The sequence below is a fragment of the Peromyscus leucopus genome, chromosome 2 (assembly GCF_004664715.2).
Source record: "Peromyscus leucopus breed LL Stock chromosome 2, UCI_PerLeu_2.1, whole genome shotgun sequence".
NCBI classification, from domain to species: Eukaryota; Metazoa; Chordata; class Mammalia; order Rodentia; family Cricetidae; genus Peromyscus; species Peromyscus leucopus.
In genome coordinates, this window is record NC_051064.1 from 44,795,736 (window position 1) to 45,084,093 (window position 288,358).

A 288,358-nucleotide genomic window follows, 5' to 3' on the forward strand; every position below is an offset into this window, starting at 1 on the left:
GGCACGCAGACAGAACACTGTATACATAATAAATAAATCTAAAAAAAGAAAGAAAGAAAGAAAAGAAAGAAAGAAAGGTTTCAAACAGGGTTAAGTAGCCAAGAGTACTTGGAGTGATCCCTGTGTGCTGAAAGGAACTTGGATCCTCTGAAAGAGCAGCAAGTGCTCTTCACCATTGATTAATTTCTCAGCCCCCAAAATAAATTTTAAAAAAGTAAAAATAGATGTTTAAAGAATGAGTATGTTAGCTGGACGGTGGTGGTGCATGCCTTTAATCCCAGCACTTGGGAGGCAGAGGCAGGTGAGTTTGAGTTTGAGGCCAGCTTGGGCTACAGAGTGAGTTCCAGGACAGGCTCCAAAGCTACACAGAGAAACCCTGTTTCGAAAAACAAAACAAAAAATGAGTATGTTGGAAAAAACAAAGCAAAACAGAGAAACTTCCACAAGAAAGCCAAATGAAAAAGAAAAGCATATTTAACTATTATAGAGGACAAGTAGACAGGCTGATACTGAAATAACAGACAAAAAAACACTTAAATAGAAATAGACTTATGCCGGGCAGTGGTGTTGCATGTCTTTGATCTCAGTACTTGGGAGGCAGAGGCAGGCAGATCTCTGAGTTTAAGGCCAGCCTGAGCTACAGAGTGAGTTCCAGGAAAGGCTCCAAAGCCACACAGAGAAACTGTCTTAAGAAAAAAAAAAAAGAAAGAAAGAAAAGAAAGAAAGAAAGAAAGAAAGAAAGAAAGAAAGAAAGAGAGAGAGAGAGAAATAGACTTACATGGTACCAAATGAGAGATAGAATACATCTAGACAGATGCTGAAACTTGTGAATATTAAGACTGTAAGAAATATCCGTTTTTCAAGACAAGGTTTCTCTGTAACAGCCCTGGCTGCCCTGGAACTAGCTCTGGACCAGACAGCCCTTGAATTCACAAAAATCCACCTGCCTCTGCCTGGAGAGTGCTGGAATTAAAGGCATGTGCCACCACTACCCTGCTAAAAAATTTTAAAGTACTAGAATAAATTTGTATCTATTGAAGTTCTTTGTGTGGGTTTCAGAAATTGAAATTAGGTTGTCAGAATTGGGGAAAAGCACCCTTTTATCTGCTGAGCCATCCTAACGGTTCTACCTGCCTTAAAAAAAAAAAAAAAAAAAAAGAGCTGGGCATTGGTGGTCCACGCCTTTAATCCCACCATTCAGACAGAGACGGGAGACTCAATGCCAGCCTGGTCTAAAGAGTGAGTTCCAGGACAGCCAGGGATACACAGAGAAACTGTCTCGAAAACACTCTCTCTCTCTCTCTCTCTCTCTCTCTCTCTCTCTCTCTCTCTCTCTCTCTCTCTCTCTCTGTGTGTGTGTGTGTGTGTGTGCGCGCGCGCGCGCGTGTGCCATATGTGTATATGTGCCAGAGAGGCCAGAAGAGGTCATTGGATTCCCTGGAGAAGGAGTTACAGATGCTTGTAAGCTTCCCTATGTTACTGGGCTTCTTTACTGTAAATGACTTTTTGAGATGACATTTTGTTTGACATCATTTGTTTAGCTTGTTCATGACATTCATATTAATAGTTATATTCTATGTACTCTCTACATGATTTGTTCCTGAATCATCATCATTATGGAGTGTGAAGGCCCACATACGCCATGGCGTACAAGTGGAAGTCACAATTCAACTCTGTGGAGTTGGTTCTTCCACTGTGACTTGGGTTCGGTAGATCAAACTTAGGTCATCAGCCACAAGAGCTTTTGCTCACTAAGTCATCCATCTGGCCCTTATTCGATCTCTTCTCCCCCTCCCCCAGTCCCCGCCCGCCCTTGATTTTTTTGAGACAGGGTTTCTCTATGTAACAGCCCTGGCTGTCCTAGAATTCACTCTGTAGACCAGGCTGGCCTTGAACTCAGAGATCCGCCTGCCTCTGCTTCCCGAGAGCTGCGATTAAAGGCGTGCACCGCAGTGGCCGGCTATTTCCAGTATTTGTAAGAATGCAGCTGAGCGGTGGTGGTGCACTCCTTTAATTCCAGCATTTAGGAAGAAGGAGACTGGCAGATTTCTGTAGGTTCGAGGCCAGCCTGACCTACAGAGCGAGTTCCAGGACACAGACCCTGTCTCGAAAAATTAAAAACAACAAAAAAGGACTGCGTCACGGGCTGTTCTCTCACAATAAGGCACTTTTCTGTGGGCGACGATCTTGGACAACGAATCTGCTTATCGTTCACATCTGATCTGTGCTGATACAGAGTTAGTCACCGTGCGCTTAGGTCTCACGCCCCTGAAGCTCCTCCCTTGGGAAAAATCTGTTTCTGTTGGGTCACGCACTGAAAAAAATCACGTCTATCAGTTATCCCGCCAGCCTAAAAGCCACTTCCGCCTCCCTTCCTACTAGCCGTGGCGCAGCAGTGACGCACTTCCGCCGAGGTGGGCGTAGCCGTAGTGGCGCCGCCGCAGTGGCCGCCGCTGGTTGATGACGTTTGTGGAGTCCTTCACCACGTGTGCGTCCGCGAGCCGGCTTTAAGTGGCTTTCCTTGCCTTGGTACCTATTCGGCGGCGACCCCGCGGCCCCGTGGGCACGGCCGGAGACCATGGAGCACCTCTCCGTGGAGCTGGTGGCCGGGCCGCTGAGGCTAATCGCCAACAAGAACGAGAAGAGCCGCGGCGAGCTGAACAGGTTCCTCACCAAGCCGGTGAGCATGGGTGAAGGGAGGCGGGCCCGGGCTGGTGAGCCCCTGGTCCCGAGAAAGGGCCTTTGTTTTTCGGGGTCAGCTTCCATTCCCTCGCCCCCTGCCCGGCGCTCAGACTGTGGTGAAGAGCTTGCCCTTCCGAAAGGAAGATAGTTGGTTTTTCTGCGAGGCTGCTTCTGTGTTCCTCAGTCAGACATGTGCATTGCTAAGCCGCCCCTTACCTTTCCCCACCCCTGGTTTGCTTGCAAGCGTGTTTTTCTTTTTGACTTTGTCCCTTCTGTTTGGTACATTGACGGCCATCGGTAGCATTTCTTCAAGGCACAGGTCTCAGTGTAGCACCGAGACAGATAAATCTGGTCTCAGCATCAAGGGAGTTTGCATCTACTTCGGAGGTAGTTCATAAGCACACAAACAAATGAAGGTCAAAACAGGACAGCTAACTTTGGGAATTGGAAGGTGATAAGATTTTTTTTTCCCCAAATGGGTCTTGGGTTTTCATGAGCCTTGCCTTCTTGACTACTGCCTGAGTTGAGCATCCTTACCAGACAACTCTTCACTTGACCTTTTAATTTTCTTTTTGTGTTTCCCTACCTGCTCTGTGTGTAAACTTGAGACTAGAAAAATGTGCTTTTGATTTTGTAAAACTCATTCGGTCGCGAATGCATTAGGTACATATACACTCCGTTGTTTAGTAATCAGAAGCAGTAGATCGGATCCAATGCTTCTCTTCTGTGAGTCTCAACCCCTTTCACAGGGTCTATTGGATAACACAGATATTTACATTACGCTTCATAACAATAGCAAAATTACACTTATGAAATAGCAACGAAAATAATTTTATGGTTGAGGGTCACCACAACACGAGGAATTATATTAAAGGGTTGCAGCATTAGGAAGGTTGAGAACCACTGGCTTAGACTAAAGAACCTGAATCATTCGGAGCAGAATAGAATTCGCCTGAGAAAATTCTGAGCATTTTTCTGGGGAGGTTGAATCTATGTTCCACTACTTAATTATACCCTTAACTAAAAGGCATTTTGTTTGTTTGTTTTTTTCTTTAGAGACAGGGTCACTTAGGTAGCCCTGGCTGCCCTGGAACTCTGTGTGTAAACCAGACTGGCCTTGAACTCACAGAGATCCATAGAGTGCTGGGATTCCAAACATGCATCACCAGCCAGGATCTTCTGATAATGGATGTGAAAGACCAAACTTAGTGGCATTTGTCTCCTGGCTTTCTGGCCTGTGGTTTTCCTAGCAAAATTGCTGCAGGTAGACTCAGCATAAGTAGGCAGTCTAGAGGAAGAAAATCGGTTTTGGTGGGTTGAGTAAAAGAAGAAAATTGGTTTAGATGAGCTGACCTTGTGAAAGGCTCTAGTATTATGTCTTGTATTTGGAGTGTACATTCTGGATCTAGAGAGGTCTTACAATGGAAGAGCATTTGCTTAGCATACTGAAGACCCTGGAGTCAACTCTTAGCACCTAAGGGGATTCATGCTTACGTTTTGGGAGTGGGGTTGAAAATGATTTGTATTCTTTTTCTGGTTAAGATTTTAGGAAGACTAACACACAAATATAGGAATCACTCAAGGTAAATTCTGAAAATAATACAGTAATACCACAAAAGTTCCCTGGACTTAGGGAGTTTGGGATAAAATTGCTGATCTCTTCTCCCTGATTTATCTTTTGGATTCTAGCCAGTCTCAGGAATCTTTAAGATTTGTTCCTTTCTGTTTTGGATAATAGCTTAAATATTTTCACTGAGTGTTGGTTACATTTTTTTTTTTAAAGATTTATTTATTTATTATGTATACAACATGTATGACTGCAGGCCAGAAGAGGGCACCAGATCTCATTACAGATGGTTGTGAGCCACCATGTGGTTGCTGGGAATTGAACTCAGGACCATCTCGAAGAGCAGTCAGTGCTCTTAACCTCTGAGCCATCTCTCCAGCCCCCAAGTGTTGGTTACATTTTTACTTCAGTTCCTCTTGTTTTAAATTTGAGGCTGGATCTCCCATGTGGGTTTGGTAGCCTCAGTGCCGAGAGCACAGGTGCATACTAAGGTGTTCACATACACTCCTGGTTTGGAGACAGAAGCTCGTCATTCGACAGTAATAAAGATGTGAAGATTCTGACTCACAATGGAATTTGAGAATTGAACAACTTTTTAAAGATTGTTTTCTTTTTTCTTTTTTTAAAATCCCTCTTAACTGGTGACTATCCTAATTCCAAGAACTAGGTGCCAACTGTTGGTGGGTGGGGTCATTCTGGGGATTGAATACAAGGCCTCACACTGTACCACAGAGTCTACCTCCCATCCTCGTTCTTTATATATGCTTAGTATCTGTTTTGTTTGTTTTTTGAGACATCTCATGCTGGGCCTATAACTTTCTATATAGACTAGCCTAGTCTGGAACTCACAGATATACCTCTGGCTACTTAGTCCTGGGATTAAAAGTATGTGCCACCCTGCCTGGCCTTGTTATTATTTACTTTTGAGACAAGTTTCAAAGACCTTGAAGTCCAGGCTGGCCTCCATCTCACCATATATCCGATGATAGCCTTGAATTCCTTATTCTTCTCCCTCTAGTCTCCAAACACTGATTACAGGTGTGTGTTGCTATGGTGGACTTATTTTCAAGGTCTGTATTTTTTTTCACTGCAACTATGATTCCTCCTCCATTTTGATCACTGTCTATATTTACATTTATGGAGAGCAGAGTGTTGAACACCATTCATAGGCACTGCAACATAGCATAGCTGAAGATTTATTTATTTATTCATTTATTTACTTATCAATCTAGTTATTTGTTTGTTTTGGGGGGCAGAGTTACTCTGTGTAACATCCCAGGCTGACTTTGAACTCACAGAGATCTTCTGCTTCTGCCTCCTTTAATCTCTGAGTGCTGGAATAAAAAATGTGGGCCACCACCACCTGGCTTTGCCTGGCTATTTTTATTAATTTTTAAAAGTGTGAGGTGTGTGAGGCGATGCATGTGTGTATCTGCCTGCCTCATAATTGTAGGTAAACATGGAGGTAAGAAGAGGGCATCTAATTGCCTAGAGCAGTGGTTCTCAAACATGTGGGTTGTAACCTCTTGGGGGTCAAACTACCCCTTCACAGGGGTCACCTGAAACCATCAGAAAGCACAGGTTTTGCGATTCATAACAGTAGCAAAAAAAAAAAACAAAAACAGTTACGAAGTAGCAACAAAAATAATTTTATGGTTGGGGGTCACCACAACATGAAGAACTGTATTAAAGGGTGGAAGCATTAGGAAGGTTGAGAACCACTGCTCTAGAGCCCTGATTACAGGTAGGTGATTGTGAGCTCCCTGATGTGGGAACTGGGACCCAAACCTTGGTCCTCTGGAAGGGCAGTGTATGCACTTAACTGGTGAACCCTCTCTCCACATTCTCTTTCTCTCTCTCTCTCTCTCTCTCTCTCTCTCTCTCTCTCTCTCTCTCTCTCTGTGTGTGTGTGTGTGTGTGTGTGTGTGTGCGCGCACAATGTATCTTATTTTATGCTCCTTAGTGTATGTATGTATGTATGTGCATCATGTGCTTTCCTGGTGCCTGCAAATCTCAAAGAGGGCATTGGGTCCCCTGGAAGTGGAGTTAGAAGTGGTTGAGAGCTGCCCTGTGGTTGCTCGGAATGGAACCTGGGTCCTCTGCAAGAACAAGTGTTCTTAACTGCTGAGCTAGCTCTCTAGCCCTCTCCATTTTCTTTTATTTATTTAATTGCATTTGTACTCCTCTGCAAGTTACTTAACGTCAATCTCTGTTTCTTGACTAAATGTGTATGGTGGCTTTAAAATAGAGTAGTTGGCCGGGCGGTGGTGCACGCCTTTAATCCCAGCACTCGGGAAGCAGAGCCAGGCGGATCTCTGTGAGTTCGAGGCCAGCCTGGGCTACCAAGTGAGTCCCAGGAAAGGCGCAAAGCTACACAGAGAAACCCTGTCTCGAAAAAAAATAAATAAATAAAATAGAGTAGTTGTAGGTAGTAATTGTAGAGCAAGAACTCTGGGCTGGCGATGTAGGTGAGTGAGTCTGTCCCTGCCTGGTATGTATCAGGCTTGATCCCCAGGACTGCCACAGCGAAACAACACAACTTGCAGCAGTATCAATAACTCCTCAGGCTGTGCTCTGTGATGGGAGTTTCCTGAGCTTCTGCTAGCTTTGTCAACCTTAGCTTTTGTTTATTTTTGGAGATTTGGTCTCAACTTTTTGGCCTCAAACCTTTTCTTTAGTTTCTAATCTGTAAAATGTCTCCAATTTATGGGCTGCTATGAAGGAAAAAAAATACCTGGAGGATTTTAAATGCCACGGATAAAGTTTGTGGTAACTGCTATACATAAGGCTACTCTGATGACTCGAAAATACAGGTGAGGAATTTTGCCCGAAGTGCCTGGTACTGAGTGCTCAACAAACAACTGTAGTAATTATCATTTTAATATTTAATTTAGTATTTATATTAAATTATTAATATAAATTATTTAATATTTTGGGCCCTATCCCAGGGCTTCACTATGCTAGGCAACCTCTCTGCCATTGAACTACTCTAGCCCTAATTTATTACTATCCTTATTTGCAGTAATAGTAGTTTTTCGACATCCTGCTGTGTTCTCCAGACTAGACTTGAAACACCACCCCGACCCCACCCCTGGTCCTCAGACTCCATAGTACCTGTGCCTACAAACTTGTTTCACCAAGCTTGGGTCTGTAGTTTCCTTTTTATTGTTAATTTTATTTTGATGCCGCAGGAGAATCCAGAACGTTGCCCATGTTGGGCAGTTTGCTGTATCATCACAGGTTGACAGGCTCCAGTCCCCTGCTGCTGTCACTGTATCGTCCCTTCTTGCATTTATCTTAGAATGCTTGTCTTTCCTCTCTTTTGCTGTGGTTAGTATGGCAAAAGCTAAAACTTGGCATTTATGGAAGAGAAGAGAAATGCACTCAGAGATACACAGACTGGGTTCTTTTCATGTAGAAAAGAGAATAACTTTATTTTGCAGTTTGGTGCATTTACGGAACAGAGCAGGTTACTGGGAGCATCAGGCTTTTTCTAGAGCTTTAGAGGTCATAAGGTCCCAGAGCTACCTAATGAACATACTTCCCCAGAAGGCACACCTGAAGGTGGTTTTCCTTCTGGCTATCAGGTTGCCCTGCTTGTGAGCATGTGGAATGTGAATGCCAAGGGAAGAAGTAACCAAGTCACTGGCTGTCCTTGAAAGCTTACAGGCCTGAATAGCCATATTCTTTCAGTTGACTTCTATTTGTTCTGGAAGACCACTCTTTTGCAGTTGCCTTCACTAGGAACTCTAGGAAGAGTTGTTTCCTTTTGTTCACCACCCCTTTGTTTCAGTAGACTAGCAGTTGCAAACACCTTTAGAAGAACCAGCTTGAGCCGGGCGGTGGTGGCACACGCCTTTAATCCCAGCAGAGCCAGGCAGATCTCTGTGAGTTCGAGGCCAGCCTGGGCTACCAAGTGAGTTCCAGGAAAGGCGCAAAGCTGCACAGAGAAACCCTGTCTCGAAAAACCAAAAAAAAAAGGACCAGCTTGTAGACGGAGTGGGCAGGGAGCACCAGCTCACAAAAAACAATATGGAGACTTACTGTTAATTATGAAAGCTCAGCCTATAGCTTAGGCTTGTCTCACTCGCTCTTAGAACTTAAATTGACCCATTTATATTAATCTAAGTTTTGCTTCATTGCTTTTTACCTCTTTTCCACTTTGCACCTTCTATTTCCTCTTTGTCCTCTGGTATTAGGATAATGATCAAGTCCTGGCTAGAATAGTCTGTGAGGCTGGACCATCTTAGCTAGCAGCCTTGAAACTGTTCTGGATGTAGAACTCTGAGGAAACTGCAGCAGACGCTCAGAGTTTTTATTGGTGTCTGGTCCCCTTGCTCTGAAAACATCAACTTTCAAAGGTAACATACATTCCTGCATTAACACATGTATGGACTGTATGTTGTACACAAGCCAACCAAAGATGATTTTCGTTTTATGTTTGAGCAGGTAAAATATATGTCACCTGTCTTGTAGTTTTTCAAGGTTTATTTTTTTTTATGTCTGTAGCCAGGATTTTCAGGTCTACCCTGATCAAACCTGATCTCTATCAACCTTGAATGAATCCACACAGCCTTTCCTTTTGTGTGGAAACAAAAGCGTAACCTCTTCTCTAGAGCAATACATTTTTTGACTTCCATTTTAAAGTTAAGGCATTCCTAAAGTATGTAGGCTGATTTAATTCAGCAGTTCCTCTTACAATCCCATGTCTCTCAGCAGCTGTTATTTGCTCATCAGCATTCAAAAAATTCAAAGTCAACAAGACACCGTACCAGATCCAGACTCCCTGTGTATTTTCCATATTTACTTGGTTTCTGCTTTTTATTTTGTTCTCCCTTTAAAGACTTTATTTTATTATTTATAAACTATTTTTTTCTATGACTGTCTATACCCATTTTCTTACCTTTTTTAACCCTACAAACATTTTATTACACACATTGTAACCTGTTTAGAGGTTTTGTTTTGTTTTGTTTTTTCCCTGTCTGGATCTGCCTTTCCTGAGCACCTGCAGCGTTCTCTGACCAAGTGAGACACATCTTAACCTCACGTCAGCCGCTGCTGCCCAGCTCACCACTCGGCGCTGGTGGCTGGCTCTAATCCGCAGGCAGCGGCCGGTACCTTTGTATGCCACGTCTGTTCACCAAGCACCGGTCCACCTGAGAGACTGCAGGCCTAGAAAGCCACATCCAGCTCCTTGTCCGGAACTTTTCTTAGCTTTCTCAGGCCCTGTGTTTGGATATTCAAGCTTCCACATTGGACGCCATATGTAAACGGATTTTGGGGTGGGGGGGGGGGGGGGGGGGGCTGCCAGCTCACAAAAACCGACAGAGACTTATTAATTATGAAAACTCAGCTTATAGCTTAGGATTGTCCAACTAGCTCTTATAACTTAAATTAACCCATTTATATTAATCTATGTTTTGCCTCATTCCTTTTTACCTCTGCTGTCTTGTACCTCCTGTTTCCTCTCTGTCCTCTGGCATCTCTCCCACACTTAGATTAATCTCCTCCCCTTCTCTCTTTGCCCAGAAGTCCTACCTAACTTCGTCCTGCTTAGCTTTTGGCCATTCAGCTAAGCCAATCAGAAGGCATCTTGGCAAAGATACATTTTCACACTGTACAAAAAGATTATTCCACAACAGTAGCTCTGGTGTCTAGTACCATGTCTTGCATTGAGGCATGTGATAACTACAGAGTGAGCAGATTAATCTACTTATAAATTGTGATAATCAAACAGTTTTATTGTAGAACACAGTTTTGAAAAACTTTCAGTGCTTCAAGCATAGGATGACACTTTCAGGCTGTTTCTAATTCAGCTTCTTTGTAATAGTAACAGTTCCCTAGTGTACATGTGGAAAGAGAAGTAATTCTTTTTTTTTAAAGCAAGGTAGGCCTGACTGGCCTGGAACCAACCATGTAGACCAGGCTGACCTTGAACTCACAGAGATCTGCCTGCCTCTACTGCTCAAGTGCCTCTTGAATACTTCATCATGTGCAGCTTTTTTTTTCCTTAATACTTCAGGTTTATAGGGTATGTTAGAGTTCTTTTGCTCAAAATACTTATTTGATAAATGAAATTATAAGTAACTTAGTTGGGATAAAAAAAAATCACAGAGGAGAGCCGGGCGGTGGTGGTGCACGCCTTTAATCCCAGCACTTGGGAGACAGAGGCAGGCGGATCTCTGTGAGTTCGAGGCCAGCCTGGGCTACCAAGTGAGCTCCAGGAAAGGCGCAAAGCTACATAGAGAAGCCCTGTCTCGAAAAAACCAAAAAAAAAAAAAAAAAAAAAAAAAAATCACAAAGGAAACTTACACACTTAACTCAGCTTTGAGAAGAGGTGAATTCAAACAGTGTACTAGTTTCATTTTATCTCAGTTCAATAAATAGGCAAACACACAAATATGAAAAATGTTTTCCTTTCTTCCTGGACTGCTTTTGGGAACTTGGATAAATCTGAATAATTGTGCTAATTAAATGAAAAAAGAAATAAAAGGAGGCCATGCCCACCCCTAAAGTATGGAGAGAATTTTTATTGTAGAGATAAGGGAGAAAGCAGGCAGAGGGAAGAGTCCAGGCTCAACATGACCAGCAGATGAAAGCAGACCATGAGAGGAGAGGGGAGGGAGAGGAAGAGAGGTGGCCCGGGTTAGCTGGCTGAGTAGCCAGAAGACTAGCATGGCCAAATGGCTGAGTTATAGGGTCAGGCTGGGGAAGAGAAGTCCAGCTCCTGGGAGGGAGAGGTTTGGGGGGCGGGCAGGTGAGAAGTGCTGGGAGGAGCCCCAGGATCTGAGTGAGACTTGTCCTAGGTTTGAGACTTAACACTAGTCATTATAGCAAAGGAACTGAATTGGTTGCTAGATTTTGCTTTTTTCTTGGTTTTTCAAGGCAGGGTTTCTCTGTGTGGCCCTGACAGTCCTTACCCTGTAGACCCAGCCTGCCTTGAATTCAGAGATTTACCTACCTCTGCCTCCAGTGCTGGGATTACATTGTGCCACCACGCCCAACTAGTTACTAAGGTTTGATAAGAGAGCGTATGAAGCACCTTAAAAATGTCTTTTCTTCTATTTGATTATTTAATCTTACATTTAATGTGTGTGGACAATCTTGGGGTAGCCTCTTCTTTCACCATGTGTGTTCTAGTGGAGCTCAAGTTGGCCACCTTGGTGCAATCACTTTTACCGCTGAGCCATATCACTGGCCCAGTATTTGGTAGTCAGTCAGTGTCTTGAGCGTCCCTCAGACTAGTATGTCTTTTAACCACTTAAGTAAAGCCCACTTAAGCTTTGTGAAAGAAAAGTAAGTGAGAAAGCAGGAAGAGGTAGCCATGAGGCCGCCCCAGGGGCTCTCACTTACAAAGAGACAGTTTCCCACGAATGCAGTTACCTGGGTGTTGTGGTAGACTTGGGTTTGGAGGGTAAAGCCTTGAACATTCAGTGCTTCATTGTCCCAGCAACCAGGAAACAGACTGGTGCACAAAAAGAGAAAGTTCGTTATATGATTGTCCCGTGTTACTGCTACCATACATACTCGCACTTACTCTGGCCGCCCCCTTTTCAGTTCTTGCATTTACACATCCATAGGTTTTAATAAAAAACATTTTATTTTAGAAATATATTTATTGATTGAATGTTGTGTAGCCAGGAGTGATCTTGAACTTTTGATCTTCCTGACTTGCCTCCCAAATGCTAGGGTTACAGACATGAACCATCTTCCCCTATTAGATGTGTTGGTGAGCAAATTCCCCAGGGCTTCATGAATGCTAGATAAGTATTCTGATCGGCCAAGCTAGTCCCCAGTCCTCAATTTTGTTGTTTTGAGACTTACTATGTTGTCCATTCTGGCCTAGAGCTTCTGAGCTCAATCCATCCTCCTACCTTAGCCTTGTGAACAGCAGTAACTGTAAGCACGTGCTGTTGCTTGGCTTTCCATTTCCTTCTAGTTTTCTACTCTAATCCCCAACCCCACACACCTTACTAGGTAGCCCAGGAAGTTTTGAACCTGCAGCCCTCATGCCTCAGCTCCCCAACTGTTGGGGATTGCATGCATGTACCATTATGCTTGCCTTCATTACTTGAAATCTCATTAGGTAGTTTTATTCATGGTAGGGAATTGAGAAAACTTAGGACAGCACCGGTTTAATAGTTCGATGTGTCTACCAAAGTTGGGGATGTGGCTCTGTAGTAGGGCTTTGTTTGATTCACAGCACTGTAAAACAAAACTTGAATCCACCAAAAATAATAGTGAAGTCCTGGCCTCTCCTATTTCTCAGTGTGATGTCATTTGGAAATGGAGCCTTGCTGCCATAATGAAGTCATCCTAGTTCCTTTTCTGTTGCTGTGATACCCTGATAAAAACCACAAAGGGGGAAACTTACTCTGGTTCACAAGTGAAAAGGACAGTGCGTTGTGACTGGTAACTCAAGGCAGCAGGAGCAGGAAGCTGCTGCTCAGTGTCCACAGTTGGGGTTCCAGAGGGGGGATACTGCTGCTTGCTTCTCTCCATTTCCACATCTGCCCAGGAGTGATCCTGCCCCACATCAGTTAACATAACCGAGGGAGTCCCTCACTGACACTGAGAGGCTAACCTTGTAGAGAATCCCTCACAGATGTGTCCAAAGGATGGTTCTAGGTGTTCTTAGGTGAGTCTAGATTTGGTCAGTTTGACCATACTAACCATCCAACCATGCATCACAAAAGTAAAAATGAGATCAAAGGGCAGAGAGATGACCTTAGTGATTCTGACAGAGGCTGAGAGTGGAGTGATGTAGCTGAAAGTGAAGGAACATGAAGGACTGATAGCCACTGCCAGAAGCCATGAAGTGTCAAGAAGGCTGATGCTCCTGTAAATGTTTAAGAGGGAATGTGTCTCTGCCAATACCTTGACTTCAGACTCCAGAAATAAATGCGGCAGTACTGTTTGTTACTTTAAGCCAACCATTTATAATAGTGTTTTGGTAGTGCTAGAGGACTAGTTTAAATTTTTTATTTTTAAAAGTCTTTCTAAGGGTCTAGAGAGATGGTTCAGTGATTAAGAACATTTATTTCTGCAAAGACCCACATGACAGCCAAGAACTGTCTGTAACTCCAGTTCTAGAGAATCTGACCCTCTACTGGCCTTGGTGGGTACTGGGCACATACAAGGTGTGTATATATATATGTTCAGGCAGAGTACTCATATACTTTAAATATAAATAAATATTAAATTATTAATGTTTTCTTTTTAAGTCCCTCCAAGATCACCAGCACATGCTCCTTGGCTTACAATGGGATATATCTGAAAATAGTCAAAATAAAATTATATACCTAACCTGCCAGATATCCTAGTTTACCCTAAACATAGAGCATTTATGTGTGTTGGTGTTTTGTCTGTATATATATCTGTGTGAGGGTGTTGGATCCCCTGGAACTGGGTTTACAGATAGTTGTGAGCTGCCGTATGGGTGCTGGGAATTGAACTCAGGTCCTCTGGAAGAGCAGCAGGTGCTCTTAACCACTGAGCCATCTCTCCAGAGCATTTATTAGCTTATAGTTGGGGGAAATTATCCGACATAAATCCTGTTTTATAATAGACTGGAAAATTGTTAGTCACCCATTGCAACTTTTATATCCTTTTTTATACTCTGTGACCTAGGATGAAAAGAAATACATGATTTGTTTGTTTCTGGTACTGGGTATTAAGCCCACCCTTGTACATGATAGGCCAATTGTCTACTACTATTGGTGAAATTATTAAGGCCACTCCACGTAGTTAAAAGGGAGGTTTATTTAGTGGCGTAACTTACAAATGAAGGGATAGGTAGGTTGCAGGGTCTGGGAAAGATGCAGTGTAGTCCGGCGGTGTTCTCTGGAGAACTCTGCTAGATCTACTGTCCAGGGTCCAGGGACCAAGAGAGGCGGCCCATCGCGATCTTGGGTCTTCAGGGTCCTCCCTTGGCCCCGCCTTGTAGGCGTGACAGTTACCGAAGCCTCAATGGGGGTTGGAACTTCCAGATCAAAGCTGGAATGGCTACCCACTACATACTACCACTGAATATATACTTGTAGGTCTCCAAATATATAGCCTTTTAATGCTGTAAGATAGGAAAATTACATGTCTATCTTCTTTTGATTAGCCCCATTGCCATACATAACTAGAAAAAGATTGGATAAAATTAGTAATATTATTCTGAACATGGTATGAAATGGAGCTTAGAACCACACTTTTTGACAGCAGAATCTGGGCTTATTCTGCACACCCATAGTTAACATTACTTGATGGTGCAGGGCTGGATGGGGTAGTAGAGAATTTAGGATTGCTGTGAGCTTGTGGCCAGCTTGGGAAACATAGCATGACCCTGTGTCAAATCAAACCAAACCTAAGTAAGTTAACAAAAACCCTTGAACCCTGGAATGGAATTCCGTTTTTGAGACAGGGTCTCAACTGGGTAGCCCAGGCTGACCTCAAACTGTAGAGTACTCTTTAAAGTGGTCTTTTAGGAACACTTGCTTATAGGGACATTTCTGCAGTTAAAAAGTGCAATTACCTCTCATGTCATGGCCGAATTTGTTAAATTTCTTTCCCTTTGAGTGGTAATTTTGGAAACTTTGTTATGTTTGCTATCTTACTTTAAGTTTCTGTTGCTGTGATAAAACACCATGACCAAAAGCAGCTTGGGGAGGATGAAGTCATAACATTGGATCAGAGGTTATATACCCACTTTGGAAATTTAAATCTGATATTACACATTGCTAAAAAGTGGGTAAGTTCTGCTAATGGGTCTGCATACGAGCAGCGTGAGGACTCCACCCACCCACTCACACACACACATACTTCTCAATTTTCTTTTTTATGCTTAGGGACATTCTGAGACCACACAGTAAGATTTTGTGGTTTAACTCCTCAGGCATCTCAAAGTGTGGTTGTTCATACTAATTTTGTTTTGCTAATTTTAGGTTGGTTTATTTTCAGGAATTAATTTTATCTTTGTTGTTTTTGGAATTGAACCCAGAGCCCGCTGCATGCTAGGTACTATCTCTGTAACTGAGCTGTATCCAAGCTACACCCAGAGCTTACTTACACTTGTAGAATATTTGTTTACACTGTAAAGATGTGTCTCTGCCTAAGGCGCCTTCTGATTGGTTTAATAAAAAGCTGAATGGCCAATAGCTAGACAGGAAAGAATAGGCAGGACTTCTGGAGAGAGAGAGGATTCTGCGGAGAGACAGGGACTCACCAGCGAGATGCAGACCACATACAGAGTGGAGGAGTTAAAAAAAAAAAGCCACATGGTAAAACATAGATTAATTGAAGCAGGCTAATTTATTTCATAAGAGATCGTTGGGGACAAGCCTAAGTTAAAGGCCAAGCTTTCATAATTAATAACAAGTCTTCGTGTTGTTATTTGGGGCCTGGTGATCCAAAGATCGTCCAATAAGATAGCTTGCTATACCTTACTTTCATATGTATGTTTTTCTTAGAGGTGTGTTGCATCATGCCTGGAAGTAATCATAGAATTATGTTTTCATTTCTGAAGAGCAAAGGAGATAGGAACACTGGGTTTTACATTCCCTGGACAGTGTTGAGACCCTGCAACATTTACTGTTGAGTAAAGTTGCATATCATTTAAAATGGAATCCCAAAGACTAGTTTTCTAAAATGTCTTTAACCTCAGTGGACTGGAACTCTCAGTAACAAACTCTAATCTTTTATTGTAACAAAACCATACTTTTATTATGAACTCACTTAAGAAATTTAGAAATTAGTGTTTTTGATTCTAAGCTAGATCTCTGATCCTTCCAGAACTAAAGAATATTGTTTATATAGACATTTGTCTTGCTTTTCACTCAGGTGTGGACACCTCAAGATCGCCAGTGTATCCTGAATTCCTTGGCACAGTTGCTCCTTGATAAGGACTATACTCTTTTGCTTGGTCGCCAGTTGCGCCCTATCCTTTTGGATTTGCTGGAAAGAAATGCTGAAGCCATTAAAACTGGAGGCCAAGTTAACCATGATCTACATGAACGTCTTAGTGTGTCAATGAGCAAACTCATTGGTAACCATCCTGACGTTCTTCCGTGAGTAGCAGTTTGATTCATATTTCTCTGTGAGGTGATAACCTCTTCTCTCAAGTCTGGTGGGATGGCCCTTGCTGTAACCAGAGCACTTGGGAGGTTGAGATAAGAGGCTTGTGAGTTTGGGGCCAGCCTCCACTATATAGCATACCCCTGTGGGTTTTGTTTTTGTTCTTTAACATTCAGTTTTTAATTCTGTAGAGGGTGGCACATAGGACAGATTAGGGTCAGTTCTCTCCTTCTGCCATGTGTTTCCTAGGAGTTGAATTCATGTGTTCAGGCTTGGTGGCATCAGCCGTCTCCTCAGGAGCTCTTCCTGAGCACCCCAGTCTAGCCTCAGTCTCTCAGTCTACCAAGTGCTGAGAGTCAGGTGTGCATCCCCACCCCTGGCTTAGCTGTCATTACAGGTTTGAGGAAACCACCACGGCGTCCTCAGTCATCTCAGAATTTGGCAGGATGTACTTAGGAGGTAGATGTGAAGTTGGGTGAGAATTCTTTCTGGAATCACTAAAAGGAGAACTAGCTTCTAGGGGACTGGAGCAATGATTCAGGGATTAAGAGTTCTTACTGCTCTTTCAGAGGACTAGAGTGTGGTTCCCAGCACCAGCATCAGCTTTTGACACTTCAGGGGTCTGACAAACTCTCTGGCCTCCACGGGCACCCAAATTCACATGCATATAGACACACACAGACACATAAATAATAAAATCTCATCGGGAAAAGCAGCTTCAGACTAGGAGTGTCTCTCAACTTGACACTTTCACGTAAGGCCTGGTGTTCAGTCCCCAGCACCACTCCCACCACCCCAAATCAGATTAACAGCTGTGTTAGAGCTGGATTCGAATGTGTTTATGGTTACGTTTGGAGTAGGTTGTGTCTCCTGTGGGTTTTTAAGTTGAGAAGACTAAGGGCTTTCCTTCCAAACAGTGTATTGCTTGATATGGTTTTCATCTGGTCCTCACATAAGAAAAAAATGAAGGGCCAGGCAGTGGTGGCACACAACTCTAATCCCAGCACTCGGGAGGCAGAGGCAGGCGGATCTCTGTGAGTTTGAGGCCAGCCTGCTCTACAGAGTGAGTTCCAGGACAGCCAGGGCTACACAGAGAAACTGTCATGAAAAACCAAGAAGAAGAAACTGTCATGAAAAACCAAGGAAGGAGGAGGAGGAAGAGGAAGAGGAAGAAGAAGAAGAAGAAGAAGAAGAAGAAGAAGAAGAAGAAGAAGAAGAAGAAGAAGAAGAAGAAGAAGAAGAAGAAGAAGAATGAAGGGGCTGTGTTTTTATACGCTGTTGGAGAAGCAGACAGAAGTAGCCTTAGCACTGAACTGTGGTAGAAATGCCATCTCTAGTGAGCTTTCCTGGCAGAGTATGTTAGGACGACATTAGAGATTCGTTAAGCTTAGGAATTTGCTGTCCAGTTTTCCACCAACATCCAATTTTATGTTCTTTTGTTGTTTGGTTTTGGCCTAAAACTCACAGAGATCCACCTGCCCCTGCCTTCTGAGTGCTGGAATTAAAGGTGTGTGACACCTCGCCCAGCTAAATTTTATGTTCTTAAATGAATGTTAGACAAATGCTTACCTTTTCATTTTTCCAAGGCAGTATATTTCATTTTTTTTTGCCATGTTCCAAAAATAATACAGCTTATAAAAGGCACTGTGTTACAGTAAATTTAAAATGTCCAGAGAGTATTAAGAATGTGACTCAGTGATAGGTCACTAATCTGGCATGTGCAAGGCTCTAGGCTTGATTCCCAGCACTGAAATAAAGGAAAACATAAAAACGTTGTGTGTAAATGACAATTCGATGAATGGTTAAACTGAACTGTGGGTGATTATGAATAATGAGATTTTGATTTTTAGGGTGTATGTGTTTATTTTGATAGGGTCTCACTACGTACCCCTGGCTGACCTGGGACTCAGAGACATCCACCAGTCTCTACCTCCCTAGTGCTAGTATTAAACGCTAAAGGCATGTGCCACCCGACTCCGTTCAGACACCCCCTGCTCCTGCCAGCATGTCCCCTCTCTGCTTTATGTCCTTTTTTTAATTTTTGTAATCCATTGAGTTCATTTAGTGCAGCCTGTTGGAATGCTGACTGATTTTTGGCTTGGTGCTGCGTAGGTGAATTCATGACTGCTGTGACCATGTCCTGTCCAGAAGACAGCATTTCACAGCTCCCCTCCCTGTCCTCTGGGTCAAAGAAAAGGGTCTTTTGGGGGGTGGTTTGAAGCAAGGTTTCTCTGTGTAACAGCCCTAGCTGTCTTAGAATTCAGTCTGTAAACCAGGCTGGCCTCAAACTCAGAGATCCACCTGCCTCTGCCTCCCAAGTACTGGGAATAAAGGTGTGCGCCACCACCACCTAGCAAGACAAAGTTCCTAAGCATGATTATCTGACACGTGAAAATTTCTGCCGTGGGTGCTTACTTCTATTATGTTTATTGCTTTTCTTTCAGTCACAGGCATAGTTCAGCAATTTCTGTATCAGTCCAGCATTAGAGAGCACATAGCACCCCAAATCCTTCAAGATTCCAGAATGGGCAAAAAAATACTGTTGTAACAGTATCACAGGGATTTGGGGTTCATGGGGGGAATAGCCTGAGTCCCTTTGCCAAAGGAGGAAGTGTCTCCAGAACTAAGATTTCTGTAAATTGTGCTGCTTCAGGCAAAAAGAGAAGATGAGCAAACCCTCTCTTCCCCCCACCTCTGGCTCAAACTGTAAATTAACTCATTTGATCTTACCAATCTCTGTCTCAGGTTTTTGATGAACAACAAACCTCAAACTTCTGTTAACATTTTCTCACATGTATTTATCTTGTACACATATTGGAGATTATACAATTAAAAATGACTGCTTAGCTTATACACAGTTAAGAGCGATTCATTGGCTCTTTTTGTATATTCATGTTATGTGCAACCATCAACCCAGTCATTTTTAGAATGTTTATGTATTTTTTTCCCTTGCTTTTTGTTGCCCTGTGCATGCTAGGTACGTATGTGTTCTACCATGCAGCTACACCTCTAGTCCTTTATAAGTATTTATAAAATAAAACTCTTAATGTCATTAAGAACATATTAATTAGTAATACATTTGTTATTTATAATTTTAAGACTTAAGTATTTTAAGGCTGTTTTATGTTCATACATAATTGAGAGGAAGTTAAAGAAATTTTCTGTATGTACATAGTCCTTGCTGACTTTAAACTAATGATCTTCCTGCCTTAACCCCTGAAGTTCTGGGAGTATAGATACCTGATACTAATTCTTTCGGTCTTCTCTCTCCTTTTTCCCCACCCAAATCTGAAGATTTGCAATTTTGGTTCTCTGTTTGGAAAAGCCCTTTTTAGTAACATTGTTTTTATTACTGCACTCTGTTTTTGTCTATTAACTTGGTTTCTTTTTGGGGGGTGGGGGGTATTGAGACAGGGTTTCTCTGTGTTGGCTGTCCTGGAACTCACTGTGTAGATCAGGCTTGCCTCAAACTCACAAAGATCCCTGCTCTGCCTCCGGAGTGCTAGAATTAAAGGCGTGTACCACCACCGCCGGTGGTATTTGGTTTCTTCTAATTTGTAGTTGCTTGTTAGGTATAGTCTTCCCAGTTAGCACTGCTTTGGCTGTGTCCTGTACTTTTCGGTAGGTTGCAGCTTTAGTTTCCTTTGTGTCTAGGTGTTTTTAAAATTTCTCTTATGTATTCGTGTGTGCCTCTGCCCATGTGTGCCCATATGTTGTACCAGTGTTTCTCATGGACTCTCAGCTTTTCCAGAGAAGAACGTATCTGCAGAAACCATTCAGTACGTTTACTATAGCGTCTCAGCACAGGGATTACTTGGTCCTGCCGCCTCCTTACTTTATTTCCTGTCAGAATTCTCTGTTTCTCCACCTGTTACATACTCTTTCTCTTGGTGATGTGTTCTTGAACTTTGTGTTTCATTTGCAATTAATGATGATTATTATTATTTGTGTGTGTGTGCTCATAAAGATCTCTGAATGCTTTTTGTTTGTTTGGTTGTTATTTGTTTTTTATTATTTATTTATTTATTTTGTTTTTTGTTTTTCAAGACAGGGTTTCTCTGTAAAACAGTCCTGGCTATCCTGGAACTAACTCTGTAGACCAGACTGATTCAGACTTACAGAGAGCCACCTGCTCTGCCTCCTGAGTACTGGGACTAAAAGGCGTGCGCTACCACTGCCCAGCTTTTCCTCTGTATGCTTTAAGATGTATCCTAAGTACCTCATTTTACCTCCCTGATTCAGTTGAGCATTTCTGTTTTTATTCCTCCTCTCTTTCTGTAAGTGGCTCTCCCTTACTCAGCAACATGTCAAGAAGAGTTAGAGCATGGATTTTCCTATCTCTAGATAGTAACATAGTAGTGAGAATTCAGTAAGTGTTCTATGAGTACAGTCAGTAATTATCACTCAGGATAGCTCTGCTTTTGTGGGTAAAAGCCTTGGTGATTGGTGATTGCAGCTTCTGATCTGGTGTCTCATGCTAGGGCCTGTTCCTGAACCAGAATAGTTTCAGTCTTTAGGACTGTGTGGCTTCAGCATTATTCTCCCCACTGTTCTGAGGTACCAAGAGTTCTGTTAAGATCCGCAGTACTGTCCATCAGAATGAATGGGCACTTGGCTGCTTCTCTAGGGAATGAAGATAGTCATTTCCCCAGTTCTGTCCCTGAGGATAGATAGGCACTTGGCTGCTTGTACTAATGAATGACGATACCTACCATCTTCCCTCCTGAAGGTTTGCCCTGCGCTATTTCAAGGACACCTACCCAGTGTTTCAGAGACTCTTCCTTGAGAGTTCCGATGCTAACCCTGTACGCTATGGACGCAGGCGAATGAAGCTCCGGGATCTAATGGAAGCTGCCCACACATTTCTGCAGCAGAGGCAGCTTGTTTTCAGGGAGCTCTGGGACTGGAGTGTGTGTGTGCCTCTCCTCAGGAGCCATGATGCTTTGGTGCGCTGGTATGTGGTTTAGCCTATGCTTCTGACTTGGGTGGCAGTGGGGAAGGACAAAGAAAAACCCTTTAGATGTGGTTTTCCTTTTTATTTTCTTTCTCTGTATAGCCTTGGCTGTCCTGGAATTCACTCTGTAGACCAGGCTGGACTTGACCTCACAGAGATTTCATGTCTCTGTTTCCCGAGTGCTGGGATTAAAGGGTGTGCGCCATTATCAACTGGCTAGATGTGGTTTTCTTAAATTATTTATCTTATGTGTATGGGTGTTGTCTATAGGTTTGTACTCTTCACTGCTGATTCATCTGTCCAGCCCTAGATCATTTTGTTGCTGTGAATTTTTAGTTCTTACCCCCTTTATCCAGTGTTGCTTCAGGAAAAGATGATATACATGGAGTTTCACCCTTTTTCCTGTGCTGCTAAATGAATTCATCATGTTTACTTTGTGTTTTACTCATAAGTGTATGTTGTGATAGGTAAGAATTCCTTTTCTTAGCGGACAGGCACTTTTCTTAATCAACTGTAGGTCAGCAGAATTGATATGCTTCCCTTTTCCTCAGGCATACAGCTAACTGTCTTGCTTTGGTGACCTGCATGAATGAAGAGCACAAGTTAGCCTTCCTAAGGAAGATTTTTAGTAGTGACGAATTGGTGCATTTCAGATTGAGGTAAGCACGGGCTTCCTGGAGGTCTTCTGTGTGTTTTCTGTGTGGATTTCATGGAACTCTTTTTTCTTTTTCTCTTAGGTTGTTAGAAGAGGCCCAGCTGCAGGACTTGGAGAAGGCCTTGGTTTTGGCTAACCCAAAAGCCTCCCTTTGGCACAAGGGAAAGGAGCCCCAGTACATTCAGGGACACCTTGTTTCAGCTGACCTCTCTTCCAGTGTAACGGCTGTCTGTGGTGTAGTGTTGCCCAAACAACCATCTGGTTCTGGAGAACAGGTATTACAGCTTCAGTGGGTGCTTTGCTCTGTAAACCCTGAGTATGCCGTTTCCTTGGTCAGGGTACCTGAATCATGTGTAATCCACATTGAGTTTGCTAAAGTGCTGTTCCATTTTAGAAGTTAGGGAGAATTAAAGATAAGTTCACCTTGAGTTTCTCCTGAGTATTCCCTTCATCGCCTTTAAATCTGAAATTAGAAATATAATGCCACCTGTGTTATGCCTTGAACTTTAGCAGCATTCAAAGCTGGGCATAGTTACACAAGCCTGTGGTTCCAGCTACTCAGTAGGTTGAGGCAGGAGGACTCTTGAGACCAGCTTAAATAACACAGCCAGACTCTGTCTCAACAATAGAAAAGAACAAAACAATAAACCAAGACTGGTGCTGAGACATACTTAAGGACTGAGGATATAACTTGGAAAAGCCCTTGGTTGGTTAGGTCAGGATGACTAGACAAAACAGGAGACTGAAGTTCTTTTTTTTTTTTTAAGATTTATTTATTTATTATCTATACACAGTGTTCTGCTTGCTTGCATGTACCTGAACACCAGAAGAAGGCACCAGACCTCATTACAGATGGTTGTGAGCCACCATGTGGTTGCTGGGAATTGAACTCATGACCTCTGGAAGAACAGCCAGTGCTTTTAACCTCTGAGCCACCTCTCCAGCCCGAGACTGAAGTTCTTACTGTACCTGAAAAAATTAGATGCACTGAAACATACATAATGCATTCTCTCAGTGCCCAGATTTTCCGTTATTCCACAGACTGTGCACTCTTTTAGTATGTGTGTGCTTCTGCATCTGTGCAAGAGATGCAGCTTAACATGCACTTAACATGTAGCTAGATTGCTAGTTCATGAATTGTTGATCTTACAAAGTTTTTACAAATTTTTATGTGTGGGTGTGTGTACCTGAGTGTATGTTTTGTACACCACATGAGTGCAGAAGCCCTTGAAGGTCAGAGTTTGTGTTGAATATCTTGGAATTGTAGTTAAAGCATTGTTAATCTTAAGTATAAAATTATAGAATGTTGAAAGAGTAATAAAACAAAAGCTACTGGTGATTGATGAGGCTCTTAAATTGATTTAGAAATTATCCTGGTCTTCCATGAATCTCAAATGGTCTTATTAATAAAAACCTGGAGCCAGATATTGGGGTAAATGCTGAAAGATCAGAGAGACAAAGGAACAAGCCACAGTCAATTTTCATCTTATCTACTCCATGAATCCCCTGACAGAATGTCTCTGAGTCCTCAGCTGAAAGGGCTTTTGGTTCCTGTCTCCTCATGGCTTATATACCTTTCTCTGCCCAGCCATTTCATTTCCTATCTCAACAGTCTTAGTGCTGAGATTAATGGCGTGTGTCCCAATGGCTGGAATTAAAGTTGTGTGCCACCACTGCCTGGCTCTTTCTCTCGTAGACTGGATCAATCTCATGTAGTCCAGTGTGGCCTTGAACTCACAGAGATCCAAGCAGATCTCTGCCCCCTGAGTGCTAGGATTAAAGGTGTGTGCCTAATCCATACCTTGGGGTTGGGGATTTAGCTCAGCAGGGTCCTGGCTTGTCCTTGGGGGGCGGGGGCGGGGGGCGGGGGGAAGGTGTGTGCTACCACTGGCTGAACTCCATGTTTTAACTCTGTGGCTGACTCTGTCCTCTGATCTTCAGGCAAGTTTTATTAGAGTACAACAAAATATCATCACATCTGGGGCTGGAGAGATAGCTCCAGTGTTAATAGCAGTTACTGGGCCAAGTGTGGTGGTGCATGCCTTTAATCCTAGCACTCAGGAAGCAGAGACAGCCTTTGATTTTAAGGTCAGCCAGAGCTACAGAGTAAGACCCTGTCTCAAACAAACAAAAGAGTGATTACTCCTGTTGCAGAGACCACAGTTCAGCCTCTTCAGCAGTCACAGCTCACAGCTGCATGTGACTCCAGCTCCAGAGACCTGAAGCCCTCTTCTAGTCTCCATAGGCAGCAAGTACGCATGTGGTACACAGACATACATACAAAATGCCCATACATATAATATAAAATTATTTTAAAATTTAAAAAATAAAGACAGTACCTCCCACCTTTGCTCTACATAAAAAATAATTTTAAAAATATGAAGAAATTATCCTGAATTTAGTTAACACTTGTTATTATAATGTAAAGTCAGTAGAAGCATTGTTGCAGAACTTAACTTGTGTCATTTGGGGGAAGGTCTCTTATTAAATAGTCTTTTTCTTTCTTATTTTTCTCCTTAGGCAAGTGACAGGAGTTCTTCACGGGACCAGGAGCTGGCTCTGAAATCCTTTGTGTTGGTTGAGTCTGTGTGTAAAAATCTTCAGACCCTTGCTGTTGCAGTGGCTTCTCAGAATGCTGTGTTGCTGGAAGGGCCAATAGGAAGTGGCAAAACTTCCTTAGTTGAATATTTAGCTGCAGTGACAGGTAGAAGGAAACCTCCTCAACTTCTCAAAGTCCAGCTGGGAGATCAGACCGACAGCAAGGTAATTAAGTGACAAGTATTGCTCGGTTGGTGTCTTTGCAGATATCAGCATTCTAATATTTATGCTAAGGAATGGTTATTGCCCGCCCTTTTGGCTTTTGGGGTAAGCTTTGTAAACCTCACGTGCCTCCTTGTTGAAATTTCACAGGACTTGTTCAAGGAAGTAGCCTTGTTATCTCAGGTGCATGATTTCTCTAATTAACCTCTTTCCACAGATGCTATTGGGCATGTATCGTTGTACAGATGTCCCTGGAGAGTTTGTATGGCAACCTGGCACCCTGACACAGGCAGCCACAAAAGGCTATTGGATCCTTCTGGAGGATATTGACTATGCTCCCTTAGACGTGGTATGTCATCTTGCTAAACCCTTTGCTCTATACATCTTGTCTTTGAAGAACACTTTGTCCCCAGTGCCTGAGGATCGTTTGGCGTTCACTGTTTCACATGGAATACTGTAAGAAGCTCTTTCATAGTTACCTGCCTAGTCTGACTAGAGAGATTGGGTTTCTTTGACTGTCTCCTATTTGATAGAGTATTTATTAAATTTTGTGCTATTTCTTGTAATGATTTGAGTACAGTCTTACTACCTCTGGGCAATTGTTCGGAACTTGTGAGATCCTGCTTCCCAGATGTGGCAGCTGTAAACTAGGAGGATGAGGAAAAATGAAGGGGGAAATAATGTGCTTGCATCTGTCTGATTAAGAAATAAATACGATTGTGGTTTTTAGTTTGGTTCCTTCCTTCCTTCTTTTCTTCCTTCTTTTCTTCCTTCCTTCCTTTCTTCCTTCCTTCCTTCCTTCCTTCCTTCCTTCCTTCCTTTTTTTTTTTTTTTTTTTTTCGAGACAGGGTTTCTCTGTGTATTCCTGACTGTCCTGGCTCTGTAGACCAGGCTGGCCTCGAACTCACAGAGACCCACCTGCCTCTGCCTCCTGAGTGCTGGGATTAATGGTATGTGCCACTGCCATCTGGCATGTATTGTTTTTTGAGACCCTGTCATGACACAGCTGTAAAATTTGCCGTGTAGCTCATGCTGACCTTGGGTTGGCATTATTTTTCCTCTGAAATCCTTAAACTCTGACCAAAAAGATGTACTAAGGATTAAGGTATTTTTCTTTAGATAGGGTTTTTTTTTTTTTTTTTTTTTTTTGGTTTGTTTGTTTAAGATTGTGTAGCTAGAGTTTTCCTGCCTTGCGCACAGTCAGGACAAATCTTTGTCACCCTCCAGTCCCATAGCTGCTCAGACCCAACCAAGTAAACACAGAGACTTATATTGTTTACAAACTGTATGGCCGTGGCAGGCTTCTTGCTAACTGTCCTTATAGCTTAAATTAATCCATTTCCATAAATCTATACCTTGCCACGTGGCTCATGGCTTACCGGCATCTTCACATTCTGCTTGTCCTGGTGGCGGCTGGCAGTGACTCCTTCTGCCTTCCTGTTCTTTCTTTTCTCCTCTCTGTTAGTCTTGCCTATACTTCCTGCCTAGCCACTGGCCAGTCAGTATTTTATTTATTGACCAATCAGAGCAACACATTTGCCATACAGAACATCCCACAGCAAGATTGATTTTAAATTTTTTATAAGATGAATCTTCAAGTTGAGTAAATATTGAATTTTGCATCCTAGAGAAGACAAAAAATGGTTATGTGTTGTGCATTACTGTCCCACCAAATTCAGCTTGTTCTGGCTCATTCTTTAAGACTTAGTGAATGTTTTTAGCTTTGGAGCCAATACAGTGAATTCTTCTGAATTAAGCTTATTATGCTGTGTAGTCATGTGTGTTTCTTTCACCTCTTGTAAGACCTTTGACTTCAAGTCCTGTTTGCATCTTACTGTCTTGCTTGGTTCTGGGCCATCGTGAGCACTCTGTGAATAGTGAGTAAATAAGGTGTTGTGCTGGAGTGCAGATAACTCAGAAAATCCACATGCATGTGATTCCAATTTGAACTGTGAAAAGTGGATGGAGTTTTCATTTAAGGATATGTCCATCATTTGGAGACAGATAGTTGTTTTGTTGCTAACTTCTGTCTCACTGGTTTTATCAATGGGGTTTTGTGATTTAGGTTTCTGTGTTGATTCCTCTGCTGGAGAATGGAGAGCTTTTGATTCCTGGCCAAGGTGACTGTCTGAAAGTAGCTCCTACATTTCAATTATTTGCAACCAGGAGGTATGTGTAACTGATTGTTCCCATTCTGAAATCTCTTCTTGGTGCTGCATATTGGAGCCTCTATGAATATCCCCAAAAGTCCTGGGACATCAGGGAATGCCACACAACTTAGAAACACTTGAACTCAGTTTTCAGCTCTGTCATTTGTAGTCATAGTTGATTGAGCAAGGGACATTGCCAGGCTTTTCCTTATACATGAGACGAAAATAATGACATGTTTTTGGGGCAGTGTGGTTAATGTGTAAGCATGTAGTTTGTCTAGAATAAACATTTAATATATACCCCCCTCATTCTGGAAATCTAATAATTTCCAAGTGTAGCTTTTGGTAACAAGCAGTCAACTTACTCTTAAACATGCGAATACCTTCAAGTATGTTTTGTTGAAGTCATTTATGCTTTATAGAAGAGTCTTATCATTGAGATCTCAACACCCCGTGGCATTATTTGCAGTGATTTAAAAGTAATTTGGTAAACATTCTATCATTCCTTTTTTTTTTTAAAGACTCATGGGGTCAAATGGCAGACTGTAATTTTTCATCTGCCATACTTAACCTGTTAGTGTCTAGCATTAAAATGGCAGCTTTTATTTATGAGTCAGGAATTGTATAATAGTCATCCCATTTATCTATGATTTCACTTACCATAGTGAAATCATATGTTGGTACGATTTAAAAATACTAAATGGAAAATTATGGAAATAAAAATCCTTTTTAATATTGATGTAATTGATTATTTTAGAGTGTTGTTGTAGAGACTTGCTGCATAATGCAGGCTGGCCGCAAACTCAGTTAACAGGCTTCAGTCTCTCTCAGGTATGCGGATAATATGTATCGACCCCATACCTGGCTTTATTTTTGTTATCCATCTCTTGCTTTGCCTAGTTAATAAGACTTGACCATTGGTGTCTATGTTTAGGTTTTGTACTGTCTGGTTTTAGTCATCCTTCATAGGTCATGGAGGCGTGCGCCACACACAGATGAAGTAGGTTGGCTATAACTAGGAATGTTTTATGTGTTGCTATTTGTATTTTCTCCTTTAAAATGCAGACTCTTGAGCTGTGGAGGAAGTTGGTATCGACCACTGAATAGTCATGCTACTATGCTAGACAAATACTGGACTAAAATTCACCTGGATAATCTGGACAAGAAAGACCTGAATGAGGTGTGCAGTTTTGGAGAATAAGAGTACTTTTCATTTTTATTTTTCGTTATGAAAAAATTCCAGAAGCTCCTCTTAGGTGGAAATAGAGGAAGTGGTACACAGGAGCATCCCTAATTGAAATATATCAAATCTAGAATTCAAGTTTTTGTTTTTTTTGAGTTCAGGAAAAGATATCCAATACCCTGGAACTAAAGATACTGCATTTTTAAAACAGCTATTACAGAATGTTAATCTCAGCACACACAGAACATATTCTCAGACTCTTTTTGGGGGTAGGGGTGGGAGTTTCCTCTGTGTAGTCCTGGCTATTTTTTTTAAGATTTATTTTTATTTGTGTTTTATGCATATGAGTGCTCTACTTGCATGTGCACCTCCTTAACAGAAGAGGGCATCGGATCTCATATTAGATGGCTGTGAGCCACCATGTGGTTGCTGATAATTGAACTCATGACCTCTGGATGAGCAGCCAGTGCTTTTAACCACTGAGTCATCTCTCTAGCCCATCCTGGCTATTAAACACACAGAGATCCACTTGCCTCTGCCTCCCACGTGCTAGGATTAAAGGCATGCACCACCATGACTCTGCTATTTTCTCAAACTTTATGTCCCAGTTTTATCTTGAATCTGGCCTGTATTCTCTGTGGCAATGCCTGCTCAGGCACTTGTTACTGACAGGTTCATTTTCTACTCCCAAGCATCCCTGACCACATTGTTTTCAGACAAGACAGGTGAACTCAGGGTTCCTTTTTTGTTTTAATTCTCCTGCCAAACAGATGTAAGTAAACAAACATATCAACGTTTTGTAAAGCCTTGGAACCCAATGTACAAATGTGAAGCTCGCTCTACTGCAGTGTTAAGTAGCTATTGAAATGACGAGGACTAGACAGTGTACTTTCAACTTCTACTTTCTACCTTTTAAAACTGAACTGCTTTTTATCACTTCATTTGTGATCTGCTTTAATTTTCTTTCTTATATAAGATTATATAATGAAGCTTATAGACTTATATTCAGGATTACACAAAGTGGTAACCGAGGATTTTTTTTTTTTTTTTTGCGGGGGGGTTTTAGAGACAGGGTTTCTCTGTGTAGCTTTGCGCCTTTCCTGGGACTTACTTGGTAGTCCAGGCTGGCCTCGAACTCATAGAGATCCGCCTGCCTCTGCCTCCCGAGTGCTGGGATTAAAGGCCTGCGCCACCACCGCCCGGCGGAATTCTTTAATTTAGGTACATGGGTACCTATGGTTTGGTTATTTGGGTATCTGGCTTTTGTTCTCTAAACTAGTTTAGATGGCTAGATTGTCATAATTTAGTAAAAGTTGTGGGGGGAAGTCATGGAATTAAAGTATGGTGATGGGTGGAGGCAAGGACAGGTGAGGGTGCAGATTATTGTGCTTGGTGAAGATTACAGATTTTATGGAGAAACCTATTTTCTGGTTGACTAATGTCAGCAATTGTTGTGTGCTCCCATCCCCATCCCTGTGCTCAGGCTGGGGCCCAGGTCTTACCCAGACCAGGGCAACATTCTGCTGCTGAATTGCATGTCCAGTGTGATAGGTCCTTTTAATAGTCTCTCCTGGCTGTTAAAGTTTCTTTCTTTTTCCCCTCTGGAATCAGGTTCTTCAGAGCAGATATCCAAGCCTTTTGGCCGAAACTGATTACTTACTAGACATTTACATTGAGCTTACTGGAGAAAAACATTGCTGTCCAAGTGATAGTTCTGTTGGCTATGAACAGGCACCACAGGAAGTTTCAAGAGAAAAGAGAAGAATGGTCCATGAGGGAAGAGAATTATCTTTAAGGTACCGGACTACATATTGCTTTCAGTTGATATGTTAAAAACGGCTTTGCTGCAAACTTCTTCCAGTTAGAAGTAGGGTGATCCTGACAAGTCATGTTTACAGATTGAAACTATGGGTTGTATCATGAGATCAGATCCCCTTTGAGCTAGGTAGGGCACATGCATGTAATTCTAGCATCCTAAGTGCCTGAGGCAGGAAGATCTTCCAGGCCAGGCTGTGTAGCCAAACTGGGACACAGAGCTCACGTAGCTCAGAAACACAGGTTTAAAAATTAACTTAAATGGTTGCCTTAATCATTCTCTCAGTAGAAGTTTTTTCTTAATAGGTCTTGGGTGGGGGGCACTTGAGACAGAGTCTGTAGCACTGGCTGTCCTGGAACTCACTTTGTAGACCATGCTGGCTTGAACTCACAGAGATCCACCTGCCTCTGCCTCTTGAGTGAGAGAAAGGTGTGTGTCACCACATCTGGCCTTTCTTAAGGTCTGAAGTAAGCCTTCTGGATTTGCTCCATATAATGAGTTTTGTGTCTCAGTTCTCCATTCTCAATGGGGATTAGAAGTAAGTAGGTCACCTGAATTTGATAGTATTTAGTCTATTTCCTTTCTTGTTATGAGTATGGGAGAAATGTGTATGGTTAAGTACTTAACCTCTATTACTTTCTCCTTCACATTGGTTAGAATAATAGAGACATTTTAGTCATCGGGTAACCTGAGACATAAGAGAGCTAAATAACCTGTTATTTCTTTAGCCTGTATTTTTTTGTTTGCTTGCTTTTAAGGGATCTCCTGAATTGGTGTAATAGAGTTGCTTATGGTTTTGACAGTACATCTTCATCAGCGTCGTTACATGTTTTTCAGGAGGTAAGATGTTGGTTGTCTTCTCTGTGGCTGCCAGCTTCTCTAGTTACAGTTTACTTCCCTTAGCCACTTCAAGCTGCTCCCAGCTAATCAGATGTAATGAATGACTTACCTTTAAACACTGTGTTACTCTAGAAGAGGTAAGGTTTTACAGTCAAACAGTGAGGGAGGGAAAGCTTGACTAAATGGGTTGGTGTGGTACAGCACAGTGCCTCTAGAGCTGTGGTCTTTGTATCTGTACCATCTCTTCAAATCTGTATCTTGGGGTTAGAGAAGTATGTGGGAGCTATAAAAAGTGATGTAAAAAGTGAAAATTGGGGTGTGTGTGTGTCTGTGAGGCCCTTTAGGAGTAGGGCTTTGTTAATTCCCTAGGAATAAAGTAGGCTTCCTGAAGATAATGGACTCCTAAAACACTGACTAACTTTGACTATAAGGTGTTGTGGTTTCTTTTTTGAGGTTGAAAAGAGGACTACAACTCAGTTTGGTTTGCATTCTATTATATATGTGCTAAAGTTACTTTGAGTAGAAAGCAGCCTCCTTTGGAGTATGTACTTTATACTTTCTGAACCTTGAAATGCTGTGTGGCTTCCTTTTTCTTTTGGTTTGTTTTTTTTGCGAGGGTGGGGGGTGTGGGGGTGTGGGGGGGTAGTTGGAGACAGAATTTCTCTGTGTATCCCTGGCTGTCCTGGAACTTGCTCTGTAGACCAGGCTGGCCTTGAACTCAGATCCTTCTGCCTCTGCCTCCTGAGTGCTGAGATTAAAGACATGCATCACCACCACCTGGCAATGACATTTTTACTTTTATCCATCATTTTCCAATAAAAACTCTTCTTATTCTCCAGAACTTCTCATTTCTTATATGTAAATTCATTTTTGTCCCTTTCTGGTTAGAATTGAGATGAACAGCAGGACAGCAAAACCCTATCTTTTTCCCCTTATTTTTTATTTTATTTTAGTTCTTGTGAGGGATGGGTGGGTGTGACATAGCATTTATGTGGAAGTCAGCGAACAACTTTCATTCCAGAGATCAAATTTAGGTTTATACCGGATGAGCCCATCTCACTGGTTCTAAATGGGTAAATGAACTGAACATACAGTTGTTTTCTTGTTTGTTTTTAATCATTGTATCCCATACTGTCCTGAAATTCATTGTGTAGCACAGGATGACTTGGCTTTTTATTGCCTCCACCTCCTGAGTGCTAGGTTTATAGGCATGTGCCACTACACTCGGTTTTATGTTGCTGGAAATGGAAAGTGGTGCTTCTTGTATGCCTAGAAATCACTCTCCTAGCTGAACCATGTCTCAAGCTTACTTTGTGTTTTTTCTGTTAAAGATTTATTTATTTATTATGTATACAGTGTTTGCCTGCATGTATGCCTGAATGCCAGAAGAGGGCACCAGATCTTGTACATGGTTGTAAGCCACCATGTGGTTGTGGGGAATTGAACCTGGTTCCTCTGGAAAAGTAGCCAGTGCTCTTAACCTCTGAGCCATCTCTCCAGCCCAAATTACTTTCTATTTTTTATATGTTTTTTTTTTTTTTGTGTGTGTGTGTGTGTGTGTGTAGCCTGGGCTGGTCTTCAACTTGCCACTCTCCTGCCTCAGTCTCCCCAAGGATGAGATTATAGGTGTGTGTGTGTGTGTGTGTGTGTGTGTGTGTGTGTGTGTTTAAATCCCCCCTCCCTTTTTAAAGCTAGGCATAGTAGCATATGCATATAGTCTCGGTTTGTGAGGTTCAGGCAAGAATATCACTTGTTCCCAGGATTTTGGCATAATTTTTTTGCCACATTGTAAGAGCCTGTCTGGTTTGTTTGTTTGAAGTTAAATAATTTTGAAGATTTATTTTTATTTCATGAGTATGGATATTTTCCTCTGTGTGTGTGTGTGTGTGTGTGTTACATGCATGCCTGGTGACTATGGAAGTCAAAATAGGGCTTTGGATCCCTTGGAATTAGAATTAGAGTTGATTGTGAGCTACTGTGCGGATGCTGGGTTCTCTGCAAGAGCAGTAAGTGTGCCACCCCTCCCTCTAATAAAACAGAATGCAAAACCAAATCACCAATATACAACCTCCTGTAAAATTCCATCCCTCTCTTTAGTTTCTGCTTCTATTTCCTATTCTGTAACACTCTGGAGAGGGCTAATCTAGCTTCTGTGGCTTTCTACTTCCCATCCTCGACTTGACATAAGTAGAGTCATGCAATATGTTGCCTTTTGAATCCAGCTAATTCACTCTGCATATTTTTGTGATTAATCCTTGTAGCATTTATTCTTTTTTAGACAGAATAATATTCCAGTTGTTTATATAAATGGTATTTAATGTTTTCATTAATCTGCTAATGGGGCTTTATGTTTTTATGTTTTGGCAATTATGAGTATGGTTCTATGGATATTTCTTTTTTTTTCTTTTTCTTTTTCTTTTGGTTTTTGAGACAGGGTTTCTCTGTGTAGTTTTGTTGCCTGTCCTGGATCTCGCTCTAGACCAGGCTGGCCTCAAACTCAGAGATCCACCTGGCTCTGCCTCCCCAGTGCTGGGATTAAAGGCGGGTTTCACTGCCACCCAGCTCTATGGATATTTCTATACAAGTATTTCATTAGTAAACAAGCAGTGTTTGTTAAAAATAGAGTATTTGTACTGGTTTCTTCCATCATGATAGAAGTCGTGGTGGCAAGGGTTTGAGCTGCTGACTGCACCCACAGTCAGGAAGCAGCGAGAACTTATACTCTCTATCATTTACTCTAATTAATGGGTTGCTTTGTAAAAAGATTTTTTTAAGTGTGTGTGTGTGTCTGTCTGTCTGTGCAGGTTCATGGATATGATTGCAGGTGCCCACAATGGCCAGAAACATGGCATTGGATCCTCTGGTACTGGAGTTACAGGCAGATGTGAGGTGTCCAACATTAGTGCTGGGACCTGAATTCTGGTCCTCTGCTAGAGCAGGATCACTGAGCCATCTCCCTAGCCCAATGTATAACTCTTAAATCAGTTGACATCTCCCTTGGTTCTTCTAATAGGCTCTGGACTGTTTCACTGCCATGCTTTCTGAGCCGACAAAAAAACTGAAAATGGCAGAAATCATTGGAAGCAAACTGAACATTTCAAGAAAAAGGTATGTGCTGCCTTGTACCCTGCCTGCTGGAAGAAGGCTGGGCTGCCTGGCTAGGTGAGCTCTGTTTCCTGCCAAGGTGGCCTGTGCAGTGTTGATTCCTCTTTAGACATTAATGGTCCATTACTACCTGTCAGGATAGAAACCTCCAGGGTAACTCGCTGGTGTCGTACATTCTTAGACTGAGTTTACTCTGTCACCGACATCACGGATGCCTTGTTCTCTGGTGTCTTAGTGATCAGTTTGTTTTCAGGCCAAGAATGGTCTCAGTAGCACCTTAGTCTATGCCTCATTGTACACATTTTTCTTTCTCACTGTTTTAGTATTATGTATTTATTTATGTTTTTAGACAGTGCCTCACCGTGTAGCTCTTTCTGGCCTGGAGTGTACAGATCGCCTTCCTCTGCCTCCACAGTGCTGGGAATAAAGATGTGTGCCACCATCCCCAGCCTTTTGTTTTTCCTTAAAAATGAAAAGAGTTCCAATGAATGGTACTAACTAGGTTCATTAGGTTCAACACGAGATTGATTTTATATTTTAGATCAAGATATGTGTTTTTGAGTGGCTGAGATTGTAACCCAGTGGTAGTATGTGTGTTGAACATTCATGAGGTCCTGAATTCGGTGTACAGAGGGGAGATCTATGCAGTTTTTAAAAGGGATAAGCCTTTGAGCAGTGGTATTGGTATTGTTGAAGCCTGCAGAAATGTCTGCGTTAATGAAGGCGTTCTTGAAACCTCATGTCAGTGGTTATAATAGTAAAGAAGTTTGTTGAGCTTTTGCAGTAGTAGGGGTGGTTTAGCCTCAGAATGTGGAGTACCCTCTTGAAAAGAACTTAACTGGTAAGTGTGTTCATCATAGCAAGGGGCATGAAACCACCATGATTGGGTTAGAAAGATCAATGTTTCCTCTACTGATTGGTGCAGGCAGGGGCTCACTTAAGCATTTTGCCTAATTTATTCTTGGCCCAAACCTGAGCTTTATTCTGGGTTCTTGAAGTGATAAGGTAAGAGATGAATGGCTATTCCGTAGACTTTCAGGAGCCTCTGCTATAGCTTTTCTTTCTCTCAGACAGACCTTGGATTCTTACTGTACGTTAGAAATGTAAAGCTGACAAGAGCATAGTGAAAAGCAATGTACGTTTTGTTAGGAATGGGTTTTTTCTATAGCTCTTGGTAAATGTCAGTGTGTTCACTTTATCTAGGCAGAGGCCTAAGGCTTATTTGGGTGAGTGAAAGGTTCCGTTATAGTTCTTCCCCTGTTGCTAAGATTCAATCCCCTGACAAAGCAACTTCAGAGAGAAAGTGTTTATTTTGGTCACAGTGCCTGGTGAGAGCCCCTTCAGGGCAGGAAAATGACAGAGACAGGAGCTTGGGAGAGCTGGTCAGAGTGCATTACAGTCAAGAACCAGCAAAGAGTGCTGTAATGTTGATGTTCAGCTTGCCTTCATTTATGCAGTCCCGGCACCTACCCAGAGAATAGTCCTGCCCAGAGTCAAGATGGATCTTCTCACTTCAGTTAACATAAGCAGGACAATCCTTCTCTTCACAGGCATGGCCAGAGACTTTGTCTTCTGGGTAATGCTAAATTCCGTCAGGTTGGCAATTAACACTAACTGTCTTTGGTACCACTTCTTGGATGTGTGGTCAGGCTTTAAATAAGCATTTAAAAAACTTGGAATGTAAAAGAAACCCTTGACATAACGCTAACTTGGGTTTCTTGGAAGTAGACACTGCTTTCATGGTGGAGGGCTGATGAGAAGGGTACATTTAAGGTACTTTGGCTAAGGAAATGTTTTAAAAGCAGGCAGGTTTTTAACTTAGTTGAAATCTTTCTCTCCCACAGGCTGAATTTTTCTGTAAACTTTATAAACCGGAAATTGTTATTAATGAGTTAGATGTTCAAGTAGGTCGAGTGCGGCTTTTGCGGAAACAGAGTGAAGCTGTTCACATACAGAAGTAAGTGAGTTCACAAGCCTGTATATTGTGTCTGAACAAAGCATGTCTGAGCCACATTCCTCCAGTTAGATGCATGTTGAGAAATAATCATTTCCAAAATAGGTATCTTAATAGCCGCTAGCAGCTTGGAACTAATAGGGGTCCTTGATCTGATTTACTACGGTTTATTTAGTGAAATAAAGCTCAAGTGGACATCAGGCTGTACTGGTGTGTAAATTCCTTGATGGCTAGTATCATATAAAATTCTAAATAATGTGTATTAGAAATGTGTTTTTGACATTGTGCTATTTGAGTTGTAGTCAATCACACTAGCCATTGAAGTAAAGGCCCACCACAATGTAATGACCTTAGTTTAACTAAATCTCCCTTGTTCTATCTCAAGTCATAGTCACAGATTCTGTTTAGACTCAGCTTCGGGGGAAGAGAGTTTTAACACGTTATAATTACGTAGTATTATTTGAATACTTCCAAGATACATTTATTTTGTTGTATGTCTGTATGATGTGTCTGTGGTTTTGTGTGCTATGGCATGCAATGTAAAGATCACAGGACCACTTGGGGAGTCTTCTCTTTTCCTTCCACCACTTTGTGGTTTCAAGGGATCAAACTCTGGTTGTCAGGCTTTCATCATGGACAGTAAATAGCTTTACCCCTGAGCCATTCTCCAGCCCCTGTGTAGGTAAGGAATTGAGGCTAATGTAGACAGTGACTTGTTCAAGAATGTGCAATGCAGGTTATGTCTTAGGGTTGGGTGTCCAGAACCTAGCATCTTAACCACAGCTGTTACCTCGTTATATGTGACCCGTACCAGCTGAACGAATGTTTAGTGTTTGCAGAGCAGAGTAAATCTGTAGTTTGTATGTTCTAAGAATGTGGTACAATATGAAGACAATTACTCTGGGATATTTCCTCACTTTCCATTGGGTTGGTTTTTATATCCAACACTAAGAAAAGCTTGAAGCCCGCATGTTTGTTTTCCCCTTTTGTTTCCTTTATTTCTCTGCTGGCACTTGCACAAGCTCGGCAAGCACTGTACTCTGAGCTACATTCCTGGTTATTATGTGTGAAGTAGGATATTTTTAGATTGCCTGGTTGCCCTGAAACTCGTTATCATTCTGCTGCGTCGTCATGCCTGGCCCGGCTAGCTTGTCAATCAACCTTTCCTTTTCCTAGGAAGAAGTACACTTTTGCTGCTACTCGCCCATCCTCTGTTCTCCTTGAGCAGCTTGCAGTGTGTGTCAGTCAAGGGGAGCCTGTATTGTTAGTGGGAGAGACCGGAACTGGTAAAACGTCTGCTGTCCAGCACTTGGCTCGTGCCACAGGTACCTGAGAGGCTTGGGGGCCATGAGGGGGGAATAGACCCTAATTTGTAGGACTGGCCTCAGACTTGTATCTTCTTGCCTTAGCTGCCTGTGTGCTTGGATTGTAGGCATGCGTCGCCATGCCTGGTTTTATGTTTTTTCTTTTAAATAGTAAATCTAAGGATATTAAAGTTTAAAGTGGACTTACTCTACTTACAAGTGGTTTTCTTGGAAATAACCACTATTAACAGATTGGCTTTATCTTAATTATTTTATTGTCTATATACGCACAAGCACAGGCATGCATATATGTATATATTGTTTCAAAATAAGTCAAATTATACTCAGATGTATGTGTGCCACACATACTGCTTTTCTTTTCTTGTGGTATAGCCCAGGTTGACCTGCGTATGAGCCTGGTGGTCCTTCTGCCTCTGCCTTCTTGGATGACATTGCAGGTAGGTCACAAGACATGCTTATGTTTGTGCTTAACTTAGTTTATTAGAACGGCTTTTAAAATGTCTTGCTCCTTTTAATGGCCAAGTAGCATTTTACACTCTGGATATTGATTTAGTCCTAATTTATAGGCATCAATTTATTGAAGGATATTTTTGTTTGTTTGTTTGCTTTTTGTTTTTTGTGTTTTCAAGAGAGGGTCTCACTATGTAGCTCTGGCTGTCCTGGAACTCACTATGTTGACCAGGCTGGCCTCAAATTCAACAGAGAGTCATCTGCCTCTGCCTCCAGAGTTCTGGGATTAAAGATGTGTGCCACCATCATCCAGTTGGAGGATCTTTTTGTTGGTTACAATTTTTAGATATTGAATTCTAAGACTTCTGTAATTAATTGAGAAGGTCAAAGAAAATGCGTTTGTGAAAACTTGCTCTGCCTTCTTAAGGAACGCATTATGATTTTTCATTAAGCTTTTTTTTTCCCCTGTTTTTGAAAGAACTTGTCCCTATGTAGCCACGACTGGTGTGGAGCTCACTTTGTAGACCAGGCTGGCCTGGAACTCACAGCGGTCTGCCTAGGATTGAAGGCATGCACTATCACGATCTGGCGCCTTTAAATGTCTGAAGTAATTCTTTTCCTTTGTTTCTTAAAGGTCACCATTTGAGAGTTGTCAATATGAATCAACAAAGCGACACCGCAGACTTGCTTGGAGGGTCAGTGTGGTTCAAAAACTATGAAATACTACATTGTGTTTACTGCTAGAGTTGGAGAATACTGTTTTCCTACAAAAGTCAAATCTGTCTTGCTTGGAGGTTATGCAAAGACCTGGGCCCTCCCCCCATCATAATATAGTTGGTTTTTAAGACAGGGTGTCAATGTATAGTCCTGGCTGGCCTGGAACTAACCATATAGGCTAAGATGGCCTCTAACTCATCGGCCTGCCTCTGCTTCTCTAGACTAAATGTACAAAAGACATGTGCCACCATGCCTGGTGTGCAACACAGCATTGGACTAGTTTGTTGGTGTATGAGCTTGAGGGCGCATGTGTGTCATCGTACACATGTGGAAGGCAGAAAAACAAGTTGCATTGCATAGTATTAGGTTAATTTTATTTGTGTGTGCTTGGAGGTGCATATCTGCCACAGCAGGAAGGCAATTTACCTGAGTTCATTTTCTCTCGCACCCTCGGAATGCTGAAAGTACCTTTACCCACTGAGCCATCTCATTACCCCCCCTTAAATTAAATGACACTTGAAGTCCTTGTGCTTAATGGAATGTTTCAATTATTAAATAAACACTTAAGTTATTTATTGTTCTTTTGTTTTGGGGGACAGGGTCTCTCTGTAGTCTTGGCTAGCCTAGAACTCACTATGTAGACCAGACTGGCTTTGAACTCAGAGTCACCAGCCCCTGCTAAGATTAAAGGCCTGTGCTACCAGGCTTGGCTCAAAGTTAATGCTGTTAATGGAGAAAGTTTAAAAAAAGCAAAAGGTATATGTCACCCAATACTTGTGTTGATCCAAGGAGGCAGTTTTAGAGTCTTTTTTTTTTTTTTTTTTTTTCTGAGACAGGGTTTCTCTGTGTAGCTTTGCGCCTTTCCTGGAACTTACTTGGTAGCCCAGGCTGGCCTCGAACTCACAGAGATCCGCCTGGCTCTGCCTCCCGAGTGCTGGGATTAAAGGCGTGCGCCACCACCTCCCGGCCAGTTTTAGAGTCTTAATCCCTGGTCCTCATAAATGTTTTTGCAGGTCTGCTTTTTAACCAGGCATGTCTATAATACTATCTACTTTTATCTAAATATGTCTAAATATGTTTTTATTTAAATGTGTCTTCAGCAGTTTGCAGTTTATGAGTATTCTTAACACAAATGACATTAGTCTTGCATCATTGAATGTGGCCTGAGTCCTTCTCGTCTAAGAATTGGTAGTATTATGCCAGCCATTGTAAGGAGGATGGTTTTGTTCTGTCTTTTTTCCTATTGTTCTGAGGGTTTAACCCTCTAGTGCCTTGCATATAAAAGCTAAGTACACCAATATATCGAGCATATAGAAGTCTGACTGTACCCTGATGGCAGTGAAGAATTTGAACCAGTGCATCTTAAACTACAGTTTTTGTCTGGTTCCGACGTGGTAAATAGAAGATACCTTTTTTTCCCCTCTGTTTAACGCACTACCCTGTTACCAAAGGAAAACGTTACATTTTTGTGTAAGTGGAAACATGCCTTATTTTCTGTAATCGGGTCTTTTAATTTATGTGACTACCTTATTTAAGAATCATTGTGTATAAAATGAGAAGGCCAAAAGTAATTTTGAAAACAAATACAGAAATGAGAAACAAAATTCAGTAGTAGTCAACGAGATATGGTAATATCCTAGGCCGGAGAGATGGCTTAGTGGTTAAGGGTACTGGCTGTTCTTCCAGAGGTCCTGAGTTCAATTTCCAACAACCTACATGGTGGCTCACAACCATCTACAATGAGATCTGGTGCCCTCTTCTAGCATGCAGGCATATATGCAGGCAGAACACTGTTCACATAATAAATAAATAAATCTTTAACAGAAAAGAGATGATATTATCCTATTCCTAGAATGTATAATTAGTTTCATTTTTTATAGCCATGTTGAATACATTTAAATATAACAAATACTGTATTAAATATGTAAGGTTTCTATAGGCCTGAGTGGTTTACAAATCTGTCTTTGTAAAGGAAATTTATTATATGTAAAGGTACTTTAAAATGAAGAGCTTTAAAGCATTTCAGGATATTTATACTGAGATTACCTTCTGATGGTCAGTCTTTGTATTTATTACCCCAGTGCTCTTTGGGGTCTTTTCCCCCCTTTTAAACAATCTTTTTAATTCTGTAAGAATTTTATACAGTGTGTTTGAACATAATAGCCTTCTAACTCCTCTCATAACCACACTGCCTAACTTCCCATACCTTCCTTCCCAAATCTGAGATTTTTTTCTTTGTTTCTTTTTTTCCTTTATCTTAAATATTCTTTTCTTTACTCTTGGAGTGCAGTTTGTGTTTCCCAGCTCTTAGTTGCTCTGATTCTTTTGTTTGGTTGGTTCTTGGTTGTTGTTTGGAGAAGGTTTCACTATGTAGCCTGGGTTGGCCCTGGGCTGGCCTTAAACTCGGTATTCTCCTTCTTCTACTTTCCAAATACTGGGATTACAGGCCTGTGCCACCATACCCTATCTAGACCTTTGTTTTTTGATTAATTGTAAATGAAAATGTCATTGACCCCCATTGTTACAAATGAAACTCTGGGTTTTCTTGGTGTCAGACAAGCACTCCACTATGCAGAGCTGTATAGAACCTCACCCTAAATTTTTGTCGTATTTTTGTTTTATTTAAATTGGTCTTCTGGTAGGCAACACACACACACACACACACACACACACACACACACACACACACACACACAATCTTTATATTACTTGTGAGAAAAGAAAATCAAATTCTATGAGGGTGGGGATGAAAGAGCTTAAAAACTGTGTGGAAGGATAGGAGGTGTAGCTGGAACAGAAGAAGTCTCCCAGGAGGAAAGTGTGTGGCATAAAGTAGTAAAATATAGAGCACATGATCATGTCACTAAGACTTGGGAAGAGGCTTGAGAGACATCAGAGGAAGAACCCAGTGGGTAAAGCAGGGAAGTTCCTCTTTGGGAGAAATTGAGACTGAAGAGAAGAAAAAAGATGGAAGAAAATTAAAGATAAAAAAAAATGACCAACCCTTAACTTCCTTGCCATGCACAGGTCATTCTTAAATAACATTGAAAAGGGACGAATGAATGTGGGAACTCACTCAGGCCAACCCTGCATCATTTATTTTCATATCTTAGCACAGACTGTTTTCTGTTTTATATTTTCTGTTCTTTCATGTATCAGTGTGGAGAGTCCTATTCCTTTGTTGTAGCCATTTTAAGATGGATTCCCAAATATATGTATATCCTACATAGCTATTTATTCTTTTTTGATTTTTTTAAGACAAGGTTTCTCTGTGTAGCCCTAGATGTCCTGGAACTCGCTTTGTAGACCAGGCTGGCCTTGAACTCACAGAGATCCATCTGCCTTTGTGTTCTTAACAGTTCTGGTGCACAGACTCTTCCCTGTGCACTTGAGAGAACTGTGAGGGCTAGGGTGGTGTCACTTGTTCAAGGTAGTAGCTAATCCAGAATATAAAGCCAGCCTTGTCTTGATGGTCTGTGCTCTTGGTTAGTATAGTGCTGCCTTAGTTGGGTCTAGTCCTGTCCTCAGTGTCTGTAAGATCGGAGTTTTCTTTAGATGACATATGTGTGGTTTATGTCTTTACCTGGTCCCGTGCTGTGGTCTTGTTGCTTTGCTTCTCTTCACTGTAGTCTTTCCATTTCAGTTACAGTCATCCCTTTCAGGCAGTGGTCCTCAACCTTCCTGATGCTGCGACCCTTTAATACAGTTCCTTATGTCATGCTGACCTCAACCACAAGATTATTTCATTGCTACTTCATAACTGTCATTTTGTTACTGTTCTGAATCGTAATGTAAATATCTGATTTGTGACCCCCACTGTCTCAACCCACAGGTTGAGAACTGCTGCCTTAAGTCATAGCAGTTTCTATCACTGGCTTCCTCAAATTCTCTGTTGTCGTCTCAGAACATTTAGAACACATCACAAGGTGTATTTTGGCCAGCAAGGCCATTCATAACAAACTCTGGCACCTCTCCAAAACATATTCACTCTCGTTGTTGGTGGAGCTGAGTGAAATCCAGCCACAGTTTCCTTTTCCTTTTCCAATCAGTTGAAACCTGTGTTGACTTAACTGGTTTTTAGGTACTAGGTTCAGCCATGTATTAATTATACACTATTCTGGAGTGGCATCTTCTGTCTCTCAGATTCCTGCTTAGTTTTCTTCCTTGTTTGATTTAAGCCTCTTTCAAATGTCCCCTCTTCGGGAGAGCATCTATCACTGCTGTATACATTGCCGGTACCCTTCTTGCTTACTCCTTTGCCGTAGCTCGTGTTAGCATAAACCATAGTACCTAAGCCACTGTCTGGCGGTTTATAGGAATGTTTTCTGTGTTAGCACTCTGATTAAGTTATAAGCTACATAAGACAAGACCTTGTGGGTGGTGCTGATTCAGAGCCTAGCAAATGAAAGATACTCAATGCATCTTACTGAATAAATAAAGTAAGAGAATGCCTAGCAATGTGTTAGTGAAAAACATTTGATATTCCCTTTTTTATCCACCATTCTCTGCAACATGTTTTTCTGCTCAAAGCTGAGAGTAGCCCTTGTCTCTGGGCCACCAGGGCTTGCATCTGCCACTCATAAAAACTTCTTGAACCATGGTTTGTCACCAAGTTCCATACATGTTCATTTAAATGTGATTTTTTTTATTTTACTAAATAAATAATATATCTTTTGTTGTCCAGTTAGGAATTTCAAACTTTTCATAGTACTTTTAATCTAAAATATTTAATCATTATAAAACTGTCAAATACTTGAAAATAGATCACAGCTGAAAACTTAAGAGAGTCTCAGTGTTGTTAGTCATATTTCTGATTTTGATTAGTTTGTATTGTGTTTCCTAGTTTCTGCTTCATTAATTTGTGAATCACTTTTACATTTTTTAAAGGTTCAAGCCAGTAGACCATAAGCTTATTTGGCTGCCTTTACGAGAGGCATTTGAGGAACTCTTTGTCCAGACGTTTTCCAAAAAACAAAATTTTACCTTTTTGGGACACATTCAGACGTGCTACAGGCAGAAACGATGGCATGATCTCCTCAGACTGATGCAACACGTACAAAAGTCAGCTATTGCCAAGGAAGGAAGGGAGAGCCGGCCAGGTAAGAATGTGAAAGGCCTGACAGTGGGGCTCCTTTGGCAGGTGTGAAAGAAGAATTCGGTGAAAACGAGAGAAGTGGGACTTGGTGGGTCTTCAGGCGAGAGTTTTGAAGTGTTCCTGCACCGTGCTTGGAGACATGGTTCTGTTAGGCTAGCCGGATGGTGCTGGTGTACAGCACTACCTAGTAATCAGCGTGACATTTGATCTGAGAAAGAGCTGGCTTCCGCGGTAAGCAAGCTTTAGGGAGCTTAGTGGTCTTCACTTTGCTTCCTCGCCTATGAATGGAAATAACGTTGACTGCTTCTAAGGGGAAATGCATTACACAGTACATGTACCAGTGAGCTAATGGTGACTGGCACGTGGTTAGCATTTTTAAGTATTTGGATTTTGTCCCTTACACTTTGTCTAAGATGCTTAACACTCTTGTGTTTCACAAATTCTATGGTTTTGTGTTTGAAAGTCATGCTTTATCCGTATACAGCATGTTTATTTACTTTTGTATTACTTAGTCAAATTATGTGACAACTTTAAGGGAGGGAAGATTATTTTAGCTTGTGATTTAAGATTAATTCCAGTCCATCGGGATGAGGAGGTGTGGCAGGCAGCAAGGACAGTCCCATCTGTGACAACAGGAGAATAAGGTGATAGTTGGTCACATCAGAGTGAGCCTCACAGCAGAGAACAGCTGGAAGTAGGTTCTCTCTTCCCACCACATGGGTTCCTAGGTTGGAACTCAGATTGTCAGGCATGGTGACAAGAGCCTTTCTTCACTGAGCCATCTTGCCAACTCTAGAGAGCAGCTGTAACTCAGGGCCAGGGTTTTGTTTTTAAAGGGTTGTTGTTAAAAGGCCTATTTCTTTTCAGCTAGCCCTCACTGTTTAAAGGTTCCATGGCTTTCTAAAAAAGATGGCTCAGTGGTGAAGAGTCTTATGGCTCTGGAAAAGGACGTGACCTCGATTCTCAGTACCCCTGTCTGCTGGCTCACAGCCATCTGAAACTCCAGCTGCAGGAGATTCTGACACTTCTGGTCTCTGGGCACCCACACCGACGCGCGTGTGCACACACACACACACACACACACACACACACACACACTTAAAAATAACAAATATAAATCTCAGTTTTAAAGAGTGCTTTTAGATAAGGAGCATGCTTTGAAAAAAAACTTGCCTTTGGGGGACATTTCAGACTCAAACCATAACACTTCAAAATTTAAGGAGATCCTGTCTGTATTCTTTCCTAGGGCTACTTCTGAAGGAGAAATGGGAAGCATTTGGCCTCAGACTCAACCATGCCCAGCAGCAAATGAAAATGACAGAAAATGCCCTTTTGTTTGCATTTGTGGAGGTATTGTTATTTATTAGCTGGGTTGATAGATGTTGGTCTGAAGGAGAGTGAAGTCTGTGAAGCGTTATTATTTGTACTGTCTTTGTTGTACCTGCTGTTACTAGACGGTGCAAGGTGAAACAGTGCTCTTCCCACTATTCAGGGTTTTAATGAGCTCAGGGAATATTTAGTTGAGGATAGTGTACTCTGTTATTTCACCTTTGTATGATGGGACAGAGTACAAGCTCCAGCTTAGTTTTCTGTGTGAATGACTGCATTTGAGAAAATGGTGGGTGGGGTTTGATTAGTGCCTAGTTTTGGTTTCAGACCATGGTCATCTCCTATTTGCTATGGGTAAGTACCATCTTGATTAAAATAAGCATCAGTGATATAGAACTGAATAAACATTCATTTTGATAGTCTTTGATATACTCTGATAGGCTGTGAATTATAAACTGTATACATTCTTGATTTGGAAATTTAGGGGTCTTGGTATGATTTTTTGGGGTGCTTTTTTGTTTGTATGTTTTTGACAGGGTCTCATTGTGTAGCCTTGGCTAGCCCGGAATTCAGAGAGATCTTGGATCAAAGGCATGTGATGCCACCCCTGGCTTGGGTGCTTTTAATATCTAATTGGATGTTTTCCATCATCTGAATTTGTTGTATGTTTACTTGTTCACCCATATAACTCTTGTTTATGTCATCCTACTTTGTAGGCTTAAAGATAGTTGACCATTTTGGACATTTACAGAGTTTACTTGGCCTGACACTGCCAACTGCCTGCATTTGTCATTTAAAGTATAGGTCCATTCATGGGAAAAATATGCCCTTGCCCCTGTTCTTAGCCTTAGTTGTGTAACTGCTTTTGCTCACTGTGCCTTTATTTGAAATGCGTTATCTTCCAGGGTACCTTGGCTCAGGCTATAAAGAAAGGAGAGTGGATCTTGCTGGATGAGATTAATCTGGCTGCTCCTGAAACACTGGAGTGTCTGAGTGGTTTACTTGAAGGATCTTCTGGCTCTCTGGTTTTGCTTGATCGAGGAGACACAGGTAATATTTAATCCCCTTGGGGTTTGACTTGGCACCAAGTATTGGTCAGTTAAAAGTGAGATTCCTTTGGCTAGACATATTACATTGGTCCTCCAGTGGGATTTATTATTCAGGTAAAAAGTTCCTGTGGAAGTATATTGAGCTGTTATTAAGTGCTCTGGGGAATGCAAAGAAGAATAATATAATTTGTGAAGGTATTTTAGTTGTAGATATGCAGACACTGTCCAAATAAATACACACATAGGTCTTAGGTAATAAAAAAAATAATTAGAAGTAAACAAACAAACACACCAGAGAGAGAGGGAGGGTGTGTGTGTGTTTGCGCACGTACCTACCCCGCTATCTGTCTGCCTGAGAAGTGATCTTACTTCAGAAATCACGTGGGTGGTGGAACAGCCAGCACCAGCTGGTCTCTGCATTGACCTGGGTCCTGTGGCAGAACTTTTGAATGCTGAAAGTTGTTGAAATTTTCTCATTTTCTCTTTAACAGAGCCATTGGTTCGGCACCCTGATTTTCGTTTATTTGCATGTATGAATCCAGCTACTGATGTGGGCAAAAGAAATCTCCCACCAGGAATTAGAAATAGGTATGGATTTTGTTTTCTTTACTGGTAGTATTGACATAACCAGACTTCAAACGGTGGTTGAAATTCATTGGTCTCCTGATAGAGGAATCTTGGTTTCCTTATTCGTTACTTCTCTTTTCTATGGCTTGCATCGCATTGGAGAATCCTTCTCTATTATTGTTTATTACTTATGTGGCTTCTGTGGGTTGATTCTAGGCTGTGTACCTAGTTTATTGGTTGTTAGTATGATACTGAGTGTTCTCAGTGGTATTTTGTTTTTAGTATTTACAGTAGCTTCATGTTTCTTTTCAGTCTCTGTCTGCTATGCTCATTCCTCTCATCAGCCCGAAATACTGCTTTGTGTATTTCCTTTGGGTTTAGTTTTTTGAATGTTGTAAGGGTTTTGTTTTGTTTTGGTGGTTTTTGTTTTTAGAGATGGGGTTTCTCTCTTAACAGCCCTGACTATTAGAACTCACTCTGCAGACCAGGCTGGCCTTGACCTCAGAGAGGTCATGTCTCAGCCTCCTGGGTGTTGGGATTAAAGGCATGCGCCACCACTGCTTGACAGATGTTAGGTCTTTTAGGCTATTTTATCGTATAATGTTTTTCTTTCTCCTTCAATCACAGTAGGTAGTTGTGCTTGATATATTACTCTAGACTGGCTGTCATAGTCTTTTAGGACTTGGAATGCATTGCTCCTGGCTCTTCTGTCTTTCAAGTTTACATTGAGAAATCATTTCAAAATCAATTGATTGGTTTTTCTCTATAAATAACTTGACTTTCTTTCTTTTTTTTTTTTTTTTTGCTCTTGTAGCTTTCAGTGCTGTTTCTTTGTTACATTTGTTCAGTGTTTTAAATATGATATGCCATGGGGATTTTCTTTTCTAGTCTTGGCTATTTGGTGTTCTATGTGCTGCTTCTATTTGTATAGGTGTATCTTAAGTTGAGGTACATTTTCTTCTATTGTCTTCTTGAAAATCTGGGCTATGTCATTGATTGTGATTGTCTCCCTAATCTTTGCTTATAATTCCCAGGTTGTTTTTCATGGTGTTCCTCATTTCCTGTGTGTTCCTTTTCCTGCGGTCTTAAAAATGTTTTATATTTTTTGCTTATTTGGTTCCAGGTTGTCTGCTTCATCTTCCAGTCCTGGTGATAGATCATCTGCTTGATTCAGTGTACTTGTCAGACTTTTCTTTGAGTTTTCTAGGTGACTATTAGTTCTTCAGTTCTTTGGTGTTTCTGTCTCCTGATTGAATTTCATTCTCAAGTCCCTTATTGTGCTCACCATTTCTGTCAGCCTTATGTTTCTGTGTTAGTGGGAATCACTTGGGACTTTCTTTCCTTACATTCTTTCTCCTTTACTTCATGGAGAGCTTTCTTTCTTCTTCAAACTTTTTGAATTCTTTGATCAAGTTTATGATTATTCTTTTAAATTCTGTCTCTTGGGTCTCATCTCTACAAGACTGGTAGGTTTTGAAGATAAGATACTTACTGTCCTAATCTCTCATATTGTTAGTATTTTTGTGATGAGATCTAGGCATGTGAACTTTTTCATTAGTTCTGTATCTGATATGGACAGAAGAGATAATAGGCCTAGAGCATTCAAATGGCTTCAGAAGAGTGAAGTCAGGTGGACATGGGACTAGGCTGGTGTACAAGGTGTGCTTCCTGGTCCAATCCTGTGCTGTGGGGGTGGGTCTGGCTGGGTGGATATGACATGGGAGGGGCCTGGTAGAAGCCTAGAGGTTGACTGCAAAGGACCAGGCTACACCCTAGAGCAGTGGTTCTCAACCTTCCTAACATTGTGATCCTTTAATACAGTTCCTCATGTTGTGGTGCCCTCCCAACCATAAAATTATTTTTGTTGCTACTTCATAACTGTAATTTTGCTACTGTTATGAATTGTAATGTAAATATCTGTGTTTTCTGATGGCCTTAGGCTACCCCTGTGAAAAGGTCATTCAACCCCAAAAGGGGTCATGACACACAGGTTGAGAAACACTGTCTTAGAGAATGTGGGACATTCTAATTTCTTACTAATGACTAATAATTTTCTTACAGGTTCACAGAACTTTATGTAGAAGAATTAGAGAGTAAAGAAGACTTACAAATTCTTATTGTGGATTATCTGAAAGGACTGAGTGTGAGCAAGAGCACTGTGCAAGGAATTGTAAAGTAGGTTCTCTTTTGCTTGTCTTTTCATGATTTCTTCCAAGCATTAAAAAGTCCATTCCAGCCGGGTGGTGGTGGCACACGCCTTTAATCCCAGCACTCGGGAGGCAGAGCCAGGCGCATCACTGTGAGTTCGAGGCCAGCCTGGGTTACCAAATGAGCTCCAGGAAAGGCGCAAAACTACGCAGAGAAACCCTGTCTTGAAAAACCAAAAAGAAAAAAAAAAAAAAGTTCATTCCATGCAGACACACACATTTTCATAATTTGCTTCTGTGTAGAGAAAACTGGTAGAAGGATTTGCTTTGAAATTGAAACTTTAATATGAATTCCTTTAGGTTTTTCTTTTTTTTTTTGTTTCAACATTTTGTAGTTGCTTTTCTGAATCACTTGTAACCAGCTCCACTCACAGAATCCCCCCCCCCTCACTCCCACCCCCCCTCCTTAGGTTTTTCTAAAGAAATTACTTATACCACCTATGAAAATAAACAGGTGCTGTTCTCTTGATTGCTTCTATATTTTTAACAGCTTAGTATTTGAATTCCTAAATAGTAAATTGCTTGTCTTTCATCTTTCTCTGTGTCTCTTTCCTATTTCAAATTTGCATAGTAGCTAGATGAACGCCAGAAGTAAGTTTGCTACTGTAAATTGAATTGTGGTGTGGGTTGGTGCTTTGAGTCTCTTTCTCATGTATTGAGGCCATGTGGAAAGAAGCATAGTGTTTTGTGCAGACAGCCTGAGGTATAGTGTTGACTCAGGAAGCTAGAGACTGTCCTGTCATTCTGAGAAATTCGCTTTCCTCCTGAAGGGAATATAGTATGGAAAGGGGTTGAAATAGAATACGATCTGTTCACTTAATATTTTATAGCTTGTTCCTCTACTCCATTCCCGAACCTTTGGTGGTACTGAGTAGTAAACCCAGGCCCTTGTACATGCTAAGCAGATGCTCTGTAGTCCTGGCTGTCCTCAGCCTCCTGAGTGCTAGGATTAAAGGTATGTGCCACCATGCCTAGCTGTTATACTTGTTTCTTATTTTTTATTTTCCAACATAATATTTTTATTGTTTCTTTGGGGTTTTCATATCATAGACCCCTATCACATTTGCTTCACAATCCTTCCCTGTCCACCCCTCTACCCTTTTGACTTCCCCCCAGCAAAGAAAAAGAAAGTTTTTTTTTGTATGTTCAATATACTCACTGGAGTGTGGTCATACTCTCAGTGCCCTGCCCCTTAAATAGAACTGAGTCCTTCCCCTTCCAAATCCCTGCTGGAAGCCATTTGTTGTAGAGAAGGACACTTCAGCATCCTATCAGAGTTCTTTGGCTTCCTGTTTCAGCTGTTACTATTTTGGGTGGAGAGGGGGGCAGAGGGTGGAGGTAGGGTTGTCACAGAAGTCTTCCATGTCCCTCTTTCTCAACTGTGTCTGCAGTCATCAGTATCACTACCAACACAGCTTAATTGCTCTTTGCCGTCCGAGGGAGCGTAGATATAGGCTTCCACATTGTTTATGGTGTCAGCACAAACTATGAACAGAGCTCCAGGTTGCAGTGGGGCCAGAGACCCAGTCCAGGCCCTCTGACTCAGATGGGATCATGGCAATCAGCAAGGCTTCAGCCCCATCATCCCCGTACATCTACCCAGCCACAGTAAGACCACAAATCCAGACATAGCCCTTTGAGGCAGCACCGAATGGGACATCACCATGGCCTTAGATGGCAGCGCAGGCCACTCAGATCTGTATGGTCCCCAGCGGCAACATAGCCCATTATCATCAACATGGCTTCAGGCTGCAGCACAGACCAGGATCATCCAAGTGGCCTTCAGTGGTAGTACGGGCCACGGATATCAACACAGACCTGGCCACAGTAAGACCACAGATGCAGATATGGCCCTCAGTGGCAGCATGGGCCTGGACATTACCATTGCCCTAGGTGACAGGGCAGGCTATTTATGTCTGTGTGGCTCTCCGCAGAGGTGGCATTGCCCACAGGCATCAGTGTGGCATCAGGCTGTAGCATGGGCCACAGACATCAACACAGACCTGGCTGCAATTAGACCATGGACTCCTGGTCATGGCCCTTGGTGGCTACAGGGACTGGGACATCACCATGGTCTCAAGTGGCAGCATGGCTTCAGGCAGCAGCCCAGGCGAGGGACCTCCACTTTGCCTTCCTTGGTAACACAGGCCACAGATATCAACTCAGATTCCTACTGTAGCAGAACTTGGGTCCCAGACATGGCCCTTGATGCCAGCCCAGACCCAGGCACCACCATGGTCTCAGGTGGCATTGCAGACCACTCACATTAGTATGGTCCCCTGCGCAGCATGACCTATGGACATCAACATGAATTCAGGCCATGGTACAGGCCGTGAACATTGCACATCATTAGATGATAACACAGTACTCAGATGTCAACCCAGATCCTGGCCACATTAGAGCCACTGAACCACTCATGGCCCTCAGTGGCATCATGGGACACAGTGGTTCAATATAGAAAGTGAACTGTTCCTCATCTCAGGCCTCTGTTGTTGCCTTGAGCTAGGGTGATGCTGTGGCCAGGCAGTTTGTTCAGGGGCTGAGCCGGAATCTGCTCCAGGCTGCTGCACCATCCCATTGACCCCACTGGGCAATGACCTCAGCCCTCACTCATGCCCATCACTGCTGTCACCTCACCAGTTCCACCTCTCTCCACAGCACATGCACAGCTCTGCTCCTCCCCTCCATCACTCCCATGTCTCCATCATCTGTTCCTCCTCACAGTGGTGCCTGCAAGAGCCTACCGAGAGGGGAGGGTATGGGGGTGTCTACACTTGTTTCTTTTATACATACAGCTATTTATTCTTTTATATATATATCAGTGCTAGGGATATGCAAAAACATAAGAGCCAGCTTTAGTGGCACATGCTTGTAATTCTAACTCTTGGGAAAGCTGACTCTTGGACTGCTATGAGTTCAAGGTCAGCCTGGGCTACTGACACTCCCCCCCCTTTTTTTTTTTTAAAGAAAACAAACAAAACAAAAAGCAAAAGAATCCTGAGTCTTTTTATGGAATTTCTACAGTTGCAAATAGTAATTAGGGAGCTACAATGAATAAAGCAAAAAAGACATAAAAGTGAGACAGACTTATCAAATGAAGCACTAGAGTTATGTAAAATGTGTCAGTCACAGGGATTTATTTAAAGAACAACTGCCCTGCATATCCATGGGCAGGGGCTTGAATTTCATCTGATTTGTGTTTGGTTTCTTTTGTGCATGCAGTTGATCACCAGTCACAAAACTGCAGTGAGGGGTTCATATTTCGGTCTTCTCTCTTGGGAAGGATAACAGTGTTAACAATATATACCAGGGTTTCTCGTGTCTCCCTGCTTTGTAACAGTTTCTCATTACTAAGATAGACAGAGCTGTGGTATTTGAAATCTCAGGAATTCTGTTTACGGTGTGTAGGTCTTCCTTTGCCTCTTGGGAAGAGCCTGCTCTGGAACACTGCATATGCATCAGTCTTTCCTTACTTTGTCTCTCACTTGTTATTCTCCTTACAAGACACAAGTTTATCACTTACCATTGGTTCCTTTTGGCTAATAAAGTAGCACCTTGCATTTCCTGATTTTGCAAAGATACTCATTACAGTATTTGAAAGAGAAACTTCAAATTATGTGAAAAATAGATTTGTATAGATGTTTTGATGAATGCTGCAGGGTGTTGAATGTAAGCTCGACCATTTCTATTCTATGAAAATAGCCTTTGGATGCTGGGCAACGGTGGTGTATTCCTTTAATCCCAGCAGAGACAGAAACAGGCAGAGCTTTTAGTTCAAGGGCAGCCTGGTCTACAGAGTGAGTTCCAGGGCTATACAGTGAAACCTTGTATAACTAAAAAAAAAAAAAAAAAAACTAAAAAGAAAGAAAAGAAAAGAAAATAGCCTTTGCAGTTTCAATAGAGAGGTAGACAGCAGAAAAATAATTACTGTTTAATAAAACTGCCTGAACCTTATCCTCTTTGTAGCTTCTACACTGCATTGCGGAAAGAGTCTGGGACCAAATTGGTGGATGGCACTGGCCACAGACCTCACTACAGCCTTCGGACCCTCTGCAGGGCTTTACGGTTTGCAGCTTCCAACCCATGTGGCAACATCCAGCGCTCACTCTATGAGGTGTTTCTACTGTCTGACTGAGGAGCTGGGTGGATGGGTTCCCCATGATTGGGAGGGAGGCGGGTTGCAAAAGCTGTCTCTGCCAGTGCTTGTCAGTCAGTTTGTCTGTGACATTCTGGACAAGAGCGACCCTGCTCTTCTACCACCTTATCACGTTAAAAAGTTGTTCTAGGCAAGGTGGTGTTGGCACACGCCTTTAATCCCACAGAGGCAGGCGGGTCTCTTGAGTTCAAGGCCAACCTGAGTCTACAGAGCTGGTTCCAGAGTAGTTGAGGAGGTTAAATTTTACTCCCCACATAAGGCCAGCTTGTATTGATCTGTATTTGTTTTCTCTCTAGGGCTTTTGTTTGGGTTTTCTAACACAGCTCGACAGGGCATCACACCCAGTAGTTCAGAAGCTCATCTGTCAATACATTATTTCTGGCAATGTCAAAAGTCTGCTGAAACAGGTGTGTTCTTTGTCGTTCAACTTGTTTAATATAGAAGCAAGGCAGAATGATCACATATTTAGCTATTTGAGGAACATTTCTTTTCTTTCTTTTTTTTTTCATTCCGTGTGTTAGAGTATTTGCCTGCATGTATGTCTGTGGACCACTTGTTTTTCTGGTATATGGAGGGCAGAAGAGGGCATTGAATCCCCTAGAACTGGAGTTAGTGATGATTCTGAGCCACCACATAGGTGTTAAGAATTGAGCCTGGGTCCTGGAAGAGAAACCAATGCTCTTAATCCCTGAACAATCTCTCCAGCTCCTTGTAGCAAAATATTTAAAAAGACTATAGATGTGTATTTGTGTATCATCACTACTCCACACACAGAGGCAGTGTGACCTGGGAGAATGGAGCCTAAAAATGAGGTGGACTAAATCTCATGCAATAGCCAGCTTCATTCAGAGCATCAAGCAATTTATACTCTGAGAGTTAAGAGGAGTCATCTGAGTAAAGTGTACAATCACAAGGACAAATCACATGTTCAAAACATGTTTTTCCACAGAGGCATGTAAACAAATAACAATAGCCAGTTGTAATGAATAATCCTAAATAAACTCTCTCCTATTCACTACACCTGGGAAGAGCATGAAGATACATTCTAAGAACAATTCTATGTTTTGAAGAAACTGAGGTCACAAGACTTGTTTTCTCACAAGCACTTAGAATTCTCCTCACACATCTCCATTATTGGATCATGTTCCAACAATGTATGTCTTAGATAGTGAAAATTTTACTTTTACTTCAGATTTAAATTCTATAGATAGCCCTTTCCAAGCAAAGTGTAAATGTATGTATTTGTTTTATTATATGTTTAAATTCTAGTGTGAGCTTATTGATTCATTGAGGTAAATTCTGATAAATATTTTGTATAAGTGAGGCCATTGTACAAGGATATTACTATGTTGCTTTCCTGGTTGTGGGTAGGAAACTGCTGGGATCAAACCTCGTATCTCATTCATGGTAGTCAAATACTTTACCCCTGAGCTGTATTCCTATCCCCAGCTTTCCTTAAAACAAAAACTAATGAATTTTATGTATGAGTGTGGGCACACAAGAGCCACAGTGTGCATGTAGCGTTCAGAGGATAACTTTCAGCACTTGGCCTTCTCCTTCTGAACTGAGTCAGGGTGGCTCCAATTCTCTAATGCTGCTTCTGTGTTGAATACTCCAGGCTAGTTGGTTTGTGAACTGCTGGCTGATTCTCCTGTCTGCACTCCTCATCTCGAGGGGCTCTAGCATTGCTGACGATCATCACCACATCTAGCTTTTTACATAGGTTTTGGAGATTGAGCTCCAGTTGTCAGGCTTATGTGTCATGTCTCTAACCTGCCTTTCTATTTAGGCTACCCATATCTTGGATATTTTTTTAATTACCAGTCAATCATTGGGGTCTGTCTTAGTTATTGCTCTATTGCTGTGAAAAGACACTATGACCAAGGCAACTCTTTTTTTTTTTTTTTTTTTTAAGATTTATTTATTATGTATACAGTGTTCTGCCTGCATGTATCCCTGCAGGCCAGAAGAGGGCGCCAGATCTCATTATAGGTCGTCGTGAGCCACCATGTGGGTGCTGGTAATTGAACTCAGGACCTCTGGAAGGGCAAGCAGTGCTCTTAACCCCTGAGCCATCTCTCCAGCCCAAGGCAACTCTTAAGAAAGAAAACATTTTCTTTGAGTCTTGCTTACAGTTTTAGAGAGTTAGTCCATAATAATCATTGTGGGAAGCAGACACGTACAGTGCTGGAGGAATAACCGAGAGCCCTACATCCTAAGCCACAGGCAGTAGTCAGAGACCTGCACCTGGCATGGGCTTCCTAGTGGCACACCTCCTCCAACAAGACCACACCTCCAAATCCTTCTCAAACAGTTTGGTTAACTGGGGTCCGGACATTCAGACATGAGCCTATGGGGCCATTCTCATTTAAAGCCACCACAGGTGTTAGCGGGGTGGGGATACTGTTAAAAGCAACAACCATTTGAGTTTGATAGGAAATTACAAAATAATGTCAGGCTTAAAGAAGCTGAGAAACTTTCCCTAACTTGTTTTTATTGCTTGCTCATTAGGACGAGAAAGACAGGAATTTGAAGTTAATTTGCATTCAACATTTTAAAAATAATACATGCTTCACTATTAGAGGCTATAAAAGCATAAGAAGATAAAACCTCTCAATTTACTTTGTGTAATTTAACCTACAGACATCTTGGAATGGCTGTGCTATTGCCCATATTACCTGTTGTCTTAGGATTTTATTGCTGTGAGGAACACTGACCAAAAGCAAATTGGGAAAGAAAAGTTTACGCTTTATAGCTGAAGCAGACAGAGACCATGGAGGAGTGCTGTTTACTGGCTTGTGCCTCATGGCTTGGTCAACCTGCTTTCTTATACCATCCAGGACCATCAGCCCATGAATGTTGTCACTCACAGTGGGCTGGGCCCTCCCACATCAGTCATTAAATAAAATGTACCATAGTCTGAATTAAAATACCGTCCTCTCAGATGTCTCTAGCCTGTGTCACATTAACAAAAAAAGAGCCAGCATACACATAAAGGGTCAGTTTCTATGGAGGGTAGTTTTGTGTCCTCTGGGTGATCCAGAATGTAGTAGGGTAAAACCTCTTCTCTCATTACAGTACTGGCCCAATTTGAAGAAAATGTTAGATATTTTTGATTTTAAAAAATTGAGCCTTTTACTGGGTGAGGGAGTGGAACCACATATGTGAAAAATATTTTGATTCTGTATTTTATTTTTAACTAAACCTTTCTACTCTTACCTAATGTTAAAACCAATTCAAAAAAAAAATTGTTCTCATTCTTGAAAGTAATTTTGTATTTATATTTAGCTCACAGGTTTTCTGTGGAAGCACCCAGAGCAAAGTAGTGTTCTCAATAAGGACTTTACTCCTCTCTGAAAGAATGCCAAAGTTGACATAGGACTGTGTCATTTCTCAGAGTCTTTTGTCTTTTTAGCCTATTCCAGAACCCAAAGGTGGCCGCCTTATCCAGGTTGAAGGCTACTGGATTTCAGTTGGAGACAAGGAGCCTACAATAGATGAAACATATGTTCTGACGTCTTCTGTTAAGCTGAACTTGAGAGATATAGTCCGCGTGGTCTCTGCAGGGTATGTGTGGGTTTTCACTCCTGCTACTGTGATGTTCCTACAAGAGGCACAGTGTTTACTTAGCCTGCTTCCCTAAGCTTTGACAGAGCTTTGCTGGGACTCACTTGGTTAGCTGAATTACTGCTTTCTAAAAATCATTGCCCTAGGTTGTGTTGTGGTTGTGTGATTGGTGGGAAAGACTTAAAGACGTGATTTTGACCATCATTGTAGTTGTTTTGTGTTTCTGGAGAGGTGGTTAAGTAGTTGTGAGTGCCTGCTGCCTGCTGTTCTTTGAGAGGACCTGCGTCTGGTTCCCAGCACCCATGTCCGGTAGACTTGCATACATATGCACATGCACGCACACACACACAGGCACACGCACACACACTTGCAGACAAAAACATCCAAAAATAGAAATTGAAAGTAAAGTTGCTTTGTTATTTTGTTGATTAACACTTCTTACTTATTGTTAGGTTAGCGACTAACAATTAATTCCACTTTTACTTACAAATTCTGCCAGAGAGGTTGGAATTGCCTTAGTGTTTTTGAGAAACAGTTGTCCTATAGACCCAGCATCTCAAGACTGGGCATGGTCTGTAAGCCTTTAACCCTACTCCAACCCCAGCCTCCCCCTTGCTTTGACAGGAGATTCTCAACCAGTTTAATCAGAATTCAAGCTGCCGCAAGTAACTTTGGAGATTTGCATTGTAGTTGACAAAAATTTTATATGTATGCGCGCGCGTGCGCACACACGTATATATGTTCAGCCAGGCATGGTGGTACACTCCTTTAATCCTAGCACACTGAGGCAGAAACAGACAGATCTCTGTGAGTCCCAGGCCAGCCTGGTGTACTCAGGCCAGCCAGAGCTACGTAGTGAGACCCTATCTCCAAACAACAACAAAAAACCATAGAACCTTCTTAATGCATGAGTATCTAAAGGTACTCTTTTTAGCTTCCCTCCTCTTCTTGTCTCTTTTTCTGATTGCTTTGTTGACTAATGTTTTACAGAACTTATCCAGTGCTCATACAGGGTGAAACATCAGTTGGTAAAACAAGTCTGATACGGTGGCTGGCTGCAGCTACTGGCAACCACTGTGTGCGAATCAACAATCATGAGCACACAGATATTCAAGAATACATTGGTTGTTATACGTCTGACACCTCCGGGAAGCTTGTCTTCAGTGAAGGTAGTGTTGTTACTACACTGCTTGGATGTAGGTTTTCATGATTTTAGACCCAGTTCTTATTTTTATAGTCCTTTCTAGTTGAGGCACAAGAACTATATCATAATAGAACATAGTTAAGGCTAATTCATAGGGCAGTGGAATTCCTGCATTGGGCCAAATTTTGAACAAAACAAGGTGTAGAGATTCAATGAGTAGGGTAATGAGGGAGGTTTGGAATAGATAATGAGAATTTGGTGATTTGATAAAACTAGATGTGAGAGAGAAAATTTAACAGGTTGAACAAGACATATTTGTCAGCCCTGGCTCCTCTTGTGGGTAGGAAAAAACCATGTCAATTGCAAGTCTTATTTCTTGGATCAATAGTATCACAGATTGTTTGAGGCTCACAATTAGCTGCAGAGAGTAATTTGCTTGGAGTTGTAATGATTGTGTAGGACTTTTGGTTGTACATATACATTTTAATCCTTGTCATTTCCTCCTAGGGGTTCTTATTGATGCTATGAGAAAAGGCTATTGGATTGTCTTGGATGAATTAAATTTGGCACCTACTGATGTGTTAGAGGCACTCAACAGACTGTTGGATGATAACCGGGAATTGCTCATAACAGAAACACAGGAAGTTGTTAGGGCACACCCTCGCTTCATGCTTTTTGCCACTCAGAATCCCCCAGGGCTTTATGGAGGCAGAAAGGTATGTAACATTTGCCTCTAATATCTGTTTATTATTATGTGGAGTGGTAAATTCCTTGTTAGGAATGGGACATTTTGGTCTCTCTTTGCATTTTTGTGGTGAATAGCAGGGCTGCTATTTTTGTAAATCAAATTAATAGGTGCTTTTTAAAAATAAGATATTAATTAAAGCATGATTACATCACTCCCTTTCTTTTTTCCAACAACTTCCATTATCTCTTCTTCCATCCTTTTCCATATTCCTGTCAATTTGATGGCCTCTTTTTCTTTGTTTATTGTTACATGTATAGATCTATTATATTATGGATAGATTGGTACATAGACAGAAGTACAAATACATACATAAAAGCTGCTGAGTCTCTTTTGTTTATGTCTATATGACCTTAGGGCCGATCACTTTGTGTTGGCTATCTAGTCATGTGCTCATTGTTAATAGGCCTTTCATGCACACACATTTTATTTTTGTACATTGCCTAGGTGCTGTCTAGAGCCTTCAGGAACCGGTTTGTGGAGTTACACTTTGATGAGTTGCCCAGTTCTGAGTTGGAAACGATCTTGCACAAGCGATGTAGTTTGCCGCCGTCTTACTGCAGTAAATTGGTTAAAGTCATGTTGGACCTTCAGGTATTTCATATCCTCATCTGAACTTAAATTTAGATGGACTACATTGATTAGTATTGGCATCACAATTTGATAGTTCTCTCAAGCAGGAGCACGTCTGTCCATTTAATTTTAGAGAGTAAGGCTTTTGTTTGTTTGGTGGGTTTGTTTTGTTTTGGGGAGATCTTGTTCTAAAATATACCTGTTACTATCCATTATTCGTATGTATTCCAGGGGTTGGGGGAATTGAGCCCAGAGCTCGTGTGTGCTGTGCAGACTCTTATTACTGAGGTATAGCTCCAGCTCCTCTTTGTAAATCAGCACTTTATCATTATAAATTTTTATGATATTTATAGGATAATAGTTCTCTAGTTGTGTATATTACTTGCAGTTTTTGGCAAACTACTTATTTTTTCAAGACTGTTTTCTTATGTTGCCTGGAGTAGCCTAGAACTTGTGACTTTTGTTTTGTTTTCCTTTATAATAAAGATGTGAACCAACGAGCTGGTTCAGTGGGTCACAACACTTGTGCAAACCTGTCGACCTGAGTTAGATCCCCAGAACACACTGCAGCAAGGAGAGAACCAACATTTGAACACTGATCTCCGACCCGTGCTTACAGATAAAATAAAATCTAGAGATGATGTTGGTTAAATCTGTGCTTATAACACTTGAGTGGCAGACATGATTACCTTTCATACTTCTCTTTTGTTAACTATAAAACTTCAGTTGGTTCCCTCCACCCCAAGGCTGGTGATAGATTCAGGGCTTTGCACAGACTAGTGAAATGTTCTGCCAGCCCCTAAGGTTTGTCAACTTGGGAGGCAGAGGCAGGTGCCTCTAATGTTCAAGGCCAGCCTGGTCTACAGAGTGAGTTCCAGGATAGCCAGGGCTACACAGAGAAACCCTGAGGGGGATGTTGTTTATCAGAAATTAATTAAATTGGGTTCTAGAAAGGTATTAATATTCTTGGTTACAACTTTATGTGTCTTGTGAGTTTTTGTTTGTGTTTTGCAACCCATTGGGTCCAGTTAATGCTGTCTGCATGAGCACAGGCAGCTTAACAGTATCCACTCTCCTCAAAAGAAATGATTCCTCCTCCCTCAGGAGTCATCAGTTGCCAGTAGTGCATCAATTTCATTTAGAAGGGGCCTATGAGCCCCTCCTTCATCCATGTTTGAATTTTGACTTGTTTGGTCTTGTTATACAGGTAACCCATAGCTGCTCTAAATTCATGAGTGCAACCATGTCAGATATTAGCATTCCCCAGTGCTCATCCCCATCTTCCAGCTCTTGCATTCTTTCTCCCTCCTTTTCCATGATATTTCCTAAGCCTTTCTGAAGTTGATATAAATGTCCCACTTAGGGCTGAACATTTATAGTCATTCGAACTGTTATTAACTCTTTACATTGACTGTTGCTCACTATTAAAAGACTTCTCTGACCAAGGTTAAAAAGGGCACTAATTTATAAAGAAAAGTAGAAGGCAGATAACAAAATGTCTCTTTAGTAAAGTATTCATAGTAGATCGCTCCCTAGGACCTATGTCTTCACTAGCCATGGCTTTTGATCAGGTATGAATTCCCTCCTGCGGAGCAGGCCTCAAATACTATCAGAATATAGTTAGTTACCTGCATAATCATGGCACTGTTGCATTAGTGGGTACAGTTTGCCTGGCAGATCAGTGCTCTGGCATTCTGTCCACTGCTGGGTAAGTTTATTACTCACTTTTTCTTCCCCAGCAAACTGTATAGTTCCCTTTTATACTCTGAAAACTAGTTGGCAGGGAGGAAGTTTCCAGATCAGTCCCAACATAATTTCTTTGTCCTACAACCAAAGTATGCTGGGTCTTCAGTAGTAGGATTTTACCATCTAGTTATTTATAGCGGGCAACCAAAAGCAGTGGCATGTGTTGTGTTGACCAACAACTCATAGGCAGTTATCTCATATCTGGCACAGATCTTTTTTTATAACTCATGTCTTCTGAGAGGAGTGTTGTTCACCCATGCAGGTGCCTCTGTTCAAATTCCTTCTAATTTTTAGAGTTTTATTTTGTAATTAATTTACAAAGTAGTTGGTTTCCATAAGGGACTTTCCTGCATCTTTAGTTTCAGTTAATCCACCCTCTGCCCTTTCTTTTCCCCTTGCCTCTTGCTCTTTCCCACTTTATCCCCAATGTCCTCCTTCTCTTTCATATCACACATGTTCTGTCCCCTAGCCCTGATTGTCTTTTATCTTTCATACTATGTATTCTCTTTTCTGTATGGGAGGTAGAGTTTCTTTATTTATTGTTTTTGCATATTAGTTTGAACATTTTTTTTTTTTTTTTTTTTTTTTGGTTTTTCGAGACAGGGTTTCTCTGTGTAGATTTGCGCCTTTTCCTGGAACTCACTTGGTAGCCCAGACTGGCCTCGAACTCACAGAGATCCGCCTGGCTCTGCCTCCCGAGTGCTGGGATTAAAGGCGTGCGCCACCACCGCCTGGCTAGTTTGAACATTTTTTCCAGATAATTGTAGGTCATTTGCATTTCTGAGAAGTTAAATCTAATAAAATGAATTTGTTAAAAAATTTATGTAAGATATAATTTATGCTTTCTATTTAGTATAGTAAGAATCAGTTATTTGTTTTTATACTTTAATAGTCCTACCGTAGACGGTCCTCGGTGTTTGCTGGAAAGCAGGGGTTTATTGCCCTTCGAGATCTGTTCCGATGGGCTGAAAGATACAGATTGGCTGAGCAGACTGAGAAGGACTATGATTGGCTACAACATTTAGCCAATGATGGTATGTTTTAAATCATAAAATGATGCCAGATGTGTTATTAAAACAAATGCTTTCTAATTTGTGTATGGTACATTCATTTTCTGATTTGTTCCAGAAGCGGCCTTTCTTCCTCAGCCTTCCTTGCTCTTGTCAACTGTCATAGTTCTGGCAGGCCTCTGCTTCCTTGTGGTTTCCTTAGTTTAGGCTGGGTCTTGCTTTTCAGCTTTGAATTGTCTGAAGTTCATGATTCTCTTGCCACCTCCTGTGAGTGCTGGGATTATAGACAAGAACCACTATGCCCAGCTTCTGTGGGTTTTCTAACCTACTTTCGTGGCTGTGTGTGGAAGGTGGGCTCTAACATGCCCCCTTTAGAAATTACACAGGAGATTGGTAGCTTGTTGCCTTTGGTGTGGTGACCAAAGATAGTCCAAACACTGATCTGGTTATTTTAGTTTAATGCATGGAAAGAGTTTATGTTATTTGCCATGAATCAAAGAACGCATTTTGTACTCTTTTGGTTTGGAAAGTCATTAATTAATATGGACCTTTTAAAATAAGGAACATAAATAAAATCGTCCTGTGAGAGTTTTTTATTTCCCCCTCTGGTACGAAAGTGGTGGCTCGCTGGGGATTAGTCCTGTTATGACAGGGTCATGGGACAGGATCCCAGCTCTGGGAGGATGGTCCTTTAGAAGGTGACTTCTGGCCCCTTACCTTCAAACACCCTAATGGAAAAAGTGGTGAAGTGGGAAAGGAGTTTATTCAGTATGGCTATGCCAGGAAGACCTGGCTGAGGCTGCCTGGGGCATGGGGCAGACACACACAGTCTAATGTCTTCAGGAGCTAATGAGCTTTTGGAGGACAAGAAGTGGGTGGAGTTAAGCAGTATCTATGGCCTGGCGGATCATTTCTTAGGGTTGATTACACAGTGCCCTGTCAGCAGTAAGAAAGTTGCTGCTGCCTCAGAGTGGATTTAAATCTGGTCAAATAATGTTTATCCATTAGAGCCAGTTTGTTTTGTTTTGTTTGTTTTTGGAATAAAAGGTAGGACTGTAGGAGAGGACAACTCAGAGAAAGGACAAGGCTAGGTGGGCAAGATGCTATTAGGCCTTCAAGGTTAGCACAATGGCTGCACACTTCTAGGAGCTGTCATGGTTAAAGGTGGCAATTGACAGTCTGTTGATTATGATGCCCCTGTGGACCTTGGTGATACCAGTGCTCTATAATCCTAGCACTTAGACTGAGGCTAGCCTGGGTGGCATAATGAGACTCTGTTGGAGGGGATAGATAACACATTTTTAGGCTTTTAAAGTAGTAACACATGATGAAGCATTTTTATCTATGTATGTACCCATGTAAGTCACTACTTACACTGAGATTTAGAGTATCCCCAAATCTCAGAAGCTTCCTTCATTTGTGTGTTTGAGGAAGGGACTCATTTTGTAGTCCATAGTCTAAGACTTGCTATAGCCCAGGCTGGCCTTAACTCATCTGACTCGCCTTTCAAAAGATCACAGGCTTGTGCTACCATGCCTGACTTCTTTCTCTTGTAAGTGGAGATAATCATTTCTGATTTTCCCATGAGCTTCGCCTACATGGGATCCTACAGTGTATACACTTTAGGTTCTGACTTTGTGTACAGAGGGACCATGTCATCCTTTTTCCTTAAAATTGTATGGCAACCCATCATAAGGCGTTAAACTCTCTTACTCATAGACATTTGGATCATTTAATTGGGCTGTTGTGAAGATAGCTGCTCTGAACATCTTGTATGTCCTTTGGTATACACACTTGCTCATTTGTGTTTGAAGTACTTGATAATCACATTATTGGGGTTTGGCTCTAGTGCGTGGCTGGGTTGGTATAATGGGCTCTTCTCGTTTCTCAAGGTAGTTTTTAGATCCCTGCTCCAGCAGCAGCGGGTGAAAGTTACTCTTACTTCATGTTCTCAGCATTCTTCACTATTATTACAAGATACTTAATTGTCCCTTTATTTCAACCTTCAGGTTTCATGCTTCTGGCAGGCAGAGTCAGGAAGCAGGAGGAAGCTGATGTAATTCAAGAAGTCCTTGAAAAACATTTCAAGAAAAAATTGTGTCCTCAGTCTCTTTTCTCCAAAGAAAATGTTCTGAAGTTACTGGGTGAGTAGACCCAAACCCCATAGGAACATGAATAAAATTGAGCTCATTAGAGCCTACAGTTCTATTCTGCTTTGACAGGTAAATCGTCTACCCAGTCAAGTCGGTTGGAATCTCAGTTCAGCCATGTAGTGTGGACCGAAGGCATGCGGAGACTGGCAGTGTTGGTGGGCAGGGCACTGGAATTTGGTGAACCTGTGTTGCTGGTTGGAGACACTGGGTAAAGCTCTGAAGCCATAGCTCGTTGAGAAGTCTCAGTTTACTGCCGTGCGATCGGGTTACATCTGCAGGGCTGGGTGAAGCACTTGGGAGTTTCTTTCCCTTTCCTTCTCACTGTCATCTTCTTCTCTTTCCCTCCCTCCCTTTTTCCTTCAAAGCAAGATCTGTTTTTTCTTTACCTTCATACTAAATCCTTGCTTATGGAAACAAGTGTTTTCTCCTGTTGTGTTGTTGGAACTATTTTTATCCATTTATTCTTTTAAATGTGTTCAGTAGGTGTGGAGAGCAGTTACTAGTGTTTCTTGGAGAGTCTCTGAGGATTGTGTTTCTTCCTCTCCCGTGATTTTGTTGGTAGAACTGAAGGAATGAAGTGATGACTTTGTGTACAAAGGATTCGGGGGGGGGGGGCACTGGTGTTCTGCAGAGGGACAGCATGAGCCTGGGTTGCAGGGATCCTCAGTTGAATTAGGCTTGTAATGAGATCTCATCGGCTCACCTCTTGCTGATACAATGTCTGGGGCTATGTAGTTGGAACAGATGCTGCTTATTAATCTGGTGTATATTTCTAATAGGTGTGGGAAAACTACCATCTGCCAAATGTTTGCATCCTTGGCAAATCGGAAACTATACTCAGTCAACTGCCACTTAAACATGGAGACATCAGACTTCCTGGGGGGCTTAAGGCCAGTGAGACAGAAGCCAAATGACAAGGTTTGTCTAGTAGCAAGTGTTGATATATTTATTTAAAGAACTGTGGTTTGTGAAGTTCGTGTAATTGGATTTGTAGTGGAAGCTCTAGTTCAGATTTATGTATGCGTGTATCACTTCACTGGTCTGTAGGGTATCTTCACAAATTTTTGTCCGTTTCTTAGACCCTTTCTTCTTGAAGAATGTGTGTTTTACCTCAGACATGTAGCTATGTGTGTATTTAACTCCTCCTGCTTCTTTTCGAAACCATAGGAAGAATCGGACACAAGACTCTTTGAGTGGCATGATGGACCACTGGTTCTGGCCATGAAGGAGGACAGCTTTTTCCTCTTAGACGAGATCTCATTGGCTGATGACTCTGTCTTGGAAAGACTGAACAGGTGACATAAGTGAGGGGCTTGTCTTTACTGATGAATTTGTTGACCTGGTTTTGGTCTCCTGCATTTATTAATTCTCCACTCTTGGTGCATAGGAAATGATGGATGTGCAGGAGTTGCTGTTCTTTTGGCTTCAGGGATCAGATGGTTGTTTAGTTTGTTTTATTTTTTCCCTCAATAATCAGAAACAATCAGTGTGGGTTGATAGAGCTAAAGCCAAATGAGCTTGAGTTAAAATGATTTTTTTAAGCAGATTATATGCTTACACTTCATTACTTAATATTTTAAATGAATTTAGTATTAGAATCCTAACTTTGATAACTGTAAGGCATTTCCACAACCTTAGACAATATTAGTCCTAATATAGTGGTACCCATTTTTCTCTCTTATTGAGGTATTATATATCATAAAATGTACTTTGTTTATATTATAACTGCAGTTCAGTGTTTAGTGACCTTAACTGAGATTTTCAGTCACCACAGTCCAGTTAACATTAATACCATGTAGTTGGATCTCTCCTGAACAGTTAATTCTGGATTTTACCCCCATTTCAGGCAACCACCAATTAACTTTGTCTCTGCAGCTTTGCCTTTATTCTCATATATTCTGTGTTAATACTTGTTTCATATGTTATGTTCATGCATGTAAACGTGATGGATGAAGTAATCAGCATTTGGGTGTCTTCCTCTGTTGATGTCCACTTTATTTTTTAGACAGTCTTTCACTGGTCCTGGAGCTCATCAATTTGACTATACTCTTGCCAGCAAGTCCCATGAATCCAGACTCAGGTCTTCCCTCATGTTTGTGTGGCAAGCCCAGTGTCAGCTGAGCTCTCTCCCCAGCCTCTGGAAGTCTGGAAGTCACCTTATAGCCCAGACTGGCATCCCTCTGGCACCAATCTGTTGTCAGTTGTTTTTTCTCTTTGGGGGGCCCACCACCCAGCTTCCAAATAAATCACACATGGAGGCTTATTCTTAATTATATTCCTAATTATAAACGTCCAGTCTTTGCTTGGCTTGTTTCTAGGCAGCTTTTCTTAACTTTAAATTATCCTATCTTTTGCCTCTGGGCTTTTCCTTTTTTGTTACTGGTTGTGTGCCTGGGTGGCTGGCCCCTGATATTCTCCTCTCTTTTTCTGGCTCCACCTTTTCTCTTTCTTCTCCCAGATTTCTTCTTCTGTATACTCTCTCTGCCTGCCAGCTCCACCTGTCCTTTTTCCTGCCTCACCATTGGCCGTTCAGCTCTTTATTAGACCATCAGGTGTTTTAGACAGGCAAAGTAACACAGCTTCATGGAGTTAAACAAATGCCACATGAACAAAAGTAGCACAGCTTAAAATAATATTCTACAACACCAATCCTCTTGCCTCAGTTCCCCAAGTGCTGGGATTCCCAGTATGAGCCACCATACCCATGCAACTCTGTATTAGTGTTCCGAAGTTCATCCATAGCACAGTGTATGTTACCTGTGGGTTTCTTTTTGTTACTAATAGCATTGGATGTACAGCATCTTGTTCACCACTTCCTTGTTTGTTGGTATTTTGTTATTTCCACTTTGGAAATTTCCCAAAGTGGAAATAACAAAATAAATTGTGTAACAGTAAATCATTGTATTTAAGACACATTTAAAACCCATTGTCATGATAGTGCATTAGTAGGGCAGTCTAGAAAAAGGAATTGGTTTGTTTTTATCAAAAGTATGTTCCTAGATTAGTGAAATGGCTCTGGGTAAAGGTCCCTGTGAACCCATTTGGTGAAAGGAGAGACCAGTGCCCAGAAGTTGTCTTCTGACCTCCACCTCTGTTCTATGGAACTCAAAGGCCTCCATACATACACACCCAAAATAAATAAGAACTTAAAACAGAGAAATAGGTTACTCATCGTTATGATGGTGCATACCTGTAATCCCAACATTCGGGCAGAGGCTGGAGAGTTCTTGACCAGAATAGGCTACATAATGGACTCTATTACACAGACACCACTGAACCTGTTACCTCCACAAAGGACTTAGTTTGTTTTTTAAAAGAATGTTGGCATCCACAGAATATAGTACAAAAGCCTTTTCTAATATTTTGTCCCAATTTTTGTTTTAGTGTCCTTGAAGTGGAAAAGTCTCTGGTATTGGCTGAGAAGGGCAGCCCAGAAGATAAGGACAATGAAGTAGAGCTCTTGACTGCGGGGAAACATTTCCGGATCTTAGCGACGATGAACCCTGGGGGCGACTTTGGGAAAAAAGAGGTAAAATGCTTCCTGGAGCAGAATTTTGGTTTAGTTTTTTACTTCAGCTTATGGACACCCATAAATGTAGTATGTTGTACTACATCTGTATAGTGGTTGACAATTCAGTGATGGATTAAAAACTCATAAAAAAGTATGTATGATTATAATCACTATTATTGAAAAACCGTATAGACATTTCTGTATTTGCCATTTCACTCAATGTGCTCAAGATGTCATGAATTTCTCTCTTCACTGACTTGTCCCTGTGAGTTGCTCTCATTCTGCCCAACACTTTAACTGTTCTGGGTTATACCTTGCTTTGAGAGACTCTCTTTCAGTGTCCATGTGTATTTGTGTTTGAGACAGAGTCTCTGCATAAACAGGCTCTTGAACTCGCTGCCTCAGCCTTCTAGGAATGTGTGCACAGATAGAACTTGGCTTTCTTAAATACCAGAGTGGTCTTAGGAGTGATTGCTAAGTGTCAAAGAGACGTCACAGCAGTGTTAGCCGTGGTGGTGCATACCTAGAATCTCAGCATTTTGGAGATAGAGGGTCTACAACCATCTTGAAGCCAACATGGACACGTGGTTTTATAGATAAAACATGTTTATACTCTTATAAGTTATGTAAATCACCAACATTGTAAGTACAGTTCCTTCTTTTCAGAAGGTTGTACTTAGAATCAGGCAAGAACTAACAATCCTGTGGTTTTAAAAGCTCAGGGAGCTATTTGGTGAGAAGTGCAGAATTATGTAACTGGTCAAGTATAAGAAGAAAAATGAAGTGATCTTCAGTGAAGCATTACGACTCTTTAATAACTTGTTGGGTGCCTAAAATGTGAACATGTTATTTTTTTTAGTAGTATCAGAAGAAAAGAATGTTACTGTGCTTTAGAGATCTGGTTTCAGGATTGTTTACATTCACTCCCACACATAATGAACACACAAACACTTGAAATGAAAACAAACAATGTTGCATAGTTGAATACACTTAGAACAGTCTTAATAAGTGCAGGGTGCCCTATTAAGAACCCTAAGACCCATTTGGTTGACACCGCCAGGGCTAGACCCGCATCATTCCTTTCCTGCAGGAAGTATATCGTATCATATATGTTGAGCTCAGGTTCTTAAACTGTGGCTTGTCACCACATAAAGAATTGTGTCAGTGAATGGGGGCGATCATGAAAAAATTTTGCAACAGTAAAGGGTTTCTGAATATATAAAGACCAAAAACTAATTCAAAATCAATACATAATGATCCCAAGTATTCCTAGCAACTCTCACTGTCTTGCACCACGCCACTTCGCTGAAGTCTGCTCAGACACATGACATACATGCTTTGTCCTGTGAGTGTCACTCACTACACATAATATGGATGGCAGTGAACACTGCCTGATACACCTCTGCTCAGATTTAAGACCATTGTGTGCTGTGAACTCTCCTGTCATGCGTTTACTGTGTGTGTAAATATGGCAGTCTTACAGAAACAACTGGCTTAATTATAAAATAAGGAACTGTAATATTTTATAACAAAACACCCTCCCACCCACTCCCCAAAAACATCAACAGCAAAAAGATTGTTAATTTTCCTGCCGCCTGCCAGGTTAGCTTACACTTTGCATAACACAAAGTGGCTGGCTACCTTTTACCTAAGGTAGAATGAGGTACGCTCTTAATAGAGCATGTACTAAAGACATTGGTGATAGAAGGCCAGTGTGAATGTGCGACCATGAACCTAGCTGAGCTGTTCCGTGATACAGACATTGTTCTTGACCTCTGAGTAATAGACCAGAGTGATGATGGTTACTAAGAAGTTGATGATGAATAACTATGCACCTGTAACACTGCAGACTTCTGTCACTAGCCATTCTGAGTTTGGAAAAGGAAAGTAGAATGTAACTAGTAACAGAAGCTCTCCGACTGCAAGAGCAAAACAAATTGTTGTATGAGAGGTGAGATGCATGCCTCTTTGTATTTTGTCTCACTTTGAGCCTCAGGACAGCACTTCTCTATGGGAAGATAGTTGTTTGTGTAACTGAATAGAAAGTAAAGGGGCTGACTGGTACTGGAATCCTGCCATTGCTACCACTTGCTCCTTGAGGCCCTGAAGTTCTCCACAGCATCAGTAAACAGGGGTGAGAATGCCAGTGTGAGGGTATCCTAGAGATGAATGTGGTAACATCTGTGAGGATCCGCTAAACTTGATTCACTAGCAGAGGGAGTGAGAGAGGAGCCACTATTTGCTGGAGTCAATTCTTTTCAAAGGACTAGTTCTTTAGCTTCAAAAACTTTTAATTCTCATTTGCCATTGTGTTTCTTATAGCTGTCTCCTGCCTTAAGAAACCGATTTACAGAAATATGGTGCCCTCAAAGCACAAGGCGTGAAGACTTAATTCAAATAATAAATCATAATCTTCGTCCAGGATTGTCTCTGGGCAGAATAGGTCACAAAGGTGAGTTTGCAGGTAGTATTGGTGATGGGTTGGAGGGGAGTGACAAGGTGTGTATGAAAATTATTTGTAACTTTAATCAGTGTTATAAAAATGAAAAAGGCAGGAATAGGAGCACGACAGATCTTGGGAAATACAGCATTTGACTCTTACTATCTCTGAAAGTCTTTTCCCGATGTTTTTCTCTTTATATTTTCACAGGTTATTTGTATATGTATGTATGCGTAGTTTACCTGTGTGTGGACACGTGGAGACAGACTGAAGTTAGGACTGTCTGCCATTGTCCTACCTTACTTGCTGAGGCGGGTCTTTTAGTCACCTCCATAATACACCAGTGGCTCTGGGGATCTCCTTTATCTCCTGAGACTGGAATTAGAGCAGGACACCATGCCTACCCAGCATTCACGTGGGCACCGGGGATCTGAGCATAGACCCTTAGGTTTGGGTGGCAATCACTTTAAGCTCTGAGCCATATCCTTAACCCTTTTAATCATTACTACGTTGAAGAGTTTTTATTTGAATATTCATTTTTATGTGTCATAAGTGAATCTTTCACTCTATTCTGCTTTCAAGTGTTCATCTTACTATAAACACCTAAAAACAAAGGAAATCAGAATGATATTTAAAAACTCATATACAAGTGTACTGGAGTTGGCAAGTCCTAAAACATCAAGTCTAAATGGGTTTTTAAAGCTTACATTGGTTTAATGTGTTTTTTTCTTTATTAAGAAATTTTCTGGCCGGGCGGTGGTGGCGCACGCCTTTAATCCCAGCACTCGGGAGGCAGAGCCAGGCGGATCTCTGTGAGTTCGAGGCCAGCCTGGGCTACCAAGTGAGCTCCAGGAAAGGCGCAAAGCTACACAGAGAAACCCTGTCTCGAAAAACCAAAAAAAAAAAAAAAGAAATTTTCTGCTCACTCCACATACTATCCACAGATCCTCCCTCCTCCCACCCCCAAGCCCTCTTTTCTAAGCCACCCCGCATCTCCACATCCCCCAAATCGAGGTCTCCCATGGGGAGTCAGCAGCCTAGGCAGGCCCAAGCCCCTTCCCACTGCACCAAGGCTGTACAAGGTGTCACACCACAGGCACCGGGTTCCAGAAGCCTGCCCATAGACCAGGAACAGATCCCGATCCCCCTGCCTGGGTGCTCCCCCCCCCCCAAACAGTTCGAGCCAACCATCTTCCGTATCCAGAGGGCCCAGTCCAGTCCCATGGGGGATCCACAGCCACCAGTCCACAGTTCATAGACTTCCACTAGTATGGTTAGTCATCTTTAAGAATTCTTCTATTGACCTTTGAGAATCATCAAATGCTCTTAGAGGTTACCCCTGTGGTACTATGGAGGGATGGTACAAGGTTTTTGTGTTTTTTTGTTTGTTTGTTTGTTTGTTTGTTTTGTTTTTAATCTTCCATGACACCTCTTTTTTTAATTTTTTTATTTTATATTTTAATTTAATTTTACATATCAGCCAAGGATTCCCTTGCTTTCCCGCCCCTCCCCCCATTCCCATCTCCTCCAGGGCAAAGACTCCCCTGAGGATTGAGTTCAACCTGGTAGATTCAGTCTAGGCAGGTCCAGTCCCCTCCTCCCAGGCTGAGCCAAGTGTCCCTGTATAAGCCCCAGGTTCCAAACAGCTCATGCACCGAGGACAGGTCCTGGTCCCACTGCCTGGATGCCTCCCAAACAAATCAAGCTAATCAACTGTCCCACTTATCCAGAGGGCCTGATCCAGTTGGGGGCTCCTCAGCTACTGGTTCATAGTTCAAGTGTTTCCATTCATTTGGCTGTTTGTCCCTGTGTTTTTTCCAACCTTGGTCTCAACAAGACCTTTTCCCATTCTGTAGGCTGTTGCTTTGCCTTGTTGACCATATCCTTTGCTTCTCAGTTTCAAGAGGTCCCATTGATTGATTGTTTCTCTCATTGTCTGTGCTTAATGTATGTTTTTCTTGTAGACACCAATTGGACTAAATTAGGAACCTAGATTTGGTTCTGAGACTCAACATACAGTACTTTGTAGATCCCTTTTTCTACTTAATAATACAGAAAAGACACTTGATTCTTTGGGATTTTTGTTGTTGTTGTTGACATGCTTTTGAAACATGTCCTAAAAGATGGTTCTGAAAACTGGACAGTTGTGAGAATCGCCTCCATATTACCTGCTGTCGCCCCGCTGTTTGAGGAGAAATTGGCACTGCAGTCACCCAGCATAGGCATCCTTTTTTTTTTTTTTTTTTTTTTTTTTTGGTTTTTCGAGACAGGGTTTCTGTGTAGCTTTGCGCCTTTCCTGGAACTCACTTGGTAGCCCAGGCTGGCCTCGAACTCACAGAGATCCGCCTGGCTCTGCCTCCCGAGTGCTGGGATTAAAGGCGTGCGCCACCACTGCCCGGCTAGGCATCCTTTTTTAAAGGCAGACATGGCATAATAATTTTCAGTTTTTCATCTGGTGGTTGATCAGCGATAAAATCTTTTTGTTTTATTTTGATAGAGCGTCTTGGCTAGGTTGCCTAGGCTAGCTTCACACTTTGGATCCTTCTGCCTCAGCCTTCCAAACACTAGAATAACAAGCATGCTCACCACACCTGGCTTGTTCCCTACCTCCAAATGTTTACTGTTCATTTCAGAAGTTTTATATAGAGTTCTTTAAATTTCATTGACGATGCTTTGAATCTTTATGTACTACTTAAGGATGTTCTTTATTTTCAATTGTTTTATGATAAAAATCTTTATAAGAACAGCCATTCAATTTGAATCATGAGACAAATTTCTGTGAAGCCTCACTCTATTCACCAAATGGATGAATGCCTAAATTAGAAAACCACACATAAATGAAAGAACTAAACTAATGCCACTGAAAAGTTGGCAGTACCCATTACGGTAGAAGAAATACCAACAGGTGCACATTCACAAAATGTCTCATAGAAGCTAAGAAGCATAGACCTTGCCTCCCCTCTGTTCTGGGATGTCTCAGAAAACAGTTACTTTTGCTTTGTTCCAAGGGGCTGACATAGCTGAGGTGATGCTGGATTTCATTGACTGGCTGACTCACCAGGAGTTTGGACGAAAGTGTGTGGTCAGTATCAGAGATATTCTGTCTTGGGTTAACTTCATGAACTCAATGGCGGAGGAAGCTGCTGTGAAAAGGCTAGAGACCATCTCTCCTGTGACGTCTTTTGTCCATGCCGCATGCCTGGTGTATATAGATGGAATAGGTTCAGGTATGTTTTCTCTTGGGGACAGTGGGCTGTCAAGAAAGAGGAGAGTGGGAAAAGGAACAAAGCCAGATCATATATTTTTAGAATCACTTCAGTTGGATATTTCCAATACTCAGTCCCTTTTCCTCTTTATATTCTTTGAAAAAATTAGCACTTTTCAGAGTGGTTAGCCAGGGAGAAAGCTCAGTGCATAAAGGAATTTGTCACCAAGAGTAATGACCTGAGTTTGATCCCTCAAACCCACATTGTAGAAGGAAAGAACTGACTCCCACAAGCTGTCCTCTGACCTCTTTATTCATGTGCTGTGGTACTTGTATATATCTCCCACCCCACTCCCCACAATAAGTAAATTGAGGAACCAAATGACGAACAGCGCTATATATTGTCTCCAGATCAGTTTGTGATTGGGTGACATCAGTTCATCCCTGAAAACGCTGCATTATAAATTGAGGAGAATGTTGGATGTGCGTTCTTCCTTTTTCCTTAGGGCTGCTTTACATTGGAAGCTGTATGTAGCCTGTAGTTCTGCTGAGGTCCTTTTCCTTACGAAAAGGTCTGAGCTGTCACTGATCACAGTGGGTTTGATGGTGCTACGCCCTCATGTCCTGATACTCTCTTATAGGGGTAACTTCCTCTGGGTTTGGTACGGCCCTCTTGGCTCGAGAAGAATGTCTGAAATTCCTCATAAAGAAACTTTCCAAGGTAGTCCGGCTGACAGAATGTCAGAAAGATGAGTTGAAGATTTATGATAGACTGAAACCCAAAGAATTCACTGGTGTGGATGACCTTTGGGGAGTTCACCCATTCTTTATACCAAGAGGTAAGAGTGGTTTTAAATAAGTGGTTACTCTCATCCTGTAGCTTATAAAACTACTTCTGTTAGGGCTTCGTTTCGTGTGTGTGTGATGCAGGATTGTTTTTCACATGGTGAAGTTCTAAACCCCACTAAAGCTAGCAAGCCCGGAAGTGAACTACATAGCCCTGCTGTCTTATAATGCATCTTTTTTTTTTTTTTGGTTTTTCGAGACAGGGTTTCTCTGTGTAGCTTTGCGCCTTTCCTGAAACTCACTTGGTAGCCCAGGCTGGCCTCGAACTCACAGAGATCCGCCTGGCTCTGCCTCCCGAGTGCTGGGATTAAAGGCGTGCGCCACCACCACCCGGCTTATAATGCATCTTTACTGTAAATTGTATTATCTTACAAAACAGGTTTGTAAATCCTTAAGAGCTGGTAGTTTTCCTCAGTCTTCCCCTCTGGGCATCTGCCATAACCTGGCTGTTGTACAGAGACGTAGAAAATGTCTGTTCATGGAGTTGGGTAGATGAAGTAATGGTTAAATGAGAAATGAAGTATAAGAGACAATAGATTTCACTTCTGGTCCTGGCTCTTCTGCTTGTTAAATTTCCTTTGCCAAATATTGTTCATTAATTTTGTGGTGCTAAGATTGAAGAGCCAGGGTCTCTGGCATGATTACACATCTCCTACAGCAGCACTCTTAATATTTATGACTGTTACTTCCATGTCAGCGTCATCTGTTGTCTAGTCCCTGCCTCTGTGAGTAATAATTATTGAGCAGATGAAATGTACAGAGGCACAGTGATAGTGCCTCCTCAGAATTACCATGATTGCAGGATTACCATGACAACAACACATCATCAGTAGGTTAAAACCTGTCTCACGACGGTCTAAAGGATGTGTAGTACTTGAAGTGTAGTTTGTGAAAGAGATGTCGGCTGCTAGACCTATCTTTGTGGTGTGTGTGTGTAGTAAGTAAGTGGAAAGATGGTTTGTACTAGGCACAGTTGAGAAAAGTATGTTATGGGCTTCAGAATTCCTGTAAGGCATTTTATAGATCCAGAACTGGGAGAATCCTGAAAGAGGGGATAAACATGTTCACTCTAGTAGTACTCACTGATGGTAACCTATCTGATGCATAGATATCCTTGGGTTGAGAGGTGTATAGGATTTGGTTATACTCAGCTTGTGTCTCACTGTGCTTTTCTTTACTTAAGGACCTGTCCTGAATGGGCACAATATTGCTGACTATGCACTCAGTGCAGGCACCACAGCTATGAATGCCCAAAGGCTCTTAAGAGCTGCTAAACTGAGCAAACCTATTCTCCTGGAGGGCTCACCTGGTGTTGGCAAGACAAGTTTGGTGGCTGCATTAGCAAAGGCTTCAGGAAATACCCTGGTTCGAATCAACTTGTCAGAGCAGACGGTAAGCTTCGGCAACCTAAAATGCATATGGGATAAAGAGAAGTAGGAGCCGGGCGATGGTGGCGCACGCCTTTAATCCCAGCACTCGGGAGGCAGAGCCAGGCGGATCTTTGTGAGTTCGAGGCCAGCCTGGTCTACAGAGCGAGATCCAGGAAAGGCGCAAAGCTACACAGAGAAACCCTGTCTCGAAAAACCAAAAAAAAAAAAAAGAGAGAGAGAGAGAAGTAGGATTGTCTGTCTACTTATAAGGATTTCTGATGAAAAATCATGACTCTTAGCACCAAAACTATGGCATGCGGGGATAAGTATCACAGAACTATCCAAACTAAGTCTTCAGCATTCTTCATAGCCGGCACCTGCAGTATTCTTCTCTTATTTAGATGTTTTAATTCCAGTTTTCTTTTGACAAAGGACTACTCATTTCTGTATGTAACGTACCATTTAATCTTTTTCCCCTTTCTCACAAATCTTAGAAGTAAAGTAACTTTTTAAAAGTCTTATGAAAATGTGGGACAGAGATGAAAAATTGATCAGGATCTGGGAGCAAGGCCCTGGCATTGTTAGTGCTTTTGCTAATGTTTGTGCTAAAGCTCCCTAATTAATCTTCAAGAAGAACTAATGATCTGAGCATCTGTTCAAGGAGATTGATACTTGGTGCATTTTGATCAGAAAATTCTTAGGGCATGCTTGGGACACTACATGAAAAAGAGAAAAGGTCAGGGTCAGGGAATATTGTATGAGGTCCACCCAAGCATTTATCATTTGAGAGTTAATGGTTTTACGTTCCAGTGGATTTATTTTTCTTTCTTATGTGTTTGTTTTCTCTTTGGTAATGATGTGACCTCTTGTTACAGGACATAACTGATCTGTTTGGAGCAGATCTACCTGTGGAAGGTGGCAAAGGTGGAGAGTTTGCCTGGTGTGATGGCCCCTTGCTGGCAGCTTTGAAAGCAGGCCATTGGGTTGTGTTGGATGAGGTGAGCATCAGGACCAAGATGGGATCACAGATGGGTGAAAAGCAGTCAGAAGACGCAAAACCAGGTGTTTTCAATGGAGGAGTTCATGGAAAGGACAGACCACACTAGTAAAAAGATCCTTTAATTTCATTACTAGTCAGAAATGTCCCTTGGCAGAGTGCACATGCAGAAGGGTAATTCATTTTGTCTTCCTCAGTTCACTGGTATTCCTTTACCAAGATGTACTTCATACTAAATTTTCACCAGAGAAAAACTACATCTTTCTTTATTCTCATGTCTCTGGCAAGCTTGCCGTATTCACATTTATTTCAAAAGTGCTTTATAAATTGTGTCAACCACTTGAGGTTTTGATAATGCTCCAGGGTAGCTGGGAATATGTATATACACACACAATGATATACAAAAGTATAAAAATCAGTAAATGATCCAAGTTAGATATATATTTAGTGAATTACTCATCTGAATTGAAAGCCTATCATGAGACATGCTAAGTACTGAATCTTTTGGGGGTATTCAGTCTTAATTCAGAAAGTGGCTGGATAGGGATGGCAGTTTCACTGGATGCACACCTCTCCTCCAGTCCTAGATGACAAGGGGAGAGTTATATGAGAATCAGTCAGATGATTTGCTGTCTGCTGTTCAGGGCAGATACCAAGGAGAGACAGATACCCGTGGTTCTAGAGGGGAGCAGGTGGGAATATTTATTAGTCAGCAAAAGAGAAAGCTTAGATTTAAGCTAAAGGCCACACTGGCTGTATTCAAACTTGCATTCAGGGATTGCAGGACATTCTAGAGTTGGATACGCACTTAGAGGAATCTTCTATTTAGGAATATTCAGAAGACTTCACTGTGCTTATAAGACATGATGAGGTTCTGGTAGAAATAACTCAAGATGATTGCATTGTAGTGATTTGCATTCTTCCATTTAGTTTTTCAGTGTTACCTAAAGACCACTCATGTCTCCTATCTGTGAGCTCTGACTCAGAATCTGAAGGCCTATATTTAGTTAGTTCTTTTCATTCTTTATGTCCCCAATCTCAAAACTATTGTTGAACATTAACTGTAGTGTAGTTGGGTTTTTCTTATCCCAACTCTTTGTTCCCAAATACCTAGCATCCGCTTCCCAAATAACCACACAGAAGCCTATATTAATTATAAATGCTCAGCTGATAGCTCAGGCTTGTTACTAGCTAACTCTTACACTTAAATTGACCCATAATTCATATCTGTTTAGCCACATGGCTTGGTACCTTTTCTCAGTATGACATTCTCATCTTGCTTATCTGCCCTTGCTGGTGACTTCTGACTCTCCTTCTTCTCAGAATTTTCCTAGTCTGGCTCTCACTCAATCTCTTCCTGTCCAGCTATCGGGCAATCCGCTTTTTATTAGCCAATGAGAGTAATACATAGTCATAGTGTACAAAAATATTGTTCTGTAGCACTGTAGACCCACTTTGTGTTGTCATATCACAAAACTGAAACCCACTTGAAGATTTTGTTCAGTATTTGAGGGTGTTATTACAGAGACCAGTGTAAGTTCATTATAATTGACATAATTAAATGTGTTTGGAAGATTTTAAAAGTTTTGTTATGTTTGGTTTTTTTAAGTTTAGTCTGTATATTTCCGTATCTTAACTTATATGTGGGTAGGATCAATGGTTTGCTGGTTAAGAGCACTTGTTTCTCTTTCAGAGAATGGCTGTTCAGTTTCCAGTACTCACATTAGTGGTTCATAACCATCTATAACTCCAGTTCCAAGGGATCCAAGAGCTTCTTCTGACTTCAGCAAACACCAGGAACACATGTGGTGCACATACATACGTGCTAGTACACCACTAACACACATAAAATAGATAAATCTCAAAAAAATTTGAAGTCACATACAGGCTTTATATTCATACATACTTGTAAAATTATTTATATATAATAAAGTTTACACCTATCCCAAATCTCTTACAATATATGAGAAATACAATTTGAGTTTCTCTGACTTCAATCAAGAAAACTTTACTACCCATAATTACTGCCTTGTCTTTTGTTCTAGTTATACACTGAAATAATGAAACAAATATTTGCATTTTCTCTTCCAAACAGCTTAATCTGGCCTCTCAGTCCATACTAGAAGGACTCAATGCTTGCTTTGATCATCGAGGAGAAATCTATGTACCAGAGCTAGGCATGAGCTTTCAAGTTCAGCATGAAAAGACCAGGATTTTTGGTTGTCAAAATCCGTTTAGACAAGGAGGTGGGAGAAAGGGCTTGCCCAAGTCTTTCCTTAACAGATTCACTCAGGTAAGATTCCCTGCTGCCCTGGAAACCAGTTGATGCTTGCATGTCCACTAACTATATGACAGAGGACTTGCTAAATGGTCCTCCTCCCCTGTCTTTATCCTGTGTGTACTGTGACCTGGAGACTTTGGTGTGTTGTCATTTAGAAGACAGTGAGGTTACTGCCCTTATAAGGACTTCATAAATATGCTCTGGCATAGAGGCTGGTCATTAATGATTTCAATGATGATCTTTTACAGGTTTTGTAATGAAAGTAATGTATTTCAGGATTAAAAATGAGAATAGAAAAGTGACATGAGCTGGGCATGGTGTCACATGCATTTAATCCAGCACTTAGAAAGCAGAGGCACGTGGGTCTCTGTGAGTTCAAGGCCACCCAGCCAGTGAGACCCTGTCTCAAAAAAAAAAAAAAAAAAAAAAAATCCACGAATAAAATCTAGTATCCCTCCTATCATTAGCAAAATCTAAAATGTTATATCTTTATTCATTTTTTGCAAAGGGATGTGTTTATACACATGCTTATATTAGTTGGTATTTTTCACAGTTTGATTAATTTAGAATTTTGAAAGTGCCTCTAGATGTTAGCTCTAATATCCTGTTCATTGATAATTAAACATTTTTTGAGTATCATTTAATGATGTTTATTGTATTGGAGATGTGGCTCAGCAGTTAAGAGCACTGGTTGCTTTTAGAGAGGACCCTGGTTGATTCCCAACATGGCTGCTCACAACCATCTGTAACTCCAGTCCCAGGGGATCTGACACTCTCTTCTGACCTCAACTGGCACCAGGCACAAATATAACTTTTAAAAAAGAATGTTCATTATGAAAATTGTCAAATACAAAAAGGTTGGGTGAATTTTAAAGCAATCATGTTCATACTAACAGTCTGAATCTGAAAGTATTTAAGAATACTTGTAGGAAATTGTTGAAAACAAATGTAATCTAAAAGTGAATTGCACAGGTCTCTTTTCTCTAATTTGCTAGATAAAGCTTAAAAGCCAAGTTTGTTATCTGTATTTCGAAACTAGTTCTTCATTCTAAGAAATTTCTAAAACTCAATTATTGCTCTTTTATATTAAGTAGAACTAGCACATTGTAGGGTTGTCGTTTTCTAGAGAAAAGCATTGATATTGTGTGATGTTTGGGTTTTATAGGTCTTTGTGGATCCCCTTACAGTAGTTGACATGGAGTTCATTGCCAGTACTTTGTTCCCAGCCATTGACAAAAATATTGTTAAGAAAATGGTAGCTTTCAATAACCATGTAAGTACCAACTTGTATTTCCCTTGCTCTTTTAACCCAGCATTTCCTCAGAACAAGACTACCAAATTCCCAGTCTACCGAAAGAAAACTACGGTATTCTGTACATTTGTGGTGGGATGCGTGCTACCCCTTGATGGCTGTGTCCTTTCTACATTGTGGGCATAGCATTGATGCGTGCACGTCTTCTTGGCCTTTGGAAGTTTAGGTTAGGAGGAAGCATTTGAATCTTTAGATCCCTTATGTATAAGTAACATAATGTTAGTACATAGTGCAGTGCTGATAGGATACCATTTTCATTAAGCATGTCTTATTTCTAGATTGATCATGAAGTGACTGTTGAGAAGAAATGGGGGCAAAAAGGCGGACCCTGGGAATTCAACCTCCGAGACCTCTTTCGCTGGTGTCAGCTGATGCTGGTTGACCAATCTCCCGGCTGCTATGATCCCAGTCAGCATGTGTTTCTAGTTTATGGAGAAAGGATGAGAACCAGGGAGGACAAGGAAAAAGTGAGTCTCCTGCATCTTTATTTACCTTTCCTGCTAAAAACTGATTTCTTCTGAAGATAGAAGAGGCTCAGAAAAACACCAGAGCACTTGGAAATTCAGACCTTGCTAGAACATATCCTAGCACAGTTCTGAATCTAGACAATTTGCTTCTGTGTCTATAATTCCCCATAGTCACGAACCTTAGACCAGAACTGTCAGGACTTACCTGGTTTCTGTTTTCATCATGATTCAAATAGAAACAGGATGGTCTTCCATAAAGAGCTTGATCTCACCTGCTTTCTAGGTACAAACAAGAGAACAGAAGGATTTTCTGGGAGTTTTATTGTTAGGTTCATAATTAACTGTCAAATTATAATGTATTTTATCTAGAAAGTGTAAGTAGATATAAAGAGAAGATAATTTTTTTCCTTTTTTCTTCTGTTTTGTTTTGTTTTTTGCCCAACAAGAGAAGTTAATTTGTATCTGAATGAGCTGTAAATGCACCTTTGTAAAGAGAATGTGACAGTCATCTGTACCTCTGTCCTCTGACTGAGAGTTTACTATGTTGCCCAGGCTGATCACAGTGTCTGGACTCATGTGATCTTCCTGCTTCAGTCTCCCCTGCGAAGACCACAGGCATGCTTCACCATACCCTGTTCTTGTGCATTTGGGTTTGTGCTAGAGTCTTACAATGACGTCTCCAAACAGGGGTGGCAGGAAGTGCTGTCAGTCGTGGAGTCTTAGAGGAAGCAGAGGCAGTTGATAGGGTGGACCCAGTTTAGGTGCTCTATGCTTTGCCCGCTGTTATTTTCTACTAAATCTCACCATTTTAAACGGAATTCATTGGAGAAGAGAGAGATGGCTCAGGGCTAAGAGTGCTGGCTGTACAAGCATGAAGACCAGAGTTCAGATTCCAGCACTCACCATAAGAAAGCCAGGCACAAATCCCCACCCTCCCCGCCCCCACACCTATAACCCCAGCACTGAATGGGGTGGAGATGGGGACTGCTCTCTGCAAGCTTAGCTACAAAACAGGAGCTCTGGGTTCATTTGGAATGTGATAGGGAAGACAGTGACACCCTCCCGGCCTTTGCAGGTCTACACACCTCCTTCCTCACCATTTCCAAGTTTCCCCAGTCTGTCTGTGTCTGTCTGCCTGTCTGTCTGTCTCTGTCTCTGTCTCTGTCTCTCTCTCTCTCTCTCTCTCTCTCTCTCTCTCTCTCTCTCTCTCAGGAAGTGAATTGATGTACATACCAGTCCATGTGTTAGAAGCAGTAATTCTTTTGGACAAATGTGAATGTGTGACAAATCATGTGGATTTCATGCTCCTCTTACTGAATTGCCCACGTTCACTTATTCATAGTGTTCAGAACTACTCAACTTACTTCCTACAAAATAGCTTTCAGTCACTGGATCAGGAAAAAATGTTCAGCTAATATATTTTGACTTTTTTTATTATTACATAATTCACATAGCATTAGCTAGTCATTTAATTTGTTGGTTTCACAATATAAGCATCTCTGAAAATATGAAGTGAGTGAAATGCAATTAAAAACTGCAATACTGTAAGTGGAAGATTCCTCACCTGACCTTACATGGAAGGTCAGTCAAAACTTAGACATACTAGCTGCGTGGTGGTGGCAGCACACGCCTTTAGTCTCAACGCTCAGGAGGCAGAAGCAGGCCGAGCTTAAGGTTAAAGCCTGGTCTGCATAGTGAGTTCTAGGACTACACAGAGAAACCCTGGAAGAGACAAGCATAGCTATTGATTCAAGCTAGCCTGGTCTACATTGAGAGCTCCAGGCCATTCAGGGCTACATGGTGAGACACTATCTCAAAAAGAAACCATGGAACCAGGTTGGGGGGGTGGGGGGGGTGGCACACGCCTTTAATCCCAGCACTTGGGAGGCAGAGGCTGGTGAATCTCTCTGAGTTCAAAGGCCATTCTCGTCTACAGAGTGAGTTCCAGGAGAGCCAGGACTGTTTCACAGAGAAACCCTGTCTCAAACCCCTCTCCCCCAAAAGAAAGAAACCACGGGCTATATTAAAAACATCAAATTACCTTCATGCTAAATATTTAGGGTGTTGTTGAAAACTGAATGTTTAGACTTGTCTCATATTAGCCAGATGTCTTCTGTATATGCAAATAAAGAACTGGACATTTGGACTATTTCTGGTCACGAGCACTTTAGCCGAACACTCAGCCTACAGTACATTGATTGGCACGAAATACTCACCAGTTTTCAAGTGGCTTGCTGAGGTCTGAGGAGAGTTTCCACACTCCTCCATTTCAGAATTGCTCTAATTGACCAAATTAGGGGGTTTGAATAAAAGATGATGAAAAGTAAAAATAGTGAACATTGAGGTATGAAAGACCCAGATAAACTGAATCTGGTTTTTAAAAAATCAAATAAAGCAGCTAGCGAGTTTATTCTGTTGACTCTATCAGAACATTAGGAAGGAGGTAAGCTTTAGTGTGAACCAGAGACGTGTGACAGCAAGATTTTGTTCCTGCCACTTAGGACTTCACCTACACTGCTCCACAGTGATCATGAGCTCTCCTTATTTTCATTTTCTGACTTTCGTATATGACTATAAGAATATTGATGCTTGTCAACTTGGAACAGTTTTGGGGGTGATTCTAATTCTTCTTCCTTTATGCTTGTTAGTATTTTCATTTCCTCTCTCACTGACTCCTTAGGCTTTCAAAAGAAATCCGTTGATGAGTAGTTGATAGAAAGTGTCTAAAAGCAGGGTTGCGGGGAGTCTGTGTTCTTGTTTAGATGAATAGTTTATGAAGTGGAAATAATAAATTCTGCATTGCAGTGTTCGGGCTAGTACATTTCTCCTCATAGTCTTCAGGTTAGTGCTGGTGGTTTTTTGTTTATGCTCCCCACCACCACCACACACACCACCCAGGGTTTTCCTGTGAAACAGCCCTGGCTGTCCTGGAACTCACTTTATAGCCCAGGCTAGCCTCAAACTCACAGAGATCCACCTGCTTCTGCCTCCTGCGTACTGAGATTAAAGGTATGTGCCGCCGCACCACCCAGCTGTGCTGATGTTTTTATGAAGTGAAAGCAAGTGTTTTATCTCAAGATTTGCTATACTGCCTGTGGCTTCATTTTATTTTATACTATAAATTTCACTGAAATCTCAAGTAGTTTGAGATCATGTAACTATTTAATTTTAATTTTATGTGTGTGAATGCTTTACCTGCATATATGTTTACATCACATGTATGACTGGTACCCACAGAGGCTAGAAGAGGATGTTGGATTCCCTGGAACTGAAGGTACAGGCAATTGTGAGCTGCCATATGGATGCTGGGGATCAAACTGGGGTCTTCTTGAAGAGCAGCCAGTGTTCTTAACCACTGAGCCATCTCTCTGGCCCCATTACTCTGTTCTTGAGCTCAAGTTACTTTTGGTGTTAGTGCACTTTATGCTTTTTGTTTTGGTTTTTAACTCTGGGTCTTGATGTGTCCGAGGCTGAACTAGCACTGACTATGTAGCCCAGGATTGCCACAAACTTGTGTTTTTCCTGCCTCAGTCTCCCCATGCTGGGATTATGGGATGTGCTACAATCCCAGCCTTATTTTGTGGTGTTTGTAAGAGAGCACTCAAAGGGAAAGGAAAGCCTTTGCTGCTGTTGTCCAAGTGCAGTGACTTGTCACCGTGCTTGTTCTCTGAGGATCCAGTTCAGCATCAGGTAAGACTTTATAATGGTTTATATTCTCACTGCATTATCTTCCCTTAGGTCATCACGGTGTTCAAGGATGTGTTTGCTTCCAATTCCAAGCCATACATGGGGACTAGACTATTTCATATCACTCCCTATGACGTTCAGGTAAAGAAACTGGAATAACCCTTTGCCCTGTGACAGTTTTCCATGGCTTCTATCTCACCACATATCACTGCCGTGTTTTCTTCAGATCGGCTACTCAGTCCTTTCTCGCAGCAGCTATGTTCCTCATCCATCCCGCCGGCCCCTGTCACTCCTGCACCAGTCATTCCAGTCTCTGGAACCCATCATGAAGTGTGTGCAGATGAGCTGGATGGTCATCCTTGTGGGGCCAGCCTCTGTGGGCAAGACCAGCCTGGTTCAGCTTCTGGCACACCTTACTGGCCACACCTTAAAGATCATGGCTATGAATAGTGCAATGGATACTACTGAGCTTCTAGGCGGATTTGAGCAGGTATACCTGGTATACTTTTACATTGCCAGGCCTAACACAATAAACTTGTGGCCTGTTGTGGGGATTTTTGTATTAGTGGTGACTATATATATATATATATATATATATATATATATATATATATATATATATATATTCTCTTTGACCAATGGCTTTTCATGTGACCTGGAAATTGCAGGTTGATATTATCCGACCTTGGAGGCTACTGCTTGAGAAGGTAGAGCACACTGTCAGGACACTGCTAAGGGACAGTCTTCTTAGCAGTGCTGATGACACAGAAGTAGTGTTGCGAGCCTGGAGCCATTTCCTTCTGACATACAAACCCAAATGTCTTGGTGAAGATGGTAAAGGGGTCACCATAGAGATTGTCAACAAACTGGAAGCAGTATTGCTGCTTATGCAGCGACTCAATAATAAAATCAACTCATATTCTAAAGCAGGTATGTGCTTGTGATTATCATACGCTTAGCATTTCCCATCTTGTGTCTATTTATAGGAATATATTTGTGAATGTTGAATGTCATGTCATATATTTAATACATGTAATGATTACTGCTGAAGACTTGAATGTTAACTTTGGAAGAAAAATGCTGAAAGGAAGGATTTCAGATTGATGATACTGAAAAGGGAAATACAAAAACCGATTACCAAGCTCTGTTCTTCATTTTATGCTTACTCAGCTATAGGTCAATCCATAATATCCATCACTAACAAGTATTTTTTGTTTAGTTTTGTTTTTACTTACTAGTACTTCCTCACGAAATGAGCATTTTCATTTTTCCCTCTGTCTAAGTCTGACTAGATGTTAGACACTGGTTTTAAACTGTGAGGAACTGCATTATATTTTTTATTAAAGTCTGTTGGACTTTTTTTCCACAGGTGATAAATTGCCTATGAATCACTTTAATCTTTTTAAGATAGCCTTTACACTTTTCAGGGATGGGGAGGAATAGCATTTCCTCTTGTGACATGACCCTGAAGCATCTGATTTTACTTGCTGTAAAGTAAAAAGTGCTCTGTGTATTTGCTGAGGTCGCTCCTTGGGCTGGTGGGCACTGAAAAGAGACTCAGTTTTCTTCCAGCCCAGTCTTTATACAGGTGACTTTTATTTAGATGTACAGGTTATTTAACCGAAGGCACAAGGTCCTCCTCTTCCAGGGACTTTGGATCCTTCTCTGAGAAGCCCCTCCTTTAAAGTCTGCTGCTGCTCTTTCCAGTTGCTCCACCTGGCCTCAGATCAGTGAGACCACTGGCAGCTTTGGTTCCCCAGACCCCCTTTGTAGCTTTCTATAAAAGCGGTTATAGGACTTCATCTTGGTGGTACACCATGTTGTGCTGCCTCTTATTCTGTCACGTTTTCTCCCCAATTCTCAAGTTAAAAATGGGAACTTAAGTCTATTCTCATGGCTCAAAGCAAGAGTCCAATATAACATAATTTCTAACAAAAATGACCATTTGAAAAATTCTAGACAAGAGCTGTTAGAGTTCGACTATAAAGTATTTGTGAGCTATATCTATAGATAGCTGGGTGGGTAAATATATAATCTCGCCATTCTAAAGGAAATCTAGTGGCATTAATTATACTTTTGTCAGCTTACAGCTCTTTAATAGAGAATTATAATGTAGTGAATGAGAGACCTTTCTTGAGACATTTTTAAAATTGAAACACACTACAGTTATTCACCAGAGTCAACCTTGAGTATGTAGTTATTAATTTGTAAAGTTATTGAAAGTTTTTGTCTGTCCTAAACATAATTTTATTATCTCTGTTTAAACAAGTGTTGGGATTTGTTTGGGGGTTGTCCTGGGTAGGAGGCTGAAGTGCCATGCTTTAACATTGATTACTGTGGTGCTTACTCTTGTCTGCAATATTACAGACTTTGCCAAACTTGTCGAGGAGTTCCGGGCATTCGGGGTGAAGCTTCTGCAGTCAGCCAGTGGCCGGAGTCATGGCAGCTTTGAATGGGTTGACAGCATGTTAGTTCAGGCCCTGAAGTCTGGAGATTGGCTTTTGATGGACAATGTTAACTTCTGCAAGTAAGAACCCAATCAAGCCCAGTTATGACCAAACGTGAATGGGTCTGCCTGAACTTGGTGTGTTTGTTAACTGTAAACACACACACTGAGGCTCTCTGAATTGTTGACCTATTGGCTTTCTCACCTCGCAGTACATCTTCAGCTGTTCTTAGACTACCATGTGGTGAACAGTCTGGGCTGGTCGTTAGATGACTAAAGTAAAGGCTGAGAAACTTGGATTGCTTTTCCATACAGCACTAGGCCTTTTTACCTTAGAGATTACTTGTTAGGGTCATTTTAAGTACTGATTCTCTGAAATACAGGATATGATGTACACAAACGTTAGTAAGTATTACTAATAATCACAGTTCATATTACTTTTTATCCTAGACTGAGAAAAAGGGCAAGTAGGAAGTTGCTATAATAGAAGCTATTTTTAAGTGGTTTCAGTTGAAATCTAGTTATCTTCAAGTGTATTTGATCATTTTAACGGGGGAGGGAGAGAGCTATGTGGTGATTTTTCCATGTTTTATTTATTCAGTAAATGTATGAACTTTTATAAAGCTGTGTGACTTCTGGAATAGGAATGAGAAAAGGAGTTGGCCCTTGGAAGAGATTACAGTGCTGTATGGAGTGGTCTCTGGAAGGGAGATGCGGGTCCAAAAGAAAGTATAAGCTTGTGTAAGAGTAGTGGAGTCATGGCAACATGCGAGCCTGAATATCATTTGAATTCTGTTTGTGCAGTCCATCAGTGCTGGATCGTCTGAACGCTTTGCTCGAGCCTGGTGGTGTCCTCACCATTAACGAAAGAGGAATGGTAGATGGAGCCACTTCCACAGTAACACCACACCCCAATTTCAGGTACTTCTATTTCTTATGTGTCTAATAAAGAATTGGGTGTCTTCAGTCACAAAGGCAGACATTGAATAGAACCTCTTTGTAAACTGCACCATGTCCTAAGAAGGCAACCTGATCATTCTGTTAGAACGTATATATTAAGGCCCTCCTGTTTACCAAGTACTTGCTAGGCTTTGAGGACAGCAGAATACAGAAAGAGGTCAGGTCCTTCTCTAGGGTTAGCAGTAAGGTGTAGAAGGTAAGAAGTTAGTCACAGTCCTTTGCTGACAGCCTAGGAAGAAGAAAGTGTGTCCCGTGTTACAGGGTCACATGGGTGGGTCTTGGGAGTTGAAAAGAAACAAGGATGGCATCTGTGGTTTGTCTGGAGTAACTGGGCAAATGAGAAGCTGCTTATTGAGAAGGGGAATACTAGCAGAAGAACAAGTTTGGTATAGGACAGCCAGCCAGGAATCCATTCTTCTGTTCTCATGTAAGTTGAGATGTCAGAGAGCTACATGAGGGTATGGAGGGACATTGATGAAGAGAAATTGACTGTTACAGAAGAGTTGTGCTAGCTAGATTTATGTCACTTGATACAAACTAGAGGTGGCAACCTTAACTGAAAAAAAATACTGCTACCAGATTGTCCTGTGGGTAAATTTGTAGTCCATTTTCTTGACTGACCCTTGTGGGAGGGCCCAGCGCACTGAGTGTTGCTACTCCTGGTCAGGTGGTCCTGGGTACTATAAGAAAACTGAGCAAGCCAATAAGCTGCAGTCCTCCATAGCCTCTGCATCAACTTCTGCCTGTAGCTTCCTGCCCCGCTTCAGTTCTGCCCTTCTTTAGATGATGGATTGTGATGTGAAACTGTAAGCTGACATAAACTCTTAGGGTGCTTTATCACAGAAGTAGAAAACCTCACTAAGGCCAGAGTTCATTGCTCCCTTTTCTGCTCTATGTGGATGAATCAGCATGGTCTGAGTTGGGGTGAGTGTCTGAAAGCAAGACTTGCTAAGTTCTCAGCATAGTTCCTTAAGAAAGCAGGTATATGAGGATGGAGAACGGGCTCAGTGGTTGCAGTTCTTATAGAGGTCTGCTGAGTTTAGTTACCAACACCCACACTGGGTATATCATAACTATCAAAAAACTTCAGCTTCAGGGGATCTGACACCTCTTTAGGACTGCAAGCACCCCCACATAGGTGCACAAACAGACTCAAATGCATACATATAGATAAAAGTAAGTATTTAGAAACAAAAGTAGGTATAGAGAAATGGATGCAAGGGTGTTGACGTGTTAAAAAAGAGGTGTGGGTAATAGTAGCACACAATAAGGTGGTAGTGTCTTCTTCAGTGGATTTCCTGTAGGTGAGCCACATATAGTTTGCCCTTAACAATTGGTGCTAGAGGCCAAAACCGTTAGTTTTTGGGATTTGATTTTTCTCTCTCCTTCTCAATTTCCTTTTTATTATTTCCTCTTTATTAGGCTTTTTCTCTCCATGGATCCTGTTCATGGAGAAATTTCCAGAGCTATGAGGAATCGTGGACTTGAAATCTATATTTCAGGAGAAGGGGATGAAAGCATCCCAGATAACCTGGATTTGAAAGTTCTACTTCACAGCCTTGGGTTGGTGGGGGACAGTGTGTGTAACATCCTCTTGGCTCTGCACACAGAGGTCCAGAGCATTGTTAGAGGTGAGCTACTTGACTTCTAGGCCTTTGCAGTTGCTGTCCTGTAGTAATTCATGTTGCTCCATTAGGTCTGTAGTCTGGGAGTTCTTACAGTTGATATACGTTGAAATAAAAGTGATCAAGAAAGCATGTTTAAAATGTCATATCCAAATACCTCAGGAAATGGAGTTCTGCTCATCTGGAGGAAGTGTGGCCATCAGTGTGGTAAGCTCCATAAGGAGTTACAGAGATGGCTCAATGGTTACAAGCACTTGCTTTTCCAAAAGACTGGCATTTTCTTCCCAGTACCCCTGTCAGTGGACTCAGTTTCAGCTGCAGGGAATCTGACGCCCTTCTTGGCTCCTTGGACACCCACACTTGATATACAGATTGATGCATATGCATGTAATGAAAATAATAATTGGGTACGTGCTCCTGTAACAGGGACCATTTGCTGAGTAATTCTGCTCTATGCTTTGAGATTCAAGAGCTTTGCCTTCATATCTCCTGGGTCACCATTGCCCTTAGGAAGGGGAAATAGGTAGAAATAAGAGCTGGAACGGCTCTAATTTTTGTCGTTGTTTCCTTGTGATAAAAGGATGAGTAGTAATAAATGAAATACTATTTACTGAGTAATTGCTGTGTGCTGGGTACAGTTCAGTTTGTCTGTTCTTCCTGCACGTTCCCTGTCACAGATGAGGCTCGATGGTTGATAATTTGTCAGAATTAGTTATACTGACAGTAGGATTTATACTGCCTATTGTCCTTTGTATGGTCATACTCACTTGGCCATCCTTGGTGTGTGTGTGTCCTCTTGAGATTAAAGATACATGTGACACCTGTAAAAGAGTTCTCATACATTGCTGGAGGCCAGGGAATAAGAGGGACGGCAGATGAGGGAGGGAGGGAGGGAGGGAGGGAGAGAGAGAGAGAGAGAGAGAGAGAGAGAGAGAGAGAGAGAGAGAGAGAGAGAGAGAAGTGTTATTACACATCTGTTGTGCCCTCGGGAGACCCTAGATATAAAGCAAATACATGGTTAGGAGTCAGTGTACAGAAGATTAAGAGCATATTTATCAGTTTCTATCAAAGGTTTTAGAAGACTGTTGGTCACATATGGCAATGTTTTATTTTTATAGGTTCTCCAACATCATCTGTTTCTACTCTCAGTCAGGCAGCCATACTCATTGTTCAGTACTTACAGCGAGGTCTGAATTTAGACAAAGCGTTTTTTGAAGCATGCTGGGATGTGTATGTCTGCTCTCAGCACTCAGCAGCAAACCGGAAGGTACTGTGAATGTATTATACCAGTGTCTAAGTTATAACGCCAAGGTAGAGGAGATCACCTTTGTGGATAGCAACTTTTAAGAGACTTGACTACTATTTTGTTTGAGTTAAAGATCTGGTGTCCAGGTTCTTTTCTGGAAATTCATTTAAATGTAAATATTCCTTTTCTAAAACATTGGCAAAACAATTTAACTACTGTTGTCCATTAAGGAATGTGTCTAAGAATTGTTCATTGATGGCTAGATGAGCCTTGGAGTCTTTCACACATTGTCTGTTGGTGATTTTGATAGCATCACTTGTGTCAGTACTCTTGACTGTGTGTTTCACATTCTGTAGCTTGTGCAGGCTTTGCTGGAGAGTCATACCTCATCTCTGCAAGTTCGGGAAACCTGGGGACATTCCATTCTTGCCACAGGGCTGTGGCCCGATTCTGTGCCTTCAGCTCTCTTTGCAACAGAAGATTCTTGCCTCTCTGTTGTCCGAAGTGACGGGCAGATCCTGGCATACTGCCTCAACAGGCTGAGCCTGAAAACTAGCAGCTGGACAAGGTCAGCAGAGCCTTCACTATGTTCTTTTGGGTAGATTTGGCTTTTGTGGACATTGGAGGGCCCAGCATTTGTGTCCACTTATTATCACATTTTTAATGTTGTTTATTATTATCATTATTATTATTATTATTATTATTATTATTAGTCCCATTTATTTAGAAGTCTTCCACAGAAGAAGTAGATACTAGGTTGATGAGCCCGATGTTCTGATTATGGTTGTAATATGCTCATAGAGAGCAACCAATCAGAATGTATATGCACATACTAGGGATGGAATCCAGGCAGGGCCTTTGTCATGCTGAGCATATTTCTGCCACTCAGCTATACCCCATCCCTAACTACATGTTTCAGTTGTCTTTGCCTCTTCATCTCTTTGATATGGTATTTGCAAAATCATTATCTTTGGTGTTTTGAAATGCCATGTGAAAGACTGTTCTAATTCTAACTTCTCTCATTCTGTGAGTTCCAGGAGTCAGCCTCTTACTTTGCAAGACTTAGAGAACATTATGCAGACTTGTAGCCCTGAGAACCTGACATTCAGCACGGTGAAAGTGGATACTTACTGGGTTGATGAACCAGAAGTTTTAGCCGTGGCTGTTCAATTGCTCATAGAAAGAGCAACCAATCAGGATTGGATGCTCAGAGTGAAATGGCTTTGTCATTTAGCCAAGAACATACCACAGGGGCTTGGTGAGTAGCAAAGCTTGAATTGTCCGTGTTTACATATGCTTCCCTTGTCCCAGTGCCTCGGCATGCATGTTAGTCTGTTACTACACTGTTTCCCACTGTATAGCTGGGAAACAGCAGAAAATTGTATTGTTTATAAAGCTGTTAAATCAGGGAGATGTCTGCCCCTTATGTGTCAAGAAAAATGCTTAGTAACTGTCCTTCTTTTCCGTTCAAAAGGAAAATATACTTACTGTATGTAGCGTGTTACTTTTTGTTTGTTTTTAGAGACAGGGTTTCTTTGTGAAGCCTTTGCTGTTCTGGAACTCACTCTGTAGACCAGTCTGGCCTCATTAACTGAGATCCACCTGCCTCTGCCTCCCGAGTGCTAGGATTAAAGGCATGTAATAACCCCACGCCCAGCTGCATCATGTTACTTTTTAGCTTAAATGTTTTGTTTTGTTTTTCTGTACAAACATTTTCTCTGGGAATAGTGTTGTTTTTAATTATTGATTTCCCCTTAAATGGCCCACGATACTAATCCTATTTTTTGATTGTTTGAGACAGGGTTTCACTATGTAGCTCTGGCTAGCCTAGAACTCCAAAAGTTCTACCAGCCTCTGCCTCCCAAGTGCTGGAACTAAAAGCATTCGAGGCCCCAATCCTGTTTTCATTTTGGTGCTGCTAGACTTGCTTAATTTGTCATCCATTCAAAGCAGGAAAAAGACAGTAACAGTTAGGACATAGAATTTCTTGGTGATGGGTCATTTACATGGCTTGTAAGCAGAGTGGAGCTCCAGAGTTGCTTTCACTGCCGGCACCAAGGAGACAGGAGGGTGTCTAGGGCTTGTTGGCCGGCAGTGTAACCTAGTTGGTAGACAAACTACAGATAAACAAGAGACCCATCTCAGAGGAGGTCCACGGTTCTGAGCACCCAAGACTGTCCTATAGCTTTCCTATGCACATGGACCTGCACACACATCCATTAAAAAATGTCAGCCTTAGTAACTGAATGTATATGAACCCTCTGCTTCCTGAGAACTTGTTGATAAGCCAGTGAAGACATGTCTCTTGTTTAGTGACATTGGTAATCTGAGTATTTGTAAAGGGATTTGTGAATTTTTTATTTACATTGTTTTATATGATTGCCACAGAGAAGAACACAAATGAACAGAACACCAAGTCTTTGAAGTTACGTGACTTCTAAACTCCAGTGCTTTGTGTGTCGTAGGCACAATTCAGTCACTTGTGTATAGCCACTGTGGGACTGTGTCCCCACTGCAGAAGTTCATTTGGGCGATGTGGCTTCGGGCCTTAACAATGCTCTCCTTCCACAGAGTCAGTGCAGATTCATCTGGAAGGCAGTGCCACTGCTCTTAGAAATTTCTATTCCAACTCCCTCTCAGCTGGAGTCAGGAATGTCTTGAAAATGTTACAGACAAACATGACGGGTATGTACCTGCTTTTAGTTTCTGTCTCTAAAAACTTGAGGGAAAGACCTTCAGAGCTTCCACAGTCACCATGGTTTTCAGAAGACTTCATCTGTGCAGATTCAAACTGTCTTCCAAACTGTTGATTGTCCATCGTGAGAATAGTGGTACACTAGAAGGAACCTGGGAGTGTGAAGGTGAAGTCAGCTGCGCGAGAGAGTGACTGGTAGAAAATGAGAAAAGTGAGATTTTTATTTCTCTGTGGTCTCTTCCACTTTAAAGGTTTAGTGTACTGTTACATTAACTAGAAGAGTTTTCAGCATAAAATATTTGAGTTGAAGGGAAAGCTACACAGGATCATTTGCTCCAGATAATACAAAGCCTTGATGATAAGAGTTAGCCTTCAGCATTTCCTCTTTGGATAATTAATTATGTGTTCATTTGAAAGCTGGGATCACATGTCCACACTGACATGCCTGGCCAGTTGTGGTTCTGAGATGGATTCCTGTTCTTCAGGTGGGTGCTTTAAGCCTGGGCACACACAGTTCTTCTGCCTTAGCCTCTTCAGTAACTGTGCTAGGTAATTATTACCAGGCCTGGTCAGGGAAATGCTTTCATAAGCGTAGCAATCTTGAATTGTTTTTCTTTTTGAAAGCAGAGTGTTATAGTCTGAGGTAGGAGGAGGTTTGGGGACTCGTGGGTGTTTGATTTTGGAAAGGAAGTGGTAGAGAAGCTGCTGGATTGATACTGCAGTGCCGTAGACTAAAGTGGTGTTCTGTTCTCCCCATGAGCATTCATGTGGTCAACAGGAAACAGTGAAAATAGTCAACTAAGGCTTGCTAAGCCAGGCATGTTAATTGCACAATTCTTTCCTTTTTCTTTAAACTAGATGACTTTGTGATTCCTCTGGATCCCCGGTGGAATATGCAGGCTTTGGACATCATTAGAAATTCTCTGGACTTTGATCCACAAGCAGACCAGTCTGAACAACTCTTTGCCCTTTTAGAATCAGTTGCAAACAAGTAGGTGACGCCTGCAGCTCGAGACACTTTCTCTCATGGCCTTACCCATTATATATCAAATACGGGTTATGTGGGCTTTAATTTTATGAAACACACACAGTAGGTGTTCGATGCCATTGCATTCACTCAGCGTTAGTGGTGGGCAGTATTTTACAGCTAATCTCTAGTCTCAGGACAGTTGTTTCTTCTGCATAATTATAGGTCCCAGTAACTTCCTATTATCTCCTCATTCTTGCAGATGTTTGTCTGCTTCAGTTTTCCTCCTCCAGTACAACAGACAGGAGTGACTCCTGCAACCTAAGTAGACACATATATAAATTTACAAGGTTGAATACATTTTTCCTAATTTTTACTGCAATTTGTTTTATCCCCAAATTAGCCATTAGTGTAATATTTTTAAAAATAAACGTATAATTGAAATATGTATTTCATGAAGGTATGCTAATAATAAACGTGATTTTGATGAATTTTCATCAAGTGAGCCCATGAGTATGATTATGTCACTGATGCAGTCAATGATAGTGACTATGCAGAGTTCGGTTAATGGCAGATCAGGGTAGGACAGTAGAGTGGGATCCAGTAATCTTCTTACTCCCTTTTTAGTCCAGAGGTTGCAGAAACAGATGAGGAATGGGCTAGATGAAGGGACTGATGCTCCAAGGTCTGGAGTATTTCTGGACTGTGGTTATGGGTCAGTGGTAAAATATTTACCTAATATGCTCCCTGCCGGGAGTTTAGTCCCAGTACTACATGCCCCACCCCATCCCAAAAAAACTTTGTTAATTCAAAGAAGTTCTGTTAACCAGTAAGCAACTATTTCATTCCAGGACAATTATCTATCTTCACCGGGAAAAGAGGATTTTCACTGAAGCAAATTTGGTGTCTGTTGGTAATAAAAAGTTAAGAAGTAGTGTTTTGAGGATGTCTTTTGAATTCCATAAAGGTAAAAACATTTTCCCTTTTGTGTTCTGGTTTTGCTGTTGCTGGAGTTAGGAGACATTCTCAGTAACTAACTGCTGCTTTCAGATTTATTGTGATATGTTGACTTGATATGAACTATATCCTCTTAAGCAATGCTGATGATTGACATTTAATGAACACTGGTTATCCCAGGTGCTCAGCTAAATGCTGTTAACATGTCCTCACAGTCACTCTCCAAAGCTCAGTAGGTTCTCATAAACTAAGAACATGAGACACAGAAGTTGAAGATCACATACTTAGCAAGTTGAAGAACTAGCACTTCAAAAGCAGGTTTCTTGGCTCAGAATATCTGTTCAGAAGCATTGATTGTGTGGAAGTCAGCAATTCTCTCTTCATTAGTTCTTGTAAACCAAAAAGACAGCTATGGGATTTAGAAAAAAATCAAAACGATGTGAAAGTATAAATATTTTAAAAGCTCATTTTTGTGAAAGTATAAATATTTTAAAAGCTCATTTTTGTCAACACAAACTAGAGTCATTTGAGGGGAAACCTAAATTAAGAAAATGCCCCCACAAGAAACTATCTAAATCTATGTGCACTGGTTTCAGTGTTTTGTGTTGGTTAATTTTTAAAAATTATATATACATGGAAGTATTTTGGTTGCATATAAGTATGTGTCCCATGTGCATCCCTGGTGCCCTTGGAGGTCAGAAGACAGCATCAGATCCTATGGAAATGGAGTTACAGCCAGGTAACAGCTGTCATGTGGCTGCTGGAACCATATGTAGGTCCCCTGAAAAAGCAGCAGGTGCTCTTAACTGCTGAGCCATCTCTCTGGCCCAGTATTTTTGTGTTTAACTACAGATATAAAATATGTAATCTTACTGTGTAGCTTGCATTTTCCACTAGGACATTATTTATTTACATCTGTAGGTATTATGTGCCTTATCTGAAAATTTCATAATACATACAAAATATGCTTTTGATTTTGAGCTTTCTAATAGACTTTTGCACTAGAGATAACATTAAAATCTAGACTATAATTTGTTTTTAAAATGTCTGAAGATTAATAGAATGTTTTTATTTTATTTGTGTCAACTCTAAGATCCAGAGAGCTATCACAATCTGCCCCATGAAATTGTGGCCAATCTTGCTGCTTTTTTTGAACTTTGTGATACACTGATCCTGCTCTGGGTACAGTCTCCCCAAGCGATAGTTCCTGATACCCATGTCAATAAGGTGAGGCGATGCTTTTACCTTCAGTGTTTTTAAAGAGTACATTTTGACATGTATATTCTTGTAAAACCATTACAACAGTCAGGATAGTAAGATACTTCTTTTCATCCCTAAAAGCTTCCTTGTGTTCTTTTGCATTTCTTTCCTCTCTTTACCCATACCTGTAATCATGTAGCCATTGAATGGAACTGTACAGTGTAAATCTGTGGTCTGGTTAGTTACTGTCCTGTTACTATGACAGACACCATGACCAAAGCAACTTTTAAAAGAAAGCATTTAGTTGGGGGTTTGCTTGCAGTTTCAGAAGATTGGTCCATGACCATCATGATGGGGAACATGGCATCAGGCAGCCAGCCATGGCACTGTAGCAGTAACTGAGAGCTTATACCTTATCCATAAGTAGGAAGCAGAAAGAGAATGAGGCTGAGCTTGGCTTGGGCTTTTGAAACCTCAAAGCTCACCTCAGTGACACACCTCCTAATCCTTCCCAAATAGTCCACCAACTAATACCAAACATTCGAGTATATGAGCCTGTGGGACTATTCTCATTTGAACCACCATAAGATGCATCCATGTAGATTCATTTATCAGTAGATTGTTCATTTTTATTTTTGTGTATTTTTTAAAGCATTTCTTTTGATTTATTTATTATGTATACAGTATTCTACCTGCATGTATGCCTGTAGACCAGAAGAGGGCACCAGATCTCATTACAGATGGTTGTGAGCCACCATGTGGATGCTGGGAATTGAACTCAGGACCTCTGGAAGAGCAGCCAGTGCTCTTAACCACTGAGCTATCTCTCCAGCCCGGTTGTTCATTTTTATTGCTGAGTAATAATCTTTTCTAGAAATGTTCTATATTTTATCCCTTTGCCTATTGGTGTGCATTTGGGTTTTACAATTAGATTCTAATTTAACTAAGCTTTCTTATTTATCATTGGATGTTAAATCACATGTGGATTAAATAACATTTTAATTCCAATTTATTCTTGTAAATCTAGTAAATTTTTTAGTTACAGACCCCCTTTCCCCTAAAGGTTATCAAAAACCCCCAGAGGTCTTGTTTGTATGGTCTGTCTGTCAATATTAAGGACCATTTAGGAACTGACATGTAGAATATCAAATAGTCTCTTAACATGAATGATGTATTTTAATAAAAGTAGCTATTTTTCTGAGTGGGAATTGGGAAGAAGAGTAAAACCTCCATAAGTGCTTCTTTGGAAGAAGAAAGCTGGGTTTCCTGTCTGTTTCTGCAGATAGTCTCATAGTGTTGTATCATTCCATTTAAAGCTGTGAAGGACAGCTGGCTTCCTATAGTTCGGGGGTTGAAAAGGAAATACTTCCACTTATGACAGGGATGTTCTTTGGTGGCACGTCATAACCCTGACAGGTTGCATAGACTGAATTTACCAGTGTGGAACTTTTCTGCAATGCGTTACTGGTCTAGTTTTACCTGTATGTTTGTATTGATAATTTGAAAATGTTGGTCATTGAATTGATGTACTTCTCCTTATAATATAAAGTCACAAATTTCATCAAAAAAATTTAACCATTGAAATTGTTGACCTCTTGGTTTTGCTTACTCCTCAAAAAAAAAAAAAAAAGAAGTGTTTCTGTACTGAACATATACAAACCTTTTTTGTTTTGTCATTCTTTTTTTCTTTTTAAGATTTATTTATTTTTATTTTATATGTGTGAATGTTTTGCTTGCATTTATATGTATACACTGTATGTCTGCCTGATGCCTGTGGAGGCCAGAAGAAGGCACCAGATCCCCTACAATTGTAGCTACTGTGTGGGTGCTGGAAAGTGGACCCAGGTCCTCTGCAAGAGCAAATGCTCTCTAACTGAGCCATCACCTCTCCGGCCCTTTGTCATTATTTGTGAATACAGTGTAACTAGTTTTACATAGCATTTGCATTGTACTGTCTTATAGGTAATCTAGAGATGTTTTAGCATATACTTAAGTAAGTGAAGGTTATAGGCAAACATACTAATTTATATGAGAGGCTTAACCACACTTTGGAGTCCAGAAGGAATCCTTGGAACCAGTTCCCTGCATTCAGTGAGGAGCAACTGTATTTCAAATGTTTGTTGCTGTGCTTTTCTTTTCTTTGATGGGTCCCCCTCCCGCCCCCAGTTTGAATCTTTGGGACTGAATCCAGAACCTGATGCATGGTAGGCAAGTGCTCTACCACTCAGCTAAATCCCTAGCCTCCAAGTACTTTTCTCAAAGGGAGAGGTTTACTTTGTGTGTGTTCAATATGGTTTTTGCCACCTAATCAGTTTGTCAGTCTTTTTCTTTTAATTTGATTATTAATTTAAATTTCAAGTCAATAAACATAGTAAATAACATGTTATGAAAATAGCTTTAACCTTATGAAACTTCTAAATGTAACCACTAAAGGGAAAAAAATCTTAGTGAAACTATTTGTAAGATGCATAAATTATTGCTAGCTAGTTATAACAGTTGGATTTTGAAAATTAACAAGATAATAGACTAGATGAGGCTCTATGGACATGTAGAGACCAGAAGAGCTGGGAACGTTGTATCACCAGCAGCTGTTGGGGGTGAAAATGGAGATATCGGTGAAGTGAGCACTCAGATAGCTAGAGTTGCTTTTGTGACCAGCAAGTACAGAAGGGAAGAAGCTACAGCACTGCGACCCTGGCAGAGCAGCTCCATCTCCATCTGGTAGTGTCTAAGGAAACGGCATCTGTGCTTTAGAGAAGATTGCTTCTGTGGTACATAAAGTACAAAGAAAAGACCTTGGCTTGGTCTGCCAGTTTAGCTTTATACTACTCATGTTAGGCTCTCTTGGATTTTATTTCAGGTCAAACTGGTAATGAGTTGCCTTTGGTTTTTGAGATAAGGTCTCACTTTGTAGCCCAGGCTGGCCTTGAACTCAATCCTGCTTTCCCAAGTGCCAGGATGACTGTTTGTACCACCATTCCCAACATGTATGTCTTTTACTGACTGACTGCCGTGGTTTATTTTGTTTTTAGATCTTAGGTTCTGTGCAGTGGCGGGACCGGTTTTGGACTGTGGCTGATATGGTGACAGTAGATGCCCCAGGTCTGGCTTTGCTTGCCCTCCACTGGCACTGGGTTTTGAAACATTTAATCCATCAGATCCCCCAACTCCTGGTGAATCATGAAGACAAGTAAGATTTCTATTTTGAGTAGTAATGTTAATATCTGTAATGTTAAAAGATAAACGAGGATTTGAATTGAGAATCATTTCCTCTTGCTTTGGTATATTTCCTTGGCATGTTAGTAAATACATTAAAATATAAAAATGTAGAAGACTTCTCGTAGTGTCCAGCATTTTCCCTTTTTTTCTTTGAAGATATTATAAAGAGGTACAGACTGTCTCCGAGCACATCACCAGTTGTCTGGGCACCCCATCTGCCAGCTTTACTGGCGTAAAGAAGCTGCAGGCGTTCCTGGGACGGCCATTTCCTTTTAAGGTATACCTGGAAACGTGGTCAGTGAAACCCTGGGGTTCTCCTGGACCTGGAAGCTCAAGCAGACTTGCTTTTGCTCCAAAGCTAACCCTTCATTTCCTAAGGCAATGCTACCTTCTATTCACTCCTAAGGCTGGGTAGAGCTTTATTACCTTACAGTCTGCCAGAGCAACTGGAGTATACAAACTGTGTAGACTACTGAAAAGAACTGCCTTTCAGCTTTTGAGTCAGCTCTCTTGGGTTTTCTTTCAGGACAAGCTGGTAGTGGACTGTTTTTCACAGCTGCAAGTCCTTAGCAAAGCCCTTGCCATCAGAGAACAGCTGCCTGTTTTTGGGGAGTGTGGGTGGCAAGAAGACATTAATCGTCTCCAAGTGGTTGCTTCAGAATGGAATTTGAAGAAAAGTCTCCTACAGGCCTGGGGATTGATCCTCAGAGCTAACATTCTGGATGGTGTCAATCTAGGTAATATTTTCTGGTGTTTGGTTTGTCGACAGTATCTTCTTCCCTGTTGCTCTTAAAGTTTTTCCCTCAGACTTTAGTCATTGGACTAAACCTCACAGATATCATTCAGTTACAGCGTTAGATGTATAGAAGTTAATATGATTTGAATAGGAGAAACTTAAAACCCATGTTGACCAGCTGGCTGATGAACTTGGGTTAATAATGGGTACAGCTGTAATCCCAGGTGTTGGCAGCTAGCCTTGAACTCAGGTTGACCAGCTGGCTGATGAACTTGAGTACAGATTTGGACTCCGATTACTTTGTTCTAATACATGTCTTTCTGATTGGAATTGAAGATGAATTGAAGACTCTTGTGAACAATCAGTGTTTAGAACTAAAATCCAGAGGACTTTCACGTGGCTTTCTGGAAAAAGCACATGAGACTTCTTCCACATCCCAGCCAGACTTCAACTCTTTAGTCCACCTCACCAGGAGTGTTCAGCTGTGGCCTGCGACGGAATACCTGGCTATGCTGTGGCAGTACAGAGTGACAGCTGATTTTGTAACCCAGGCTTGTCTGAGATGGTAAACACTTTTCGATTATTCTCTAGAGGAGGACAGATTCTCTTGCTACATTATCTTATAGATGTGTCTTGAGTGATTGTTGAGGCACAGAGAAGGCATTGCCGTTTTACAAGACAGATCTTCCAGAAAGGGCTTTGCTTGCTTTGGCTTCATTCCTAAACCCATGAAGTGTCCCCCAGTACCATAGGCTCTGTGGGCTCCACCTTCCCTTATAAGGTAGCTCTCCAGTAGTTCCTTGATGGCTAGCACCCCATCCTCTCCCTGTTCATTTTTGAAATAGGTCAAGCAAACACCAGCAGATGGATGAGGAGATCAGTCATCATATCACATTTTGTCTCAAGCACACACCAATTGCACCTCAAAAGCTTTGGAATCTTTGGTCTTTGCTGCATTATCCCAAGGTAAAAACTAAAATCAAGAGGGAAATAAAGCCTCCTCCTGTCTTGGTTGATTAGATTCCTATGGCTGGTGCTTGCTGGGCATGGTATTGACTTTCAGGGTGCCATGTTGTAAACTTGGATTTTCAACTTCTGCATTTAATAAAGGTATTATACAACTCTTTTGGGGGTGAGGGTGTTGCCTTGGCTGTCCTAGAACTCCCTCTGTAGACCAAACCAGCCTCTAACTCACAGACATCGGCCTACCTCTGCCTCCTGAAAGCTGGAATTAAAAGCGTGTGCCACCACAACCACTGGCCTACAACTCTTAACACAGAAATATCCATTTGGTTTCCAGTGAATGATATAATAGTATTAACTGCTTAAAAATTCCTATTTGGCCAAAAAAAAAGTCTTAGTGTTTTCTTGCCTCCCATGTTGAATGTGAAATGTGTTAAAATGTGGTTAATATAATTAAGTTAGAACATGCTTAAATTTTTAAGTCATGTTTTATGTATTTCCTTTGCTGATGTTATAATTGTGTGAATTACTTTACATTCTGTACAAGCTTATAAAGCATCCCATCTTAGTTTATAAAACTACAAACAACCTACATAATTTCACCAAGATACCTGAGGGACATTGAAGTCTAGAAGTTTAGGATTAGTACCTTTTATTGGGTGTTGATGGATGTTAGATGGCAGACTTGATAACTTGACTGATGGAAACTTTTTCAAATATTCTTTTACCTCTAGCTATCTGCTGAAGAAGTTTCTTGTTTGTGGTCAGAGTTATTTAACTCTACATTTGGGTCTTTCTGGAGCAGTACAGTTACCACAAATCTAGAGTATTGGCTGACATGGAGCCCTCTGTCTAATACACAGCAGCAGGAGGGGCCCAAGTCCCGATTGGACTCCACATTGAAGGTTTGTTGGCATAAAAATCCTAAAGTGCTTGCTCTTTCTGTAAAGCGATTGACGACAGAGGGGATTGTGATAGTCTGTTTTCTGGGGATGTTGAGCATCCTGTCCAAATCATGAATAATTTATGTAATTCTGAGTTAAAGTCACAACAGTTTTCTTCAAAAGTCATTTAGTCTTGCTGTGTGTGACAGTACATACCTGTAGTCTCAACATTCAGGAGAACAAAGCAAGAGAATTACACCTTCAAAGTTAGCCTGTGCAACATGTGTCCTAAGACACCAAAGTCTAATTTATCCCTAATCATAAAATAAAGTATCCTTGCATTTACTTAAATTTCTAAGAATGCTTTCTTTGTTCGTAAGTATGTCATGAAAATGTGTCCAGCTTACTTTTATTTTTATTTAAGCCTACTAGAATTTATTTACTTTTTTAATTTTTTTGGTTTTTGGAGACAGGGTCTCACTAATAGCTTTGGCTGGCCTGGAGCTCACTATGCAGACCAGCTAGCCTTGAACTCAAAGAGATCCAAATGCCTCTGCTTCCTGTGTGCTGGGCCAAAGGCATGTGCCACCACACCTGGGCACCCCCCCCAAAAAAATTTTTTTTTTTTAAATCTTTGTGTTTGGGAGGGAGTGGGGCGTGGGATGTGCATGTGAGTACAAGTACCCAGAGAGGTTATCCGATCCCCTGGAGTGGAGTTACAGTGAGCTACCATGTGGGTGCTGGGAACTGAACTTGGATATTCTGGAAAAGCAGTGCACACTCTGAACTGCTGAGCTTTCTCTCCAGCCCTATTTACTTACTTTCTAGTTAAAATGTTGGCTTTTATTACTCCTCCTGACTCCTTTCTTTTAAAAAGAAAAGTTGCATTGATTCTGTGTAAATTAGTCTTTTTCTGGGTATTACTATAAGTTACTAGGATTAGTATTTTAACCCTTAATCAGTACAGCTGCATGTTATAAAAATAAATACATATACACATAAAATTAAGATTATATATATGGTGTGTTTATTTTTAATAGTTCTTACCAGATTGCCTAAAGAATTTTGCGGTTTACTTTTTTAAGTATGCAAAGAATCAATGAAGACAGAAATCCTGAAGTCCTGGGTCACCTGTTTAGTTTCTTTTTTGCTTCTGTGAGGACAAAAGCAACTTAGCTTACAGCTCCAGGGGACAGTCCATCCTGGCAGAGAAGTCCCAGGGATAAGGACTGAGGAAGCTACTCACATTAAGAGGCAGAGATGGAAGAATGCATGTGTGCATGGTCATGCTCAGCCTGCTTTCCCCATTTTACACAGTGGGATCCCCCACCCACAGTCAAGATAGTCCATTAACACAGTCAGCATAATTTCCCACAGGCGTGCCCAGAGGCCATTCTCCACAGTTGACATTTAACAGAACTGACATCACTCCAGCACAGATAGGTTCAAGACTGAATCTGTCCCTGTCCCCTTACTATGTAGGTGTTACCATGTCACACCATTGCCAGTGCTTGATTATCACTTGCATTGTCTCCCATAAGTTTTAAGATTGTACATCTTTTCATGTGTTATCAATTATACCCTACTGACCATGGTCCTGGGAATCAAAACTCCTAGCCTTGTGTGTGTTGGGTACTACTGAGTAGTACCTCCAGCCCTTAGCTGATCATTTCACTCTCTGGACTTTTCTTTTCTTTCTTTTTTTTTTTTTTTTTTTTTTTTTTTTTGGTTTTTCGAGACAGGGTTTCTCTGTGTAGCTTTGCGCCTTTTCCTGGAACTCACTTGGTAGCCCAGGCTGGCCTTGAACTCACAGAGATCCGCCTGCCTCTGCCTCCCAAGTGCTGGGATTAAAGGCGTGCGCCACCACCGCCCAGCCACTCTCTGGACTTTTCAGTCTTACTCATTTTCTGTTTTTTCTTTTTTTTTTTTTCTTTTTTATCAAAAATAATTTTTTTCATACAATATATTCTGATCAGTTTCTTCATCTCCCAGGTCCTCTCTACCTCCCAACTCTTACAACTCCATGCCTCCTTTCTTCTTTAGAAAACAAACAAGTAAATAAAAGAACAAACCAGAATAGAACAAACAGGAGAAAAAAAGAAAAGAAAAAGCACTAGAAAACACACACATAATACAGACATGCAACGAAACTTAATTTTCCAATTAGAAAACATACTAGCTTATTAAATATCATTTTGTTATTGAAGATCTTTTCATAGTTATCAATATTAATACTTTCCCAGTATGGCCAGAAGTATGTTTCTGATTTTTTATTATTTTTAAGGTTTAATTATTTCTTGACACTCAATGTTAGGATTTCAGGTACACTAGTCTCTTCCGTTTTTCTGACTTTTGTATTAAACACTTAGAAATGACTTCTTTCATCAGTTGTAGGGTAAAATGATTACCATTTTCTCCTGTATCTTTGTTTTACATTTAAGTTAATTATATCTGTATATCTTTTTATTTATTTGTTTACTATGTGCATGTGTGTTTGCCAGAGTGAGTTTACATGCACCATGTGAGGAGGTCAGAGGATGTCCTGTCCCCCTGGGACTGGAGTTCCAAGCATTTGGGAGCTGCCTGTTACGGGTACTAAGAAAGGAATGTGCTCTTAACTACTTGGCCATCTCTTCAGCCACCTTATCTGTGTATCTTGTTTGTTTTTTGAGGTAGGGAAGCAGTTTTTTCTCTTAGTCTATAAATGATGGATCCTGCCCATTCTTGAGTAAAGTGCCACCTTTACTCAAAACCTTTCTCAAAGCCTCTGATGATAAACCTTGTGGATTTTCAAGAGTTGTGTAGCATGTACTGTTTTCTCTATCATGTATTGACTACCTGACCCTTGCTGTGCATGGCTGTTTCTGTGTCTTAGGTCGACAGTCCAAGGACAGTTCGACAGACTCTGTGTCTCCTCTATATGTCTCCCGTCTCCTTTGTCTGCTTCCAGCTCTGAGTTACTTGGTTCTCCTCTCGTTGCTCAGGGCCCCGGCAGCCTCTGCAGAGCTGTGTTCTCCAAGTGCTGCTTCAGTGTATTAACAAGCAGCAGCAGAGCAAGTCACTGGGATGTAAGCGGCCTACCCCTCCTGTCTTCCTCACACGTCACCCTGGGAGAGTGGGTTGAGAGATCCCAGCAGCTCCAGGATATCAGCTCGTTGCTGTGGACCAATATGGCTGTGCCTTCAGTAGCAGAATTCAGGTATTTCTCCCCCTGGAAGTAGTCTGTAATGCTGTTGTCTGCTTCCCACCATGTAGCAAGGGCTCATTCAGAACTTCCCTCTGAGGCATAGATACCTGATTCTGGTAAGTGAAGGTCAGGGTGGTTTCTGTATAGATTAGCTTGCTTGCAATTCATAGCAGGCTACTGTGAGTTTGAGTCCTGTATTTTAAGAATATTTGAGCCAACAGGTTATAAATAGAAATTCATACAAGATTATATGAGAAATTCACCTCTACATATCAACAGTCCGTGGTTAATATTTTCTGAAATGGAAGTGTATATTCAAGGAGGTTGTTTGATTCACTGGGCCTCTGTAAGTGCTGTGTTGTGTCCCCACAGACGCACAGACTCTCGGCTCCAGGGCCTGGTCCTGTGCTGGCACCTGCTCAGCCTCACAGAACTGCTTCCGGTGCACCAGCGGCAGAAGTATGTGCAGAACTGTGAACATCTGCTGCTTGGAGATAGCCAGGCCTTCCAACATGTGGACCAGACTCTCGGGAACATGGGTGCTCAGGAGGCACTTCCCAAAGAACTACTCTGTCTCTTGCTCACCTCCCTGCACTACTTTTTTGGTGAAGGGGAGAGTAAGCAGAACCTCCCTGAAGCAGCCCAGCGTGGGAGACTCTGGGTGAGCCTTGGCTTACTCCAGATTCAGACTTGGCTTCCCCAGGCACGTTTCGACCCTGCAGTGAAGAAGGCATACAAGCTCAAGTATGCCCAAGAGGAGGTAAGGGGCAGGTGTAGAGCCTGAGCTCCTGCCTGGCTCGCGGAATTTGCTTGTAACTTACTGCATTTTCTTCTAAGATTTCTGACTTGGCTTAGCAAGGGGAATGTAGGCATTGCCAGAAAAATAATGGAATAGTGTCCCTAGATTCTAGATACTGTGAGTGTAATTCAGATAATATGACGTCCTTTCCTGTTTGAACATCCAAACAAACTGAAGAAATTAATATCTTAAGATAGTGGTACATGTGCTGTATTTTGAAGAGGAGCTGATACAGGATGAAAGTTATGCTGTTGTAGGTAGATAATAGTTAGTGGTATGAGCTTCCACCTAACAGCTCTGAGGTGAGTGGTCCAGGTCTTTGGGTCGTTCAGATCCCCGTCCACCTCATTGTAACCATACTGAGAACATTGTCCTCAAGTGCATGGTCACAGCTGTGGCCACAGAAGACTGTTTGTTGTTCGCTTTTCCATTAGTTAAGCCAGCTGCAGTGTGAGTGGAAGACCCGGAACCTGTGGTCCCACCTACAAACTGGAAGAGACCTGGAGGACGAAACAATTGTCAGCCACTCTCATCCACACATCAGGTAAGGCAGCAGAGTTTGTGTTGGGGGTGAGAGGATACTGACCTCTTGTTTTTAGAAAAGATAGTATGAGATTGACGATTGTATTATAATTATGTTAATATGGTAGTGATGTATATCTCAGCTATATGACCAGTTAGATCAGGAAAAAGGTGTATTTGAAAGGAGGGAGAAGATACTAAAGGCTGGACTGAAGAGATGACTCAGTGATAAAGAGTATGTACTGCCCTGGCAGAGGACCCAAGTTGAATTCCCATCACTCACATTGAGAGGCTCACAGCCATCTGTAACTAGTTCCAGGGTATCCTGATGCCTCATGCCTCTGGCCTCAGCAGGTACCCTCACTTAAGTGAGCATACCCACATACAGACACACACATGCACAATATACACACAATTAAAAGTAAATATTTTTTTTTAATGCTATTGAAGGCCCCATGGTGATGCCTTTAATCCCAGGACTAGGGAGGCAGAGGCAGGCGGATCTCTTGTGTTCGAGGCCAGCCTGGTCTATGGAGTGAGTTCCAGAACAACCAGGGCTACACAGAAAAATCCTGCTTAATGCCATCCAGCCTCAGTGTCCATAATAGCAAAGGCAGACTATGACAAGGCTTTGGTGAGATGTATTTAGAGTATTTGTCAAGCAAGTGTGCTACTCTGTGAATGCTTAAAGATGTTACCCAGTTTCATTGTCATTGCAAATATCACCCTCACCGTTCTTAGCAGCTAATGTCTTCATTCTCTTCCTATTTGAGGGCCCAATCCAGATTTGCTGCTTTTCTAACAGCATTTATGTGTTGTTTTAATTTGCCTTCAGGTTCCTTCCCCAAAGGATCAGTGAGCTGGAGAATGTAGTCCACAACCTGTCAAAAAAACAGGCCTTCAGACCTCACCTGCCCAGTTATGAGTCCTTGGTGCAAGAGATCCACCACTATGTCACTAGCATCGCCAAGGTCACTGCTGTTCAGGACCTGCTCATGCGACTCCTTCAGGCACTCCATACAGACGGATCAAGGTCTGCTCAAGTGCTCCAGAACCTTCTAAAGGAGGAGGCCTCTTGGCAGCAGTCACATCACCAGTTTAGGAAGCGATTGGTAGAAGAGTATGCCTTGTATCCAGACACTGTTACCCCACTACAGGCATCCATCTTGCAGTTACAGCATGGCATGAGGCTAGTAGCATCTGAAGTCCATGCCTCCCTGCACAGCAGTGTGATCTGTGCAGAAAATCTGGGGTCCCTGGTCATGGCTGTGCTAGCTTTCCCATCTGTGGGCCCCACTTTCCCTACCTACCATGCTCATGCAGATGCTCTGTGCTCCGTGAACTCAGTGGAAGCTCTGCAAGGTCTTGGGAAACTGATGGTCAAGCGTTCGGGAGGAAAGGAAAGAGAAGGCAAGAGCCAGCAACCTTACCCTACCCGGGAGCAGTTACTGATGAATGCTCTCCTTTACCTGCGCTCCCATGTGCTGTACAAAGGCGAGCTGGACCAGAGGGCCCTGCTGCTCTTCAGACATCTATGCCAAGTAAGCCTGTCACTAAGAGGCCTACCTGCTACGGTAGAGAATGGCTGGGAAATAGGCTTTCATCTGTCTGATGCTTTCCTTTTCTCCTTTGACTACAAAGTGGATGGGAGGTGGGGTGGAAGGTATGCTTTTTTTCTAGCTGTTTTGTTGGGGGTTTTTTGATGGTTTTATTATATATCTCTAGCTGCCCTGGCACTCATTATGTAGCCCAGGCTGGCCTCAGACTTTTGATACTTAATTCTGCCTTATCATCTTGAATAGTTAGATTACAGACATGTACCAGCATAGCATGCTTGCCCAGCTTCCTTCGATCTTTAAAAGATTAACTAGGCCCTCCTTTGTGGTGTATATTTACAAGCATTTTTCTTTTAAAGTAATATTCCTCAGGTTTACAGATTTTTATTTGTAGCAACAGCTTGCTAAAGAAATTAATATTCTAGCATAGTGACCCAGTACTCAGCAACTAAAAGAATATGCTGGTCAGGGTCAATTCTGGACTGTTCATGGAGCCTGATACTTACCCTTGGATTGCTAGAGCTATAAGACTCATAGCAAAGCACTAGTGAGTCCATCTGCTTATATTCAAACCTAACAGCACTTGGTGGTCATTCCTGCTCACTGTATTATTTATCCGTCATATATTTCATTGCTAACGTTCTCAATGTGTGCATGCCATTAAGTTACTTAGCATATTTAATATTTTATTTAGTATTTTGGAGGGGAAAACAGTAAATCTCATAGTAAATAGTCTTACATCTTGGTTAACCTAGAGACCAGGATTATAGGACAAAGATTAGACCTGTGCTGGAGGGCTAGCTCAGTGAGTAGACCATAGGACCTAAGTCTGATTCCTTAGCACCTTCTAAACCAGAGTGCTTATATACAGGCCTGACATTCCAGCAGGAAGATCAAAAGTTACCCCGATCTCAGCCAGCGCCTGACTACTCACCTGTCTCAAATCCCATTAGCTCTTTATCTTTAAAAAATAAATAAATAAATATGGGCCTGGAGGCATGGCTTAGCTGTTCTTCCAGAAGACCTTGGTTTGGTTTCCAGCACCCACCTGGCCTCTTACAACTGCTTGTAACGCTGTTTCAGGGGATCCAGTGCTCTCTCCTGCCCTCCTAAGGACACAAGGCATGCACATGGTGCACATACATGCATACAGGAAAAACATTCAAACACATAAAAATTGAATCTTTAGAAATATGTTTAAACCTATAAAAATATATTTATTTAGGTTTTTAATTTAATCATCTTTCTTTAATGATAAACCCTCAAAAATATTTGGTGGCAACACTTGGGCACACACCCATTAGTTCAAGCATTTACAGAGTAGAGGCAGGAGGATCAGGAGTTCAAGTCCAGCTTCACTACATAAGGAGTTTGAGGATAGCCTGAGATACTTGAGAGTATTTAAAAAAAAAAAAAGAAAGAAAGAAAAAGAAAAGAGGTTGGAGAGATGGCTCAGGAGTTAAGAGCACTGGCTGTTCTTTCCAAGGACCTGGGTTTGATTGCCAGCACCCATGTGACATCTCATAACCATCCTTGACTCCAATTCCAGGAAATCCTTCTCCCTCTTTTGGACCTCATTGGGCACCAGGTACACCCAGTGCACAGGCATGCAGGCAAGAAAAACATCCACACATGTTTAATTAAATTGTAATTTTAAAAGACTTACATAAAAAAGAAAACCAAGCCAAAAAAAAAAAAAAACCCATTTGATTGTCTGTGGTTTCCTTCATTTAATACATTTTTGTTGTTGTTGGAGACGAGATTTCACTGTAGCTCTAGCTGGCCTGGAACTCACTATTTAGTCTGCGCCTCTGCCTTTCATCGTGTATAGTTTTTGCCAATTTAAGGACCTAAATCTGAGAGAGCAGGGCATTCAAGAAGTGTCTAGCATAGTTTGCTGTTGAACCCTAGGCCAGCTGGCCAAAGTGCCACTAAGTGCACTCCTTGTCAGCTCCCCCAACCCGTTGACAAAAAGGGCACGAGGATCAGCTGCACTGTAGCAGACTTGTAAACCTTTGAAATTGTAACAGTGCAGAAGCCAGGAAAATGATGAAGACCTTCACACAGCTTGAAAGGAAGCTTATTTGCTCTCTGCTAATGGGATTTTATTTCTTAGCTGTTGGCTTGTGTTTGGGGGCCCATGGTACTTTCATACTTGTGAGAAGCTAAGATAGATGAGTCTTGCCTATGTAAGTCTTGTGAATGCTTCCTTTTTCTGCCCACGTAACTTTTCAGGAGATCATCAATGAGTGGGATGAGCAGGAACGCATAGCCCAAGAGAAGGCAGAGCAAGAGAATAGCCTGTACAGATACCGGAGCAGGAGCTGCAGGACAGCCCTGAGTGAGGAGGAGGAAGACGAACTCGAGCTCAGGAAACTGTTCCCACTGCATGAAAAGGTAGCAGGATATGTTCTGTAGTTGTTTTTGCATTCAGTCTTTCATGATAATGGCACTGTTCTCTTATGGTTCACACTCCTTCATTTTCTACAGAGAGTAATCAAATGAATTGTTCTATTGCTGTTTAGGACTTTGCAGATATTTTGATAGAACACACACTAGAGGAGAAAGAAGGAGCTTCAGATGGGCAAGAAGAGGAGGAAGCTGCAGACCCAGCTCTCCTGTCCCAGAGTTCGATGCAGGCAGTGATGCTGATCCATCAGCAGCTGTGCCTCAGCTTTGCACGGTCCCTTTGGTACCAACAGACTGTGCCACCACATGAAGCAAAGCACTACCTCAGCCTGTTTCTCTCCTGCTATCAGACTGGCGCATCTCTGGTGACACACTTCTACCCTCTGATGGGTATGGAAGTTCTCCTTAATACTCCTGGGAAATCAAATGAGTAGATAATCTTGCTACTCTCGGAACAATTAAGATAATGAAATGCCCATTTTCATTTAGTCCCCTGCTCCTAGTTCCCAGAGCTTAAAAATTTGAGAAATTGATTTAAAAGTCTGCACTAATACAGATTTTTTATTAGTGCCCTATGAGAAAAGATATGGACTTGATTTGTGTGGTGTTTTTCCTTGAATTGTTTCCTCTTTTCCTCTCATAGCATTCATACTTTTCTAACAGATCCATGGGGATTGTTGTTGAGGTTTTGTTTATTTTCTATGATGCTAGGAGTACAACCTCAGCACCCCACATTGAGATGCATTCCCTGTCTCTAACCTCATATATTTTTAAAACAATCTGAGACTCACAGAATCTGGTTTGATGTCAGTTGGTTGCATGAAGTTTCTAACATGGTCTCTTCAGTGGACTCCATTGGAAAAAGGCTTGGGTCACAATTAGTTCATTGTTTCTGGCATGTTCATGACTTACTGTTAAACTGGCTTATTGAGTTCACTGACTTTCCCACAATCTTGTCACTTCACAGGAGTTGAGCTGAATGACCAGCTCTTGGGCAGTCAGCTCTTGGCCTGCACTCTCTCCTATAACACCCTCTGTGGGGAGGCAACCTCAGACCTGATCATGAAGCCTGACGGGCCCTATGACTTCTACCAGCACCCCAATGTGGCAGAAGCACGGCAGTGCCAACCTGTGCTTCAAGGTTTTTCAGAAGCTGTCAATCAGTTGCTGGAGGAGTGGCCAGAGCACCCCGTACTTCAGCAGGTAGTGCAGCCAGCTAGGAAGGATGGATTGCCCAAGGACCCAGATTTACCCGGAAGATGTGGCCTCACACTGTCTCCAGGGATGTTGACTTGCGTGTTTGTACATAGAAACAAAGGCTTACCTCTAACCCAGTAAGATGCTCCTCAAATACCTGCAGGAAGAACATGCCAGTTTTAGCAAGTTTTATAGTAACTCTTAATATGGGGAATAATAAAGTCAGAATCAGTCTTATTTCCAGAATAATGCAACTTATAAAAGATTTCCTTCTGTGGGGTTCCACAGACCTGAACGTTTGCTTCCACAAACGTTTTAAATAGGTATTTGTGAAACATAGACTAAAACTTCCTGTCTGGACTCTTCACTGTTGGTCACTGAGTTACCCAAATTGTGTGTCTTTTTTTAAGCTTCTGGTCGTAATGGACAGAATCCGTGGTTTCCCACTTTCCAGTCCCATCTCAAAGCTCCTGAATGGCTTAGAGATCCTTCTGGCAAAGGCACAAGTAAGATCATTTCTTCTTCCTTGTTTTAGTTTTTGGTATTTTGACAAGATTTCTCTTTTGACACTCATGTTAGAACAGAGAGGTAAAATTTGGTTTAGAGAAAGATGAAGATTCTTGGTCTTTCTGAGTTGGGGTGAGGTTGGTGCCAGTGAGCAGCTGTTTGGAGGGTGGAGCCTGGTAGCCAGGGCTCTAGGAGCTCACTGTGCTGGGACAGCCTGTGGTTGTTCTCACAGCCCCACACAGCCTCCACACCGTGACAGAAAGGAGTCAGATGAGTTTGTTCAAGGAGAAACGTCAGCAGCAGGAATTCTGACACAGGCCCAAACTGCTTTTTTGTCTGCCTCTAACTTCGGCTCTGTGGTGTTGTATCACATGACTGTTGGTGATACAGTGGAGAGTTGTAGCACAATGTGAACTTGTACCTGTGGTTAGTAAAAGTTGTTAGGGGCCCAGTAGTCTTCTCTTAAGGAAAGTCCAAGATGTTACTGAAGGGGAGGAAGTAACTAAGAGGTTGAATAATGGCAACAAAAGGTGTTTGTTTGCTTAGGATTGGGAGGAGAACGCAAGCCGAGCATTGTCTCTCCGGAAACATCTTGATTTAGTCAGTCAGATGATCATTCGGTGGCGTAAACTGGAGCTGAAGTAAGTGACCTCTCCTTGCCTGCCCCAGAGGGGTTATGTGTATAACATGGCAGTTACAGAAGTGCTTTAATCACAGAGTTTAAAGCCAAGCATTAATCAGGCCATACATTCTGAAGCAGCAAACTAAACAGCTTCTCTATGACCATTTGTAAAAATGGTGAATATTTAGCTGGGCAGTGGTGGAGCACGCCTTTAATCCCAGCGTTCGGGAAGCAGAGGCAGGTGGATCTCTGTGAATTTGAGGCCAGCCTGGTCTACAAAGCGAGTTCCAAGACGGCTAGAGCTGTTACACAGAGAAACCCTGTCTCAAAAAACCAAAATCTAACAAAAAAAGTGAATATTTGCTGGTTGTGGAGTCTTATATTTTTGGTTGTGAGCCTAGCCTTTAACGGCTGAGCCACCTTAAATTCCAGCACTATGGAAGCAGAGCAGGAGGATCACTGTGAGATTGAAGCTAGCCAGGGCTACCTAGTGAGGATGGCCCCCCACCTCCTCAAAAAAAAGTGAGCATTTAAATTGTGAGTTTGTGGGCTGGAGAGATGGCTCAGAGGTTAAGAGCACTGGCTGTTCTTCCAGAGGTCCTGAGTTCAATTCCCAGCAACCACATGGTGGCTCACAACTATCTGTAATGAGATCTGGCGCCCTCTTCTGGCATGCAGGCAGAACACTGTATGCCAAATAAATAAATAAATAAATATTTAAAAAAATTGTGAGTTAGTGATCGCAAATGCATTTACCTAAATGTCTATTGCCTTTTTCTCCACTCCTTGCTGGTCAGCTGCTGGTCAATGAGTTTGGATAATACCATGAGACGCCATACTGAGAAATCCACCAAGCACTGGTTCTCCATCTATCAGATGCTGGAGAAGCACATGCAGGAACGCACAGAGGAGCAGGAAGGTAAGGCTGGTGACTGCACGCTCTAGAGAAGCAGCCATCATAAAGTCATGCCATTCTGTATGTCCAGGAACTAACCCAGTGTAAGTAGAAATTAACATGCTTGAATTAAAGCTGCTTCATACTAATGTTGTAAGTTTGCTGTGAGTGCATTTAATACATAACTTACATACAGGTTTTATGTGGAAGTCTGTCACTATAACCATAATCTTTGCTTCAGTTTGATGTGGTACCTACCTGATGGCCTTTGATGGATGATGCATTGCATGCATTTTAGGGATGGGAGGGATGGTTGAAGGCACATGTGTGTTTTGCTCTTTGGCTCTCTAAAGATGACAAGCAGATGACCCTGATGTTGCTGGTCAGCACATTACAAGCATTTATTGAAGGATCTTCGCTGGGAGAATTCCATGTACGACTCCAAATGTTACTGGTTTTCCATTGTCATGTCTTACTGATGCCACAAATCGAAGGGAAAGGTAAGGGTTTTTTCCTCGCTTACCATGCACTGTTGTTTATTTTGAGACATGGTCTCACTATGAAGCTGTGGCTTGCCTGGAGCTTGCTGTAGAATAAGCCCCATATAAAAACTGCTGATGTCAGTCACTACCCCAGCAGGTTTGGAATTAAGTTGTCACTATAAATTGAGTATAGCTTGACATGAATGAGAGTTGGGGCAGACATTTTAATGTGCCATTTTCAATATAAGCATAGTACCTATTGATTTTATGAGTTTTAGACTCATAAAAGAATTTGAAGGATTGGTTTAAAGAGATTCTCAGTATATCATCTTTTTAAAAAAATGGCAGTAAATTTGTTAGAGGTTGAAATGAAAATACGGCAGCTTGTGACAACCTGCATTTTTGAGGAGTGCTAAGCTCAGACAAGTTTTTAACAAACCTGACTGTGGAATGTGCTATAATTTTATGGCATGGGGAATGAGGAAGATGCAGGCTGGCACCAGAAGTCCTACAGTGAGTAGTATGTTTTTTCCTGTTTCATTTCTTCCAGATTCACTTTGCAGTGTTCTGTGGAATTTGTACCATTTTTACAAGCAATTTCTTGACCCGGTCCAAGCTAAAATTGTGGAACTTCGCTCCCCCATAGAAAAAGAACTTAAAGTAAGATGAGTAGCTGTCATAATCACCCTTGAAAGAACAGAATCAGCCCATCCCTTTTCTTGAGTTCTGTTCTCTGATCCTTGTAAGCAGGAGACAAGGAGAGGAGGCTGTAGAAGTTTATTGGGGAACCACCACAGGAAAGTCTGCTCTGCTGGTCTTTCCCATGCTTTTTGTCTACCCCAGGAGTGTGCCATATTACATGGGATGTGGGCCACCAAGTGCCTTGGGGCAAGGAGAAGTAAACTGTTTACTTCAGTGAGAGAGAGCAGGGCTGAGGAGCCCGCACTGATGGGAGTAACTTGACTACCGTGGTGACTTTAAGCTGGAGTGCCTGTCAGATAAGTCACCGGTGGGAGCGTCACCACTGACCAGTCTTCTACATATTCCCTGATACACAGTCCTGTGTTTCGGATGGGATGGCCTCTGACCTTTGACAAGTAGACAATGTAGGGAGAAAGGGGGATACAAGCTTTATAAAGCCATTTCCTGAACTTCCTCTGTCTTTCAGGAATTTGTGAAGATATCAAAGTGGAATGATGTCAGCTTCTGGTCTATTAAACAATCTGTGGAAAAGACACATAGGTAACCTATCTTTTAAAACCGGGAGTAACCTTTCAAAACCACAATTCTGTATGTGAAGGCTGCAAGACTACAGTGTTTTCTTAGCCTGACCTGTACTGCCCTCAGGCCACCACAAACAAAATCTACTTGCAAGAAGAATGTATTCCGTGGGTAGAGCAGGCTATGTGCCCAGTGGCTGGCCTTCTGCCGCCCACCAGCTCTTTCTCTTGAGCAAAGCAACCCCAGTGTGACTGGCTTCAGTGTCCTCTTGTAGAAAAGGTGGGGTGACAGTGTTTGGCATATTTTTTCCCTAAAAGTCCAAGATGATTATGAATACCTAAGGAGATTAGCATAGCTATAAAAGATAAGAGCTATTGTGTGTGCATGCGCAAATACATTATAATTCTTTGCTTTCAAATTCTCTTAAAATGATGTGTTTTTGTTTTTAAACTTGTATCTGTTACTACATGAGACCAGGACCCTCTTTAAATTCATGAAGAAATTTGAAGCTGTCCTGAATGAACCCTGTCAGTCATGTCTGGTAGAGAGCAACAAGGAAGAACACCCTGACTGTTTGCCAAAGCCAACAGAGGAAGCTGCAGTGGTGGCATCACCCATTCAGTGTCTGAACAGGGCGCTGAGGGAGACCCTGTTAGCACAGCCAACAGCATGGCAGGTACTAGCTTGTGGCATGCTGCATGTTTAATCCCAAGGCAGTTAAGCAGGATCTTTCAGGTTAAGGGATGAACTGGGAACTAGATAAGGAATGCCTTTGGGATTTTCTTCTTTGGATCTGTACAGCATTTGACTGTTTGCCTGGCTGTGCTACAGAATTAGGCAGAAACTATGATCTTGGCCAGTCAGTTGGCTCAGCAGGTAAACTGATTGCTCTATAATCCTGATGAGCTGAGTTTGATCTCTGGAACCCACATAGAGGTTAGAAGGAGCCGGGCGGTGGTGGTGGTGGCGTACACCTTTAATCCCAGCACTCGGGAGGCAGAGGCAGGTGGATCTCTGTGAGTTTGAGGCCAGCCCGGTCTCCAAAGTGAGATCCATGAAAGGCACAAAGCTACACAGAGAAACCCTGTCTCGGAAAAAAAAAAAAAAAAAAAAAGGTTAGAAGGAGAGAATCAACTCCAAAAGTTTCCTGTGACCTGATCGCATCTATACACGTGTCCACAGACAATAGAGTGTGTTAGTGCAGCTGAACAGCTGGATGAGGAAGCTGCTGTGTGTGCCCAGGGCAATGCTACTCAGTGCCTGCTCAGGTCAGAGTGTAGATGCTTGCTTGTGGTTCCTCTCCAGCACCATGTTTGAGATGCTGTACATAATTCCTGAAAATGGAAGGGACAGAGCTCTGGAGTGGATGCTGACAGGTGGCTGCTCCTGCCTTTTATTTTGGGGTATCAAGAGCATTCCTCCAGAGAATACTCGTTTTGAATCTTACTGGACTTCCCATCCTGAGGTTCATAGAGTGAGTAATTAGGTCTCTGAGCTTTTTTAGAATCTCAAAAAGCCTAGTACCAACCGCTTGTAGCTCCATATGATGGCAAATTTCAGTGGACTGTTTGTCAAGTCACTGCTGTCACGCTGATCAAAATGTCTGATGTGCTGATGATGACAGCACAGGAATTTCAGGCTTGGGGGTGCTGGTGAAGAAAATGTGCCCCAGTGGATGAAGTTCTTCCTTTAATTGATACTGGACCTCAAGACCTGTGAACTGTCCTTGGGACAGGGAGGACAGGGATAAACAGTAGTACGAGTGGGATTTGCCGAGCCCATTTGCCTTGGTTTAGTACCATGGTGACTGTAGTCTTACTGTTCATCCTATGTTGATAGGTTCAAAGCTCCTGACTTGCTAGTTCAGTCACATACAAAAGAGTCATTCAGGTTTCTAAACATTCATCTATATGTGCTTATATCTATTCCTGAGATGATGATTTTGTATTTGCTGAGTGAGGAAGCAGGAAGATGGGGGGAGAAGTTGATTCAATAAATTTAGTGCCCATCAAGTTAAAATTTACTCTGGCTGGGCGGTGGTGGAGGTGGTGGTGGTGGTGCAGGTGGTACAGGTGCACGCCTTTAAACCCAGCACTTGGGAGGCAGAGCCAGGCAGATCTCTATGAGTTTAAAGCCAGCCTGAACTACAGAGTGAGCTCCAGGACAGCCAGGGCTACACAGAAATACCATGTCTTGGGAATAAAAAAAAAAAAGTGGGGAGAAGGGAACACATGTTACTCTGGTTCTTGGTAGTGACACTACCCTGTACTGTCTCCAAGGCTTCAGTTCCAGAGCAATGTCAGGATGCTGGTCCTCTGTCTGTGGAAGGAGAGCTTCTGGGTCGCTTGCCAAGACTCTCAAAGCGAATGAGGAAAATGTGCCTGATGTATATGAAGGAGAGCCCCCTACCTAACCTGGTGGAAAGCCTTGACCAGTTCACTGGTGAGTGTCAATAGCCAGGGCAAAGGGAGACTTGTTCTGATGGCTGGAATGTGGGACCTGTGTCATTTTTTTTGACATCTTGCACATTTTTTAAACAAATGTGCTAAAAATCCAAGTCCAAAGGCTGAGGCCTGCTAATCATCTAGAGGATCTTTAATCCCTCTGTCCTCACATGTAGACCAGGAATTGTAGGCTGCCTTGATCTTGGTTGGTTGGTGTGTCTTTCTGTATTGTCCAGGTGGGTCTCAAACTCGAGGATGCTAGTGACATGGCAGTCTTAGAGGATCCAACACCTGCCTCTGGCCTCCAGGCACCAGACACAAGTGGTTCATAGACATATGTGCAGGCAAACATTTAACACAGAGAAAATTAAAAAGATAAATCTTTTTGTTTTTTCCTCCGAGACAGGGTTTCTCTGTGTAGCCCTGGCTGTTCTGGAACTCACTCTGTAGACCAGGCTGGCCTCAAACTCAGAGAGCCTCCTGCCTCAACCTCCAGAGTACTGGGATTAAAGTTGTTCCCCATCACCACCCGTCAATAAATCTTTTAAAAACAAAAATTAGTCAAGTGGAAGCCAGGTGTGATGAGGCACATTCAAGAATCAGACCCAGGTGGATATTTGAGTTCAAGGGCAGCTACATAGTGAGACTCTGTCTCACCAAAAGGAAAAAAAGGGGGGCTTTTAAAGACAGAACTGGAGAGATGGCTCAGCAGTTCAGAACATTGATGGCTCTTCCAGAGGACTCATGTTCAATTCCCAGCACCCATGTGGCAGCTCACAACTATCTGTAATTCCATTTCCAGGGAATCTGACACCCTCACAGACATACATGCAGGCAATACACCAATGCACAGAAAGTAAAAATAAAGCATTAAAAAAATAGTTTAGCCTGGAGGGGTGGCGCACACCTTTAGTCCCATCGCTCAGGAGGCAGAGGCAGATGGATCTCTATGAGTTAGAGGCCAGCCTGGTCTACAAAGTGAGTTCTAGGACAGCCAGGGCTGTTACACGGAGAAAGAAATCCTGTCTCAAAAAAAAAACAAAAACAAAAACCTAAATAACAGTTAGATTTCAAGATGGCGGAGACAAGCAGACGCAGGTAGGCCTGTGGCAGCCACCCGCGGAGGTAGATGGGTCCGGCGGCAGTGGCTGACAGGGACATTTAGGCCCAGCGGCAGCTGGCGGAGACATTCAGGCCCAGCGGCGGCCCACAGAGGTGTACAGGCCCTGCGGCAGAGATAAGCAGACGGAGGTGGACAGGCCCGGCAGCGATCCACAGAGGTGGACAGGCCACGTAGCGGAGACAGGCGGACGCAGGTCGGCGACTTGCGGAGGTGGAAGGGCCCGGTGGAAGCGGCCGACAGGGACATACAGGCCCAACAGCAACCGGCAGAGACATACAGGCCCCGTGGCAGTTCACAGAGGTGGATGGGCCTGGCAGCAGTGACAAGCAGAGGTAGATAGGCCCGCGGCGGCAGCCGGCAGAGACGTACAGGCCCATTGGCTGCCCGCGGAGGTAGACAGACCCAGTGGCAGCTGACAGGGACATACAGGCCCAGCGGTGGAGACAAGTGGACGCAGGTGGGCCTGTGGCAGTGGGCCACAGGGGTGGACAGGCCCGGGGACAGAGAGGGGCGGACGCAGCTTGGAACGGGGACACCCCTAGCCCCAACACCTGGGGAAGAGGCTATCTCCGTGGGTGGGCTAGTCTGGACACTCCGTCTGGGGACAACCCAGGGCCCAACTGCTGATCCTGTGAAACCCAACAACTTGGAGGTGTTGGTGAGACTACCCTGCTCAGCTGAAACCCATCTGGGAGAGGATTCAGATGCCTACAGTTTGAAGTCTGAAGAAACAAGATCAGCTGAGGAGTTGACAAATGAACAAAACGTGACCTGGGAACACAGAAGAAGGCACTACCCAGTCACCAAACCAGATCACGAGAATCATAAGTATATAATTCACCGACTGAAATCAGCTGTCCCTGAAGAAACAGCCCAATAGCACCAATTTAACCAAGAACCCCTACTAAACCAAGACTAAAAATTAGAACAAGAGAGGCACTCTCAGACACAGACACCACCTGCACCGCACAGAGGAAAAGATGAGTAGACGCCAGTGCAAAAATACAGGCAACAACATAAAGACCTATATGGCAACATCAGAACCTAGTGATTCTACACCTGCAAGACCTAAACATACCATGACAGAAGAAACAGAAGAGATCAACCCTAAAAATGACTTTAAGAAGATGATAGAGGCCCTTAAAGAAGAAATAAAACATTCCCTCAATGAGGAAATAAAAACTTTCCTTAAAGAGGAAATGAAAAACTACCTTAAAGAGGAAATAAAAACTTTCCTTAAAGAGGAAATGAAAAACTCTCTTAAAGAGGAAATAAAAACTTCCCTTAAAGAGGAAATGAAAAACTCCATTAGAGAGGAAATTAAAAACTCCCTTAAAGAAATGGAAGAGAAAACGAACAAAAAATGGGAAGAAATCAAATCAAGCCAAGAAAAAGCAATTAAACAGATGAAAGAAACATTCCAAGATCTGAAAAATGAATTTGAGACAATAAAGAAAACACATGCTGAGGGAATGCTGGAAATAGAAATCCTGACAAAACGAACAGGAACTACAGAAACAAGCATAACCAACCGATTGCAAGAGATGGAACAGAGAATCTCTGACACTGAAGACACGATAGAGAAAATAGATTCGTCAGTCAAAGAAAACACTAAAGACAAAAAAGTCGTAACACAAAACTTCCAGGAAATTTGGGACACCATGAAAAGACCAAACCTAAGAATAATAGGGATAGAAGAAGGAGAAGAATACCAACTCAAAGGCACAGAAAATATATTCAACAAAATTATAGAAGAAAACTTTCCTAACCTAAAGAAAGAAATGCCTATGGAGATACAAGAAGCTTACAGAACACCAAATAGGCTGGATCCAAAAAAAAAGTCCCCTCGCCACATAATAATCAAAACACTAAACACACAGAACAAAGAAAAAATATTAAGAGCCGCAAAGGAAAAAGACCAAGTAACATATAAAGGTAAACCCATCAGAATAACACCAGACTACTCAATAGAGACTATGAAAACTAGAAGATCTTGGACAAATCTCATGCAGACACTAAGAGACCACGGATGCCAACCCAGACTATTATACCCAGCAAAACTCTTAATCACCATAGGCGGAGTAAACAAAATATTCCAGGATAAAACCAGATTTAATCAATACCTGTCTACAAACCCAGCCCTACAGAAAGCACTAGAAGGAAAAATTCAACCCAAAGAAGCTAAACACATCCATGAAGAATCAAGCAATAGATAATCCCACACCAACATACACCACAGAAGAAACAAGCTGGTGTAGCTATCCTAATATCTAGAGAAAAAAGATGTTTCAAAAGAGAAGAAGTCTTGTGGCAATGCCTCAGTGGTCCAGGTAACTACCAGAACTCGGAAAAGTTGGTTGAATTTGGGATTGACTGGGAGGCCAAAGATTTAAAAAGCAGAAGATTCTCTCAAGACACAAGTTGTGTGATAATAGTGTGTTTTGTGTGTGTGAATGAGAATTTGTAAATGTTGAATTCTAGGTTTCGACAATCATTGTCAGTGCAGATTAAGCTGCAAGTATTTATGCTTTAAAACTTAAATTATAAAGCTAGTTACGTCTTTCTAACAACTAGTTTTAATGTTTATGAGCATATTTTACCTACATTACCTTTTCAGGATATTGAGAAAGATGCATCACAAGCAAAGGCTGGAGGCTGGGGCTAGATGGTTTTGAGGAAGAGGTCTTGGTGGACTCTTTCATAGAGCAAAGGGAAGCAATGCCTTCTGGGAAATGAGCTAAGTTTTAATCTAGTCTTTAGGATTAGAAGTTAAAAACAAAAATATTAAGGAAAGGAAAACCCAATTGATCTTTGAAGTATTGTTATATGGAATTGAGTGGGACTTTTGAGGCCTTTCTTCCAGAAAACAAGGACTTGGTTGTCAGGCCTATATTAGGCCTAAACCTTGGTGCCATGTAGTTGTACTTAAATCATTTCAATGGAAAGTGTCTTAGTGATTGGAACTTCTAGTGCAGTTTGGAGTTCTTCCATTTGAAAAATGTGATATTTGCATGGGATTGTTTGAATTTTGTTTTCTAGTCCTTCCCCATCACCACCCTCATAGTCTGAAGGTAGATTTTTCTCTTGATAAAGGAACAAAAAAGGTGAACATCTTATTTGTAAATAGGTATCTAGTAACTAGTGGTAAACTTGAAATGGTAGAATTCTTTAAAGCCTAATTCTAGATAGCCTTAAGAAAATATATCTTAATTACTTTTGAACCTGTATTCACCTTGTTTTTTTCAAATATCTTAAGTTATATTTTCTTTTTCAGGTCTGCTTCTTATTAGGGGCTACTTCTTTTTTTTTTAAATTGAGGCGTAATTCATAAAAGGGTATATTGTTTTGATGAGACTTTTTACAACTGTGGCTGGATATCTTTCTTTAGTCTTCCAAGAAGGGCCATTTTACTTTTTTAGAGTTACTTTTTAAAGTCATAAGGTTAACAACTTGGACTACTATGCATGTAAGTGCTAATGCAAATTAAAGCCCAAGTTGACCTCCAGCAACAGTTCCTTCTATGTTGACAGTGAGAGAACACTTTGCCTGTTAGGATACTGTTACTCGTGGACTGAAATGCTGAAGAAACCCCTCCCCCATTTTGTTTTTTTTGCAAAAATCAAGGTATATTCTAGGGTTTCCTGGTTGACCTCAACAGATAAATTGAGATGATAGTCTTAGTTCAGAAATGATCTGAATGTAGATTTACAGTCTACGTGTACAGCTGGCTAAGTGAGATCGCTTTCACAGTTCTGCATGTATCCCATCGGCTCCCCATTAGTCACTGAACTCTTAAAACTGGTATTGTAACATTATTACAATGTTTTGCGCCAATTTTATAAACTTTACAGTACAATATGTGTTCCTTTTCTGAGGCAAACCAAAGGTATATTTCTCAAGGTTCTGCTGCTATCAGCAGTGTTGATGGAAGATTTTTTTATACATTTGTAATAGATAGAAATAAACCAGAAAAAAAGAAGAAAAAAAAAGTGGTGGAGGAAAAGGTGAACACTGCAAGAATACTCAAAAGGGCTGAGAGTTGCAAATGCCAAGATTGGCTTTGCATAGTAAATGGAATAAACAGCTCTGAACTATAGCTTACTTTTCCTGGTTTGGTCTGACAGAATGATTGAATGCTTTTGTACAAAAATCAGAGCCTTAAAAACAAGGATTTGGTGAGATTGTAAAATGGTGTGCCACTTTGGCAAAACAGTCTGGTGGTTGGTTAAAATGCAAAACATTGTTACTCTGTTACTCAATAATTCTACCCTTAGGAATATAACCTCAAACTACTGAAAATGTGCACCTATGAAACATGTACATGAAGGTTTACAGCAGTGTGTTGCTAATAGTAAAAAGTTAAAACAACTCAAATAGCTATCAAATACTGGAGAGAAATAAAATGTGGCTTATTCATACAATAGAATATTATTAAGACATAAAAATGAATGAGAAACTGACAGATTAAATGACTTTGGTGAACCTTCATAATTTCATTTGTAGATCTTTCCATTTCTAATTTATAAATACATTTGGGGTTATAAATTATAAATGTACTGCCTCCTGTCAACATTGTATACTTCTATTTGTGATTTCTGTGTCAAATATTATATGGAAATGTTTCCAAGTATTTTCTGTATTAACTGTGAAGGAATAGAACAAAATAAATTGCCTAAAAAAAAAAAAAAAAAAAAACCTAAATAAATAAATGAATTAGCGCTATAGATAAGTGCTTATGAAGTTGTATAGATTAAAAAGGCATTTAATTTATATTAGCTATAGGGAAGGAATGAAATACAATTATCAGATATTCCCCTTGGGTGATTAAAATTCATGGTATAATAAACTACTCTGTTGCTACTAAATACATAGGTTTTCCTTGGTTTGGTTTGGTTTATTTTAAAGAGATAACAAAGCTAAGAGTTACTTTATTTTCCATTTCCGTGCATCTTTACAGGTGTAGTTCAAACAGTTCATTGACCATTGCCAGCTGCTATGGACTGTTAAAAGTGCAGGAGAAAGATGAGCGGTGCTTACGGCCCCCATGCCACAGGAGGCCCTAGACATAGAGCAAACTGCACATTAACAAGGCCTTGGGATCTTATGTTTTCCCTACAGGTGAAGTGATTTCCTCTGTAAGTGAGTTGCAGAACTTAAATGTGAATCCCTCTGCTGAGAAAGAGAAGCAGCAATCAGAAGCCAAGCACATTCTCATGCAGAAGCACCGAGCTTTGTCGGATCTCTTTAAACACCTTGCAAAAATTGGTAAGGGTAGCTTCTGAAATACTAGAAAATAATTACCACCTTTTACCTTTATTTTAAAGTTTTAGTATGTACACATGTGATGTGTGAGGCTGCTCATGGAGACCAGAAGAGAGAATGAATCTCTTCCCCTAGAGTTGGAATTACAGACAGTTGTGAGCTACTTAGTACAGGTGTTAGGAACTGAACTGAGGATCATCAAGAAGAGCAGCAAGCACTCTTAACCAGCCGCCCCTGTAATCAGCCTTGGGGTAGTGGTGACATGGGGGAAATTCCTGAAACCATATACAACAAAATGCTAGACAAAGTTGTGGAATGTCGTTCTAAGAGTTCCGGGCATACAAAGGAAGATGCTACAGTGAACTGCTGGTTCCCACACATTTTCAAGTTTTGTGGTGAGGTATCTCCACACTGATACTCCACTTTCAGCAGTATTCTATACTCTCCTATCATAGGTAGAGAACAGTCACTTAGGGAATCGTGTTAAAATGCAAGGATTGGTCCTGTTTTAGTTGGTGCATTTCTTTACTGCTGCATAGTCCAAGCTGGCCTCACACTCATTCATGATCTTTCTGCCTTAACCCTCCTATGGGCTGAGATTATAGGCTTGGGCTATCACCCCTGGCTACCTGAAGCCATGTTTCTGACAGGTTGCTGGTGATACATGTCACAGACTTCACTTTGATGAGATGAGAGGGGGCGTTAGAGGACACAGCCTTTTCTCACTGAGTTACTGTGCATTAATGAGTGCTGTTGATTTCTTAGGTCTGTCGTATCGAAAAGGTCTTGCCTGGGCCCGTTCAAAAAGTCCTCAAGAGTTGCTTCACCTTCACCCGTTAGATCTCCAGAGCGCGTTGTCTATCGTCAGCAGCACTCGGGAGGCCGATGCCAGGTTGGTTGGTTTTTAAATTGTACATTGAGGAAGTCACTCAGCTTCTAAGAGAGTTCAAGATGACAAAAGGACCTGCACCTCGACACGAAGTGTTCCTTTTCTTCTGCCTTTCCTTGTGTGTGCCACCCTGTGCTGTTGGTGTGTGTGCTGTGTCCTTCACTGCTGACCTGCAGCCTCACTCACCCTGTGTCTTCTCGCTCTGCTCCTTTGCTTCCCTGAGGCCTGCTTACTTGACCTGATTGACAGCTGGGAATGTGGCCATAGTTTTGCTGTCTCTCTGTGTGTGTGTGTGTGTGTGTGTGAGTTTTAAAATACTCAGTTTGAGAACCGATTACCTTGAGAAAAAGCTGCCCATGTTTTCATCTACCCAGAGATCCCTAAGTGATCTGCATGTGTTTTAGTGCTGAGTGTCTTTGTGGGACTTTAATTTTGAGTCAGAACAGCATTGTAAAGGGGGAAGTTGTAGACCAGCTTTCTAGAGTTACAGTTTTTCAAGATAGCTTGCCAAATGGGCTTGCATTCTTAATTGGTCCCCATGTAGCTGTGACTGAGTTGTCCCTCTCCATTTGACAGGACACGTGTTTTCCAGTTTGTTTTATTCTCCAGCACCTGTGTGGGCCATGTTAGCTGTTAACCCTGCCTTGTTAGCATCTTGTGTATATCTGTCCCTGGTTCTTTGTTACCTGGTTAGCCCCTGTTGATGTCGGGGTTTGTAAGGCATACTTTCCATCATCAAGTTAGTTGGTGAAGGTTTCAGCGGAGAAAACAGACCATTGCTGTTTCTTGTTTGCTGGTAACGCTTCCAGTCCAAGTGTCCTCCTCACAGACACATCGATTTCAACTGGTGTCTCTGGGTTACGCCTAAATGTACTCAGAAGTCTTGAGTCCTTGGGATCTTCAGTGCGCAGTTGCTGTGGCTAGCTATTTATTTATTTATTTATTTATTTATTTATTTATTTATTTATTTATTTATTTATCTGTCTTCTCTCTGTCAAACCCTGAGCCAAGCACTTTCCCAAGACTTCCTGGGGAGGTACAGGAAAAGGAACACACAGGGACATGGAAGAACTATGGGAGGTGGAAGTGGAGACAGCTGCTTCATGTGGCGAAGAGGACGAGAAAGGCCACCACCATTAGGCAGAAGAGCCCCATGGCCTCTGAGAGGGCAAAGCCCAGAATAGTGTAGGAGAAGAGCTGTTGCTTCAGAGAAGGGTTCCTGGCATATCCAATGATGAGTCTCCCAAAAGAGTCCCAACCCCAGCCCCAGAGCCAGCCAGCCCAACTGTGGCGGCCCCAGCCCCAGTGAACTTGGCGGCTGTGTCCATGTCCCTAGAAGTAACGCTGGTTTGGAAGCTGCGGCTAGGGATGACTGAGGCCAGAGGACGAGGGACTGCCAAACCGCTGGGGCCCTGGTCTGTCCACATCTGCAGACAGCGGAAGACTCGGCAGCTGAGAGGCTCCTGATCAGGGAGTGGGTGGAGACGACCATGGAGCAGGCATACATTTTCAGGGGGAGGGGCCAAGGCCGGAGAGCTGCTCCAGGGTAGAGAAGACAGGGAGGGCGGTTGTTGTGGTTTTAATACAATAAGTTGCTTGATTTCTTTTCTAGGCTCCTCACAGAAATTTCGTCTTTGTGGGATGGGTGCCAGAAGTATTTTTATCGCTCCCTTGCACGGCACACCAGGCTTACTGCAGCCCTAGCGACTCCTGTCAAGGTAGACTGACGTGGGCTGGGGAAAGCATCTGCTGGGTTCATCACGTCACCATCCTTATTAGGCAATAACAAGCTTGTTAACTTTAAATCAGTGCAATAGTGTAGACCCTAGAACAGCTTAGAGTAAGCACCACTGCATTTGCTAAGAGGACCAGCTTTACTCTTGTGAGTTGAGAACAGACCACGTCTGTCCATAGTTGGTGTTACACCTCATTCCTCCCCTGATGTCAGTGATCTCTAGAAGCTAGTCTGAAAGACTGCTGGAAGACAGGATGTACTGCTGCTCACACCCCCGGAATGTGCATAAGTTCACCTAAGTTTCGAGGAATAGCTTCGGGGGGCTTGAAAGATGGCTCAGGAGTTAGGAGCAAAAGACCCAGATTCAGTACCCAGCCCTCACTTAGTGAGTGCCTCATTACTGTCTATAACTCCAGTTCCAGGGTATCAGAAGTCCTCTTTTGACCTCCAGACATATACATGGTGCACATACATATATGCAGGCAAAACAATTAAACTCATAATTGTTTTTGTTGTTGTTGATTTGTTTTTTGAGGAAGAAATAGTTTGGTGCATGTGTGGGGAGGGCAGGGATTATCAGCAATGCCTTCAGCATGCTTTTTCTCTTCCCTCTGCCAGGAGATTGGCATGGGTAATGTTGACAGGTGTAAAGGGTTCTCAGCACACTTGATGAAGCTGCTCATCCGACAGCGCCGCTCCCTGACCACACTGACTGAGCAGTGGATCATCCTCAGGTATGTTCTGGCGGGAAGGGTTGCCACAAATTAGGAGGATCTGTGCAGATCAGCCGAGAGGAACACCCTCCACTCTCTGAAGTGGGTTTGAGCCTGCTCAAAGAGGTAGGTAGTTTCTTTTGGTCCTACTGCTTCATTTGATGCCAGGCCATGGCACTATCCGTGGTCTGGAGAAAAGTGGAGTGTGGAGTGAGGGCAGGGCCTAGGCAAACAGTAAGAAGAGTTTTGTGAGCTGGCTCTGGAATGAGGCCCTTCACTGTGATAAGCTGAAAGTCAGGGTTGTGTTCTTGGTCGTGGGACTTCCTGATCTTTGGGACTGGGGATAAGTCTGCCTCTGTCAGGCTTTTAGATTTCCCCAGGTGGCAGTTTGTTCCCCAAATAGAAACAGAAATTAAAAGATGAGGACACTAGGAAAGCTGTCAGCCTGTTGAGTGGATTCTTGGCTGAGAGACAGTATTTCTAAACTGTATTCAGTTGAGCTTCTGTTTTTTCCTCAGTTCATTGGGGCTTATTTAGCAAAACAGTACATTTGCAAGGTAGTAAGAGTTGAAATCACAGCAGTGCTGTGCCAGTTAGCTGGCTGGCAGATAAGGTTCAGCTAGTAATGGTATGAGTTTTGATGGCATTCCTGAAAGACTGAAGAATGTGTTTAATTTGGGGAAGCATTTTAATAGACTTTTTACCTGTTTTCCCATACCCAGATGACCCTCACCCCTACCCCGTGTGTGTGTGTCTGTGTGTCTGTGTGTCTGTGTGTCTGTGTCTGTCTGTCTGTCTGTGTAAATGTAGTCCTGGCCCCCTGCTGGTGAACTGGTCTTCTCCCACTGAGCTCTATCCCTAGCCCTTCGAAATTACATGAAAAAGCCATATTTGTTCAGAAGTGTGCATACATATTTACTCTTCATAAACAACCTGAAGATGCCATTGTCCTTTCCCCACATTCTTCTGCACAGGAACCTCCTCGGCTGTGTCCAGGAGATTCACAGCAGGCTGACTGGGCCTCCCGTCTATCCTGTGGCCTTCCCACCTCAGGACAGTGTGCAGCAGTGGACAGAACGACTGCAGCACCTGGCCATGCAGAGCCAGATCCTGCTGGAGCAGCTCTCCTGGCTCCTCCAGTGCTGCCCCAGTGCAGGGCCAACTGGAGGCCGCAGTGATGCTCCAGTGCAGGGGCAGCCTTCCGTGCCCCACCTGGGAAGAACAGATACCAGGGGGCCAGTATCGGGGCCAATGCCAGACTTACTTCCCTCTGATCTGAGCTACCCATCCCCAGTACCTAGAGGTCAGCTGCCATCTGGTTGCCAAATGCGGAGACAAGATCAACTTTGGCAGCAGTCAACTGCAGGGTTGACAGAGCTGCTGAAAACCATTAAAACTGTGAAAGCTGGTGTTGACAAAATTAGACAGCAGTCTTGTGAGACCCTCTTTCATACATGGTAAGTGTGTCTGTCTTGCTTATGAGACTTCAGCCTTGGGCTAAAATATGAAAAGAATTGTGCTAGAGTCCTGTTACTCAGCAAACATACACGGCACTTGGTGCCATCAGACTGTAAACTTGGAGGTACAGCCTGTTTGCTGTGGTTAGAGGGAGAGGGGAAGAGGTGTTGGCTGTAGCCCCTTCCTTTCAACATGGGATATTTCTGTTGCAGGGAAGATTTTGAAGTTTGTTCTTCTGGGCTGAATTGCCTGTCCCAAGTGTCAGCTCATTTGCAAGGCCTAGAGTCCTTGTTCATTCTTCCAGAGATAGAGGCTGAGCAAACAGACGCACGAATGGCATTAGTTGAAAGCCTGGAATATCTAAGAGGAGAAGTTAGTAAAGCCATTCATGACTTCACTGCCTGGAAAGCACGTCTCTTCATTTCACACAGGCAAGGAGGTGAGAACTTAGAAGTGAGGTGATGACCTGTTCTGTCCTGTTAGGTTTGTGCCCGAGAGGAGCACAGGCTGTTACAGCTTCCCTTAGGCCGAAATGCCTGAGGCCAATATGTAAGATAAACTCAGAGTTTGTACACGCCACATAACTATTGTTCCTCCTCCTCTTCCTCCTCCTTTTTTTGTAGTCTTTTTGTAACATTGATATGAAATGATGGGCTTCATAGTTTAACAGGCAAGGAATCTGCCCTTTTATCCTTGGATCCATCACAACTTCTTATAGGGACTAGCAAATAATAGAGTACTTTACTTAGCCATTTAACAATGAGTATTACTCGAGATTCAGCTTTGCTGTATACCATGTTGCTTACTAGGAAACCAGATGTTGGAGGAAAGCTTTGTTGAAGACTTTTCAGAGCAAATAGAAACGGCCATCCGGGCCATCCTCTGCACCATCCAGAACTTAGCAGAAAGAAACAGTAAGAAAGCTGAAGACAGCCCTGCTGAAAAGAGACCACAAGGAGAGGATGGTATGGCTGAAGTTGTGCGAAAATTAACTTCAGATTAATCCGATTCATTTCATTAATGCTTTGTTACTTGGGCTAACTAAAGACAGATATTAGACATAGCCTTCATAGAGATATGAAATGGTTTGTTTTGCTTCTTGTATTGTTAGAAATGAAAGAAGAGGCAGGCTTTGAGAGGCTGCAGCCAGGACATCTAACCAAACTCTTAGAGGACGACTTCTGGGCCAGTGTGAGCACTTTACATGTCCAGAAAATCATTTCTTCTGTCTCAGAGCTGCTGGAGAGGCTAAAGTCCTGCAGTGAGGATGGCAGCACGGCCAAGCACAAGGTACCCACTGTTCAGAGCAGACCAGTGCTCCTCAGAGTAGATGAGGAGGATGGCCTTCATCACCCATGGGGAGGGTCCTCAGCAGACCTTGGTGCCCAGCTCACTGAGGACTTGTCATTGATAAGCTCTGATAAGTGCAAAACTGCTGCCATCCAGAATACCCCTGTGTCCCTTCCCCATCACATGCTGGATCAGGCATAAGCTGTGTCATTGGTAAGAAGCAACTTATTCTGTAGGATGTTGTACTGTGTTTCATTACATGAGTGCCAACTCTGGTCTACTGGTAAAATTCATCGATAAATCCTTCTTTTAAAAAAAATAAAGTGCTGCGCTGAAGAGACGGCTAGGTGGTTAAGAATGTGTACAGCTCTGTCAGAGGACCTGGGTTTGATTCCCAGCGCCCATGTTAGGAGGCAGTAATAACAGTGCTGTGTGCTGTGTTTCATGGCTCACACTTGTAATCCCAGCACTTGGGAGGCTGAAGCAAGAGAATCACCATGAATCTAAGGCCAGCCAGGGCTACTTGGTGTGTTCTAGGACAGCTTAGGCTACAGGGTAAGATCCTGTCTCAAAAACAATAATAGTAGTAGCAGTAGTAGTAGTAATGATGATACTGATGCTGTTAACTACCTAAATGATTGGCTGGGAATATACAGTGAATGTTTATGAATATATGTAAGGAAAAGGTCTCTGAGCTAGGAGATGAGGTTAAAACACATGCAGCTTACATGAACGACTTGGAGCACCTTCCTGAGTCATGTGGCATGCTGTCTAGTTGTAGAACATCTCCAGAGGGGATGTCTCTTCAGCAGTGTAACTGGGCATTTGTTTGTCTCAGGTCTTCAGCCAGTCCTGCTGCTTGCTAGTGCGCCTGGTCCCCATGCTCTGCAGCTTCTCAGACCTTATCCTTTTCTTCCTGACCCTGTCTCTGGCAACTCACCGGAGCACTGCCAAGCTGCTGTCTGTGCTTGCCCAGACCTTCACAGAGCTCGCCCAGAAGGTAAGGACTGTCAGTGTGGAATGCCATGGAACATACAGGCATTTCAAGTCTTTGCAGGGCTTGCTGGGCATTTATGGTAGGCTGTCAGAAATACCAGGAGGTGGTCTATCTCTTTGAGGTTCAGGGCTTTGTCTGAAAACTGATTGCTAAGCAGGTTTCCACTAAGGTCTTAAAACTTGACCAAAGGGGCTATCTAAAGGCTGCTGCCTTCTCTTAGGTCAGCCTTCCCTCCCTGTTGATTGGAAGTCTTCAGATATCTCTTGAGCAAGATAGATCCTTAAGGCTGTTTGATTATGATTAAATGATAAAGGGGGCTCTTGGTGTAAAGAAAAGAAAGTTGTTCTTTCATTAAGGTGAAAAGAAGCAAAATTGTAGAGAGTGGAGACCTGCCCTTGATTCAGAGGCAGTGAAATCCAGAAGATGTGGCAATATGTAGAAATACAGTTCTTGGACTTAGGTTGGATACTTTCCCAAGTAGATCTGACTACTGTTATTTGTATTTTTGTGAGCACCATCTTCAAATGACTTTTGAGTTTTAAGTTTTCTTTGATTTCTTCCTAAGTATCCTGAGTTTTCTTCAGCTAAATACAATATAAATGAGGTAGGAGATTACAAATAGAATAGGTGTCTAGGCATCTAAACACTTAAAAATTCGTATTCTATAAAATCCTGGAGTTAAAAAGTGGGAAGTCATCCTGAGGCCTCATATCCAGAGGAATATGTGTATATTGAGTTATAGGTCTTCATGTTTGCCCATCTGTCTTCTTTCTCATTACTTCTTGAAGAAAACTATACAAAAGAGAATGGAAGGATAATGTGCACTGTAGAAGATGCCTTGATGTCTGTCTCTGTCTGTGTGCTCCAGGCCTCGGCCTGAGCTCCATAGCAGCACAGCCTGGTGGCTGTCCAGACCAGAGCTACTATAGTGGTATGCTCTGCCAAGAGTATGAATCTCCTTCAGATACTGTGTGGACTCATCCTCAGCCTATGTCTGAACACACCTCTCTTAAAATAATTTAGCTCAGAAGCACGTGAGATGGATGGTTCAGCCAGTGAGGGGACTTGCCACCAAGCCTAACAACCTAACTTCAATTCCTGAAACCCATGTGGTAGAAAGGGAGACCATTTCCTGCAAGTTTGACCTCCACACGTGCATCGTGGATGTACACAACTTCTTTCCACACACAGGGAAGTAAATGAGGGTTAGAAAATATAAAGCAAGCAGTGGTAGTGCACACCTTCAATCTTAGCACTCAGGAGCATTGGAAGGCAGGCCTCTGGGTTTGCGGCCAGCCAGGGCTACACAGAGAAATCCTATATGTCATATATATGTGACATGTGTCATGTATATAATATTATATGTATATATCTTGTAAGTCTAGCTCAAGAGATATCTGCAGACTTCAAATTGACAGGGAGGGAAGGCTGATGTATGAGAAGGCAGCAGTCTTTAGATAGCCCCTTTGGACAAGGGGGATTTGCAAGTTTTAAGACCTTATGTCATATATATATATATATATATATATATATATATATATATATATATATATAAAATGGTAATGTAGTTCAGTGGGAAGATACTTGACCATTTTCAGACAGCTTTCTGAAAATGTACACACCTTGAAATTGAGTGTGCTTAAGTGTCCAAATCATACAGCCTTTCTGAGTGATGCTGAACTTTAATGTAGATAAGGCACGGGGCTTCAGTGATAGATTTAGGTTGTGATTAAAACATTTGAGTCCACAGAAAGCTGCTTCATTATAGCAAAGTTGGTGTTGTTCATCTTGGATCTCTGATGACTGGCAGCTTATTCTTTTTTGGTGCATTTGCATCCTTGGATTGACCAATATCATGTTTTCTGTTACATAAAATTCCTGATTACAGCCATTACTTTTAGTACTTTCTTTCCAGGCTTCTTTCCAAATCAGTCAGTTTTGTTACTTACTCTTAACGGAGCCTGTCTCCTCTCCTATCTGCTCTGGTTCAGTGGCTTTTAAGGAACTACCCTAACTATCCTGATACATTTCATTCATGTTTTTGTCTTGGTAACTTAACATTACTGTGTGCTAGAGACCTCTACAAAGTTCCAAGAGGGAAAAGAATGTCAAAAATCTACTACATTTCCAGCATGATTACAACAGCATTTGCTGAACCTTTTCCCCTCCAGGGGTTTTGCTTACCTAAAGAATTGATGGAAGATTCAGCAGGAGAGGGAGCAACACAGTTCCATGACTACGAGGGAGGTGGAATCGGAGATGGCGAGGGCATGAAGGATGTGAGTGACCGGATAGAAAATGAGGAACAGGTAGGTTCACACTGCTTGCATGAGCTGACTCTCCTCTTCAGTGTCTAGTAAACTTGTTACTAGGCCAGTAGCCTCAGACTGATCTGTGTAGTCCTAGAGGTACTCAAACTTGAGTGAGTCTTTAAATAAAAACCTAAAAGCCAAAGGACCTTTGCAACTCAGCCCCTGGTTATGATTATAGTTTTGGAAAGAATGACCTTTACAGTTTGTTTTTAAATGTGGATTTGCTGATAATTCTGCAGAGTATTTTGGGGTTTGGGGGTAATTGGTTTGGTTTTGTTTAATTTTTAAATTACATTTTATTTATTTTGTGAAGGGGTGGGGTGAGGCATACACATGTAAGAGGTCAAGGGACAAGTTGTAGAGTTGGTTCTCTCTACCATGTGGGTCCTAGGGGTCAAATCCCACCAGTCCTGGTAGTAGTAATTTTAAGATTAAAAAGATTTGGTTATTACAAGTGATGATTAAATTAAACAATATTGGCAGTGTTGGCCAATAATATATTTTGTCTTTTTCATTGAAAAGCAGGTGTGGTGGCATATGCCTTTAATGCTAGCATTTGTGAGGTGGAGGCAGGAGGGTCAAGAGTTCAAGGTTCACCCTTATCCTATAGTATGTTTCAGGCCACACTAGACTATGAGATCCTGTCTTTAAAAAAGTTATATATATATATATATAAATAAAATATATATATATATATATATTACAAAACCTTGTTGAAATTGTAAACTTTGTGGGGGTTTTTTGAATGTTCATATTCTTAGACTGTGTTGCAATGCTCTGTAATATATCTCTTTTGGGAGAACATAAATGTGGATATATTTATCCTGCTAGTGGTCATTTAAAGTAGTCATCTGTGACTTGAAAGCATATAAAGTTTTGTTTTGTTTTTGCCACTATTCTAATCTCAATCAAACCATAAGTTTGTATCTAAGATAAAATTACAACTATTTTGAGGCAGGGTCTTGCTGTGTAGCCTTAATTGGTCTGGAACTCAGAAATCTGCCAGCCTTGGCCTCCCAAGTAATGGGATTAAGGGCATGTGCTACCACTGCCTGGCAACTTTTTTTTTTTTTTTAAGTTAATACAAATTATTTTTCTTGGCAGAGAAAACTGAAAAGAAATTTTAAAAATAAACTTAGACTGGTGTTTATGTGATGGCATTCTACTTTTTATTGTTTTTTTCAATTTTCTGTATTTCTCTAATATAATTCAATCACATGGTACTTCTCTAAATGAAAATAAATTTAAGATTTAAAATGACGGGAAACAAAGTACAATCCATTGCAAACATTAAGTAGGATAAAATGTTACTAAAAACTGTTAAATTTCAATTTACATAAATATTTTTAAGACATTTTTTTCTTCATGTATAAGGAGGTTTTGCCTCATGTATGTCTGTGCACACAGTGCCCTTGGGGGCCAAAACAGGGCACTGAATACCCGGGAATTCAAGTTATGGGGCGGTTGTGAGCTGCCACATGGGAGCTGGGAATCAAACCCAAGTCCTGGAGAAGCAGCCAGTTCTCTTACCTGATGAGCCTTCTCTCTATCCCCAAGTGCACCCTTGTGCGCTCTTGTTTTAAAGATCAAAATGGCAAAAACAGAGAGAAAAGATTCGGATAATAAGACTAGTATGTGGGGGTGTGCTGAGTCTCCATGTTATTAGGTAGTCCAGGCTAACCTCCGACTTGATCCTCCCAAGTTCTATGATAGCAGGTGCATACTACTACACCGCTGGATTTTTTTCTTTTCTCATTGAGACAAAGTCTCTGAATGTAGACTTGACTGGGCTGGAACTCTTGCTATATAGACTAGGCCAGCCTCAAACTCAATAGAGATCCCCCTGTAACTCTGCTTTGGAGAGTGCTGTGATTCAAGACTTAACAACCACTCCTGGGAAGAATTCATATTCCTTAAAAATGTCTCTGGAATACTGATTTGGGGGTTTTATATGTTTGTTATTGTTACTGGGGTTTTGGGGGTTTTCTTGTTTGTTTTGTTTTGTGTGTGTGTGTGTGTGTGTGTGTGTGTGTGTGTGTGTGTGTTGATACTGTTTTTACAATTCTCACAAAGAAAGCCCAAATAAAATTCTGTATTCTCTGATCAAAAAAGCTATAAAATAAAGATTTACTCTGGAAATGTAAAGCAAGCCTTCATACATTACTACATGTGACTGTCTTGATCAGGTATGTTTTTTCACACTGCTAACCTGGGCACTTACAGTCTTGAATTGAAGTGTCCAGGAAGCACAGCATTCACCAGTGCTCTTACTCTTTTTCCTAAAGGTAGAAGATACATTTCAGAAGGGTCAAGAGGACAAGGAGGACCTTAACTCAAAACCTGATACTAAAGGCGAGGATAATGCCATTGAGATGTCAGAAGACTTCGATGGGAAAATGCATGATGGCGAGCTTGAAGAAGGTCTGAGATGTGTCATTTTCTGCTTTTTGGATATGAAATATTTTCTACAGAAACTTGTAGGATCTCACAATAAGGAGGCTATTGGTTTTTGTTTTGTTTTGTTTTGTTTTTTTTGCAACAAGCTGGTTGCTCAGGTTAACTGCAGATCACATTAGCACCTGTGGATGCCATGACTCTCTCCCCTAAGGCAGAAATTTACAAGTTTGGAGGTTCTCCTTTGAGTGAGCTACAACCTTGATTTTGTTGGATGAAGTGGCTCAGTGGTCTGCAGAGAAATCCAGAATAGCAAGATGAACTGTGACAGCTTGGCTCTGAATTTATTTGAAGAAGTTTTTTGCTGTTGGTTAATTTTTTTAGTGACTTTGTCCTTAATTATTATGAAAATATTAGGGAGCTAAGGGAAATGGCTTGGTGAGTAAAAGCACTTGCCTTAGAAGCATGAGGACCAGGGTTGAGACCCGAACCCAGCAAGGGCGTCTGTAATCCCAGCACTCCTAGGGGCAGATGGGAGACAGTGACAGGAAAATTCTAGAAGCTGGCAGGCAAACTAGCCTTATTCAGCAGAAAAATCGACCCTGTCTCATAAAGTAGAAAACAAGGACTGACAGCTGTGGTTTTCCTGACCTCCACACCTCACTCATGAGCGTGCACACATACACATACAGTAATAACGGAAAAATACAGTAGATGTCTGTTACTCAACTGTAAGGAATAAAATAAACACTGGTAAGCCCACCACATGAGCCACTTAATTCTGGTGTGTTTTTTCCATTTGTGACATATAGGCACACACATAGATCATACTGCGTTCTGTAATCAGCATTTGTTTTGTTAACATCTTATTAGTATTCCTCTTAGCATAAGATGACAATATAATTCTTATAACACATCATCAATTGCTTTTCTTTGACCGTAATCCAGTACTTACTCTAATTACTGGCAAAAGCAGAAACTTGTAACATGAACTACAGTGTCTTATTCTAAGCAAAGGTTTTACAGAAATGAATGGTAATTTAGAGTAGAGGAAATGCAGAATGATTGCCAGTGATGCATAAGAATATACCCATCAGCAAAGGAAGCAGGATGAGCAAAGATGAAGGCAAGAGGTTCTCAGTAGTTGATCTACATCGCATGCACAGTGAAGTAGTTGAATAGAAAGGGTTCAAAGAGAAGATCAGGGACTACAACTTGTCTATCACTTCATAGATACAAATTGTAACTAAACCTAAGTGTGGCCACTAGATCCTGTAAAATGTCTTCCCCAGCATCAAAACCAGGCATCCCAACAGTTCTTCCCACTGTTTACTCACACATGAAAGTCCTTTTCCAAATGATTTGCAAAACGTGGTAGAAATACTTGGCATCTTCCCATAGTGTTCTGTAGACCCTAATGACACTTTGGCCAGGAGGTGTCTTTGCCTTTTCCACATGCAGACCTGGATTGGTTGAGGGGTCTACCTAACTCAGCTTAGCATGTTCCCTTTCAGAAGAGGATGATGAGAAGTCTGACAGTGAAGATGGAGACCTGGATAAACAGATGGGCAATCTCAATGGAGAGGAAGCGGACAAACTAGATGAGAGGCTTTGGGGAGATGATGAGGAAGAAGATGAGGAAGATGAGGAAGATGGAGGGAAAGCTGAAGAAACAGGACCGGGAATGGATGAGGTAAGTAAGAGTCCGCATCCCAGAGTGCAGGCCCCAGCTGAGGAGCTGGTCCTCCCCCACGCCCTGCTGCTGTCTGCTGCTTTTCCTTTTCTATGTTTTTCTTCTCTTTCTTCCATCTCTTCTGCCTCTCTTGCTCACACTGAGACCTGCAGCAGCCTGATCTGCCTGAGTCCTCCCGTGTGGTGTGGTGTTGTGGAGGAGGGAACTTTAAAAACACCCATGCTAAGCCAGTGCTCCCCATGCAGCTGCACCCCAACTCCTCGCTGAGAACGGCAGGGTGGGCGCCTGTGCAGAAGCAGAGTATGGTGTGTCGACCAGACCGACTCTCCACCCTATTCTTGCTGCTACTGAGGCAGACCTAGTGCCCTGTCTGCCAGTTATCTGTATGGGGTGGGTCCAACAGCAGAAGTCATCTGTACCTGAGGACTGGCCCATACAGAAGCCGTTTCTTAGATGTATGACAGTTTTCTTTCTTCATTTAGGAAGATTCTGAACTGGTTGCTAAAGATGACAGTTTGGATGCTGGAAATTCAAACAAACATAAAAAGCATCAAGATGAGAATGAAGAATCAGAACCTGAAGATGTTGAACAAGGCCAAGAGAAAATTAATGAGCAGATTGATGAGGTAATGAACATTTGGAAGTGTTTTGCTCTCCTAACTCAAGACCGCAGTTCTTTGAGTGTCTTGTGACATTTTTTTCTTCCTATTCATTGGTTCCTTTACTATGCTTCAGAAGAGTGTGCATCAGAGCCAAACATGGTAGCATGCACTCTTGTAATCTTAGCATTCATGAGGCTTAAGCAGGAGGATTGTGAGTTCCCATCCAGCCTGGGCTACATAGTTGGGGAGGGAGTTGGGAACATATCTTTTTTTTTTTTTTTCCTTTTATTTTATTTTACAATACCATTCAGTTCTACATATCAGCCATGGGTTCCCCTGTTCTCCCTACTCCCACTCCCTCCCCTTACTCCCAGTCTACCCCCCATTCCCACCTCCTCCAGGGCAAAGCCTCCCCCGAGGACTGCGATCAACCTGGTAGACTCAGTCCAGGCAGGTCCAGTCCCCTCCTCCCAGACTGAGCCAAGTGTCCCTGCATAAGCTCCAGGTTTCAAACAGCCAACTCATGCAATGAGCACAGGACTCGGTTTGGGAACATATCTTAACTATTGGTTTGTGCTGATGTAAGTTTTGGAGTTTTAACATGAAGTAACAGAGGACATATTACCCTTAGAGAGTCTATACAGAAAATGAAATTTGAAATTCTAACATGAAAGACCGAAAAATACTCTTAAATGACTAAAATGTGCTGGTAATATTAAGAAAGAAATCATGACCTTTGGTTTCGTGAAATAATGTTTGCTCTCCTGTGCTCTTTTCTGTTGTCACAAAGAGAGAATATGATGAGAATGAGGTAGACCCTTACCATGGCAATCAGGAAAAGCTGCCAGAACCTGATGCCTTGGATCTTCCAGATGACTTGAAACTTGACAGTGAGGACAAAAATGATGGTGAGGATACAGACAATGAGGAAGCAGAAGGTACGTCTTCAAGATGCCCACAGCTAGAAGTCTTTGGCAGTGGGCAGCACTGATGTCTTTTTGGCCAGGGGCATGACAAGGTCAGAAATACTTTTTGCTAGCTCCATTCCAGTTTGAATATGCCTACGACACATAGACCAACACACCTCTCTCTTCTGGTGTCACATCCCATCTGCGTTTTGAATTGCCGTTGACTGATGATGCTTTATCACGTACACCTCTTTCTCCAAAGCCATCACTGTGTTCCCACCTTGTGGGTCAGTGTGCACACCATGCAGTCTTGGTCTGTCAGGGATCTTACACAGCTCTTCTAGAGAAATGATGGTTTCAGCTGTTGACTTCTGTATTGCTCTCTGAAAATATGAAGTCATGATCATAGAGAGTGAGAGCGAATAATCCCAAGAAAGTCACACACACTGTGACAGTAATTAGAGCCTCTGCTACCCAATTCATTGCTAGAGATTCCTCTAAGGGTAATAGGTGGAAACTCACTCATGCTAATCCACCTCACAGAAAGATGCTAGGTAGCTGATTTAACTGAGTTACATGTTTAGGAAAGCTAAGTTTAATTTTGTATAATTTTTAGATGTATGATGAGACAAAAAATAAGTTACAAGGAATAATTAAGACTATTTATATAAAAACTTAATTTTAGAATCTGACTTTAATCCTAATACCAGCAACCAAGCACACATAAAATTAAGATTAAAACTACTGAGAATAAAGTATGCTACCCTCCTTTAAATACCCATTTCATTTAGGCTCTTTTAGACTTGTATATGTGAACCAAAGAACAGTCACATTAGCTGGTTACTGGCTGATAGCTTTCTGAAGGATCTAAAGTAGAGGGAACACTTTCTAGTCAGGAAAACTTAGGGCCTCGGGGCGGGATGGCTCAGCTGGTGAAGTGCTTGCTTTGCACGCGTGAGAGCCCAGGTTAAACCTCAGCACCCGTTGATTTGCCCACACATGTCCCTGCACCACATGCAGGCCTGCTGCCAGAAGAGGGCAGTAGGTCATCTGCAACTGCAGTTACAGCAGGTTGCAAGGCTGTGGTGGCAGGCACAGGAGGCAGAGGCAGGCAGACCTCTGTGAGTTCAAGGCCAGCCTGCTCTACCTAGTAAGTTCCAGGACAGCTAGGACTGTTACATTCATTACACAGAGAAACCCTGCCTCAAAAAATTCAAAAAGAAAGAAGAAAAAATAGAAGGTTGTGAACTGCCATGTGTGTGCTGGAAATTTACCTGGGTCCTCTGGAAGAGTAGCCAGTGGTCTTTACAGCTGAGCCATGTCTGTTCCTCCTCAAATAATATTTTAAGCTTCCTTGTCCATATCTCGATGGTAGATACTTAGCTCTGTTGTTACAGAGTAACAGCTGTTGTAGGCAGTGAACAATAGATGGAGTAAACATAAACAGAATGTATTTGGCTGTGTTCCCAGAAAACTTCACTGACAGAAATGTAGAAAACTATTATTTGGCCTGTGGGCTGTAGCTTGCCAATGCTTAGCTTAAAAAATAAGACTAAAATATGTTTATATGTGTACTGTATGTGTATTAGTATTTTGTCCGTGTATGTGTGTATGTGTGTGTGTGTGCGCGCGCGCCAGAAGATGGCATTTCATCCTGTGGGACTACAGTTATAGACAGTTGTGAGTCAGCATGTGGGTGCTGGGCATTGAACCCAGGACATAGAAATGTGGGCACTGCTCTCTCTTAATCACCACTGAGCCAGCTCTCTTGCCCTGAATAAAACATTTGAGGAACCACCTCCCAAGTTAAGAAATCATGAATTTTAAAAACTGTTGTTTCTATCAGAAGAGAATCCTTTGGAGATCAAAGGAAAAACAGAAGATATGGAAGAAACCATGAAAGAAGATATGGAAGACCGTGAAACTGAAGAGCCCGAGGTTGATCCCAGTGAAGGTGACAGTCCATGTGAGCCTGAGGAAGGCCCTGGTGAAGGTGAGGAGAATATGGACACAGGAGCTGATGACCAAGACAAAGATACAGCCAACCATGCAGAGGAGCACTCGGAGGAGGAGGAGGCGGCGAGAGGAGGAGGAGGACGATGACAGGGCTGCCACTGATGGAGGTGGAGAGAGTGGGGCCAGCCCTGCTGACCAAGGCCTCCAGCCCCAGGTATTGTGGGATGTGGAGCTTTCCCTGTATTAGACGTAATAGGAAAAACACTTCATTTCCAGCAGAATCTTTCCTAAGATATTTCTTCATTACTACAGTCTCTTAACCAGTCTCGTCCATACAGCACCTCCCCTGCTTTAATAAGGAGTAGGGCACCTACTTCCTGGTGGGCACCATTGTGTTCATCCCCCAGAGCTTGTTTGTTTTCCCTGTGCAGAAAGAGGAAGAGGAAGGAGAGAAGTCTGATGCTGAAGAGGAAGTGCCAGAGGCCACAGAGAGAAAGGAACATGCCTCCTGCGGGCAGACTGGTGTGGACAGTGTGCAGAGTGCACAGGCTGTGGAGCTAGCCGGAGCTGCGCCCGAGAAGGAGCAGGGCAAAGAGGTGATGCCCCACCCCAGTGCCTCTGTCTATCCAAAAGCATGTTCTTTCTCTTCAGCAAGTTGTTTTATGTGTGATTTCCGTTGTATCCTTTTGTTATTGAAGGATCATCTTCCATTCTTGCCACTTACATATGCTTCTCAGGACACACTTAAGAATGTGTGCTGCAGACTGTATTTGAGTGATGTGCTTACTTAAAAAAAGTCACTAGACTTACAGTTTTTTGAGAACTTGGAAAAAGATCAAATTGGGTTTCGTGCCCCTGTGCCTCTAACAGTATTTTGAGTTTCCCCTGTTGTTCAGTAGGCTTCAGTGTTCTGATTTTACAAGAAAACTATTCAGTCTTGGCCTAGTGGTAATGGCAGCACTTGGCTCACTCAGTGGTGTGCTGTGGGAAGAAGGAATATCACCAACTTGTTCTGTCCATGCTCCAAGGCCAGTTCCTCACCAGCAGTAGCTGTATTTCTTACATCATTCTACCATTATTCATATAGTACCCATTGGGTGCTAAACATTTTCATTGCTCAACAAGTCTTCATAATAGCTCAAAGAAATAGATGAAACTGTTCTGTTTTCTACATTTTATATTTGAGGAAAATAAGCCTCAGGAAAAATTCAGTGACAACCCTTGGGTGCATAAACTGGTTGACAGTTGAGCCTGGTCTGTCTGCCTTCAGAAAAAGACCTTATGTTCCCATAGACAAGGAACAATCAGCAAGGCCAGGGCCCTGGGATTGGTTCGGTTTTGTGCTGCTGTGCACAAGCAGGGTTTTGTTAGGGTGGAATTAGCCTCCTGAGACTAGTGAGCACTGAGAGAAGTGGGACCCGGTGCAGCACAGCAACCATTACTTTAATAGCATCTTCTTCTTCCTTCCCTTCCGGTTTGGATCTCTTAGGAACATGGCAGTGGAGCTGCGGATGCAAACCAAGCAGAAGGACACGAATCCAACTTGATTGCACGCTTGGCCTCCCAACAGCACACCAACAAAAATACCCAGGTTTCTATCATTCTTCGTTAGATTTAAATGAAGGCAGGTAGGAAAAGATACTCTAAATGAAGTGGTTTAAACATCCACTGATGGGGCTAGAGAGATGTCTCAGCAGTTGAGCACTTACTACCCTGGCAGAGGACCCAGGTTCTGTCCCAGCACCTACATAACTGTCTGTAACTCCAGTTCCAGGGGACCTTAATGCCTCGTCTGATCTCCATGAGCTCTGCATACACATGAACACACACACATAACCATTGAAAAAACAACAACAAATGGCCACATTTCTAGCTTGACTGCCTTACCAGACTAGTCTTGGAGAGAAGACCTGAATCAGGTTTTCCCAGGGTTTTCCTGTTCCTGCTCTAGAGTTTACGATCTGTGTGCTGCTATCCAGCACCAACTAACCAGTCTTACTCTTTATATTGCCCATTGCTTTTCAAACTTAATAGTTTGTAAAACAGAGTATATTCATGCCCGTGAAATTCCTATACTCAAAAACCAAACCAAATGGTCTCCTAAAAGCCTACATGCTGTTCTGTCCCCAAACCACCAAAGGGACCTTGCACAGAGCAAGTCAGTGCTACCACTTTCACATATCCATGTGTGTGTTTCTTTGCTTTCTTGACGTCATGAATTATATCATAGATCCAGTCATGGTGGCATATACCTTGTATCCCAGCATTTGGAAGGCAGAAGCAAGAGGATCAGGAGTTTAAAGGTTATCTTAGGTACATAGCAAATCCAAGGCCAGTCTGAGTTCCAAGAGAGGGAAAAACAAAAAACCTTTAATAAGCTGTATTGAATTCCAATGTTGTGTGGCTGTCCCTAACTAACCTACTCCCTGTGGATGAGCATTGGTTGTTTGAAGGTTTTGCCATTGCAGACAAGGCTCTGATGGTCTCATTAATTCCTGCAGAGTTTTAAGAGGAAACCTGGGCAGGCTGACAACGAACGCTCCATGGGTGACCACAATGAGCATGTGCATAAGAGGCTGAGGACTGTGGATACAGACCGAAACCCTGAGCAAGGGCCAGCCCAGCCTCAGGCTCGGGTGGAAGACTCAGACACGTTTGAACATATTAAGCAAGGCAGTGATGCATACGACGCACAAACCTATGGTATGGTGCCGGGAATACTTCTCCTTCTGCTCACAAAGCATTCTCTGACTATGCGTGCCAGGCAAAGTAGAGGGGAAAGAAATAGCTTTTTAAACTAGTCTCTCAGTACAAGAGAGACTTTGTGTAAGGCAGAAATACAACTTGTTCTAGTACTAAGATAACCATCTCCTCGTGTATAAATGGTCAGGGTTCTCCGGTAAGCCTTCTGTCCTCACAGATAGCTGGCCATATGCTATAAACCTGGTGCTAACCTTTCGTTTCTTGGTATTGAACATTCTTGAATGTCCTTGAACAGTGAGCAGCGGTAATAGAACTGGAAGGGGAAAGTCAGTGGCCAGTCATCCCAGTTCCTTTGTCTTTTCATTCCTTTCTTCCGGGAGTGAACTGGTATGGGTGATGTGTACCTCTGAGCACAGGACAGAAATGATGATAATGCTTTATTTCTCTTACTGTGTTAGGAACAGCAAAGAGAAAGTTGATCACTGTATATATAATTGGTCCAGATCATTCCTCAGGCTAGAGCATGGTCTTGTTCCTTGCCCACATTAGAGTGGTGTGTCATAGCATCTAATAAGACAAGACCCCACCATGGACCCCTGTGTAACACTGGACCCCCAGTGTTAGAAACACTTAATGACTTGAAGGTGATGGCCAGTGGATAGTGAATGGATCCTGAATCCTAGTTGTTAGTTCAGTTGATAGGAGTGCTTACCTAGCATGCACAAAGCCCTGGATTTGATTCCCAGGACTACACAAAGCTACATGGGATGCCTGTGGAATAAGGAGCACTCCAGAGCATTAGAAGTTCAAGGTCATCCTTGGCTACAGAATAGGCTTGTGGCCAGCCTGTGAGAGAGAGACTGAATCATGCCTAGTCTAGTCATAGCTTTGGCAAGAATATATTCAGCTTTTACTTTATGTCAGAGACATTGAAATGCATGGTTATAGAATTTCTCAAATCTCTGAGGGCTATGAGGTCTTCAAGTTGAACTTGTTCAAGATTGGAATGCTTAGACTCTTTCTGTCCCCCATTTTATATCTAGTTTGTCTACGCAAAAGTTACTCCACACTGTCCTTTCCGTTTACATCAGTAAAAACCCAGATAAATGCTTGTTTCTCTGGTTATGTGTGTGTGTGTATACTTACTATCTTTATAACTTCTCTAGGAGGTAGACAGTGGGAGCTATTGAGGCCCCAGCAAGTGTCTGGGCCCCTGGTTGGTCAGTGGCAGAACAGAGTTGTTAGAATCTTGAAAAAGTGAAAGTGATAGAGACAGTAATTCATTCAGCATCATTTTGCTCTGCAGAAAAATTACGTTTTCTCCCTCTGTGCACTGTTGGCAGATGTGGCCAGTAATGAACAACAGCAGACTGCAAAGAACTCTGGACAGGATCCAGAGGAGGAAACAGAAGATATCCTCATGAATACAGAGGAGGAGCTGCTCAGAGCAGAAGACACAGAACAGCTGAAGCCAGAGGCAGTCAAGTCAGACACTGCTGTGGCCTCTGGTGAGTCCTTGGGAAGGAAGAGCCTAGAAAGTCCAGAGGCAACTGTAGTCAAGGCTCTTCTTTGCTCTTTCCTGTTCTAATCTTTAGTGACTAATTCACCTACCATAATCTATTTGAGACACGAAAGATGGTCTTGCAGAATATCAGTCATCAAGGTGAAAGAATTTCTGACAAATTCATGTTTTTTTTTTTTTAAAACATACATGGAAAGACAGAATAATGTGTTTACTGTATTGTATAAGATATTCTTGATCATTATAGAGATTGTGTTTTAATTACATTAAAGTATAAACAGAGGAAAGAATATTAAAAATAGTAAAATAAATAAAATGAGAAAATGTATGTGAAAAGATAATGAGTTCCCATTTCATGGCTAACCAAATTCTGTTCCAAGGCAGGTTGGTTAGTTCAGTCTTTGAGATGGGATTCCATGATATAACCAGGCCAGCCTAGTACTCAGTCTTCCTGGGCATTCCAAGTGCTGGCAGTATAGGCATGCACCACCCACATCCACAGTTGAGGTGCTGGGTGTGTGCACTCTTGAAAAATAAATAACTTCCACCAGTCTAACAAAACCTCTGAAAACCCTAAGGATTGTGGCAAATGTGAGGGTTCTTCTTCTGCCTTGTTCCTGTCACTAACTATTCCTCGGCAACAGGGAAAGGATTAGACCTGGGTTTGAAGCTTGGAGACTCCTTTCTCCCCAACGCCCCAGAAACTGGATGTAGAGAACCAACTCCACGAAGTTGTCCTCTGATCTCCACCACTGTGACACACATGAAAATCATTTTTAAAAACAGCTGCAAAAGAAGTGTGTGACTAGATTTGCCTGAATTCAAACCCAACTGCATTGTTACACAACAGTGTTTTTAGTATGGGTTATCTTGTTTGGTGGTGCTGGGAACTAAGCCCAAGGCCTCATACATGCTGGACTCACAATAGAATTGGTCGTATGAGTACTTTAGGGAGTCACACCTTTGAAATGCTCGAGGTAAGGTGCTCCTTCCTGTTCCCCAGTGACAACAGAGACCAAAGGATGGTAGGCAGCAACATGGAGCAGAGAGACACATGGAAATTGTTGAGTGAGCTGAGGTTTGATTCAGTGTTAGGACAGGCCATAGTGAAGGGTCTTAATCTAAATAATGTGATGAATGAAACTGTCTTCCTATTAAAACAGGCTCTAATGAGATGGATATGGATACTCAAACAGTTCAAACGAAAGAAGACCAAGACCCAAGAACAACCGCGTCTCACCAGGAGACAGAGAAGCCAGAAAGAAGCCGAGACTCGACCATTCATACACTTCGTCAGTTGCTTGTGGATACAGTTTTCCAAGTACTGAACTCACAACTGTATTCATTTTTAGTTTTAAGTTATTTTAGGACTTTATGGAATACCAGCTCTTATCAAAAATTTTAGGACTTTCGGTGTGACAGATACTCTTTTAGCAAGTGGTACATCCTTTGTTGACTATGAAGTCTTGCCCAGACTTAGCCATTGTGATGGCACTGGTTCTTGGTATTGGCTGTTAGGAGCCATGAGGACAATTGACAACTTATGACGTTATGTAACAAGAATTTTTTACTTAATGTTTATGTGTAGGAAGAAACTTTTTTGGGGAAGGTGCAGGGGTGGTCAGTGGGGTCTGTGTGTTTGAGTACATGTGGAAGCCAGAGGACAGCCTCAGGTGTCATTCTTCATGTGTTACCCACTTTTTCCTCCTTCCCAAGGAGGCTGAGGAGGCTCAGTAGCCAGGTCCAGGGATCCATCTATCTCTACCTCCTAGTGTTGATACTAAAAGTGTATCAGCACATGCCTGGCTTTCTGTACATGGGTTCTGAGGCTAGAATTCAGGTCATGCTTGCAAGACATGCACATACTAATTTAGCCATCCCTCCAGCCACATGAAGAACCTTTTAACTGATCTTTGCCCCATAGTAATTGGACTTCATGGAGATAGAGGTTTATCAGAAAGTAGGTGGCTCTGGAAGAGAAAGCCCTGAGGTTGTCTGATATCCTCTGGTCTCCACATGTACACATGCATCTCTACACACACACACACACACACACACACACACACACACACACACACACACACACACACACGTGCGCGCGCGCGCGAGGGCTTGGTTTATTTTTATTTGACTAAACTGTATTTATAAATGATGAAATTTTCACTCATCCATGTGGTCTTGCAAACAGGAAGTGGAATCATTTGATTACACCCTTAAATTTGCTTAAGTTGTGAGTTCAGACATATAAGTGCAACAAGGTCACACCACAGGAAGACAGCCAATGATAAGTTGTTGATAACAACCTGACCACCACTTACCTGTAGCTTTTCCTTCTTAGCCCCTTTTAAAAGATGTCAGTGAGCTGAGGCAGGAGATGGAGCAGCAGCTGGAGACGTGGCAGGCCCACGACTATGGGAATGCAGAAGAAGTAAGTCAGAGCTGCTAGATGTTTTTTTTCTTCCCACAAAAGAGTTTGCAACTCAGTAGGTTCTTGGCTCCAGTTACATTTGTAAAAGGGAGAGGCCAATAGAGAGTACAGTCAGCCTCTTCTGTAAGCCTGGGTCTCCACTGATTCTGCCTCTTTTGTCACTAGATCTATATATAGTCTCATTAAAGCACACGACTGTATTTTGTTCCTTTAACTTGTGTTGCTGGCTTTGGAATGGAAGCGAGGCAGAAAGAAGTGCATGCTGTGGGGTCTTGCTGTCTTCCAGATCTTTGCTGGTGTGGAGTGTATTTCATTTTAATGGTTTGACCTCTAAATATAGTGGTGTGTGTGCAAACCTATACTCTGTATTTATCGTCCTCCTTCCCACCTCATGTGATCAAGTGTTCTGCCGTTAGTCTGGATCCATGCTGTCAAGAGGAGTTTGTACTTACTGTCACTTTGCCTTTGAAAACTGATGGGAGCTCAGAGTGGCAGCGACATCAGCCCCACCCAGAGTTCCTCATTCACATATGCCGCTGTGAAAAGCATGCAGATCCTATTCTTTAGGTGACAGGAGCACATGGTTGATTTGTTTGTGAGTTCCCGTTGTTAACTGGCCTATATCACTCTTTTTCTTGCAACTGTAGGTTGTGGGTTTGGGGGCAAAAGGAGGCATTTTTACTGATTGATTGAGTTGAATTGCCACTTGCTGAGAAGAGCTTTAAAGTGCTTTTGCTGAAAAGGTTCATGCAAGTTCTTTTCTCCCTCAACATTCTAGTAATGATTTCTGTTTTGCTGTCCTAGGAGAAGGCTGCAGCTGAGATGTGGCAGAATTACCTAGTCTTAACTGCATCTCTTTCACAACAGCTGTGTGAGCAGCTTCGTCTGCTATTAGAACCTACACAGGCAGCCAAGCTGAGGTGAGTCTACCCTCTTGAGGCCCTTAGAGGTCACCATTAACCAGCTCAGTTGCACTCAGCACTGAACATGTATAGTGTTGGCTTCTGCTGTCTGGGCACCAATATGGTGTTCGATCCTGCTACTGTCCCCTATTAGCTGTACATAGTAACTGTGTGTACATGCATTTCTGTGGTGAAGAAATATATGCATGGCCGGGCGGCGGCAGTGGTGCACACCTTTAACCCCAGCACTCAGGAGGCAGAGCCAGGCAGATCTCTGAGTTCAAGGCCAGCCTGGTCTACAGAGTGAGATTCAGGACAGGCACCAAAACTACATGGAGAAACCCTGTCTCGAAAAACCAAAAGAAAAAAAGAAAAAAGAAATATATTCACGAAGGCAGTTTATATTACTGCTGTGTGGGCAACAGCCTTAGATGTGGTGATGTTCACTATGTTGTGTTACTCAGCTAGGATCAGGGCCACAAAGATGTGGTCGAGTCGTGGTTTAGAACAGAAAAGGGAAGCTTACAGGGCTTTGTATTTAATATAGAAAAATTTATTTTCTAATTTTGTAAAAGGTGTCTTAGCTTTTCTGAAAAAAGTTATTAGAGTCAGATCTAAGGCCAGGGCTCTAGCTGGCAGTTAGAAGACTAACCTTCACTCTTCAGTGAATGTTAACCTCCTTTTGCCTGGGGACTGGTTACTGGACACTAGTTTGTTATTACTGATGTGATTTTTGTCTTGAAATTCTGAGGCGTGAGCCTGTGTTACACCGTCTTTTCTCCTATTGGTTCCTGTAACAGGGGAGACTATCGCACGGGCAAGCGACTGAACATGCGGAAGATCATTCCATACATTGCCAGTCAGTTTCGAAAAGACAGGATTTGGCTTCGAAGGACCAAGCCCAGTAAACGGCAGTATCAGATTTGTCTGGCCATTGATGACTCTTCCAGCATGGTAGATAACCACACCAAACAGGTAAGGAGGAGTGTGGAAACCAAGCCATGGTCCCTCGGGCTGACCAGTTGTAACAGTATGGCGGGGCAGAAAGGATGTGGTTGACCATGCCTAGGAAGGTGTGTGTTTCTAGGGCGTAAAGGGCAATTCCATGATGGCGCAAATATTTTGATCCCTTATTGTTTTAATACTGAACAAATATGGCAGTGTTTACTTTCTATAAAATACAAAAATATATTAAGCTGTTTTAAAATTGCTTATCACATGGATTTTGAAACCATTGTCTATTTGGTTTCTAGGGGATATTTTTTTTTGCAGTGGTGTTATTATCTGGCATAAGCCAACAACTGACCTACAATACGAATGTTCCAGCAAATCTTAGAAAGTACCCTCTGAGTCTGGCTCACATCCCACCTCCCCATAACCTGGGGCAACTTAGCAACTTTACTTTCTGAAAAAAAGTGAGGATTGGGCTGGAGAGATGGCTCAGCAGTTAAGAGCACTGGCTGCTCTTCCAAAGGTCCTGAGTTCAATTCCCGGCAACCACATGGTGGCTCACAACCATCTATAATGAGATCTGATGCCCTCTTCTAGTGTGCAGGCATACATGCAGATAGAACACTGTATACATAATAAATAAATATATCTTTTTTTAAAAAAAAAGTTGGTGGTGGCACATGCCTTAATCCCAGCACTCGGGAGGCAGAGCCAGGCAGATCTCTGTGAGTTTGAGGCCAGCCTGGCCCTCAGAGTGAGCTCCCAAGACAGGCACCAAAACTACACAGAGAAACCCTGTCTCCAAAAAAAAAGTAAGTTTAAAAAAAAAAAAATTTTAGGGCTGGAGAGATGGCTCAGAGGTTAAGAGCACTGGCTATTCTATCAGAGGTCTTGAGTTCAATTCCCAGCAACCACATGGTAGCTCACAACCATCTATAATGAGATCTGGTGCCCTCTTCTGGCCTGCAGACATACATGCAGACAGAGAACTGTCTATGTAATAACTAAATAAATCATTAAATAAATAAATAAATAAATAAATAAATAAATAAATAAATAAAATAAAACTGTTATTTAAAAAAAATTTAAAAAATGACGATTATAACAGTACCTCAGCGGTGAAGATTAAATTAAATACTATGTATTTAAAATGCTTAGTTTAATGTGTTTTTAACTAATTTGTTCTGAACTGTGCTGTCACTTATTTGGGTGTTACAATATGAGTCTTTGGTTTTGTTTTTTAATTTTCTCACAGTTCTGCATGTTCCTTATGTCTAACTTCTATGTTGGGTTGATTTGGGGATATAGAAGATAAAAGAATCCTGTAAATCAGTTCTGGCCCAGAAATTGAAAAAATCAAGAAATGAAGGAGGGTTTGTTTTTAAAACTGAGTTTGTGCTCGTCTCATTCGTTCCCTTCTCCTTTACACAGACTACCTGGTATCCTTACAGCCTTGTTTAGAGACAATAGTTGATCAGAAGAATGAAGAAACATAAGACAGTCATTTCATTTACAAAGGCTCAGTGGCTATCTTGTCCAGTTCTTCATTTGCCGTGTCTTTTTCAAGTTCTAGCTGTTGGTGTATGAAACTCTGTAGTAGAGATTTGTATTTGCTGCAGCAAAGACAAGGGGCTGTTAACTGGGAAAACTGGGCAGTGTCCAAAGAAGGCAGTGGGTGAGCCATCCTTAGCTAATCCACACCTCAGAATCTAAGATGGGAGGCGTCAGGGCTGCACTGACGGGAAATGTGACCGTGGTGTGCTCTCCACACCAGGCACGCGGACTGTGCTCAGGGTTCAACTCTCGTTACCTTAGCTGTGTGGGAGTGCAGAATGGAATGAGGTGGAAATCACAGAAATGCCCCCTGCTTTATAATTTTCAGTGGCTGCGTAAGAAGACTATTCTTTTTAGCTTACGCACTAACCTGAAATTTAGAACCCACAAATTGGCAACCTTAAAACATTTCCTCCAAACAATTATGCATACCTAGTAATTGCTTCCCCTTCCCCCAGGGTTTCTCTGCATAACAGCTCTGGCTGGCCTGGAACTCGCTCTGTAGACTAGGCTGGACTCACCATCACCCAGCTCTAGTAACCATTTTTAAATGAATAAAATTTTTCTTCTTCCGATTTATTTCATGGTGAGCTAGAGCTAGATTTTTATATAGATGGGAATATTATTTCCAAATATGAGTCATTTCATTTCAGGAGATTACCTGGCTGACTTGATACTTACAGTTTCTTTGGGCCTATCTTTAAACTGCAAAGGGTCTTGGAGCAGTGAAGCACAAAAGAAAAACAATAAGCACATTTTTCCCTTCCACTTGGGGGAAAGAAAAGAAATAGGAAATTTGGGGGGGGTCTTCAGATCACTTAGAAAAATACAAGATGCCCCCTTCCTTTCAGTTTTCCATTTTCAAAACTCATCCTTCTCCAGCACTCTAAGACCTAGTGTTACACTGTAGGGGTCTTGATTGGGTTCATTTCCTCTGCCTGTTGAAGAATTAAAAGGCAGGAAAAATCTGAAGGGCAACAGATGGCAGCAGAGAAATCTCAGGCATCACAGACAAAATCAGCAGATGAGGGAAAGTGTTCATGGGCGAGGAAACATGCACACAGCAGACACAGAATAAAGACCCTCTGCAGAGCAGAGGCAGGGCTCAGAAATCCTGCCGAAGAATCCTGGTCATAAAATCTTCCAACTCAGTAGTGCAGTCTGACCAAGACTTTAATCCCAGCACTCCACTCGGAAAGCAAAGGCAGGTGGATCTCTGTGAGTTCAAGGCCAGCCTGGTCTACAGAGCAAGTTCTAGGACAGGCTCCAAAGCTGCACAGAGAAACCCTGTCTTGTGAAGGGGTTGGGAGCAACAAGCAGAAAAAGATTTTATGTGGGCTCTGCTATGGAAAGAGAGAAAATCTGCATTTATGAAACATACTTCTCAGTAGTGTCCAGAACAGACCATTCCTATCAGTGTAATGCATTTGAGTTGAAGCAGCTACAGTACAGAGGAGGGTGTGAGGGTCACTCCAGCCTGAGTTGGTTGTATGACATTTCAGGACTGTTGTTCACCTGTTTGCCATACAAAAAGTAATGTTTTATGAAATCTTGAAGCAAACTGGTTTAGAGGAGTTTCAATGCCTTAAACTCTCCTTTCTTCTTCATAGCTTGCATTTGAGTCTTTGGCTGTGATTGGAAATGCTCTAACCCTCCTGGAAGTGGGTCAGATTGCAGTGTGCAGGTAATGTTGTCTTTTAAAGCCTTTTTAAATTTTTATTTTATGTATAGATGGGTATTTTACCTTTGTGTATGTCTGTGCACTGCATGCATGCAATGCCCTTAGAAGCCAAAAGAGGCATTGGGTCCCCTGAACTGGAATTACAGCCACCACGTGGTGTGGGTGGTAGGACCCAAACCTGGCTCCTCTGGAAGAAGTGCTCTTTAACCTCTTGGCTTAACCACTGAGCCATCTCTTCATCCCCCAATGTTACCTTTGGGGTTTGGGGGTTGTTCTTGCTGTTGTTGTTGTTGTTGTTGTTGTTGTTGTTGTTGTTTTGAGACAAGGTTTCTCTGTGTAGCCCTGGCTATCCTTGAACTCACTTTGTAGACCAGGCTGGTCTTGAACTTGAAATCTGCCAAGTGCTGGGATTACAGATGTGTACCAGCACCGCCCAGCTCTAATGTTTCCTTTTAATCCCAGTGGTGAAATCCTGTCCCCCAACCTTTATTGTTTTGATCACATGACTGGAAAAAAATCATGTTGTATGTGGTTTTTATTCCCAGTTTTGGAGAATCGGTGAAGCTCTTGCATCCGTTCCACGAGCAGTTTGGTGACTCTTCTGGGTCTCAGATTCTACGACTCTGCAAGTTCCAACAGAGGAAGACTAAGATTGCTCAGGTACTCTCATGAAGTCGGGATGGTTTGCACAGATCCTGAACCTGGAGGCTGGAGAGAGGGCTCAGCAGTCAGGAGGACTGGCTGCTCTTCCAGAGGACCTGGGTTCAGTTCCTGCGGGAGGCCAGCTCCCACCTTTCAAAGGGTTCCTATGAGGAGGAGAGAGGAATAAGAAACTTTTAGATAGAAAGATAGTGGGGAGGAGACAGACAGAAACACAGGAAAGCTTCGGGAGGACCTGGATCAAAATCCACCGGCTCGTTCTGTCTCTGCAAAAGGGCTTTTTATAACAATGCCAAGGGGTGGGGCAAAAGATCTCCCCTTTGCTAGATCAAAGCATACCGCACAGCCAAGTGCAGAGCCTTCCAAACACCTGGTAACCATGTCCGTGGTCCAATCATCCCCTTATACAGCCCTGCTGGATAAAGCAAGCACAGAATCTTGAACCTTGAGTAAGGTCTCACTAGGAAACCTCTTTGGGTTTCTTCAAATTCCCAGCAACTCCATGGTGGTGGCTCACAGCCATCTTTAATGGGATCTAATGCCCTCTCCTGGCATAAAGATGTGTATGCAGATAGAGCACTCTTACACATTTAAAAAAATTCTAAAGCTGATGTTAAGAGACATTAATTTTTAGAAACCCCTGTCTCCATTCTGGAATTAAGAGAGGTAGCATGAGAATACACAGTAGTGACCTCAGCCTACATGCTACTAGAACAGTTTCGTTGGCTTCTTTAACCAAAGTGTGACTCCTTTTTCTCACTCCTCAAAGATCACTGATGTTAGCACAGTTGAGCACTTTAAACATTTGAAAAACAAAGTTACTGCCCAGTATCCTATCACTCTGGTGAGTTTGGGCCTAGGCTCTCTCCCATCAAGCCTAGAGACAAAATGCTAGGAAGTAAAGCTAGGGATTTCCTGAGGAAGATGAACAACAGCCTTCCTCTGTTCTCAGTTCTTGTTCTCAGTTCTTGCTCTCAATCTGCCTTCTACTTCGCTCACCAGGTGTATTTTCTTGAAAGAAGGAAACTTGTTCATGATGTTCATGTTACCATCGTCTTTCTTCCTTTGGTGCCCTGTAGGGCACTAAGAGCCACTGGCCAGTGACGGTCTTGTCTGTACTTGAGCATGCCAGTGCTTGGTGGTAAATGCAGGCTCGTGTGAAGACAGGCCCTGTGTCAGAAGCCGCGGGGTCTCTCAGCAGGAAAGGGGGTATTGATCTGTGCTGCTTCTGTTAGTTTCTAGAGTCTGCAGCCAGAATGTTTGCAGCTGCCCAGAAACTGGCACAGAACGTCAGCCCAGGTGAGCCACGTTCCTCCTCTTTGCTGACAAATTGCTTCTCTGTCTTTGCTGTTTCTTTCCTCACTCTCTGCCCATCACCATCTTTTTTGTTTTTAAGTAGTGAGTGAGTATGTATGTGTTCGTGCATGTGTATAGATGCATGTGTGTGTACAAGCCCGAGGTTGACACTGGGAATCTTCCTTGATCACTTATTTGTCTGTTCATTTACTAATTATTATTACTTTTTTGTTTGTTTGTTTTTGTTTTTCGAGACGGGGTTTCTCTGTGTAGTTTTGGTGCCTATCCTGGATCTCGTTCTGTAGACCAGGCTGGCCTTGAACTCACAGAGATCCACCTGGCTCTGCCTCCCGAGTGCTGACATTAAAGGCGAGCGCCACTGCCACCCAGCTGATTATTAATTTATTTTTAGGGAAATGGTCTTTCACTGAACCTGGAACTCACAGCTAGACTGGCCACCAAACCCCAGGTTTCCCCTCTCCCACTCTCCAACATTGGGATTACAGGCATGCATTGTCACACCTGACTTTTGTGTAGGTGCTGGGAATCCTAAGTCAGGTCCATGCTTGGATAGCAAGCATTCTATCAACTGAACCATCTCCTGAGCCCCTCCAGCCCCCATTACCTTTTTACAAAATGTGTTCTCTATAGGAAAACCGTAAAAAGATGGAATCAGTGATAGAATTATTTATTCTGAAATTTATGCTGAACTAATTTTCAATGCTTATAAGTGATAAAGGCACTGGATACAAATTAGTAGACATTTATGTGGTAAGTTATTAAGTGCAGAGTTATAAAGGAAGGGAGTAAGGTGTATGGAACTGAGTTCATGTAACTGTGGTTGCTTTCAGGCTTGAAATACCCCAGTTGTGTAGCCCTGGTTCTGACAGGTGAGGAAAGGGAAGGAAATCAGAAACATGAAATTAGCAAAAATCCAGGAAGCAATATGTATGAAATTTGGAGGGCATAACTCTAGGTTGCTGATTGGATCACTTCTGGCGGCCTGCTCATCTCCATCGTCGTTGGAGTCCATAAGGCTTGTAGATGACAAGGCCTGTGGGAGTTGACTCTGTCTGTTTGTTGGTTTTTCGAGACAGGGTTTCTCTGTGTAGCTTTGATGCCTGTCCTGGAACTTGCTCTGTAGACCAGGCTGGCCTCAAACTCACAGAGATCCGCCTGTCTCTGCCTCCCGAGTGCTGGGATTAAAGGCGTGCACCACCCCGGCCTCATCTCTCTTCAGTCATCTGAGTCCCAAGGAGTAGCTTGGGTTGTCAGTCAGATAGCAAGTGCCTTTGTCTGCTGAGCCTGCTGTGGTCCACACTTGCTGTACTTTAAAGTCAGTTGCAGGGTTGGAGAGATGGCTCAGTGACTCAGAGTACTTGCTACTCTTGCAGGGAACAGGAGTTCGGTTCCCAGCACCCACGTGGCACTTCACAACTGCTTATGACTCCAGTTCTAGGAGAATGGATACCCTCTTATGGGCTCTGTGGATAGTGCATGGATGTGGTACACTTACATGTGACAAAACACTCATATACATAAAACGAAAACAAAATCTTTGGCCAAGCAGTGGTGGCATGAGCCTTTAATCCCAGTACTCAAGATTCAGAGGCAGGTGGATCTCTGAGTTCGAGGCCAAAGTCAGTTGCTTCACAATTGGAGTTGATCTAGATTTGACCTTCCCTGGAGCACTAAGGGAAGAGTCTGCCGTACTGATCATTGAGTGTCTTGTGTCTCCTGAGTCTCATGGGCTCAGGTCTGATGATGGGCCTCTCCCGTGTGTGCACATTGTGGCGGTTCTAGGCCCTGTTTGCCTTTAGAGACCCACGAATGGTTTCGGTTGTTAATGGGTATTTCTTTCTCCCTTCTTCGTCTAATGTACGGCCTCTACAGAGACTGCGCAGCTACTCCTCATAGTTTCTGATGGACGAGGCCTTTTCCTCGAAGGCAAAGACAGAGTCCTGGCGGCAGTCCAGGCTGCCCAGAATGCCAACATCTTCGTCATTTTTGTTGTATTGGATAATCCCAACTCACGGGTGAGTGATGGCCAAAAGCCACGATTCTGCAGATAAAGGGGCCCCTTGAACTTGCTCTGGAGTCTGGCTCAGCTCTGTCATCTAAGGTGCTGGTGCTTTGTACATTTTCTTCATTAAGCTTCCCACGCGTGAAGAACATCCTTCCCAACACAGAAAGAACATAGGTCATGAGTAGGAAAGCAGGGAGTCGCAGACCTCACAAGCCCTCCTCTGGACTCTAGGCTCCCTTTAGATGAGAAGTATGGCAGTTGTCCCGGTGGCCCCGCGCACCTTTCGGTAGAGACCAGCCTCCCCTCGCCCCCGGGCGCTGGCGAACTGCAGGGGCAGTAGCTGCGGCCTGCACTGGTGCTGGCTGCGGTGAGTGGGGATTTCTCCGCAGAGCACGCAGACACTGTTGACAGGAGAGTTTCTTCTTTGTTCCTCGTCCTTGAACTGCCCCTTGTCCTGAAGGGGGACTCAAAGAGAGCTGCCTTCTTTGCGAATGCTTTGGAAATGCCTCTTATGTAGAAATAAGACGTTTGTCAGCTAACAAGATTACCAATGAGCTCGTCAGGAATCTGATCTATGTCTTCTCTTTCTTTCCAAATGTCTTTTGTTAACAGGATTCTATCTTGGACATTAAAGTACCAATATTTAAAGGGCCAGGAGAGATGCCTGAAATCCGATCTTACATGGAAGAGTTCCCATTTCCATTTTACATCATTCTCCGAGATGTGAATGCACTTCCTGAGACCCTCAGTGATGCCCTGAGGCAATGGTTTGAGCTGGTGACAGCAAATGACCACTCATAGAGCAGAACCCGCCTGTGGTGAAGCCGTGACCACAGCGTCTTCCCCTGGGATCCCTTAGACAACCGTTTGTGACCTCAGGCTCTGAGACTGCTTCACCTGGGTTCTGGTGTGTGTGTTTGTTTTTAACATGTCCAGCAGTTACAGAACAAAACATGGTTGCACTATACGTTTGTATTACACCCGAGCAGAGCTTAGCGAGCTCTGGGACTCCCTGCTGTGCCGAGCTCTGAAGCTCACGAGCGATCCCGGCGGGCTCGGGACTGGGGACCAGGTAGAGGTCACCCTGCCCCTCTCTGGAGTCCAGCCACTTACTTTCCTCTGGCAGTGGCCTAGACACCTTTCTTGAGGAAATGCTCCCGGGAGCACAGGCTGCCTCTGCCGGTCCTTTGGAGATCCTGTTGGTCCTTGCCTTAAGCTCTACCTGTAGAGTTCCTTGGTTGGGTGCTACTTATCCTGCTTAAAAGGCAGGAAACGTAGCGGGAATGTTCTCATAACGCACCCAGCAGCGTTCTCAGCAGAGATGGTCGTAGAGCTGTGCGAAAACGAAGCAGCTTTTTGTGCCCTTCACAGTGGCTGCTCGGGAGACTATGCAATATTGGAAAGGGACCCCTTCTTCATCCTGACTGCCATAGCCCCTTGCTGTGATTTATCCCTTAGCCGCCCTTCCCAGTGTCAGGAGGAGGAACTGTTCCTCATACTGCTTTCAGGCCCCCGAGCCAGTCTCCCTGTGGACAGGAGTAATGCTGTATCCACGAGAGCTAAGCCGCCCCATCTTCCTCGCTCACACCGAGCATGGTAGTGGTGGGTTTGGTTTGCTAGGAGGTGGGGGCAGGTTTCCTTGGCCAGAAAGCAGTGTTTGAATACTTGAAATCACGTGCTGTGTTCTATTTAAATGTTGTTTGTAGACATTGTCTGTGCATCTGTCTCCGTGTCTGTTTGCAGCTTACACTGTGACGTGCGCCACCCTTCTGTGATGGTCATCAAAGACAGGTTGCTTATTGTTTAACAGAGTGTCCGAAGCATGTGCTTAAAGTTATATTATTTTTATTCGAAAATGCTATGCAGCTTATATTCTGAAAGCTATTAAATGATTGTTGAGTTAATCTTTGATCATTCTTTTAGCTTTTATTGATTCTTTGAATTTTTCACATTATACATCCTGATCTCACCCACCTCCCCATCCCCATCCTTTCTCTGCCCTTGCAACCCCTCCCCCCAAAAAATTTTAAAAGAAAATCAAGCGGGGGGGTAGGGAGAATCCCACCGTGGGAGCTGTCGTGTGGCCCAGTGAGTCACACAGTTCACCCTTCAGTCCTTCCGTCTTCACTTGCGAATGTTCGAGGCCTCTGACATGGGCTTCCCCTGGGATAATGGGCTCTCGCTGGAGCTCCTTTGGGTATCCTGTTGTCCTGTGTGGTGGGGGTCCTGTTGTTTGGATCTGTGCGTTTGTCCCCTTCACATGCTCCAGCAGCTCACAGACGAGGTGGATGTTGGGGTGGCCCTGCTCATAGCCCTGGGCCTGGGTGGTAGCCGGGTTGGTCAGCCCGCCAGCTCCCCCCCGCCATCACCCCCTGGATGAACTCTCTGGCACTGCCTCAGCCAGCCCACCCAGTGTGGCCTGCAGTAAGAAGTGGGGCCAGTTCTGCTCTCAGGCTCTGGGTCCAGCTCACCCACACGTACACCAGATCCACTGTCTTGCCCAGGTACGGTACAGGGTCAGCTCTCCTGCTCTCATAACCCTCAGGGCTGGCTCACCTGCGCCATCCCCAACAGGGGCAGCTCTAATGTACTGCCCAGGCTGGGTGTGGGGGCCAGTTTACCATGTGCTGCAGCCGGTGAGGGACAGGACTCCAATTCTCATGATCACAGAGATCTCTTTTGCCTGCCACGGGTAGCCAGGGGGTGGGAGGAGCTTTCCCTCACAGATGCTGCCACATGGCAGATGAAGAGGGGGTCCAGCTATCCTGACAATGGGCTCAGCTCTAGTGTGCTGCCCAGGGAAGGTGCATGCCCATGGTGAGGGGTGGGGGAAGCTTTCCTGCTGCAGTATCCAGCAAGGGGCAGGGCCAGCTACTTCAGTCATTCTTAATGGGATATGAGGACTATGTAAGGAGTGTGGGAATTGATCCTATCTGCTAATCAGACCATACTAGCCCAGAGACTTCTAGTTTAATGGTAAGGGTGCCTGCCTTACTTTCTGTGGTCCATAAGCTGCTGCATGCAGGCTTGGCAGCAGAGGGAAAAGGATAAGCTGGCAGAACCACATAGAGTGGTTTAAAGATCTGCTTTATGACATAATGCTTCACTCACATTGCATTGACCACAGTTCTTCCCAACATGTCTAGCTGAGGAGGGGCCTCCCAAATCGTGCCTATGGAGAATGATTTCTTTGCCCATAGGGTAGCCCCTGGGGTTTGGACAGAATTCTGATAAACAGGTGCCATTTCAACTACGGCTGTCATTGGAAAGGGAATGACGAGTTTTGAGCCTCCCTCCCATCCCCAGCTGCCCAGTCTGGCCAGGTATTTTGCCCGGATAGCTAAGTTCTGATATTTAAGGGAATGAGCAGCACAGTCTGCATGTTGTCATCTTATTAGGATAACTTCCATCCTCATAGTCTCAAAGTCACCTCATTAAAAAGGCCTTGGGAGGTGAGTGTGGTGGTGCAGTGCACACTTGAGAGGCAGAGGCGGGTGGGTCTGAGTGCCAGGACTATGTAATATCAGAAGACCAGTAAAGCCGTGAAGGTGCAGCGAGGCTGATCGTTGGTGTACTTGAGTAGTCATGGGTTGCATAGTGTGGCAAGACGTCATTGTGTGAGTACAATCGTGATACTTAAACAGCTATGAGGTTAATCAGAGTAATTTGAAAAGACCAAGTATTGTCATCTCTTGTTAACTGACAGTGTTTGACTATTCAGATGTCTACTAGAGCTGCACTTGGGTAACAGACTTTAAATATAATACTATATTCAAATATACTGTATTTGAAATATACCGTGTTTAATATACTATATTCAAATATACTACATTTGAATGGTATATTCATACATACCTTTTTCTTTCTTTATTTCTTTTTTTTGTTTGTTTGTTTGGTTTTGGTTTTGGTTTTTTTTTTTTTTTTTTTTTTTTTTTTTGGTTTTTCGAGACAGGGTTTCTCTGTGTAGCTTTGTGCCTTTGCTGGGACTCACTTGGTAGCCCAGGCTGGCCTCGAACTCACAGAGATCCACCTGCCTCTGCCTTCCGAGTGCTGGGATTAAAGGTGTGCGCCACCACCGCCTGGCTGGTTTTGGTTTTTTGATACAGGGTTTCTCCATTTAATAGTCCTGACTGTCCTGGAACTCACTTTGTAGATCAGGTTGGTCTTAAATTCACTGAGATCCGCTTGCCTCTGCCTCCCAAGTGCTGGGATTAAAGGCATGTGCCATCACCACCTGGCACATATACCATTCTTTCTCAGCATTGTCTGTATGTCTGCTTACCATTGCATAGCCCAACTTGGTGAAGTTCTACCTGTGCATCTCTGTAAAAGAGGCAGAGCATTCTGTCCTGTCCACCCAATCCCAAATACCTGGCAACCACTTCCCAAATTACCACACAGAGGCTTATATTAATTATAAATGCATGGCCGATGGCTCAGGCTTATTACTAACTAGCTCTTACATTTAAATCAACCCATTTCTATTAATCTATTTATTGCCACATGGTCCGTGGTTTATCCTCTGGCATCTTGTTCCTTAGGCGGCTGGCTTGAGTCTCGACTCTGCCCTTCTTCATCCCAGTCCTCAGTTTGATTGTACTGTCTAACTTTATCCTGCCTTGCCATAGACCAAAACAGCTTTATTATCAACCAATGGTACCAACACACACACATTCACAGTGTAGAGAAGGATCATTCCATAGCACATTTTTATACTCCATCCAATCCCAACTAGTCATCCGTTGAGTGTAACTTCTGGACATACATCTTCCCTTTGCCTCTGACTATACTGCAGCTGGAGCTCTTTCAACTTCCAGCCTGACATTCCAACCAATTGTTTGTCTTTGCTTATTCCACTTCTTGCTACTTGTGACATCCAAGTAGCTCTTCTCCAGGTGAAAAGCCTGTCAGAAGCAAGGTGGAGTAACGCATGCCTTTTAATCCCAGCACTTGAGTTCCTGGACAGCCAGATCTACATAGTGAGCTGCTGTCTCAAAAGAAGAAAACCCCTTTAGAGCTCTATGAGAAGGCTAGGCAAGCTTCCTCCCTTGCCTGGCTCTCCTGTCCCCTCCCTCCCCACCGCTGGTGACAGCAGACCAGAGTTGCTGCAGTGTGCCCGTGTCCCTGTGTTGCCTGGACTCCTTCCTGAAGCGACTCAAGTAATGCCATCTTGCCCACTAAACGGTCCCATCCACCTTGGCAGCGCACTGAGGAATTTCCTCTGACCAGATGAATGAACAAAATACCTGCTGAATGTATAGCCAAAACCTGGTTCCCTTGACTGACAATAATGTCATGGGTTTTGTCTTTAGAAATGCTGTACCCTGAGCTTCCGTGCTCAGAGCCTCTGTGGGGCAAGGGCCTGTCCTTGGTCCTTGGCTAATGAAGGACTCTAAATTTGGCCTTATTATGTGTGTGAGTCTGTAACTTTCTCATCTGAACTTGAGAAGCCCCAGGGAAATTGCCCCCTCCCCACAGGACTTAGCCTCACTCCAGACCTTCCCAGCTAGGGAGGAAGGATGTAGGGGTGGGAGTTGGGCTGAAGACATTCCGTGCCTCGCACTGAGTCCAGAGACAGCTGTAATGTCCGCTGTACTCCCGGACAAAATAGATTGAGTCCTTCTGGTTCTGAATTAAGTGTGTTTGAATTCAGTTCTGGTGGAGAAGGCCAGGCTTCCTAAGGAGCCTTAAGGTCTAAGAAGGCCAGGCCTCCTGAGGAGCCCTCTTAAGGTCTGGGTAGGAAACCCCTGACAAGAAGCCGACCCTTGTCCTCTCACACGATATTGGGACACCAGTAGAGGACCTAGGATTCTGATTCTGCCTTCCACGAGTGTTTGGGAGACCTGGGTTTTAAATGGCTGGCTGGCCAGACTGTAAGTGACTGGATGCATTCTGGACAGATTTCTGCCCAGAGGGTAGCGTTTTTTGTTATTAGTGTTTCTGTCTAGTCTCCTTTGGTTCTGTCTCAGGGAAAGAGAGCTGGTCTGTTCTCCAAGCTCACTTTGACTTAGTGGTGACCAGAAGCCAACCTGGGGTATGTGCTTCACCTTTTAGGGAGCGATCTGCTGCCCTTGTCTCCTTTGGTCCAGGAGTTGTGCTAATTCCTTTTCAGGATTATATTGATGGTTCCAGGAAACTGGCTTCAGATCCTGTTTGTCTTTTGTCTGAGATCTCCCTGGCCGCCTCTTCCTTTCCCTCCCAGGCTCCATGCCTCTCCTCACTTGGTCCCTCCTTCCCAGCCTTTTCTTCCTCTGCTCTCCCAGCTCTCCACCCCTCAGCCTGAACGCAACCCTCTCATCCCCATCCTTCAGCTCCTGCACACAGTTTTGCTGAGAGCCCAAACCCAGTCAGCTCAGTTCCTGCTGTATGACTGGGGTCTGCCCATAAAGTCTCACCGGCTGTGTGCTTGGGATTCTCTTGCCCTGGGTCTGTGTTCTGTCTTTGTTTCTACACCACCAAGCCTGGGGCTGCTTGCTTTTGTTTCTACTTTTCAGTATATAGAGAAACAAACATCTTTTGGGTATGTTGCGGCGCATGCGCGTCTTTCAAAACAGAGCTGCTCCCTGACTTGGAGGGGTAGGAGGAGCCTTGTGCACATAAAAACAGCTAAGAGGTTAAAAGATGTTTATGTAATTGCAGGTGGTTTAGCTCTGTGAGTACTTCCCTCTCTTTTAAAGCTTTTGCTGAAATGCAAACTTTCAGGATCTTTTAAGACCATGGCAGCCTGAGGAAGGTGTTGGGGGGTTGGGGGGCTGTAAAATTCCAAGAAAAAAAAATCTGCTTAAAACTGCAACAAATCCCAGCACGGGCAGGTGGATCTCTGAATTCGAGGCCAGCCTGATCTACAGAGAGAGTTCCAGGACAGCTAGGGCTACACAGAGAAACCCTGTCTCCCAAACCAAAAAACCAAAACAAACCAACAAACTTGGAACAGAAAAGATTGATAGTTAAAAGTCTGTGTACAGGTAATCTTAATTTGTGACAGTATGCCATGTTCTTGTCACTGTTCTAAGGCTGTGAAGAGACACCATGACCAAGACAATTTTTATCAAAGAAAGTATTTAATTGGGGGCTTGCTTACAGTCTCAGAAGCTTGGTCCATGATCATCTTGGCAGGGAGCATAGTGGTTCGCAGGTAGACCTGGTGCTGGAAAGTAACTCAGAGTTCTGCATCCTAATGATCTGCAGGCAACAGAGAGAACTGGATCTAGCATGGGTTTTTGTTTTGTTTTGTTTTTTCCGAGACAGGGTTTCTCTGTGTAGCTTTGCGCCTTTCCTGGAGCTCACTTGGTAGCCCAGGCTGGCCTCAAACTCACAGAGATCTGCCTGGCTCTGCCTTCCGAGTGCTGGGATTAAAGGCGTGCGCCACCAATGCCCGGCTTGGGTTCAACTCTTAAAGGAAATGAAATTTAACAAAAACAAAAACAGAAAGAAAAAAAAAATCCAGGCATGGTGGCACATGCCTTTAATCCCACACTCGTGTGACAGGGGGATGGGCTCTTTTGCCCGTATCCTAAATGTCTGGAACAACAGAGGTAAATTACTCTGCACTCGATGTCTCCCAAACTGACACAATGGGAACCATGTGCCTCAGCCTGCCACCTGACTATTATGGGACTTGCATGCTAGTTCAGGTGGCCATACCCTTTACCCTGGCTTCCAATTCTCCTTGTAGGAGAAAAAACTCATCCCAAGGCTGAGAGGTAATGACTTGATTCTGTATAAAGTTCCCAACAGAGTTTTAAATAATATTAAGACAGAGACTGTGCCAGAGCCAGTCAGCACACCAGGCTAAACACTTAAGTGACAAGTATCATTCTGTGGCTCCCAGGTAAAGAAAACCACACTGAGAAGGAAGAAGCCCAGACTCTGAAAATCCACCCAAACCAGCCTCACCTTCCAGACACCACGGGAACCAGCTCCAGCCCTGCTCTGGCTATAAAGCTGGAAGCCAATGGGTACACACAGCCGAAACTAAGGAATCCGGCAAGGGACATGGAGATGGGGTCACGATCCCCCTTCCTCTCTTTGGACTCCTGGTAATATTGGCCATAATGTTTCCTGTGGGCCTAGTCCCAATGGCTGTATCTAAAAGTAATAGCTTTGTAAAAAAAACAAAAACAACAAAAATTACCTGATTTATGTATTGAGTTACTCCTAACTGTGTCCAAATAGCAGTTGGCCCTTAAAAATGATAGATTTGAGAGGACCAATCATCTCTGGTTCCATAGCTTGTTTGATTGGAATCCACACCTTACTCACAGGCCCATGGGCCCTTATATCCTCCTCCTCCTCTGTCTAATGATCCTGAGGAGCTAGCACCTGCCCTCTCACAGAAATCAAAGGTTTCTATTTGATCTCTATTCTTCACTAAGAAGAGGAATGAAGTGACCGAGGTAACGCCTTCACGCTGACTCCATCTTGTGTCTGCTCAGGAACCTTTCCAATTCCTTAACCCCGTGAACAGTCACATCCACCTTGGCAGCATGTTCAGGGCTTTCCATGGCTCAGATATAATAACCAAAACATCTGCTGATTGTATAGTCAAAACAAATGTGACCAGGTCCCCTGACCTACACCTGACAATGATGTCACTGTGGTTTTATGGTTTTTTAAAAATCCTGTACCCTGAGCTTCGGCACTGAGAATTTATAAGAGGAAGGGCCTACTTTCAGTCAATTTAGTGACACTGCATTGACCTTACAAGCTTTCCTATCCAAAACATAAATCTCTGAGCCAAGAAATTTATGTCCCTATGACAACGGCCTGTGGCTAGCATCCGTGTTTGTAGAGGAAAAGAATGTACAGAATACCTGTTCTCGGCGCCCAATTTATAGACCCAGCACTAATTCAGAATTCCAATAAATATTGCCAGGTGATGCGGAAACAGCTCAGTACCTTTCCGAGGGTTATAGATAACAATAATAAAATAGTCTAACAAGAAACTACTGGATCTGCCAGACACCCTGTAGGGTAAAAGGGCCAGGAAAAACACCCTGACCCTGACTTGACCCCAAGACCAGGGCCAAAGGACTTGAAATCCCACCCATCGCTGAGCTTGCCCCAGAATCAGGCCACAAAACTCCACCGATCCCAAGCAACCCCAGAAAAGGTTCCCCTCCCTGCAAGAAACACTATATAAGCTCTGCATTCTGTGGAGTTTGTTGTGTCTCATCTTAGAGGCAGCCCCCCTGCTGGATTTTCCCCCTCCAATAAATCTCAAGTGAGGTCTGTAGTGCAGTGTGACGCTGTCCCCAGAGCAGAGGCCAGCTATAACAGCTTTTGAGGGAGCTGGAGTGAGGATGAACTCTAAGACTTTCACTGGGGAAACTCTCCCCCAGCAGAGCAGAGCAGAGCTCTAACACTTGGCTGGACCTGGGCAGTGCGGTAAAACTCCGCTGGCCAGAGCAGATGTGTTACACTTGCACTTGGGAAACCTTTCCTCTGAGCAGAGCTGCAGAGCTTATGATGATTTTGTAGCATTCCTTGGCTCCTCCTCCCATCCACAAAAAAAAAAAAAAAAAAAAAGATAATTTATAGAACATAATACTAGTTTAAGATTAAAACAAACCTGAGCAGATTCAGCCCTAAAAGACCCTCTGGTCAAAAAGATTACCACAATGACCAGGGAAAGTTATGGATTGCATAATGATTTTGAATTTTCAGTCTAGTGGTGGGAAAAGAACTTAGATCCATATTACGCCATAAATAAAAATAACTTTTAGACGGAGTAAAAATATTTAAAGAGAACTGATCAGTACAATACAATTTTACAACAGCTGAGAGTCGAAGATGAAACTGTAAAGTCTCAAAAGAACAAACACGTTAATGTAGAGTATAATGTATAAAGAAATTACCAAGGGCCACTGAAAGGGCGCAGACAGTCAAGGTACTTCCCACCAACCCTGATTACTCGAGTTTATCCTCAAGCTCCCACAATAGAGAAAAATTGAAAAAGCACACGGCGTTAAGCATTACTCATGATGCCTGTGAAAGTAAACACTGAGAATTAGAGTTACAGGCATCTGGAGCTGTTCTGAGTAGTTACATATGACACACAGCGAGGTGTGTGTTGTCGGGGACAAAAAAAAAAAAAAAAAGCCAGAGGCCCCATGAGTAGGGAAAGAGCACGGAACCGCAGCGATCGCGGTGACTACCGGCTGCAGGGTAAAGCTCAGAGGAAATAAAAGCGTGCAGGATGCAAGGTCAAATGGCTACTTTAAAGGTCAGTCTTCGCAGTTACACATCAAGGGTGCTCAGAAAGCGCACAGCTTCTCCCCTCCGGTGGAAAGCTTAAGCTCCTAGGTGACAAGCTCCTCGCGGCGTTCCAGCTGGGGAAGCCCCCAGCAGAAACTCAAGACTCAAGCGTCGGCCTCCTAGGAACCGGGCTCGCCCGCCTCCTACTTCCGCTTCCGTGGTCCTGTGGTCCCAGGCTCCCTCCACTTCCGCTCTTGCGCACCAGGCGGCTGCCTCGGTAGGCGGCATGGCGTCCTCTCGCTTGCCTCCCACGGCGCTGACCCTGAAGCAGGTACCCGGGGTTCTCCCGGCCCCGCAGGCCCCCGGCCCGCCTTGAGCGGGGCCCGCGGTCGTAGCTCGGCTCGCGTGGGGTTGTCCCGGGGTCTTTGGAGGCACTCTCCACGAGACCTGGCTCGCCACAGCCCCGGGGAGCCTCGCTCGGCTCGCAGCCTCAGCATCCCGAGGGCGGGGGGTGTGCACTCCCCAAGCAGACCGCCGGCATGGACGTTGATTTTTGTCTTGTTCTGTTTGAGGACCAAAGGGACGCCTGTGGCTACAGTTTGTGTGCTGAGGTGGAGCCGGCGGGGATTCAGTTGTAATTTGCATTTCTCCTTCCCCCGAGCAGTTCATGAGAAGGCAACAAGTCCTCCTCCTCTACAGAAAGATTTTGCGAGCCATTAGGCAAGTTCCAAGCGAGGCTGACCGAAAGTACCTTCAGGACTGGGCCAGGGAAGAATTCAAAAGAAACAAAAGTGCCACGGAAGAGGTGAGAGCGAGACCCTCCTGAGGCCGCCTCCTTTGTCCTGTTGTGTTGTTGAACTTGTGAAGTTTAGCGAACATCTTGGAGTAAGCCACTGAGGTGGCTCGTTTTGATCACTGCTGAATCCCCCCTGGTATTTTAAATGTGTTGTGCAGCAGCAGCAGCTGGCTTTGCATGTGTTGCCAAGCGTCTGGCATGCACTTCCCACTATTGGTTTCTTGTTGGGGGTGCCTTTGTGTAGGGACTGAATGTAGAGCCTTGGGCATGGAGAGCTGCCACCTGTCACCAGCCGTTGTTGGTTCTTGAATGTAGCAGATAAAATGCTAGAACCGTGCCATGGTTAACCTGGTAAAAGCAGTGACTAGTCTCCCCTTTCTTCTACAGGATACAATCCGTATGATGATTACTCAAGGCAACATGCAACTAAAGGAATTAGAAAGGACATTGGCTTTAGCAAAATCTTAACTGAAAGGTTTTCAGATCCCATGCCTTTTGCACAGGCTCAAAGCTACCGTCACAAAGCACCTGTAACACATGGAAAGATGATCACACTAATCACGAATGCTCATCAAGGCGTTAACATGTCCACTGCGGTGGCTGCGATTACAAAGTGAACTGATGTGAAGATGGAAGCTTGGAACCATGCATTGCTCAGGTGAAGGTAGCCTATCAGCAGCCACTTTGGAAAACAGACTATTAGGTCTTGAAAAGGTAACAAGATGGGGTTGTAACAAATAGGTCCAAGGCCAAGAACCTGAGTTTGACTCCTGGGACCCACATGGTGGAAGGAGAAACCACCACAGAAAGTTGCCCTCTGACCTCCACACAGGCACTGTGGCACATAAACAAAAACCAAAAAAAAAAAAAAAAAAGTGACACAGAATTACTTCAAATTTCAGCAAGTCTTGGCTTTAACCAAGAGAACTGAAACTGAAGCCATGCCTATAGAAAGTGTATACAGAGTTTGTTTTTGTTTTTGAGATAGGTTTTCACTTTGTAGGCCAGGCTGGCTTCAAACCCGGAGATCCACCTGCCTCTGCCTCTTGAGTGCTTGGATTAAAGGTGTGTGCAACCATGACTACATGAGTTCAGCATTCTTCATGATAACCAGATACTGGATTCAGAATATCCATTAACTGGTACTTGGGTATATCAAATGTAGTGTGTTGTACAATAAAATATTATTTGCAATAAAAATGAGTGAAGAACTGCCTCATGCTCCCCATGGGTAACCTTGATAACACTGTTAAGTTAGAGGAACTAACTATAATGCCTCTGCCTCTGCTTCTGCTTGCAGTGGGTACTGCCTTAGGCTGTGGATAGGACAGAGCTGCTTGGAGGGACTCAGAGGATAACAGAGTTAGAGTGTGTCGGCTTTACAATTCTGAACATTCTAAGAATATACTGACATCTATTTGAGTGAGAGAATGTGATCAAGTTCACAGACACCCTTAGTATAAAACTGGGGGATGCCTTGTAATTCACAGTGTACATTTCTCCATTTGCTACAGGAAACACTCTAATGAAAATGTTTATAGCAGACACAATTGTGTCCAAATTTTAAATCAGCTAGAGTCAGATCTGTAGTTCTCCTGCTTTGAAGGTAAGGTTTACAGTCCAGGGAGATAAATGTTTTTGGTTAGAAACAGGAGAGCTTTGTGCCTTTTTCAATAAACAGTTTTTAATGACAAGATACAGGGTATGTGTGGATTTTACTGTACCACCTTTAGACTGTAAAAGTATGGTATGTCGTGACCACTCTGTCTCAAGCTGTTAAAGAGATGAGATCATTGAAACACCAAAAAGAGGAGGGAAGACTGGGCAGTTCCTCAGCTCCGGCACCCAACATCCTTGTGGAACACTGAATCATCAAGAAAGATGCTTGATACACTGCACTTTCTTCAAAAATTGGGAAAAAGAAATACATCACAAAGTTGGCATCAGGACACTAGAGATAAAGTTTTTACACCATTTAGTGAAATACGTGGAAGTGGAAGCTTGTTGAAGAGTCTGAAGTTATCCTGGAAGCAGAAGTCCATGCCCCATCAACTGAATACAGATGCCAGATTGGGAACCTGACTAGTGTCCTGTACTGGATGCCTGGAAAGGTGTTGCAAACTGTGCTTGACCTGTATTCCCCTGCACAGCACCACCTCCTGGAGCCTTAGGGTCCCATGCACAGTTCTGCATGAGAGTGATCGAATTCAGCATGTTTTTATAAGCCAATCTTGTTTGTTTTTCAAATACACCGCCTCTGCAAAAACACCTAAGGAGCATTTGTGAACAAGTTTTGAGTTTTTTGTTTTTGAAACCAGGCCTCCTGTCCTAATCCTCCATCCTCCACCTTCTAAGTGCCAGCGTTGTAGATGTGAGCCACCATGCTTTCTGTGAACAGTCTTGAAGGGAGAGGAATTTAAGTATTCCCTTGTATTGCTGTGGGATGTCTTTCTGTAGGCTGTGAATATGTGTGGCTCTCATTGGATAATAAATAAAGCTGTTTTGGCCTATGGCAAGAAAGCTTACAGCCAGGCGGCAAATCCAAGCAAGGTACAGAGAGAAGAAGGGCAAGAGTCGAGAGATGTGAGCCAATGCTCAAGGAGGAACAAGATGGCAGCAGACTGGTAACGCCACGGCAACATGGCAACATATAGATTAATAGGAATGGGTTCATTTAAGAGGAAAGAGCTAGCTAGCAAAGGCTGAAGGCATAGGCCATACAGTTTGCAATTAATTTAAGCTTCCGAGCTGTGGGACCACAGAGCCAGGTGAGACCTAGAAACTTCCAGCTACATTGTGTAGTCTGGCTGACATTCAGATTCAATTATAGACTCTGAGTAGGTCTAGGATCTTGAAACTAAACAACAATCATGAGATGTGGATGGTGATGGTTAACTAGTGTATAGAGAATTCTTTAAAAGCACATACAGCTGTTAAGAGCCCTAAGGCAAGCTGGGGTTCAATTTTGTTTGTTTTGTTTTGAGCTTACTATGTAGCTCTGGCTGGCCATGAACTCAGAGATCTTCCTGCCTCTGCCAAGTGCTAGGTGTGTGCTACCACACTCTGCCCAATTATTTTTATAACAGGTAAAACACTTAGGATGGGATTGCTTTCAATGGGAAAAGTTAATGCAACACCCAGCTTTCCCTTCATCTCTGAGAGACAGTTCTACTTTGCTCACTTAGGTGCTTTGATTAGACCCTCTGGTTTAGAGGCCAAGTCTTGTTTGGCATTTTTTGTTTTGTTTTTTAAATGATGTATTTTATGTGCATTGATGTTTTGCCTGCCTGCATGTCTGTGTGAGGGTGTGGATCCCTTGGAGCTGTAGTTATAGACAGTTGTGAGCTGCCATGTGGGTGCTGGGAATTGAACATGGGTCATGAGGTTCGTTCAGCAATGTTTTCCTTGGGTACAGGACCACAGTGAAGATGTTGGCCAGCTGGAACTGCTGGTGAAGTTCTCCTCATGAATCCAGTTTATCTGGACTCAGGATTGTACAACCTATTACTGTTCTGAGCATATCCTGCAAAGTGATCTGTTTGAATGTCAAACTCAAACTTGTCCTAGAATTTAAGATGTTTTGATAACTGGCTTTATGCATGTGAACCAACAACAATCCTGTTGTAAAGGCACACCTTTAATCCCAGCACTCAGGATGCAGAGGCAGACAGGCCTCTGAGTTCAAGGCCAGCCAGATCTGCATAGTTGAAACCCTGTCTCAAAAGAGAGAAATTAACAAATGGAAGATTTTACACAAAAGTTTTGTAACAGATCGGTGGCTAAGGCCAGTTTTTAACAGTTTGCTCTGTATCATTTCTCCCCTTTAAAAGGTGCCATCAGGCTGCACATTAACTCATGACACCGCATTGCTGTGGATATGCCAGAACAGTCTGCTGCGGGTGACTGAGGAAAGCAGAAGCTTGAACAGCAGTTACACCAAGTACTCTTGGGAGACACAAACCAGAATAAGGAGAAGGCCATTCCAAACGGAAGCAGCCCATATCTGCCTGGGAAAAGAAAAGGATTATATAATCAGGCCCAAAGAGATTAAAAAAAAAAATAAAAAAGTCACCCTAACAAATCAGAAATCACAAGATTTTAAGAAATTATATTCACATTAAATTTAGAATTTTATGGAGTTGGAGAAATGTCTCAACAGTTAAGAACATACTACTCTTGAAGAGGACCAGAGGTGAGGTCCCAGCACCCACTTGGGGCAGCTCACAACTGCCTGTTACTCCAGCTCGGGGGATCCAGAGCCAAGGAGGCACTGGGCTCATGTTCTCTCTCTCTCTCTCTCTCTCTCTCTCTCTCTCTCTCTTGTCTGTTTTCTCTCTCTCTTGTCTGTTTTCTCTCTCTCTCTCTCTCTCTCTCTCTCTCTCTCTCTCTCTCACACACACACACACACACACACACACACACACACTTAAAATAAGCTTTTTTCATCATTTTCCATTTGTGTTTACTGAAAAATCACTTCATTCCTGTATTTTTTCAGGGTGTTATCCTATCCTGTACCTTATGGAGTTAATATGCTTGCGTTAACAACATGAAAGGGTTCCCCACGGAAACAGATTTCACCCACTTAGTGTTGATGTGAGACACCTGATGTTGACTTTCAACTAGCTGCATTTGCTCTAAGTGGCTGGATGCAGGCAGGCTCTTTCTGGAGGTCTTGAGAGCAGACAGCAGAACAAAGGGGTGTCAATAAGGAGGAGAGTACCAGCAGAACTGGAAACAATGTTTAATGCTTACAGAGAACACAAGTTCAAGGTGACAAAAACATTAGACAACATGCCTTTCACACACAACAAAAAAAGGTCCACATATGAAAACCTTGTGTTTCGGACTCTCCAAATCAAAGTGATGCTAACACATTCATCCATCACAGATATTTACTACAGTGCAATGGATGTGCTAACAGTTACTCCTTTTTTAAAAGGACATTAATGCACAACTTGACTGTTTTATAACGTTCCCCCACAGCTGTTGACACGTTTTAGGCCTCACTTTGAAACATGACCTGCACGAGTATGTGGTATAACCAGTTATTTGTGAAGTGCAGCTGGGCTATTGGCTTGTTTCAGCACGTGGCACAGGCGGAAATACACGCCAGCTCTGCGGTGTTTCCTAATGCGAAGGGACAGTTGCGACAAACCTAACGTCAGTGTTACAAACAAAATGGGGTTGGCCAGGGTGCTCACTCCTTTAACCCCAGAATTCAGGAGGCTTCGACAGGAAGATCGTGAGTTCAAGGCCAGTCTGGGGTACACAGTAAACCCCAAACAACAAACCAACCACCACTTAGGAAGTCAACCCTGTGTGTAAGGGGCTGGCCGGCCTTATTCAATAGCCTGGTCTTTATGCTTAATGCCTTGACAAAAATGTCCAATTCACAGTGATAAGCTGCCTGCTTCTGATGGGTAGGAGGTATATCATGGTCTAGACTTGATGTTCAATTACAGTTGATCTCTGCACTTCTCAACAAGGGTATCTTGAGGTAATAAGGATTCTAATAGTGACAACAACTGCTTGGAGCACAACTCACTGCGCTCAGGAGTTCATCTCTCACTTAGTATTAGGCTGTTCCTAATAATCCGGGGGATAACAAGGGTGATCCCACAGGAGTGAGTGACATCTTGTTGCCAGTCGGGTCACAGCAGGGCTCAGGGGCAAGTGAGCTGAAGACAGGACCCCAGTGAAGGAGACTGGGAAAGGGTTGCACCTCCCAAGACGCTGAGGACAGAGACAGGTCAGTCACAAGAAATAACGACTCACTGGATTCTGTACTCAAAATATCTGCCCTGTTACTTTTACAGAGTCGTCTATATCCTTGGACTGTCATTACAAGGAAAAACGAAACCTTGGCTTGACAAAGGGCTAAGTGCATACTATTACTGAAAGACCGTCACTTCTCTTTGGCTCAATGAACAGCATTTTAGTCACAAGTCATGGACAGTAGTTACTAGGTTCTTAGGCTTAGGGAAATTGACTGAATTTCTGTGCATATGTGGAGTATGTGGAGACTGATAAAAATCCATGATCCGAAGGATTGCAAGAGAAATCCAAGGTCTTGACTAATGTCTTCACCGCCTCAGTCTGGTCCATTATATTCAGTATTCTGATGTCAAGTCAGTTATTTACCTTGATGTTCTTCAGTGAGAGAAGTCAATTCAAAATTAAACTTCCATGAAATTGCCTTAATTCTTTACAAAATACAGAACAAAAGTCTTGAATTCAGAAAGGCAGTCTAAGGTAACTGGCTGGAGTTGGTTCATGAATGTTTTTCCAGTAATCAGCTCAGTTATTTTGGCTAAAAACACAGTAACTGACCAGTGGTTTAAACTTTTCTCATTTGACAAACATTTCCAGTCAGCAATATTACTCCTTATTTACATGACCTTTAAAATTATTTTAAGACATACTGGACAGTGAGATCCTTAAAATGTATTTCCTCTCAAAACCTGATTTTCACCCAGTTAAAGATGAGCATTTGAGAGTTAAAGGGAGAAAAAGGGCTTCCTGCAGCTGAGTCCGGCTCTGCTAGGACCGTCTAGGCACAGCAGGTGTGTTGATGTGGATATGAATGACCACTTGGAGAGTTCCCAGAGAGTAATCTTTGCTTCCGACATACTTCAGATCACTGAATCTTAGACTTCGGCACGTACCCTCTCTTCTTGGTGTGGCTTGCCTTTTATAAAGCTGGCCTGAAGTTTAGACTTAGGAGTGAGGCCTGCGCCTCCTCAAGCTTCCTTCCCAGGATTCAGTGGGACTAGTGAAGTCCTTGTAACTTCAGAGCACAGAAGTCTGTGTCCACAATAGATTAGTGACTTTTTCAAAGGCAGTTCCACCTTGTGCCTGATCACCAGCTCCTGGGACACGGACTTCGCTGTCCCCAAGAAGAACCCCATTGCTTCACCTCGGGGTCCAGGTGTTACTTCTGCACCTTGGTCCGCAGCTTGGCAAGCTCCTCCTCCAGACTTCTGATGTGCTCCTTCAGTGTGGCCTCGTCCTGCTGGGCTTTCTGACTGGCCTGGCTTCGTGCTTCTTCAATTTTCCGTTCATACCATTTTTCCATCTGGGTAGAAACAGCCTCAAAAAAATACTGGGTTAGCTCCAGGGCTTGCGAGGCATCTCGAAGGTCACTGCCCGCTGCCGACGGCTGCTGCCCACAGGGGCTGCTGGCTGCTGGCTGCTGGTCCCGATGCTTGGTCTGCCCGCTCCTCCCAGACTTCTTGGTTTGAGTGCCTTTGTTGACACAGGAGCCAGTCTGCGGATCACACTTGGGAGCCCCAGTCAAGGGGCAGGAGGCTGCTTGGGCCTTGCCCTTCCTCAGCCGGGAGCCCGTGCAGTCCGAGGGAAGCTGTTCCTGCTGTTGTCCCTGGGCAGCAGTGGCACTGACCGCCTTGTCCTTGGGCCTCACAGCCTGGGAGGAGCTGTTGGCAGCGCCCGCTGGCCCTGCAGCTGGTTGGTCTACAGCTGTTTTCAAAGGAGAAACAAATGTCAGAGCATGCCCAGATTTAGCCATAGAACTGGGGTCTCACTCACTTGAGGGTCCTGGAACCCTCAGAAGCTCAGCATTCCTAGGCACCACCTACCCACCCACTGTTCTACCTTTCCGGGCACCACTCACCCACTTCTCTGAGTTTTCCTTCACCTTTTTTCCCTCCTTCCCTCCCTCCCCCCCCCATCTCCAGGATTCTTATCTTAGTTCATCAGGGCTCTCTTGGATTCTATGTTAGCCACAGAAATAGCATACAGGCTGGATTTCTGGCCTTTCCTTAAGCCTGTGCTGTCTGCCCTAGACGTCTCTGGATCCTAAGGATGCCAAAACTTACAACAAAGTGTCTCAGCACAGAAAGAGTGCTGATCTATGAGGAGGAATGTGCCCATGCTCTTCATTTCTGGGACACAAGCCTGTATACCAATTTGTTTTTTTGACCTTTGCTTGTTTGAGACAGGGTCTCACTTTGTAGTCTTGAACTCATGGAGATCCACCTGCCTCTGCCTCCTAAATGCTGAGATTAAAGGCATAGGCCACCACACCCCACCAGCAACTCTTTTTGAGAGGGGTGATTTTAGGGTTGAGAGCAAGGTATGCAGCACTCCTGACCTGCTCAACCCATGTTCTATTCACTACAGCAGTTTCATAGCTAGTCCTCGCAGGAAACGTTGGCTCGAGATGTTTCTCAACATTGCTGGTACAAAGATAAAGCCATGGAGACAGATAGGGCTATATCAAGCACTCTGACCTATCAAAGTCCCCCAGTAGGACCCAATTACCAAGCTCTGCGTGTGTGTGTGTGTGTGTGTGTGTGTGTGTGTGTGTGTGTGTGTGTGTGTGTGTAAATATAATGAAACCATCATTTTGCACCAAATGGACATATGCTAGTTTTAAACATTATCAAGTGTACTTATTGAAGCTCAAGAGTCTTCATTTAAAGCATGTCTTACCACCCAGGGCAAGCTCTGGACACAGGCCACTGCTTCAGAAAGGTTGTAGGGTTAGGTAAAGGCTCCTTGAGAAGGACCAAAGATGGGGAAGGCCTGCCCAGAAGAAAGCTGGTCCTTCATCACCCTCATCCTCAGGATCCACTGACCCCCATTGTGCTCATTGGTTTTTGTGAATCTGAGATAAGCTAGGGTCATCTGGGAAGAGGAACCTCAACTGAGGAAACGCCTCCATCAGATCGTCTATAGACTGTCTGTGAGAGTTTTCTTCAGCAATGGTTGATGTGAGAGCCCGGCCACCGTGGGTCCTCTGACCCCTGGGCAGGTGGTCCCGGGCTGTGAAAAGAAAGCAAGCTGAGCATCATTTCCTTCATGGTCTCTGTCTCAAGGTTCCTGCTTTGAGTTCCTGTCCTGACTTCCCTCTGATGGAGTGTGACCTGGGATAATTAAGCCGAATAGTCTTTCCTCCCAGGCTGCTTTTGGTCATACACCAGGACACACGTCAGTATCCCTTATCTTATTCCTCACTCTCACATGTCTGGAAACTTCCTAACATTTGAACCTCACTGTGTCTGCTGCAGCTCTGGTGCATGCACAATGTTCAGATCAGGAAGGACAGGGAGTGGGTCTCCCTGTGCATGGGTCACCTGGAGAAGAGTCACAAGGAGATGGTGTGGATTTAGCTCTACAGGTCCGAGACTCTCCAGAAAGCCTCAGCTCCAGATTCTGGATCTTCAACATACACCAGGCTTTTAATTCGTCCACCAAGGACACCTAAATTAACAAACAATACACAAAAGATTGGATTTGGTAAGGCTTCTGAATTAAAGCTTCAAGAATGAACTTTTGGGGGACTGGAGAGATGGCTCAGTGGTTAGAGCAGACTGCTCTTCTAGAGAACCTGAGTTCGGCTCCCAGCACCCAGATATCAGTCTTTAACTCCAGTCCCAGGGGATCCCAGGGCACCAGGCACCCACATGAACAGACACAGATGCAGACAAAACACCCCCACACATAAATAAATAAAATAATCTTTAAACATTTATCTTAAAAGATTTACTTTACAAGCTGGTAAGATGGCTCAGTGGTGAAGACACTTGCTGCCAGGTCTGAAGATCTCAGTTCAGCCCCCAGAACCCACATGGTAGGAGCAGAGAACTGACTTCCTCAAGTCGTCCTGAGCTCCACACATGTGCCTTGTCATGCCCATCTTCTCTTTCCCTGCCCCCACCCCTTGATAAAAGTGTGTGTGTGTGTGTGTGTGTGTGTGTGTGTGTGTGTGTGTGTGTGAATGTATGCCACACGTGTGCATGTCGCACTGGAGAGGAGAAGAGTGAGGTACCCTGGAGCTGGAATTACAGACGGTTGTGAGTAAACCAGCGTGGGTGCTGGGTCCTCTGGAGAGCAGGACACACTTAACCACTAAGCCAACTCTCGAGTCCCCAGGAGTGAACTTTTAAATGATGACACTTGAGGTTACACGTGGCACATCGGAAGGTTAGCGATCATTCATCCTCCCACTGTTGTACCTCACCAAACCAAGGCTGTGAGTCACCGACCACTCACATGCCTACAGGCCCTGCACATCTTCCACACCAGGCAGGTTTGGCTGCTCCCACCAACCCACAGGCCCTCATCCCATTCCTGCTGACCTGGAAAGGCAGTAGACTCCTGAAGAGGAAACTGATGACCAGCCAGATCCCAGAACTGACTCTGGCAAAGATGGCCTTTCCAGCAGACTCAGCAAGAGCCTCCGACAGGACTACCTGCTCTTCGCTACAACTTTACTGGGGCTACAAAACCCACAGGCTGCAGAATGCAAACGGTCTTCACACCCTCAGCCTCTCGGACCTGCTAGACCTGGACCAGCGCGGTAGACATGCACGACTCGGCAGCGGAGGCCTGGCTGACTCACCTGCCGTTTCTCCCCCTCCTGCTTCTCGGCGGCTGCATGCCGCTGCAGGCGATTCAGGCACTCGGTTCTCTCTGCCGACAGGCGCTCCACCATCAGTTTGTCCAGAACACACATCTAGGGTTCAAGGAGACAGAGCATGCTGAAATGATCTAAGAATGGACTCTGGCTTCTACTCACGAGGAGCGTCCACACAACGGGCAGCCGACGTCAACGGCTCCTTCCATCCTAGTTTCACAGTATGAAACTCTAGCTTTTCAGAACTCCTGCACACACTTCCTGTAAGATCACTGTTGTCCCTTTTCCTCATCATAAGTCCCGAGTGCTTAATAGATCACGAGTTCACAGAAATACACAGCATAAGCAAATGTAGGGGGATTCTGATAGGTCCTGGAACGTAAGAGCCAAAGCTATCATAAGAACAACTATCTAAAAACCCCAGTGGATGCGTTTCCCGTCGCTTCACTAAGGGCAGTCAAAGCATGCATGGAAAAGGACCAGAAGCTATTTCAAAGATTGCTTAAGAGAACAAGTGATGGCCATCATTTAGTCAAAGACCTTTCTGGGGCCTTGTAGCATTTCCTGTAGGGCCCCAATTCCCATGCTAGACCAAGCTCACTGATCCGACAAGGCCCCAAACAGAGAACGAAGCGAGAAGGAGCCACCCACAAGGACTCACTGGTGATGCTCACGGACTGTCACAGAGAGGCTGTACCAGTTCCAGAAGGGGTGGGTGAGCCTCCTCTCTTGTGTCTCTTGGTTTTGTTTTTTTTTTTTTGGGGGGGGTGGGGAACTGCTTACTCTCCCTATTTCCAGGATGCCTTCTCCTCCTCGTCTACTGGAGAAACATCCACACCCAAGAAGCAGGTGTGCAGGGCTTCTTGAAAAGTGACAGCATTGGCCCAGGCACCTGACTTAACACTGTCAGCTCATGTCCTGTCCTTGACACTTGGAAAGAGGACTGACCTGCCAATCTGCCATCCTCCCCACATTACCAGGAGGCCCTAAGGATCTAGCTTTCTATCTGGCACAGTCCTTTGAGGGTACAGACTGGCTAATACATCATGACCTGAAGAGTTTTCAAATATTCTTTCCACAAAATGCAAGAGGTAAGTAAGTCAGAAAAAATGTTCAGCCTCAGTGGGCAGGGTGGTACACCCTTTATCCCAGCATACTGGAGGCAGAGACAGGAGGGCCTCTCTGAGTTCCAGGTCAGCCTTGTCTACATAGCAAGTTCTAGGCCAACCAGAGTTACACAGTGAGATACTGTCTGAAAGAGGGAGAGAGAATGTGTGTTAGTACAGCTTCACCAGAGAGAGAGAGAGAGAGTTAGTTCAGCAATGTCCATTGAACACAAACTTGAAAAAGTAAAATATTAAATGATGGCAAGAATTTGAGACAGAACCTCAGATCCTGGTGGAATATAAATAGGTGCCACCTGTCTGGGAGGTAACCTGCCAGCATCACCAAGAGCCTCGAGCATTAATGTTGGACCAAATTATCCTAATGCTAAGCCCAAGTCTGAGAATGGGCCAGCAAGATGACTCAGTAGGTAAAGACATCTGCCACCAAGACTGAGAACCTGAATTCAGTCCCTGGGACTCACAGGGGAGGAGAGACTAGTTATCCTCTGACCTCCACCAACTCGCGCACGCGCACGCGCACACGCACACGCGCACACACACACACACACACACACACACACACACACACACACACACAATTAAATGTAAAAACATTTTAAAGTCTGAGAAGTATCCAAAAAACACATATGCAAACTTTCATCTTAATATTATTCATAAGCGTAGGAAAAAATCTAATAATAAGTGCTTAAGTAAATTATGTTGCATTACTAGACGAATGTTATGCAGCTAAAGACACGGGAACGTGCTTGTGAGGTATAGAACTGAGGGAAAGGATATGCAAATATCCTCCTCCCACACAGCGCTGCACCTTGAAGCACACTGCAGGATGGGAAAGAAGGCTGCCTGAAGGGTCCATGTGGATCCAGAGATCGTCATGGCGGGTCTGAGCGCTAAAGAAAGCCTCCAAGGAGGAGGAAGCAAGCCCGAGGTGGTGGTGCTAGGAATCACATTCCTTCAATGGGGAGCACTTCCCCCAGACATATTATTCTATCTGTCTCCTTAAAGTGTAGCTTAGTGAAAAATCCTACTCACTGCACATTTCCTGTTAGTGACAGGAAAGTGTACTTTCACAGCGGAAGAGAACAAGGGCCCACCTTAGCATCAGCTCCGTGAAGCACCCTGACGCTGCCCGGATGTAGAGGGCAGTCTGGAGTTCACACTGCAAACCACGACTATGCTTGCAGTATTTATTGGATCCTACGTAACTGTGTTGAACCCTGGTCACAGACTTTAGCAGCAGCTCTTGGAGGTTTTGCTCCTCACAAGCTTGAGGGATCCACTCAGAATTCCAGTCATGGTCATTAAACTCAACTCAGTGAGTCAGGAATAGGCCCAAGAATTCACCTCGCCAGCCTCCGCTGCTGCTGCCGCCTAGGGACCACACTCTCGGAACCGTGAACCACGGCCTCAGGCCTTTCTGTTGGTGGATGTGCAGGGATGAAGATACAACTCAAACACCCACGAGGAAACTAGGGAAGAGATCCAGAGGGCAGCCGGTCCTGTACGACAACTGGCATGGATGCTCCGAAGAGACAGACAGCTGGGAGGGACTGGGAGCCTCTCAGAGAGAGCACAGAACCCAGCAGTCAGGTGCACAAAGGACCCTGCGCTAAGATTAAACTGAACAGCTGGGTGGGCAGCATGCACCACCCATCCCCGCCACGTGATAAGTCTGAGGACAGCCTGGGCTACTTGAGACTTTGTCTCAAAGGGTTAAATAAATAAATAACCTATGGAAAACAACTAAATAAAATACTTAGGGACAACTGAGAGAGTCTGAACATGAACTGGATATGGTGTAATTATCGTTGATTCTCTTAGATGTGATGAATTTTGTGCTTATCCCTAGGGGGCACACTGAGCTACTGAGAGGTAATATGGCAGGTAATATAGCGACTCAGTCTCCCCCAGTGTGAGAAGAGGGACCAGTGAGGCAGTAAGAGCGACTCAGAGCAGCAGACTAAGAACTGAAGCTGGATGTGGGGCCCATGTTTCCAACCCCAGCACTTGGAAGGGGATCAGAGTTCAAGACCAACCTGGGCCACAGAGTGTCACTTTGTCTTAAGACCAAAACGGAAAATCGGTTGACTCTCAGTATGAGTATAAATGCATCTGCTATTTCCTTATCCTCTTCTCTCAGCTTTTCCTGATAAAAAGCTGAACAAAGGAGCTGGTGGTGTACCTCACTCGGTAAGTGCCTGCTTAACGCGCAGGAAGCCCTGGGTTCAGAACCCAGCGCGTGAGACCAGATGTGCAGACCTGCAACCCAGCCTTCGGGCAGGGGAGGTGGAAGGTCAGAAGTCTGAGGCCTCCTTAGCTACAAAGGGAGTCTGAGGCAAGCCTGGCGCCAGAAACCCAGTCTCAGAAGAACATAGATGAAGAAAATAAATTTGAATATCAATAGTTTTTCTTTTTTAATCACTAGAGGCTTGTGGGTAATTTGCTTTTCTCGCTGTCTGTTTTTCTTTTCTCTTTCTTTAAAAAAAATGCTCTATAATGGGAATATATTGTCTGCCTTCCTTCCTTCCTTTTTTCTTTTTCGTCTTGTTTGTTTGTTTTTGTTTTTTGTTTTTAGAGACAGGCTTTCTCTTTGTAGCCTTTGGCTGTCCTGGAACTCCCTCTGTAGACCAGCCTGGCCTGGAACTCAGAGATCCACCTGCCTCTGCCTCCCAAGTGCTGGGATTAAAGGTGTGTACCACCATTGCCCAGATTCTCTCCCTCCCTCCCTCCCTCCCTCCCTCTCTCTTGTCTCTTTCTGTCTCTCTCTGTGTCTCTGTCTGTCTGTGTCTCTTTCTTTCTTCCTTTCCTTCCTTCCTTTCTCTCTTTCTCTCTTTCTCTCTTTCTTTTTCTTCCTGGAGACAAAGCCTCACCATTGCCCAGATGTCCTGGAATTTGTGATCCCCCTGACTCAGCTTCCTATGTGCTGGCATTACAGGCATGGGCCACTATGCCTGGCAGGAACACCTAGCTTTTATAACCCTAACTTTCCTCCTGTGCCCCAGGCTGAGCCACACGGAAGCCCTAACATCTCTGAATGTCTTCTGCCTTCACCCCTGTTGTGGGGAGGCTGAGCACTGGCTTACTTGGTGCTGGGTCTTGCTCTCCATCTGTCCCAGCTTTGTGTTCACTTTATCCTGCACCGATCCCAGCTCGGCTTTTATCTCCTCCACAGTCGCCTCCAACTGGTTCTCCAGCTTGTGGATTAGAGGTTCACAGCGACAACCCTTTATTGGTGCCCCCATGGAAAAATCCAGGCATGTACATCTGTAATCCCAGAGCTGTGGGGGCAGAGACAGGAGGATCACTGGGACTTGCTGGCCTCCAGCTTCAGTGAAAGACCCTGTCTCAAAGGAATAAGATGTAAAGTGATAGAGCAGGGAACCCAGCACCCTCCGCTGGCTTCTGCAAGTACACACACAGGAGTGTGCACTCAAATACATACACACAATCTATCACACACAAATATTCTCTCTCTCTCTCTCTTACACACACACACACACACACACACACACACGGGGGGGGGGGGAGGGACAGACAGACAGAGAGGTAGACATTAGCAAATTAGGCCTTCTTTATTCAAAAATCATCTTGGGTAACCGCCACGCCACGCAGGATGCCAGGGGGAGACGGGAAGACTAAGAGGACAAAACTCATCCCCAAGCTAGTTTTGGAATATACCATTGATTGAGCTTTGGGTCCAAAGGCACGAAGATTCAGAGGGTAAGGCATAGTACCTATCTTAAAGAGGCTTGAACCCGCCCCCTCTGGGGCCTCAAGACGGAAGTCCCCTAAGGATGGTACAGAATGCTACGGGCATTGATGCTTTCTGGGGCCTACATGGCATGGTACATCTACACCATCTGGATGGGGGGAGGGGCTTGTGGCTCACATCTGGCTAAGTCAAGCCCTGAGTGGCCATCGACCTCCAGGCACAGGCTTCAGCAGCCTTGGCATCTGCAGGCCACTGCAGCTGTGTGGTACCTGCATCACTTTGCCGTCCTCGCCCCGGTACAGTGTGTAGAGCTGGTACGCCCTGAACCCATGGGGCGGAGGTGGGGACCAGCATCGATGTCTGCTCTTCTTTTTGGGGTGGTGATGACTGTGTGGGTTCCTTTGGTGTCCTGGCTGTTGGTCTGCTGCTGGGGTGGGGTCAGATAGTGCTGACACCTGCGGGGAGGGAGAGCCACCGCTAAGTCCCGGCAACACCCGCTGGAGTGATCCTGCCGCCATTTCCCACCCCATGCAATGCTGCCTGGCATAACCCTGTCTCGAAAAGAAAAACTAAAGAACCCCACCTTGCTTCTGAGCTCAGAGCAGCACACCCAGAAACACGTGCACAGCCCTCTCCAGTGTCTGAAGCCGGTGGATTTCATACTTATGTTCATATTCCCAAACAGCCAACCGGAGGCATGGCGTCCCGCCTGGGTGAGTCACCACAGACCCTCCCCCAAGGCCACCCCAAATGTGCCCCCCTACCCGGCCCCTGCTTGCTCCTCACCTCTGGCCTTGACTTTCTCCTCCGGTCATCCTTTCTGGGCTCCTGGGAAGCTGATGGGCAATCTCTTCTAGCTTCCTCTTTTTGGGGGACAGCTTGCTCACTGCTGGGGGTGTCTCCTGCTGAGACACTTCCCTACAAACAAAAAGCCCCCAAATTGTTCCACTTGACCCTTTGGCCTCTGACCCCCGCGGGGTAAACTCGTGCTTACAAGACTCCATCCAATAGTGAAGTCATAGGGACATTAGCCAATGACAAGAGCTTTCTGCACGGTGGCCAGGCTCAGCAAGAGCCTCTGGCTGGCTGGGCTTTTATCTGGATGAAATGAAGTGGGCTCTTGGGTGCATACTTCGGGGCTTAGATCAAAGGTGTGCAGCACCACACCCAGATTAGTAACAACATCTTGTGTGTCCAAAAAGGTCTCTATATCATAGTCCCCGCCAAGGACTCTCAAAGAGCGGGGCACCTCACACACGTCTTTAATCTCAGCAGAGGCAGGTGGATCGGATCTCTGGGAGTTCAAGGCCAGCTTAGTCTAGCTAGCAAGTTCCAGACCAGCCAGGGCTACACAGTGAGACCTTGTCCCCTCAAAAAAAATTGACAAAGAATACCGTATTGCCCAATGCACAGTGGTACCTGCTGAGGGGTGAATCTCCATGTCAAGCTTGTATTCTATGTACTGTGCAATCCTGCTGTGCCCCGTGCCATGCTTTTCTGACTTACACGCAGAAGCCAGAGGAGTAGCCTTGCTCCATTCTCTAGTTAGAAACCGAGGAAGCAGGCTGCCCTAGTGGAGCCCAGAATCACCTAGAGAGCTTGTTCAAACAGGCAAGGTTGCCCCCACCCAGAGCTCCATTCCAGCAGGTCCAAGCTGAGTCCTGGGAATCTGCATTACTAACAAGGCCCCCAGGTCACAACATGGACACCCCAGCTGCGGAACCAAAGTTCTGCGTGATTCAGGGCATAGTAGAGTGTGTCCACTACGGGACGAAAGGCACAGACACCCGGGGCACACAGGGAGGCTGGAGGGCACTCTCACCCCACATACACACAAGGACACAGGATCTGGAATGATGGACAGACAGGGACATAAGGAAGGGGCAGTGGGAAGGACCCGTCAAGGAGGGCAGCAGCGGGGCTAGGCAAGCGGGCAGCTGAGGTCTGTGGCAGGGCCCCTATACCTTGCTCTGCGCCACCTCATCTCTGGGCACAGACTGCGCCCTCCTCTCTTCCTTGAGTCTCTCTCTCCTTTTCCTCAGGCTTCGCCCACGACTAAAGCGCAAGATCTGAAAGAGACAGACACCATCGCTGCAGGGATGAAGGAATGAGGCATCAACACGTGGCAGAGTGCCCTGGGCGTGGCTCTCTGGCCTCACAGGACCCACAGCCTGGTGGGAAACACTAGGAGCCACAGAAAACTCTGGACTTCCTCTACCCCCTTAGTCTTGTGCTGAGCACAAAAGGGACCCAGAAATGGGTGGTACATTGTCTCTGATCACAAGAGACTTCTGTGATGATAATAACAGGCATTTATGTGCTAGGCTGGCACGGCCAGATAGGTGTGCATAGCCTAACTCCTGAGAAAGCCACTTACGTAAAAACCAGGGTAGGAATGGCATGTCAGGAGGTGGCCCTGCTCCAGACAGCCTGGTTTTCCACCTTGCAGTTCCCTTGACCAAAGTGTGTGCAAAAAACCCGTCAGTTTAATTCTGACATCACTGAGGTGTATCTGTCGGCCTTCAGACTAACTGGCTCCCGAAGGAGGACTGTACCTGCCCCTATCAATGCGTAAAGCAGGAGGAACCAACAAGGGCATGGGACAGTGATATTGAGGGACCCAGCAGCAACTGGACAAGGAGTTTTAGCACATGGTTTTGGATGCTCGGGACTCCTTCTCATCAAATGCAAGAACAGGGAGCTGCTGGGGTCAGCCGGGAACAGGAGGTGGCTGTACCTGCCATCACTGCCTGTCCTTAGCCACTGCACACAGACCTGAGGCACCAAGAACCTTCGACCTCTGGCCCACGGTATGTATGTAAGAATATAAAAGTCTCAGAGCCTGCTGGTGACAGTTCAGACTCGGCGGTAAGTCTGACAAAGTGACCGGTGCTCACTGCTCACCGTGTGTGGAATCTTACATCGGCACAGCTGACCTCAGGCCTGAAATTCTTCACATCTGTGAACCACAGCTGTCATCTATGACAAGTGACACAAAGCAGCGGCAGCAAGTGTCCTCCACTGACTGAAGAGAACTGCAAGGCCCACAGCCTTTCTCAGGGTAACGCGGGCCAAACAGAACATCGGCAGCGCTTTCCAGACTACAGGAGTCTGTGAACGCTGGCCCAGAGGCCTTGGGAAAAGGCCTCTTCTCAGTACTGCTGTGGCCACCATACTTAACTAAAGACTTCAACGAAAGGATTTTTCTTTACAGACAAAGCAGGTTGTGTGTGAACTACAGACAACAAAAACATGATGCAAAGAACGTATTATGTCACGTATGAGCTCCACAGGCATGCCGTGCCCACAGGGGCCAGAAGAAGGCACTGGATGCTGGGAACTGGAGTTACAGATGGCTGTAAGCGCCTGTGTGGGTGCTGAGAACTGGACCCGGGTCTTCTGCAAGAGCAACCACTGCTCTCAGCTCCCAGACCATCTCTCCAGCCCCTAGGCCATGCTTCAACAGGAATGCAAAGGAGACCAGTTCAGGAAGAGAGCGAAGGTGAAGATCCTGGAGTTCTGCAAGCCAGCGGCCAGGTGGACTGAAAACACAGCGCTCTCTGTGTGCCTGGTGAATTCTGCCCCCCACAAGACCTGCTGCCCTACAGGCATGTGACTGGGGAGAGGGCTGAGTGGGTATCAAACTGCCGAAACTCCTGACCTTCTCTACTTTCTGACTGTGACAGACCAGCGTTTTCCTATATTTCACAAAGCTGGAATGGGGTCCTAGGACCCTGACTAGGGGCAACAAATGCATGAAGAACACACAGGCACACAGACACATGGCCACACAGACATGCGAAGCTGAGATCGGCTTGGCTGTGCTCACTCTGATGGAGCGGCTGCAACACCCTAGAAGCTCAGCCTGTTTATTATACAGTTGAACAGGGAGGTGGGCAGGGTTTATGATATCCAACTGGACAAGGTGGCAGGTTTAGCTAATCTGAGTATGCGCAGTCTCTGTAGGGGGACAGTGCTCAGATCGTAAATATCTGTGGGGGAGAAGCTTTGGTGGACAGTTTTTGCGTACACTCTCAGCACCCACTCATGGACCAGGAGGGTTTTGAGTCCCTCTATTCTCAGCTTGGGGGCTCATTGGCTTTGCCCTCCCTCCATCATCACCCGGGGCAGGCTCTGCTGCTTCCACGGGTCTGAGGCATCGGGGTCCTTGACACGGCCATTCTTATGTCAACAACCCACATCCCCTCGGGATTCACATGCTCCCTACAGCGGGGCATTATACTTCGAGCAGCTTCTCACACCTGCTGCTCACATCAGCGGGCATGGATGTCCAGACACCACTGAGTAGCACCAGCTCCATGTGCAAGAGGGTGGTCCCTCTTACAAAAGAGAAGAACCGTCGACAGCCTGGAAGCTGCTGCCAGGCACTTGAGCGTGTCTTTAAAATTAAGTGAAAGGAGGGTCTTGTGATATGCTGGGCCCGGGAACTAGCAGCATGGTTAGTTAGGCTCATGAACCCCGAGCCTCAATAAGCTGGACAGATCAGCGTTCCCAGCCTTGCTCTGGACTAGCCTGCCGTCCCAACAGTGATTGCTTCCACTGGAACGAGTAATGGTGAACACTACAGAGCATCGTCCTGTCTTAGCTCTGGCATGGAAAGGGGAGGCCCAATTACAGAGAAACTGTCTGGGGAGGATGTAAGTACGAAGGGAGAAAAGTTGTGATTTCAGGGTGCCAGAATTACAAATTCCTTATGGTTACCTAATGTCAACTTCAGTCAATGACATCAGCCATCATTTCAGAGCAAAGACCAAAGTACCCAGATTCATTTAACAAGAGGGGAGACTCAATCTGCACCTCACTGCCCCCCGCGGCTATTTACTGTTCTAGCTGGACAGGATGGTCCCCTGACCTACATTTCCGGGAAACGCCCCCTCACTCCTCCAAGGCCTTTGTCCCATGTGTTACAGGAGGGACCAGCCGTACCTCAGCCACAGCCTTCTCCTACAGTGTTTTAAACTGGAACTTCTCCCTTCGATGGGCAGCTGAGAAGGGAGAGTCCAGGAAGCTCGGGGTAGCAAGATCACATCCCAGCGAGAGAATGGCACCCTGGGTAACGAGCAGGGCTTGGCGCCACATAGACGCGCTGCCCTGCCTCGCTTCTTAGCCCATCAATTCTTACTCATTTTCACCTGGCTTCAACAGATCACAGCCAGCGGCACCCCAGCAACTGTGCAGACCCACATGATCAGCGAGATGCTGTGACTCCTACCTGGGGAGCCTTGGTGAGTAGCAGGGCAACTTCGGGATTGTTGTGGTAGCGGGCAGTCTCCAGGGGGGTCTGGCCTGCCTGAGGAAAGACGCAGGGAAGACAGGTGAGAAAGGGACCCCAGGAGTGGGCAGGTCCACTCTCCATCACACTCGGCCTCAGCTCGGCAGTGGCGTATATCAGCAATGCTCATTAAAGCCTCTTAGCCTCAGAGGGCAGGACATGCATGTCTGTTGAGCGACACAGAGGATCCGAAAATCCACCTATGGGCACAAACTCACCCACAGGCGCAGTCTCAGCACAGAGCTACAGCCGCGATACAGACTGCAAGATCAAACGCCAGCAGTGGTTGTCAGCGGGATTCCAAAGGAGAGTGTGTCCTGGTCACCATGCACAAGGTAAGTAACTACAGCACCAGGCCAGATCAGAGCTATAATGGAGGGGGAGGGTGGTGTGGGGGCAGGGTGAGCTAGCCACAGAGATAATCCTAGCTTCAGTGCCCCAGAGCCTTGGAGGAAGAAGGGTGCTGGCTCGGGGTCCTACAGAAATGACCAGGCCTACGGAGAAAGGGAAGGATGGGAGGGCAGAGTCCTGGAGAGCAGACAGGGAGTTCTGAGCTGGGTTCACACTGGCCAGGAGGCCATCTTGAGGCCCGCACACGAGCTGCTGAGAACCCCTCAGAACTCTCTGTGCTCACCCCAGCCCAGTGTCTCAAAGTGTTAAGTCCCAGGGCTGCTCAGAGCCGGCCCAATCCCGATGAGCATCCCAGCACCTGTGGAGGGTGACGCTCACTGAATCTCGAGGGGCTGGGAGTCTGTGAAACTCACCACTGTGGTTCAACTTACGTTGTTCACAATGGTCGTGTCAGCGCCAGCTTCCAGCAGGATTTTAACTACCTTCTTGTGATTTAGGGCAGCAGCCACATGGAGGGCTGTGTCTCCAGCCTGAAAGCGACCAGAAGACAGCTTGCTAAACTCACATATTTGTTCCTGGCTAACTATGCATCTCTACCTGGGCCCCTAAACAGGATTTACCCCACAAACATGAAGCTTACTGTGAAAGCCTTGACGAGACCCCCAAAGCTAAGTGGTCAATGCATTCATTCATAACATCGAGTCCAGAAGCTACAGGCCAGGGCCACATATGTAGAGGTGAAGAGGACCAATTGGGTTGCTGAGAACGGAGGGCCTCTGAGCCTCTGGGAGGCAGGCTGGGGGGCTAAGAGCATGTCACCCAGAGCTCTGGACTCTGTGTATCAGCCCAGGGAGGTCAGAGTTAGCACTTGGCTTCTGAGCTGTGACTGAGGAAAAGCTGAGAGAGGACTTATGCCTGGCCTTCATGGACCAGGGAGCCTGGGACTGGTCATCCGCAGGCTCGGTCAGGTGGGTCACCAAGGCCTGGGCTTTGGTTAAGGCTGACTGTTTTCTACACTTCCCCTTCCAGCCTCTACGTTTTCATATTCTCTTTATATGAAGTATTCCCGGATGATGAGCCCTGAAATGAAGCCAGTTCCCAAAGACAGGCTGTCATTTCCACAGGGAAGGACAGATATGGGCCAGACAAACCCAGGAGAATTGAGATTCATCCTCCCCTGCCAGAGCAGACAGAGCCTCAGTCTGCATTCACGGGCGGTGTGAAAATCCAGCCATCTCTGAGGAGAGGCAGAGGCCTATTTCACCCACACCACTAGCTGCGTGTGTTGAGGAAATGACTCCGCATCTTGAGAAGTGCTGAGGCCAGGGTCCCACTCCTGGACTGGGCTCCCCTCGGGTATAGTGTGGGTGGGATGTGGGGATTTCTGAGGGTGAGGTTGAGATGGGAGGCTTTTTATTTTTTCTGTTTTTTAAGTTCCAGGGTGACTGTCACTTGCTGCTAAAGGCTGGTGGGTGGGGACTGAAAGGTGGGTAGCCTCTGACCTGGAAGCTATTGGGAAATGGCTTTTGACCAGTTAATGGTTCTTAACCTGGCACACCTTCAGGAGGGAGATGTGCAAAAGTATTCTGCTGAACCCAAAGCACAGAGATTTGGGCTCCTTAACATGGGGTGGGGGACCCAGGGTGGCTCATAATGTCCCTGACGGCTCTCATAAGCCGCCAGGGAGGCTCAAAGCCACTGTTATAGGTATGTTTAATCTGTCCCACAATCCAGTTTTAATTCCAGGTTTATGCACACAGTCCCCCTCAAAGGCAAATAGAAACGGGGGCCTCAGCAGCTCACACAGAAGGGCAGAGCAGGGAACGGAAGAGCAGAACCCATGAGACGCCCCGTTCCCTCGCTCCCCTCCCACACCCCACTCCTCTTTGTAGGTTTTTTTCTTGATACCATCACAAGATTGTATAAGCACAAGTCACAGGCAGAGCTCCCAGAAATGTTCAGCATGTAACTGTGGTGATCCATCCGCACAGCAATGGATGGGTACATGTCCAAGGATGGAGGCAGCCAGGTAAGCCAGGGCCATTGCAACCGTGAGATCCCCATACGGAAAAGTACTGGTGGAGTCCCAGACAAGCCAGAGGGCAACACCTCCCAGCAGCCTCTACCCCGTCTGTACCCCGTGGCCATGAAGAGGGCCCGTGAACTGACCTGGTTCTTTTCATGAACGGAGCAGAAAGCGCCGAGGAGCAGTTTGATGATGGACAGGTGATTATACCTCGAAGCCACATGCAGACAGGTGTCCCCTGCCTGTGGACCGAAACCAAAGTCTCAGCACAGTCAGCAGTGACTAACACACATCTAACATCACTTCAGCGCTGGCAGACAACTGCCTACGCTGCAGGGAGTCTCAGCTGAACTATAAGCCACCCTGCAACACAGCTGCTACAATCCCAAGAGCCTTTGCTTTGCTTTGCTTTGTGTATATAAACTAGATACCTGCTCCCATGAGCACTTTGGAAAAGCTAACGTGAGTGATAGGCTCCACGGACCCCGGCCTCCCTACAGTGTCTGGAATAAAGGAAGCTAGAGCAACAGTGTTGCTTTGGAATGTTTCCCAGCAGAGACCTAGCACAGCTGGATGGATGCTAACATCCTCTGTGTGCAAGACAGCCTAGGGAGCTGATAAATCAGAAAAATCTCAGACTCCTTCTCTGTGGGCAAGGCCAGCCCCCACTGTCTGTGACAACTCAGAGACAGATTGCCACGATGCTCTGTAGGCTCCTGCTGCCGGTTTCCGTCTGTCTAGACGATCATGGCCACTCGGCACAGTGAATTCTAGAACTATTTTACACAAGTCGGCTCTAAACAGGCAGATATTGGCAGTTTCTGAGAAGAGCCTAAGCCGCGGCCTCTCCTCAGAAAACCCAGGAGGTAGGATGCTCTCAAGCCCCTTTAGTGACATTCGTCTACAACCACTGCCCTGCCTGCTCATGGGAAGGACACTGCAGTTAGCAGCAGCTGCCCTGGGGAAAGGCTGGGTCCTGAGTGTCACAGGACAGTCCTGCCTGGTACTGTCCCGGACAGCCACAGTGCAAAGCTCTACGTGGGGAGATCTTCTTGAAGCGGTTCCAGCACTGGTTCTCAACCTTCCTAATGCCGTGACCCTTTAATACAGCTCCTCATGCTGTGGGGACCCCCCAACACACACACACACCATAAAATTATTTCATTGCTACTTCAGAACTGCGATTTTGCTGTTATGAATCATAATGTAAATATGTTTGGAGGTAGAGGTTTGTCAAAGGGGTCGCAGCCCACAGGTTGAGGACTGCTGATATACAAGCCTTCTAGTCCTGACAGACACATGGTGAAGAAATGATAACGTAAACTGGAGACACAAATGGAGGAAGCAGCATTTTCCCCCAAATGGTCCCTTAGAAAATTAGCAAAAAATTCATTTAAAGATTAGGCCCCTGCCGGGCGGTGGTGGCGCACGCCTTTAATCCCAGCACTCGGAAGGCAAAGGCAGGCGGATCTCTGTGAGTTCGAGGCCAGCCTGGGCTACAGAGCAAGTTCCAGGAAAGACGCAAAGCTACACAGAGAAACCCTGTATTGAAAAACGAAAGAAAGAAAGAGAGAGAGAGAGAGAGAGAGAGAGAGAGAGAGAGAGAGAGAGAGAGAAAGAAAGAAAGAAAGAGATTAGGCCCCAGGCACACGGGCACGTTAGTGTCCAGATATTAACACTGACTCTTCTTAGGGTTTTTTCCCAAGGTAATACAACAGAGAGCACCCGTGAGCATCTGGTACTTTCACCCACGTTGTTTTTGAGGTCAGCCCGGGAGCCACCCAGCAGGAGGACGCGCGTGCTCTGGGAGCGGCTGTTCTGGCAGGCCAGGTGCAGAGCTGTGTTCCCTGCCTGGGAGAGAGGAGGAGAGGAGGGGGTGAGTTAGCAGCAGACCCAGCACAGCCCTGCCTGCACACAGAGATTCCCACTCGGAGAATCCAGCCACTGCCACATTCTGCATCATGACAGAGATCCCAGCTGGTGTTTCAGATACTAGAACTGTGTCTGTAGAGTCCAAACAGGCTGTAGAGTCCCCTGTCCCTAAACGTTGGCTCTGAGCCCTGCCTCTGCCCGCCATGAGTTAAAGACATTCATAAAAGCACTTCGCACGCTTGGGTTGACTGCTTGACCAGAAATGCAGCTTAAGCCCTCCTTCCTGAGGCCCTGAGCATGAGTATTCACTGGTCCTTGTATTCCCTGGACCACGAGCATGTGTGCAGCTCTGAACCCTGGCTCAGAGATGACTCTGTCCAGCGCCAGTAGCTGGGCTCTGATACTTCCGGGAAGGGGCGGGGCTAACACGTGACTTGTAGGCCTGTATGGAGATGCCTGTTCCTCAACTTTTTAAAACATAAACACTTGAACTATGGAAAAATGTTGACCTAAGGGGCAATACCACTGCTTACCATATTTAAACACCACCTCAGAAAAATGTCCACAGTAATTTTGCAAATGCCACAGTGTGAACAGAACTCTTTGGTTCTAGGGGAACAGGGGTCCTAACAGCTGCTGGTTACCCCCAGGAAAGCATTTTCTCATTACTGCATGGGAAAAGCAGGCAAGGTATTCTGAGCACACGCTGGTCACACGCAGGCTAGGGGCTTTATCCTGCTGACCTTGCGAGCTGTGGCCTCACCTGCCCACAGCTTGGGGCATCCCCTCCCCTGCCCTCCCCTCCTCCAGACCTCACGTGTCTACAGAAACTCCAGGTATTCTATTCTTTTTGAAAAGAAGACTACAGCATTGAAGCAAATAAAAAGCAAATAAATCAAAATTAACGTGAGTGAAAGTACCACAATAAGTGTCTCATCAGCACTTAACTACCCACAACCATGGCTCTCATTAGGCTTGTTGGGCATTACCTCGAGGGATGGCGAAGGCAAGCCAGTGGCCTGATGTCTCTCCCCTGCCTGACACCCTACTCCACACCACAAGCACCGGGATAGGGAAGTTTTCAAGGTCCTGGGTGCAGGCTGTGGCCCTGTTCTGGACTCTCATTTCCTCAGCCTGAGGGGTGAAGCCTGACCTAGCAGTTGAGGTCTCGCATTCTGAGAAATCTCTCTGATAATCAAGCCGGGCTTAGAGCTGGCTTTGTTTTTTGTTTTTGTTTTTGTTTTGTTTTGTTTTTTGTTTGTTTTTTGGATTTTTTTTTTTTTTGAGATTTTAATTTCCAGGCTAAGACCATGGCAAATTTAGCTCTCCACAGCAAAGCATCTACTTATGTCTTAAATACTCTTGATCTCTGACTTCAAGGCAGTGGTTAAATATATGCTGAAAAAAAATGAGTGAAATAAGAGAAATCCAATGGTTCTAGAAATATAGCACACAAAGTTTACTTTGCCACTAAGAAATGTCAATTATGTAGGAAATTACTTTGATCAAGAAAAGTAAACATTGGGCTAGAGAGATGGCCCACAAATTAAGAGCACTCGCTGCCCTTACAGAGGACCCAGGTTCAATTCCCAGCACCCACAGGCAGCTCACAAGCATCAATAAATCTAGTCAGTTCCAGGGGACCCGATGCTCTGCAGGTACCAGGCACACATGTGGTGCACATATATACATGCAGGCAGAACACTCATACACATAAAATAAAATGAGTAGGGAGGGAGGGAGGGGGCACATAAAATAAAATGAGTAGGGAGGGAGGGGGGAGAGAGAGAGCGCACCGTAGTCTGGGTTAACAACACGCAGTACATCCACACAGTACAGTACTATTCAGCCATAGAAGGACTGAACTAGCAACAAGTGTAACAACACGGGGAGTCTCAAACACTCAGGGAAACAAGGTTTATTTCTGAAAAGGCGACACAGAGGTGTGGTTGCTAGCGGCTTGGTGGGGTTGACTAGGGGACTGCCACCAAAGGGCACAAAAGAACTTTTCTGAAGTGACGGAGCGTTCTACGTTGGCGTTGGCAGTTACACAACCACATACACTTGTCTGAACTCAGGAGACATGATTCATTCCTAAAAAACAGATTTTATGAAAACCTCACCTTCAAACCTGCCATTAAACTGTGGCCTACGGTAGATGCATGATCAGCACCCCAAATGATGGGTACTGTCTCTCCAGTGTGATGCTGTTTTTGCTAAATAAGAAGCACTTTCTAGAAGATCCCTCAGAAGCTGTCTGCAGAATGTAAACATCCCTTGTTGGGAGGACACGAACCCCCTTATTGATATTTCTGAATCTTTCTCCACTTGGTCCTAAGAAGGAACTAGTGACTTTCCACAATCCTCTTGGAGCCCTACATGGAAAGGAGGCAGTGTGGTGCAACAGACAGGCACACCTGCGCTGGTTTATGGCCCTCAAGGTGTCACAAGCAACACATGTGTCTAAATCAAGGAAGGATTCTAGTAGTTCTACTAACTCCTGGCTCAAACTTACTTGTTCACAAACCAAGACAACCAACTTCTCAGTGGGCATAAAAAGAGAATCCAGACTATGTACCATCTTGAAGGAATGGAACAGCCCCACCCGAGAGGACATGAGGCAAGCATTGTTGATTACGTACGTGCTGCCTACAGGGGGTCCCACAGGCTTCTGCCCATGAAGAAACCACAAGAAATGTGACCACGGCCAAGCACTTGGCCAAGAGAAGGAGGAAGGATTATAAGAGCAAGGGGGTCAGAATCATGATGGGAAAAACCACAGAAATAGCTGACCCAAGCTAATGGAGCTCACGGACCCTGGACTGACAGCTGGGGAGACTGCATGGGACCGAACCAGGCCCTCTGATTGTGGGTGAAAGTTGTGTGGCTTGATGTGTTTGTGGGTCCCCTGGCAATGGGACCGGGACTTACCCCAGGTACACAAACTGGCTCTTTATTTTATTTTTTATTTTTATTTTTTGTTTTTTTGAGACAGGGTTTCTCTGTGTAGCTTTGGCGCCTTTCCGGAAACTCCCTTTGTAGCCCAGGCTGGCCTCGAACTCACAGAGATTCACCTGCCTCTGCCTCTGCCTCCCAAGTGCTTTACCTATTGCTATCATAGATACATGTCAGGATGAAGTTTCCCTAGCATACTCCGCTGCTTTAAGAACTGAAACCTGAGATGGTAGCTACTGTACAAATAGGTAAGAATGTCTTTTCCTTTTAGGTGATGCCAGGGATTGACCTGGGGACCTTGTGCATGAGAGGCAAGTGTTCTACCCCTGAGCTGTATCTTCAGCCCTTACAGACCATTTTTGTTTTACAGCTTGCCTCCCAAAGGCAGCTGCTCCGATTCCATTTCCCCAGCCCACTTTCCTGGGACTACCATGCTGACTGTCGGCATTTTGATTCTTGGCCAACACTTTCCACGCCAACTCTCTATTGCTGTCCTTTTGCCGTAGTGTCAAATGATGAGGACAGGTTCCTGGCAGCAGCGGGGGAGGGGGGCTCCCACACTAGCGGAGTCTCAGCACTGTGGTATGCTCACCCTGCCTGGGGCACCAACCCTTCTACCTCTGCAGGGAGCCTGCTAGGGGAGCCCGCCTTACAGGGTTCTCCACGCCCCAGTGAGCTCTGCCTGATGGTTCTCGTGGACAGGAGACAAACCAGGACAAAGATTCCCATGACCCTCCTGACCCAGCCCTGAAGGAGAGGTCAGCTGTTGGGCCTCACCTTGTTCCTGGCAAGCACGTTGGCTCCTGCTTTAATGAGCAGCTTGGCTGACTGGCTGAACCCATGCCAGGCGGCTTCGTGGAGGGCTGTATTCCCATCCTGAGGAAACACATTGGAAGACAGCACATGACCCAGTGTCTGGCTCTTCTCACTAAAACAACGTATTCCGGTGGCTACAGGGCCTTCCTCAACGGGGCCCACCAGAACCACGGAGCAAGCACAGAAAAACATTTGCGTGGCCAGTCTCTCCTTCTCCTAGTGAGAGCAGAGGACAAGAGCTATTGGGAAGACACAGAGGAGAAACAACCTCCTGAGGTGCCGCAGGTGGGTGCCTGGGCCAGGGCTAAGGCTCCTTGGAAGCAGGCCACCCGGAAAGGCTACAGGGCCTCCCACAGTTTGTCTACAGCAAACAGCACACTGGAGATGGCACATGGTCACTCCTTCCCACCGCCACTGTCCCCTAGGCACCACCATGTTCCCGATCCCCGAAGAAGCCCTGCCAAAGGGCCTTATAAGGCCCAGGAGCCCAGTGGGTAGATGATCCCAACAACCCCATTCTTCACCAAAAATTTTATTATCTATTTAAGAGGGGGCCTTACTATTTAACCCTGGCTGGCCTACAACTCCACACATAGACTAGGCTGGCCTCAAGTCTAGAGATCCCATGAGAGCCAGGATTAAGTGCACAGAGCCGGGCGGTGGTGGCGGCGCATGCCTTTAATCCCAGCACTTGGAAGGCAGAAGCAAGCAGATCTCTGTGAGTTCAAGGCCAGCCTGGTCTACAGAGAGAGTTCCAGGACAGTCAAGGTTACACAGAGAAACCCTGTCTCCAAAAACAAAAAACAAAAAACAAGCAAGCAAACAAACAAAAAAAAAAAAGAATGAAGGCATGTAATACCATTCCCATCTCTTTATCAAAATTTAATTGTCTCTAATTTAGTATAAAACCCCCAGGATTCTAAATGGCCAGTCATGGAAGAAACAGTGATTGTAAATAAGCTAAACAAGATTTCTAGATACATGATTTTTAAATACAAACTAAAAAAATGGCTCCCATTTGCTTATGAAAGAGGGAATGAAAGACGGGCAGGTAGAACACACATGTCCCTACCCGGGGCAGGAGTGCATTTTCCAGTTATGTCCATCCAGAGATGTGCCCAAAAGAGCTAAGGCCCAATGCACCTGGCACCCAAGAAGAGAGCCGGGGTTCCCGAGATAAGGCTGGGAAGGGTGAGGGGCCACGAGGCCGGGATGGGACCACCAAAGGAGCAGCAGCCACAGCAAGAGACAGGGAGACAGAAGGACTCTGGGCTGCAGAGGCACCATTCCTGACCCGGAGCCCCGGAGCATGGAGGAACCCTGGGCACATTTACCGCCTGTGAGATTTTCTGCACATATACCATACTTTAATGAAAAGCTGTGGGGGCAGAGGACACAGAGGCCACACTGCACTTAAATACAAAAATCCCACATTTTACGACTGACAACTTAAAAACACCGGGTTAGTATACATGTGTCACTAGGATTCTTTGAAGAAAGAAATTATCCGGTTCACTCTCTTTTCTTCAAAGTAAAACATTCAACTTGCTTGTGCATCTAAGAAACAGAGCCTCTGAGGATGCTTTTTCCCCACCTTTACTAGACTTTCATAGGTCCTGACTTCCACACTGACCTGGACGAGAGCTGTTGGCACCAGCCACAGACCAGCGGGAAGGGTCTGTAAACAACCGTAACTGCTGGGACCCCGATCTTCCCGAGAAATCTAGGTTGACCTCTCTCTGTCGTGTGGTAGGGGAAGGCTAACACCTTGAGCATACCACAGTGAGGCAGGCTGGCTCCTGGGCTCCCCAGGGCCCTCCAGCCCTTAGCATCTCTCTCACCTTGTCCTGTCTGTCCAGGGCACATCCCTCCCGGATAAGCGCTGTGATGATCTCAGTGTTTCCCACCACGGTGGCCCGGTGCAAGGCTGTCTGGTCCCCCTAGGAAGTGACAGAGAGAAGAAGAACAGATTTCCCTAGCGGCCCCCACATCACTCCTTCCTTAAGCCAGACACCAGGGCATCCCCTATCCCCTCAAGGAGACTGGTTACTTGCAGAAGGGCTTGGTCACCACAGGCAAGGCAAGCTTTGGGGGGTCCCATTAGTAGAGAGTGCACACGGGCAAAGCAATTTGGTCCATAAACTAGAAGGGATCTTACGTCAATAGCAAGAACAGCTGATGACCTCAGATCTACCTGGGAAGGAGAGTCAGGCTCCTTCCAGCTACCTACTGGAGCCGGGTCTGGGAGCCAGGCTGGGCATGTCGTACAGTTCAACCAGCAACTCCTGCAATCCATATTCCCCACTGGGTCCTCAGGCCCGGATTACGGAGGATTCACTCTCCAGTTGTGGCAGTTTAGGGGCCTCATGCTTTGATGACAGGGGTGTAATTTGTTCACTGATTTGCACTAGCCGAGAGCAATGGAGGGCTGTGAGGCCTCCAGGACTGCGGCTTCTTACTGCATACTTCTGAGACACCGCTCGCTGATTTACACTGCAGTCTAACCCTTTCTCAGCAAGCAGATTCCTGGGACTGACAGGTTTTCTCCTTCAGGCACCAAAAGAGAACTTGACTCTTCCCCTTAACTGTGGCAGGGAGGATGTGTAAACACCCCAGAGGTGAGGGGGAGACCACAGTAACGGGAGGGCTCTGAGCTCTGCGCTTCTAGGAACACAGTCCATCTCCAGCATGCACTCAGGATCCAATCAAGTCAAGCCTGAGGCCCAGGCTTGAAAGGGGAGATGGGAGAACAGTGTGGATGTTCTCAGTGGAAATAGTGAGTGAAGGGCCAGGGGATCTGGAGAACGGGTTTGGGTGCCGTTCTGGTAAAGCTCTATCAGCTTGCTGAGCCTCAGGGCCCTCACAGGAAAAAGTAGGGCCAGGGTTCTCTTTCACCTGGGATTCTACGATTCAGCTGGTAAGATTTGCATTAGTGCATTTTCCAAACAGAGCACAGAGGGGCAAGGAACACACTCTGGAACTCCCCTGGTCCCTAGTCCAAGAGAGGCAGGAGCGACTGTGGAGAACAGACAGCAGAGAGCGACCTCAGGAAGGCTACACCACTGCCTACGGTAGCTTGAATGAAACAGACTGACCTCACTGAGATTCATCACAGAGACACATCAAAGGCATGTGCTCCAAGAGGAAAGTCCTCGGAATAGACTATGGTGACGGATGTGCAGGGATTCACTCAGCAACTATATTGAAATACAGCCAAGAGGATATGTTTCGTGTTACCATGTGCATGTGTGTGTTTTATCATAATAGAAAACACAGTCCTAGCCAAAACACACATTTGGCTGGGTACGCTGGCACACACCTGTAATCCCAACACTTGGGGGCAAAGGCAGGTGGACCATGAGGTTAAGGTCAGACTGGGCTAAACAGTGAGATTCTATTTCCAAAACAAGACTAAACAAACAAACAAACTCCCCCCAAAACCAAAAAATAAACAAAAAACCACCTGCTTTTCTTAAAATTAAAAAAAAAAAAGCTTCTCTTTAAAAATCCAAGAGAAGGGGCTGGAGAGATGGCTCAAGAACACTTGTTGCTCTTCCAGAGGACCTGGGTTCAGTTCCCAGCACCCACATGACACTCACAGCTGTCTGCAACTCCAGTTCCAGAGGATCTAACGCCCTCTTCTGGCCTCCATGGGCACCAGGCATGCATGTAGTGCACATACTAACATGTAGGCAAAATACTCATGCACATAAAATATTTTTTAGAAAATTCTAAATCACAAGAAGTGATTTTGATTTCTTCCTTTTCTTTTGAATCCTCTTGGGTTGCCAGTGTTGAGCCGTCATTAATGGTCCTATTCAGCTTAGACTCCGTGTGCAAGAACACCACCCAGCAAGGCAAGGTGAGCCCACTGTGCATCAGGGGCAACTCCGATGTGGGGATGTAGTGGTTTAAGTGAGATGTCCGTCCCACACGTTCCTAAGTTTGCATACTTGGTCCTCTGCTGGAGGAACTGTTTGGGAACAGCTGAGTGACCTTGTCAGATGAGGTGTATCCCTGGGGGTGACTTTTCAGGAACTATTCCCAGTGTGTTCTCTCTCTGCCCCCTGCGTGAGAATCAAGATGTGAGCTCTCAGTGGTTCCTGTCGGCGTGCCATGGACTCTCACCCTCTGAAACCATAAGCCCAACTAAACACTTCCCTTGTAAGTTGCCTTGGTCATGGTGTGTTGTCGCAGCATTAGAAAAGTAGCTGAGACGGGGGTAACTGCTGCAGGCCGCAGGAATTTATCATAAGAACTCAGCTGGTTATGGCAAAGTCACTACCTGGAGGAATCAGGGAATTCCTCCAGAGGAAGCCAAATCCCAAGGAGTTTTTGGTGTTACTTGGCTTGTTATATATCAGCTGTTTCTGTTATGAAAATCATGTGTGTCTTCATAGTTTTCCCAACTGACTTTTCCCTAAGATGGGCTAACAGTGTGGACTGATCACTCTCTAGACATACACATTCCAGGTATTTGGCGAACAGCCTCTGGAAAGGCTTTCTCTGGAATCAGATTATCTCCCTTAGCCACTTTCAAGGACTACAGGAAACACCACCCAGGTGGGCGCCCAACTTCCGAGGACTAACAATGATAACAGCCCACCTGCAAGTCTCCTGACTTAAATTCCACAAGGAGACACCGCCTAGGAGAGGTTGACATTAAGTAATAGCTTTACACAATTTAGCTCGGACCCCCCCTTTATATACCGGGACTTCCAGGGCAGAGGACGGAGAAGAGAAAAGAGAATGGAAGAACCAGATGGGTAAGAACTTGAGAGGAACAAACTGAGATGGGGAAGAACTAGATTGAAGGGCTAGTAGAGAGGACTAGAGGAATGAGATGGAAGATGAGGAAGAGCCAGATGGGGAAGAACAAGATGAGGAAGAGCCAGATGAGAGAGAAGGAGATGGGAGAGGAGCTGATAGGGGAAAGAACTAGATAGATGAGAATCTAGAAGGGACAGAACTAGATGAAGGAATTAAGATAGAACCTAGAGGGGACAGTAGATAAATATAGAGAGAAATCAGGCAAGAAAGGAGCTAGACATGAGAGCAGAATAGAAGCTGTGTAGAGAGAGAACTATCACAGAATAATAAAGTGTATGAACTAAGGAGTTTCGTGTACATAGATTCATTTCTTTTCATCAAAGATTAATTATCAGCTGGTTGTAGATTCTTCCTGGACCCTGGGAGGGGACTATCGAGGGGCTGGATCCCCATAGTCCCCGATAGGTAACCACCTGCTTGCCGACTAGATTTGATGCCTGTTCCACAGGAGGGCATTCACATCTGGTAGCATGAACTCTGTCATGGATCTGCGGCTGGGGAGCTCATAGGCCCTACCTGCACAGACATGATGTGCCTCTCAAACTGCCTTCTAAATAATGCTGTTTGTGCCCACAGAATAGTGCTGGGGACTCCTTTAGTTGGAGAAGCTTCTTTTTGCAGTGGCTATTGGTGACTGCACAGACTCAGGACTGGTCAAAGTACTTGGAGACTTTTTGTTTGTTTGTTTGTTTTTTGGGACAGGGTTTCTCTGTGTAGTTTTGCACCTTTCCTGGATCTCACTCTGTAGACCAGGCTGGCTTCGAACTCACATATAACTTCACATATAAATTACTACCAGTTACAAGTTTAAGCGGTAAGAAGACACCAGGAACAGGATTCCCGTTTAACAAGTTTTTCTCACAGTCACCTGATAATCTAAGGGACTTCACATGCTGGGGTGAGGCCGTCCAGCCTGTGTGACTGCAGAGGAACTGGTACTGCTGTCAACAGCTCTCTCCTCGACCTGTGAGCTATTATCACATCGACGACAAGTCAGATTTGGACTGTTTTTCTTCCTGTTCACCCTCCCAGTATCCTGCTTAGAGAGGACCTTCTCCATGTGCCTTGTGATCAGAAGAAGAATGTGGCACTGAACAGTGGCTGCAGGGATGAGCTGGGCCAGACATCTGAGAATAATGCTCCAGGTGGAATAATGCTCAATGCCCAAACAAGTCAGATGGGATAGTGCCTGGGCCTCAGCTTTTAAAAATCCCACTAGAATTTCTAAGACATCTTATTTCCCTATCAGATCAGTCATGGGCTTTTCCAAAATGATCATGGGAAAGATTGTTCTCGACAAGAAACGTGAGTTCAGTACTGAGTCAAGTTCCCGACAGGAAAGGCCTTTTAACCACCGCACAAACGACAGGCATTCTGCCAAGCATTCCTTGGATCAACTGGAGCAACCTTTTTAGAAGAGACTTGCGTTCTGAATTATGCATAACGTGCAAGCAACACACCTTAAGCATACAGGGACTTGTCAAACGATCACATGAAGGGCTTGGTTCAGGTCAAACATTTCACCTTGTTCCATAAGCTGCTCAGGAAATCAAGAGCTGGCGCAGCTTTGGGCCAGTGTGGCACCACTGTTTATTAATTACGTCTTTGCTCAGAGCGTAGTCGCTTCCTTTGAGACAACTTTCCTTTGTGAGACTCCAGCTCGATGCAAGCAGCTCTCAACCTAACTCTGGGCTCAGTTCTCAGCAGGACATTTTCAAATGGACTGTCATGATTCAGGAAGACTTGACACTTGTGTGGGGCTGCAATGAGAAGCCAAGCTGGCCCGAGCTGGCTGGCCCATCCAGTCGCAGCCTTGTGTGCAGGCAAGTCCCTTCCAGCTTTATTCTCCCGCTGAGAGCTTGGCTCCTTGCTCCCCGTGTCTATTACTGCTGGGCAACGACACTTGGCCTTGCTCCCCATGGAAGGACAAACAGCGCTGCTCACAGCGGCTAGACCGGTTTCAGAGGACACTTCCTCCAACTCTAATAAGCTAGCCATCTTAGGTTACCAAGATGAGAATGAAAGGTTCTCAGAAAGACAAAACAGGGGGACAAAGAGCTGCCTCCCGCTATCCATGTGACTACTTCATCTCTAGAACACACAGCACAGTAAATCTAGACCCTCAGCTGAAGGACACTCAGGTACTTGAGAATCAATTCTAAAACTACTAATATATTTATAATATAATATAATATATATAATATAATATAATATTATATATATATATATACACACACACACACATACCACTAGCTACATGTCCTCCTCAAAACATAATACAAAAGATATGCTTGATCTACTAGTGGGCCCATGCAGCAACTCTGACAAAACCCTGTTTGAATAGGATCTGAATCACCCGGGAAATTCTGAAACTGAAAAGAAAATGCAGAAGAAAACCAAGCTCTCTCAACACATTTTCTCAATGTTCAGTATTTACTGATCCCTAACTATGTGCCAGGAGTCACGCCATGTAATTCTCTTGTTATATTGATAAGCCTCACCTAGGAGAGCTAGCTAATTCAAACTGTCAAGGCTCCCTTCCTTCACAGCAAGCTGATTCCAGCTTTTGAAGTCAGATAACCTCAGCACTGGTCTCCAAAAGGAGACGGTGTCTCTGTGAGGTGGGGGCTGCCTCACTGTGCAAGCTTCGAGTGCAACACCAAGGCCAATCTCTAAGGCACCAGGATCTATTTGTTGAACGGTTAACCAGGAAGACACCAAGGAAGAAACTAGAAGCCCAGCAACATTGCCATTGGCATTCTGATTTGACATGCTGACCTGTTTGCAAACAATATGGACTGTCCAAGCTCCATATTCACGAGACATGGAGACATCGGTGTTTCTCACTCAAGAGCGCTGGAACCTAAGGTCTAAATCTTTGTTCTGAATTACTTATGTAGTGAAAAGCATTGGGAGCTGCAAAGCCAAGCGTGTGGAAGAAGCCCCCAGTTGTGCAAGGGCGGAGCACACCCACTTTGGGAGGAAGCCCCCAGGGACCCAAGCAAACATGCCGTAAGCAAGCCCTACACCAGGTAGGCACACAGAGCAGGGCGCTGACCTCTTCTCTCTCAGATCTTCTAGGATCCTTCCTAGCCTTTCTTCTCTGCTTTCTCTTATTTTTGTCTTCCTTCATGCTTTTTACTGTGGCCACAAGGTCCTGGACTATTTCTGGGGTGGGAGTCATGTGATTACTCATTGACCAATCAGAGATGGCGTTTGAGCTCCACCGAGCGTTGATAGGATTAGCGGGAAACAAGACAGATTTTGCTCCCGGAGATGAGATGCGGGTTGAAACTCATAATAATCCCACTCCAGGCCACTGGAGGTCATTCTTCCTCTAATTCTCAGATATTACAATGCCATAAACATCAGTATCTGCAGAATATGAAGTTAGAATGAATCTTCATAAAGTCGACATTCTGTTTCTACCCATCTCCCAGATGGGGAACTTATAAACTGACTCCCCTGTAGTTTAAATCCCCTCTTCTTCTTCTTCTTTTTTTTTTTTTTTTTTTTTTTTTTGGTTTTTCGAGACAGGATTTCTCTGTGTAGCTTTGTGCCTCTCCTGGAACTCACTCGGTAGCCCAAGCTGGCCTCGAACTCACAGAAATTCACCTGGCTCTGCCTCCCAAGTGCTGGGATTAAAGGCATGCGCCACCACCGCCCGGCTAAATCCCCCTCTTCTTTAAAGACAAGAAAGCAGTTTGTTTGCATTTTTGTGCATATCTCAGAGCTGACTGTCAACGGGCACGGTAGGCACACAGGAAACGGCGAGTATCACACCAATCCTGCCTTCTCCAGCTTTCACACTCTGTTGGTACACCATCAAGGGTTGTGTTGTTATTTGGAGAAGTGAGGTATGCTTTGTCTGTGTAGAGCAGGAAATGATGGAAAAGACCCAAAGACTCAAATGAGAGAGGTTTTGTTTTATCTAACTACAGGGCTGGCTCACCAGGGCTTCGTGGGCTGTGAGAATTCTTTCCTTCCCTGCTTTCTTCCACATCTAAAACATCAGCATAGTGTCTGTTGCATGAGGCTACAGTGAGCCAGACTCAGGACCTCAGTGGAGGTTGGAATGGGTTGGCATGCCTGGCATTGTGACCTTGCCACTGTGGCAAACAAGAATTTCAATTATCAAAGAGAAGACTAGACTATTCCAACATGTTTGTACCAGCAACTGGAGGCCCCACCTTTCCATTGATCGTTTCTTTAAGCCATTCCCCTGCATCTCTTTCTGATCTCTGCAGGCACCAGGCATGCGCAGAAACACATGCAAGCAAAATACTCCAAATAAAATAATTTTTAAAAAGAAAAAAAAGAGTTGAAACAGTTTCTGAAAATAGTTCCCTATCACAATTGCCATAGGGTTTTTTCCTTAATAACTCACTGGAGGACAATTTAGACCATCACTCCTCAGAGACTCTACCTTCTACAAAGACCCAAGAGAACAAGGCTCTGTGCTGTGCCGTCCCACTTGCTCAGAGACTAGACATGATGCTGAAGGAGCCAGTGGGAGTCCTCGCCCAACAATCTAGATGGGCATCTCAGTGGGGATGGGAGTCGGACCCAGTGAGTGCATGGGAGTCGGACCCAGTGAGCTGATGGGAGTCGGACCCAGTGAGTGGATGGGAATCGGACCCAGTGAGCTGACAGAAGTCGGACCCAGTGAGTGCATGGAATCGGACCCAGTGAGCTGATGGGAGTCGGACCCAGTGAGTGGATGGGAATCGGACCCAGTGAGCTGACAGAAGTCGGACCCAGTGAGTGGATGGGAATTGGACCCAGTGAGCTGATGGGAGTCGGACCCAGTGAGTGGATGGGAGTCGGACCCAGTGAGTGGATGGGAATCGGACCCAGTGAGCTGATGGGAGTCGGACCCAGTGAGTGGATGGGAGTCGGACCCAGTGAGTGGATGGGAATTGGACCCAGTGAGCTGATGGGAGTCGGACCCAGTGAGTGGATGGGAGTCACATCTCAGTAATAGCATAGAACAATCAGTGAACTCTTTCAAGAGGCCTTATTCTTGCATTCTGTTCTCAGTCTCTTTCCCCCTATTAGATGGAATGGAACTTCTAACTAAATGTACACTAAGAGAAATGGGTTAAGGCTCACCTTTTCTTCAGCAGTAAATTTGGTTGATGACACACACATCCAATGGTTTTTCCCACACTCACTGCCAGAGTGTGGCCTTTGTACTAAGACAAGACACAGGTAAATGTCCTCAGATACTCTGCCCTCAAATGCTAATGAGGTGATAGGGAGATTGGAGAGCCTCCTGCAAGCTAGTTTGCTGCTGAGAACAGGTCTCCCAGAAGGTATCCCCAAGAACATTTTTGCCAGCACAGGGACCAGGCTAGAGCAAAAAAAAAAAAAAAAAAAAATTCTGGCAAGCATCTAGCACCCTCCCTCCTCATACTGGTGACATCTGCACCGAGGACTGCCACTGCAGACAAGCTCCCCTGCCAACCCTTCTCTGGAGGGAAGGATGCTTATTTATACTTACATCATCCTGCACATCGAGGTCACAGCCAGCCTTCAGCAGAATCTGGACCACAGAGAGATGACCCTTATTGGCAGCAAGGTGCAAGGGGGTCCGGCCATGCTGTCAATGCAAAGAAAACAACTGGTTTCAGAAGTAGACACACCAAGGGGCCAGGCACTAAAGCAAAGAGGACACAGCAGCTTTAGGGACGCCTCTGCCCCTCACCCCAGCTGTCCTTTCGCTCTGGCAGATTCTCAAGGAATTGATTCAGGAGTCAAGTTGCCTTGCTTAACTTGGGCCACTGGCATTGTAACTGCCCCCCCCCAAAGCAGTGTTCAGCTGGGAGTGGTGGGCATGCCTTCAGGCCTTTAATCCCAGAAAAGTCAGGTGGATCCCCGAGGTGGATCTAGGCCAGCCAGGGCTAAATAGTGAGACCCGGTCTCAAAACACTAATAATAATAATAATGTTAAAAGGCAAACATTTCCCTTATGTGTAATTTTTATGTCCTACTCTTCAGTAGTAAAATGCGGGCTCCTCGTGCTTCTGTTCCCCACTAGTACTAATACATGAGGTGGTGAAGGCTGTGACCGTGAATCTGACGGGACCGTGGGCAGGACACAAACAAATGTCAAACCATCGGCTCCTGCAGATCTAGTCAATAACCCCATAAGGTAAAAAGCCATAGCCAAGCAGAGGTGGAAAAGGCTCTGCCTCCTTTGGAAAACAGATTTTTAAAAGTATGGAAAAATAGTATATGAAGAGCCACATATCTGCCAACTATTTAAAAAAATAAAAACACACACACACACACACAAAAAAAAAAAAAAAAAAACCCAGAGACACTATTGCTGTTCTTGTGACTGTCTCCCAGATCTCTCTGTGGCCCCCAAGAACTAACCCTTCTTTGGAATCTGGCATTTATCTTTTCTTTGTCTTCAGTTACATTGTCGCCCCCTGTCTATTGCTAGGGGCAACATCCAGATGATTGTTTTCAACTACCTCAGGCCCTGTAAGCAACAGAGTATCATTTAGCTTTTCTTTTTGTGATTTTGTTTGCTGTTGGATTTTGGGGCAACATTCTGTTCTGGAGATGTTGCTGTTGATCAGGTTTCCTACCGGCCACCCAGGTGTCTCTGGGGACTGCACCAAGATGGGCTTCTCAGCTCTGTAGCAGTGTCACAAAGAGGTTCATTTCCTTCCCTGCAACTGTGCGAAGTCTGTGGTCACCCACAGTGTGTGATAATGGAAAGAAAGCGCACTCCGCTGGGTGTACATTAGCTTCTGTCCAGGGACCTGACCTTGTCCAACTTCTACCTCTCCAGGCTCTCACCTCTAGAGACATATCCTGTTTTCCTTGGATTCACTCTGAAGAAAAGTTCAAGTGACTTTGGCATTTGAGGAAAAGGGGCTCAGAGGACCTTGTATCCAGCTTAGCATCTCACCAAGAACCCACTGCCTTTTTGATATTCTAGTGGAATACACATGTTTATGATCTCAATAAAGCGCCATTCTGCCACGATAACTAACCATGGAGAAAACAACAGACAAATTAAGAATCTTAATTCCTAGCCATGAAATCCAATCAAAACAGTAGAATGAGTCTGGAAAGAAAGAGGCCAGAGCTTGCTTTAAAATTAGAATTCTTAATTAAGGGACAAAGTTACTCCCAAGAATTAAGCTATAAAAAACCTTCACAAAAAAAGGCAAGGTCAGAGATGAGACAAAGGACTGACCTCTCTCGGCTCACCATGTGCTATCCTAACCTGGATCCTTTCAGCGAGGTGCCCACAGTGCCCCAGATGGAGGAAAGGGACTGGACTTTAATCACTGGGCCCAGGATCAGGCTCCAACTGTCACCACACGTCCTTGTGAATGACCTCACATGTCAACACCGATTAAGGGACCTTCATAAAGTTTTCTAAGGCATTCTGAGTCTCAGGCAGCTGGTCATGGGGGTGAGGGGATGTGTGTGCTGGGAGGACAGAGACACTGGAGTCAAAATCAAGTGCCTTAAACAACCAGATAACAGAGCAGGGCAGGGGGCGGGAGTGGGGTACTGCTCGGAAAGAAGCTAGACCCAGGACCACAGTCTAAGGGGGTGGGGACATTCCTGCCACCACCCACCCGTTCCTGATGGGTGAGGCAGACAAAAGGTTTGTCCAGGTGAACACAGGCAGAAGGCAGAAGGAAACCCTGCGACGGTTCCTCTGTGGAGCCTAATGTTGGCAGGAATGCCTGGCCCTACCGTTCCTGTGCTGAAGCCCCAAACCCTGGTGGAATGGCCTCTGGGCAGTGAGCCAGCAGCAGGATTAGTGCCTTGTAGATGGGGCCGGTGACGATACAGTGCTGCATGGTGCTGGCTCCTTGACTTGGACTCCGCAGTATCCAGAACCGTGAGAACCACAGTCTGCTGCTTGGGCGGCCACACTCTGGCATCTTGTTTCAGAGGCCGAGATGGACTAAGATGGTTTCACACCAGATCCCATGCCTGCGCGCACCCAGAAACTACCAAACACGATGTCCTTGAACTGCAGACATGTCCTAAGCCAGAGTCAGTTGAGAAGTAAAAGGCCAGGGCCACTGGAGCCAGATAATCTAGTGAGAGCGAGCAATGCCTTGCGGTTTTGTGTAGGACAATGACCTCAGCCTGCTTTCTCACCTGTCAAACCGGAACGGACTCCACACCCCACACTTGAGATAAAAATGAAGTACAGTCCTCCATCTCCAGTGGGTTTCCCTGCTGCTGCTGTCTGTCCTTGGCCCCCAAGCTAAGGATACCCCCAACCGCTGTCCCTCCTTGACAGACATCCCTACACATTTGCCACAGCCAAGTGGTGGCTAGTGACACCGTCTGCGGGTCTGAGGGAAGACACAGGCTCCAGCTTTCAGGGCTCCCACTGGGCAGCCCCTCCTTTCCCCAAACTCCTCCTGCTCTTGTTCCCCCAAGACGTGACCCCAGCCATCTCCACACTCATGGCCTTTGGCGTCCCATGAAAAAACCATACAACATTCTCTGTTGTGTGTCATCCTGGGTCCAGCTGGGGTGTGATCTCCGAGAGAACGGTGCCTTCCATGATGAAGCAGGCTGACACTGGGTGCTGAGAAGGCCATATGCAAGAGGCCCAGGGCTCCTGGAGCACAGTGGTCCTGGAGCTAATTCCATGACCCTGGATTGACCTCAGGAAACAAATGTAGACTGTGGGCTGTTGGCAAGCTCAGGTTCAAGGATGTCTGCCCCTCAAAGGACATGTCAGTCTCTTGGGCCATTTTAGCAGATGTGGGCACACAGGCTCCTCTGAGGAGGTGCTGGGTATCACCTACACTCAGCTCCTTTGCTGGCCTCTGGGAGAGCATAGCACTAGCAAAAGCAGGCCAGCTTCCTTCAGTGGCTGAAGCTGTCCACCTCTGACAAAGGGAGAATGCAAGAAGCGGAAACGGGCTTTGTTTTCCAGAACATTCTGTAGTGAAAAGCAAGAACAGTGGGGCCTCTCAGAGAGCAGGCTCTCCCCACCCAGTGCACAGCACACCTGCCCTGATTGATGGAAAACACAAGAAAATAGATCCTTAGAGGCTTCTCTGAACAACCTAAGTCAAGATGAAACTGTTGCTATTTCCATGCCCAGGACTGTAGGGGAGGAAACAAGCAGGAGAAAAGACTGTGTAAGACAAATGCTGTGAAGAAGTGTTGATGCATCCTAGATTCTACCCTAGTCATTCTCAGAGACAAGCCTGACTCAGCCTAGACCATCTCCACAGAGAACAAGGAAGACAAGAGCCGAAGACAGCAGCAGTGGACACTTACTGCCCTGCAGACGCTGTCTTAAGAAGCTTGCGTTAGCTCATTCAGTCCTCCAACTCTATAGACAGACAAGCCCATTTTACAGGTGAGGAAGCAAGAGGCATAAAGAGACTGTCATTTTTTCTAGAAATACAGACTCATTCCTTGAGCCCTCTGACCCTACCCCAGATTCACCTATACACTGCCCTGGGGCGTGTGTGTGTGTGTGTGTGTGTGTGTGTGTGTGTGTGTGCGCGCGTGCGCGCGCATGCGTGTGTTAGTTTGCTTTCTACGCTGTTATAAACATCATTACCAAAAGCAACTTTAAAAAGGAAGGGTGGGGGCTGGAGAGGTGGCTCAGAGGTTAAGAACACTGGTTGTTCTTCCAGAGGTCCTGAGTTCAATTCCCAGCACCCATATGGTGGCTCACAACTATCTGTAATGAGATCTGGCTCCCTCTTCTGGCCTGCAGGGATACATGCAAATAGAACACTGTTTACATAATAAATAAATAAATCTTTAAAAAAAATAAAAAGGAAGGGTTTATCTTATACTTCCATGTCAAAGTCTTTCCTTATGGGAAGGCAAGGCAGGAACCCAGAGGTAGGAACTGAAGCAGAGACCATGGAGGAATACTCATTGGCCGAAATGTAATAGAACAGACAGATGGTCATTCCTGATGGGCAGTAATAGCCATTACTGGGGTTTTCCTTTAAAATAACAATAATCACCAACAGTTTGGAACAGTTATTTGAATCATATTTTTAGTAACCAACTGTTCCAAATAATTAGATTTCATCAATTAAAAAAATTACTTCTGTGGTTACACATTAATTTTCAGAGTTAGGCTTCCTCCAAAAATGTCCACCAGCAACACAATTAAAAATGGTTAATGTCATTTCATTGGCTGTTGAGGATTCCATCATCTGCTACGGTGCACATGACCCTGAGTGATGGGGCATCATCTGCACATGCCCTTCAAAGGTTGCGGTTTAGACTACATTTCAATGATACGATGCACTGACAGGCGAAGCATGGGTCCCGTTACACGGTGCACTATGGGTAGAAGGTAAGGGCCATCCTCTTAAGGGAATGAGAGGCACTGCCGTTTCAGCAACTGTCAACCTCCTTTCATTTGGTGGCATAATGAGCCCTGGGATTCCCCTGCATTCCTGGAACAAACCTACCTGTCTGCACAGCCTCTGCTCAGGGGTGCTGCATTCTACTAGGTAAGATTAAGAATGGCCGGGCGGTGGCGGTGCACGCCTTTAATCCTGGCACTCCAAAGGCAGAGGCAGTTGGATCTCTGTGAGTTCGAGGCCAGCCTGGTCTACAAAGAATTCCAGGACAGCCAGGACTGTTATACAGAGAAACCTTGTCTCAAAAAACTAAAAAAGCAAAAAAGAATGTCTTATTCTGGACTGGGCATGATGGCTCACACCTGTAGGACCAGAACTTGGGAGGTAGAACAGGAACATTAGGAATTTCATGAGAATTTAACCACTTAATACCATGCTGCTTCCTGGGTCTTTTCGTGTGTGTGTGTGTGTGTGTGTGTGTGTGTGTGTGTGTGTGTGTGTGTGTGTGTGTGATTTGTTTTATTGTGGTAAAATACATACAACATAAACATTTATCATCTTACCTAGTTTTTTTTTTAAATAATTTACTTATTTTTATTTTATATACATTGGTCTGTATGCAGGAATCAGATCCCCTGGAACAGGAGTTACAGACAGTTGTGAGCTGTCATGTTGGTACTGGGAATTGAAATTGGGTCCTCTGGAGGAGCAGCCAGTGCTCTTAACCACTGAGTCATCTCTCCAGCCCCTGTCTTACGTAGTCTTAATTGTAAAATTCAGAGGCACCAAACCGATCCATAGCAGTGGACAGTCCTGACCACCATTCACATGTACTTTGGTTTTCGGCCTATTTGCGTCTTTATTTTCTTTCTTTCCCTACTGCAGAGGTAGAATTTCCAGGATTACATGGGACAAGAGTGTCGGAGCAGAGGTTCCTTCCCACCATCTTCCTTGTGTTTCCTTTCTCCCTGTGAAGCATGATGCCCACGGGGGTTTCTTGTTGTTGGGTTACTTGGTTTTCTGCAGATGTCCTTTATAGAAAACTCTTGATTTCTGGATTGCTGACAATTCTTACCACATGGGAGTATGGGGGTATACCATGTGCATCTCTGAATATTTCTTTGGACTTTGTATGTACCTGGTGCCCATGGAGGCCAGAAGAGGGCATTAGATCATCTGGAACTGGAGTTACAGACAGTTGTGAGCTGCCATGTGAGTGCTGGGAGCTGAACCCAGGTCCTCTGGAAGTACAGCATCTGCTGACATGCTCATTTAGTCCTTCATCAGTATCCTTTGGAAGCTGGCTCCAGGACCTCCCTCAGAAACTCAAGTCCCATACATAAAACAACACAGTACAGGCACAGGAGCTCCACCCACCTCTGGCATACTGCAAACCACCTCTAGACTCTAACACCGACCGCAGAAAATGTAGACACTACATACACAGTTGCTATGCTGTTAACGGTATGACAAGAGAGTCGGGTTCAGCACAGATTACAAATGCAATTTCTATTTATTGTTATATTTTGAGGCAGGGTCTAATGATATGACACTAGCTGGTCTGGAACTCACTGTGTCGACCAGATCTGCCTGTCTCTGCCACCCAAGTACTGGAATTCAAGGCATCTTCAATTTCTTTTTAATATTTCTCATGCCCTCCATCTCTTAAACTTTTTAAAAACAAACAAAGATGGCACATGGCTTAAAGTCTCATCTACAGATGAGGATAATTTATAGTCTCAAACAGATTTTCTATCTTCAGTTGGCTGAATCCACAGATGTGGATCCTGAGGAAAAGTAGAGACAACTATACAGTTTCTTTTTCCTAGTTTGTTATGAACTAAATGTCTGGGTCTCCCCTAGAACTCAGATACTAAAGCTCTGGCCCTCAATAGTGTCTGCAGATGGAGGCTTTGGGAGGTAACTAATATCAGTGAGGTCTTCAGGGAGGGCCTTCTACAATGGTATCAGCATCCTTTGAAGAAGGGAGTATTAATCACTCCCCATTCTGTTCAGAGTCTGTGATGACAGAGAAGGTGGCCATCTATACACCAGAAAGAACCCTCGCCAGGAACCAAATCCATAGGTACCCTGATCTTGACACTCACCCTCAACTGTGAAAAACAACTGTCATTTGTTTTAACAGTACATACGTGGCCTGAACTAGGACACCCGAGGATCTGCTACTAAACAGGCCTTGCAAGCTTGAAGTAAACTCCTCTTGATCCCTGTATATGATTCTTTTTCTATATTGCTGCATTCAGTAGAGACAAGGGCTGAAGACTAACAGGCTTTCCTGGCACCCATTCCACCATATACCCCAAGTCACGGGCTTACAACCACCCCAAACACACCACAGCTCACCCTGCTGGGAGCACTGGGTCTGCTGAGGAAGGGATTTCAGCCTCTGCACGTGCTCCTTAGTGTAGTTTCTAAATGGGAGTCATTACAGATGAAGACAGGACAAAGAAGGACCCCGAGGACTCAGCAGGCGTCTCCCTGTGCTGGTTCTGGCCAGAGGCCCCAGGGCAGCTCTCTTCCTTGGTGTCTTCTTGTCTGACACCCACCAACCACTAGCTGGCCGAGGGCTGCTTCGGGAATCTTACAATGTGCCAGTGATGGGCTCCCATTTGTTCACAAAGATACAAGCATGAGGGAGGACTTTAAAATTCTGACACTCAACAGGGCCTCAACATGTAATACAACATGTAGAGTAGTTATGACCATTAGTCATGTCCACAAAATGGCTCAGCAGGTAAAGGAACTCGCCTTGCAACTTGCAACCCCAGTTGACCCCTGGAAAGGTGGGAGAAGAGGATCAACTCCGTAAAGTTATCTTCTGACCTTCACATGCATGCTGTGACACCCATCCCTGTAAAACCCCGCCCCCCAATATCATGCACATACACACGAGAAATAAATAAAGCATTTAAAGACCTATTAACCTACATGCCTGGCAGCTTAGGACCTACATGATTTGGGGAAATTTCATGGAACTTTATCTGGGTTACCAAACACTTAGATGTGTAGACAGAGGCTTTCTGTGGAGTCTGCTGGGGCAACAGAACACCAGCAGCACTGACTAAACACAGTGGAGGGTGATGAACAGCTTTCTACAGAACACCTGGGCAGCAGCGGATATCCCTGAGCCAGTATCTCTGCCGGGCCTGCCCAGGCAGGAGTGCAAACAAGGTCACCTCCATCCCCTTAACTAAGGCCCCCTAAGCACCACTTAACTAAGGCCTCTACTGAGGGCAAGAGGCCCAGAAAAGCCAGTGGACGTGCCCACAAATTCCCTAGAGCAAGGGAACAGCAAGGAAGAACAGTGAAGAGACCAGTGACCACATTCTGGATTCCACTTCCACAGCAGCCTTCGATTCACCTCGGAGGCTGGGGTCCATGTGGGGTCCATCCTAGGCCCTGAGGCTTGTTCTCCTTGGTCACAGTGTGGCTCCTCAAAGGCCCAGGCAGAGGTGCATGCCAACCTCTTCATGTTAATTTTCCAATAAACCTCCCAATCTGAGCGGTCATCTCTCCTCCCTCCAGAAAGCATCTCCTGAAGGTGTCTACAGACCTTTGCTAGACGCATGGGGCCCCATGACGTCTGCCTTATCAAGAGCCTCAGAAGAGTAAGTTAGTGTTCATGATCCCATTATGGAGCAGATGCTTTTCTGGGCGTTTCCCATAGTCAAGCTGCGTAAGAATTCACAGCACATGTTGCATTTCCATAATTGATGCATTTGTTTTCCATTAAACTTGTTTTGAATTATGACATTCAGAGTATCAGTATTTAATTATATTCATCAAGCTCAACAGACAGCGTACTCCTCATAAGAGATGTTCCTAGAGCAATTTCTACTCTCCCTCTGAATATCTGGGAACTCCTCAAGGCCAGGCCACATCCCAGGCTAGTTAAATCAAGAGTCTACTGAACCCCACCTGGACATTAATATTTTTTAAGGTTGTCCAAATGCTCCTACCTGCAGCCAATACTGAGAACCATTGACCCAAAGGGCCCACTGAGGACAAGAACTCCAGTGGGGACATGGGCATCATGCTGATCATAACCATTGGCAACTGTGCCCTGTCCTCCTGGGTCACCCTGTGTAAGCACTGTGCGTGGATTACATCACTTTATCATCCAAAGGAATCGATAGTACTTCACAGGAAGTGAAGGCTTGAGAAGGTTAATAAGCTGGCCAGGCTTGCGGAGAAGGGGACTGTGATCCATTCTCTCCACCCTTAATAGGAAGTGTGAAAGACTTTAAAATGGGCAACAAATTTAAAGAGACAGTAAGAGGAACGGCGGTCAGCAGGGGCCCCGGGGAGAAACAGAGGAGTTAGTTTCCAACATAGACAGAGTTTAGTGTGGAGGGATGGAAAAGGTCTGGAGACAGACAAAAAGTGGGTGGCCTTCCCAGCCCTGAACTGTGTACTGGATATGAGTGAGGCGGTAAGCTGCGCATTATGTATAGCTTGTACAAATCAATGAGCCCGAGGTGACGCCGAGGTCCCATCACAAACCACGGTGTGACTCCAGGTTATTGCCAAGCCCTCCACTGGCTCAAAGTTGTAGACAATGATGGTGATGCACTCTGAAGATCCTGTGGATACTGGCCCGTGTTACACTAACAGGCAGATTTATTTTCACCTTACTGATAACCTGCATATTTGAAAGTTTTCCACTTACCGTTCGAACCAGTTGTCACATCTTAATGATTTTGTCATTAATATACTCAATAAAATCTTAACACTTTATTACATTATAATTACTGCTCAGAACTACCTTCATAAATCAGTTTTCCCTAATGACGTCTGATGATAATCCACAGAAGCCGAAATTTTTCCACTGGAGATTTTCTTTCCACAGGCAATGCCTGCAGCTGTTACAAAGCAGGTATTGAGGGCTGGGGCATAAACTAGCAGGCAAGCACTTGCTGGGTGTGTGAAAGCACGTGGGGCCAAGGTCTAGCACCCCCCCCCCAATCAGATGCCTTATTTAGCTTGGCAAGGACGTCTAGACCCTCAATGCCCTGTTTTTCACCCAGTGGAATGCACTGCTCCACAGAGCACACAGGAATAGGTATGGCAACAGCCTTGCAGGCCCCAACCTTATCCCACACCGTCTCAGGAGGCACTCACGCTTTCCAGCCTAAACAGAAGGCAACGGAGGAGAAAAGAGATGTGGGATCGCCATTCATTCCTCTCTCAACCCACCCCTCTGCTCCTCTAGTTCCCAGAGGAAATGCTATGGACCTATGCTGAAGTGAAGAGAGGCAGAGGTCAGAGGTCAGACTAACTATACTAGCTCCAGAGCAGAACACAAGGTGGGCTGAGTTCAAATGGAGCGGGAGGAGGAGCCTTCGAAGAGAGCCCAGTGGTCTCTCGCAGTGCTGTGGATGTCCACTGGCACCACACATTGAACAATTGGCTCCGGCTGCCAAAATTACAAGGTCATGCCAATTCTGACCCAGCAGCACCTCTTGGAGTTTACACCACAAACATAAGCATACTACAAGCTATGCCTCAAAACAAAGGACAGTGCAATCTGTAAGAGCAGAAGATTAGCATAACCTATGCACCCACCAAGACGGGATTAGATATCCCGATTATGGCTTCACCATACATTATTAAGTAAACCAGAGTAAAGAGGGCACTATGCCAGGCTTGGAGGCGCACACCTTTAGACCCAGTGCTCCAGAGGCAGAGACAGGAAGAACTCTGAGTTCCAGACCAGCAAAGGCTACATGCTGAGAATTCATCTCAAAAAGACAAAACAAACAAAAAATAAAAATAAAAAAGAAGAGGGAATGGAAAATATCCTACAATTTATGTAAGAGGGAAAATGTATCTGTTTGCATGTCTGTGCATGGCATGTCTCAGGAGGGGAGTTGTTAGAAACAAGTCACACAGGGAGGGAAGCCCTGGTGACAGGCAGCACAGGACGAAGAGTAGTCAACTTCTGTGCCCTCTGCATTGGGTCACTACCCATTCAGAGATGAAATAACACATTTTTTAGGTGTGTGGGAGGGGTGGTACTGGGGATTGAATCTAGGGTCACATGCATGTAAATGTTCTCCAAATGGGCTCTCCCAGCTGTGGTTTTACCCTGTATTTTTTTAAAAAGATTTATGTAAGTATGCATTTTATGCATGAGTGCTATCTGCGTATACAGCTGCGTGCCAGAAGAGGGCATCAGATCCCATTATAGATAGTTATGAACCACTATGTGGCTGGGTGGATTTGAACACAGGACCTCAGAAAGAGCAGCCAGTGCTCTTAGCCGCTGAGCCATCTCTCCAGCCCACTTTGGCTCTGTATATAGAAACAAGATCTTACTAAAGTGCCTAGGCTAGCTTTGAACTTAGTCTATAGTCCAAGCTAGTCCCAAACTTGTCGCCGTCTTGCTTCAGTGTTCTGAATAGTGGGATTACAGGCCTAGAATACCAGGAACAGATTAAAAATCCTTTTAGGGCCAGTAAGATGGCTTAGTGGGTAAAGGAGCTTTTTACCAAGCCCGGTAACCTGAGTTCAATCCCTGGAAGCCATGTGGAGAGAACCAACTCCTGAAAGCTGCCCTCTGATCTCTGTTCATGCACACATAGCCCGTGCATACCTACACACACACACACACACACACACACACACACACACATCATCATCATCATCATACATATATAGGTAACTATACACAACAACAAATAAATACATGTAAAGAAGGTCTCTTTAAATACACTCATGAAGTTCTAGAAGTATGCTATCCATAGCACACTTTCTCAAGTGAAAGATTTTTTTTTTTTTTTTTTTGGTTTTCGAGACAGGGTTTCTCTTGTGTAGCTTTGCGCCTTTCCTGGAACTCACTTGGTAGCCCAGGCTGGCCTCGAACTCACAGAGATTCACCTGCCTCTGCCTCCCGAGTGCTGGGATTAAAGGCGTGTGCCACCACTGCCCGGCTCTCAAGTGAAAGATTTAATCTAACCAGCAACCATCTATTTTCCCACTATCCACCCCCTACCCCACCCCTGAGACCAGAAGCTTCAAGAAAATGGCTATAAACCAACAGGCTGGCAGACACCAGTTCTGACACAAACCCTACAAATAAGTCCCAGTACAAAACACAAAACCACAAACTGAAATGGACCAGAACCCCACCTGGGAAAGGCACCTTCACACTAGAGTGGCCATGCAGGCCTGCAAGTCGGGGGCAGTTTGCATTATATGCACTGTGTCTGCAGTTACTAATAGAAACCTATAGTAGTCAGTATTCTGCTACTATAACAAATACCTCAGATAATCAACTTATAAGGGGAAAGAAAGGTAGATTTTGACTCATGGTTTTGGAGATTCCAATCTAAGGTCAGAGGAGGCCCCTGGGTGGTGAGAAAGCACATTATGTCCAAAGAGCCCGATGAGGCAACGCCACTTGTCTTGTGGCCAATAAACAAAAGACCGGAAGGCTGGGGGCTAGGGCTCATCATCCTCTTTGGGGCAAGTTACCAACGACTTAAGACTTCCTACTAGGCCCTGTTGTGAAGGCTAAACTTATGTTTTATGTTCTAATGACTGTGCCTAAGAGATCTATAAAACAAAAACGCCTCTAAACTGTGAGCCACACCTGCCCAAGGCCAGATAACTTCCTGGAATGCTGGGAGCTATTGTTCAAGTAAGATAACAAACTGTGTGTTTTCACTTCTGTAAGCAAGGTTGGCTGCCCCAAATGCACAGGATTGCATTGATCACACACAGACAGAAGGAGTATGTAGCCTTGTAAGTTTTGCCTTCATAAGCACCAGACTAACGTAATTTGTGGCCATTCTCCAGGAATTCCGGGTATGGACCTGGCCAGTGTCCATTGTCCTGGCCAGTATTTAATAAAGCTTGCTTCAAATTTGCTCAAAAAATTATGGTAGAGGTCTTATTCTCACCTGATAGGATTGACCAAATCTTTATAGTATGGGTTTCCATGGGACACTCACCTAAACTGTAGCAATGCCCTTTACTCTCAGAGGCATCCCTGCTTTGGGAGAAAAATACCACGCCACCCATCTACAGGCCCTTGTCTCTGGCAAAGCACAGCCAGACTTTCATCCAGATAATGGGGCACACACCGTATGCCTCTCAAAGTCCTGGCCCTAAGCATCCCAAGACACTCTTCTCTTGCCCTCTCCCATCTAGCCATCTCTACTCAGACCTCTACTCTGTCATGCCTGCCTGTGTGATTTTACTCAGCCTTTGCCAACGTAAAAGATTTGCGATGATGTCATATGGGAGCAGATGGAGCCCTTAACACTTGAGTGAGGGTACTATTTGCCCTGGTAACACAAATCACAGAGAGATACCCATATGAAGACAGAGGGAATTGGGTGTTACCCCTGTAAGCCCAGGACCACCAACTACCAGCAGCAAGAAGCTGGGCTAGTTCACTCCCAGGTTCAGACAGCATAGTTTGATCTCACACTCCAGCCTCCAAAATTATAAGACAGTCATTCCCTTTGTTTGGGTGCCCCATCTGTCTGCAGGAGATTGTTGGAGCAGTTGTAGGAAGTCTGTATGGTCTTGTTGTGGAACATTAGCTTAACTATGTAAAGATGTGTTACATTTGTTTAACTATGTAAAGATGTATTACATTTGTTTACCTTTCTTGCATAAGGCATCTGGTTGGTCTAATAAAAAGCTAAACAGCCAATAGCTAGGCAGGAGGTACAGGCAGGACTTCTGGGCAGAGAGGGTAAGTAGGAGGAAGAATCTAGGCTCTAGAGAGACAGAGGGAGAGAGGGAGATGCCAGTTGCCAGCCAGCCAAAGAGGAAGCAGGAAAGCAGGATATACAGAATGAAAGAAAGGCAAAAAACCCTGAGGCAAAACATAGATGAATAAAAACAGGTTAAATTAAGTTATAAGAACTAGTGGGAAAAGCATAAGCTAAAGGCCAAGCTTCAGAAAGCTCACCATTTTCCTTACAAAAGGAAAGGTCTTCAGCCTTTAAACTTTGCTGTAAATTACACTGTGAGCCATGTTACTAAGGAAGCCACAGGACCACATACATGCCAACTATAAAGACCCCTGAGCACACATCTCCCGAGAGAAGCCCACACACACACTTGGGGGATGTCTTATGCTTTCCCTGGTCATCATTCTGCTCACCCACGTGCTGAAGATCCAGGCTGTAGGTTCTTTTAATAAGGGTGTCTGCTTACTGGCGCATCCTGAGAGGCCCGCCTGTGATGAAGCTAGAACCCTGCCTTTGTCTGGCTGTGTTCCCTTACGGGAAAGGAACGCCTCAGCTGAACTGGCAGCATGGAACTATGATGTCTTTTTTAAAGTTCTCTAGCAGGCTCTAGAGAGATGACTTGTGGTTAAGAATACTGGCTACTCTTCCAGAGGACTCAGGTTGAATTTTCAGCACCACCACATGGCGGCTCACAAACATCTGTCACTCCAGTCCCAGGGGATCTGGCAGCCTCCTCTGGCCTCTGCAGGCACTGCATGAACTGTAGGACACAGACACTATGTACGTACACTCAACACTGCAACAGGACACAGACACACAGGCAAAACACACACACTCATAGGATGCAATACTTCAACGGTGTTACAGTTCCTTGTGCATAAATTCGACTTTGGTAAAGATATGTAAAAACAACCCCTGGTTTGCGGTGATTTGACTTATGAATCTATAATACTGATACAAAAGTAATGCACACTCATGAGAAATCGTTTTAAATTTTGATTTGTCCCCCAAGGCTAGAAATATGCTGTTTGGGACCCTCTTGGGATGCTGAGCAAGCAACAGCAAGCCACATGATCAGAAAGATAGCAGAGGATATCCCTGTAGTGCTACTGAGCTGAGATGTCCAGTAGGTTAGGTGTAAGAAATGCATTTAACCCACAGTATTTTCAATTTATGATGGGTTGATCGGAATGTGACTCCATTGTAAGTCAAAGATAATGTGTATTTAGAAGTAAATGGTGACCAGGAATGGTGGCTCATACCTATAGTCCCAGTGCTTGGAAAGCTGGGGGCAAGAGGGCCAGCCTAGGCTACAGGAAGGACTCAACATCTCTACAAACAAACATAGAATATAGTAAGCACTGGTGAAGAAGCAGGAAACAGGCCCCTCAGACATTCTGGTGGGAATGTGAAACTGTAAACTCACTTTGAAAACAGGCAAGGCATTTTCTTATGGCGTTAAACAGATTTATTATGTGACTCAGCAAATCTCCCTGATATTCACCCAACACAAATGCAAACTCTGCCCACACAAAAGTGTGTATGCAGATGCTCATGGCTTTGGCAGCCATTTTCATAATAGCCCTAATCTAGAAACAACCGGAAATGTCCATTAACTGACTAAAGGACAGTATAACGATCCTCTTGACCCACCATCTCACTCTGTGTAATAACCATTGTCAACTACAATCTGAAGTGGTAAATGGAAAATTCAAGGGACCGAAGAATTCTGAAGTCTGAAATTGCATATTGTTTTGGGCGACACAATGAAAGCTCACTCCCCACCAGGACATGAATCACCCCTTTGCCCAGTGTCTCCATGTTCTCCCCACTTCCTACCTGCAGTCCCTCCTCCATCAGAGGGCTGTGGTGCTGTTAGAGTGCATGTGTTGAAGGTTTTGTTAGTTTGCTCTGTGTCCCCAATGCAGGACAATGTGGATGCTGACAACTTTATCTTAGTGTACTGATATATTATATATAGAATGAATGTGTGTGTGTGTGTGTGTGTGTGTGTGTGTGTGCGTGATCTATTTCATTAATTGTGGCCATTCCTCTACTGTGCCTAGTTTATATATTAAACTCTATTATAAATATCTGTATCTAGGAAACAACAGCATGTATGGGGCTTGGTAGTATCAGGCGTCCACTGGGGGTTCTATAATATAGATGAGGGGTGTGGTGGTATTGTGTTCCCCAAAATATTGTGCACCCTAGTAAATTTACCCGGGGGTCAGAGAACAGAACAGCCACTAGATAGAGGCCAGAAAATGGTGGCACTCACACCTTTAATCCTAGCATTCCAGAGGCAGAGATCCATCTGGATCTCTGTGAGTTCAAGGCCACACTGGAAACAGTCAAGCGTGGTGACTCATGCCTTTAATCCCAGGAAGTGATGGCAGAAAGCAGAAAGGTATAAAAGACATGAAAACCAGAAACTAGAAGCTTTTGGCTGGTTAAGTTTTCAGGCTTTTGAGAAGCAGTTCAGCTGAGATCCATTTGGATAAGGACTCAGAGGCTTCCAGTCTGAGGAAACAGGATCAGCTGAGGAATTGGCAAGGTGAGGTGGCTGTGGCTTGTTCTGCTTCTCTGGTCATTCAGCATTCACCCCATAACTGGCCTCGGGTTTGATTGTATTCATAAGACCCTTTAGGATTCATGCTACAAAGGGGACTACTATGTGGGCTTACTACAAATTGCTATTCAGCCATAAAAAGGGATAAAGTATCATTCACTGCGACAAGAATGACTCCTGATAATACTATGCTCCATGAATAAAATCACGACAGGAGACCACATGCCATACATCTAGTCAGGGTTTCTATTGCTGGGACAAAAAGCAAGTTGGGGAGGAAAGGGTTTATATGGCTTACACGTCCATATTGCTATTCTTTATCAAAAGAAATCAGGACAGGAACTCAAACAGGGCAGGAACCCAGAGGCAGGAGCTGATGCAGAGGTCATGGAGGGCTCCTGCTTACTGGCTTGCTCACAGGGCTTGTTCAGCCTGCTTTCTTTTTATTTATTTATTTTTTTTATTTTTTGAGACAGGGTTTCTCTGTGTAGCTTTGTGCCTTTCCTGGAACTCACTTGGTAGCCCAGGCTGGCCTCGAACTCACAGAGATCCGCCTGGCTCTGCCTCCCAAGTGCTGGGATTAAAGGCGTGCGCCACCACCGCCCGGCTTCAGCCTGCTTTCTTATAGAACCCAGGACCATCAGTCCAGGGATGGCACCACCCACAATGACTTAGGTCCTTTCCCATCAATCACCAATTTAAAAAATGCCCTGGCCAGGAGGTGGTGTCACACGCCTTTAATCCCAGCATTCAGAAGGCAGAGGTAGGTAGATCTCTGTGAGTTTGAGGCTAGCCTGGACTATAGAGTGAGTTCCAGGAAAGGCTCTAAAAGCTACACAGAGAAACCCTGTCCTGAAAAACCAAAACAAACAAATAAATAAATAAAAATTTAAAATTCCCTAAAGGCTTGCCTACAGCCCAATCTTATGGAGGCATTTTCTCAATAGAGGCTCCCTCCTTTGATGACTCTATGCTAGTTGGCATAAAACTAGCCAGGACATCATATAATTCCATTTCTATGTAACATCCAAGGAAAAAAGACTCATAAATGAAAAGGAGATTCATAGTTGATGAGATAGAGAGGCAGTGAATGGATATATAGTCTTTTACTGGACAACGGAAGTTTTCTAAAATTAGACTATGGTTGTATTGGTGTGTTGAGGCTGCCATAACAGAAATTTATTTCCCCAAAGGAAGTCCAAGATTAGAGCAGGAACATGGACAGGTCCTGAATTCTTTCTCTGGCTTGCTGAGGACAACTTCTCTCCGTGTGCTCAGAGGGCAGGAACTCAAATGCATATGAGTGGCTGAGACTGACCAATATCAGGCCCAGAAAGTCAGAGATATTATAGATGATGCCGTATCCCCATCTCCACATCACAGGAGGGCAGGAGATCTTCGGACTGGGGCACCGTGGGTGTAAGGGGCATTTCTGCCTGGGCAGAAATGCCTTGGGTTTTCTTCTCTCCAAAGTGGGGGTGAGAAGAGAATACTCCCCAGGGCTTTATGGTACTCACAGCGACTAGCAGCTGGGTACATCTGCATCAACTATGCAGGGCCTGACGCCTTTTGTTTGGTTTGTTTATTGCTTATTTTTGAGGCTATTTATGTAGCCCAGGCTGTCCTCGAACTTGAGATCCTCTCCTTCCCTAATGCTGGCACAACCACACCTGAACAGGGCCTACTTTTCCTGGGGTTTTGCTATAAAACTCCTGCGACCAAAGGTCCCCGATCTGGCATTGTATCATCTGCCGATGACGGAAGAGCAATGTCTTGCGAAGCCCACTGAAAACAGAGCCCACCATAGTAACGACCGTCATCTGGTCCAAGCTGTCAGATGGAGACAATGAGACTAGGGGCGGGGCTTCCTGACCAGAGGCTGGTCCGCCTTGCTAGAAGGCCTGCCTGACATGATTACCACCCCACCCCCAACTCACTGTTCAGTCAGCCTCTGTGCAGGAACTTCTCCAAAGAGATAGCCTGCCCACTGGCTACAAAGGTCGATGGAGAAAGGTCCTATGTGATTTTAAAGACTGTCAAATGCACGTGACAAACGCTCCATTTGAAAGATGACAATGAAAACATTTTCAGTGCTTCTTGTTTCTTCCCAAGCCTCTATCTCTTTACCAAAGCCAGTTCTTTAAAAACTATGAACCAAACAACAGTTCTGCAGACAAGAGGTGAGCTGTTCCCAGAGAATAGCTATGGCATTTTTCCTTGTTACCTTGGTAACCGCTACCTTGGCACCCTTGTTGATGAGCTGAACCACATTCTCCGCTTGGCCTTTGTACGCTGCTATGAGCAGGCGTTCTGAAAGCGCAGCGACCGCATCCTGCTGGCTCATGAATTAGGAGAGAAAGGGGTTCTCAGGAAAGCAGCAGGTCAGTGCCTTCAGCTCCACATGCAGCCTCTGGCTAGGGCTGGAGTCCACAGGGAAAGGTGCTCAGAATCACGGGGGATGCCTTTGTTCCTACTCCATCTTCAGGTCCTAGGGGGTCACAAAACAAAGCGGCCATCAGTGCCACTCAGCACACAAGGACAGACAGACCACACCTCTGCTGACCTCAGGGTGTTCTTCTGGGTGCACAGGACGGGAGGAAAACTAAAGAGCCAAGACATCAAAAGCATGCTTCTGGGATTGAGGAGTTAGCTCAGCGGTAGAGCGCTTGCCTAGCAAGCGCAAGGTCCTGGGTTCTGTCCTCAGCTCTGGAAAAAAAAAAAAAAAAAAGCATGCTTCTACAGCATTTCAGAGTGAAAGGCAACAGAGTGTGCCAATCTCTCCACTTCCTCCCTCCTCAGGACCATTCTCCACAAGGTGGGCAGAACTGGGAGGCTGCATTTTTTGTTTTGTTTTGTTTTGTTTTTCTAGACAGGGTTTCTCTGAGTAGTTTTGATGCCTGTCCTGGATCTTGCTCTGCAGACTAGGCTGGCATCAAACTCACAGAGATCCGCCTGGTTCTGCCTCCTGAGTCCTGGGATTAAAGGCGTGTGCCACCACGCCCAGCTGAGAGGCTGCATTTTTACCTGGGTAAAGAGGCCTGATATAACACGGGGAGGGAAGGTGGGAAGAATGATGTAACTATATTTTAATTAATTGTTTTTAACTTAAAAAAACAAGAGGACTGACATGAGTCCCTAGACACCTCCTGGTCATATACATAACAACATGTACTGTGAACAATCAACCTTAGCCTTGTGGGCCAGGTCCCCATGACTCTTCCATGGCTAACGTGTACTCAGAGACCATGGTAAGCAGGGTGTCTCTTTGAGAAGACACACACACACACACACACACACACACACACACTGCACATGATTTTCTTTATCCTTTACTTTCTGAAAATAGTGCAGCCTTCTGACTTCTGGAGCAGAGAACGCAGAGTTCTGAGCACAGGCTGCAGGCCGACTCCAGTTCCTCACTGGGTGCAGCCAGCTCTGGGGCCGCCAGTCTAGGAACGCCTCCTCCACAAACACCCCACACTCCCTTGGTACACGGGAGGGACACAAATGGCCCCTACACGACACAGGACAAAGCCTCACTGTGCAGTGGTCTGGAGGCAGGAACTACAGTCAACTTAAGTTCCTCCTTTCATGAAAGGCCCAACGTGAATGGAACTCTAGACTCCTCTCAAGTAGCCCTGGGAATATCCCTAGAGCAAACCAAGTCAGGGGTACTGATTTCAATTCTGAGGCAGAAGGAGGAAGAAGGACATCTTTGCATTTTAAAACGTGTTTATAGTTGCCAGGGAGACGGCTCAACAGGAATGGACACTTGCTGCAAAGCCTGAAGACCTGGGCTCCGTCCCCTGCACTGGTGCCCCCCGCCCAACCAAAAAGAAAAAAGAAAAAGGAAAAGAAAAGAAATGCTGCAGCAAAGGAAAACCACTCTTCATCCCAACAGTGGATCATGTTTTGGTGTTCAAGTATCTAAGGGCATCTTTCATAGTTGCTTCTAGAAACTCGATGATCATTTCAATCTCAGGCCATGTGATCAACTACCCTGAGAGGCTGGGGTAGATAGTCTCCTACACAGAACAGACACCAACCAACTCTCCTCTCATAGCAGTAGGGAGTGAAAATGGCATTTCATTATAAGAAATCTAGCCAGATGTAAACACTGTAATTTTAGAACGATAATTCTTACCTACCCCCAATCTCTTTATTATCACATTTCATATTGTTCTCCATCTGTTGCCCTAGATACGGGCAAAAGATAATAAGGAAAGAGAGAGGGACCTGGCAAGCCCAGCCTGCTCTCGCTCACCAGGTCACCGGAAATACAAGTCTGGAGAGGGTGATGTGCATTTCCCTTCCTGTGCTGGGCATCGAGCCCAGGGCCTGTCACATGCCAGGCAAGTGTGCACCCACAAAGTTACAGTCCCTGCCTGATGAAAGAACAGAGTTAAGACTCAAAGCAGTGAGAGAAACAGCTAGAAACGCCTTTGGAAGGGCCCAAAGCCACACAACTACTTTTGGGGCTTTATCTCCTACCTACCTACACACACACACACACACACACACACACACACACACACACACACACACACACACACTGTCATTTGAGGGAAGCTTGTCTCTATCAACACAGAATGTACTGTTTCTTCTTCTGCAGGTGGGATGTGTTCCATTCACAGACACTGCTCTGATTTGTTGCTCCTTCAGCTTAAATACAGAAAAATCACTCTGTGCCAAGTGCAGGAAAAACGCACAGCATTAGCCACCAGTTCCCAAAAGACCCACACACACACCTGCGAGCCCTTCCCTGCATCTCTCCATGTCCTACCTCTGTGCACTTGGCTTCACCTCCACCCCATCTCCACCTGTCCCTTCTAGCACCTTTCTTGCAAAGGCTATCTGAGTCAAAGACGGCCTTCTTCATACACATTTCATCATCACTGCTGAATTCCACCCAGTCTACTCCAAAACTTGTCTGCGAAGGTGAACATCTCAGCTGACTCTCACTGTCTCTAGCCACGGAGATCCAGCCCCCTTAGCAACAGACACAGGGTCCAACCAGCTTCTGCTAAATTGATTGCCACTCCCATCCCAGCCACCCATCTCACGCAACAGATGACGCCCGCCCCTCAGACAATGAGACTAAAGCCAGAAGTTCTTATGGCTACAGCTTTGCTTAGATAATTACTGGGTAAATAGCCCTTTGCAAATCCAGCCACCATTACTATTTTATTTTAAACATAAAAACACTCCATTGGTGAGAAAATATTGGTCAACTAGCAATGCCTTTTTTTTTTTTTTTTTTTCTTTTCTGTTGCAGCTACATAAGAACCCTTTTTACCTCTGCCCCATAATACCACCCACACACCTGCAGGACAGTGGTCATTCACAACAGATCTTGGATATGCCTCATTACCCCCAGCATGCTGGCTTAGGAAACTGCCTGCAAGATCAGCAGCAGTAACACCACCCCGGGTTATCAGCTCCTATCTGCAGCTAACACCATCCCCTCGCACTTGGACATCTCAAAGTCATTCTCAATTTCGGGGCAGGGAGCATGTCACTGTGAGGACCTACACCAGCAGATGCTTTATACAAAGGGTGGCTGTATGGGGACTGGATGCCGAGTCTGTTCTGCTTCCTGTTTCCCCTTATGACCTCCCTCAGAGTGAGAGGATGCTCTGCTCCCTGTCTGGGAACCAGCAAACTAGGCCAGACAGGGGCCTAGGCAGGCAGGGAGACGGAGGGATGAAGAACTCCTGAGAGGAAGGAAATATAAGGGCGTGACCAGTCTGCAGCCTGAGTCAGTCCTCACTGCTAACCTGTTGGGTGCCCTGGCTGTCATAGCTTTGGCTTCTCATTAAATCCAAGCCCCCTTTCCCATTTGATGGTCATCATTCAAAACAGTCTTGCTGCTAAAAGTGAGCAATCTGTCTGCCTTGCACCTGTCAATCACAGCCTTTGTCCACAGGGTTCATTTGCACAGTGCTCTGGAGGGAAAAGCTCAAAGGCAAACTTGCGCCGGTTCTTTAGGCAGGAAGGAAGCAGACACACAGTAAGTCGGCACAGAGCACAGTACATGCAGGCGGGGGTGGACTCCGGAGACCCGCTGCCCCCTTCCCTCCCAACCCTACCCCTTCTGCATTGGCAGCTCCCTAGTCCGCAGTTTCTTTTGTCTCTCATCACAAGGGTCAGAGAATTCCACAGATGCCTCACCTGTGAGGCAATTGTTGTTGTTTTTCTGTTTTGCTTCACACAGCAAAGGGTCTATGAGGTTTGATTTTTGCTACTTTATTGCAGATTTACAACCAACTCTCCCAGTGCCGGTCAATACCTGAAAGCTACCACATTTAGTCTCCTCCCAATGCACTAGTCCAAACAAGCCCTTCAAAGGAAAGTCCTAGCCAGGCATTGTGCAGAGCCCACCAAGATTCAGTCACCAGAGCTGAGAGAGCACACACGGTTAGAATAACGAGCTTTTCCCACTGGAGGGATTACTCACACATGAGGCTGTCCTCCGTGTTCTTTCCTGGAAATGCAGTCAATTCTCTCCTGGTGGGATCATATGCTTCCCAGGGCTGCTGCTCCTGGATGTTCAGTGATTTACCTAGAGCAATTGTAAGCCTTCTTCCTGGGCTGCCTCTGCCGCGATGCTAGCAATTGGCATCACCAGCCTATTAAGGCATCCATTCAGTTCCGGATGCTGCTCTGTTGCCACTGTTCTGAGAGCTGGAGATTCAGATTTTGTAAGACTGCTCTCGCTTACAGAGAGACCTGTAACCCTGCCCGACAAAGAGTCAGGGAGCAATTCCCAGCTGAGGAGAGTGCTTCAGATGGATGCTCTGATGATGGAGAAGCAAAGTTTGCAGCCTGGCATGAAGGGGAGCACACAGGAAGGGGGAGAGGACCACCGACTGTCCTCACTGGAACAGCTGGGGAAACGTCGGCATCCTGTGCAGCGACCCAGACACAGGCTGCTTGAGCAGAGTCCCATACAGGGACTGCGGCGTCAGCAGCGCAGACGGAGTCTGGCTGAGTGGCCACTGAGACATCTGTAAATGCAATCTGCTCAGAAACTCCTCCACAGTGTGTGCCAGGGAGCAGGGTGGGGGAAACGGAGGGCTGATGCCCCTCTGAAGCACATGATGCATGCTGCTGCTTTTCCAGCCATCACAGGTGTGCCTTCCTGCCCACTTCCTCAAGCAACAGCAACTTCCTACTGGCGACATAAGAAGGCTTTCATTTTGATTTGAGCCAGGACACCACGGTTCTCATGTGAAGATAGGATTAGGGGGTCCAGACGGGAAGAATGACTTGGCAAACAAACCTTCTGACTGCCATCCTGTCCCACTCTCCCCCACTCCCCTGAGGCCAGCAGCTCCCATGGCCATGCGGCTGGGATCTTGCTTCTGTCTTTTGGCACAGAAAAGTGAGACTCTGTGGACTCTGCCCTATACACTGCACAAATGTGGAAATATACCAGGGAAACAATTGCCAAGAGATGATAACACCATCTTTCCCTTTTCTTTTGGACTGTATGTATATATACATATTTCATTCCAGTCCATCCAAAACCAATCACTACTCTACTGCTGCAATCACCACGGGGGGGGGAGCTAACCAAGTTGAACATAATTCCATCCCTACTTTGAAGAAACTATTCCATGGCCACCGTTAAGCCACAATGAAAACTCAAAAGACCAGGTTCCAGCAACAAAGCACAGACCAATGCCACCAGTTTCAAATCCATTGTCTCAGAGATCCGGACAGTTCCTCCTCCCGATAACACCCCTCCCACGTCAGAGGCCGTTAGCACAAGTGCGGGCCAGGTGCACCACTCGCAGAAGGTTACGGCATAAAGAAGGGAACAGCAGGGCAGAAACTCCGCTCCTAGCAAGCCTCATCTCACACCACCATTGCAGAGCAAGAGGGACAATTATTTCTTGAGCTATTTCAAGGACAGGCAGACTCTGACGGTTCCTGAATCAAGCAACCACCTTGGCAGGAGACAGGAAGACGCAGTTGCTATAGAAGTTGGGTGATGTGTATATTGTCCAGGAAACCTGTGTCACACAGCTCCACTTTAAAAAGACTCATTAGCTTGGTGGACCAGAGCTGTACTATTGGTCAAAGCTGTAGCTGGTCCAGAGTGCTGCTGTGGTAACTTCCTTTTCTCCGGAAGGATGACTGCTTACTGGCTAGTCTACCAGCATCTTCCAGCTGGGTCTATGCTTGCCCGTCACATAACAAATGACTCTGCATGTGCTCAAAATTCAGCCCACTGCCATCCCTACAGATGCTGTCTACCTCGGCAAACAAGACATTACCATCCACCTGTTACCGGCCGCTCTCTATAGGTTCCTCCATAGGACCAATCCCTAAGCCCCATTGTAATTGTCACGGAGAACAAGTGTCAATTAAAGAGAAATTAGGTCATAATGGGGGCGTGCTGAGCTGATGGGATGGTGTTGCTATAGAAGAGACACCAAAAATCTGAAGTGCTAAACGTACTTTCTTTCCCACCATCTTCCCTGGCCTCGCTGAAAGGCCACAGGGACACGTGGACAGAATAGCCATCTGCAGTTGAGGAGGAGCCTACATGAGAATTGAACCCTCTAGACTTTGATCTAAACCTTCTAGCCTCTAGAACTGAAGGAAGAAAACAGTCTATGGTGTATGATGGTGGCCCAGGTGGACTCCACTGTACCCCTTGTGAAAGATGGTATCCGATGCAGGCTGGTCTCCTATACCTCAAGCAGGAACACTATCTCCATCATACTGTATTTACAGTGCCTCTCACTGTGCCTGGAACCTAGCTGCTCTTTACTGTCTTTACACATATGACAGAAAAACTAACAGCCAGTTGCTTTGAGTCCTATGGGACCCATGGATTCCATAGATTGAGAGGATGTGCCATCTGTCCTTTCCAGATGAAGTAGGCTATGGCTCTAACCCTCAGAGATAACAGGAGTAGTGTGGTGATATATTTTGTACCCTAATAAAGCTTGCCTGGGGATCAGAGGACAAAGCCAACCACTAGATTAGACATAGAGGTCAGGCAGTGGTAACACACACGCCTTTAATTCTAGTATTTGGGAGGCAGAGATTCATCTGGATCTCTGTGAGTTCAAGGCCACAATGGGAACAGAGCCAGGCCTGGTGGCACATGACTTTAATCCCAGCACTCAGAAGGAAGGAAGATAGCAGGGCACAGAAAGGTATATAAGGTGTGAGTAAACAGGAAGTCTCTCTCTTGAGGCTGAGGATTTCATAGAGGTTAAGAATGTGGCTGGCGCCGGGCGATGGTGGCGCACGCCTTTAATCCCAGCACTCGGGAGGCAGAGCCAGGTGGATCTCTGTGAGTTCGAGGCCAGCCTGGACTACCAAGTGAGTCCCAGGAAAGGCGCAAAGCTACACAGAGAAACCCTGTCTCGAAAAAACCAAAAAAAAAAAAAAAAAAAAAAAAAAGAATGTGGCTGGCTTGTTCTGTCTCTCTGATCTTTCAGTTTTCACCCCAATATCTGACTCTGTTTTTTTTTTCTATTAATAAGACCATTCAGCAATTCGTGTTACAGAGTAGGATATGCAATTCTCCTCTCTCCTTCCTCACACAACAGAGGACTGCAGCTCCTGGGACCTGAAGAGTTAGTGAGCTGAAGGCATCAGCTCTAAAGCACTGGGCTACACCACAGCACTGCAAACTGCCACCCTGAAACCCTTCTGGGTAAATCCACAGATGCTCAAGGAAAACAGGAACGTGCCCAAACCACCCCGGCAAGAGCATTCCCGTGCATATAATCATCACGCTTGCCTCCCTTTGAATCTGCGTTCAATTTTTGGTTTTTAATTTACTTTGTGATGTGCTAAGTATTTACTTTTTGAATGTTAACGGGAAAAACAAAACAAAAAAAATGCAGAATCTGGGAGAGAACTCGCTCTTCCTAGGTGGCTGGGAAAGGAAGTCAGCCAGGTCTTCACTGGGAAAGAGCTGGAGGTGGGGCAGACAGAGAGGAGTAACATGGGAGCTGGCGCAGGTAGGGTGGTCTGAAGGACTGCAGAATTAAGGACCTGCCACCAGAGCTTATCACTCAAGGGCAGTGATCAGAGATGACACCGGGAAAATTAGGAGGTGGCGTTTTCTTCGCACCACATCAAGGAAACGCCCTGCCTAGCGATGGGAAGTTGGCAGGAGAGTGAGGTCCTCGCTGTCCTTGGCACTCCTCATTATCAGCAGGCTTGCTCTCTCTCTCTCTCTCTCTCACGGCGGTATGCACGTGGCTTGCCTTCTCTGTCTTCTTTGCCTTTGTACGGTTATCCTGTCTTCCACGCCAGCAGAGGCAGGTGGATCTCCGTGAATCAAAGGCTGCTTTCACACAGCTCCTTTTCTGTCCCAGAGCTCAGTGGGAAACTGTGACCAATGCCCAATACTTGCATCTGCCATTAAAGTATCATACAGCGGCCGGGCGGTGGTGGCTCACACCTTTAATCCCAGCACTCAGGAGGCAGAGCCAGGCGGATCTCTGTGAGTTGGAGGCCAGCCTGGGCTACCAAGTGAGCTCCAGGAAAGGCGCAAAGCTACACAGAGAAACCCTGTCTCGAAAAAACAAAACAAAAAAAGTATCATACAGAATAGCTCCACTGCCCTAAAAACCCCATGCTCTCCCTTGCCTCTCAAGGTCTTTGCCTTTCCCATAATGCCACATGTCTGTTACCTTTTCAGATTGGTTGCTTTATACTAGCAGTAACCATTTAAGGTCCTCTCCCATGTATTTTCATGGTTTGATAGCTGATAACTTTTTAGCAGTGAATAATATTCCATTGTATGGACATACCACAGTTTGTTTCTCCATTCATCCATCGAAGAGTATTTTGGTTGCTTCCAAAGTTTGACTGCTGTGCATGAGGCTTCTGTAAACATGAGATGAATCTCACTCAGGGAACACCAGAAGGTACAAATGGCAGGGGTGAATTTTGGGAGAAGCTGTTGTTTCATCCTCCTAGGGCAGCAGCTGCTTTTACACTGATCTTACTCCAAGATCAATGATACCCTTTTAGCTCCCACCTTGTACAATTACTTCATCTCATTGGGCACTACTACCGTCCTCCCTCATCAAATGTCCTCCCTCATCAAATGTCCTTCCTCATCAAATGTCTGTGGCCTCTTCTGCCCTTCCACCACCCCGGGGCTGCCTTTTTTTCTTTCACTGAAGGGCTTTCTCCTGCTGGGATCTTAATGTTGCAGGTCCTGGAGGGTCTTGGTCCCCTCTTCTCTTCTCATTTTCTCCTCCTCTGCCTCCTGCTGCCCACATTCTCTTCTGCTGCCTAGAAACAGATCTCTCCAAGTCTACTTCGTGAGCCTCGTTCACTTTCTCTGCAGCTCTATATTTAGGCACCCAGCCACCCAACAGGCATTTTACTCAGATGCCCCCTCTCAACAGCCTTCCTTCAAAACCTCTTCCTCTGCTGTGTCCCCCGCGCTCACAAGGGGCTCCAGCTGTCGTCTGTCGACCTGTCTCCCTTATCTGGACGGTTTCTCTCATGCCCCCTCCGCCCCTCCCCCACCCTGCCGTAAATCTCCAAATGCTCCGATTTGAAAGAGTAAGGAATGGAAATGAAGACTAAAGCTTTGAAGTCAGACGTCCTGGGCTTCGATTCTAGCTAGACCATTTACTTCGGGCCGACTTCTAAGCGACTGCTTCCTTATGCATGCTAGCAGGTCACACACCGCTGGGTGGAGGCTGCAGGCACGGCCCCCGTGTCTGGCAGCTGTGCCCAGAGAGATAAGCACAGTTACCAGGTTACATCTCAGACGTTCTTGCTCTGTCTTTTCTGACGGCCCCTCCTGGACGTGGTACTCGCCGATAGCTTAGTCTTTAATTGGACACCGAGAATGTTTTCTGAAGCTCCATTGTGATGACGGAAATGTAGAAAGTGCAGGTTTCAGCTTGTATATGAAAATCTGCTTCCCTAAATGAGTCTGGAGAGAGGGAGAAAGAGAAGCCAAGCCAAACTCACATTCAAGATTCAGACAGTGGGTGTAATTTGGCTTAAACTGTATCTTCAATTTAAAAAAAAAAAAAAACTACTCAAGAAAACACAACCTGGACATATTAAACTTGACTCCCAGGAAGACTAAGTCACTGAGTCAACAGTAGTCACGTTCTCCGTTCCCTGACTGGGTCTCAGATCAGTGCACCTCTGACAGACATGCTTCCCTATCAGATCTGTCACTGTTAGAAGGGGATGAGAAATGAAGCCTTCTACTTCCGTCTGCTTCAAGATGGCAGAGATAGGGGACAGACCGTGAACTGACACACAGAAAGCTGTTCACCCCCCCCCCGCCTCTCTGCAGGTGGTGGTCAGGCCTTCAGTGACAGTCTCTGTGGTGACGTGTGTGCGTGCGTGCGTGCGTGCGTGCGTGCGTGTGTGTGTGTGTGTGTGTGTGTGTGTATACATCTGTATGTGCTCACATCAAGTGTCTGTCTGCTGCTCTCTATCTTTTTTTAGACAAAGTCTCTCACTGAATCTGGAGTGCACGAGTTTGGCTACGTTGGCTGGCCAGCAAGCCCTGAGCATCCACCTGTCTCTAGACCCCCCAGTTGAGGGAACAGAGGCACACTGCCACAGCCAGTGTATACGTGGCTACTGGGGACCTCAGGCTTGCATAGCAGACACTTTCCCTAACCCTGAGCCATGTCTCCAGCACCCCAGTGCCAATTGTTTGGTTTTTATCTATGGACTTATTTTTAATCGGAGTTTCTGGTCAAAGGATGTTTATGTGACACTATTCACAGAAGGGCTAGAGGCTTTGGGAATTACAGGACTGACCTTACACATGAAATCATTCGCCATGCTGGTCTCCTTGTCTCTAGTCTTGTCTACTCCTTCGTCCACTGGATGCTCTTTTCACAGCACACATGTGGTCATGGTTCTCCTTAGCTCAGAACCCTAGGCGCATATCCCTCAAGGTCCAGGGATGGGCAAACCTGTTATGGTCTGGCTCCAGCCTCTATTCCCAGCCACTCTGACACCCCTTCTCACACTCTGTTCCCCAACTTGGCTGCAGGGGTATTTAGAATACTGAGAGGATGCTTGTGCCATGTTTGCTGCTAACTCCCTGGAGACCACTCCCCCAACTCCCCTTTCCTTCATATCCAAGGCAAGGGTGGCCTCCTCTCAGAAGCGTCCTTGGTACTCCTCTGTTCTCCAGGTTCCCAATGGCCCAATTCATACTAGGTGGCAATCCCAGCACAGCCATTTATTTTGGATCCTCTCTCTCTCTCTCTCTCTCTCTCTCTCTCTCTCTCTCTCTCTCTCTCTCTCTCTCTCTCTCTCTCTCTCATTGACACAGGATCTCATATAGCCCAGACCAACCCTGTTTTCACTATACAGCTAAGGCTTGCCGTGAACTTCTGATTCTTCTGTCTCTACCACCCACGGGGATGACAGATGTGCACCCCCACACCTGGATGGCAATGTGCATTTTAAACCTCACTGTAGCACTTGCCAAATTGGACAGCAATTGGGTCACTATGGCCAACCTCTCTGACTACCTTTTGATTCAAGAGTCTTCTCTATCTGTCTCTCCTTTGAAGGAGACTGCCCTGGTCAGAGAAGGTTCTGGGGTGTAAGATGCAGAATTAGAGGGCAGTGAGAAGGCTGACTTATGAAAGGTTGCTCTTGCAGAGGACCCAGGTTCAATTCCCAGCACCCACACAGTGGTTCACAACCATCTGTAGCTCCAGTCCCAGGGGATCCAATGCCCTCTTCTTACCTCTGAGGGCACTGAATATACATGATGAACAGACATACTGTGCAGGCAAAACACCCATACATATAAAAATAGATATTAAAATTTTTTAAATGATTAAAGAAAATTAATGATTAATGGCACAGCCTAACGGTAGAACACTTGTCTAGTACACTGAGGCCCCGAGTTTGATCCTTAGCACAAGTGATAATAGTAATAACAATTATTATAATTACATTTGTTATTATAATGATAATTATCATTATACTCTTGGGCTTTTGACTATGTTTCCTTGAATATTTCCCTACCAACACAGGAGCCTATGAGGCTGAAATCCCTTAGCATTCCTCCTGTTCACAGTATCTCTCCTCTGAGCCTTTCCACACATACCCCATGTTTCGTTCCTCTCTGTAATATCATCACACGTGTACAGCCTAGCACCTAGTGCAGGAACAAGACGTACCCGCATAAATGAGCCCTATGTTTACCCAGGTGGATTACAGCCTCCCAGAGGGCAAGTGCCTTCTCTTATTTTGCCATATGCCCAAACAATAACTGATGTTTTAGTGACATCATTGTTTTTTAATCCATTCATCTGTTGATGGACATCTAGACTGGTCCACTTCCTTGCCATCATGCATACAGAAGCAATAGACATAGATGTTCATGTGCCTCTGTGGTAGACTACGTAGTCCTTTGGTTGTATGCCCAGGGGTGGTATATCATGAAATTTGTAGGAAAAAGAATTCCAGAGATATTCATCCCCAAGAGTTTTAAACATACTCAAAATAGTCAGTCTATCAGTGTAGTCTAATTATTACCATAGTCAAATTACTGCTACAATGAAAACACATTTAATTGGTTCAGCTTTGAAAGTCTTCAGGAGACAACCCAAAGAAGTCATGAATTTCAGGTCAAGCTGAGAGACGACAAAGGCTTCAGACATTCTCTGCACGGTGGCAGATTAACCTTGAACCTTCTTTCTTTGATATTTTTCTCAGTAAGAAAATCTGGGTTCACCTTGGTGGGAGACTGAGCTTCCTCTCTCAGGTTCACCTCCTAGCTGTTTTCAGAGCTGAAGGATTCATCCACAGGGAAGGTCCGCAGGCCCCTCTCCAGATGGATATTCCAGCCTGGAAGTCTTTTTTTTTCCACAAGTCGTCCCACACTCGGTGACTGGAAATGCTACTGGAAATGCTACACATGTTGCAACTCGGGCATCCAGCGCCCAGCAGCTGGAAAGGGGGGATACTAAGCAACGCTTGTAGCTGGTGACCTTATCAAATTAGGCTTAAATAATACTTGACTATATTGCAGGGACGGGAGAGGATGGCAGAAACAGGAAGCTGACCACCTTAAATCTTAGGTTTCTGGCCGTTCCCCCAAGCCTCTGTGCAACACTTAGATACGACTCTGCCTGTCACTGGCTTTTAAAATCCAAGTGGTAATGCTCCAGAGACAAGCAGCTTTTCTCACAGCTGAGCCTTCCAATCCATAACAGGACAGTTCTAAAGCACTGCCTCAGAAAACACTGTATTTATTTCATTTTTCTAAAGATTTACTATTTTTTAAAATGTGTATGCACAGACACCATGAGCGTGCAGACGCCTGCAGAAGCCAGAAAAGGATGTCCAATCCCCTGGAGCCAAGGTTACAGGCTGTCTCGAGCTGCCCAACATGGGTGCTGGGAACTGAACTTGTGTCCTCTGGTAGAGCAGCAAATGCTCTTAACCTCTGAGTCATCTCTCCAGCCGTGCATTTATTTTTATAATCTGAGAACACGTGGGAGTTTTCAAGGCAAAGTCTAACTAACTATGATAGAACGCCATTTGTAGGTACATATCTAAATGAACTGGGTTCATGCAATCACACAGAGTGGGTACTTAAGTGTTCTCAGCAGCATTACTCATAACAGCCAAAGAGAGAAAACAACTCAACTGCCTACCAACAAGTGGGGTAGAGCAGTGCAATGCACACTACTTAGCCGTAGAGGACGCAAGACTAATAGTCCATGTTATAACTGTTGGAATTCCTGGCCACTTCCGCAGCTATATGACCGCACATGTGCAGTTCAGTAGCCAAGCAAGGGGCCTTATGTCCTACATAATCCGTGTGCTGCGTGATCACATAATTTGCACACAGTGTGATCACACAATCTATGCGCATGTGTGGTGTAGCTCCTTAAGCCCATATGTGCACGTGCAGGGGAACCCATAAGAAGCAGGACACAGACTCCTTCCCTTTCTTCTTCTCCTCCTCTCTGCCTTCTCTCTCTGCTCGTCCTCCACAGGCCTGGTCACGCTCTCTTCTGTCCATCTCGTCTTCTAATAAAGCTCTAATAGGGGTTTTTGTCGTGCCTCGTGGCCTTTCTCACACAGTAACAGCGTGGCTTAGTGATTAACATTGCACCGCCACATTAAAACCAACATTGGTGCTGAGACGAAGCAGGCTCTCCCAGCACTCTGCGCCCAGGACCCTGTGCCCAGGTTTTGCTCCATCTACGACTGCCCACTTTTTTGTTTGCCCAGCCACAGGACTACTCTGAACAACACCGGCTGCTCAGATTGGTGTGTTTTCCCTTTTCAATCTCTCGCCATTTCCCACAACTTTAGCCTGAGATATATTTCTCGATGTGGGACCCCCAGGGGGTCCTCAGGGTGCGTACACCATGACTCATTCTCTCTTGACAAAGCATTGAATGCTGTCGGGGGTCCTCTGGGTACGTCTGCCCCAGCCCTTACCCCTCTCTTGACAAAGGGTGGAGTAACCTGTGCTGATTCACAGATCCTTCCCTAACACAATAACACCAAACTAAGCGGAAGAACCCAGACATAAAACCAAATACGGCGCATCCACAGACAGGAGGGAGAGTAGTGACTTCCAGGGCAGAAGGGGAGGAGACGGGAACAGCTGGGTAAGGGCTTTCTTTTTTTTGAGGGAAATGATGTTCTAGAACTAGTGATGATGACTCACCTTTGTAACTATACTGAGAACCAACAAACTGCATCCTTCACAAGGATGAGTTGTATCTGTGAAACACATCTCAGTTCTAACAAAGAAGTTCAGCACCGCAATGCTACAGTCAAGCACACAGGAGCTCACGTCTAATCTAGTGCATGCTGAATGCTGTAGACAAGTCATTAAATCGTCTGTGCCTCATTTCCTCCTCTGCAAAATGGGGACGATAACAAAAGAATTATGCTGTGGGATGGTCTGTATGCCAAATTGCTTTGATTGGTCAATAAATAAAACACTGATTGGCCAGTGGCCAGGCAGGAAGTATAGGCGGGACTAACAGAGAGGAGAATTGAGGGAACAGGAAGGCGGAGGGAGTCACTGCCAGCTGCTGCCATGACAAGCAGCATGTGAAGACGCCGGTAAGCCACGAGCCACATGGCAAGGTATACATTTATAGAAATGGATTAATTTAAGCTATAAGAACAGTTAGCAAGAAGCCTGCCATGACCATACAGTTTGTAAACAATATAAGTCTCTGTGTTTACTTGATTGGGTCTGAGAGGCTATGGGACTGGCGGGTGACAGAGATTTGTCCTGACTGTGGGCAAGGCAGGAAAACTCTAGTTACGGAATTACTACAGGAACTGTGAGATCAAATAAGAAAGTAAAATGTTTGTCACAAAGGTGATATACAGAAAAGTACCCAACAAAATGAATATGACATAAACAATAGGAACTGGGAACCTTTCAACATTCCTGGGATATTCTCCATGAATTCTAGCAGACTCAATGAAACAAGTGATTTTCTATGTAATATTATATAAAGAATTAAGCTGGCAGGCTTGCTATAAAACAAGGAAAGCATGCAGTTAAGGAAAAGACATCCACAAGCAAAGAAATGCCAGCCATTACTGAGGAGATGCTGGGGCGTTCCCACAGCCCAAAGGCTAAGCTCCCAGGCTGCCCCTCAGATACATGGGAACAAGACATTGTGTTTGTGGCTTCCCACATCCTCCTGATGCTCAATGCAGGCAACACCAGGGCTGCAGGTCAGAGAAGAGGCACCTCCACCACCAGACCTTAACTCCACCCAGCATGGCTGGCAGGAGAAAGCTGTGGGAATAGGGTTCCCTACCTGCAGGGCTTAATTGTTGCCAGATAAACCACTGCTTTCTATACCTAACTCAATTTGTTGCTGGAACACATTGGATGTAAACCCCAAAAGACAGTTGTAATGGCCTCTCTAGAAGCTTACTTAAAAGTGGTATCTTGGCCATTAATCTTGTAATTGCCAAGGACAAGAGGAAAGCTGCCTGCAGGCATGGTCCTCTTCAGTCTGTGGGGCTGCCAAGCACAGGTAGCAGGAACTTCCTGCATTTTGCCTTGGGCAAGCACAGTGAGTCACTCCTAAGTAGCAGGAACTTCCTGCATTTTGCCTTGGGCAAGCACAGTGAGTCACTCCTAGGTAGCAGGGACTTCCTGCATTTTGCCTTGTTCCCTTTAGCTCCTGCTGCCACAACTACTGACTAGCAGAACTTAGGTCACATGGTTCTGGCTTTAGAGTCAAGGATAGAAGAAAAGGGTTATAGAATCTCCACCTCTGCGACTAAGGAAGGCCACTGAAGTCAAGGATGTCACTGCATGGAGGCCTAGAGAGGCTATTGTATGAAGCCATGAAGGGTGAAGTCTGGATTGCCTTGGAGACCCCAAGATATTGGAGATGCCAAAGTCATGGGATGCCTGCTGAGGAAAGTTGCCAACAGGGTGTGGAACCAACTCAAGAGAGAGAAGTGTGTTGCAGTCAACAAAGTTGAAAGGAGATAGAGATCTGAAGAGCGCTTTGATATCAGACATGGAGACGCAGAGTTTGGAGTTTGCCTAGCTGGTTTTCTGTCCTGTTTCAGTACAGTATTTACTTAGGATTAGAATAAAAGATTGCCATGAGTCTCTGAAGAGATTTGGAACTTTGAACGTTTAAACAATGTTGGGACAGTGACAGACTATGGAGACTTTTGAAGTTGGACTGAACGCATTTTGCTTTATGATATAGCTACAAGCCTATCCCATGGTGGCCAGGGAGTGGACTGTGGTGGTTTGAAAAGGAATGGCCCTCATAGGCTCACACATTTGGATGCTTGGTCATTAGAGAGTGGTACTACTTGACAAGGTGTGGCCTTGTTGAAGGAAGTGTGTCACTAGGGGTTGGCTTTGAGGTTTTGAAAGCTCAAGCCAGACCCAGTATCTCTCTCTTCCTGCTGCCTTCCAATCCAGATGTAGAATTCTCAGCTACCTCTCCAGCACCATGTCTGCCTGCATGCTGCCATGCTTCCCACCATGATGATAACAGAGTGAACCTCTGAACTGTAAGCCAGCCCCAATGAAATGTTTTTCTTTATAAGAGCTGCCGTGGTCATGATGTCTCTTCACAGCAATAGAAAGCCTGACTAAGACAGCATCTCTTCACAGCAACAAAACACTGACTAAGACATATAATAGCCATTAACAACTTACATGCAGGCAATTTGTTATCATACAACTTCCCACCATTCTGAAGTTGTAACTGATGTTTGAATTTGAAGATGAAGTGGCAATCACTCATCTTAATGGGTAACTTAATATGCACTTTGAGGGAACACCTTATTATTATTTAAAGTTGTTTCTTTGTTGTTTGTTTTGTTTTTGAGACAGGAACTCACTATGTAGCCCTGGCAGGCCTGGAACTTACTCAATAGATCAGGCTGGGCTCAAGCCCACTGGCATCTGCCTGCCTTTTCCATCCTACGGGCTGGGATTAAGGACATGTACCACCATGCCCAGTGAGGCTTACATGATTTAACGAGTAGGGCATACATTACGTATGACGTAGATAAGACAATAATGGTTAGTGCAATAGAGGGTTCATAGAAACATACACAGAGGCTTGTTTCAAGTAGTTCTCAGTTTTCAGATCTGGATTCCTCACAGTAGTTTTCCAGCCAATATAGATGATCTTATTGTGATCTCTGCCTTTTTTATTATTACAATAATATCTAGAAAAGGCTTATAAGATTCTCAGTTGCCCCCCTTCTACTGCCTCCTCCCTATTATTACTAACCCAGACTGAAGCTGCTACACAGCTCTCCAGTTTTGCATGATCCTGTTCTCCCCTGACCCCAAGCTGATTAAGTCTCCTGCAGACCTAGCTAAGCACCTTCTTTAGCATACCAGGTTCATTCAGCATCTAATGAACGAGGATTCTGGCTACAGAAGCACCAATACCCATTGGCATTTGGAGAATACCAGTGTCTGAACTCTGCAGCCTTGAGGGACAGGGCTCCGTCCTGAAAAAACAGAGTTTCATCTGGGCATGCATAAGGACGTGAGTTCAAATCCCCAGAACCTACATGAAGCTGGACACAGTAGCTCATTTCTATAATCTTTACATTCTTATAATGAGCTAGGGAGGCTGAGACAGGAGACTCCCAGGAAGCTCATGGACCAGCTAGCCTGGAGTATGCAGTGTGGAAAACAACAGACTGCCTCAAACAAGGTGGAAAGTAAGCCTGACACTGAGGTTATCCTGACCTACACACACACACACACACACACACACACACACACACGAATTCACACATACACTACATACATCATAGGCACACATACGAAACACAATCAAAGAAAACACAGTTACCTCCTCACGAGTGCACAGCAGAGCTCACACTGAAAGATCTGCAACGGAGCTTTGTAAGAATGATGACCAGGGCCGGGCGGTGGTGGCGCACGCCTTTAATCCCAGCACTCGGGAGGCAGAGGCAGGCGGATCTCTGTGAGTTCGAGGCCAGCCTGGGCTACCAAGTGAGTCTCAGGAAAGGCGCAAAGCTACACAGAGAAACCCTGTCTCGAAAAACCAAAAAAAAAAAAAAAAAAAAAAAAAAGAATGATGACCAGGGACAGTGGTCACACAGCACACTAAAGCCCTCGGCAGTGTCCCACTGTGTCACTGAGAACAGCTGGGACAGCACAAAGGAGGAAGGGCAGCCCAGCCCGAGGCCATCAATAGCCATGGTGAAGAAGCTAACATGTACTCAGCTTTTCCTGGTGGACTTGGATGGTGAGGAGGTCCCCCGTTAATCCTCCCAACAACCCAAGGGGCTAACCATGTCACACCCACACCTCCAGCTAGAACCAGAAGCCAGGCCATTACCTCGGGAGTGCCCATCAGGTGGGTGCTGGGGCAGCTGCTGGGGTCACTGTGGATCCCTTGTGTGGCTGGTCAAGGAGTCAGTTTCCTCTGTTAGGTCACAGGGAGGCAAACTCTCTAGCATTCTCGCAGGAGGAATGCATGTGACTTCGACTGGCTCACTATCCCATCTGTGGAAGCAAGCTCTAACCTCTGGTCACAGCTGCCAGGCTTCTGGGTGCAGTAGGGAAGTGTCCTGTGTATTCTATGGCCAGGCAGAGTTCGGGCAAATGAGCACCCATACACCACAGTACACAGTCACACAGTCATGCTTAAAACAAAACACAGAGTCTGCGTCTACACCGATCTTTCAGGTGTGTATACGTGTACTGAGCTCTTTTTTATTTTTTTGTATTTTTAAATCCCCCTCCCCACATAATATTTTTATTAATGATTTGAGAATTTCACACAATGCACCCTGGTCACACTCGATTCCCATTCCTCCGAGGTCTACTCTCCCACCCTTGTGCTCTGCCCCCAAAAGAAAAAAAAATCTACCAAGTCAAATTTGTGTTTTCCCTATACTCACTGGAGCATGGTCAAGCTCCCAGTGTCCAGCCCCTTAAAGAAAACCGAGTCTCCTTGTAGTGGGTAGCCATTCCAGCTTGGTTCTGGAAGTTCCAACCCCCATTGAGACTCTGGCAACTGTCACGCCTACGAGGCGGGGCGAGGGGAGGCGCCTGGGGACCCGAGAGCTGGATGGGCCAGCGCTCTCTCTGGGTGCTCTCTTGGTGCCGGGATGCTGACCGGTGGAGATTGACTGTGCAGAGCTCCGGAGAACACCGCTGGACTGTGTTACACCTTCCCCAGACCCTGCGACCTACCCATTACTTAATTTGTGAGTTACGCCATTAAATAAATATCCTTTTAACTACATGGAGTGGCCAAAATAATTTCTCCAATATCTGGCGCTCACATGGGGCAAACTCCAAAGGCCTGGGCGGCTCCCGCCGTCTCCTCCCTAGCTGGCAGGTACCTAAACCCGCCTGCAAAGTTCCATATAACCAGGGAACACCTACACGGTTCCATTCCCGAAAAAGGGAGCAGCTAGTCCCATCTCAATTCCCTAGCTTAGCCCCAGACCAGCGAAAGAGGCAGGAGAGTGCTAGCTCCGATTTCCGCCATCTCCCCTCGCCCCGCCTGGTCAGATACTCTAGGCCTGTAGCCAATTTGAATGCACCAACAATGCTGAGAAACATTAGGTGACTGTCCAGGCTGCCAGCTGTCTTGGTCTACTCTTGCAAGATTCCCGAAAGTTGCTTGCATCCATCTACCATTTCTCAGGTACCATTATGTTCCTTCTCAGGTCTTTGATGGGATTGAAGACTAGCAGTTATAGTTACAACTTAGTATATATAATATCTTAGATAGAACATATTAAGTATTAGATTCAGGTTCTTTAGGATAGGACACCTTTGAATGATCTTTATAACATGCTGTTTACCTATGCTCTATACTTCTCTGGATTTTAGTATGTGTTTCTTGCTTGATATTGTTTGCATTGGTTGTAGTTACATCTTATCTAGGTCATTATCTCTCATTATTTCTGGACAATATTTGATAACCATACCTTTGTATATAGTCTTGTATTAGTTTAGAACCTTCTTATTTAGACAAAAAGGGGGAGATGTAGTGGGTAGCCATTCCAGCTTGGTTCTGGAAGTTCCAACCCCCATTGAGACTCTGGCAACTGTCACGCCTACGAGGCGGGGCGAGGGGAGGCGCCTGGGGACCCGAGAGCTGGATGGGCCAGCGCTCTCTCTGGGTGCTCTCTTGGTGCCGGGATGCTGACCGGTGGAGATTGACTGTGCAGAGCTCCGGAGAACACCGCTGGACTGTGTTACACCTTCCCCAGACCCTGCGACCTACCCATTACTTAATTTGTGAGTTACGTCATTAAATAAATATCCTTTTAACTACGTGGAGTGGCCAAAATAATTTCTCCAATATCTCCTCTCCCTATCCCCACCAGAAGCCATCAACTGTGAAGAGCTACACTCGAGCATCTTTATCGCAATTTCTAAGAACTCTTCAATAGCTTCCTGTCTGGACTGTTTCTTTCTGGGGGTGGGGGTGAGGTGGGGAGGCTGTCATAGAGGCCTTCAGTGTCTCTCATTCTCAGTTATGAGTCTTCAGCCATCGATACCACAGCAAAAGAAGCATCTTTGCCCACAGCAGCTGGTCAAGCTCCCAGTGTCTAGCCCCTTAAATAAAACCAAGTCTCCTCTCGCCCATCCCCACCAGAAGCCATCAACTGTGAAGAGCTACACTTGAGCATCTTATCTGAAGTGTCAAAATACCATGGCTGGGAGAATATAGCTTATAGTGTCAGAATCTTCAGACCAAGTATTTTCCCAGAGTAATTAGCCCTAGGGTGTTCTTTAAAGATTTTTTTTTTATTATTTTATGTGGATGCATGTGACTCTGCATGAGTTTTGTATGTGTGCCTGCATGAGTTTATGTGCAGACCGTGTGTGTAGGCGACCACAGAGAGACCAGAGGGCATCAGATCCCCTGGCAGTGGAGTCTGCCAGATGTGTGAGCTTCTGCCAGAAGTTGTGAGCTGCCAGATGTGGGTGCTGAGGACACACCTGGGTCTTCTGCAGGAGCAGTAAGTGTTCTTCACCACTGAGCCACCCTCCAGCCCCAGTCTTAGGTATTTTATCTTGTTCTACACTGTAGACATTTGGGGCTTATTACTTACAAAAACCTAATGAAAGCCAATGGTTTACAATCCCCACTTCTTAAATCAAGATGCCCTTAGGCCTTAGGAAGAAATTTAGCTCTCAATACTTACACTGCAATGAAGTTAATCACTAGGAAATTTTAAATATACATCCTGTTTTAATGAACTTTATGAAGGCAGTGTTTGGGGAACCGTATTCTTGTTTAATTGTTTAAGACTTTGAGTGTCTTAAGTCTCTTTTCCCTAAAGAAGCTGCATGCCCCACTTAGCAGGCTGGAGTCCAGAAAGTCTCACTCGGGGCTTGCCAGGACTGACAGACAAAGCCTGCCTTCCCACCTGCCAGGAATACACCAGCTCACCAAGTGGAGCAGGTGGAGTGGATGGCGACCCTTCCTCACCTCTCCACCTTCCTATGACTTGAGCAGACCTCAGTGGCTCAGACAACCCTGTCTCTACTCCACCTGGGCTGCCTTCTTTTTTTTTTTTTTTTTTTTTTTTTTTTTTTTTTGGTTTTTCGAGACAGGGTTTCACTGTGTAGCTTTGGAGCCTGTCCTGGATCTCACTCTGTAGCCCAGGCTGGCCTTGACCTCACAGAGATCCACCTGGCTCTGCCTCCCGAGTGCTGGGATTATAGGCATGCGCCACCACCGCGCGGCCGTGGGCTTTATTACATGCTTATATGCAAGCCTGGTTCAGCCACCTTTCTTGTGCCTCCCAGGCCCACCTGTCCAGGGGCAGCACCCAGTGGGCTGGGCCCTGCTCCATCAATTAGCAATTAAGAAAACACCCTATAGACATGCCCACAGGCCAATAGGATGGAGGCAAGTCCTCACCTCTTCCCAGGTGTGTCAGGTTGGCAACCAAGATCAGCCATCACAGTAAACCTCTACTGAGCAACACCCACCCACAGCCCACTTACTTTTTCTGCATCCCTTCTTCAAGCTAAGAAAAGACCTCTCTCCGCAAATAGGTTGGTTTTTTTTTTTTATGGTTTTGTTTTTGGTGACAACCAAAGCTTGTTCCCCTCACACTCATCTCTCCTTTGGAGGGCAGGAGGATGTTAGGTTGACAACCAGAATCAACTCGGTGTCCAGAGACAACACTTCAAGTCAGCCATGAAATTGCCTAATTGTCTTGCAAATTAAATTCTTTCCCAGCAGTTACATTGAGCCACATCATTAATACGTGACTTGGAACAAGAGAAGACGGCCTTTCCCTCATCTGGGGGATTAATTCTTCTCGGTATCAGCTTTGTAATGTAATGCAATGCAGGAGCCACTCACTCTCATCATCACAGCATTCTGGAGGATCAGCGGGACTCCAAGTAAACCCTAGGGAGATACAGCCTCAAAACAGACACCTTCTACAGGAAGAGGAAGAGAGTTGCCTAGCATGTGTGAGGCCTTGGGGTCAATCCTCTGTACTGTAAGAAGAGAAAAAGTGGAAAGTGATGTTTAAATGTTGCATGTAAACAGAACAATGATTATTCACAATACTGACCCCGAGCCATCAGCAAATGAGTAGTGTTGACAAGACAATGAAATGCAATGTACCTGTAGGATCTGGAGTGACGGCTCAGGGGTGAAGAACACTGCTGTTCTCACGAGCACCCATGTCAGGAGGCTCACAAGCACAATTTCAACGTCAGGAAATCACATACCCTCTTTTGGCCTCTGCAAGCAGAGGATACAGCCTCAAAACAGATACACTGTCTACAGATGTATGTGCTGCATACACAGAGACAAAGAAAGAAGATTAAAACTCATCTTAAATAAAAACAAACAACAAACCTACACTTGTGCTGGATTTCATATATAAATATATAAAATTAGTGTGTATGTGTGCGTGCGCGCAGGTTCACACTTATGTGGCTCCATGTGTATGTGGAGGCCAGAGGTCAACCTCACATGTCATTATTTAGATACTGTTCACACAGTTTTCTTTGAGACACTGTCTCTTACTGGCCTACAGTTTAGTATCCAGTGAACTCCAGAGATCTGCCTGTCTCTCCCTCCCCAGAACTGTATTAAAGTGTGTGCTACCCCGCCCAGACACTTTATGGGGGTTCTGGGATCAAATTCAAGTCCTACTCCTCGAAAGGCAAGCACTCTGCCTACTGAGCTGTCTCTGTATCCCAGAAAATCCAACCTCATCAGTGTCACTAGGTGCTCCCGACAACTCCTTCCCAGCCACCCCTCCCTACCCGGCCCCCTCCCCCTCCCCATGCGAAGCTCATTTCCCTACTGTGAGAACTGGAAAGAAGCTGTGTCTGCAGAGATTGGGTGGATGGTTAGAATTTCAGGACCGCAGAGAGACCGGAATGCTGCAGGTCCAAAAGGCTAGTCACCTTATCCGGGCTAGTTACAGCTCCCCAGAACAGCCATTCCTTGCCCACCTCTGTGTGGGAACTGATCTTGTGACTAACAGGCAAAACCTTTTAGAATCCATTGACTTAGCAGATTACTAGCTTCCACCAACCCCGGAGCTAAGAATGCCACCAGACAGCATCTGGGCCTTTAGAAAAGCTTCCCCTGTCTTGCTATAACCATCTTTCCGGTGCGCCATCACTGAATTTTAAACCTGCCTTGACCTAAGACTTTCTTTGTTCTGTAAAACTATGAAACTGCTTTCATGTCAGAACATGGAATTTGGGGTAACCTAAAACCATATTCCCAGGGCCAAAACTCTCTCTTCTTCCCTTTAAGACGAGAGCCGTGTTTTTTACATTGACACTACCCATCCCCAGTCAACTTGTATGGGAGCAAGGGCAGTTTTGAAGATAATGTATCAATCACAGGCAGAAGCAACACACACACACACACACACACACACACACACACACACACACACACACACATCTGTGGTGGTTACAAGCAACAGGTTCCTTGTAATGAGCAGGGTTTCTTTCAACCTGGAGAGTGCAGCATCCTATTCTTCAATGGGGCATCTTACTAGTCAGCAGGCTTGCTAACTTATTCCCATTGACTGGTGCCAAGGAGGAAAGAACAGAAGACGGCCCGGGAGGGCACAGAGGGGAGAGGGCGCCAAGAAAGCCTGTCCTCAAGTTGCAGACTCCGGGTTCTTAGTTCACGCGTCGGCCCTACTCTTCTGGATCTGGAACTACCCCACAGTGGGGAGCATCAGTGCAGCAAAAGCCTCTGTCAGCTGTCACTCATGTCAATCCAGTCAGGAAGCAGAGGGCGATGAATGCATCCCACTATTCAGTGCCTTTCCTTCACTGCCTTAGCCCAGGATCCCAGGCAGAGAATGGACCCACCCACAAGGGAGAAGGCCTTCCACCTCAATTAACACAACCAAGATAAATTCCCACAGGCATGCCCAAAGTGTCCCTCCTCATTGTAGATTCTGTCAGGGTGACAATTAACACTAAGCTTCAAACAGTTCCTCCAGGGTAAATATCAGAAGGCACAGCACACTGTGGACATTGAAGTGTTACCTATCACTGCCAAAGCAATGCCTGACCTTCCATGAGCACTATACAGGCTGGCTAACGGTTTTATTGTTCTTTTGCTGGTCCAGCCTTTTTAAGGCTGATAACACGACCTTGGCCAAGTCCCTAGTAGCACCGGATCTCAATCTGTAAGTGTAAAAGTGTGACTAATGTTTCCATCACAGCATTTTTTTCTATGTAAGGGAAGAACCCAGTACCTTGTAAGCATTCACTGCCCTCATTCATTCACAGAATGATCCTCCAGCAACCTGGAAACACCAGACACAACAGCAACACCAGCAAGCTCCCTCTCTTCACTAAGCCTCAAGTCTGCCGGGGGAGCCGGCCCTGAACAAGGAGCTGTAAGTGTGAGGTGTGGAATGAAAGGGAAGTGTAGAGGGCTCTGGTGATACCCGAGGGAACCAATCTTGCCCGAGAAATCAGGGAATGTCCTTTACGGAAGGGGGGTTTCAGCTGATACAGGCAGACAAAGGGGCACTCCAGTGGAGTAAACCGTGCGTGCAAAGGCCCAGCGTTCAACAGTGGTGCAGCACATTGGCAAAGCTAGAGCACGGCTGGAATGACAGCTGACAGAAGACCGTTCCTCCAACGAGACATACTCATTTGTCCCTATCTTCCCCTCCATTGATTCTGGCATCTCCTTTCCTCAGCCTAACAGTGGCATAACCATGAAAGCAGGAGCTAAGAAAAGGAACAAACCCAGGACACTGGCTAGCATCCCGGACAGGAGGCAACCCTCCCGCCCAGAAGACGGGAGCCATCCTCGCCTCCAACAGACACACAGTTCTCTCCAGGATGTGCAACAGCAAAGGTTTGTCTTGAATCCTTCACTTACAATTCCCAAGGCAAACTGAGGATAATACTGTCTCCCATGGATGCCTAATATTGCATTCTGTGTATGTGTGGTGAAAACAAACCCTTTATATTTTTACAAAAAAATTTATTTTATTTTTAATTCTGCACATATGTGTGTGCGCACACGCAAGCGTGCGTGCCTCTGTGGGGCACATGAGTGCAGGTGCAGAAGGAGGTCAGAGGTGCTAAGACCCTGGAGCTGGAATTGCAGGCAGCTGTGAGCTGCCTGCCCCCTGTGAGCCAGGAACTGAACTCAGGACTACTGCAAGAACAGTATGTATTATTAACTGCTGAGCCATCTCTTCAGCACCTCAACAGTGCGATTCCTGACATCCGAACGCAGAAACGTGATAAGTAGATTTTCTAGATGCAGCTCTTAGATTTCCATATGATGAGGCTGTTACCAGAACCTTTCGACCTCCACAAGCTAAGACTTTTCTATCAGTTTCTCTTGACTAGTCTCAAAGCGAGCGAGCCCTCTTGGCCAGGCCTACCTTCCTCTGTTCCTCTGCCCTGGCTCCCTCCTGCTGGCCCTCACTGACTCTGTGTTGGAGTGTTGCCAGTGGTGACTGGTGCTGTCTGGGTCCTACACACAGTGGAGCTCCCAGACTGTGCCTCAGAAAGTAAACCAGGCTACTGAACTCCCCTGCTGTGAGGAGAGAGCATTTTACTTGAGTAAGGTCGGCACAGAATCAGGTCAAACCTAGAGGGATTCCAAACAACTATTTACTTCCTTTTGCTTAGTGATATTAAGATACTTGAGGGGGCTGGAGAGATGGCTCAGTGGCTAAGGACTTGAGTTCAGTCCTCAGCACCCACATCAGGTGGCTTATGACTGCCTACAATTTTAGCTCCTGAGGGATCTGCCACCTCCAGTTCCCATGGGCATCTGTACTCACAGGCATATAAACCACACACAGATACACAATTAAAAATAATTTAAAAATCTGAAAACAAAGACCCTTGGGATGATTAATTTTGTGTGTCATTAATCAAAGACATTAGCCTTTGAGGTTTTGCCTCAAGTAAAGCAGACGACCCTCCTCTATTTAGGTGGGCATGCCCCAATCCCTCAGCCCACACCCTGAGCCCCAACCAAACAGGAAGACAAAGGGAGGCTGCAGACTCTGCCCCACTGTGCTGGGAATGACTTTCTCTGCTTTACATTTTCGTGCTTTTCAGGCCTTCAGACTCAAGCTAGCCTCTCCACATGAGCTCTCAGGCTCTCCTTGGTCTGTTCTCCAGCCTGCTGTGATGGATCCTTCCACTTCTCAGTCTGTATAAACATGTCAGCCATGACCTTCTGAGGCTCCTAGAGCTATATGAACATGCAGCTCCTAGTGGTTTTGTCTCTCTGGGGAACCTGACTACTGAGTGGCTCGGGAACTCTAACTCCACACCCCACTCGGAAAACGGTCAATGGAGCATCTATTTCCCTGCAGGATCAGAACCACTGAGAGGTGGGAAGTTCCCACCCATCCTCTCTTCAGCATTAGCCACAGCTGCAACTACTTGAGGAATCACATTTCAGAGCTTGCAAACGACTGTCGGGGTGCAACTACAGTCACTCCCTCTTCCTTGGGGAGTTTACAGATTAAAAAATGTTGGAGCGTGGCTAGCCAATAATGGGGGCTCAAGCTCCTATTTCTGATTCATGGAGCAATGATCATCTTGGCTCTAAATGTCAGAAACAGGGCTGTGGGAAAAGTTGGATGGGACAGACAATTCAAACCACTTCGGATGATGAAAAACTGAACCCACGGCAGTCAGATCACACACGGAACCACTCAGAACAAACAGCAGCTTACAACAGTAAGAAGTTGCCACGGGAAGAGCTAGAAGCACACAAAACAGCAACACGGAGATGAGTGGATAGAGCAGCTGGAAGAAGGACTAGCCACCGAGAGTGCTGAAGGCCAGGACAAGCCATTTCCAGGGAGGGAGCCTGAGCAGGGACTCTGAAGGAAAACGGCCTACGTGTGCAAAGCTGAGCTGAGGAGCTGACTGCCCTCCTGGGGAGGAGTGTGCAAGCTGACTTCATTTGCTTTGAGTAAAAACCACACAAACTGGCGTCGTTTACCAGCTAGCCAATTCTATACAAGCTCATTTTCTTACAGAAACATGCTTGGTGGCCATTATCAGGCACCAGAGACCATGAATTTATTCTAGGATCATTCTAGGAGATCAGCTTACCAGCTCAGCCATAAAGACTCATTAGTCCTGGAAACACCAGCATAGTAACTTTAACATAGTCACATCTCTATTCTCAGTACTTTGACTAGTTACGTGTCTCTCTGTTGACAGCTGCCCACTACAGGGAAGCTTCTCTGAGGCTTTGTCACTTTTTATTCTGTATCTATGTATGCATAGCACCCCCCACCCCAAAGCACCCGCAGGTCCTCCAGCGATAAACTGGTCCAATAGCAGAGAAGCCCTTTTGAAATGGACTCTCTGTTTGACTTTTCCATGACAGTCTCTGGAGGCAAAATCTGTCCTTTGATTCACCAAGAGCCAGGCATCCCAGGCCTCTCCTGCTTACTAATCCTAAGAAGTAAATGGAATGAGGACATGACTGCTCCAAGTTATAGTTGAGGGGAAGGTTTTTATTGTAGATATGAGGAAGAGTACAGCCAAAGGCATCTGGAAGAGTCCATGGGAGGAGAGAGGAGATGGAAAGAGTGAGAGAGAAAGAGACAGGGAGCAAAGGAGAGGTGGCCCAGGACCAAGAGAATGAAGAGAACACGTGACCAAAAACGGCAGGGCTACATACGAAAGAGAAGGTGGGAGAAAAGAGGTGAACCCCTTGGTGGAGAGGTTTAGGGGAGGGGACGGAGTATTCCAGCCAGGGTGACTGTAACAGACACTAGCTGAAAGAAGCCAGCATGCACTTTGGTGTGCTCATCGACACCACAGTTAGCCATGTGCCTGGAGTTTCTTTGGGACCTGACAAGACGCAACTGGCCTTGAAGACAGAAGAGAGAAAAAGTGAGCATTGCCTAATGAAATCTTACAGCCCATAGGGATGGCACAGTTGACTGTCCACTCTGCCGACCCCTGCGACCAAATGCACCACCACACACGTGGCAGTTCCCAAAGACAAGAAGTCAGCAGGGACCGCTGGGGCGACTCCAGCTCCACTCTGCTGGCCAGGGCCTACCCCCAGCCTGCACCCCAGGCTACAAATGTCTGGTGTGATGGCTAGTGTTTGTCAGCTTGACAGAGTGTAGACTATCCTGGAGACAGGCCTCTGAGCATGCCTGGGAGGGATGATTAGAAGAAGACCTGCCCACTGTGGGTGGCACCATTCCCTGCTAGGATCCTAGACTGTGTACATGGAGAAAGAGAACAGCCTGGAGTGAAGCTGTCCCAATACCCTTGCCTCCCTGACCCGCTAGAAGCTGCTGGGGGTGGGTGGGGGCAGGGCTCTGGTACTCTAGACTTGACCTTCCTACTCGGATGCCTCCACTATTGAGTTGATACTGGAAAGGTGGATGTAAGTGGGTGGAGCTCAAGGTCCTAGAACTAAGAAAGGTTATTCCCTCAATTTTCTCAGACCAGGCTACTGATGTGTGCTGCTGACCCAGGAGGCCAGAATCCTTCCACAGATTTCACAGAGCATGAATGAATACAACAGCAAAAAAAAGAGATATCGGGGTTGGGGATTTAGCTCAGTGGTAGAGCGCTTGCCTAGCAAGGCCTGAGTTCTATCTTCAGCTCAAAAAAAAAAAAAAAAAAAAAAAGAGATATCAAACAGACTAATTGAGTCTGTTTGTGAGTCCCCCAATTTCATGGCCTGTCAGGAAAAGCCATCCAATTTTCAGGGTGACACACCTCATTCAAGTTGCTTTACAAAAATGAAAAATAAAGATGAACAGAGGGTCCCCTGCACAAGCTCTGTTCCCTGGATGGCCCTGGGAGTCCTCCACTGCACCTCCCATGCCACAGCTGGGACACGCAGGATTCAGGACACACATCCTGACAGGTTCAGCCCAAGGAATCCCTGAGATCCTGATGAACAGACCTCATGCCACGGTGACCTGGGAAGGTCTTTGTTAGTGAGCTCCGACTCACCTGCAAGAGGACCAGCAAGTGTGTGTCCTGCTCATCAGAAGTGGAGTGAAGAGTGTCTTCTGGGCAGGTGTGGAGCTGAAAGATGCAGAACAGAGTGCTCTGGAGGTGGGGATCTTTGTCCAGCAGCAGCTCTGAGGCCTGATGAGATCACTACACCCACCAAGGCAGCCATGGATGAGCTTGCCTTGGGTGGGGACTGGAACTATGACCACTCAGAATACTCCACAAACAGCCCAGGAACCACAGGAACAACCTTTAAAAGCCCCTGACAGGGCTGAGGAGACGGCTCAGTTGGTAAATGGCTTTGATGCAAGCATGAGCACTCGAGTTTGATCCTCAGCACCCATGTGAAAAAGCCAGGCACGGACTAGTGAGATGGCTCCGTGGTTAAAGGCAACTGCCACAGAGCCTAAAATCCGGAGTTCAATCCCAGGAACCTCCATGGTGCAAAGAGCAAAGCGATTCCTGAGAGCTGCCCTTTGACCTCCACACGTGCCGTGGTATATGCACACCCTGCACACATCGTGGCTTGAATGAGAATGGTCCTCACAGGCTCAGTCATCAGGAAGTAGAAACATTTGAGAAGAATTAAAAGGATTAGCAAGTGTTGAAAGAAGTGTGTCCCTGAGGTTTCATAAGCCCATGCCAGGCCCAGTGTCTCTCTCTCTGCCTGCTGCCTGAAGATCAGGATGCAAAGTGCTCAGCTACTGCTCTCTCTGGCACCATGCCTGTCTGCTTCCCACCAATGATGATCATGGATAACCCTCTAAAGCTGTAAGCAAGCTCTCAATTACATGTTTTATTTTATAAGAGTTGCCCTGGTCACAGTGTCTCTTCACAGTAACTAGGACACATACACACTATTTTAAAATACAATATAATAAAAACTACTTCAAGCCTGAGATAGTGGCCCATGGCTACACTCCCGGCACTTGGGAGATGGAAACAAGTGGATTTTCTAGGGCTTGCTGGCCAGCCACCCTAGCCAAATTGCTGGGACTGGGTTCAGTGAGAGACTCTGTCTCAAAAGTTAGAGACTAAGCCGGGCAGTGGTGGTGCACACCTTTAATCCCAGCACTTGGGAGGCAGAGCCAGGCAGATCTCTGTGAGTTTGAGGCCAGCCTGGTCTACAGAGCGAGATCCAGGACAGGCACCAAAACTACACAGAGAAACCCTGTCTCGAAAAACCAAAAAACCAAACCAAAACAAAACAAAGTTAGAGACTAATTAAGGAAGCCTGTGTCCCCTCCCTCAACAAGCCCCTTACAGGACTGGCTTCAACAGATCATCTCTCTGGAGCACTCTCAGGCTCTGATGCCAACCACCATGTAGTCTTTCTTTCAGGCCAGAACTAACCAGATTCAGTCCTGGCTATAGAATTCCCCAGTGCATCATGCATGATGGACCACAATGGGCACACCTGGAACAGGTCCTGTGCAGTGAGAGGTAATTCCCTCTCAGAAAGCACAAACTGCCACCAGCCACTTCCACTGTCGATGTGGCGAAAGCCAAGGATCTCTGTTAAAAGAACAGCTTATCCCCAGGCAGCGGTGGCGCACACCTTAAATCCCAGCACTGAGGAGGCAGAGGCAGGTGGATCTCTGTGAGTTTGAGGTCAACCTTGTCTACAGAGCAAGTGCCAGAACAGCCAGGACTGTTATACAGAGAAACCCTGTCTCAGAAAAGAAAAAAGTACAGCTCATAAAGCAATACATATCCAACTGATTGCTTCTAATAATGAGTGTGCATTTTACAAGTGTACAGGAACAGAAAACGTTGATTCCTAGAAGGAGATTAAATACACTTATGTCCTTTGGAGGATTTATTTGTTTTCTCTAAAGTTCTATAATAAACATTATCTGTCTAATGAGGAAAAAATAATTTTCACAAAGAGAAACATCTGACCCACCCATTTCTCTATAGCCCCACAGCTACCAGCCTCATCCAGATCTGCGTTCTCTGCCTGAATTAAACTTCACCGACCTCTGTGACCTCTGGCTTCCCACCACAGCCTACCAACCAGACTCCAACGTCTTCTCCAGCTCCTTCACACTGAGGCCAGAGTACTCTATTTTATTGTTTGTTTGTTTGTTTGATATGCATTGGTGTTTTGCCTACATGTATGTCTGTGTGAGGGTATTGGATCCTCTGGAACTGGAGTTACAGGCAGGTGTGATGTGGATGCTGGGAATTGAACCTGGGTCCTCTGGAAGAGCAGTCAGTGCTCTTAACCACTGAGCCATCTCTCCAGCCCCCAGAGGACTCTTTTAAAAACCTAAATCTTGTGTTGCCCAGTGGTGGAGTACTTCCCCAGCATGCTCAAAACCCTGGGTTCAAGTCCCTACCACCACAAAATATTAAAGTTAAATAAGTCTAATTATGTCCGTTCTACTCTGAAAACCTTCCCCAGCGTGTACCACAACTGTAAATTCCGTTGCGGGCCGGCCAGCCACGATGTCATCCAGCCTCTCATCTCATGGCTTCTGGTCCTCCCAAGTCCTGACCCTTCAGCTGCTTCTCCCCCAAGGAATCCTCCATCCTCCTCATTTATTTCCCACTACTTTTTGAAGCCAGAGACCAGCTGTGGCTTCCCCCAGGGCCCTCCCTCACCTGTCAGTCCAGACAAACTGCTCAGCATTGAGAAGTGTTTTTTTCAGATTTGTTTAATGACTGTCTCCTGGGATGGACTGTGAACTCTCAGAAGGCAAGGACCACTAAAGCCTCAGGCCGGCACATAGTAGACACTAAATAAATATTGAAATGAAATATGTTCTTTCTTTGAAAGTGCCGTTCTGGGGCCGGAGCAGAGGTAAACCACGAACCTGGCATGCGCAGGGTTCTGGGTCAATCCTCAGTCCTCACCACCGCACAAAGGGAAGGGGGAAAGAGGAAAGGAGAAAACAAGCGAGCAGGCAGTGTACCCACAGGGTCCTGAACACTAACGCAGCACCGGGCACAGCCCTATCCCTTAGCATGCGGCTCCTAGCACTCTCCAGGAACTTCTTTTTGAAGAAGAGAATGTGGGAAGACATGTATGCTGTCTTCATGTCCGTGTGCCCATGGCTCCACGCTACAACAAGGCAGCAGTGATAACTATCATAACTGAGGCTGATGTAACATGCAGCGTTTTTGTTCTCATCAGGGAAGAACCCCTTCATTCCACAAGCCCAGTATTCAAAGTCCAAAGAAACATCTCTTAGCTTGTCTGCCCACATGATACCAGGCCCATCTGGCTCACCCAAAGCTATTAATAATCTGGAAATAAGTCACCTGATCGGCAGGCAGAAGACATTTGCGCCTTTTGGGGTTGGGGGAGGCTGGGAATGGAACCTGTGCCCTTGTACATGCTAAGCACAGGCTCCACCACGAACGCTGTGTCAGAAGCCCATTTAGATAAGAAGTCACCCACTGCCTAACCCTCCCGGGTTTCATCGTATTAACTGCGGAGATGGTTCTGCACTCCGTGCTACTCGGTAGGATGCTCCTGGACGGCAGCCGAGCGTATGCAGCACAGCCTGCCTGACATCTGCGGACGCAACTCCCTGCTGCCGCTGCTGCTGGGGGTTTGTAGCAGACACAGCTAGGCTAATGACACATCTGCTGCTGTCCTAGATGCTGCAAGGGTGCCAACCAGGGACCAGAATATGGACACTGGCTATGGGGAACTCTCATCAGTCAGCCGAGGGAACGCTCCTGGGAGCTAGAGCTGGCCAGTTACAGGTCAGTACTTTGGGGGAGATTTTGAGACACCCTGCAAGCAGGGTGGAAACATTGTAGTTCCATCAGCTCTTAGATCACACTTGGGAGACACGCCCTTGGTTCCAGAAGAAGGGACGTTAGGATTGGCCATGTGGGAAAGAACAGAAAAGCTGGGGGACAGCTGCAGGGCTTAAGAACCATTTTCACTTTGGGTTTATGGAGTTGTATTTGTGATTCCATGGATTCACTGCCACTATTTTGGGCAGATCTCGGTCTTGTCCCTTAGATCCCGAAGGACCAACCCCTTGTCCCACAGAAACAGCCACAGATAGGGCGGGGAGGCACAACACACACACACACACACACACACACACACACACACACACACACACACACACACACCCCTGCAGCTTCCACAGCATCCCCAGGAGCTGAGGGAAAAGAGAAAAGTTCAATGTATGAGTCAGGCTTGCCCTGACCTGCCTGATGCCTCGGATGCAGACACTGGGGAGGCCAGGCCACACAACCCAGGGTGATATTGCTCCCCTGGATTCCAGCAGGTCTTGTTTAGGGGGAAGACACTAATGGTTTTAACTGCTTTCCTATATTTGAGCCACCTGAGCGAAAGAACCCAGACCACACGCTGTGCTGTCGTGACACTGTGTAGAGCCAATGACTCGTTTAGAGTGTCCTCAGCGGCAATGCCTGGCCTCTCTCTGACTGGATAAGCACGGCGAAATCATTCCTCAAACCTGGGGATTACCTATTATTCAAAACTGGATTTGCAGAATTACATCAGGACCAGGCACAATGTAATTTAGCCCATGGAGTTGAACTGTAGACATATCCCAGGGTACAAGACATTATGAAGAGGTTGGCAACCAATGACACTATCCTCTGCAATCCCATCAACAATCAACATTGCCACCTTACGGACCTGGGGACAGTTGCCCACCAAAGAAGAAAGAACCTTGTTGCTGACTGAGATCCACCCAGGAAAATGATATCCAGACTCTGTGGCCCAGCACCTTCGAGGCATGGCTCTCACGGCTGCCCTTAAGGAAGCTGTATGCCCTGATCAGGGAAGCAGCTGGTAACCCTGTTGTTACTCACATGGGAAAACAGGACATTTTGCTCATGATGCCACCACAGAAATTTCAAATTAAAAAATAAGTGGGACTTGGTAGCTCCTGAGTGGTCTGCATAGTGGTGCCAGGGTTATGCCCAAGATGTTAGAAATCCATTGAGCTGAAGAATATGGTTCATAAACGGAGTTTCTAGGCAACCTCTGAGAGGGTAGGGACACTGCTGATGGGGCCCTCCCCAGCCCCACCACACAGTTGGACCTATCACCTCTCCCCAACACTATCAAACAGTGGGAGCTATCCCCCTGTGGATCCCCATGAACCAACGGGCAAACCTATAACCTTCAGTCACCGAAGTGCACTACCAGGCACCTTCAGGAGTGGGAGATCTGACCTCAGTTCTACCACCCGACTTGTACTAACCCCTAACACAGATTTTAAAAATTAGGCTAAACAAGGCCTTGTTTAAAGAATTGATAGAGGAAGAGACTTTTCCTAACTGTTGTTTGAGGCATCTGTAGGATCTTTCTATAATAACCTATCCCTGTCTGTGTGTTGTGAAGAAAGCCTGTGCTGTGAACTATTTTCCATTGGACACAAATTTTTAAAAGTAGCAGAGGTATAAAAGTTATACCATCTGTCTTAGGGTTTCTATTGCTGTGAAGAGATACCATGACTACGGTAGCTCTTATAAAGGAAAGCATTTAATTGAAGTGGCAGCTTACAGTTCAGAGGTTCAGTCCATAATCATTATGGCGGGAGCATGGTGCTGGCTGCATCTTGATCAGAAGGCAACAGGAAGTCCACTGTGACACTGGGAGTAGCTTGAGCATAGGGAAACTCAAAGCCCGCCCCCACAGTGACACACTTCCTCCAGCAAGGCCACATCTCCTAATAGTGCCACTCCCTACAGGCTTGTGGGGGTCAATTCCATTCAAACTACCACACCTGATGCAAGGACACGGGCACTTCTGCATCATCCTGAGTTCTTGCTATGTTGGTCCTATTGAGCCGCACTTCCGTGGCCCAGACCATTGGCTGGAGGCCCTGCATGAGCTGATGCCTTTGCCTCAGTGTCTTTATTCTGCTTTCCTGCTGTTCTGCAGGCCACCTGAGCACAAGCTCGTTTACAGTCAAGCTTCATTCCTTCAAAGCATCCCCTCTTTACCGGGAAATCTGTCTTTTCTGGAGAACAAGCTAGGCAAGCGGTAAAGCAATGTGCCCACTTTGTTTCTTTTCAGTCTGTCGTGTATGATGACATTAGCTCCAAAGATTACATCCCAATACTCTGACAGATGGATGCTCCTCATGTCTCCTTCTTTGGGAAAGTAGTTTGTGAGTGTGTCTGCTGACACCTGTTCTCATTTTTTTTTTTATGCCTCTGCTCACAAAGGGAGGCTACAGACCACACTATGTATAGCTTGATACATGTGCCATTATGGGCTGTCTACAGCACCTCAAGACAGACAATGCTCCTGCGTAAACCCTATCAATGCTTTAAACAAGACCCTATTTACTCTAATTTTTTAAGAATCGTACAGAAGATGACCTCACTGCCCTCGAATAGCACTGGCCATCAAAGGATAGAGTAAAATCTAAGGTACTATGGAAAGATGTCAAGATGAGAAATGCCCATCACCTGTCCTATGTGGGAATGAGGGCATGCTTGTGTTCTCCCTGAGGGCACACAATGGCCACTTTGGGTAACTTTGACACACATAAGAATCCGTGCATCCAGTGATGAGCCTGGCTCCAGGTATGAAGAGGCTGAGCGGAGCCCACAGAGGACCCAGAGGAGCTGAAGCCTATGAGTAATCTCAGAGGAGGAGGGCTCCTGGACAAACTATAAGAGAGACACTGCCACCAACATGGCTTCTGGTAAAAAGGCTGATGCGAATGGCAGAGGAGGGAGCAGGGAGCCTGAGTTTGGCAAACAATCCAGAGGCCACATTCCTGGTAACTGTACCAATACCAGTAAGACTGGTCAGGGGCGGGGCCACCTGGGTCGATGCTTCTTCATCCAGTGGCTTGGTCACATCCTCCACACCTGGGTATAACAGTGAGTCCTTCTGTTTGGGGGCTACTGCTCTAACCACCTGGGGTCCCAGTGGGCTCAGCTATGGGTTACAGCCTATGACGTAGACAGGATTTAGTGTCACGTGACTACCATACCAGCACACAGTGTGACAGCAGCTCCTTGTAATGAAAGCAGATATAACTGGGGTTTATTGAGACCTACCTGCTGGTTGTTTCTGGACCCATGATAATGTGGAAAATGTAACAATGTGGATGTGACCCAATTATATCCACACACCCTAGAAAAGCAGAGGCATATGACGGACTGTTTCTTCTGCTAATTCGGGAAAACATCCTTAATGAGCTTCAAGGCTTCACTCCATTAAACATTCCTTTTGTTTGTGTTGGGCACATTAGCTGGTTATCCCTTATCACCCTCACAATACTAAAAGCTATTGAATATAGCAAAAGCAGTCCTACGAGACGTTTACAACATGCAATTCCCATATCCAAAAGCAAGTGATCATGGGCCAGTGAGATGGTAAAGATGCTTGCCACCAAGCCTGATGACCTGTCTGTCTGTCTCTAGAACCTACATGGTAGGAGAGAACTGACTCCTGCAAGTTGTACTCTGACCTCTACACACATGCCTACGTACATAGACACACACACACACACACACACACACACACACACACACACACACACACACACACACACACACACACACATACACACACACACACAAATAAATATAAAAACAAATCTTAAAAGATCTCAAAAGAAATAATCTACAACTGCATCTCAAGGAATTAGAAAAACAAGAACAAAACCATGTCACATTCTTCAAAAGAAAGATATAAAATCTAAAGCTAATCGAAAGCCGTAAACCAGCAGCTTCACGAGACAACTGTGCAGACAGGCAGTAAGTTGCACAACAGTGCTCACAAGTCAAGGAAAGAGAAAACAAAACATCTACACTGTTGAGTGTGGCTAGAAATGTAAAAACCTAAAAATACCAAAGGTGAAACACTTCTGGAATATGAGTTGGTATAACTACCTCAGAAAGCTGCTTGGTAGTACCAAACACAGACTTTCTGCAGTGAACAACTCCGGTTCTGGGGGAAAAACACCAACACATACACCAAAGGACATCTGAGCACGGACGGTGCCGCACTAATCAGAACAATAACAACAAAAACTGTAAACTAAGTTATTAGTGATCTAGTAAGACACAAAGTCATGTGACCTCTTTCCAAGAACCGTGACAGGCTCCTTCCTGGGAGTGTTTTATGTAGGCAGTAGTTCCATTTGTGGTTTGGTTACTTAAATAATTGGAATGTGATATTCTAGTCAATCTTGCTTCACAAACTGGAACATGAACATTTCTGATCATGTTACAATTTACTTTTTAAGCTAAAGAAATAATTACTGCTTTCTGAATCCCTTTGCTGTGTGTAAGGAAGCATTTAATTGCTTTCTGTGACACTCACAGATACCTGAAGAAAACATTCATACCTTTCTGTCCCATAATGAAATTAACCAAAATATTTAGGTTATATTTGGAAGTATCTTGTTTAATAATTGCTTGAACTGTACAAAAAGTAGAAAATTCAGATATTTTTAAACTATAAAATAATCAAAATGTCCATTAGTAACAAAGGTATAAATTGTGCTGTATAGTATATTTATAGTCTGTTTATACTAGATGGCAATCTAAATCAACAAGCAATTACCATCCACAGACACAGGGACAAATCTCACAAACAATCCGCTAAACTAAAGAAAGACTGTGGCGTGATCAACCTTTACAATCTCTTTTGCAAAAGGTGAGGGAGGAAGTATGTTCGATGGGGTTGGGAGGTAGGAAGTTTCTAGAAAGGTAACAGCATTCAGCTCTAACCTGAACACAATCATCCCTGACCTGGGTATATGACTTGTGCCCTTTCCAGGTGGCATCTTTTATGATTTATTTCATACATAAGGGTGTTTTGCCTGCATGTATGTCTGTGTACCACAGACATGTAGTGTGCCTGGTGCTTGTGGAGGTCAGAAGGTGTGAGATACCCTGGAACTGGAGTTATGAATGGTTGGAAACCACCATGTAGGTTCTGGATCCAACTTGAGTCCTCTGCAAGAGAGACAGGGGCTCACTCTTAACAGCCCCTCCGCTTGGCATATTTTAACTGTAAACCTAAAAGAAAAAAAAATGCTATGAACTGTAAGCTTTTGGAACCAGGATTTCCTGCGGGGAAACAGCTTATTCCTCTTTAAAAGGCAGTGAGGAAGGAGTATGACTCTCTCCCCCATCAGTAGCTCTGATTAAAACGGACACTAATGCAGTGTGCTGCGGCACCTCGCCATGGGCCATGCAGCACTTCTGCCACTCCTAAGGTCCTCCTTCCAATGTTCAGGAGCACTGTTAAACACAGAAAACCCTGCCTTCTGGCCCAGCAAACACGGATCTCACAGGCTGCAAGGCTGGCACCCCACCCCACTAAGCCGGGACCACACCTCTGCCCAAAGGAGGGCAGTCACTGTTCATTTTGTTGCCTTCTGAGGAGATGGGACCACAGCTGGGATGGTGCCTCTGCCCTCCGCTTCACTGAGGCAGTCGGCTTGCACATGTGGTTGACATTTACCCGACAGCAGTTTCTGTGCAAAGACTGAGACACATGGAAGAGACCTTAGCCACACTGCTTTGCGATCCTGAGACCTGGCCCCACTCCATGGGATGAACTTAAAATTTAACAAGTATGGAATTTACTGGTGTTTGAAAACTAGCATGAACATGGAGTAAAAAGGATAAAAAATGTAAGGTATTTGTTACTCCTTCTCTGGCATTATACACTGACGTTTAAGGCTTCTTAGGTGACCTTGTAGCTGCTTGCAACTTGATTTCTTCAGAGCTCCAAGCCCAGCCATGACAGCCTTTCCTTCTCACCACACTCTAGGCCAGCCTGGGAGACCATTTTCTCTTCTGCATTCACCCCCGACCCGCTCTCGGATGATCAGAACAAGGAAATCCAACTACTTGTCACAAAAATCACTTAGACAAAACACGAATGCAGTTTTTTTTTCCTTCCCTAGGGAGCAGTGACATCAGCAGTATGATCAAATTCCTGATAATATTAAAAATAGCCACAAAAATTTTACAAAGCCAAACAAGCATTATTCTATATAACCCTCAAGAGTCTACTCATGTCATTAACTTATTCACATGTTCATTTTACAGACAGAAAATGAACGGTTGAGGAATTCTCACAACCTCACAGCTAGCACGTGGCCTAGATGGACCTAAAAGCTTAGCCTGCCTCCGCCTCAGTCTCAGCCTTTAGCCATTTCTCTTCCCTGCCTCACTGTGGCCTTGAAAATGCCAGGTGAGTCCTGCAGAACAGGCGCCGGGTGACAGGTCCGGGTCTGCAGACGGGACAGGAGACGCATTGGCCAGCGACCAGCTATGGTGCAGCACCACTCAGCAGCAGGCCTTCCCGAGGCCTCGGTGTGTGCTTCTGAGAGCCGGTCTCTGGACAGGAAGCCAGGACACAAGGCTTCCGTGGAGAGGAAGGGATCTGGTGAGGTCTGAGGAAAACGTGGCTGTGGGAAAGCTCTACAGATGAAGAAGTGGGGCTGTGGTGGGCCCACTCGTGACCTTGACACTACAGTGGGTGACTATTGGTGATTTGCACTCCACATCTGGGGTGGCTGCCCTTGCTGGGTCAATGTGCACATCGCACAGAAAGTCAAGACAGAAATGTCCAGAATCTAGATGAACAGGGCACACAGGACGGCACCTGGTAGCGCTAACACTCCCTCCATCCTTCATTCAGGGCAGTTCACCTCTGAACTTTTAACGGTTTTTAACGTTTGGGAAGACCTTTAAGTAGCAACATGTTTGTTGATGTAGCCCTTAAAGCATTCAGCACATCCATCTGGTGCTAAATTAAGCTGTGGTAACAAACACTCAAAAGGATGCATCCACCTGGGGTTGGCAGAAGCTGTTTCCACTGTGACTCACTCAGGCTGACAGAGCATCCACCATCTGAAGCTTTGCCAGGATCCAACAGATGGAGAAAGTACCCTGGAGGGTCACACACCTTCTGCCCGGAAATGAGACAACACCTACCAGTTGGGTAAAAGTAGTCACATGATCTCACCGAAACAGGAAGGGCAGGAAGTATAACGGCCTGGAAGGTTTTGGATAGTCAATAGTCAGCACCAATGCTACACAAGGAGCTAGGGTTTAGAGTGGTCAGGAGCGGATGGTGATCCAGTATGCAAGGCTCCCAATCTCAGGGCATTAGTTAGGCAGTACTGCAGCCCGAGATGCCTCCTTATCCACGCAATGGAGAAATAGCACTCATCTCACCTCTTCGGACTTCGAGTCTATTTCTAACTGTAAGGAATCTAGGGCAGCATATGGAAGTGCTAATGTCCTAAGTCTGATATAACTTACTATTTGGGCAAAAAATATTAAATCAATGTTTTAAAGTTCGAAATGTAACTAACAAGTGGGCACTGTGTAAAATGTTGCTACAGACTCCAACACACACAAAGTCGGCACCAAGTAACCAACAGCCTTTGTTATCCAAGAAGCAGGACTCCCAGTCTTGGGTGGCCAGTCCCCAAGGCCTAAGGCAGTGGGCTGGTTCCTCGGCTTCTAGTTTCCTCATTTTGGGGGTGGGAGCATGGCACAGGGCACTTCCAAGGCTCTCAACACCAAAAGCTGGGGCTGTGACTCCATCACTAGCATGGCTGGGGTCATAGTTTGCATTTGTGTCCTTTACCCATTAATGGACGACTCGCTCATTCATCTGCACCAAGAGCTGTTTGGGAAGCAAGCACACACACCCACATCCCTCCCACCCCTAGGTGCGCTTTAACTCTCCCAGTCTGCAGGTCCTGGATTCACTGGCGGGCCTTATCTCCCAAGGCAAGGTGGAAGAGGACAGGCAGTGGCCCACACCCAGACAGGTGGGAGCTGCTTCCAGCCCTTGGAAACGCTCTAGCCACCTCTCACACCCACCTTCATCTGGGACACTGGTGGGAACAGCGGGGCTGCACGGCAGTGTTCAGGGACAGTGGCTGTCACCCTCCCGTGGAGGGAGGGCAGGCATGCATTCCTACAGAGCTTTCTGTTGTCCAGGCTGGGGGCAGAAACAGAGATACACATTTAAAAGCCAGGAGGATATGATCCAAGATTTTTTTAAGTCTCGGTAGAATAGAGCTTAAAACTAGAAATATCTCCAAATAATTCAACCTCAGCTTAATACATTGATTATAATAAAATGCAGGCGTCTGGGAAAAGAAATCTCCCAATGCTGCTGGTTTTCAAATGTTAACAGTCAAGCCAACCATGTCAGTTTTAGTAGCTGAGTCACAGCCACGTCCACCAATGCCAACCGTCACAGGCAGCCCTTTCCGTCTCTCTGGGTTACGTCTGAGCAATGCTCTCAGCCTGTGTTCTGCTCCCCATGAACGGCTCTCCATGCCCTAGTTCCCATCGCCAGCCTGAGAGGCTGGACTGATGTGCATGGGCTCTGGCAAGGTTCCTCTCACCATCTCTGGGTCACCTGCCACCAACAGCACCCTGGGCCATGTCTTCAGGCACAAAAGTCAGCTCCTGTAGAAACAGACTCTGCAGCCCCAATCTAGTCCTAAGCCCGAGCCATTCAGTTGTGCCGCTCCTGGGCGTCTGACTCACAGGAACTTTGGTGCAGCTGTTTCCATTTTCCACGATAGTTGCTAATGCAGATGTGGGTCATGACGGTACGTACACCTTTAGCAGAACACATACAGAAACTCACCACAAAGCCCTTCCGGTTTTCAGCACGACATAGTGGCACCTGCCTTTAATCCCAGCACTCAGGGGCAAAGTCAAACCTGATCTCTAAGTCTAAGGCTCATCTGGTCTCCGTAAGTCCCAGGCCAGCAGGGTTATAGCAAAACCCTGTTGAGGGATCGGGGAGTTTCCACAATCAGACATAAAACCATCAGCTGGGTCAGTCCATGAGTTGCAGTGAGGTCTCCAGTACAGCAGAATGATATAGAATGGTTACCAGGGGGCAAGGCTGTGGTTCAGGGGTAGAAATTGGTGCATCTGAAGCCCTGGGATCAATCTCCAGTGCCTTAAAAAAGAAAAAAAAAAGTCCTTGCTACCCTACCAAGGAAGACAGTCTGTAGTTACAGAAGCAGATGCCTTTATTTACTGCGAACATTTACATGCTAAGGTACACATTTATGTAAAGTAGTATTTGAGGCATAATGTGCTCCTTTGCTTAGTTTATCCAAACCTCCAATTTTCAGAGATGCTGGCCTGCCAACGGCAGTCTACCTTTTTTGATATCTGTCTCTGTATACGTTACGCTGAGGATGGTGTGTTAGAATTGCTGCTCACACCAAACACTAGCAGTGCATTTCTAGGTAACACAGTCAGCCCAGCCTTTTATGTATAGACCCGTTATTTTCTTCAAATATAAAAATAAAATCTGCCTGTCCATGGTTTGGGGCTCTCTTGCTTTATCTTACATACATCAGAGACAGTAAACTGACAATAAGATCTAGCTACGGCCAAGTACACAGTATGTGCTAAAGATAAGCTTGGGCAACACTCAGGGTCGGACTTGGCATTTGTTTTGTTTTGTTTTTTTGAGACAGGGTTTCTCTGTGCCTGTACTGGATCTTGCTCTGTAGAGCTGGCCTCAAACTCACAGAAATTCGCCTGCCTCTGCCTCCCGAGCGCTGGGATTAAAGGCGTGCGCCACTGCCGCCCGGTGGACTTGATACTTCTACAGAAGCTTGTGCACACATGGAATCTGCCCAATACTGGCTAACACCTCACCACAGTATTCACCACAGCTGAGTGGGAGGAGCTGGTCTCGTCTACTTCCTAGATGAGGAGACATAAAGCTAACACCTACAGTTTCAGACCCCAGGCTGGAGATTCCAGACTAGCTAGAGGCGCCTGCACAAAACGGAAGCTGCAAGTGAAGCAGAGACTTTCTCCATATAGAGGCGTGTGCCAGGCAGGGAGTGGGAATGTGACTTTGTTTCAATCAGGCTTACAGAGGTGTGGCTGAGAAGTTAAAATGATACATATTAAATGTACAACTTGAAAATTCTTTATACCGACAAAGTGTGAAAAGATCCTCACATGCTACTGAATACATCCCGTCTCCTGGAGTCACCTCACTTGTGTGTGCTAAGGACACGCTCTATCCCTTAGCAGTTTCAAGCATCACCCTTGCCCGCCAAGGTTGCCAAGATGCGCATTGTGTTTCCTGACCCTACAACACCTTGTAACTGAAAGCGTATTGTCTCCATCAACATCTCCACATTTCCTCCAGGTCCTGGCCTCTGGTAACCACTTTTTCTAGTAGTTAATTTCTCATGCACGTGAGATCATGCAGTATTTGCCTGCCTGCCTGGCTGATTTCTCTTAGCATAGAGGCCTCAATATCTTCATCTTCGTTGCTGCAGATGACAGATCTCCCTCTGTGAGGCTGAATCTCATTGCCTATCACATTAATAAGCACACATTTCTCCTTTATCAAAGCTGAGTATGGCCGCATAGATCTGTAATCCCAGCATTCAGCAGGCAGAAGCAGAAGAATGGCTGAAAGTTCAAGGCCTCCCTAGTCTCTGTAGCCAGACTCTGTTTCAAAGCAAACAACTGTTTGTTCATCAAGCATGGGTTATCAGCACATCTTTGTTGTGAAAAAATGCAGCAAACACAGAGAGAAGTCAAGTGCTCCTTTGAAAGATGACTTCATTCCCTTTGGAGACAGACACATGCCTAGAAGTGGGGTTTCTGGGTCTCACAGAAGTCCTGTTTTGACTATTTTGAGGAACTTCCATCTTTTCCCCATTGGCTCTATCAAATGGGAGTTTCTCCGTATGCACACATAGGGCCTCTCCCCTGAAAGCTGAGAGGCATTGCAGGGCACATGTCTCTATCCCAGTGTTTTGATCTTTGAAGGCCAAGTAGAGGACGGGTTCGTGACTCCATCACCACCGTTAATGTCTTTGGAGTCAGCAGCCCACAAGGGACCAACTCTCTGTGCTGGGAGGACGATGAAGGTCTGGCCCAGAGCCAACTCCTCTACCATCGCCAGTGACTCCCTGCAGCTCAATCCACTGCCTAGTCTTCCACAAAAATGCCTCGATGGCTGCCATTGTCTACAGGCACCCGTGGTCACAACAGAGATGCTGACTCCTGGGCACACTGAGGCCACACTGAGGCCAGGGGAGCCACGCCTCCCGTGTTGACATCCATCCCTGCCAATGCTCCTGCTCTCAGCACACCAGCACAGGGACAGATCTGGCTCACTAGCCAAGACAGACGAGATGAGACAGAGAACCAGAGCTACACCACCACCTCTGCCTGCCGTGGCGGGGAGAAGAGGGGAGGGCACCAGGAAACCTGAAGACGCAATGCTAAACAGGCCAACTACTCACAAAACATGCCTGCCACTTTAAAGTCAACAAGGTTTGATTAAGGCCAGGCCAAAGGGTGGGGAGAAGACAGCTCTTCCACTTTGATGCGATTTATTTGAGCACTTGGGGCTATGATTTCACAGTGGCTTTAATTTTCTGTTCCAGAGAGAAGACAAAAGGGGGAGATGTAGTGGATACCTGTTCTAGCTACCTACAACCTTAAAGTACCAGCCCCGAGGCCACGCCTCGGGGCTACCCTTAAGACCTGAGACACATGCAGGCTGCCTGCTCTCTTCTCTCCCTGGTGGGCTTGGATAGTAGGACTGGCTCAGGCAGTGAGAGCAGCGTGGGACAGGACCTCAGCCTTCCAGAACCCTGCGACAATTCCCCTATCCTATTCAGTGAGTTGTCTTTTCTGATTTATCTCCTAACAAATTCCTTATAACTCTTAAGCAGACTCTCTTGGATTTCTTGTTATACTTCGTGGTACTTCTGCAGCTATTATTATAATTAGATTTAATCACTGTATTTCCTTAGAGCTAGCCCAAAGCCCAGAATGGATCCTGTCTTATAAGGAATACAAAGACCAACTCTGGACTTGAAGGCAGCCAGTGCTTCTAACCTCTGAGCTATCTCTCCAGGCCCACAAGGATCAAATCTGAGTCTGGTTAACAGCTGCCTTTTCAAAAAATTTATCAGCTGGCCTTCAGAGATGGCTCAGTGGTTTAGAGCACTTGTTACTCTTATAGAGGACCTGGGTTTGATTCCCAGCACCTACATGGTGGCTCACAACCATTCCTAACTCCACTTCCAACAGATCTGATACTTTCTTCTGACCTTTATGGGCACCAGGCCTATACACAGTATACATACATACATGCAGGCAAAACACATACACATAAAATAAATCTAAAATAAACAGATTCCCCCCACCAATATGTGTGTGTGTGTGTGTGTGTGTGTGTGTGTGTGTGTGTGTGTGTGTGTATCAGCCAAGACTGTTCAGAAAACCTAAGAACAAGGCTGAAAGTCACTAGCAGACAGGTATTTGGATTTATTTCTGTTGATATCTCTATTGGGATGCTGAAATGGTTATTCTGCAGGAGATAATTACAGTCAGGCTATTTTTACAATGGCTATTTAATTAGGGCGCTGTTATTTTTGTTTGTTTCTTTGTTGAGACAGGGTCTCACTGTGTAACTCCAGCTGACCTGTAACTCAGTTTGTAGACCAGGCTGGCTTTGAACTCATTCAGATCCACCTGCCTCTGCTTTCTGAGTGCTGGGATTAAAGGCATGCATCACTATGCCCAGACAATGCTTTTTTTAATGGTAAGTTGTTTTATTTATTTTTTTAATTTAATTAATTTATTTTACATCCTAACTGCAATTTCCCTTCCCCCCTCTCCTCCCATTCCACTCCCCACTCCAATCCACTCCTCCTCTGTTTCTATTCAGAAAGGGGCAGGCCTCCCATGGGTATCAGCAAAGCATGGCCTATCAAGTTGCTGTAAGACTAAGCATCTCCCCTTGTATTAAGGCTGGGAAAGGCAACCCAGGATAAAGAATAGGTTCCCAAGAGCCAGCCAAAGCATTAAAGACAGCCCCTGCTCCCACTGTGAGGAGTCCCACAAGTAGACGAAGCTAGACAACTGTCACATATATGTAGAGGGCCTTTGTCAGTTCCGTGAAGGCTCCCTGGTTGTTGGTTCAGACTCTGTGAGCCCAGATTAGTTGATTCTGTGGGTTTTCTTGTGACCCCTCTGGCTCCTACAATCCTTCCTCCCTCTCTTCAGCAGGATTTCCTGGCTCAGCCTAATGTTTGGCTGTGGGTCTCTGCATCTGTTTCCATCAGTTACTGGATGAAGGCTCTCTGGTGACAATTGGGGTAGTCATGAATCTGATCACAGGAGATGGCCAGTTCAGGCTACGAATTCACTGTTTCTAGGAGTCTTAGCTGGGGTCATCCTTGTAGATTCATGGGAGTTTCCCTTGCATCAGGTTTCTTCCTGACCCCAAAATGCCCCCCAATCCAGTCATCTCTTTCAGCACTCTCCCCCTCTATCCAGCCCAACCCAATCCCTCAAGTTTCCATGCCCCCACCCCCTGTCCACCCAGATCTCTTCTATGTCGCCTTCCCAGAGAGATCCATGTGTCCCCACTTGGGCCCTCCTTGTTACTTAGCCTCTCTGGGTCTGTGGATTGTAGCACGGTTATTCTTTATTTTACTAATATCCACTTGTGAGTGAGTACATACCATGTTTGTCTTTTTGAGTCTGGGTTACCTCACTCAGGATGATTTTTTTTCCTAGTTCCATCCATTTGCCTGCAAATTTCATGATGCCATTGTTTTTAACAGCTGAGTAGTACTCCATTGTGTAAATGCACCACATTTTCTTTATCCATTCTTTGGCTGAGGGGCATCTCGGTTGTTGTCAGGTTCTGGTTATTACAAATAAAGTCGCTATGAACATAGTTGAGCAAGTAAGTGTCTGTGTGGTATGACTGAGCATCCTTTGGGTATATGCCTAAGAATGTTATAGCTGGGTCTTGAAGTAGATTGATTCCCAATTTTCTGAGTATTTCTCATATTGCTCTCCAAAGTGACTGTAGGAGTTTGTACTCCCACCAGCAATGGAGGGAGGAGTGTTCTCCTTGCTGCACATCCTCTCCAGCATAAGCTGTCATTTGTACTTTTGATCTTAACCATTCTGACAGGTGTTAAGATGGTATCTTGGAGTCATTTTGATTTGCATTTCCCTGATAGCTAAGGATGGTAAGCATTACTTTAAGTGTTTCTCGGCCATCTGAGATTCTTCTATTGAGAATTCTCTGTTTGGGTTTGTACCCCATTTTTAAATTGTATTATTTGGTATTTTGATGCCTAGTTTCTTGAGTTCTTTATATTTTTGGAGATCAGCCCTCTGTCAGATGTGGGGTTGAAGATCTTTTCCCATTCTGTAGGCTGCTGTCTTGTCTTATTGACAGTGTCCTTTACCTTACAGACGCTTTTCAGTTTCAAGAGGTCCCATTTATTAATTGTCAGTCTTAGTGTCTGTGCTATTGGTGTCCTATTCAAAAAGTTGTCTCCTGTGCCAATGCATTCAAGGCTGTTCCCACTTTCTCTTCTATCAGGTTCAGTGTAATTGGATTTATGTTGAGGTCTTTGACCCACTTGGATTTGAGTTTTGTGGACAATGTTATTTTTTAAACTATTTGAAGGGGGGGAAACATTTTCAAGTAAACAGGCAGAGTTCATCCCAAATGACTACTATTCCAATACTCATTCTTTCTTCAAAGAAATGTATTGGCCAGGGTAGGGGTGAGGAGTCACAAACAATGAATAACCAGTAAAAGAAATGCAACAAAAAAGAAATGTAGGCAAGTATAATTTATGCCAACAGCAAGGACACAGGAGTGAGGTGACTACACCAGGTGTTACACACCTGTAATTCCAGTCTTGGCTAAGGAAAAGAGTTGGGGCAAGTCATCTCTACCACTCAGTCATGGCCTTTTGCAAAGATCTGTTCTTTCATACCAAAGACTCAACACAAGATACCTTTTAAATGAGACAAACAAAAGGAGGGAGTAAAATATAATTACAACTCCACACATCAGACCAGGAGCACACAGTACTGGATTATTTTCAAGTATCCTCAAATGATACCATCTACAAAGATGACACTCTTTAAGTTTCTGAAATGTCATTTTCTTTAATGCCAAGAAGCTGTGAAGCAGTCAGCAGGCATTTCATTTATTTCCTTCCTAAGAGGCCTTGTGGGTTGGTGCAGGTGTTGAAGCATGCCGAAGGAATGCTTCGGTAAGCTTATGGGTCCCAAGAAATCTGACACTGCATGGTCTGGTGCTGCGCTTGCCAGGAAGGCATGCCTTCCATGTAAATGTGGGTCAGAGCTCTACTCACTGGCGCCCTCCATTCTGTGGAAGGAAACAGGAAGCAAGCATGTGCTCTTATAGACATGTGCTCCTCATAAGGAAATTCTGAAGTGCTATCCATAAAGAAAAACAACTGGACAAGCATAGGTCCTGTTTTTCTAGTATGTTCCATGTACAGGAAGCCAACTTCCACGTCTAGAAGTAACCCAGTTACCCTGTGTTCTACAGTTAAAAGCGGCAAAGCCACTCCCCTAAGAACTGGCCTCCGCAAGTCAGGGCCTGATGCAGCATCCCTTAGACACAGCACATACTGTGGTCTCTGTATGCTAGAAAAACCCAACTTAGCTGGGAACAGTCCAGCCTTTGCTAAGTACATCCTGATTACTTTGATGATGTATGGTGGCCTGAAATAAAATAAGCTGGGTCCCGCAATTCAAAATGCAACATGAATCCTCAGACACTTGAAACTATGATGCTCAGTCCTGCAGCTCTACCTTGCCTACTGTTGATGCCCAAAGGCCCTAAAAGCAGCACTGTTCTTCTGAGCGTAGTAAAGAACTTACTGCAGCTTTCTGTGACCTTCAGTGTGTGGTGGTTTGAACAAGAATGGTTCCATAGGCTTGTATGGTTTTTGTTTGTTTGTTTGTTTTGTTTTGTTTTGTTGAGACAAGGTTTCTCTGTGTAGTTTTGGTGCCTGTCCTGGATCTCACTCTGCAGACTAGGCTGGCCTTGAACTCACAGAGATCCACCTGGCTCTGCCTCCAGAGTGCTGGGATTGAAGGCGTGTGCCACTGTCACCCACCTGGCTTGTATGTTTAAAGCCTATGGAACTATTTGGGGAAAATGAGGAGGTGTGGTCTTGTTAGAGGAAGGGTGTCACTGGGGGTGGCTTTGAGGTTTTTAAAAGCTCTAATATCATGCTCTTTGCTTGTAACTTGTAGATCAGAGGTGAGCTCTCAGCTACTACTCCAGTATCATGTGTGCCTGTCTCCAACCATGAAAACAATGGACTAACCCTCCAAAACTGTAAGCGAGCCCCCAATTAAGTGCTTTACATTATAAGTTACCTTGGGCATGGTGTCTCTTCTCAGCAACAGAGTAGGGACTAAGACAACATGCTTTCCCACCCTGTCCTTCCATTAATGTCTTTATGGTCCTGGGAGTGGGTGTCACCCTCTGCCCCCACTACATGTCAGTGAGGATGCTCAGAAGTTCAGTGGCTTACTGAAGAAGGCAACCGGTAGCACAGTCCGGGCTCTTTCTGTTCCAAGAACTACTCATTATTTGATCACATACACTCTGGTTTGTTAACTGAGGTCTGCCTGCTGCAGCTTTTCTCAGGAGGACGTATTTTTGTAACTTTGGTATAGCCACCCCTGCCGGACACGTCAGGAAGTGTTGCTACTGTGGGCGTTAGGTAGCCCTGGCTTCTCTCCTTGAGAAGAGAAGAAGGAGAGGGGACCAAATGTCTCTCGGGCTCTCCTTAAAGGGGAGAGACCTTTAAGCGCTCTAGAGCTCAGTCCCTAGCTGCTCCTCAAGGAACCAGCAACTGTCTAAGTGACAGGTGCCTCAGTTTCCTTCCTCTGGAAACATCAAGACCTTCAGCTGGAGCAAAGGAATGCCACCAGCGATGGAAAGAGTGACGAGCAATCTCACTCTCCACGACAAGCATCTCCCCATGCCCAGAATTCACAGGTGGGAAATGGAATCTAGGAGACAATGAGCACACTGCACCCTCAGCCTCGGAGACGCCTCAGGACAAGCTTTCCGGTGGTAGCAAGCATCGCAGCAGGCACTGCAGTGGGCATCCAAGCAGCATCGCAGCGGGCACCACTCTAGTTTGCAGGGCGTCTTTCTTCCTCTTGGAACGAACTTGATACTGAAGGGAAGGTCTCCCTCCCTTCAAGGCTCCATTACACCATCTCAAGCCCAATGTTGTATCTCTATTTGCTCCCTCACTTTAGGCCTCTGCTCCCTGCCCCGACAACCCTTGGCTGCAAGGCTCTCTCGTCTAATAAAGCTCATTCTGAAGGGGAACCCGTGCCAGTTCCTTTCCTGAGCCAGCCTGCTCTGATTTCTAACCGGTTTCAAATTCAAATATGTGGTTTTTGAGATGGGGGCCAGCTCTGGAGCCCAGGCTGACCTCCACTCTCACCCTTCCTGCCTCTGCTTCCCGAGCGCTAGGATGACAGGCCTGAACCTCTGGGCCCAGCTCAAAGTCTAGTCGAGGTTTAGGCTCACATATTTGAACACTTGGTTCTCAGTCAGTGTCACTGTTTGGGGAGGTTGTGGAACCTTTGCTGGAGGAAACATGTCACTGGGGATGGCCTTGCCCCACTTCCAAGTCGCTTGCTGTCTTAGGGTTTCTGTTGCTGTGAAGAGACACCATGGCCATGGCAACTCTTATAAAGGAAAACCTTTAATTGGGGTTGGCTTATAGTTCAGAGGTTCAGTCCATTGTCATCAGGTAGACATGGTGCTGGAGAGGAGCTGAGAGTTCTACATTTGGATCCCAGGCAGCAGGAAGAGAGAGTGACACTGGGCCTGGCTTGAGCATCCAAAACGTCAAATCCCGCCCCCAGTGACACACTTCCTCCAACAAAGCCACACCTACTCCAAAAGGGCCACATCTCCTAATAGTGCAACTCCCTGTGAGCCTGTGGGGGCCGTTTTCATTCAAACCTCCACACTTGCTCTACTCCATGTCTACAGCTGAAGATGTCATCGCTCAGCCTCCTGCTCCAACTGTCCGTTACTATGACTCACCCGCCATCATGGACTTCCTCACTGGAATCATAAGCCCAAACAAACTCTGCCTTGGTCATGGTATTTTATCTCAGCAACAAAAGTAACAAATAATCTAAATTCAAAGTAATTTTTTTAAACACTCTGCTAATCACTGAGGGTAAACTTTCTCAGCTAGTAATAGGGGAAAGAAACCCTCCTGAAATCTCATCTCTTTTTCCTAAAGGGAAGTATGTCCCATAAGTTAGGATTTATACCAAAAAGTAACACAGGAAGCTGTAAACTCACCGAAAGCAGGAGATATGACAGAGGAGAATGAGGACATCTTAATTCTTCATATATGAACACTTCACCAAACAATAAACACCAGTGTTTGCTGGGACAAAACAACTTATTTGTATTTATCATAAATTCTCCAAAATTGAAACTTGTAGTACAAGTTTGTTTACTGTCAACTAGACAAACAATACGATTTCAAACTCCTTTAGGCATGTTCCAGAAAAAAGGAGGAAAGCCACAATGCCACCCATCCTGCCACACCTTGGTCAGCCAGTTTCCTGCAGACTGGCTATCCACAGGGCCCATCTCTGACTCACCTCCTGACAACCCTGCATTGGCTCAGAGAGCTATTGCCCAGATGACCTCACGAGCCTTCCTGCAAAAAGGACTGTCATTCATTCAGATAGCCCAGATAACAACTGCTTAGTATGGACAGTCCAGGAGATGGAAGGAAGGAAGGGAAAGAGGGAGGGAGGGAGGGAGGAAGGAAGGAAGTTAGTTCAAGGTTGTTAATCTATCTCTTGAGTGTTCCTAAGGCTGGAGAATTGCAACTCTGCACTTCATTTTATACCGGGAAAGAGGTTTAGTAAGATGTCCTTAAGGCCTCGGTGGCCACTGTTGGCTCCCAACACCCTTCCCATCCTTACTGAGAGCCTATGGAGACACATACAAGCACACACACTGCACCAGAGTTGGCACCAGTTCTAACCCCAGCTCCATAATTGCTACACACAGAACCTAGGTAAGTCAGTAGCACTCTCAACCTGCTTCCTCACCCAAAGAGATGGAACTGATGCCTATAACGTGCAGGTGGCTGTAAAGGTTAAATAAAGAGAAAACGCAGGATACAGCATGAAGTTGCCGTTCACTAAATGCAACATAGTGACTGCAGTAAATCATAGCATTGAATTCCGATACAGCCCTGTGCTAAAAAGCACTGTTCTCCAGAAAATCCACTCTACCCTTCTCTACCCTCTGGTAGCAAAGTGAGCCCATGGGAAGACACTGTGGAAGCAGGACTTCCCTATCTGTCACTGAAGCAGGAGTGGGAGGAACACAGAAATGTAAGGTCATTCCATTTACCCAGGAGTCCCAGGTAAGATGCAGACCTGCATCTGCCTCCTGGAGGCGATCTAGCAACAGAACCAGAACTAGTTTAGCCTGAGTCCTACCTACAGGAGAGTAGCTCAATATGAAAATGAAAGGCAGACACATTCTTTCCCTCTGACCCACCTCAGTTTGGAATTTGTACTCATGCTTATGTCCAATCAGGTCTTTACTATGGCCAGTTGGATTCCCCTGGTCTAGGCCCCAGATCAGCAATCAATTTTAATCCTACTTAGAGAATTATCTAAAATTTCCTCTGGTGATGGAATGAGATTCCCAACATCAGTCCTCCCAGATGTTGTATTTTTCTTGCACTACATCTCAGTCACTGTTCTGTTGCTGTGAAGAGACACCATGATCAAAGCTACTCTTATAAAAGAAAGCACCTTACTGGGGTTGGCTTATAGTTTCAGAGGTTTAGTCCATGGTGGGAATCATAGTACGCAGACAGACATGGTGCAAGAGAAGTAGCTGAGAGTTCTACATCTTCAACCACAGGCAGCCAGAAGAGAGAGACTGGGCCTGTAGCTTCTGAAACCTCAAAACCCCACCCCATCCCACCCCACCCCTGCCCCAGTGACACACTTCCTCCAACAAGGCCACACCTCCTAAGCCTTATAATCCTTTCAAAGAGTTCCACTCCCTGGTGACTAAGCACTCAAATATATGAGCCTCTGGGGGCCGTTCTCATTCAAACCACCACACCTAGTGAGTCCAGACAGTAACATTTGAGCAGAGGCAGGTACAGGTGGAAGGCAGAGTGGCTAACCTGACCCACAGGTCAAGGATGACATGGAAAGAAAGGATGACTGAAGGCAGAATTTCCCCTACCTATGACATCCGCTCTTAGCAATTTTCCAGTGCACTGGCCTGCTGCTTGGCCATGACCCCCGCTCACTGTATACTTGCCTCACTTCTCTCCCTTATCCCGAATAAAATCTCCCTTACTATTTATTCTAGCAAGCATCAGAATAAAACTTTTAAACAATGCTAGTAGGTTGAACAGTGCCCCACCAACCAAAAAAAAAGTTATGTGAACATCCTAATGCTTAGAACCTTTACACAGCAAAACAATCACCATTACTTTATGTCTCAGTTACTTTTATATTGCTTTGATAAAATCCCATAACCAAGGCAACTTACAACAGGAAGTGACTTACAGTTTCAGAGGGTTAGAGTCCACAATAGCAGAGCAAAGGTATGGGGCAGGAATGTTTGAGACCTCACATGCTGACCCACAACTATGAGACAGAAACAGAGCTAACTGGGAATCTCACAGGTCTTTTCAAACTTCAAAGCCCTGCCCCAGTGCACACCTCCTCCAACAAGGCCACACCTCTAATCTTTCTCAAACAGTTCCACCAGCTGAGGACCAAATATTCAAATATGAGTCTATGGAATCCATTCTCATTTAAGCCACCATATTTTATACGGCCAAAAAAAAAAAGTGATTAAGTTAAGGATTTTATGAAAAGGAGCTTAGCCTTATGGCCTCTAAATGCAATCATGTGTCTTTACAAAAGAGAGGCAGAAGGTAGGGTAAGACATACCTAGAATCCTAGTGCTGGGGAAGTTGAGGCAGGAGGATTGCAAGTAGTTTGGCTATACAGCACCAGACCAGCCTGACTTATAGGGAAAGTCTCTGGCCCCATGAAAAAAGAGAGAGATGTGGGGTGCTAGAGAGATGGCTCAGTGGTTAAAAGCTCTGGCTGTTTCTCCAGAAGACCTGAGTTCAATTTCAGCACCCTCATGGTGGCTTACCACTGTCTGTAACTCCAGTTCCCGGGCTCTAAGACCCTCTTCTGGACTCTATGGACACCAGGCTTGCACATGCTGTACAAACATACATGCAGGTAAAACACCCATACATATAAAGTAGAAAAAATATTTTCAAATGAAGAAAAAGAGATGGGGAAGGAGTTTGGGGACAGAGATACAGGAAAGAGTTACCAACGCAGGCAGAGACTAGAGTGGCATGGCCTCAAGCCAATGAATGTACATGGCTACTAGAACCTGAAGAGCTGAGGGCCAGAATCTCCCCAGCGCATGCGCAAGGGCAGAGCCTGCCAACACCTTGGATGTAAATTTCTGGCCTGCAGAACTCTGCGGGTAACATTTTTTTCCTTTGCCTTAGTGAGAAGCTAATGTATGGATGGACTGAAATAAGATGTGAGGTTCACAGCCCACTGAGGTGTTAAGGGGTAATATATTCTAACCTGTCATTTTATATTTTTATAACAAACTTGATTTCCATAATGAAAAGTAACTACTGAAAGCCATCAAATATAAGCATTCATGAAATCTGCAGGGCAGGGGTGAGCAGGACATGAAAGACACAGTGCAGGTGAGGACCGCTGGGGTCAGCACCTTCACATGCTGCTTCTCAGCCTGAGAAATACAACCAAGTTAGGTTCCACAACACACTCATTCCTGCTCATTAAAGGAAACGAAGCAACCAATGGTCTGGTTTTTCTGGGGAACGGTTGTGGAGGAATGTTCTAGAATCTGACCTCATGAATCTCTGAAAGAGATATGTCTGGTTTCTTGTTAAGGAGCATGCATTCCTCCATAGGTTTAAAGGTGTTTCCTTCCATTCATAGGGGTGGCTAAACAGAGTAAACTTCCAAAGAAATAAATGGAAAAGGCCACAGGGAGTACACGCCCCAGAATTACATTTGGTGGATAATGACAGGGAGGGGAGATCTCTTCAGGGACCAAAATCTGGACACATTTATACTGTGCCCTGTATGCACAAAAGAACTCAGCCACATGGGAAGTAAACACACTTTGTGTATATCCTTTGCCTGGTGATCTGATGCTCAGAGCCATTACCTAAGAGGGAGTAACAATGAACTGTCATATGATCCCTTATAAACAAGCTATTCATCAAACCACGGTCAAGGCAAGGAGTCACGACAAGTTCTGTGGTGGTCAATCTCTGCAACTCCCTCACACAGAGTCTGTGCTCAGGCTGGACAGCCCATGGCACCCTTTCCTAGGAGGGCTTTGTCTCCTGGGCTCCGTGCTCACTCCAGAAATGCCTCTGTAAGGGATAAAAAAAATCTTTCTTTCATTCCCGGCCCCCACTAAGATCATGGCAGAAATATCAGCAACAAAAGATGATTAAGAAAAGCATACATATTTACTACTAAGGATGAACTTAAAGGCAGGGAATGGTGGCACACACCTTTAATCCCAGTACTTGGGAGAGAGGCAGGTGGATCTCTGTGAGTTCGAGGCCAGCCTGCTCTATAGAGTGAGTTCCAGAAACCCTGTCTCGAAAAACAAAAAACAAACAACAACAAAATCCAATCAACCAAACAAACAAAAAGATGAGTTTAAAGTGACAGACTTAAGGAAATAAAGACCTGAAGAGACAGGGAAACGGGGAGGAGGGATAATTATTTTATTTTACATGTACAGGTGTTCTTCCTGCATGTATGTCTGTGTACCTTGTGTCTGCCTTGTGGCCATGGTGGGCAGAAGGGGGCATCAGATACCCTGGGAGTAGAGCTACAGACTGCTATGAACCACCATGTGGGTGCTGGGTCTCGAACCTTGGTCCTCTGGAAGAACAGACAATGAGCCATCATCTCTCCAGCCCTGGAATCTGTGTTTGCTTGTTTTAAACATAGGCTTGTCAGGAAGTAGACAGTCATGAAGACGTACTCTTGGATTTCAAAAGTACAATCCAGGGGTAACAAAACAGAGGAAACTTTAGGCAAGCTTATCTGTCCAGATGTTTCTCCACGGTCCTGTATCTTCAAGGATAAGGATGTTCCCTTCCTCTGGAGCAGGAGGGTACCTGTTACGTGAGAATCTTACCTTAGACAATGGAAGGTCAGAAAATAGTTCCTAGGTTGTAAGCATGCTCCAGGGACAAGAGGCAGGGGGAGGTTGCTGGTGACCATCCTGCTTCTGTGCTTTTCTCAAGTCCTTTCAGTTTTGAGATATTTAGGGGCCAGTGAGGTGGCTCAGAGTGTAAAGTCATCTGCCAAAAAGCCCGAGACCCACAGTATGAAAGGAAAGGACAGGCTCCTGCAGGCTGTCCAGTGTGCAGCACCACATTCACCCCTCGCCAAAGCAAATAAATAAAAACAGAACTTAAAAAAATTTAAAGCCAGGAGGTGATGGCACTTTATCCCAGTACTCAGGAGGCAAAGGCAGACAGATCTCTGTGAGTTTGAGGCTAGCCTGGTCTACATACTGTGTATGCTGCTGTGATAAACTTTTATTTATTTACATGTATGAGTCTTAATATATGTCTGTGCCTGGTGCCCGTGGAAGTCAGAAGAGGGCATCAGATCCCCTGGGACTGGACTGACAGACAGATGTGAGCCACCATGTGTGTGCTGATAATTTAACCCTGGTCCTCTTCAAGAACAGGTGCTCTTTTTTTTTTAAAGATTTATTTATTTATTATGTATACAGCGTTCTGTTTGTATGTCTGTCTGTACACCAGAAGAGGGCACCAGATCTCATTATAGATGGTTGTGAGCCATCATATGGTTGCTGGGAATTGAACTTGGGACCTCTGGAAGAGCAGCCAGTGCTCTTAACCTCTGAGCCATCTCTCCAGCCCCAAGAACAGGTATTCTTAAGACACAACTCGCAGCCAGGCGGTGGTGGCGCACGCCTTTAATCCCAGCACTCGGGAGGCAGAGCCAGGCAGATCTCTGTGAGTTCGAGGCCAGCCTGGGCTACCAAGTGAGCTCCAGGAAAGGCGCAAAGCTACACAGAGAAACCCTGTCTCGAAAAACAAACAAAAAAAGACACAACTCTCCAGCCTCCTCCACGTATTTTTTTTTATGTTGATCAAATACTTAGAAGATTCAAAGTAAAAAATTTCTAATGATAAAGTCTTAGGCACAAGTGATTCAGTAGACATTCCAAGGCAAACCTCTCTAGATGCTCCAGGAGCCTCAGACTGGGAAAGGCAGACAGACTCTCCTCACTGGGTCTGTCTATAGCAGTGTGAATCCACAAACAACTGGCCTGCTAAGAACAAGGCACTTGCTTCTGCTCTGTGGAGGGCAAAAACAAAGGCATTATTCAGGGGCACTCAGACTGAATTACTGTCTTCCCTTAAACCCTCCTCACAGGCAGAGTCATCAGCTGCAGCAGCCAGCCTGGAGAAGTACTAACGTTCTCTACAAAGCTGTTCAAATACCCAGACAGCCAACACAGGCGCTTAGCACTAACGTCCTGTTCAGCTATGAAGGACTAAAAGCTCTCTAGAGATGGTGCCCTGAGCTTATACGGTCTGCTCCGGACCCAGCGCTGGGAAGAGGTAATAGGCTCCATGTTGAAAAGGAAGAGCTCCAAGTCCCTGCCAAGGCTATCTATCAGTCAACCCACACTCACATGACCCCACCTTAGAGCAGGCTTTCCAAGCCGTGGGTCACGGCTCACTTCTAAGTCACTGAAATATGCTCATGGGTCACACACAGCATTTTCAAGAATGAAATCGTGAAACAGAGTAGACCAACATTGCTCTGCAGACTGGGAAACGTCTCTCTCACAAAGTGTCAACACATGTCTATATAATACTAACACCATGTAAAAGCTATTTCTCACAGTGAATCATGGGCAACTTTGAAAGCCTCTGTTCTTGAGAAAAATTGAATGAAGTATTCAGATCTAACATAATAAGGATATAGCATATATTTATTTTTTGGGGGGGGTATCAATGATTATCTAAAGTACCTGAAAATATCCAAAGTACCTAAATATCAATGATTATCCAGTGCCTGAAAAACCATGCCTGCCTCTTCCACGTGTGTCTCTGGAGCCGGATTTTGTGTTTTCAAAGACATGGAAACTGTTTTTGGTGGGGACCTAACAGACTGAACATCGTAATCGTCTACCTGCGCCTCTCATTTGCACTCAGGAGGTTTGATGTCCGTTAGTGCGTTTGTGCCTTTTGTCAAACACAAATGCAGACGGATGGACCACCAGGAACAAGACACGAGCAAGCTTCCTGTGCCATCGCCGCACTGGACAGGTGAAGGTTGTCCCGGGCCAGGCCCAGGGTGCAGCCTGTTTGCAGCCACCAGCAGAGGTCCTGGGTGCGAGCGGATTCTGAGAAGCGTCAGAGAGAGAAACAGAGACTAAACTGGGTTGGAGGAAAAGAGCATGGGCAGAACTCAGTCAGCTCCTTACACAGAGCCCAGCCCTTGGCCAGTGGGGAGGGCCCAAGTGCCGACAGAGTGACTGGCACGTGGCCATCTTTGCTGTATAAAGGACTTAGAGTTAATTATATGACTTGTTTTGTAACTTATCCATTTACTCAGCTATGTGTGCCCCAGAACCATACTAAATGATTTATACTTCCAGTGTTTGAAAAGGGGAGGCCCCTGAGCATGCAGAATGAAAAAGGAAGCCAAGCTGAATTTTCCTGTGGCAGAGACTAACTTGTGGTAGGAAATGAGACAATGTACACCCAAATACTTTAAGCTTTGCTCTTGGCCTAGAGACTTCATGCCAAGGAAATGACCCTAAAGGACGCCATGACAAGCGTATCTAACAGTGAGGGGTGGGCTGATGTGGCTGTACAGTCACATCTGATGCCGACGCTGACAAGGTGATACCCAACAGCTAGCCACTGCCACCTTTAGAGAAGGTTCTATTTTAAGGCATCCACATCTATTATCTCATTTATTTCTCAAAACACACTGATATGGGGGCCAGTAAAATGGCTCGGGTGGCAACAGGTGACAAAGGCATCTCCATTTAATCCCCAGAATCCATGTGAAGTTGGAAGGAGAGAACAGACTCCACATGAATGCTGTGCGCACACATACTGCAAACTTCACACACACACACACACACACACACACACACACCATATATAACATTTAAAAACACTGATGCAATAGGTGTGAGCATTCCGCTCAATTTACGGGTAAATAAACCAGACACAAAGCCATGAAATAATATGCCCGGAGGCAGAGCTGAAGTGTGAACTCAGAGAGACCAACTCCAGGCCTTCACTGGATCACTAATTGTCTATGCTCCCTTAAATTCATATATTGAAACCCTAGTCCTCCGTGTGATGGTATTTGAAGATGGGGCTTTGGGAGACAATTAGGTTGTGAAAGTGAAGTGAGCCTTCATGAGATTAGTGCCCTCCTACAAACAGACAAGAGGGGACTCATTCTTCTCTCTGCCCTCTGACTGTGAAGAGGAGTCAAGGAAGTGGTCCCCTGCACGCCAGCAGGAGACCTCTCCCAATGCGCCACCCGCATCTCAAACTTCCTGGACTCCAGAACTAGGAGAAATAAACTTCCGATTATTTAAGCCACCTCACCCATGAGATCCTGTCATGGCTGCCTGAACTAAGACAGAAAGCACGTGAAATCATGTAATATCTATGTCTAAGAAACATGTATCCATGGAATAAGCATATTATGAAATAGTATACAGGCAGCTTGCTTTAGGAAAACTTTGAAGACTGATGAGATATGTATGAAAATGTAGTTAATTAATTTAACTTTTCTTTAATTAAATCATTTTGTGATTGAAACCACATCAATTAAAAAATGTGGTCCTGGTATACTACATTGTAATTAACAAGCGTTACATCCACGGATCATTTCTAATATATATACATATAACAAGAGAACCACAGAAAGTTTCTGCTGAGTATTTCACTGCGGGATTAGTTCTTATCTCACACCTGACAGAAGTAACTTAGCGAAGGAGGGTCTATTGTGGTCACAGTTTGAGGGTCCACCATTCATGGCACAAACCCACGGTAGCAGGAACTTGAGGTGGATGGTCATACTGTGTCCGTGGTTGGGAAACAGAAAACAGTGAGCGTTCATGTTCAAAGGGCTTTCCCCTTTTCATTCGGTCCCAGGGACCGTGCTGGTTACACTCTCACCCTAATCTAAACAATCCCCCCAGGCCTACCCAAAGGCTTGCCTCATGATGCTAAATCCTGTCGAGTTGACAGCCCCTGAACCCGTGTGACTGTCAAACGCAGCCACTTACCAAGGCCACTCTATCTGAGAATCCAGACACCCCGGGCTCTCGGCTGCAGCCCACATGCTCTGCTTGCCGGGACTGTCTGCATGTCCCTCCAGCCTGACCTGTGGTGACAAGCAGGTGGAGTGACGGAACAACATGGCCCTCCACAGCGCCCCTCTTCTGAAAGGTGTGGCAATGTCAGTGCGGAAGGAGGGGAGCCTGAAGACGCAGTGGCCCTCTGTCTGTAATATAAAGTCCAGGCCCTCAGGCAGGCCACAGCCACAATAAACCACTCCCTCCTTCTGAGGCCATGAGGCCACGAAGGAACATCTAAAGCCATCCAAACGGGTTTGCCGTGGCCCGGTGCCCTGGCTTAGCATCACCTACCTGACTCCACTCCAAACAGCATGGTGATGGATGCCAAGTGCAGGATGTAGATACCATGCTCAGGGGCTACCATGGTTTTGGATCCTTGCCATGTACCACTAATGAACTGGAGAGAAATGGAGCTGAAACAGGCTGAGCAGGACACCCTGAGATACTTCATCTGCCTACCACCTAGCAGCCCCATGTGTGGAAGAGGACCCTACATACTGTAACAACCTAAAATGTCACCACAATGTTTTACTGGGGTCCTGGTTGAAAGCCACTGGGTCAGTCCACCACTCCAGCCCAGAGTCATCTGTGTAGGGTCACCTGGGTATCGCGTCTCAAAACAGCCCTTTCCCCCATACCAAACTCCCCAAATGATGCTCATGAGAGCCTAAGGCACTTGAAAATTGAAAATAGACTTCACACTTAATAAGAGGCTTTATGGCTTGAGCCTTTCCCCAATCTCACGATGGGTAACATCATGGGTATTATGGTATGTAAGCACAGAACTATATGACTGTAATTATTCTAAAAGCAAAATAATGTCAGAATATTCAAAGCATAAAGATGCATTGTGCACTGGATTCCTAACTGTGAGCTGTGTCTGTACCCACAGAAAAAGAGGAGGGAGGGGGGCATTTTCTTAACAAACTGTTTTCTTTTAAAGAGACACCACTTCTATAATGAGCCCAACAATGGCTCTGTGTAAGAGTGCTTTTATCAGAAGCTTTGGCTTCGAGATTTTCCCTCTTCTTCTCTGAGACAGGTCTTGCTCTGTGTGCAGCCCAGGTGAGCCTCAAGCCCAGCCCCCTGCCGCAGTCTCCCGACTGCTGGATTACAGACCACCACACCCAGTGCTCAAGATTGTCTTTTAAGTCAAAATCTCCCTGGGCTGTGGAATAGCTTAGTGATGAAGAGCGCGTGCCTGCTGCGCACTGGGCACCGGATTTGGTCCTCAGCACAACAGAGTTAACGAGTAGTAAGATGCTCTCGGTGGAGCACTCAGCATCCGAATATCAAATCTACATTTGCATTTGAAATAATAGCCCTCTTGAAGGACAAGTTGACACAGTCCCAAATATCCCACAGGCATTCACCTTTTCCGTGCAGTGAGAGTACCACCTGTTTTATAGTTCCCGTGTTGAAGTTCTGATCAGCACAGCATCAGCTCTTCCACTGAAGTTGTAGAGGGAAATTCTCCTTTTTAAGATTTCGGCATATCCATGGGGCTGGGGAGACAGCCCAGTGAGGCACCTGCCACACAAGCATGAGGACCTGAGTTCAGATCCTCAGCATCTGTGTAAAAAGTGGGGCACAGCAGCAGGTGCCTGCAGCCTTGGTGCTGAGAGGTAGAGACAGGGGGATCCCTGGGGCTTGAAAGGCAGCTAATCTGGCTGAATTGGGGAGTGTCAGGTAACGTGAGAGGCTCTGTCTCAAAAAATAAGGTGTAAAGGGTTTGGAGAGATGGTTCAGCAGTTAAGAATACTTGCTACTTTTCCAGAGGACCTGGGTTCAATTCTCAGTACCTACATGGCAGCTCAGAACTGTCTATAACTCAAGTTTCAGGGCTCCGATGCCCTCTTATGGCCTCCAAGGGCACCAGGCACACATGTAGTATACACATACATGTAAAATTAAATTAAAAATAAGGTGAATAGAAACAAAGGAAAACACCTGCCCTCAACCTCTGCACACACACACACACAGACACATACAGAAATACATACATGTGTGCACACATACAGAGAAACACATGCACACACACAGGTTTTTTTTTTTTCAGCACATCTACTGTTTAGCTATACCCTATTCACACGTTGTAAATAGTATATGATTTTTCCCTTCACTTCCCTGACTTTCTAACACTATGACAACTCTTTAGGAGTCTACCAGTGCACACAACTTACCACCAGTACAACTCTAGAGCCCTAGAAACCAGGGGAGGCGGGGAGGATGAGAAGGCGGGAAGAGTCAGGAAAGCAGCCAAGCACAGAAAGCCTAATGGTGCAAGCTGATCATGGTAGCACAGGCCGGCAACCCCAGCACGCAGGAGGCTGAGGCAGGAGGACTTCATGTGAGGCCCTGTGAGGAGGGAGAGGAAGAGAGCAGACAGCACTCGAGCAGTGTCCCAGGAGGAGGAAGGCAGAGTCAGCAGAGTGGGCAGAGTCAGCAGAGCGCCTGCCCAGCACAGCCCAAGCCAGTACCACCACCACCACCCTCCAAAACACTCCTGAAGAAACACACAACGCCCCAGACACAACTCTTCTTTAGAAGTCTCAGGTTCATGTCAGAAACGTACCTTTAACGTAGCATCTACCCTTGA

The 288,358-nt window shown here is 44.7% G+C and overlaps 3 protein-coding genes and 1 pseudogene across 7 annotated transcripts in view; 2 read left to right on the top strand and 2 right to left on the bottom strand.

Annotated features, from left to right (window-relative positions):
* The first annotated feature begins 2,451 nt into the window (after nucleotides 1–2,451).
* Mdn1 (midasin AAA ATPase 1) lies at nucleotides 2,452–158,380 on the top strand. Its single transcript, XM_028872751.2, is given in 103 exon segments — nucleotides 2,452–2,680; nucleotides 16,076–16,302; nucleotides 21,039–21,263; nucleotides 21,815–21,922; nucleotides 22,001–22,193; nucleotides 24,439–24,681; nucleotides 24,896–25,027; nucleotides 26,744–26,847; nucleotides 27,894–28,008; nucleotides 29,623–29,807; nucleotides 30,586–30,667; nucleotides 33,681–33,779; nucleotides 35,617–35,729; nucleotides 36,903–37,051; nucleotides 38,136–38,196; nucleotides 43,106–43,317; nucleotides 44,560–44,663; nucleotides 45,548–45,692; nucleotides 46,183–46,279; nucleotides 48,320–48,433; nucleotides 52,432–52,579; nucleotides 52,918–53,028; nucleotides 56,037–56,188; nucleotides 57,179–57,357; nucleotides 57,840–58,048; nucleotides 58,525–58,671; nucleotides 61,289–61,430; nucleotides 63,416–63,550; nucleotides 63,629–63,767; nucleotides 64,339–64,477; nucleotides 64,727–64,854; nucleotides 66,944–67,088; nucleotides 69,393–69,522; nucleotides 72,519–72,737; nucleotides 73,357–73,554; nucleotides 74,745–74,953; nucleotides 75,807–75,929; nucleotides 78,024–78,221; nucleotides 79,375–79,482; nucleotides 79,800–79,988; nucleotides 83,727–83,816; nucleotides 83,902–84,165; nucleotides 84,344–84,605; nucleotides 86,043–86,202; nucleotides 86,926–87,042; nucleotides 88,504–88,712; nucleotides 89,825–89,973; nucleotides 90,309–90,520; nucleotides 90,990–91,210; nucleotides 92,524–92,637; nucleotides 93,506–93,638; nucleotides 94,466–94,581; nucleotides 95,665–95,798; nucleotides 98,804–98,961; nucleotides 99,147–99,267; nucleotides 99,517–99,727; nucleotides 100,063–100,291; nucleotides 100,572–100,692; nucleotides 101,424–101,594; nucleotides 104,558–104,772; nucleotides 105,133–105,520; nucleotides 105,994–106,103; nucleotides 106,917–107,622; nucleotides 109,873–110,034; nucleotides 110,163–110,436; nucleotides 111,014–111,249; nucleotides 111,654–111,749; nucleotides 112,297–112,391; nucleotides 113,170–113,291; nucleotides 113,621–113,767; nucleotides 114,300–114,409; nucleotides 114,918–114,991; nucleotides 115,448–115,646; nucleotides 117,250–117,412; nucleotides 123,656–123,802; nucleotides 124,565–124,691; nucleotides 126,301–126,406; nucleotides 127,042–127,157; nucleotides 128,111–128,593; nucleotides 128,807–129,033; nucleotides 129,404–129,559; nucleotides 129,706–129,884; nucleotides 130,723–130,884; nucleotides 133,053–133,190; nucleotides 135,479–135,614; nucleotides 137,102–137,280; nucleotides 137,763–137,906; nucleotides 138,673–138,820; nucleotides 140,637–140,869; nucleotides 140,871–140,960; nucleotides 141,178–141,342; nucleotides 142,236–142,337; nucleotides 143,248–143,449; nucleotides 144,793–144,957; nucleotides 146,135–146,292; nucleotides 147,310–147,399; nucleotides 148,204–148,319; nucleotides 149,102–149,276; nucleotides 152,417–152,490; nucleotides 153,033–153,147; nucleotides 154,383–154,446; nucleotides 156,337–156,479; nucleotides 157,082–158,380. Coding segments are annotated over 103 exon segments (16,776 nt in total). The 5' UTR covers nucleotides 2,452–2,578; the 3' UTR covers nucleotides 157,271–158,380.
* On the bottom strand, nucleotides 125,790–126,270 carry LOC114695424 (annotated as a pseudogene).
* Nucleotides 158,381–166,898: 8,518 nt separating the features above from the next.
* On the top strand, nucleotides 166,899–169,967 carry Lyrm2 (LYR motif containing 2). The gene is made up of 3 exons (XM_028872752.2): nucleotides 166,899–166,997; nucleotides 167,331–167,471; nucleotides 167,850–169,967. The coding sequence occupies exons 1-3, from the start codon at nucleotides 166,953–166,955 to the stop codon at nucleotides 167,928–167,930; spliced, it is 267 nt and encodes an 88-aa protein (XP_028728585.1). The 5' UTR covers nucleotides 166,899–166,952; the 3' UTR covers nucleotides 167,931–169,967.
* A 2,223-nt stretch (nucleotides 169,968–172,190) lies between these two features.
* The window catches only part of Ankrd6 (ankyrin repeat domain 6), a 157,198-nt gene continuing 41,030 nt past the window's right edge, over nucleotides 172,191–288,358 (bottom strand). For 2 of the 5 annotated variants that reach the window (XM_037202483.1, XM_037202484.1), the window contains exons 2-16: nucleotides 224,691–224,954; nucleotides 206,329–206,427; nucleotides 197,837–197,935; nucleotides 195,957–196,055; nucleotides 192,105–192,203; nucleotides 190,496–190,594; nucleotides 188,758–188,856; nucleotides 187,916–187,993; nucleotides 184,647–184,751; nucleotides 183,469–183,600; nucleotides 182,952–183,137; nucleotides 182,054–182,206; nucleotides 177,829–177,942; nucleotides 176,561–176,687; nucleotides 172,191–174,941 (exon numbers count right to left, since the gene is read on the bottom strand). In XM_037202483.1, the coding sequence (XP_037058378.1) occupies nucleotides 174,397–174,941; nucleotides 176,561–176,687; nucleotides 177,829–177,942; nucleotides 182,054–182,206; nucleotides 182,952–183,137; nucleotides 183,469–183,600; nucleotides 184,647–184,751; nucleotides 187,916–187,993; nucleotides 188,758–188,856; nucleotides 190,496–190,594; nucleotides 192,105–192,203; nucleotides 195,957–196,055; nucleotides 197,837–197,935; nucleotides 206,329–206,427; nucleotides 224,691–224,810 (2,154 nt within the window). In that variant the 5' untranslated portion in view covers nucleotides 224,811–224,954 and the 3' untranslated portion in view covers nucleotides 172,191–174,396. Of the gene's footprint in view, nucleotides 174,942–176,560; nucleotides 176,688–177,828; nucleotides 177,943–182,053; nucleotides 182,207–182,951; nucleotides 183,138–183,468; nucleotides 183,601–184,646; nucleotides 184,752–187,915; nucleotides 187,994–188,757; nucleotides 188,857–190,495; nucleotides 190,595–192,104; nucleotides 192,204–195,956; nucleotides 196,056–197,836; nucleotides 197,936–199,090; nucleotides 199,412–203,883; nucleotides 204,201–206,328; nucleotides 206,428–224,690; nucleotides 224,955–228,923; nucleotides 229,792–288,358 lie in introns of those variants that run through there. The other 3 variants (XM_028872755.2, XM_037202485.1, XM_037202486.1) reach the window with 3 other exon arrangements.

Excerpts from the sequence above, each read along its gene's own strand:
- Lyrm2 (XM_028872752.2), top strand. The coding sequence starts at position 166,953 with ATGGCGTCCTCTCGCTTGCCTCCCACGGCGCTGACCCTGAAGCAG. Across the intron at positions 166,998-167,330 it reads CGGCGCTGACCCTGAAGCAG|TTCATGAGAAGGCAACAAGT; the intron begins GTACCCGGGGTT and ends TCCCCCGAGCAG. Across the intron at positions 167,472-167,849 it reads ACAAAAGTGCCACGGAAGAG|GATACAATCCGTATGATGAT; the intron begins GTGAGAGCGAGA and ends TTTCTTCTACAG.